General features: G+C 37.2%; 3 protein-coding genes across 4 annotated transcripts; 1 reads left to right on the top strand and 2 right to left on the bottom strand.

Annotated features, from left to right (window-relative positions):
* Positions 1–90,460: 90,460 nt before the first annotated feature.
* LOC150082875 (histone H2B-like) lies at positions 90,461–90,832 on the bottom strand. Its single transcript, XM_090376886.1, has one exon. It carries the CDS (start codon positions 90,830–90,832, stop codon positions 90,461–90,463), a length of 372 nt encoding a protein of 123 aa, XP_090233012.1.
* A 10,683-nt stretch (positions 90,833–101,515) lies between these two features.
* On the top strand, positions 101,516–140,060 carry LOC150082874 (acyl-coenzyme A diphosphatase NUDT19-like). 2 transcript variants are annotated; one of them, XM_090377642.1, is made up of 4 exons: positions 101,516–101,626; positions 125,182–125,942; positions 137,192–137,399; positions 138,354–140,060. In XM_090377642.1, exons 2-4 carry the CDS (start codon positions 125,187–125,189, stop codon positions 138,575–138,577), a joined length of 1,188 nt encoding a protein of 395 aa, XP_090233768.1. In that variant the 5' UTR covers positions 101,516–101,626; positions 125,182–125,186; the 3' UTR covers positions 138,578–140,060. The 2 variants fall into 2 exon arrangements, with proteins under 2 accessions (XP_090233768.1, XP_090233767.1); XM_090377641.1 differs by lacking the exon at positions 101,516–101,626 and adding an exon at positions 101,820–102,054.
* A 15,254-nt stretch (positions 140,061–155,314) lies between these two features.
* On the bottom strand, positions 155,315–213,521 carry LOC150082873 (N-terminal EF-hand calcium-binding protein 1-like). Its single transcript, XM_090376885.1, has 13 exons — positions 213,335–213,521; positions 213,194–213,218; positions 212,095–212,203; positions 211,094–211,217; positions 202,870–203,012; positions 201,634–201,746; positions 189,892–189,959; positions 183,444–183,497; positions 176,200–176,309; positions 165,656–165,733; positions 161,537–161,628; positions 161,379–161,451; positions 155,315–155,697 (listed from the first exon to the last, which is right to left on the bottom strand). The coding sequence occupies exons 1-12, from the start codon at positions 213,389–213,391 to the stop codon at positions 161,432–161,434; spliced, it is 993 nt and encodes a 330-aa protein (XP_090233011.1). The 5' UTR covers positions 213,392–213,521; the 3' UTR covers positions 155,315–155,697; positions 161,379–161,431.
* Positions 213,522–219,860: the final 6,339 nt, after the last annotated feature.

Raw genomic sequence — 219,860 nt, 5'->3', positions numbered from 1 at the left:
TTCAGTGATATAAAACACATAAATACATTTTCAGAATCTTCTCTTCATTCCTATCGTGTTGCGTTCAGTTGAGGTGATTCCGCGTTCGACTGCCATTTCTTGTAACACAAAGGCGAATCGTGCATAAGCGAATTCGATTCGTGTTATATAAGATATCGTTCCCCTATTTATAAATCGTGTATGATCGAATTCGTGTAGTGTAAACACGTGTTATACGAGGACTGACTGTATTAAGCTATTACATATCGCATTTGCAGCTGACCATGGCTTGCACAAATTTCCTCTATTAACATACGAGCAAGAGGGTAGGGGGGGCTACAAAAAATATTCATATTCACCCAGAAGTAGTTGTAGCAACCACACAAAGTTTTGTTTCAATCTGACAATTCTTTCTTTTTTTTTCTGTGCAGCGCTGAATGAAGTGAAGTATAACGATGGATAAATTGGAATGCATATCAGTGATTTGATTCCTCTTTCTTCATGAGAAATCACCCAAAAAAATCCACAAAGAAATTGTCACTGTTTATGGAGAAGACTGTCAACGTTAGTGTTGATGCAAATTGGTATAAACAATTCAAATGTGGAAGATCTCAGTGCATGATGAAGGAATCCCAGGACGCCCAGCAATTGCTGTAACAGAACATTAAGAGAGTGTTGCAAAAATTAACGCATTAATCCTGGAAGATCGCCGTATTAGCATCAAAGAACTAGCTGCAGAGCTCCAAATTAGTGTTGGGTCTGTAGAAAACATCATCTATCAACAGTTGCATACGAGTAAAGTGTCTGTTGGATGGGTTCCCAGACTTCAAACCAGAAGAAGGAAAGGGCACAACGTGGGCATGAAAGGAAAAGCAAGAAGTTTTTTTCACGGCTAGTCACCATGGATGAAACTTAAAGCCATCAACTATGATCCCGAAACAAATGCCAAAACAATGGAAGCTTGCAGATCACCACCCACCCAAAAAAGCAAAGATGCAACCAAGTGCTGAAAAGGTGATGCTGTCAGTTTTTTTTTTTTTTTTTTGGATCAGCAGAGTGTAATACTAACAGATAACTTTCAAAACGGATGTACTATGATGGCGAAGTATTATTGAAACCTCCTCATAAAGCTATGTGCTGCTATAAAAGAAAAAATATGGGGAAAACTATGCGTATGCTCCACGATAATGGCTCTGCACATTCCTCGAATGCTGCAATGAGGTGTGCCCATGAATGTAAGTTTGAAATATTGCCGCGTCTCGCTTATTCCCCCGACCTTGCACCCTCTGTTTTCTTCCTCTTTCCTCTCCCGGAGCCCTTTTTTCGTGGAAAACGTTTTGCTGCTGATGATGAAGTAATTTCTGCTGCCGAGTCGGGGTTTGAAGAACAGTCAGAGGACTTCTAAAAAAATGGCCTGCGGAAGTGTATTGAGAAGCGGAAAAAATGTGTCATTTTGTCTGGTAACTAGGTTGGAAAATTGTAATACATGGTGTTTGTTTCAACCTTCTATCACAACTATTTCTGGATGAATTCAAATCTTTTTGAACCCTCGTATATATCACGCTTTTACCACATTTGTGTTAACTCAAAGTGCTATTTTCGATTAACAAAGGAAAATTTTCTTTGGTATTTTCCTTTTGCGCTTGATTAATTTAAAAACTCCACTGACAATGGACTGCACAAATTTCCTCTATTTCGAAACAGAAAATTCTTTAGAACTACCCACCCTTCATCAGTGACGTAAAATTCTCGAGAACAATTCTCAATACAGAATTTTCAGGAATTATCCTTATAGCCATTTAATGTGATTGAAACAAGCTATGGTTAATGTTTCAAAGATTCCTTAATTTCTGTAAGTAACTGATGGAGGCTGTTTTGACTGCTTTATTTCACACTTAGAGATGTTTAGACTCATATTCAAAGATAAGTCTCGAACCTAAAGAGTGGAAGGATTGGGAGAAAAAACTTAACAAATACTCGTATATTTAAAAAAGAAAAAAAAAAATGACTGTTAAAAATAAGGAAATTTACTATAGAAAAATATTAAAAATAAAGAATAATATGACGAAATTAAGTATTTTGTATTTTAACATTCCCAATCTGAATCCGAATGTGTAAGAATTTCTAAGTAAAATTAAAGTAATAAACCGCAAAGGAGCATTTATGATTTTAGCCATAGATGACAAAAATCCATGTTGCATCACCAGGCATACACTGTTTTAATCTCTATATTCAGAAATTGATTTTTAGCAAGTACTTGTTTCAGAGCATGGGTATAATTTTAGAAACATTCCTTTAACTTGAAGATCAACTTCGAGATATAGGGGAGATTGTATCACTGGGAGCGCTTTAGCTGGAAGGATTCTGTCACCGATCTTTTGACGAATGCTTATAATTTGAAGTGATGTAGTTGGTCTAAGGGAGGAGGGGTGGGATGCGTCACGCATAGATTTCCCAAAAATTTGAAGATGAAATGGTTTCAGTCAATTCTTAAGTGATCAAATTCCAAAATTGTAATCCAGTTCAATGTGGGAATAATTAAACCAGACAAGTTCTGTATATGCACCCATCTAGAATCAACGCAGTACCGTTCTTGCTTAAGGAAACTTCTAAATCTTCTTACACAGAAAGATGTTAAAAACTTGATTCGAATCTAATAAGCACTTTAAGCAAATCAGAACTGAACCCCATCTGATATTTATTAGTAACTTAAGTACGCATACAGTGTTGCTTCTTTTTCATATGCATCGCGTTGATTGAAGCCCTTAGTACTCATGCGTTGATAATTTCCATAATAACTGATTCGGCCCTAAGTGTTAAGTCTTCTACAGTCTTTAGGCGCATGTCAAGAATTAATAAATTCAGAGTAAATTTCTTCGATTACTCCAACCATCACACTGCAATCCAAGACAAGGAGCTTCTAATTCTTTGGAAGAATGCCACCCAGTCACCGTTTTCAACGTACACAGAGGTGTTTTATAACGGGAAAAATAGCTGTGGCTAAAATTTTATCCTGACTCGTACTTTCAGATGTATTCACGAAATTTAAAAAAAAAAAAAAAAAAAAAACCGGTTACTTCTAATATTATACGTGTTTTTAGGTTTTTTTGTTTTATTTTGTTTTTTTGCGCAGGAAAGGTAACATCTGTTACCTTTCCTTCACAATTAGACCTCAAAACAACAAAAGAGTTATTTCTTAACAAAATTTATAACATTAAATTCTATAAAACAGTTACAGAAATAGCTTGGATAGAGAAAACGAACGTATTTTGAAGCACAATGAAAGCAAAATACTGTACTATAATCTTAACATCTAGTAAAACCTAATATTATATATACTAGATGGTGAATTTTTGGTTTTTTAATATATTTTTTTAATTTACTGAATTGCATTAGAGTTCGGGTGGATATCCACTATTTATATTATCTTTGAGGATCTACTTCCGCATGCTAACCTCAGGACTTTTATTGTACATATAAATGGCATACAATACATAAAGGGCTTCTAGGACATGCTTGATTTTATATCACTGAATCTCCCATTTCCTGATCGTTCTTTTTTCAGAAACAAAATGTACGACCTCCTTATGATTGACAGTTGCACATAAATCTGTATGAAGACCTCAAAACGACAAATGCGACCTTTCGAAAATGTCGAACTTCCGGTTATAAAGCCGCTGTGACTACTGTGAAAATATTTTATATGGAGACTGTCATTGAGGGTTATTGTTAGTTTACAAGAAATAACGTACCTATTTCTTCATACTTGGTGAGAAGGGTAAAATATATTGTACGATCACTATGAAGACCTTTAGCAAGGAAAAGAAATCATGCAATAAAATTCATGGATGTATCGGGAACCCGGATATACAGGATTGGAACTACTTTTCTCCAGTTAGCCGTTACCAATGTTTCATGGGAACGTTAGTTTTTTGCCTATCAGTTCGACTGTGATTACAAAGGCGTCTCCAAAGTCGTTCTGGGTTTAGGGATCAAGGAGATGATCAGGTCAGTTTTACGTTTAATTTTTACATACAAGTGAAAATTCTTCAAGAACATTTTAAAATTAATAATGAAACAAAAATTACTCACGTAGTTCGACATTAAATAAATGCGAAATTATTAATATTAATGGAATACTTCCATTAAAAAAATCTAGTAGATCAGTATATTAGTGCACAATGTATGAAATTTGAGTCAAGCAACTGCATTTTTTCTTTTCCCCCCGCCCCAATATCAAATATTGTAATCCACCAAAATGTAGTTATATTCACCCCAGAAAAGAACACTAAACGCTAAAAAACGTAATTAGATCGGTGTTGTTTTTATTTAGACGGATAGCAGAATTAATGTGACCTGTTAGTCGAGAAAGTTATTTCTTAATACAGTGCGCTAACTTCCAAAATTATTCCATAAATGAATTTCAATACGGATGTTTAGATATTAATTGCCACTGTGCACCATATTGCCAAGCTGAATAGTGAAATAGTGTCAGTGAAATACTATTTTTATATTTCACTGATACTGGTGAATTTTGTGATGTGATTTCTTGAGAAATGCCCGCCACAGAAGCCATGGTTTCACCTTTAAATTCTTCAAGGTATGTGGATTATTCCTTAGACATTATTTTTCAAGAATCTCCACAGGAAATAATCACAGGAATTCAAGATCCGGCAGGTATGGTGGGAAAGACCATCCAATCTCATATCATTCAGGATTTGAATTACGGATGACCTTATCATTAAAATTTTCGTTTCAGGAAATGAGGAACCGCATTCTCCCTATGCAGTCTTGACCCATCTTATTGAAAAAAATGTTTCTTCTATGTTCACTCTCATATCTTGAAGAATTAGAGCACAGTGGTCCTGGAGTTTCAGGTAGCATTCTACATTAGCTGTGTCGTCCAGGAAATTTGGTCTAATGGTCCGACTTTTCATCAGCTGGAACCCCAGCCGATGAAGTTGCACGCACCATACAATACGTATTTAAGGATGCAAAAATATCTCCACGATTGCATGGAGGTTCTCACTGTCCCGTGCACGAATATTCAGTTTATTGACATAGCCGCTAAAGTGAAAGTACTCTTTGTTGATGAACCACATGTGGCGAATAGCTGTTATGTTGGTTTCCAAATATTGACCAAATGAGTCACGAAAGGCCAATCACTTTTCTTTGTCAACGTTCCTGCACATGTGCAATATTTTCATGAGTCCCCACGGACTTCCTTCTGGCAACGCACGCCTATCTACCACAGAACCGGCCGACCGGGCTAGCCGGGTGGGTAAAGTGCCTGCCTAGCAACCCAAAGGTCGCGGGTTCGAATCCCACCTCGGGCTTGGATCAAAGTACTGCAAAAACCTTGGGTGGTGCATTATGGCCACAGAAGCCGATGCGCCAACAACTACCAAAAAAAAAAAAAAAAAAACAGAACCAGACTCTTTCAAACTTCTTTACTAACCTCACAGTTTTTGATCTTTCTGCGCCTTTTTTATAACCAGATCCAGTGCTAGGCTGTAAAAAAACCTTTTCACAATAAAAATACACTGCTCAATAATGTATTCCATCTGCTTACAAAATTTTACCCCTAGGGTACATCACTGCTACATGTTTTCTTGATGACACTATACAAACTGTAATGTGTTTAAAGTCTCCTAATCCATACAATTGCATATATCTCCAGTTTTACTTGAGGAAACAACATGAAATTTTGTTGACGTGTAGGTCGGAAGCTTATCGGCACATGGCAGCCCACATCTTGCACAGGCGAAGCCACTGGCCAGGTGACGCCATTCACTTATTGAGAAAGCCATGGTGTTAACCCTACAACAGAAAAGTGTCACTATGGGGAAACATTTCAAACTCAATTCTTTTGCAGAAGTTAGAAAGAGAAAATATGGAAAATATTTCAAGATACACGAATTACGAAGTAATTACTTCGTAATTCGTGTATCTTGAAATATCTAGTTTTGAAATTCGTATATCTTGAATTCCACTAAGAGTTGATTAAAATTTTTCGAGGCTATATAACTGAAAAACCGGTTACACAGCTGGTACAACCTGTTTTTCAGTTTGATATTTAACTGATTATTTTGTTTCCAATGGAGATATCTTCAAGAGCGAAAATCGCAGAAAAATCTACGTTCAACTGAAAAATTTCAGTGCATTGAACCACTAAGGCTATTTTTTTTTTTTTTTTTCTTTTAATATGTAAACCCCAAACACGAGAGGTATTGGAACCTATAGTACTTAGTACCGTGGTTGGGTTGGAGGTTGAGAAGACGAAAGAAGATATTTGTTGACATTAGACTTGAACTTCTGTAGACTGTAATTTTCAGGAAATACTTACGAAGGAAGGTTGTTCCAGAAAACGGCAGTTGAATGAATAAACGAGGAAGATGAAAAGTTGGTTCTGTGAGTTTGAAGTTGGACAGTAAATGGATGTTGGCGGCACGTGTTCGGACTGTTTTGAAAGAGAGAGCGGGAATTATAGAAGCCAATTCAGAAGAACAGTGCCCATGGAAGTATCTGTAGAAGAGGCATGCAGCAGAAACAGTACGTCTATGAGACAGCGAGTGGAGAGAGACTGTTAGAGATGAATCATTAATTAACCTAACTGCCCTCTTCTGAATGGAATCAAGAAGCTTGAGAGAGGTTTTGGGGGCACCACCCCAGATGTGGGAACAATATTCCATGGTAGGGCGGATTTGCGATTTGTACAGAGTGAACAGCTGTTTGGAAGAAAAGTAACGCTGAGAGCGAAAGAGAAAACCAAGTTTTTTAGATGCAGAGGAAGCAATATTTGTAATGTGCTTGTGCCAAGAGAGATTAGAAATCAGGGTAATCCCCAAAAGAGATATATCATTTTGCCTAGAAATCGGTGTGTCACCAAAGATAAGCATAGGAGCAGAAGAATCCTTTTTGCGAGATATAAGACAAGACTTAAATTTTAGAAGGACTGAAATCAACTATGAGAGGAGAGTATCACTGGACTCAGGGAAGATTCCGCTGGATTGGAAAAGTGCCAATGTATCTCCAATACATAAGGGCGGTTCTAAGAGTGCAGTGAGAAATTGCCGACCGGTCAGTCTAACTTCAATAGTAGGGAAAATCATGGAGGCAGTGATCAAGGGTAGAAATCAGCATCATTTGAATAGAAATGGAATTCTGAAGGATACGTACGCAGCACGGTTTTGTAAAGGAAAAATCATGTTTAACAAATCTGGTTAGCTATTTTGACAGGGTCACTCGTGAACTGGATTTAGGGAACAATTTCGACATTGTTTACTTGTATTTCAGCAAAGCATTTGACTCAGTCCCACATGAGCGGTTACTTTATAAGCTTCAACACGTTGGAATCACAGGGAAATTTTTTAGATGGATAGCAGGATGGCTTCAGGGCAGGAGGCAGAGGGGTGTGATAAACAGTTATGTCTCAGATTGGGTTAATGTAAGAAGTAGAGTTCCCCAAGGATCAGTATTGGGACCACTATTGTTTTCGATTTTCTTAAATGACATCGATGAAGGGATAAAGGGCGTGATGTTTAAGTTTGCAGATGATGTAAAGATTGGTAGAATAGTTAATGATCACCGCCAAGCAGAGCTTCTTCAGAGTGACCTAGATAGACTTCAGAGATGGCAGAAAAGTAGCAGCAATGCTTTAATCCAATAAAGTGAAAGGTCTTACACATAGGAAAACAATAATTCCAAATAATTTATACACTTGGTGGAGTTGAACTAAAGCCAGAAGTGGAAGAAAGGGACTTGGGAGTTACGATACGGTCAGACAAGAATGAAAATCTCAGAAAAATCCACGCTCAACGGAAAAATTTCAGTGCATCGAACCATTGAGACTAATTATGAAAGCATCACTGGACTCAAGAGAGATTCCGTTGGATTGGAAAAGTGACCAATATATCTCCGAGCATTGTAGACAGGTTGCAAGGAAGGCCCATGGTGTCCTATCGAACATTTGCTATAAGATATAATGACGTCATACCGGTAATCCCATTATATAAGGCTATTGTTAGATCACACTTGGAACACTGTGTTCAAGGGTGGAGACCACACCTAAAAAAAGAAATCGAGCTTCTTGAAAGGGTATAAAGACGGGTAACTCGCCTGGTGAGATCGGCAAGAGGATGTCCTTATGAAGAAAGACGTTGAATATGTTGGAATTGGAAACGATTGAAGTGTTTAAGGCTCTGAGAGGCAACAGTAAAATGAATGAGGATGAAATTTTCACGGTTATAAATGATTCTAGAACTAGAGGCCATAAATTCAAGTTACGGGGAGAGATGTTTAGACTGGATTGTAGGAAGTATTATTTTAGCCAACGAGTTATAAATTACTGGAATAAGTTACCTACATGGCTGATAGAGGCTGATAGTTTGGGAAAATTTCAAAGGTCAGCTGATAGTTGTAGGGAAATGCATAGGTTGTCTATTTCCTTTTCGCTTATTTACTATTTATTATTTAATTTTACTATTAATATCATTTTATTTTTTTATTTTTATTTATTATTATTTTTTTCTGGCTAGTGCAGCATAAGTCACAGACTTCCTTGCACCATATGGCCATTACTAATACTAAATTAAAGGTCATCATCACTGAGCTAAATATTCTATGAAGTCTCCAAAAACTTGTGTCGTAGAGTCCTGTGCGTCTAGCACAGAATGGCGAGCATGTTCATCTCTTGTACCGCAGTGTAACCTTATACAACAGGCCTACATATGTTGTTGGCCTGTTGTATAAGGTTGTTCCTGCAAAGTGTAACCAGAGATATGTGCAATTTTATGGGTTCGGCGACTTTAAGAACATCTTCATAAACGACAAAACATAGTTTCAAATGGAGTAAGTATTACATGGCCAGTATTGAACTTTCTCACATCCCCACATGAAAACCATACCATCCAACTCTCCACAGGAAATCAAACAAACTAGACAAATACAAGCAAGCGTCCTGTACGGTATTCTTTATACACCCATAATATAAATCAACTAATCCGCAAGAGAACAGATATGATGTCATGTTCTGATGACTTAAAGCTCTTGACAAAATAAATTCTACTGATGAAATAAAACATACTGTAGGAATAATCAACAAGACCTTATGAAAATTAAAGCAGTACTCCAGGGGGTTTGCCCTGCTAGTTAAACCTGGGAGTGGAGTCTTGGTCCCCCGTATCAAACTGCAGAAAGAGAGAGAGATGTGTGTGATCATCTAGAAGAAATTAAGATTCTATCGTCTATACAGGAGACTGTGCAAACTTCAACAGGAAACGCTGGATTACAAAGTGGCAGCTCTTACACATTCAAAACACGAACTCGATGAAAATGTATATCATAACGTTAATTTTCGGTGTGTTACTCGCATACGGTGTCGAGTGTGTGGGAATCAGCAACAATCAAAACAGTAAAACCATTATACGGCACGGAACAGTGGCTCTTGAAGTATGATACTTGGTAGGATCATCTCGAACCCCGGCAGCAACACAACAATGTCCAAAGCACTGAATTTAATTAGCCTTTCAACCGTAATGCAGGAAACAAGACTGATTTTCACCATCAAAATGATCTGTGTGTTGAAGGTTCCCCAATCAGCTCTCCGCTCTAATCTCAAGCTTGTTGCTCGTTCTGTAGGAGGAACTTATTGGATCCATTCCTCCCCTATCAAACACTCCTATTAGGTCAATCTTTGTTGACCTTTGTAATTCTTAAGATGACAAAAAAGTACAGACGTCAAATTCTGGATCTCCAAGTAACCCCCACAGTCATCACCTGATTTGGAATCGTAACGGTTCCGCAGATGGATTGCTAGTAACAGAAACTGTCACGTTCAATTTCGAATTGTTTGGAGTTGTGTCCCTTTTAATTTAATCTATTTTATTATTTTTTTGTTTGTATTTATATTATGATAGCTTTTTATATGCTACCCAGTATAATCCTTCTGGCGAGGTACCGCCTTTATCGCTTGTTTATCCCAAATCATACACGACCTTGGTGCCATTAGGTTGTGTATGAGGTGTGTATATTAAGCACCAAAGTAAATAAGGCTACGGCCCCGAGTGCCAAGCGAGTGACTAAAGCGATTCTATAGTGATTTGAAAGCGATTTTCTTAAAAGAGCGATTGATTGTAGTTGAACGTTAGTTTCTAATTTCCAAAGTTATATAATTTTGCTCTTCTAAAGTAAAGAAGTCAGCTTACTCAACAGAAAGGAAAGCCACCTTTCTTCTTGTATATAAAACTAATCTACTAACGCACTAACACTAACAACCTTATCGCTTGGTCACTGGTGGCACCGCTCCTGCCTCCACGTGGCGGGGCTGGAAGCCTGGGAGGAGAAATCCACTCTCCCGGGACTAAAAGGAGCAACTATGGACAACACAAAACAGTCCTACTATGGATCTCTTGATCCAGATTCAAGTAGACATGACGACCATGATAATTTGAATAAATCCCATGCTAAGAGACAAAAAAAAGAAGGGACAGATTTTTCTGCTCCTCTCTTCTTAATATTACATTCCTCCACAGACCAACCATTGAGTAAACTCTCCCCATTTTTGATTCAGAAATGTCTCGAAAATGTGGCTGGGCCTCCAAAAATGGTTCGGCGACTAAGATCTGGAGACCTATTAGTGGAGATCAGTGAACACAGACATGCTGAAAGACTCTTGAAAATATCTACCTTTGGTGGAATTCCCACAAAGGTTACCCCACATGCTACCTTGAACTCCTCTAAAGGGGTAATATCTGAATGGGATCTTCTAAATGTATCAGAGGATGAACTTGTCTCTGAATTAAGCAATCAAAATGTAGTCCAGGCAAAAAGAATTGTCATCAAAAAAGATGGAGAGCCTGTCCCTACACGAACAGTCATATTGACATTTAGGTCACCAAATCTCCCCACAACTATAAAAGCTGGATATCTCAGATGCCATGTTCGACCGTACATTCCCAACCCAGTCCGGTGCTTTAAGTGCCAAAAATTCGGTCATTCGCAAACTGTGTGCAGAGGTATAATCACTTGTGCTTCTTGTGGTTCAAAAGAACACACACATACGGACTGCAATAATGAAACCCAAAACTGTCCTAACTGCCATGGAAATCATTCTGCCTTCTCTAAGGAATGTATCCAATGGAAAAGAGAGAAGAACATTCAGAAGTATAAAATAGAGAACAAAGTGTCATATCAAGAGGCAAAGAAACACTTTGCAATCCCTACTAAATCATCTACATACGCCTCAGTTACTAAACAGCTATGCACAATATCAACTCAGACTGACTGCTCTGTCCCTCCAAATATCTCTATATCTGGTTGGGCAAAATCATTACTTACTTCATTAAAAGAACCATCTCCCTCAAAATATGCAACCCAAGAAGTAAATACGCCGGTAACAATACCTCCAGATAAGAATACCAATCAGCAACCAAAAGTACAAACTAAGAGCGCTGAAAGAACTGATACACACACATTCAGATCTGATACCATGGGCAGTGATGAAAAAGCAGATGAAGATGACACATTTCTTGAAATTCATCCAGAAGGTAACATTGACACAAGCAGATCAGTCTTCTCAAAGGATAAAGGAAAAACAGACAGGCGTAAGCAAACTACCTCACGCAAGTCAGCAGACACTAGCTAAAACCAAACAATGGATACAGTTATACAATGGAATTGTCGTGGGCTCCGTGCTAACCTTGACGACTTTTACGATCTCCTATCTGAATACAAGCCTGTTGCACTATGCATTCAAGAAACAAATCTCACAAATGCAATATCTATGAAAATTAAGCATTACAATATGTATAGAAAAGATAGAAACTCATCTATTTTAGCTCATGGAGGAGTAGCACTCATAGTGAATTCTTCGGTACCCTCTAGACCTATATCCCTGCAAACTTCTTTAGAGGCAATTGCTGTCCGTGTCACCTTCGGAATCACAATAACATTAGTTTCAATTTATCTATCACCAAATCATACATACACCTTTGCTGATTTAGATAATTTAGTAATGCAAATACCTGCTCCCTTTTGTATTATGGGTGACTGGAATGGCCATCACCCGCTATGGGGTTCTCAACATCTTGACTCCAGAGGACAGATAATTGAAAAAATTTTAGACAAACATAACCTGACAATTTTAAACACTGGTGCTCACACATATGTGCATTTACCATCTGGCTCAACCTCTGCTATTGATCTTTCTATATGCTCTCCAGTGATATTTCCTCTCATAGACTGGACCGTTACTAATAACCCTCGCGGTAGCGATCACTTTCCTATCATCTGTACTTTCTGTATAAGTTCTACTCCTCAGAGTAACATTAGGACAACCTGGAAATTTACTAAGGCGAACTGGATTAAATACCAAGAAATAGCTCACTTAGATGCTATCTTCATAGCAACCCACACAATTGACTCTGCAGTAAGCTACATTACAGATACAATAATGAAAGCATCCGAGACTGCTATACCAAAATCATCATCCAAAATCCGGCTTCATCCAAAAATGTGGTGGAACGAAGCATGCAACAGCGCTAAAAAAGAAAGGAACAAATATTGGAATATTTTTCGAAAACATCCAACCACAGCTAACCTCCTACAGTTTAAGAGAGTCAGAGCTAAAGCTCGTCATATAAGACGGGAGAGTAAAAAAGAAGCATGGGCGCATTATGCTTCCACCATAAACAGATCCACGGATACTTCCACAATATGGAAAAAAATCAAAAGAATTAATGGTAAATACTCGCAGACAACTTCTCCTATTCTACTTGCGAAAGGGAAAGAAATCTCTGAACCTACAGAAATTGCCAATGCCTTAGGTACTACGTTTGAAACGCTTTCAGCTGTTGCCACATATGAACCTGCATTTCAATCGCTAAAATCCCAGACAGAAAAATACAAACTAAATTTTAATACTGTCATCCTTCATTCTTATAATCTGCCTCTGACCATGAATGAATTGCGTAATGCACTTGCACGAGTGAAAAACAGTGCTCCAGGTCCCGACGGGATTTATTACACCATGATCTGTCATTTAAATGAGGAATCATTAACTGTACTCTTACAACTTTATAACAGAATTTACTTAGAAGAGTATTACCCCGCTAGCTGGTGCCACTCTTATGTGCTAGCCTTCCCGAAACCAGGGAAAGACCACACAGATCCCAAAAATTACCGTCCTATTTCTCTAACCAGTTGTCTGGGAAAAACATTGGAAAAAATAATTAACGCCAGACTGACATGGTTTTTAGAGACTCAAAACATTCTAAGCCCAAGTCAGTATGGTTTCCGGAGAAAAAGATGTACGCTTGATCTCATTATCAAGGCCGAAACAAATATCCGGAACGCGTTCCTGAGAAATGAACACCTAGTCATGATATGTGTTGACATTGAAAAAGCCTTTGATACAACTTGGCGATACGGAATTCTTCAGAACTTGCATAAATGTGGACTTCGGGGTCATCTCCCAAAATTTATTAAGAACTTTCTAGGCAATAGATCCTTTCAAGTCCGATTCCACTCTTCATTATCTCGAGCATATGTACAAGAAGAGGGAGTTCCCCAAGGATCAGTGTTGAGCGCCACACTCTTTGCCATTAGGATTGATTCTATTACCAAGTGCATACCTAACACAGTTGACGCATACTTGTACGCTGACGATCTTGCCATGTCATGTCATTCTAAAAATATGAGACTTATTGAAAGACAACTACAAGGCACCATTAACAAAATAGTCTCTTGGGCTAAGAACAACGGATATCGGTTTTCAAAACCAAAAACGACTGCTGTGCACTTCTGTCGCAAACGTTCTTTACATCCGGATCCAGACCTTCATTTGGATTCTCATTGTATTACTTTCCAACCTAGTATTAGATTTCTTGGTGTAATATTTGATAAAAAATTAAACTTCCTGGAACATATAAAACATATTCGTACAAGTTGTCTTAGAAAACTAAATATTCTCAGAGTAATTTCTTCTATGTCATGGGGTGCAAATCGTTACGTGTTGTTACATCTATATCGCTCACTGATCAGATCCCGGTTAGACTATGGGTCTCCTGCATATGATTCAGCCAGGCCAAGTGTATTGAAATGGCTCGATCCTGTACATCACAGTGCATTAAGAGTTGCACTGGGGGCTTTTCGCACATCACCAATCTTAAGCCTCTATACCGAAGCCTATGAACCACCGTTACACCTTAGGCGAGAAACTCTACTATTAAATTATGCAGCTAAAATCAGCAGTCTCCCACATCATCCCATGTGGCAATGCCTCTTCATGCCAAAATGGAGAGAAATCTATCAAACTAAATGGCGTTACAACAAACCATCTGGCATTAGGCTTCAAGCTTTGATCACAAGCTGGGGCCTGAAGTTCTCTAACACGCTCCAGGATACTAGCACTGAAACCCAGCCATGGTTTTCCATGGCTCCAGTACATATTGATAGACTTTTTCAGCAATGGGGAAAGAATAACATTCCCGATATCAACATTAGACAAATACATATGGCTCACTCCACCGAGTTTAGCAGCTTCATTCAGCTATACACAGATGGATCCAAAAACGGTAATAAAGTTGGTACAGCTGTAGTACTACCAAATTGCACCATCTCCAGACAGCTTCCACCAGAATGCAGTATTTATACCTCAGAGCTATATGGTATTGTAAGGACCCATCCTTAAAATAATTTAATAAAGTTTTGTTAAATATTGGGAGAATTATTTGTAGTGTAAATAGTTAGTTTTCAGCTCAAATATCTTGGGTTAGGAAACACTGGAATTCGAAGGTTATTCCAGACACTCCCAGTTAGTTATATCTCGGTTGTAAAGGATTCCTTAAGCGAGTAAGTAAAAGTATAATAGACCGAAACAAATCCCACTTAAGACAGGCGCTTATACTCTATAGAAAGGGCACTGAGTGCGGAAGTGGCCCTCTTAAAAATTTCACGGTATGACTACTAGCAGGTGTGGGCGACGTAGTAACTCTAGCAGGTGTGGACGACCTTTGTGAGGTCACAAAGAAGGCCTAAAACTTCCTTAGTTGACCGGAACTTACGTTTTACCATCTAGAATGATCTCGGACATAAAGGATGAAAAAAAAAACACGCCCACGAAAATGAAAGGAGACGAATAAGAATCACGAAGGAAAGGATGTGGAAGTCAACGATTGGCCAGGAAGAAAGCGGAGGGATTTTTGAGAGAACGGAGAGAAGGGTCTGAAAAATTTTGGGAAGAGCATTCGAGGAGTTTTTCTTAGGAAGGAAAGTCGTGGTCTAAGTCCTGGGGTAGATGGAAGTTGTGATAAGAACTCTGCGTACGACTACAATAGGAAGGAATATTCACCTGTAGACATTGAAGCAGTATGGAAGGAGAAAAGAGAAACACACTCTGAGAATTCTTTAGGCAAAGAATAATCAAATGAGCAGTCGAACGACTGGCCTACTAGGAAAGCACCTCAGTCCACGGAAGAAAAAAATGCCGACTAGAAAGGAATATAGGATCCAGATTTAAATCCAGCCGCGCAGTACCCTGTAGGAAAACATCAGAAAGGTTACCGTGATCCCGGATGGGCGCCTTCCGCATTCCAGTACACGAAGGGCAGATAGGAAAGGAATCCGAGCAGGGAGAAAAGTCCAGACAATCACGTAAGTGTTAGGAAGTTTACTGAGAATAAATGTACCTATATTAATAAGGGAAGGACTATAGGAGAATGCTATATAGTTAAGGAGGGATGTCTAAGTGATGAATATATGTATATAAATGTAATATAATTAAGGCGTAAGTAATCTGTAATTGGAAGGGAAGTCCTATATATTAAAGTTTGATAGAAAGAAAAGAGGTAATAATTGACTAAGAATTGTTAACGATTGAGTAAAGGTTTTCTAACTAGTGTGAAGTTAAAGGTTGAACTTTAATTTATTATGAAAGTTGAATTATTGTGAGTATATCTGATTGGAGTAGGAGTTGATTAACAGGTGAACTATTAAGGAGTTGTGGATTAATTGATCAGAAGGGTACTATTTAATTGAGTTGATTAATGTTTACTGTTAACCTGGCTACAAGAAAATGTTTGATTGAATAAATGTACTTTCCTTACAAGTTTGAGAAACGAACTCTTAAAGATTTTGTTAGCCAGTTCATTGACTGGTAGTTTGTCGTTCCAGTATACAGACTGTTTAGGAGTAGAGTGAGACGGATTGTGTGAGGTGAATACTACGCCCTATCGAAGCCCAGGTAAAAACATGAAGAGACACCATGATATAATGTATAAGAATATGTATTAGAATTGGATAATTGTTGGTGAAATAATTGGTTTGAGATCAAGATATATACACATTTAAAAGTCAGAAAGATAACAAGTTTCCAGCCAAATATTATAATCAGTTAGATATTATTGCAAGTTTTTATGTATGATATGTTAATAAACATTGTATTATTCTACATTCATGTGTGTGTGTCTGTCATTCCGAAACTCAGCCAGTCCAGTGGAAGAATACCTAATATATTTGGGGTCCCCTTGAGTCTGGGATTTTCTGTAATCAAAAAACAAGTCAGGTGTCAAAGTGGGAGGATTGTATAAGGGGATAAAATATATAAATGAAACCAATAATAAATAAAAATAAAATAAACAAAATTAAAAATATATACATAAATAAAGAAGATAAAAGCATTTTACAACCCCCACAGTATTATACTAGCCCTAGAGAATATAAAAGAAGCCTCATACGCTAAATCCATCATATATACAGACTCGTTGAGTGTTGTTAATGCTCTACAGGGTAAATCCTTCCCTAGTCATCCTCTGATACAGAAGATTTTAGCTCAGTTATCAGCACTTCATGGACGTGGACAACTCGTAATATTTTGCTGGATCCCTGGACACGTTGGAATCCAAGGAAACGAGCAGGCAGATTTAGCTGCTAAAATTGCTACAAATGTGATGCCATCTAATTTCAGGACTCCTTATAGTGATCATAAGTCCTTTATCAAACAGACATATAAAGAAGTATGGACACGCATGTGGAAAGATCAGAAAAATAATAAACTTTTTGAAATCAAGAGAGAACCTAAACAGTGGCAATCCAGCATGAGACGAAACAGAAAGGAAGAAACTATTCTAGCCAGATTACGCATTGGTCATACTTTCCTCACCCATAGCTATCTACTAACAAACAGTGACCCTCCACAATGCAGTAATTGTTTATGCCCACTAACAGTAAAGCATATCATCATAGAATGCCCGCAATATCAAAAAGAACGGAAAACAGCTTTTTCCTCTAATTTTCATAATTACAATAATTGAACACTACAGTGTGTCCTAGGAGATCGAGAGACCATGGATGACATTTTTCTTTTTCTAAAATTTATTAATAAATATCACCTTATCTGAACCACTATCTCCTGTAAGAAAAACGAAGGAAATATCAGACAGTAATTAGTGCATTATAGCCTAAGTTGCTGATGCACCAATAAATTTAACAAACAACAACAACAACAAATAAGGCTATGAGGAGTAGGTATATAATGTATGTAAATGCGTCTATTCTCCGGTCGGTTTGCTGTTTTCCGGACGAAAAACCATGCAACTTCCGCCTAAGACCGACTAACAAACTCAACCATGTTATGAATAATGTCCATAAAATTTCTCGCGTTTATTGAAGAGATTCGAACTCAGGCCTGTTCCACCCGATGTGGGAGAATAGTGATTATAAGTGCTGTGCTGCCCGTAACGGCCTTGGTCCCGTGTACCGTTCTGTCATGGTACATGAGTGTGCCTTTGTATGTTACAATAAAAATCATTATTATTACAAAATGATTACGGTAGGAATAAAGACAATAAAATTACGATCCACAAGGCTGAATAGTTTTATGCATGAGCAAGGAAGAACAGTGAGCAGCACAAAAGTTAAGAATTTCATTATAAACAGATTTTAGTGTTAGACGAGACCTAAAGTGTTAATTAAGTTGTCTCGCGTCTGCTTATACAAAAAAAAAATAAAATAAAATAAAAAAATAAGATATATTAATAAGGCAAAAAGAAATCCATTATTATACTCCACTCTGTCTTCGCTGCAACTGAATTGAGCAGCAACTGTCACTTTTTTTTTTTTTTTTCCCACTCAGGGACTCTGATACTCTATATTAATTCCAAAATGTTATAACTTGAGGACCACTGTTGTAAGTATAATTTTTACTACTATCATAAAAAATGGAGGGAGGGACTCTGGATTGATAACAGAAAAGCTAGACACACTGTGCTTACGTGTTCATATATACAGGGAGGTTTAAAATTGCATAGAACACACCGACACGCATATATACACTGGTGTTCAAAGACAGTGCATCACCCCTTAAATTGTAATTGTCGTCCGAATAACGTAAGTATATGGCAATATTCCTTACAGATTGCATCAGATAAGATTAACACACATAGGTGATGACGTAATATTGCATCAGCTGTTACTTTCAGCTATATAAGCATGCTCTGTAAGAGTTGCAATCATTCCTTGCTTGTGTCAGGATGGCGAGTTACGTGCAGTTGGCCCCACGAAGAAAGAGTTGCTTTACGTTAGGAAGGATGTTTCCCCGTCATATTGTTAATAGAGTGTCTTGTAATCAGGCGACCGTGAGTAGATTTCTTTCCACATTCAAGAATACTGGTTCTGTTGATGGGAAAAAAGGAACTGGACGCAAACGAGTCTCTACGCCAAAACAGGACAGCGTTTTGAAGCACTTATGCCTTAAAAAACCATAAAGCTTCTTCGTCTGAGCTGAAAATAGAATGGGAAGAACATACAAGAGGATAACAAGTGCAGTAACAGTCAGAAGACGCCTCTTCAAAAATGGACTTGTAGCCCGTCGTCCTAATAAGAAGCCTCTCCTCACACAAAAAATGAAAAAGGCTCGATTAATTTGGTGTAAGGAGCATGTCAAATGGACCTCCGAGCAGTGGAAGTCAGTTATTTTCTCGGATGAGAAGAAATTCAACCTGCATGGCTCTGATGGGAGACAAACGATTCGCCGTAGACGTGGTGAAGAATACCATCCAAACAGTACGGTGTCTACAGTGAAATTCCATACCAGCCAAATGATATGTGGGTGCATTTCGTGTCATCTGCAGTTTATAAAAGATTCCGTAAATGCCAATGGATATCTGGCTATATTGGAAGGCAAATTGCTGCCAACCATTAGAGACCATTTCAACCTGCTAAGGTTGAAATGGTCTCTAATGTAGTTAATTACTGCTAAGTAATTGCATCTTTCAGGACGACTCTGCTCCTTTTCATCGGGCGAAATGTGAAAGTAAGCACTTCTGTAGTTACTTTAGCTTCATTTCTGCATTAGAGGTTGGACAGTAATGTGTTTACATTTGTTACAGGTGAAAAAATGGTTGGAAAAACGGTCCATTACAACTCTTAGCTGGCCAGGAAACAGCCCGGCCCTGAATCCTATAGAGAACTGTTGGCATCGTGTGGAATCTGCAGTTGCCAGAAAGAAACCAAAGACCCTTCGTGAACTTCAGGAAGCCACAATTCGTGTTTGGACCATGAGCTATCAATTGATTATCTTCAGAAATTGAAGTTGTCAATGCCTCGACGGTGTGCTGCTGTCATCAGGGCCAGAGGTGGTTCAACTAAATATTAGTTTGCACCTGGTGAACCTTTCATTTTGTTTTCCATTTAAAACGATAAACTGAAGCAAACTGAGTGCTTCAGATAACATTTCAGCCATAACTGGCTGACCAGTTATGGGTCAGTATTGATTACCAAAACTGTTGTATAAAGGTTGCAAATGCTCATTTTGGAACATTTTGAGAGCACCTGTCAAACATTACTTAGCTTTGCCTTAACTATTAATAAATATCTTTTGTTTATGTTTCTATTTGTGACGCTAGTTATTAATGTAACATACCATCGCGAAACAGGGTTAGAAATGTGAAATTCCTAGGTGATGCACTTTCTCTGAACACCAGTATATATATTATTTTTTTTTTTACCATCGAGTTTAAATAACAAACAGTGCTTTCAGTTTTCTGATAAGTTTGAAGAATCAAACAATAATTCAGAAGCGAATGAGTGTCTCACGATATCTACGATATTGAATTCATGCTTTATGGAAATTGTTTTACTCTCAAGTAAACTTTGACACGAGTCATATGACCCCTGTCAGATACCATCTTATCTTATCAATACTCTCTTTAAGTGGCCTTTAGTCGTCCCGTGAAAAAAAAAGTCAACATTAGGCAAAAACCAACAATCATATTTTCAGTTAAAATGTCAGCCGTGGATTTTATTTTCCACACTCCATTTGGTAAATCAGAACACGCAAAGATTACTTAATGCTCAACAGAATATTTGAAAATTAAAATAAGTTTTTGTTTATCCTGAGCCCCAGCCATTCAGCAATGAAGTTACTTCGTTCCTTGGACAGTGTCCAGTTTAAAAAAAAAAAAAAAAAATCATTATTCTAAAAATGGAAAAATTGTCCCCAAAATGTGACGAGACTTAATTTATAAGATGTTTCACATCAATAATCTTTTCCATAGTAAGTTTATTTATATGTATGCATATATCTTCCAGGCTAAACAATGCCACGATCGCCTTCTCCCACACTGTGCGGAAAAGGTCTGGATTCGATTCCCGTCGAGTCGAAAGGAACTTTCATGGATTTTTTTTTTTTTAACATTGTGGCTGAATTAGTCGGTCTCAGAAGAAGATTGCAGAGATTTTGATTCCAACTCCACTTTTCATCCAGGAAGTTGCCGTATATATAGAATGAGTCATATGCCAGTTTACGAGGAAATGATTTGCACAGTTAAAATCTTAAATCCTAAATCTTAAATCACTGTTAGGCTCATTAACATATATGCATAATACGCGTATTGCCTTCACCATGTCCGTCCATCCGTCCGCAAATTTTATTAAAATCGGATCAATTGAAAATTGGTCCGATAATTATTATTTCTTTGTCCGTCCATCCGTCCGCATATAATAACCTGACTCATAGTGAATGGACTTTCATGAAATTTTATATATCGCTCTGTTAGTATGATGTGCCAAGCCTTCTTAAATTTAATTAAAATAAGACCAATAGAAATCCGGCAATTTCTTTTTCTTTTTTTCCATTGATATGACATAGGCTATTCATATACCGTATATTGTAGCTGAAGCATTATATATTATAGTTGTTCGATACTATGGATTAATTGTATATCAGTGGTGTCCAAAGTTGGGTGCGTGCACCCCTAGTGGTGCGCGAGATAATCTGCAATAAATCAACATTTATTAATTATGAAAACTTTTGTTTTTCGAAACGTAATTGAAAATAAAAATTATAAATAATTGTTTTTTTAATACTTCAATATGCGGCTTTGTTCAAAATCATGCACGTTCAAATACATGCATTTTATACTTAAACTTCAATTTAATTTTGTTTTGTATTTTTTTATTTTTTTTATTTGTGATCTTTTATAATTATATGTGAATTTAGATATAATGTCTTCCATTTAAATGATTTATAAATAAAAAAAATAAACTTATACATTTAATTTTTTATTTCGGGGTACGCGCTAGCCCTTTTAAGTAAAATAAGGGTGCACGACCAAATAAGTTTGGAGACCACTGATGTATGTTGCCATTCGTTGGAGGGAAGAATGAATGGCCAATATGGCGGATGAGCAGAAACGCTTTCTGATTCGAACATAAAATTCGTTGATTTTTGCTCTTTTTTAGGCACATTCACATATGTATATGTATAAGTGCTATTGTCTTCACCATGTTCGTTCTATATGTCTCTTGGTCTGTCCGTATGTAACGGAGGGACTCCCAGTGGACGGATTTTAATTAAATTTTATATTTGACGTTTTTAAAATATCTGTCAACCAATTCCAAGTTTCATTAAAAGCGAACAAATAGAAATCCGGCAATTATCGTTTCTTTTACCCATACAATTTGTAAGAAAAAAAAAATCATAGATTAAAACGTGGTTTCAATGCAGTATTGAGTATCGTTAGCTTCAGATACTCCGAAATAAGTCTACGACATTTGGGAATGGACAGAATTTCCTGGAAGTACAAAGAGCTATGACGGTACTAAAAGCGTACCGACAATGGCTAAACAATTTCATTGGCAGTCTCAGAAACTGGATAAGATTCGAAGTGATACGGACTTCTTCAAAACAACCAACAGTAAAAGTTTGGAAAAGCTGTGTGCACAGAAAAGACAGAGACAGATACACTGATAGTAATCGGATCTTTCGTTAGGAAGTGAGGTTATAACGCCCCGCAAGGCTTATTTTTTCCAGTTTCCATTTTTTTAGAATTGCAAAGAAAGGTTTTCTATTTGTTATAATTCTAAATTACTAAATAAAACTGTATTTCGGCGACCTATATACCAGATTAAAAGATATTTATTACTGATACCTTCCCAAGAATAAGCACAGGTGAGCTCCGAACAATTAAAAGCTTTCAAGAAATAAATCAAAATATTGTTGCACAAATATCTATTACCAAGAAGTGGAGAAAAAATTATATTCAAGCTGTAATAAATGTCAATAAAGTCACCAAGATGTCATCCCACACGGATCTTGGTCTCACCTGGGATGAAAACCTTACTTTCCAGGACCATTTCATATATACAAAGAAGGAAACATATGCAGTCTTTTGGCGATCCGCCAGGTGCTTGTTGGTTGTCAGAATACATCTCTCATTTCCAAATACATTGAAAGGTGCCTCACGCTCATCGCTTTATACGCATCTGAGCTATGGTCGTTAGTCTCATCAAATATTGCAAAGAAATTCCTGGTAATTGAATATTGGGGTCTGAGGTGGTTGAACAGGATCCATGGTAACCCATTCACCATCTCTAGATCTATACTACATTTAAACATGAATATGAAACCATGGAAAATCAAAATTATGTCAAAGAACTTCATCACTCTTGCCAAACTACTGACTAATAGGATAGATTCTCCCAACGTGCAAGAAATCATCTCAGTATCAAGTATCCATCCTAGAAAGCGACATAATCGACATTATAGGTCGACTCTTACCAACCTCGTCTGTCTTAGAGACATGTTCTCAGCAAATATCATTGAACATTACAACCAGCTGCAAATTGACCCCCAACAAACTATTAGATGACAAGAAATACAGGAAGAATATCCTGGAAGACTTGCATCGAAGCTTTTGCCTACAGTGAATCCTGACACGATGATGTCACTCCATCTACCAGTCCATCATATCATATGCCATCTATGGGCGCATACATTCAAGAACTTCTGTACGTGAAGAGTTTGGCTGTCTTTTTAATAGAGTGTAACTGAATTCATATTGCAAACTGAATTTTCCTGTGCATAAATGTTCAAACCTAAGTTATATTCCTCATGTTAATATACGCCGATGAGTTTGTTTGTTTGTTTGTTTGTTTGTTATTTGGTTTTTAGGAGCATTAGCAACTAAGGCCATATTGCTCCGGAATATGCGGTGGTCATTCCTTGACCTTTCCGCATTCTCCATATTTGGTGGTGACGGGCTCGAACCCCGGTCTAATCAAGAAGCGTGTGCTATGCACTGCTGCTTCTTCCCACCTGGCTACGGAGGCGCCACGCCGATGAGCCAAAACATTATGACCACATACGTAATATGATGTTGGTCCTCCACGAGAAGTCAAAACAGCTTGTACCCGGCGAGGCATGGACGTTACAAGATTTCTAAATGTGTCGTGTGGTATCTGGTACCAACACGTAACCAGCAGATCCTTTAACTCTTGTAAGGTCCGTGGTTGAGACGCCGCAGATCGGAGTTGCTGTTCCAACACAAACCACAGATAGCCGATGGGACTGATGTCTGGGGAATTTGGAGGCCAAGGGAATACCTAGAAGTCTTCCTCATGTTCCGCGAACCAGTCTCGAACAATCCGGGTGGTGTGGAATGGCGCATTATCCTGCTGAAAGACGGCACTGCCAGAGGGGAAGACCGTTACCATGAAAGGGTGTATCTGGTCAGGAACGATGTTTGGGTATTGGGTATGTTGAGGGTCTAACGGCTCCTGGGATTTCTCCCATCTTCGCGTATGTTCTCTGTGTCGAGTGACAGTGCCCTGTAAATGCCAGAGGTTTGACAGTGTGTGGGTCATATAGAATGTTGTGCCCATTGTTCATCCGGCCTGTCAGCCGCTAGGCCCCTAGTGAGGTCCGACGTTACAAGCGACTGGAACGCCAGCCGGGTGTACCAATAAGACTAACTGTACTCTGGCAGGTCCTACCACCTATTTTCCTGAGATTTCAGTGGGTAGGACCTAAAAGAAAAAAAAAAATTTATTCGTGGTTTGCTTAATAATACGGTTTGTTTAAACATTGAGTGGGGTTTTCGCTGAATGAGTTTCTCTAGAGGTCTCTAATAGTTCGGGCAGTAATTTTGGTGTATTATATTTGGACCTGTGGGGTAATACGCTGTGTAGGAAAAGTTTTGGGAGGGAAGGCAGAAGACTGAGAGGAAAGAAGTAGAAGAAAGGGACTGATAGGTAGTCCCTGGTTTTTCAGTGGGCATGCCCCTGCAGCTTACCAGAAGGATAAGTGGTGTGCGGGAGGGGGAGGAGACAGCGAAAGCGTTGCCCTCGTCTGAGAAAGGGGGAAAAAGCAGGCTGGAACAGATATCCAGCCCTGTTTGCCAGATGGCCTTCCTCAGCTTGCAAGGGAACCGTCCAAGGTTAAGAGGATGTCCGTTCCAGTTCTTGTATTTAGGTAGTACTTTCAGGAGTCACCACACCATGGAGCACTCAGTGGTGCACAGGGAAAGAGACAATTTGTCGTTTCCATTTAGTCATTGCGGTTTTCTCGTTTTGTCTAGTCCTGTTTTCTGGTTGTTGTCTTGTCTGGTTTCACCATGGGAGGGTTGGTGAGAACGTAGGCATTTTGTTACGTTGCGTGTTCTGTATCACCATTTTTACGTCATTTTGTGTAAGGCGATGAGTGTTCTTCGCCTGGTGAAGAGCTGCTGAGCAAAGTTTGTTAGTGCTCCATATTCTTCACTCGAGTCCAGCAAATGTGATTTCATATTTTTTGGGAAGTACTTTATTGTTGTTATTAACCTACGTCGCAGGTCCTCATATTTCGGGCAGTTATACATGACGTGTGTCCAACTCTCCGCTTCACCACACACTCATGTCTGGTCTTCTTCCAATTCCAGCTGGCTAGCTTTTCTTTGAAGGCGCAATGGCCTGTCAGTACATATGATGTGTGGAGTCCTGGTTTGAACCAAGTGGGCGTTTTCGGGAATATTTTCCCAAGGTCCGTGATGAATTTTTTGGTGATACAGCCTTTGGTGGTTTCAGTCCAACGACATTGCCAGATCAGGGTGAGGTGGTTCTGAAAATTATTCTTTTCCTCTTTGCATGGCGTGCTGTTGTTAATTGTGTAATCTAGGAAGATGCAGGGGATTCCCTTCGCTATATGGTATTTGATTCCACTGTTTCCAATTTCCAAGTCTAGGACCCCCGCCAGGACCTGCAGGGCGTTAGTGCTTGTGGTGCTACAGGCTCGCATGATAGTGAGCAACACAGTTCTTTGGATTGCGTCCAGGGTCCTGCGATTTACAATCATTGCTGTTATGGTGTACCAAGCTGGAGCTGCGTACAAGATGGCTGGGCGGAAGACTGTTTTTCAATACAGGTTGAGGGTATGTTATGATAACCCCCAGTCCCGTCGTGCGATTCTTGCTAGTAGGCCAGCGTATCTTTTTTATTTTTGTGCGAATGTAGGATAGGCGATGCTTGAAGGAAAGATTGTTATCAAGAACAACGCCAAGGTATTTAATTTTGTCGGTTAAGCCAATGGTCTTGGTGTCAATCTTAATTTGGGGCGGCCTGCGGATGTCAAGTCTGCCCTTGAGTAAAATGGATGTAGTTTTTTTCCGACGATACTTTTAAGTCCTGGATCCTAGCCCAGTTTTGGAGCTTAGTCATGGCCTGGTTTGCTTTTACCTTAAGCTGGGCCCTGTTATCGCAGCAACTACCAGGATCAAGTCATCCGCAAAGGCCTGGGAAAGCACGCTCTCCAAGTCAACAGTGAGAAACTCATCGAGGGTAATGTTCCACAGGAGAGGATCTAGACCAGAACCCTGGGGGCACACCCTGCGGACCGGTCGGTGAATTTTACTATATGGTGCAGTTACCTGGATTCTTCTGTTGTCAAGATATGATTTAATGGTACCAAAGAGGTTCCCAGGTAGCTGAGCCCCGCCAGGCTGCTCGGCCACCATATGGTGTCAAACGCCCCAGCAAAGTACACGGAGATCGCTAAGAAATATTTTTCTTGGCATGCAGTAGCAGAACTGATCAGGTGATGCAGGGCTTCAATAGTGGACGATCCTAGCTTAAATCCATATTGCATTTGGGCGGTCAAGTTTGCTGTTCGGTAATGGTGGCTTATTCTTGAGTGCAGCAACCTCTCGAAGAGTTTACTAGCAACTGGTAGGAGAGCGATGGTATGGGTCTGTAAGAACTTGGTAGTATAGGTGGCTTTGTGGGATTTTTCAATATTAGTTTAACTCCAGCAACCTTCCAAGAGGTGGGAAAGGTACTGGCATTCAGACTATGATTATTCAGATTATCTATTGCATAAGTGGAGTAGTAACTGCTGAGCGTATTCTACCACTTTTTCCAATTATTTCCGGTGCTTAAATCTGTGCCAGGCAGCTAGGGCCAATTGAATAATCCAGTTTCTGTTAGATCCCGTATTTGGGTTTGTGAAGTATCTGGACATGACCAGGTTTTGACCTTGTTCTTGCTGGTGTCACTCTCGTAAGTTCCTGGAGACATTTTCTGAGGCGATTTGACTGGGCGTCAGGTCTTTGTCCACTTCAAAGACGATGATGGTTGGACCTCTTTTCTTTGGCATCTCTGCTGTAAGCCCGAGGGTAGCAATTTTTGGGTTATCCACTATTGCTTGAATATCTTCCCTGGACTCCGTTTCAATAATACACTGGTGTGCAAAATTTAAGGACTAGTCAGGTTTTCACCTATAGCTTCTCATGGGAGTGGCCTGGATATGGGAAAAGCATACCAAAGGAACCTCGTGAGGTAAAGAAATAATGAAGGAAATAACACCGACACAACAACGGAAACAAAACGAGTCCACCTCTTCCGATCCAACGATCAGCAAACCTGTCATTTAGGGCATTCTACACATTACGGCTGAAATGAGGCGGTGTGCCATCTTGCTGAAAAATCGCAGAAACTCCTTTCTCTCTTTCTATGCCTTCAGCTTGAGGGGAAACATAAAGCTGAAGCATATCCAAATAAATGTTGCCAGTTATTGTCCTTTCAGCAAACATAAAATGGACCTAACAAGCGATCATGCATTAGTCCGCACCACATGTTTATTTTAGAAGTATCACGTACATACTGGTGAACTTCATTGGTTGCTGACCCCCAATTCTACAGTTGAGACGATTAACACACCCATTTATGTGGAAGTTTGCTTCGTCACTAAACAAAATGCGTTTTAAATAACTTTCATCATTGTCAATATCATTTAACATGGCACTAGTAAATTCGGTACGTCTGGGACGGTCTTCAGGTTTGATTTCGTATTTGAGTTGAATCTTGTATGCATGCGGTCTCAGTCGTTTAAGGAGCACATTCTGAATGGCGGTCTTTGGAATGCCAAGATCCAGGCTGCGACCAACGATGGATTTCTTCGGACTACGTAAGCAAGACTGTCTCAAGCGTGCCATTCTCTTCAGACGCGGCTTTCATCCCTGTGATCACCTACGGAGCACCCATCTGGTACAGAAAAGTGATCACCGTGGTTAATAGAAAACTTCTCGAGACTATACAGCGAACTATACTCCTTACCATAACAAGAGCCTGCAGGCCAGTGAGCACGCACGCCTTGCAGGTCCTGGCTGGGGCCTTGCCGATGGACCTGGAGGTCGTGCGCTGCGGTATGTTATACCACCTTTCCAAAGAGAAAACAACAAACCTGTTGGATATACTACAGACCTGGCAAATGCTTGCAATACAGAAAAGAAGCGACTGTTGATGCATTTAAAGAAAGTGTGGCAGAACCGTTGGTACACATCTACAAAGGGAGAAGTAACGAAAAAATTCATACTGCACGTATACAGAATGTATCCCAATTCCCTCCTCCCCCCGGTTTTCCCCAGCGCTAAATGCAACCTTCTTGTTGATGGGGCACGGATCGATAAAGGCCAAACTTACAGCGCTTAGGATTATTGAAGATCGGGCATGCACTAGCAGCGAAGAAGAATCATAGAAACATTTGATATACGAATGCACATTATACGAAGACCTAAGATGTATATTTATTACGCAAATCATGTACCTCTCCAAAAACCGGGAACAGCAACTCCTTGAATCCGAGGATGAATATAAATCCTTCAGCAAATATGCACAAAACTATTTGCAAGAAGAAGACAACGAGTGGTCCCATAAAACAACACGCAGAACGCGCTACCAGCTCACGGACGGACACAGTAAAAGTAAAGGAGATAGAATCATTGAGCTGACAGAAGCTGCTAACTGATGACGCAGGGAACCACAAAGCACAACTACAAACCCAAGGACTAAGGATTAAAGTGCACCCACCTATTTGACAAAACACCAATGAACTGAAAGGAAAAAGGTCCCATGAGCGACCATAAGACTGACCCTCACTGAACTTTGTCTTTCACTGAGGTATATCAGAGTTCTGACCTCCACCCACTCTCAAGTGACAACCAGATGGGGGGTGCACCAGCATGAGGACAAAGAACCTCCCAGGCCTCACCTACCACAATACGTCCACACAGATGAAGATGACTCCACCTACAAATGGAGGAGAGACCCCACCTCAAGTGCAACCAAAGCCTATACGGCCCTGACCACACTGGACAGGAATCTGGTCCCATGAGTGACTCCCAAATTCTGGTGACCCGGATAGGAATAACATGACGGCAAAGACAGAAGCAGAGTTGCAGTATGGCCAAATTGGCCTTCCTGACCGCACTCCCTTGTGTGGTCCTATCTTTCCCTTCCCCCTGGTGGAGGATGGGAGGAGACAGTTTCTGCAGTCTCTTTCCTCCCGGCAGCCTCCCCGTTCTTCGCCTGGTGAGGCATGGGCCTGCCTCACTGACAATCTGGGGACTGCTTCTCTATCGCCCCAATACTTCTGCCTTTCACCCCCAGCCTTCAGTTCTCCCCCCACTCTATCAATACGCCAGCACATGGAACGTGTGCTGGCATATAGATAGAGTGGGGGAAACATTGTAAATAAGTGACATTGTAAAACTCTAACAATGTCTAAATTAAGCTAACTGCACAAACCTTTAGGCTTTACAGAACCTAGTGTTTACCCTTAGATGCTTTTTTTTCTTTTTGCTTTGTTTTTTAAGGCCCAAGCCACTGAAATCCCAGGAATCTAAATGGCAGGACCTGCCAGAGTAAAAATTTCAAACTACTGTGTACCTGGTCTACCTCCACGAGGCCAAGTGTGGGCAATGTTGGGCCCTAGTAGGTGTCTAGCAGCTAAATGACCAAAAGAACAACGATACAAAACACTACACTTACAAAATCCATACACTTTTCGGCGCCTCCGTAGCCAGGTGCAGCAGTGAGTAGCACACACTTCTTGATTAGACCGGGGTTCGAGCCCGTGACCACCAAATACGGAGGATGCAGAAAGGTCAGGGAAGCACCACCACATATCTCCGGAGCAATATGGCCTTAGTTGCTAATGCTCCTAAAAACCAAATAACAAACAAACAAACACTTTTAAATCTCTGGCCTTTGCAATGAACTGTTACACCCACAATGAAAGTAACGCGGAGATGGAGGAAACCCCTGGTGCCGTCAGACACGAATACACTTTACACTTTCTCTTCAGACCATGGTGGTCGGCCTGAAGATTTCTTAATGTCTACACTGCCAGTTTCCTTAAACTGATTAAACCAACATATTATAGACTTGTCTGTTGGCGCATCTTGTCTGTAAGTACGTCGGAATTGACGTTGCACTATTATGACAGATTTAAATTCAGCGTACCACAACACACACTGCGCTTTCTGATGCACAGTTGCCATCTTACTGACACTGACTGAGGCGGTGCACGTAGAAGCATTCTGCGCGAACTCAGGCCTAGCCAAGGTCATTGTTGAGGTGTCAAATAAAACTTAGTGAGTTACCACACTCTTTGCTACTATGATCATAGCAATCGATCAAATATTTTCGAAGATAATTAAAAGGGAAATCACGGATACCTTTTTCGATGACCCCGAATTTAACTAAAATATTTAAAAACTATGCAAATATTTAAAATATTTACAAAATACTAAACTGTTTAGAAATATACAAACTATATCAGGTCCATTCATCATTGACATTACAATGGAACATCAAATTATTAGACAGTGAAGCACGTGCACGAGGTTAGTGAACATTATGGAGGCAGCTGTCTTTCAATGGAAGACAACAATGTAATTATTTATCTGTGCATCTGTACTGACGTAATTGCCCCGCCCTCTTCTCCCATTGGCTCGAATAAATATCACTAGGAGGAAAACTTTTTTAATGTATAGAGAGATAATTTACGGTGGAAATATTTACTAGGGAAAATTAAGCCCAGGGCCTGAACCTGAATCCCACTGAGCACTTTTGGGATGTTTTGGAACCATTGAAAGACAGAACAAGATGTCACAGCACAAGGAGGAAGCTAGAAGCAGCCAGTAGTAGTAGTAGTAGTAGCAAGATTTCAATCTCCACATATCAAAAACTCCTCCCAGTGGGTAACTGATTTCATTAAAGTCCACGACGGATCATACTTCAATATTAAAAAAAAAATTTCTGACAACAAATTTTCCGTTTAGTGTCCCAATCCATGTTGGAGGATAGCTGTTTGTTTGTTGTTTGGTTTTTAGGAGCATTAGCAACTAAGGCCATATTACTCCGGGAATATGCGGTGGTCATTCCCTGACATTTCCGCATCCTCCGTATTTGGTGGTGACGGGCTCGAACCCCGAGTCTAATCAGGAAGCGTGTGCTACGCACTGTCTTCCCACCTGGCTACGGAGGCGCCAAGGAGCATAGCGTATATTATAGCTGAAAATTCAAACTGCATACAAAAATAAAATACTGGAAATTTATGAGTCAATAGTTTCTTGAAGCTGAAGACATTTACGGAAAATGAATTGATTGATAGGTGCATCATTAAACTGAAACAGTGTCTATATTGCACCAGAACATTTTTAATTGTGGTAGTTGGTGATTTTTTTGTAACTATACCGATGTACGTCTCTCTCTCTCTCTCTCTCTCTCTTCTCTTCTCTCTCATCTCTTTCTCTGTGTGTGTGTGTGTGTGTGTGTGTGTGTGGTGATCCCCAAAATACAACGGTTATTGAAACTTAATAGGAGCTTGTACTATGAATGGGTTGAGTGTTGTGCAGTACAGCGTAATATTGTATTTAAAATAACAGACTGATTTTAAAACGATCAATATCATAAGAAAATTCCGATAATTTTTCAACTATACCAAATTCCTAATGCATAAAAGTTAAACTTTATTAACCCTTTTAATGATGAAAATCGAAGGTTTCGATACATAGGATGGAAATTTTCACAATGTTACATGTGCTGGCTAATATGATCCATATCTTGCATATCGGGAGAGTGAACTCTGCGTGGATATCTTCTCACATGCCTCTGATCGATATCTCTAGTCGATAACGGTACAGGCTCATATTCCCAGTCATTTGGTTCATTTCTCATATTAGCTAATTCTCGCCGGAACTGTTTCACATATTCTTGATTACTGTGAGATTGAGACACCGAATCTCGTTTCTTCATGGCGTTTGGAGAATGTTCCTTTGAGGTCATGTATACTTCAATGGAGTCAGACACATCCCTTTTTTCTGGCATGGCTCTAGTTTGTCGGACAGGAAGTATAGCTCCTTCAACCCCTGGTAGAACATATCTAATAACGGGCTGAACTCCAATTTGATTCGAAGCCTGAGCCTGCTGTTGGGGTAAAATCCCACTAGACTGACTATGGTATAAATCCTGCTGAGGAATCTGAGCAGGAACAAGTAAAATGCCTGGTTGGTAAGCACTCCTGGTTTGCTGATTACCCAAATCAAAAATGTGTACATCAGTTAAACCTAAACTTTTAGCTAACTGCCCTTCCATTTTCTTTTCCAGATCCTGTACTGACATTTGCTGGCTTAGAGGATCGCCAGTACTTCCACTATCTGGAAGCTGCCTTGTGTATGACTGATAAGGGTACGGATACGGATATGGTAAAAATATCGCTCTTTTATCCCGAAAGGATAACGGCAAGGACAATGAAGGATGCATAACCAACAAAAAAGTTATCCAGAAGCCCTAAAAAAGCAACAATGGAAGATTTAAATTTCATATAAATATGCACATCAAATTGCAGTTAACGAAATTTAAAGCGACAATAATATTTTTAAATATTACTTTTATTTAAAATTAATGACTACAGTTATACTACTACAGTAGTCAATGACCATTAACCAACGGTATAACTATGCCACTGGTTTTGTAACTATTTGAGTAATAGCCCTCTGTGTGAGATTTTAAAGACTCCAATTGTGGTTAACAAGGATATTTACCGCAAAATTAAGTGGGATTGGGACTGAGAGGTTCCACGAGTAGAAACAATCCAATTAACACAGTTCTGAACCATTGTAAAGATTAATAACGTCATCAAAAAGACAAGGACAAGTGAAATGAAAGTGGGCTAAATTACATAGTCGGAAAACTATAAGTTATATACTCTTCAAGATTTCAACAGTAATTTTTTACCAGTATCATTCAACTCAACGTTTAAGTTAGGTCTACAGTTTTTCAATGTTTGCTTTAAGTTTTTCAAACAATTGATAGTAGCAAGACGGTAGGTGTCGCGAAAATATACCCAAGGAAAATATCCCACAGGAAGACTATCTGAATAACATACACTATATTGCTAAAAGTAACCGGATAGCTGTGTGTTTTAACGAACCCTTTATTGATATAATATTTAATAAATGTGTTGGTCTAGTGTGGCCTTAATTACATACTTCATCCTCATCGACAGAATCCGAACCAAATTAATAAGAAAGGCGGTATTTTGGTCCATTCTTCTTTCAAACACAGAAACCAGTTCAGCTTCTGATTGTGGGCGTTGGCCTGGCCTGAAAAGGACATTCCGATTCATTCCAAATATGTTCAATGGAAATAAGTTTGGAACTCTGGGCATGCCAATGAAAATTTTGCACGCCCATATGAAACAAAGTCACTACAGGATGTGCAGTATGACATAGTGCATTGTCAAGTTTAAACAGAAAATGTACTCTCCATAAATGCTGCCACGGTGCAAGAAGAGCGGAACTATCCGGAATTTTCATGTATCGCACGCCATTCATTTGGAATCCACGCCAAAAACAAGAGAAACAACCCCCTTATGGTAAAAGCATCTTGGCCAAACTTCATTATTGGGAAGACAGCTCTGGAAAATAATGCATTCCAGGCAGAACAAAGCACAGCTATCACATCGGAAACAATGTACCGTTATTAGTCACTCCAAAACACACTTTCCAACGTTCCAGGGATCAGTTACGATAGGTTGTGCACCATGTCAGTCGAGGTTGTGCACTGTGGGTTGTGATGTTTCGTTTAAAAAAAAAATGTCACATTAGGGTTACCTGAGAATAACCTTATCAATGCATGTGTAGTATCCATAAATTGGGTGTATTCTCTGGTCGATTTGCCTATTTTGCTTAAGGAAAAGAAAGAAAGGATAGCAAGGTTTTATCTCCCGATTTTTCGGGAGATAAAACCTTGTTATCGTCGCCTGTGACCAACTAACTCAGCCACAGAGTGAAAAATTCCATAAAAGTATCTCACGTCCAGATGAGGAAGGCAGGGAAGGAATGAAGAGTTGGACACTCCTGGTCCAAGAAGTCTACCCGAGCCCAGGGGCAGTAAAAGTTTGCAAGGCCAGAGCAATTTCATAGGATGGAGTCAGCAAGTCGTGGCAGGTCATTGGAGGGATTAGTTGTCATGATTGTCATCTGTCTGCTATGGGGTTTGTTTACCGGTTGTTTCATCCGATGGCATACACAGCTCCCTCTGTATCCAGAGGATAAACTATAAATTCTGAGCACCCCCCCCCCCTTGGGCGCCTCCGTAGCCAGGTGGGAAGGAGCAGCAGTGCGTCGCACATGCTTCTTGATTAGACCGGGGTTCGAGCCCGTCACCACCAAATACGGAGTATGCGGAAAGGTCAAGGAATGACCACCGCATATCCCGGAGCAATATGGCCTTAGTTGCTAATGCTCCTAAAAACCAAATAACAAACAAACAAACAAACAAACTGAGCACCCCCCCCCGCAGAATGCCAAATGACTCCGCGTGATCGTGAACCATACCAAACAGCCATCAGGCTCATGTCTCTTCGGGCACTTTCGCGGCGGCGGATGAGGCGGTATACTAGTTTCACCACCGTCTGAATCATCCTTGTACTAATATCGGGGTCTGTGGCCTTTTATGACCTTCCTGAATTCCAAGTTAACGGTATACAATGAGGACTGTCGGAATCAATGTATCACTCTCCTGAACACTATACGGTCACTTTCCATCAATTTCTGTGGTGGACCGAAACTTTTTCCAGCTGTAGCAGGCACAATAACCTTTCCATTTGGGGATGACATAAGCTAAAGTGGTGTTGCAGTTTTGCTGAAATGCCACGAATAGAAGTGAGAGTGCGTGTGTGTGTGTGTGTGTGTGTGTGTGTGTTAAGCGACAAAGTATCTAAAGCTACGAGGCATCGGTATACAGTATTATGTTTGTAAAATGCGTGTATTCTGATCGGTTTACCTGTTTGCTGGACGAAAAACCCGAGCTTCCGGGGAAAAAACCATGCTACCCTCGCCCAGGACCGACTAAAATTTGTGAAAATTTTAGTCGGTCCTGGGCGAGAGAAAATTTTAGTCGGTCCTGGGAAAATTTGTGAAAATTTAAGTGACTGCACGTTCTGTGTATTGCAGACTATGTCTAACTGTTGCATTCCTCTTATTAGACTCTGCATTTGTTTCATGTTCGCAGTTTTCATTGGTATAGCTGTCATAGCCTCTCTGTACTCGGGTATTGACACGTTCCCTTTCACTTTCAATTCACGGAAATCCTTTCTGTAGTGGATCATCAATCCCTTACTAAAGGAGTTATATATCACACTGCTCTTGCTAGGATATTTAGTTGCTTATTGTTTTCCAACAATGTTTCCACTAAATAGATAAAATCAAAATCTGCATGAAACATTGGACTCTGCAATGTGTGAAGTTTATCAGTCAGACGTCTCATTTTTTTATAAAAAAAAAAAAATAGCTGAAGAGTCCGTTGTTTTCTTCAGCATCTAAGTATTTCTTGTTGTTATTATGCAGAGCTGATCGTTTCACTTTCTGGTCTCCCAGATCATTCTTAGTTTATTAGATTTTTATTTATTTATTAGTTTTCACTAAATAATTCCAGGAAAGAACCGCGCATGTTCAAATTCATTAAAGGACTGTGCCGGATATCATACACCCAGTCTCCCTCTCACGGGTGACTGTGCTCAGAAGCTTCAGTGCGGCCACAGTGAAAAACTAAAAAAGATCAACATGTCACTGATACAGTAGGGACACGGCACGAATGTATAATTGACTCTCATAAGAGCTGGAACATACGATAAGTTTTAACAGCTGAGTAACCAATGTTGTTACTAAATTCGCACATAGGACTGGCTCTAGAGTTCAGAGAGCCCGGATGCAAAAATTAATGTTGAGAAAAAAGAACAGAAAAGAAGAGTCCTCCTTACCTGAACTGAATGTTCTGGTGGAATTTGGGCTCAGAGTGGGTGGTCCCTCCCCTCACCAAACCTCAATAATCGGTCCTATGCGGAAAGATAGAACTCTGGACAAACTCGATTTACGAACGATAAGTATTGGCTCGCTTTTATTTGATTGGTTCTCAGATTATGAGCACCGTTTTTTTTTGAAGAACGGCTCTAAGGCTGTAAACCACAAGCCAGAAAATAAGATCAAAAAGCACATTTTGGTCGTTCTGGTGTATAAAATTACAAATATAATTTTCTGGAAAACACCAATACCGGAAATTTCCCTGATTAAATGTCTGATTTAGTTTCTAAGTTGATTTCAAATTTTAATGTACCTACCTAATGTGTTTTTTATAATAAAATCATCAATAATAACTCTAGACCTATTGTATTTTACTTAAAATAGAGAAACACTTGCAAAATACTGTGATAGACCAATCAAAATCCTGTTTACTTTTGAAATATATTTCATAGCGGGCGGACACGTTTCTCATTGCATCGATTAAAATAAATAAATAAATTTTCTGATTATTGTTTGGCGATTTCACTGTATACATGCAAATTAAATCTGGATTAAAATATGTTTACTGTGATTTAGCAAGGGCACATGATGCAGGACAGCAAGCTTATATAGCATCAGCCAAAACACACACACACACACCCCTTCTCATTTCACCCATCCACTCGCTCCATGTGCAACTAGTTCTGCCTTGAATCTGTTTAAGCTATCAACTTCTACAACGACAGATGGAAGTTTGTTCCAGCAATCAACCACCCGCTGGCTAAAGGCAAACTTCCGCACATCTATCCTACAACTGTCTTTCCTCAATTTGAATTTATGCCCTCTCAGGCGATTATTCGGAGAAAGAGGAAGAATCCCATCAGCACTGAGCATGCTCAAACCATTCAAGACTTTATACACCTCAATCAGATCACCTCGCGGGTGCCTAGTCTCCAGACACTGTAATTTGCAAAACTTAAGCCTTTCTTTGTAAGAGCAACCCTTTGTTCCATTCACTAATCTTGTTGCCCTTCTCTGTACTCGTTCCAACAGCTCCATATCCTTCTTAAAATGAGGCCTCCAGACCTGTATACAATATTCAAGGTGTGGCCTGACCATTGCCTTATACAAGGGGATAATCACCTCCTTATCCCTGCTAGAAAAAATCCTGTATATCATTGACAAGACACCATGAGCTACTCTTGCAGACTATCTGTACTGCTCAGAAAACTTCATATCTGCCTGCACAATTACTCCCAGGTCCTTTTCACTCTCTACTATTGCCAGTGTAGTACCACACAGTTGATACGTTACTCTGGGGTTACTGCTCCCATATGCAGTACTTTACATTTGTCAATGTTAAACTTCATTTGCCACCTCTCAGCCCATCTGCTCAACCTTTTCAGATCCTGTTGCAGCAGTGTAGTGTCACCAACAACCCTGCCGACCTTCGTATTGTCGGCAAACTTGGACATTATGCCTGATATACCATCATTAATAAATACAGAAAACAACAATGGACCCAACACTGAACCCTGGAGGCCTCCACTAATAACATTAATCCACGAAGAGCAATGTCCATTGATTACCACTCTCTCTGTCTTCTCCCTCTCAACCATCCCTTTATCCATAGCAGTAATTTGCCTCTAATGCCGCACTACTCTAATTTGTGCAGCAGTCTTCCATGTGCAACAGTATCAAAAGTCTTTCTAAGATCCAAATACATGATATCAAAATTATTCTTTGCATCCAGTTCCTTTGTGACTACATCATAGTATCGAATCAAATTGGTCAGACAACACTTCCCCTTAACAAACCCATACTGTGTCCGAGCCATAACTGAAGTCTTGTCTAGATGATCCTGCAATGCTTCTTTAACTATTACCTCCATTAATTTCCCTAGAACAGAAGTTAAACTAACAGGTCTGTAATTACATATGTCTCCCTTTGATCCTCCTTTGTGAATTGAGGTCACATTTGCACATTTCCAGTCCATGGGTACCTTCCCTGAGTCGAAGGAAGCTCTCATAATTATGGCTAAGCATTTGCTTACTTCCTCTGCTGCCTCCTTTAATATAACTGGATAGATTCCTTCCACCTCAGGTGCCTTTCTTATGTTTATATTCAACAATTTCTCCTCCACTTTACTCTGTTATTACAAGATTATCTAGCTTACTGTCAGCGTTTAATACACCTCTGGCATTCCCCTCCCTGAATAACTCCTCATGCGTAAATGTAGATGCAAAATATTCATTTAGTTTGTTAGCTACCTGAGTAGGATCATCAACAGTTGAACCATTGATATCAAGTGGACAAATCTGATTCATCCGCTTCCTTCTAGAATTTACATAAGTAAAGAACTCTTTGCTGTTTTTCTTTGCATCATTTGCCAAAGATTTCTCGTAATCTGCCTTTGCCTGCCTAACCTCCTTTGTGACTTGGTTGCAGACCAGCTTATATCTATCATAGGCTTCTGTGTAACCTGTTAATTTATATGTATTCCATGCATTTTTCTTCTCTGCCACATGTCCAATTAATTCATCTGACATCCATTTAGGCCTAAATCTTGAACAATATTTCTTAGTTGGTATGAAAAGCCTAGTAATAAGCTTACAAGATTATTTCTTTGAATGCTTCTCATTTTTGCCACATTCGTAGCCTTATTTTGCACAACTTAACCAAACTTATAAATTCATTCTTTGTACTGACAGGGTTAATTTTAGTTTTGAATAAAGTGACAAGTGATTTGCTATTCCGCTTGATATTAAATTAATAAAAAATGTTCAGTGGCAAAAGAGCAATTTACAAAATAACCAACATAGCAAAATTTTTTCCAATTGCTCTAAGGCTTTTTGTGGAAACTGTTTCTTCTTAATGTAAAATATTTGACAAATTTAAGTACACTCGACCATAAAATCAATTAACAAGATATAATTCAGCGTATGCGCATTTTTTAAAAAATATAGTTCTTAATTACACCCATTGCCGTTACAGCATTTTTCCTCGTCCCAGTCTTTTCCCACTGGCACTTACCCTATTCATGCTGCTGATGAACAGAAATGTACTCATGGAAAGATTTGAGTATTAAATATACATGACTACGATAGATTTCGGTATCCTGTTGCCAGCAAGCTACCGGGGTCTAGTGAACCTTAAAATTGTTCGCCAATATAGTTTAACAATAAAAAAGCATGCATTGTAAGCTGTATGCAAATATAAAACATTGTTTTCACCAATAATAGAAAGCTAGGTAAACCCATGATTTAAATTTGTAAATGAATCATCCTCTCTGCATTAGTAACGAAAGGATGAAGGAAGGAAGGAGCAAAATGTTATTTTTCAACAGTACAAGTGTTGTATTCAGGCCGACGCAACTGGCAGTAAAAACAGAATGAGTTGCATGATACGCCACTCTTCCGCAATCGAAAAGTGTATTATCTAACTATAAATAACTCTCTAATTAAACTTCGCGGTATAGTGTTTAAAGGGCATGACCACCTTTATGTTACTACAATATTGCTTAAATAGGAAAATCTACTTTGAACTGTGGCGTTACCGATGAAGCAACTCAGACTGAAGGCAAGTGAGAGTGCATTTTGTCCCCATTCGTCAGAGTATGAACGCATACAAACACGCCCTGTTTTCACAAGGTAACGAGTCGTTCATTGTTCATTCAGCTGAAAGAACTCTTTCAACATCCACTTTCTGTTATGTTTTCTCAATCTCAAACTTAAGTAACACATTCCTCCTCTGTTACGTGAAATAATGTTTCTTTTAAAAAAACTTGGTTGATCCCCAATCAGTGGCTACCCTGAACAGAAGAAAAACCCGACGCGATACTTTCCAAAGAGACCGGATGAATCTTTATGAACTTTTTTTATACATCCTTAAAAAAAAAAAAAAAAAAAACCTCTCAGGTTTTTCATTCGATAAAAATGTCTTTTTATGGGCATCAGCGACTTAGGCCATGTTGCTCCCTGTGTATTATGTCTGTACAAGTATGTATTCATGGGCAGATATGTATGGTGTGCAGGCTGAAAAATCCGGAATAACTCACAGGGGAAACCACCACTCCCTCTGCCTGAGATCGACTAATTACAGCTCTGATTGAAAATACCTTTAGAGATTTCTGCAGTCATCGATGGGATGACTGCAGAGCTCGCCAAAAGAGACAAGTAGTGAAACCACCATACGGTCACGGAGGACTACACACGAACCAAAAAGACCACAAAAATGTTCAGAGTAATAATAACTGTTATTTTGATTAGTAGCTAAATCATATTCTTCATCTTTACGAACGATTTTGATTACTTCTGGAATCTCGTAAAGTTTTCATCATCTTGAGAGAAATTAAATTCGGATGAACCCTATTAATGATGCCATTACTGATATTGGCACTACACACAGAGACACCCTCGATGAGTAACTGATTTTAGTAACTTTTTTTTAAAATTCACTTACATGTATATTTTATTTTTATGGAAGGAAATGAGAATTTTCGAACACCCTGCAGGGCACATTGAACGATCAAATATCATATTCTGTATTATAAATAAATAAATTTTCTGTTTATACTCCGGGACGATCAAACGGTCAGAGGAGTTCATAAGATAGACAGAATACAAAAAACAGCAACGTATCCAGTAGTCACGGGCTTGAACCCCGGTCACTCAAGGCACGTGTACTTATGCACCCAGCGCCTGACCACTAGGCTACGGCGGCCTTCTATTATCTTCTCCCTTTTCATGTAAAATAAATCTGTAATTATAAATATAAACGTTTTATTCATAATAATGAATAATTTTTAAAAGTCAACTAGAAAAATGTATACTGTTGAAGGTTTGTTTATGGCGCCTAATACCCTTCCACCGGCTTTGCGTTGATAAAAAGAATTTTTCTAGTTTTTTTCACATAAAATTTTAAGAGGAAATCGTATGTCTTTTATAACATGCAAAACGCATCACTCTGCTGTGCTTTGCGCTATCTAAAAACCAGACAGTCTTGTTTTCCCTTTGAACCTGATTATTTTCTGTTCTCCTTTTGTCATTTCTTATGCTTGTGCCATGCGGTCCATTCATTATGCACTTTAACAATAAATGGTGGCTAATTTATAGAAATCGAAGGGAAGCAACAATTTTTTTCCATAATTTCTGATAATCCCTCGACCTCAACTGAACGCTAGTTCTCTTTCAATGATAAAAACCAAAAAATAAACGAAAACTTGTGTATTTATCTATGAAATCATAAAAAAAATTATCTTTAAACTATGTTAACAATTATCAGATGACCTAGATAAAATTTGGCATTTGCATTATCAAATACTGTACTAAGCTTCCAATGTGATAATATTTGTGCGGAATAAAAAAACAAATATTAAAAATCAGAATCCTGCAGTTGAAAAAAAAAAAAAAAATACTACTTAAATTGCCCAAAGTTTTTGCAGATTCTCCCCCACCACCACCCTCACAACGGTAATTTTACAAAGTCAGATCGGCAACACTTCTAATTACAATTTACCAGTCATTGCCATATAATTGTCAAAAGTTAATGCTACTGGGGAATAGCATACTAAAAAATGTCTTCTGGAAAGGCATCATGTACCAAACTCAAGTCATGTAATGAGATGAAAATACTGGTGTATTAACCTTCAGTGGTCGTCAGCGTTGAATTCATATTAATTCCAACTTCCCAAAGCAGCCAACACAAATAAACCTCACGCTCTGATATTGGACAGTCCGTTTACAATTAAACTCTGTGAAAATTAAAAGCTTTAAAATATATCAGTAATAGGCCGAATGATGCAAAGAAGACTTATTATTTTAAATAATAAGAAGAAGAACTAAGCAGCAACAGATCTCCAAGAGAACACCTACAACGAACTCCAGAAAGTCGCAATTCTGAACACCTTGTAGGATAGTAAGACAGTTCCTCGACAAATACTAATAGTCAAAAATAACCACACACCATCCTATGCAACTGATACTAGTACCCGTCGCGGGATGGGAAAACCTATAAAATAATAATAAATTCCAAGAAAATAGTATATTGACTATTCCCATTCCCACAAGGTAAACATCTAATTTTGCTTTAAACTTAGTCGGACTGCCTCCACCATGCTGGAAGGCAATTTATTCCAATGTTCGAGAACCTGCTGATCAGACATGAACTTCATGTGATCCAATCTTCTGTTATCACCTTTCGCCTTTACCTTTGACTGCATAGGTTTCTTTAGATACACTGCCTGCTATTGGTTTCTCCAGTCAAGTTTTTGACACAATTAGGGCCCTAACTGTATCAAAAATATTATCGTGATTAACTTTTATCTATATGTTAAATTAATCGTAAATGATATGTTAACTATTGTCAGTTTAATGAAGCAACACAAATCGTAAAAAACAAGGGACCTTAAGAAAATTGCTGGCTCACTCTGCGCGTTACAAACACCTGACTTGCAATAATCCCGTATGGTGACAAAGCTCCATAAGATAAGCAGCATAATTTTTCCAAATGAAAAACTATCGAATATTTACTCATTTTTTGTCCTGATCAATTCAAAAAGGATAAAGTTTGCTATAGCGACGCTGAATTTTCAAGTTGGTCGTAATGAAAGCTAGATATAATTGATTGGGCTTTTATTCTTTATCATATTCGTTCAACCAATAAAACACGTTTCGTATAATAACGCTCTTGACAGTTTAGCGTCCGTACCAAGAGTCCATCGTACTATACCACTGTCGAAATGTCATGCTAATCCTGGCAAGATACGTACCACAGCAATCGTAAAACAAAGAACTAGCAATTTAACTTAACGATCGCTACACTGACCTGTAATATATTAGTCGTCAAGACGGATTTATTAGCCGCCATGGCAACCGTGTTTGTTGAGTTGTGACAATTAGCGGAAGGTTACCCGAAATGGACCACGCCTTGAATGACCCCTTAAAAAAACATTCATATTTGCTAAAATATAGGTAGCTAAAATATATGACCAAAGGTATTTGGACACACATACATACAGCTAACTGGGGGATGGGGGGAGAAGGGATTTTTAACTCCTAAAAACCAAATTCATGATAGGCTCGCCTTTGGTTTGTATAACAGCCTCAAACCTCCGGAACATAACTTCTACCAACTTTCAGTAAGTTTCGGCCAGATTTAGCTTCCATTCCTCCAGTAAAATAGCTGGCAGAGGCAATTTGAATGAAAGTCGCAGCCTGATCTGGCGCTCTAATTTGTCCGACGGGTGTTCGTTGGGATTGAAATCAGATCTCTCTTGTCCACAAACCACTCCTGTATTCAGTCAACTGGTGTTAAGAAAGGCGTTTTTTTTTTTTTTTCTTCTTCTTTTTCAATTAGACTAAGGACCTATCCAGTCCTATGTATGACGTTAACGAATCAGCTCAGAACAGTCCTCATAGTCTTAGCTGCCTTTGCACCAAATTCTGAATAATAGCAAGGCTGGCTAGATGTTCAAATTTTCTTAAAGTTTAAAAAAATACTGTTATTTCTGACAGTTTTCTCAGAGCAAAGCCAAAAACTATTTCATGTTGTGGTTCCCTTAGAAATTATTCAGTTTGGCTGAAATTTACTTTATGGTGCTTACTCATGGATCTTTGCGACAAGGAGTGAAGAGCTGGCCTAGCTCCGCCCACTGGTCGCAGTGATTAGGCGGTCTATTCCTGATTTAAAACCAACCGCAAAGGAGGGGGGTGATCTTTTCCCGATTTTAAACCAGCGGCAAAGGGAAGAAATGGTTTCGGGTTTCCCCTCCCCTTTAGCGCTGGTTTAAATCAGGAAATGAAGTTACTCACAGGAATTAACTTATTTGAAAAACTGAGAAAGAAGGAACAAAATTTGACATTGAAAATCTGCCTTCATTACCTTCACAGTCATAGCAAAGGTTACCTTTCGATGCCTTTCATACTAAAATCGATTTTTAAAAGCATCACTGATATTGTATTACAAATAAAATAAACTGTATTCAAACTTCGCTCTCTGTATTCGTACTGTTTACATCAGACGGACATATGGATCACAAAATCATGTACTAAAAAAAAAAAAAAAAAAACTGTATGCACGAGATCGTCCATTATTATTTCCAAAAACGCATCTGGGTGACCATTCATTAAATTTTCTCATAATCCAGCTTTCGAAAGCATTATTGCAACATTTAATGTTTTCCAATGGAACCCGTGGCAGTGGCCCCAAGCTCTCCCAGTTACTTGAAACTGCATATAAAAAACAAAGGTTTACTTCCGTAATTCTTATTGCAAAAAATGGAGTTCAGCCTACCTTTATAAATATTGTTCTATAAAATTATCTCTTTTCATTGTTTCTTTCCAAGAAGAACATAAACAGGTTTATTCGTTTTTTCCCAAAAAAAAAAAAAAAAACGTATTCAAATGATTATACATGCAATTAAAGATAAGTTATTAAAGTAAATCAAGTTTATTAATATTAACTAATTTAAGTTATTAAGAAGCTGTTCCATAAAATTAAATACTATGGTGAACAAAAATTAAGGTAATAATCATTAAAGGTCTGAACAACATTTTTATTCAGCTCAGTATGCAAAGGAAAATTTGTACATCTATATCAAAAAATTTAGCATTAAAATTTTTAAATTTTAAATATAAAAAATTAGCATTAAAATTTAAAATTTTAAATATTAAAAATTAGCATTACTGACAAACGAATAAAAATCAAAACTTTAGGGTAGTAAGCAAAGAAAAAAAAATGGAAGCAGAATATCTGCTTTCATTTTTTTTATTGCCTCTGGCAGCTATTCAAACCTTATATCGTCGTTCCATGCTGCCCATGAGACTACCCACCAAACAGTGAGGATAAAATTCCCATTCTCCATGAGCCCTAATTTCACCTCATGAAGACTCCTTAGATGAGCATTTCATATAGTTAAGATTTAGCTGTGGCGCCTTACTAACTCCTCATTCTTTGGATATCTTAGATTTCCAAGCATTTTTGCTGCAAATTAGCTCTATGAAACCAGGCACTGCCGTCCATTACAGAAAATTAGGGCTAAGGGCAAGTCTAAAAAGTCGTATACAGGTACTGTATATGGTTCAAGGTTGTTTGTACTTTCAGCCAGTCGGAACGTCGCCAACAAACGCGTGAAGCTGAGCGCGAATGTTCATATCGATGTCGCACCAGATCATCACACTACAAGCGTCTCTGATACCAGAGGGATGGTATCGGGTCCTGTAGCCATATTAAAAGATAGCATCTGAAATCTGACCGAACTGAGAATTATCAGAGAAGAGTATTCAGAGATCATCAATACCTTTAAGTGACACCAATTAAGACGGTTTCTCCAGTCTGAGTAGTCAGCAGGACGTATACCGCTGTCATTAAGCCTTTCGGCTCTGTTCTCTTTTAAATCATTCATCTCCAGATCGTAAACGGCTGAGGCGGTATCATCTCACTGTTTGGTTTGCGGAGCCATGTTAAGATGGAAGCTGAAGCGACCGCATGCAGGAGCTACCTATTAAAGGTGTCAAATGAATAATAACACTTTGCATGGTTTTCAATGTTTGCAAACTAATATCTGTTTTTAACTCAGTTTTTTCCACTAATTCCAGAAAAGTTATTCGTTTTTTTTTTTTTTTTTCTAAATGCTGGGAATTTCTAAACTAAAGCTTTACATGTTAGCAACACTGCCATTAGTCATTTGCTTCTTGATCTTGAGAATTACACGCAGCAGTCTTTATAAACGTGAGCCCACTTTATTTCTGAGGTAATCGTGTCAAACTTGTGCTGAAAACTGAGTAAAACGTCTTCAAGCAAGTGTTTGAACATTCCAAACTTATTTTGTTATATTTGCAGAGCTCATTGTTTATCTTGTGACCAAGATAAACGATGAGCTCCACAGAGGTTTGCCGAACCTATGTTGAAGAATTGAGACTGGAAAATTGATAACAAAGAAGGCTAACCATTTGCAGTATTTGCATAATTTGGGAGGATAAAAACCACTGTGATGACTATTACTTTTACTCAGTTAATGTAGATGGATAAGATGAATGCAAAGAATAAGAAGGCCATTGCGTGTCCTGATATTCCCTGTCATTATACCAGTTCCACATGGAGATAACCTGCCGATATCGTGCCTTCCACTTATATTGGAGAATGTAGCAACAAGGTGCTGAAAGTGAAGCTTCTGAAAATGAAACTGAAGTCTACACGCCCGGAGACATTGAATCCGGCTCTCAACTGTCTTCACAGCATGAACTCAATGATCTGGTAAGAGATTTAAATTTACCAAAGAAATCTGCAGAACTCCTTGGTTCTAGACTTAAGTCAAAAAAACTTTTTGCACATGGGATGTTTTTCCCATGGTACAGACACAGAACAAGAACTAGTCGCTTACTTTTCTGGGAACAATTCTATGGTTTTTGCCAGTAATATAAATGACTTAATGAACTATTTAGGAATCAGTTGCAATCCTACACAATGGAGTCTCAAAGGTATGTTGCTCAACGATGGAAATAAATGTGGGTCAATTTCAGTAGCTCACTCTGCCTTTGAAAGAAACATATGAGAACTTGAGGAAGTTGTTGACAAATCAAAATTTCCTTGCTTTTTGTGTGAGTGGGACAGCAGGGCAAGGAATATGCACTGGGATGTCGAGCTCTGGCCAAAGAGGGGCAGTTTGTTGTTTGGATCAAAGAACATAGTTCATAAACCATTGGTAAACCCCTAAACTGTCCTCCATCCACCCTTATACATGATGCAGATCGTCTTGGGCTGCTGAATTTCTTGGTTGCATTATTCTGATCTTTTAGAATTGGTTCCCGTCTATTGAAATTACGGCCAAAGTGTTGACGCCACTTTTCCAAACACAGTCTCGTCGCCTCGGCCCGTACTGTTCCACCTCAGGTTTCCACCATATGGAACAGTTTAAACGATGATGTTTTACTATTTTGAAGTAAAATGGTGTGATTCGTGTCCTAACGACCTTTGGGTGGGGATGAATTGTGCTGAGGTAACCAAGTCGTAGCCGAGTGATCGGCTGGAAATTAAATGATTATAAATTACAAGCATTTAAGATGGCCACGGTTCGAGACCACGTGACTTAATACAGTAACGTTCTTTAATTCTATATAATTATCTGACCATATGTGGCCGTACTGGACTAAAAACAGAAAATTTATTTATTTTTATATCTATTAGGCACCAGTGTATCGTGTCTGTAAATTGTGAGTATTATATGGTTGATTCATCTGTTTTGGGAACTAAAACAGACGAGTTTTCGTGCGAAAAAAAAAAAAAAATCACAATCCTCACAGATGTATTTCTCCTTTACGAAGAAGCTGCTTCTCTGGAGGGTTCAATCATCTTCATGGTGCAGGTTTACTATTATTTTCTTATCGTTTACTATTGTAAATAACTTACTGACAAAAAAAAAAAAAAAACCGGAATGTTACCTTAATTTTGTTCATCAGCATTGGTAGTTGTCACAAAATTCTTAATTACTGAACGGAACACGAAAGGTATAATTTAATTTTATTTTATTTTTCTATAAACAGATACACAACAGGCGGAGCCCATTTAATGTGTACTGCAAAGAGAAGAAGAATCGGATTAGAAAATATGAGCATAAGTAAGAATTTGACAACAATTACATTCATTTATTAATAATCACAAGTTTACAGTTATTAATGTTATTAAAAATTATTCTGTGAAAACTTCAAAAATTCATCAGAAAAAGTGTTTTAGGTGGTAGATTTTACTAGGAATATATTATGCTTACTGTTGCCAAGTGAAGAAATCATAGGTATAACATGGATTTATATTGCTCATCAAATTGCTTCTTTAAGAAGCATTCTACCCAGTTTGCTCTGAATGGTATGCATCCGTCCGACAAGAACCCTGTCGGGTCGATGTCACCTTTTAAATAAATAGCAAATGCTTTTTCTTCCAAGTTATAGTGTTTATTTGAAAATAGCGCAATACTAAGGCAACTCGTTATAAAGTATTGTAGTCTGATATGAGAAAACTAAGTTCATGTGAAATGTCTTTTCAATTCTTCATTTGGTAACAGGCTATGAATATTAAAAAAAGTAGAATAGTCCTAATATTCCTAGTTCAGAAATCTTGTTTTAAAATGTCAACTGAACGAATATATCAATAACCAGCAAAAAATAACACTCCAACAAGAAATCCAAAACAAGTAACGCTTTCGCGAACTTTCTAAGTTGCTTCAAGCAAAATAACTAAACTTTCCTCTTTACAATAACTGAATCAATCACGGTTAATAAAGTTTAAAAGATAGAAGGTGTGTCTGTCTGGGTATTTTCCACTGAAAGCGTGCTAACCAGTTTTTCGTTGCTTTTATTGACGTCAATCTGACGTCATTTGACGTAATTTCGGGTTGCTGCCCCATGTTTTGGAATGCATGTAGGCTTAAGTGGCATTCTTTCGCTAGAAGTCTCATCCTATTCGGGTGAGGGGTGATAAGCAATCCTACTAACCCTTAGCAACAAGGTCCTCTGCACACACACAAAAAAATAAAATAAAATAAAATAAATCGCTCCGTTCGGACATTATCTTTCCAGGCGACATGAATTTTTCACAGACAAAAAGACAAAGTTCAGTCACGGGTTCAGTCAACCTCGTGGAATTTGCCAATGTCATGAACTTTTCATTTTACACATATACCTTTCCCTTGACACTGGTTGTCGGCACTGCTGATAAATATCTATTTTGAATGAGAGTAGGATAACTTTTTTTTTTTAATTCGTCCGATTCAGTGGAAATGTAAGCGATACGCTTTATAATAAATCCATTAATTTTGATAATAAATATCACAGTCAATCAATTATCAGCAATATTAATCAGCAATCATCAAATTAAACAAGTAATTAAAATAATGTTGCATAAAATGTCCACGGATTCTATTCTATTTTACACGATTTCATTCCTATGTTAATTCAAAAATGAATCATCTTGCATTAAGATAACTTGAAAACATCTCACCAGTTTGGGTCTCCCGCCCCATTGAAACTGATACACAGTCCTGGTGTAGACAACGATTTCGCTGATTATTCCATCATCCTTAACGGCTCTGCCACTGCTTTGTACCAAAGTACTGCTGATGTCGTACTCGCAAAATAAATGGTGTTCCAGGAAGCCTGTGCTCTGTCCACAGATAATGATCTGTGCAGGCATCCTGGAACATGGAGATTCTATATAATTCCAATCTTGATGTGAATTCTTGTTAAACCAAAGCTGCGAACAACCTTTATAAATTGTATTTAAGATGTGCGAGCAATATAGAATTCTCTGTCCTGTCTGTTTGGTAAGTGTTATGAAATGAACTTTATCAGTTGAGTTCAAATAGAGAACAAAATGGAATTAGCTGGGAATGAATAGTTTTTGAAATTGTGCCGAGGCCAATATTGATAAAGATTAATTTTAGTTTAAATTAAATGCGCATTAAATTTTTAATATAAATTAAACTTATTTTAATGTGAATACCGATATAACATTATATATTACTAACAGTATTAGAATGTTTGTTATTTATATTATTAATATGCGTTATAATGATTACAATAATAATTGTAATGTACATAAGATTCAATATTAATATACATACACGGATCGCAGACTATTTGCAAATCTAATTTGTGTTATTTCGTTTTTGTTTAACATCCGTGGGCACTGAAGAAGGACAACTTTAGCCCGTCCGAAACGTCCGCACCTTCTGTACATTTTTTGTTTGGAAATAGTGTTTCTAGTTAATGTAGAATGTTTGATATTGCTTTTCTTTGTTTGTTATTATGTTGTTAACTTGGGTCCAGTTTTATTTACCAAGAACATGTTAAGTATTTAGAATGCAGTACTATTAAATTGCTATGAAATTTTGGTACGAAAATATCGACCCTTACATGATAAAATATTTTTAGAAATATTGACATATTCTAATAAAATTTCCTAGGAAATTGACGTCACTGAGGTACGCTGCGATGATGAATAAGTTTCAAACAAAGTATAAATCAAAGTTAGAATTTGTATTGCTTTTAATGGTTTGATTTCAGTGGTTGTAATGGTACTGGTAGAGTTATAAATGTCCCGTTTGATATTTTTGATTAAAAAATATTAACTAAATTTCACTTTTACCTGAACTATACTGCTAATTTGGGAAACTTTACGTAATTCTATTTCTCTTTTCTTTTAGTTTCTTATTCCTAAATTCATAAGTGAAATCAAATGATTTCCGTATATCACATCACCGCTTATTCACAGACACGATAATGAGGAAGTTAAGAATTACATATTTCGCTAAAATAGACGCCTGTATTTTCACTAATAACGAAAGAAACCCGAGTTTTTTAATGATCTAGTTAACACGTTCCTAAATGTCCTGGATACATTATTAAAATTTTATACCTTTAATAGTTATATCCGCATAATTAATTCCCAGATTTTATTCAAACACATAAATAACACTTGCTGTGTTCACTGATGTGTCCAATTTTCATAAGACTTTGCCTAAGTGGGGCATGCCTAATGAATATTTCACAGATGATATCACACCCAAGACAAATCTGCGAGAAACAAATGTCATAAGTTTTAATTCTCTATAACCGCTGAACTTTAAAGTACCAAGCTATAATAAGAGCGCTTAATTTACATATAATTTTTCTTAAGTAGTAACTCGGTCACATCTAAACTGAATCAGAATTTTATAAACTTTGCCCTACAGATTTTATATACGCTTTATCTCTCGCAAAGCTACTTCTTGGAATTTCTACTATTTTCAAAATAAGTTTATATAGCCCTATAACTAAAACTTTGTTTTTCCAAGATGTAAAGTATAATACAGAAATTTTGAAAAAAAAAAACATTTTATTTATTTATTTATTTTATTATTATTATTTTATTTATTTATTTTTTTTTTTTTTTGCTTCTGTTCCTGACCAGGCCGCGGCCCCAGACGAACCGCGCCCTGGGCAAACCATGGAATCGGCTGTCCCCCAAATCTTAAGGACAGATGTAGGTAGAGGGTTTTTTTTTTTTTTTTTTTTTTTTCAAACATTGGGAAACATTTTGCTGATTGGCTGAGTTCTTTCTGAGGAAATACACTATGTAGTTTGGCACAAGTTATGATGTATGCTAATCTTAGGATCACGTTCGGTCAAGATAATGAAGTTGAAAAGTCTACAGCGGTTCCTGGGAATGCTTACCGGACGTGAAGAGAGCATCAATTTATTGAAATACGTTTATTTGAGAATCTCGAAACAAATTACCAGATCTCTTTTTTGAAATCCAGATTGTGTAGACCGAGGAAAGCGGACAATTCGCCCATTAACTGTGCTGTTTCTACTTGTAACAGTAACAACACTGACAAGGACCTATGTTTATCAACCTGTGGTACTCGTAATTCATTAAAGTGGTCCGCGGGAACTTGACAATAAGACAGAGCTTTTTTTACGTTAAGTCAAAATCCCATTTAAAGTGATGGAAGACAGGAGTATGCCTATAACAACCTAACGTTTATTATTTATATAATGAGCTGTGTATGTCAATATATTAATGAGTATTTTTTTAAATACAGTGATATGTACTCATACTTAACATATAGTTAAGTATGAGTACATATCACTGTATTTAAAAAATAGCATTAATATATTGATATACACAATTTAATATTTCTTGTGGTCCGTAGCCTCTACCTCAAACATAAAAAGTGGTCTCAGTATCTGAAAAAAAATAGTTAGGAAACGCTGTTTTATAGGTCCATAGCAGTGAACTGATCAGGTGCATTAATTACTGAGAATTTTTAATTGAGATTCCGATGTACAATCTTCAGCTATTTTTTATTTATTTTATTTTATTTTTTGTAAATCCTTCTATCTTTGCTGTGTCTAAATATTACTGTGTCGGAAAATAATACTTTTTTTTACGTTAAGTTTAAATTAACGGTGCTTATGGTAACGATGTAGTACATTATTACATGATAACAAAAAAGTAAAAAAAAAAAAAAAAAAAAAAAGAGTTCCCCAGCTCTGTTGGCAAATTGCTTTTTCGCTGGTGGCTCCAGCCACTTAGACATAATTCAACAGACAATTAATCGCTTTTGTAGGCGATTTTATTCGTTGAAACTGCTCCCAGGACTGCTTGGGAATATCTTAGCATAACCTGATACTATGAAAAAGAATACCTGTTTAACCAACCCAATTTGAAAATTTTGAATGAATTCCGCTAACAAAGGGATGCTCTTACGAAGAAAGGCTTAAGTTTTGCAAATTACAGTGTCTGGAGACTAGGCACCAGCGAAGTGATCTGATAGAGGTGTATAAAGCCTTGAATGGTTTGAGCATAGCATGCTCAATGCTGATGGGATTCTTCCTCTTGCTCAGAATAATCACCTGAGAGGGCATAAATTCAAATTGAGGAAAGACAGATGTAGGATAGACGTGCGGAAATTTGCCTTTAGCCAGCGGATGGTTGGTTGGTGGAACAGACTTCCATCCCTTGTCGTGGAAGGTGATAGCCTAAATAAGTTTAAGGCTCAGCTGGACAGGTATTTCGAACGAACGGAGGGGTGAAGTGGTTTTTTTTTTTTTTCTTTTTGGCTGATGCTGCATAAGCTTGCTTTCTTGCATCAAATGCCTCTACTAACGCTAATTCCTTGTTTATACTTCGATACGAGAGTTTATAATTAATTGTTTTGCCATTGAATACAATCATCAACAATATCAACAGTCATGCGGACAAGAACCATAGTCTACTCATATGCGTGCGCATTATTGCACTCTCATTTCCACTCGTTTACGTCCTTACCCTTTGCCATAACTGACAAATACACATTTGGATTGATTCAGAAGATAAAGGGGGGGGGGGGGGAGTTGGATAGAAAAATTAGCTGTTTAACCAACAAATAAAATAAATTAAAACAATGAGCTGGTTCTGATTTAGACTATGCTCATGCTTAGCATAATCTAAATCAGAGGTTCCTAACCTTTTGTCACTCGAGTCACACCTAGAGTTAAAAAATGTTAGTCACACATACATTCGCGGCAACACCAGGAGCGATTGCCATTAAACTCAGTGGAGTTTTTTCTAATCTCCTGACATACTTGAAGAATGTCGCGGAGCACCATTATGTCGCGGTACAGCGGCTGGTAATGTGTGGTCTAAATAGCCACGCAAAAATTGCAAACGCTTACCTGTCCAAGCAAACCGTCAGTTCGATTTTATATACATAAAGACAAAATTTACATAAATAAAGACTAAATTTAAATCACCGAATAATACCTTTATATTATATTATATACAGTAAATTTCCGTTATAGCGCTTTGGAGGATACGGTCCCAAAAACAGTACTATAAACAAGAAAGCGTTGACCCTCCTTTTTGGGGAGTAATTTAATTTTCATCAACACTTTTATAGATAACACTAATTTTTTTCAGGATTTTTTTTTTTCTTTGACTATTTATGAAGCAATGGTTTAAATGTAAGCGGAAAACCAGCAAACCTAAGGGTGCTTACACGTAGAACGCAGGTAGCCGCTTACCAAAAACAAGAAACAACATAAAGCAGAACCTTCCCACTGGCTATAAACACGTAGAAAGCAGTTGACCAGTGCAACTTCTCGGTATGAACACTGGTAAAATATAGTTATCATTTTTGCCTTAAATGCCGCCTATGGAAAGGTGCACAATTTCTTGACAGGGAAATAGACCATATTACAAACACAGTAAAAGCGCCTCTTTTGTCCCCTTTGCTCCCCCCTCAAGGAAAAACCTGGGTACTACAACACATAGAAAGTAGTTGACTAGTGCAACTTCTATGTGCGCTATGCTATGAACACAATAGAAAGCAGTTGACCAGTGTAAAAACTTTACCCCATCGCATACTGAGAAGTTGCACTGGTCAACTGCTTGCTATGTGTTCATAGCCAGTGAAAAGCTTCGGCTTTAAGTCGCTGCTGGTTTCCGAAAAGCGAATAGCTGCGTTCTACGTGCAAGCACCCTAACGCACTACTCATGCTTTTATTAGCTGTTGTTGTTATTTGGTTTTTAGAAGTATTAGCAACTAAGGCCATATTGCTCCGAAGATATGCGGTGGTCATTCCCTGACCTTTCCGCATCCTCCGTATTTGGTGGTCACGGGCTCGAACCCCGGTCTGATCAAGAAGCGTGTGCTACGCACTGCTGCTCCTGCCCACCTGGCTACGGAGGCGCCGGCATTTATTAGCACCGTCAACTTTTTGCGCTATTAAAGAGAATGAAAATTCTCATTTTCATTCTCTTTAATAGCGCAAAAAGGTTGGCAGATCGACTGTATTTAGTAGTCACGGGCTTGAACACCGGTCTACTCAAAGCGCGTATACTACTGCACTCCTACTCCTGACCACTTGGCTACGAAGGCCAGGCCTTCGTAGCCAAGATAATGGCCTTGGTATTAAGGCCATTGCCATGATAAATGGCCTTCGTATTAACATAATAATAATAATGTTGCTATTTAATGGAATTCATTGATGCCATGATGAATACACGCGTACAAAAGAGATTAACTAAGCAACAAGGAAAGTGAGCGAATAACATTAAAAAATTAAAAAAAAAAAATGAGAGCGTGCGGACTTTAAATTGGAGCTCTATAGACGTTAAACAAGTCAGTTAATGTACGCACTGCATTACATTTAGGTGCGTTCGATTTTTTTTAATTAAATGAATTTTATTTATTTTTCTGAGATTAACAGATGTGAGAAGTAAATATAGTTATCAATAATTAAAACGCTTTAGTTTTACGTTCCCTGAACTTAGACATTAAATTTAATTACGACTGCATAATATTTATTACTCCCCTCCCCTCTTATTCTCTTTTTTAACTCTCTTTTTTTTCCTCTCTGTATATATGTATACAGGGTGTCTCAAAAATATTGGTACAAACGTTTAGGAGAGGTAGGTAACATCTAAAGGAATGTGAATCGCATAGGAACCCATAACCGGAAACGTCAGGGGAAAAGTAGTAGCAGAGGCACAAGAAGCAGAAATGACACAAGACAGTAATTAGTGTCAAACATTTATTTGACATAATATTAACAATGGAGTACGAGATGGATGCATTTCATGATGTTACAACAGGTGCTCGAAGGTTACATGAGACGCGATGCATGCGTGACACCGACGCAGCATGGATTGGTGGACACGGTCGAACACACCTGGAGTTTCTTTGACAGTAGCAGCAGCACAGACGAGTCTCGCCCCGAGATCCATTTCCGTCTCCACAGGCGATTCATACACGATAGATTTGAGGCCCCCCCCCCACAGAAAGAAATCAAGGCTCGATAAATCAGGTGAGCGTGGGGGCCAGCCAACGGGTCCACCACGGCCAATCCATCGAAACCCAAAACGCCTGTTCAAATGGTCACGAACACATCTTTCATAATGAGCAGGCGCCCAGTCATGTTGAAACCAAATGTTGCGTCTCACATTTGCTGGAACATCGTCAAGTAACCCTGGTAGAACTTGTTCAAGAAAGATCCAATATTTAGCGGAGTTCATGCAGGATGGTAACAGGTATGGGGCCAAATAAGCAGTCACCGACCATACCTGTCCACACATTTATTGGGAAGCGATGTTCTGCCGCATGGGGACGCACACCGTGTGGGTTGTCGTGAGCCCACACATGAGCATTGTGCTGTTTGAATAAGCCTTCCCGAGTGAAATAAGCCTAATCCGTGACCAAAACATAGGCTGGAAAATTCAAGTCCTGAACACTTTCTTGGAGAAACCACTGCGCAAAAGCCACACGTGCAGGATGATCTTGGGGAAGCAGTAACTGAACCCTTTGGAGATGAAAGGGGTGTAAGGAATCGTCGTGCCAGACACGCTGTACACTGGAACGAGACACTCCTAAGGCAGAGGCAACGGCACGTGTGCTGGTAGTAGGATTATTCTGGACGGCATTCAATACACTTTCTTCCATGGCGGGAGTTCGCGTCGAACGTGGTCTGCCCACCTTACTCCTGTTACCTCTAAATGACCAATAATCGCACAAATTTTGATGCACACGCGCAAACAAACGGTGGTCCGGTACATGTCTGTCTGGCAAGCGTTCTCCATAAATTCGTTGAGCGGCTCGTCCATTGCCCTCTGCTAATCCATACACTAGGTGCATGTCTGCCAGCTCACAGTTCGTATATAGGTGCATGCTCTCTCGTGCGGCGACTACTGCGTAAATGAGTAAACCAGAAATTTTACCTCTCGCGAACTGATGAACAGCGCCCTCTACCGACTTACGGTGACGTTTCCGGTTATGGGTTCCTACGCGATTCACATTCCTTTTAGATGTTACCTACTTCCCCTAAACTTTTGTACCAATATGTTTGAGACACCCTGCATATAACGGGAAACATCACCGTAAGTCGGTATACGGCGCTGTTCATCAGTTTGCGAGAGGGAAAATTTCTGGTTTACTCATTCAGGCAGTAGTCGCCGCACGAAGAGCATACATCGATATACGAACTGTGAGCTGGCAGACATGCACCTACTGTACGGATTAGCAGAGGACAATGGACGAGCCGCTCAACGAATTTATGGAGAACGCTTCCCAAACAGACATGTACCGGACCACCGTTTGTTTGCGCTGTACATAAAAATTTGTGCGATTATGGGTCATTTAGAGGTAACAGGAGTAGTGCGGGCAGACCACGTTCGACGCGAACTCCCGCCATGGAAGAAAGTGTGTTGAATGCCGTCCAGAATAATCCTACTACCAGCATATGTGCCGTTGCCTCTGCCTTAGGAGTGTCTCGTTGCAGTGTACAGCGTGTCTGGCACGACGATTCCTTACACCCCTTTCATCTCCAAAGGGTTCAGTTACTGCTCCCCCAAGATCATCCTGCACGTGTAGCTTTTGCGCAGTGGTTTCTCCAAGAAAGTGTTCAAGACTTGAATTTTCCAGCCTATGTTTTGGTCACGGATGAGGCTCATTTCACTCGGGAAGGCTTATTCAATCAGCACAATGATTGAATAAGCCCATGCGGCACAACATCGCTTTCCAATAAATGTTTGGGCAGGTATGGTCGGTGACTGCTTAGTCGGCCCATACCTGTTACCATCCTGCATGAACTCCGCTAAATATCGGATCTTTCTTAAACAAGTTCTACCAGGGTTACTTGACGATGTTCCAGCAAATGTGAGACGCAACATTTGGTTTCAACATGACGGGGCACCTGTCCATTATGGAAGGTGTGTTCGTGACCATTTGAACAGGCGTTTTGGGCGTCGATGGACCCGTTGCTCTCACCTGATTTATCGAGCCTTGATTTCTTTCTGTGGGGACCCTCAAATCTATCGTGTATGAATCGCCTGTGGAGACGGAAATGGATCTCGTTGCGAGACTCGTCTGCGCTGCTGCTACTGTCAAAGAAACTCCAGGTGTGTTCGACCGTGTCCGCCAATGCACGCTGCGTTGGTATCACGCATGCATCGCGTCTCATGGTGTAACCTTCGAGCATCTGTTGTAACGTCATGAAATGCATCCATCTCGTACTCCATTGTTAATATTATGTCAAATAAATGTTTGCCACTAATTACTGTCTTGTGTCATTTCTGCTTCTTGTACCTCTGCTACTACTTTCCCGTGACGTTTTCGGTTATGAATGTGAATCGTTTTCGATTCACATTCCTTTAGATGTTACCTACCTCCCCTAAAGTTTGTACCAATATTTTTGAGACACCCTGTATATGTTCACATATACATATATATATGATTTTTTTTTTTTTTTTTTTTTTTGTTAGTCGTTGGCGCATCGTCTTCTGTGGCCATAATGCACCTCCCAAAAATTTTTGCATTTTACTCTGATTCAAGCCCGAGGCGGAATTCGAACCCACGACCTTTGGGTTGCCAGGCAGGCACTTTATCCACCTGCCTAGCCCGCTCGGCATATATATGTGAACGCGCCTAAAAATGGATGGAACCAGAAGAAAGGAGAGTTATAAGTAGGAGAGCAATTAAAACAGGAACGTTATAATGGGGGATTTATTGTATGTACTTTTGTACATAAAAATACCGTAATATGAGAAGCGCCCTTAAGCGTTTGGAATCCAGCTCTCATCACATTGGCCGGAGGCTCGGGTCGATACATGTATTGTCAGTATATGCCATCCACCTTACTATGGATTTGAGAAACTTTTAAACAATGCTGTTAATATAAAAGATCGAAAGCTATTTCATAATTTCCTGGTTGATTAATTGATTCTTACGTTATTCATATTGCTCAACAGGGTAGTCCCCATTTCAACTACGCTTGGCCTGTATCTGAATATGAGGAAGCTCATTCCAAAATGTTTTTCCTCAAAGGATAAAAAGGGAGAAAGTAAATATCCAGTCGTGATAGTTTTAATGATAAGGGCAATTAGCATATGAAAACTGGAGTGTTGAAAAATCCATCTTTTTGGTGGCTAATCAATTGAGGAAACATGAATGAATGTTAATATAGTTCAGTGAGTGCATGCTTTGACTCTTGTAATATTTCCTTCAAGGAAATGAAGTCCCACGCCGTCCTTGACAGTAGGGGAGGTGAGAAGAAAGTAGGTCAAGTCGACTTTTTTTTTTTTTTTTTTATGAAAACCCCAAACACGAGAGGTATTAGAACCTATAGTATTTAGTACCGTGCTTGGGTTGGAGGTTGAGAAGACGAAAGAAGATATTTGTTGATATTGGACTTGAACTTCTGTAGACTGTAATTTTCAACAAATACGTATGAAGGAAGGTTGTTCCAGAAAACGGCAGTTGAATGAATAAACGAGGAAGATGAAAAGTTGGTTATGTGAATTTGAAGTTGGCCAGTAAATGGATGTTGGCTGGTGGCGGCACGTGTTCGGACTGTTTTGAAAGAGAAAGCGGGAATTATAGAAGCCAATTCAGAAGAACAGTGCCCATGGAAGTATCTGTAGGAAAGGCGTGCAGCAGAAATAGTAATAAAAACTTATTTCTCTATCAATAATAATGTTAAGGAACAACAAAGACACAGATAAAAGTTACAAAAGAATACTGTATTTTATTCTTAAAAAAACTAAAGATACATACAAAATACTTACAACTAAAGATTCACTAACTTAAATAAATTAAGCTACTGTAACCACCATCTGTTGTTAATGCATCGTCACTCCGATAGTGCCATATGATGGGCACTGTGGGAGCACCGGTCGTGGGAAAACCGCTCTCGTCAACGGCATAGGGATTCCAAGGACCACCAACATTTATATCGTCTTCTTCGTACTCCCTGACAATAATAATAAATTTTCTGTTTATACTCCGGCACGACAACCAAGTCAGTAGAGTTTACAATAAATCGTCAATACAAATATTTATCGTATTTAGTAGTCACGGGCTTGAACCCCCGGTCACTCAAGGAACGCGTGCTATGCACTCTCGCTCCTGACCACTCGGCTACGTCAGGCCTACTAATGATGTCCGGTGAATGAACCTCACGATCAACGTATACCGATCCTATTGACACTTCCGATGCCGATCGAGAGGAGGTGGATGTGGATATATCACCATCGTATGAAAGATGCAAACTTGCAGAGGTTGAAAATTTCATAGACACTTCCCATGAACAGCAGGCCTACTAATGATGTCCGGTGAATGAACCTCACGATCAACGTATACCGATCCTATTGACACTTCCGATGCCGATCGAGAGGAGGTGGATGTGGATATATCACCATCGTATGAAAGATGCAAACTTGCAGAGGTTGAAAATTTCATAGACACTTCCCATGAACAGCAGCTAACATCCAGCGATAGAGATGAATTGGTGGAATCGATACAGGACTGCCCCGTACTAATGGGAGTTGAGCTCCGTGTTTTTGGAAAATAAGTCGAGGCGTTCCAGTCGAAGACCTCATAAGGGCCAGCAACGTCCAAAAGGTCTATGTTGTCGCAGGAATCCACGGGTTACAACACTCTGAACTTTTATCATAACAGGAACCTAACCCTGAACGCATGCACAAACTGTAGCTACACAACTACACAAAAACGTGAGAACAGCATGAAGAAACCACCACAAAACTAGCTCTTTTAAACTCAAACAGATTCAAATGTTAAACCAATACAACCAATCAGACTGGTAGGGAAAGCTGAAAATTTAACCAATGAGATGCTGTTGTTGTTTGGTTTTTTTAGGAGCATTAGCAACTAAGGCCATATTGCTCCGGGGATATGCAGCTGTCGTTCCCTGACCTTTCCGCATCCTCTGTATTTGGTGGGCACGGGCTCGAACCCCGGTCTAATCAAGAAGCGTGTGCTACCCACTGCTGCTCCTGCCCACTTGGCTACGGAGGCGCCCTCCAATGAGATGCGTTCATGGACGTGTGTGCGCGGGAGCGCGTGTACGTACGTATCGGAATAATCGTATATAATACTATTGCTAAAAACAACTTATTAGTTAACGCGTTCCTTTTTAAATAATTTTGTTAATACACATTTTGTTGGACCTGTTAACTACATAGATTTAGAACCCATTTTTCTAATCTAATTTTAAAACATCATAAATGAAGGTTCTGTTAAGGTAAAAGAAATGAGAAAATACAGATATATATCCCTAAAAATTAACAGACTTTCTAATTTTCACAACCTATTTGTAGGTGTCAAATGTATATTTTAGCCGTTAGGGGATAACACAGCCTGGAACTTCACAAAGTTTACGAAAGATAGCCTTTGTTTGTCCACAAGATCTTCACTGAAAATGGGAAAGTTTGAGAAAACCACATCTCACGTTTAGATAATTTGCGTGTCCAACCGGAAAATTTGTCCCATTATATTCTTTTCAATTGCTAGAATTTGTACGAAATCGAACTTTTTGAGGCAGTTTCTCTTTCGAGATAGGCACACAGCTTGCCGTTGTCCCTAAACGATTTCGCCCACCTTTCAATCCAACCCTCAGGTTTTTTATGCATCCCAACTCAAAAATTACACAAAACGACTGTAAACCGGTTCGCAACCGACTCGTTAGCATTATTGAAACTATGAAAAATAAATATCATAAAGTTGACTGGTAGATTAAAATCAACACTTGTTGACTAGCTGATGGGGGTTAAAAATAACATTCAATCTCAGCAACTGCGAATGGATCCAAAACAGTAAAAAGCTGAGATTTTAAATAAATTTTCACTTATCCTTCAACACTTTGTAACCTCTTCACAACAAACGTGAAAAAATCAATTTAAAATTTTTAATTTTAAGCATTTTCCGTATACTATAAGATAAATTTGAACCTGAACAGCTCATTCAAATCATAAAAAATCAAACGAGTTTATTCGTTGACATGAAAAAAAAAAAAAAAAAAAAACTGTAAACTATGTACAAGGAATTAATGGACCCTTTAAAATTAGAGAAAATTGTCAGAAAGAGAGAAAATAATCGGCTTTTTCCCATGTACCCAAGGGATGTGTTTGCCAGATTTTTAATTAAATTTGCTTACACATCACAACATTTTTCTGTTGTCAGAACATGAAATTTATTCATCACAGTAAAAAGCTGGGTGGAAACACAAAATACTGTCAAGAGACTGAAATATAAGAAAATTAAGTAAAAATATCTTAAATAATACAGCTTCAACATTTATTCAACCTTGAGACCCCGCCACAACTTCGCAGGTTCTTAACCACCCCCTCAAAAGGGTTATGTTGTTAAGACACGCTAAGGTTAAAAATATATAAACCGTTATCATGACATGATTACCTTTTAGATCTTGTGTGTTTCCTGGAATTCAATTATCCCTGAAATTATCAGAAATTACACTTTGGGGATAAATGGAACGTAATTAGAATTAGTGAAAAATAATGAGGTTTTTTCAAATAAAAAAAGCGTTTTTTTCTTATTTACAATCAAAAGTTGAAAATTTGCATGTGTGAGACATACAAGCAAATAACTTTGTTGAATTTTACATAGCAAAACAGTAAAAAGATGATATTTTTAATAATAAAAAGCTTTTCAAACTACTCTGAACAGCTGAAATGTTAACAATTTTTGGATCTGTTATTGCAGCAGAAACATGAAAATACACACACATCCCACTCTGTACAATTAACAATGACAACAGAAGCTATACTTTTATGAATCTATCTGTATAACAACTGAAGAATTTTCATATACACACACTCACACAAAAGATGAGCAATACCAATTTGAGACAAAAACCTTGATTTAACAACAAGAGATAGACAAAAACAACATACTAGATGATGGTAAAACATCATACATGTGTTCAAACAATTCTAAACTACCCTATTTAAAGTGTGTGTTACAATAGGAAAATTCACCACATAATATTCCAGAAACACATGTAATTTTGAATTTCAGAGCAAAAAAGAGTTCTGAAACCGTGGTAGTGTACATCTGCAGTAATAATTATCGCTATTACAATCAATTCCTTATTGATGTACCAATAGATGCCGAATTTATTATATAATTCGTCATCTACCAATGTAACACCTTACCCTTATATATGAAAAAAGGAAAAATTCGAAGCAAACACATGAAAAATTTTAAGATAGTTTTTTAACTGGAAACGTGTACATTTGAAGCGTCACCACTGAAAAATAGCCGATGTCTGCAGAAATAGTACCCACCGAAGGCTGTTAGACCAACACACACACACACACACACACTGTGCATGCTGTTTTCACATTCACATTAAACAAAAATAAAATAACCGTTGCAAATCGCCGACGATAAGACCGAACAACACGATAGGATCACTGTGGGGCTAAAACAAACCTTAACCACAAAATAGCCGTCGAGCTATTTTATTTTATTTTAATAAAATAGCTCCTTTTCGACGAGCTATTTTGTGGTTAAGGTTTGTTTTAGCCCCACAGTGATCCTATCGTGTTGTTCGGTCTTATTGTCGGCTTAAAATCGGTTCAAAGTGTTTCGACGGCTGCGCCCCCTAGCGGCGGGGGTTACAGACCGCCCTCTGGTCAGTTTGGTTCAAAGTGTTTCGATTTCGTCACCCCTCCCTCTACCCGCTCCAACCGCCACCTGCGGTTGGAGCGGGTAGAGGGAGGGGTGACGACCGCCCCCCTGGTCAGTTTGGTTCAAAGTGCCATCTCTCCTTCTTCTGGAACATGTTACTTTTCCACATAGTCCTCTTTGGAGTCGTTACACTTTTGCCACCGATGGCGCAATGCAGTGATTCCAGATGCTAAGAAAGTTTTATCCAGGGCCTCCAGGAATGCATTCACTGCAGCGATGACCTCACTGTCGGAGAGAAAATGGATGACAGACAGGTATTTTTTCAAATTAAGAAATAGGTAAAAATCCAATGGTACTAGACCTCGGAATAGTCCAAGATTTCATTATAAGGCAGTATTTCTTCCTATAACTACATACGCTGCGGGAGCCTGGTTCCATAGAGTTAAAACAGCTGGGTTTCAAGCAAAACTGAATTCCATACAGAGCATCATGCTTCTTGGTATTCGAAGAGTGTGCAGAACGGTGTCCACTGCGGGGCTGCAGGTATTGGCCGGAGCGATACCCGTTGGATCTATATTTATTGTATCGTGGTCTTTGTTACCGTATTAAGAGGGAAATTCCTAGAGAAATGTTTGGTATAGAGAAAAATATTCGCTCCGAATGTAGAAGCGAAACGAAAAGATGTATGAATGAAGTAATCAATTTATGGCGAAAAGATGGGATACCGTACCTACAGAAAGAGTGCCAAATTTTTTATCCGGAACGTGACTTTCCTTAATGATAAAAAAGTTCGCAATTGGTTTACACCTAGTTTACAGTCGTCATTTTTGTTAACATGACAATAAATGAGAAAATATATACTGTATTAGGACTTAAGTAATACGGACCTTTGTTTTTGTGAGGCCAGGGAAGGCTGACAGCACATACTATATGATTATCGAATATATGATATTGCCAGGATAGCAATACATGAAATTGTTGACAGCTCCATGATAAGACAGTTGTTGATAGCTCCAGGACAATAAGCTATATTTTTAGCAGACCGTAGTAAGTTTCAAATGTTTCAGGTATTTGCTAAAGAAGTGTTTGAACTAAGGAAACGTATGATTCCGGTGATACGACGTTGATCAAATCCATCTGGCTGGAGGAATTGATGTGTTTTGTTGCTGCTGTTTTTAGTGGTAGCACAATTGGAAGATCTACTCTTCTGTTTTTTCCCTCAATCTCTCTTTTTTTCCCTTGTGGAGTGAGCCCCAGAGAGTTGTGTTTTTTTTTTTTTTTTTTTTTTTGTCTCATACTCTGAGATCATAGGTGTCCCATCTACTGGAATTGGCCCACCTTTATGTGGTGTGGACGAGTACCCAGAATCATCTTTCCAGATGACTGATGCTTCTGAGTAGCCAAGCGGCCAGAATATAACAACAGAACACCTACACTTCTCAGATATCTGGCTCTTTTAGTGGTACTGTTCTTCACAGAGATACGAGGCGGAGATGAACTGACGTTCTAGGAGACGCCCTTTACATAAACACATATACAGTCCAAGACTTCAAAGTTGAACTCATGCAATGCAACCACGGCAGTAACAGAATTGTAAAAAGGCGTATTATCCTGGTGGAACAAGACTACTTTGCTGAGTTTTCCTCGGCGTTTGTCTTCGATGTTTTCAAGCAAATGCCTCGCAAGGTCTGAATTAATATGCCTTCGTGACTGTGTGGCCTTTCCAAAAGTAATCCACAAGAAAACTCCATCAGCATCCCAGAAAAGCCGATGCCATCACCTTGCCAGCAGAAGAACTCGATTTAGCTTTCTTTGGAGGAAAGAAAAGTTGTTTCCAGTGTTTGGACTGTTCCTTTGTATCTGGAGGAAATGGATGGACCCACTTCTTATCAGGTTCAGGTCACAAATCTTGCAAGGAAATTTGTTGGATTTGCTTCAAAACGATGCAAATGTTGACTTGACTAACTCCTGCGCATTTTTGATCTGCTGTCCACAACTTTGGGACCATCGTACTAACCAGTGCCGGCCACAAGTATGTTCAACAGGTTCTATCGAACAGGGCCCTGCGCTCAAATGGTCAAAACAGTATTGTTTATTAATGTATTAAACATTATTCGTATTTAAAATTTTTTGTTCAGTATAATATAAAATTATTTGTCTTAGTTACTGTAAAATTTGAAAAATTAAAAAAAATCACTATTACAAAAACATCCAGCATAAGTTTTGCACAGGACCCTAGGGACTCGCAAGTAATTCTTGAATAGGGCCCTGCAAATTTTGTGTGTGTCTCTGGTGCTGACTCTGGGTCTGTCTCTGTTATTATGTGGTACGCATGTTCAGATGAGATGGCTATGACGCTGGGCAATGTATCAAACTATTACTCGTCAAACATTCATTATCACATCACGCATACTGTCAACAATTTCTGGCACGATGGACGTGCCAGACACACATGTATTAAGTTAATAAATTTACTTTTCAGACTATTGATGATAAGATATTTTAGATCAGTCGCCACTAATTTCAGAAATGAAATTTTAATTTTGGCCGATCTTTCTCCTTAAATCGTATTCGTTTATAAACATATTAGAAATTTATTTTGTTGCTGCCTTTCGAAAATCCTCCCAATCATAGCACTGAATTTGTACATGGTTTATTTATTTATTTAATTCAGTTATTTCTCCTTTTGCAATACTAATGATTACTTAACACCCTTATTAATCTTTTAACTGCTATAATCTTTATTTTTATTATAATGTGTTATGCTATTTGTTATTTTCCATTTTTATTATGATTTGTTACGTGATTCATAAGTTTGTTTATAACGAATATTGGAAGCCGTTTTAGTTAGCATTCCGCAGGATCCCTTCAGCAAGGAAATCATAAATAATATAAAAGATTAAGGCTAGACGCAAATTTAATGCGCGCAATTATAAATGAATGCTATCCCGGAAACATTTCTTTAATTTAATTACTCTTTATATATGTTTTAAAATTGTTTTTAAATGCTTCTTTGTCACCTGCACTATTAGGTCTTCGTCTAGTTACGTTACTTTTTGTTTTTAATAACTTTCATTTATATATTAGGCGTCAATTCATTTTGTATTTTTATTCAAATTTGAAGTAGATTCTTTCGTACTAGTGGTTGCGTCAAAAACAAAATTTGTAGGGATGTTCGTATTAGCAAGCTGACATTTTTAGCTTTTCTGTTATATTTTTTGCCGATAAACAATGTGTCTATTTTATTCTGATGTTCCTTAATATCAATTTTAAAAAAATCTTATTACTGGGTAAGAAAATTTCATTTACTAACTCTAATTTCAAAGAATTTCTTTTTTAGGCACTAAACTCACTTTGATTCTTCTATGAATAATTTCTTTCCTCTACTTTCTTCAATATTGTGTGATGACTGAGGTAACAGAGTTTCTTTGCGGTAAATACAGTGATCGTTCACAGAAGCCATTGAGTTTTAGGAAATAAACTAATACAATTAAATGGATAATAATAAACACAACGATCGATATGCTTAAAACACTGATATGAATAACTTGTCTTCTTCTTCTTCTGCTCGACACAGCGCCATCTCATTATATTAGATACATATTAAACTCCGATTTAATAATTTAGTAACCATTTATGTTAGGCATAAAATTATAAAAATATAAAACTATACATCATAGTGTAAGAAAAAATTACCCTTGACTCGTTTAACAAAAATTTAATAATTAATAAATAATTATTGATTACTTCAATAATTAATTATTAAATTAATAAATATTACGTGTGAAATGTTTAATATGAATGGATAAAGATTAGTATAGCATACGTCTTTACTAATTCTTTAAATACTATTTCTGCTTCAAAAAAAAAAAAAAAATGTATGCATGGACAATTTTTCTACGATTTACACTCTTTAAAAGTTGTATTCATCTCCCGCGACTACACTTACAAAATATTCAAAATGTGTTTAGAGGGAACGTCCTAAATGCGAGAAAATCCCAATGTTGATAGTTCAGGTCTGTTCACTACAACTTAGGAAAATAAAGGCTTTGAGCGTCAGAAATCATGTTCGTAAATATTCTTGCATTAACATAAATATAAAATATAATATAATTGCAAAATACATATAATAAACTATACAAAAACCAAGAACAGGAAAATACAATAAAAACAAAATAAAGGTTAGTTAATAACCGATAAAATATAATGGCTAAAAGCGATAAAATACACAAAGTGCATCTTTCTCAACTCTTATAAAACCTCAAAACAGAGTTGTTTAAAGTTAGTGAACCTGATTTTGTAGGCAATTTTGATGTCGTAAGGCAACATCAAATCCACAATATGCAAGCACTGGAAAATGTTCAGGGAGGCTGAGAATGTGAATGTTGTAGCAGTAATGGAAAATTATGCAAGAAAACAAGCTTATATAGCGTTAGCAAAAAAAAAAAAAAAAAAAAACAGTCCTGCTTGCATATAAACTGTTGTTGTAATTGAGGAACATTTAGCGCAGGGAACCTGAGAAATGTCAGTTACCCCATCTAAGACCAATACAATGTCTGAGAAGGCCGAACAGCAAATTCAGGGTCTCCCCTGAATTTGCATTACAATTGTGTAATAAGTCACTTATTACACAAACCTCCAGAGTGACTTATTACAATTGTGTAATAAGTCACTGTGGAGGTTTTACAACAAAAATGAATGCCATGTGACAGTTGTCATGGAGAAATTAAAACTGTTTCTGTACAAAGGGCATGTCATGCTGCAAATATTGTCACCACATCAGAAAATGAAGGCATTACTATGGATGGTTACTGGGGAAAGTGGATGACGAGCCTTGGATGTAAAACTGGACTTTCTTCGCTGATGAGACCTGATTTCATCTACGTATGTAGACTCTCGAAACACCAGCATATGCATGGAAATTCTCCATGCAGCACATGAAACTTCCCCTATCCTGTGAAGATTGGAATGTAGTGTGCAATGACCCGCTGCAGAACTGTTGGATCCATCTTTTTTCACAAAAACTATAACCTCTCAGCGATATTGGCGTAGTCCATGAATTCTGGGGACCTTACTGAAGAGGAGACTGTTAAAGAATGGTTTTAGCATTAAAAATGCAACAAGTCACACTTAAGTGCATCTATGGCCGAGTAAAATAAATGTGCTTGAAGTGTGTTCCTGTTATATTTCCATTACAATGGTGATAATTTTCAATATTTTTTGCGACAAATTAAAGTAAAGTCAGAAAATATTACTTGTAAAGAATGCAGCTTGTAAACATTCTTTACAAGTTCTATTCCCTATCTTTCACAAGTTCTATTCCCTTAAGTTCACAACGAGGTTATGAACATTAAAGGCATTAAATCAATCAGTAATATGTTGTGAAGATCAGCAATTTTTTTGCCATTAGCAACTGATTCCAATGTATATTAAGTAGGTTAGAATAAAAGAAATTGGATTGCGACATGATTAAGAGTATTTTGAATAACTTTTAATGTTGAGAATAATTATGAATAACTTTTAATGTTGAGAATAATTATGAATACTTTTAACTTTAAGACGAATTTCGAGATGGCTTAGGGTTCAACCGCTATAGCAACGAACACTCGATACTTAGGAATTTTTTGATCTAGAAGGTGAATCAGAGGACCAAACAATTGGTGTATACGTGTACACAGTAATTTTCTGAGCAGTGCAGAAAAGCTGCAAGAGTAGCTCATGGTGTCTTGCCAATGATATACAGGAATTTTGCCAGAAGGGATAAGGACGTGATTGGCCCCTTGTATAAGGCAATGGTCAGGCCACACCTTGAGTACTGCATACAGGTGTGGAGGCTCATTTTAGGAAGGATGTAGAACTGCTGGAACGAGTACAGAGAAGGGCAAAGAGATTGGTGAGTGGAACAAAGGGTTGCCGTTACCAAGAAAGGCTTAAGTACTGCAAATTGCAGTGTCTGGAGATTAGGCACTTGCGAGGTGATAAAATTGAAGTGAACAACGACATGAATGGTTTGAACAAGCTCAATGCTTATGGGATTCTTCCTCTTGCTCAGATTTCTCAACTGAGAGGACATAAATTCAAATTGAGGAAAGACAGTTGTAGAATAGATGTGCCGAAATTTGCCTTTAGCTAGCGGGTGGTTAATTGTTGAAACAAATTTCCATCTGTTGTAGTGGAGGTCAACAACTTAAATAAGGCCAAGGCAGAACTAGACAGACATTTTGAGTGAATGGATGGGTGAAATGGGAAAGGTTTTTTTTTTTCGTTGTTGCTATATAAGCTTGCTTTCTTGCATCATATGCCTCTACTAATGCTTAATTACCGTCCTCCCCCACATAGGACAAGATTCGAATTCCGTCAATGACACAAGGAACTTTTATAGGCCTTTTGTACTTTCTGGCTAACTTAGTCAATCTCAGGAGTGGACAGCAAGGTCCTCTCCTTCCCCACCCCCAGCGAAACTTCGATGTTTTGTCCAAAACAGGCAAATAGATCACAGAACACAATAAATTTATGGCCCTCGTGGGTAGCACAGTTGGTATAATCACAGTATACCCCACACTGGGTACAAAAGAACTGAGTTAAAATCCCGTCGATAACCCAAGGAATTTTTATGGATATTTTCACAAAGTGGCTCAGTTAGTCGATCTCAGGTGAGGGCAGCATGGTTTTCCTCCTGAAACTCTGGTTTTTCGTCCAGCAAACAGAAAGTCGACCACAGAACGAACGCAATTTACAGACATTATAAACAGAGCAATACGGCCTAAGTTGCTAATACGCTTGAAATTCTTTGTACTATAATGAGTACAACGAACAATTGCACGGAGATATCAAGTGGGGTAGTAAATCAGAATGTCTTATAGTGGAGGATTTTAACTTCCCAGATACTGACTGGAACTTGTGCATTGGTCACTCGCACACTAGCAAGACTTTTGTGGATTTATTGGATTATTGTTTTCTGCTCCAGCATGTTGGACAGGCAAGCAGATATTCTTGATCTGGTTATCAGCAGTGATTATTCGTGTATTAAGAATTTTCAGATAAAGGAACTACTACGTGGCAGTGATCACAGTGTACTGTGGGATTTATTATTATTATTATTATTATTAGCCATATGGTGCAAGGAAGCCCGAGGCTTATGCTGCACCCGCCAAAAAAAAAAAAATTCTGCATTACCCTGAGAGAGAGAAAAGTAGAAAGGAATCACCAAGAAAGCAAGAAAGAGAAGAATGATGATATCCAGCTCATTATTACTTAAAGATATAATTACCATCAGGAGTAATGGGAAAGTTTTTGCTTCCGTAAAGGTGACTACAGAGGTCTCAGACAGTGTTTGAATTCTGTACAGTGGGACCAGCTGATGATATTACCAACAGCAAATTCTAAGTGGGAAGCATTCAAGGAATCGTGGAATCTACTAGGCTCTTCATACCGATTAAGAAATATTGTTCAGGGTTTAGGCCTAAATAGTTGTCAAATGAACTAATGAGATTCGTGGCAGAGAACAAAAATGCATGGGATACATATAAATTATGAGGCGACACAGAAGCCTACCGCAGATATAAGCTAGTCTGTAACCAAGTCACAAAAGAGATTAGGCAAGCGAAGGCATATTACGAGAAATTTTTGGCAAAGGATGCTAAGAAAACCAGCAAGGACTTCTTTCCTTATATAAACACTTAAAAGGAAGGAGATGAATCAGATTGGTCCACTTGATATCGATGGTTCGACTGTTGATGATCCTGCTCAGATAGCTAACAAACGGAATGAGTATTTTGCATCTACATTTAAACATGAGGAGTTATTAAGGGAGGAAAATGCCAGACGTTTATCAAACTGTAAGAAGGTGCTTAATAATTTTGTAAAAACTAACAGCAAAGTGGAGGACAAATTGTTGAAGTTAAACATAAGAAAGGCACCTGGGGTGGATGGGTTCTATCCAGTTATATTAAAGGAGGCGGCAAAGGAACTAAGCAAACCCTAACCCATAATTATGAGCATCCTTAGACTCAGGGGAAGTCCCCACGCACTGCAGATGTGAAAATGCATCCCCAATTCGCAAAGGGGGATCGAATGTTGACACGAGTAATTACAGACCAGTTAGTTTAACTTCTGTTCCGGGTAAAATTGCAGCAATAATTCAGACACAGCATGGGTTTTTTAAGGGAAAGTCTTGTCTGACCAATTTGATTGGATACTATGATGTCGTCACAAAGGAACTGGATGCAAAAAATAATTTTGATATCATATACAGTACTTGGATTTCACGAAAGTCTTTGACACTGTTTCGTATGGAATACTACTGTAGAAATTGGAGCAGATTGGTATTTTTATTTATTTATTTTTTTTTTTTTTTTTGTAAACCCAAAACACGAGAGGTATTAGAACCTATAGTACTTAGTACCGTGCTTGGGTTGAAGGTTGAGAAGACGAAAGAAGATATTTGTTGACATAGACTTGAACTTCTATAGACTGTAATTTTCAGGAAATACGTATGAAGGAAGGTTGTTCCAGAAAATGGCAGTTGAATGAATAAACGAGGAAGATGAAAATTTGGTTCTGTAAGTTTCAAGTTGGACACTAAATGGATGTTGGCTGGTGGCTGCACATGTTCGGACGATTTTGAAAGAGAGAGCGGGAATTATAGAAGTCAATTCAGAAGGACAGTGCCCATGGAAGTATCTGTAGAAGAGGTATGCAGCAGAAACAGTACGTCTATGAGACAGCGAGTGGAGAGACTCTGTTAGAGATGAGTCATTAATTAACCTAACTGCCCTCTTCTGAATGGAATCAAGAAACCTGAGAGAGGTTTTGGGGGCACCACCCCAGATGTGGGAACAATATTCCATGGCACGGCGGATTTGCGATTTATACAGAGTGAGCAGCTGTTTGGAAGAAAAGTAACGCCAAGAGCGAAAGAGAAAACCAAGTTTTTTAGATGCAGAGGAAGCAATATTTGTAATGTGCTTGTGCCAAGAGAGATTAGAAGTCAGGGTAATCCCCAAAAGAGATATATCATTTTGCCTAGAAATCGGAGTGTCACCAAAGATAAGCATAGGAGCAAAAGAATCCTTTTTTGCGAGATATAAGACAAGACTGAGTTTTAGAAGGGTTGAAATCAATTAAGTTGTCTTTGCCCCACTGGAGAATTACCTGAAAATCGGCATTTAAGGAATTGGTAGCAGATTTTCGAGAAGTTGAAACTGATTGAACAGGGCAAGATTTCTCAAAATGGAAAGTGGAATGCAATGTGCTATCATCGGCAAAACTATGGATAGGATTTGCAGTCAATGGAAGAAGGTCATTGATATACAAAAGGAAAAGAGTGGGATAAAGAACTGAACCTTGGGAGACACCGGCATTAGTGGAGAAGTTAGAAGACAGAGAGCCATCTACTATCACCCTCAGTGAGCGATCAGAGAGTAAACTGGATAACCAATTACAAAAAAACAGTTGGCAAACCATAAGATGGATGCTTGTTTAGAAGACCTTTATGCCAAACACGATCGAAAGCCTTTGAGATGTCAAGAGCAACTACTCGTGTTTCACCGATCCTTTCCATTGAATTAGTCCATAAATGGTAACATACTGACGGAATCCATACTGGCGATCGTTGATTTCTCCTTTACTTTAGAAAGAATAGAAGTAATTGCAATGGGACGATAATTGGATGGGAGGGATTTGGCACCCTTTTTAGGAACTGGCTGGATATGAGCAATTTCAAAGCAGAAGTAAAAACAACTCTGAAATAACAAAGTGAAAAAAATGAGTCAAAAAACAGGAGTCAGTTCAGGAGTACAGGTTTTGAGAACAAGTGGAGAAATACCACGGGACATGGAGCTTTCTTAGCATCAAGATTCGTCAAAATCCTTCTGACATCCTTTTGACAAAGACCACAGGAGGCATTGAATGGAGCGTGTTGGGAATGGTGGGAGGTGTTTTAAGAAGATCATTAATACATGAAGTTGGAAGAAAAATGGGATGTTAGCAGGTCAGCTTTATCCTAGGCTGAAGTGACAACAGAACCATCTGGTTTGGACAGAGGTGGGAGCAGAGATGGGCAAAAGTTGCGGCCAATAGCTTTGGCAAGAGACCAGAATGCTCGGCTACCATTAGGGCAAGAAGCAAGTTTTCTACTCTTAGCCTGTTCGAACTGTAGTTTGGACTGATTAATAACTGCTTTACAATTGTTGCGAGCTTTGGTGTAGGCAGAAAATGAAACTGAAGAATTAGAAACAAGCCAATTACGATATGCAACATTCTTCACTTGAACAGCCGTAGCACATTTATTGGAAAACCAAGGTTTAGATAAAGGACGAGATTTTAAAGTGGAGTGTGGGTTAAAGGATTCCATTCCTGCAAGAATAATTTCACTGATACGATCTGAGCAAACGTTGGCATCATAAGTTTTGAAACAGTAATCCGACCAAGGAAAAGAAAAAAAATAAATCTCGCAGGTCATCCCATTTTACATTCTTGTAATTCCAAACAACACGAGGTTGGGAATAGCCATGAGATAAAGGCTCCCTTGGAGAACAGTTAATCACCAAGATGTGATCTGAAGTGCCTAAAGGACCAGTCACTTCAACAGTGTACTAGAAGGATTGTTTGTGAGAAAAAGATCAAGCGTGTTGGCTGTGTGATTAGGATTGTCCGGTATTCTTGTAGGTAAATGAACAATCTGTGCAAGGTCATTAGTGATTGCAAAAGTCTCAGCATCTCGACCAGCTGAGTCTGTGTGACTGGAGAAAGTCACACAGTTGCAAAGAGAGGAAGTCAAAGAGCTCCAAGTGATTAGTGGAGTTGGGAGAACGGTAGAGACAACAGATGAATTTGACACAATGAGGTAGAGAGATTTTAAGCCAGAGAAGATCGAAAAACGGAGATTCCAAATTGCCAAGTCTCTGACAGGGAATATCAGAACGGACATATGTACAAGTACCACCTTTGCGGCGAATGGAATCATACAGCGAATAAGTTGGGCATCTGAGATGAGCAGTAGTTGAATCAACCGATAACTGAGATTCTGTCAGAAAAAATACATGTGGTTTTTCAGAGTGCAAGTGGAAATGGACGTCGTTGAGATTAGAATTGAGACCACGTATATTTGTGAAATGAATTAGGAAGTGCTTGACAGGTTTAGATCTTTTCGCAGATAAGCTTGCTCTATAAGTTTGACAATTCATGGTGTATTCAATAGTAAGAAAAATTGGGTGGGACATGCTGTATGAAGTAATGAAATATTTGGATATGGCGTACACATGGTAAAAATATGCCCAGATCCTTGACATAACTCGGCCTCGACAATGCTCCCCGCATACACACTACTCGGACGACTCGCTCCAGTTACGATCTGGCAGAGTAGAGGTAGCAAGATTATACACTAGCTGATCCGGAAGCCTCCTAGAGAGTTACCAATAGGTTCGGTCCGGTGTACTAACTAGCGGCCGGCCTGCAAATACCGTTTTAGAGCTGTACCCTCGAAATGTAAGGAATATTGGATCTCGCCACGATGTTCATCATAACCTCAAAAGTCATCAATCATACTGCATGATGGAAGAGATGGGAAAGGTTGACCGGAACTTAGCTATAGACTAAACACGGGTTCCACCACTTCAAGCCTCCAATAAGCAAAGTGGTGGTATTGCACCGGTTGATGAGAGTCATGTACCACCTAGTACTGCCTGGTAACATAGAGGGGCGGCATTCTTTCATGTGGTGTGGGCGCCACACCTCGATCCCTGCTTACGTTGGTTCACACCTGGGCGGTCACCCACCATGTACTTGTGCATAGAGGTTATACCTAGGATTACTAACAGTCCCACCATCGTGAAGGTGCAAGCAGAGGATATGGCTGTCACAGACCGTCCGGACTTCGCCGAAATTGAGTCCACTTGACTTGATTGTCATCCAAATATCAGTTCCATCAGCGTTTGAGACTCCCAGGTAGCAAGTACAGGTTGTCTAGCATATCTGAGAGAAAATGTCTGTGACAATCTCAAGGACCATTAAGTGTAAGTTGCTACAATGGATAAAAGGGTGGTTGAATGGGAGAGGGCAGAGAGTGGTAACCAATGGACGCTGCTCTTCGTGGACTAATGTTATTGGTGGGGTTCCACAGGGTCGGTGTTGGGCCCACTGTTGTTTCGTATGTTTATCAATGATGAAGGTATATCAGGCTTACTGTCGAAGTTTGCAGATGATACAAAGGTTGGCTGGGTTGTTAATGAATGGCAATGTGCTACTGCAACAGGATCTAGAAAATTTGGGCAGCTGGGCTGAGAAGTGGCAACTGAAGTTTAACCTTGATAAATGCAAAGTACTGCATATGGGTAGAAGTAACCGCAGAGGAACGTACCAACTGTGTGGCACTACGGTGGTAGAAAATGAAGACCTGGGAGTAATTGTGCAGTCAGATATGAAGTTTTCTGAGCAATGCAAACAGGCTGCAAGGGCAGGTCACGGGGTTTTGTCAATGATATACAGGAAATTTCTAGCAGGGAAAAGGAGGTGATTATCCCTTTGTATAAGGCAATGGTCAGGCTACGCCTTGAGTACTGCATACAAGTTTGGAGGCCTCATTTTAGGAAGGATGTAGATTTACTTGAGCGTGTACAGAGAAGGGCAACAAGATTGGTGAGGGGAATGAAGGGATCCTCTTACCAAGAGAGGCTTAAGTTCTGCAAATTGCAGTGGCTGGAGACTAGGCACCTGCGCGGTGATCTGATTGAGGTGTATAAGGCCTTGAATGGGTTTAGCACGCTGAATTCTGATGGAATTCTTCTCCTTGCGCAGATTACGAACCTAAGGTGGCAAAAATTGAGGAAAGATAGCTGTGGAACAGATGTACGGAAATTTTCCTTTAGCCAGGGGGTGGTTAATTGCTGAAACAAACTTCCATCTGTCGTTGTGGACGTTGATAGCTTAAATAAATTCAAGGAGGAACTGGACAAACATTTAGAGGGAATAGTTATGTAGTAAATTTTTTTTTTTTTTTTTGGCTGATGCTACATAAGCTGATACGCTTGCTTTCTTGCATCACATGCCTCTATTACTATTACTATATTCCGGCACTCGTGTTAGGACACTGGCTTGAGCGTTGATGCTGTTAACTTGGTCAATGTGTTTGGACGAGATGAAAAGTTTGATGGAATTTGAATAAGTGCTGCAGTAGTAGTAGTAGCAGGAGGAGGAGGGTTTTATGAGCATTATCTACTAAAGCTATATTGCTCCGTTACCGTCTGTAAATTGAGTGTGTTCTTTGGTCGATTTTCTGTTTGCTGGACGAAAAACCAGAGTTTCCAGGAGGATAAAACCACGCCTGAGACCGACTAACTCAGCCAAGTTTGAGAAAAGGCCCATAAAAATTCCTTACATCGTCGACGGGATTCGAACTCAGGTCTTTTCCACCCGGTATGAGGAGGACGGCGATTCTATCAACTGTGCTACACTCGAGGGCTATAAATGATTGTCTTCTCTGACGAGAAGGCGGAAAGAATTCTAACACAGCAGTAGAAAACGGGAAAATAGGACACCACCTTGGAGAACTCCTCTATAAATAATGTGATTTAACTGGAGGTTCCTGTATTTTATCCTCAGATTCCTTTTTTTTTAAAAAAAAGTGAAATGTAGAATTTATAAGGTTGTTCCGTATTTTATTAAAATACGGAACAACCTTATATTGTATTGCCTCTGTATTGCTAAAAATTCTGGAGAAAGCATTGCTACCGTCTGTCACCCATCAAATTCTCCGTGACAGTCCTCAGCAAATACACTATGGGATATCAGGAAGGTCAACTATAACTAACCTTGTAACAACCACTCTGCACATCTTAGATGCCTTCGAACAAAGACAGGAATTGTCAGTTATATATCTTGACATCCATTTCGCTTTTGATGCCATCTATATACCTAATCTCCTACGTCTCTTAGAAAACTACTTCAATTTTCGCGGCGATGTTCTCTGGTTCCTAGAATCTCTCCTATCGAAGAGGACCCTTGTTCTAAAGATCGGAACAAAGACCTTCACGCGCCACATAACTGCCGGTGTACCTCAAGGGGGGGGTCCTGTCTGGCATTCTCTTCTCAGCAATCATGGTGCCATTTGTGACCAATAAGTGCAATTGGATCACATATGCTGACGATGTCAAGCTCCTTACTAAAATATCGCCATCCAACTCGGCAGCCGAAATCACTCAGCAAATCACGAGCAAACTGCAGGGCATGGCTGACTACCTCAATACCTTCAACCTCCAAATCAACACCCTAAAATCAGCACAAATAACTTACTCTCTAAAGGGCAGCCCAACAACGTTGGAGCCTGTGCTTAACGGCTCCTCAGTTCCAAGTGTTCAAACACACAAAGATCTGGGGGTCGTCTTCGACTCCAAACTATCTTTCAGCGATCACATAAACCTCATACAGTCGAGGCTGAACTCACTACGCTGGGTCGCCAAACAACAGCTGCTCCACACCACCGACCCACAACTGGTAAAAAGATACATCGTATCAATCCTTTACCCGACAATACTGTATGCTTCAGAGATATGGGCCTCGGCCGCCGAATCCAACATCAAAAGAATATTCTCTGCCGAATTCTGGCTTCTAAAATGGGCCAACAGCAAACTCCACCTTCCCCCAGCTCTCAGATCAACGCAGTTGGCAGAAGCTCTTCAACTACGCAGGCTCCGGTCCTACATCGCAGAAAGAAGGCTGCTGTTCACCATCAAGATGGCCACCGGTAAAATTACAGAGCCGAACTTCTGGGATCACTGCTCTTGGCGCATTCCTCCCCCTTATCTCCGGTCTCCAGCACAGCTGCTAGCAAACCGTAACCGGCTAGTACTAACCGACAGATTCCTGCCAAAGCAAATGCTGCCCTCACTGCAAGCCATCGACGGGGACCTCCAAGAAGTGGTCAATAATAAAAAATACAGGAAGGGTATCCTCGTCGGACTGAAAATGTAAAATTGTGCCTTGTTAATAATCTGATTTATCTTTTTTTCTCATGTGTATCTCTTTTGTAAATATGTTTTGTTAACCCCTGGCACCACCATGCCGTGACGGGACTAATTGTATGTCTATCATTGCTGCAATTAAAGATTCTATTCTATTCTATTCTATTTTTCAAGTATTGTCTTGGGGAATTATCGAAGACAGCTCTGATGGTCAAATGTTCAGGGACGTCTGAATCTGAAATAGAGTCGTTGCTGTTGTGGGTTTATTAGCGCATTGAAACTATGGCCATATTATGCCGTGAAACTAAGTACCCAACAAATTAGTGTCACAATCGATCTCTTTGAGATCGCTATGTATAGATATGGAGGTCTTTGTGCAAAACCAATGCAGAACTTTTGACAACAGCCTTCTCGAACAGTTTTAGTAAATTATAGTCGAACCACCTAAATCGAGCAACCTGGAGACCTGATTCTTACCATATTTTGGAATTTTCAGGATTTTGGGTGGTCGCATTGTAGTAATAAAAAAAGCCGCGAAAAATTTTTCATTTCTACACTGCAGCTTACTGCACATAGTAATGTGCCTTTTTTTTCTTTCGAAAGGAAGGTTTTGTACAGTTCGTAAAAAAACATACACTAAATATTGAACAGCACAGTACAAATAAACTTATTTCCCCTTAAAAATATGCCGAACTGTGTAGGTATATTTTGAGAGGGGCTTATGCAGTGGCGTTGCTACCATGTAGGTAGGCAAGGCAATTTCCTCTCTGACCGGGCCTTTTAGAGGCCCGGCGTTTTTGGCTGTCTCCTCTTTTTGCAATTTTCATTAATTAAGTAGGGGCCCGAACATGTTCGTTGCCTCCGGGTCCGAAAAAGGGTATCTACGCTACTGAGCTTATGTATGAGTGCGTGTGTATTAAGCATAATAATTTTGCCTATTAATATTTCACAATAAAATTAAGATTAAATTATATTTTTTGTTAAAACTTTATCCAACATATACCAAAGTTACATACGAGTTGTCAGTGGTTACACAGGCGGCACCAGATCAGCTGACATCAACTGGTGCCCTAGGCGAACCATGAAAGCAGCACCCTTAGCGATCAGCGCCTTCTTTTGCTGAGTCCCAGTAGTTCTAACATCCCGCCCCCCTCGGCGCTCTTGGGCGACTGCCTATGTGGACGAACCGCTTATGAGTGATTCTGACATTACGACACAATGGTCAATCGTGAATGTCAGATCCATTGAAAACTGGTCTATAATATTTATATGTGTTAGATAAATTTTTCGTGAATTTTTAATCAGCAATGATCCTATGAATAGTTTAGAAAACCAATTTAGAAAATCTAACAGGGTATCAAGCAGTTTTAGTTGAAAAGTAAACTTATCAACTGGAAATGGAGTTCCAGCTCAATTCGATGGCCGATCAAAGGGTAATTTTGATTTATTTCTGGTACTAAAATTAAAGAAAAAAATAATAATAAATAAATAATTATATGACCTTTTATATGATTAATTGATTTTAGGATGATGGAGGTTTAAATTCACAAAACTGTGCAATGTTGTCTATTTTAATAGACATTACTTGGTAGCAAGAGCAATTCAAAAGTAGCTTCAAAACTTTGTAAACATTTCGCCTTTAACACTTAAGCATTTTTAGAAAAATTCAATGTCCAGTGTCAGTCCCGGCTATAATGGATATCACATAATTAATCATGTATTATTTTATTTTATTTTTTGTCTTGAGTAAAGTCTGAAAAGAAATTATGGGTGGTAGAAGAAACCCTCGTTTGGTTTATCCCCTCCCCTTTTATTTTTCGTTAGGCTTTTGCATCTAAATGGACACTTCTCTGAAAATCGAAGCACACCTGACGACCAAGTCGGAAAAACTTTCTTTTTCTTTAGCCCGGGCCTGTTCCTAGATCTCTACACTGTTAAAGAAATATAGAGCAGTAGGGGTTGTACCTCCGAATGAAATCAGCACAGAGATTTGTAAGTTGCAATTGTGCTCGTTTTATAAGGTACGCCAAGTAAAAGTAGCCTGCTGGGATCCTTAACACTAGTGCATGGAGAATATGAAGTACACAAGAAATGAAAAGCAATGTATTTATAAACAACCATAACAGTTATACGCTGAAACTGTGCTTCATCGTCTAAGTACATCCGTGTTCTCTCTTTAGGGCATTCAATGCGACGAACTATAACTGTGCCAGAGTTGGGAGCATTTTCGTACACTTCCGTACACTTTCAAGTTTAGCAAAAACTTAAATCAATATGATACGATACATTCCAAGTTCGGTTATTTTTACCCACCCTGTATAATTTATATTCTTTTTCGGTCGATTTTTATTGTTTTAAAAGTAATCAGTGTCTTACTGATTTAACTTACTTCTTAATACACTAAATGACTAAAAAGATGTATACGATTACCCAATTAAAATGCAACCAAGTTTCCAATGAACGCGCCCGAGGCGTCCATCTTACTCGTAGACATGTAGTCTCTTTTTCTTATTTAATAGCGGTCTACGAAGTTCGTCAGGGCCCAACTACCATGAATAGTTGTCTTATTTGCTTCAGGCTTGTTTGGATATTACTGAACGTCTCTTGCTTTTGACAACCTCGATACACCACTTGCTTATAGTATGTTTCCATGTGGGCTTAGGGTGCTGATGGATTTTACTTATTACAGTTTCCTTTCAGAGTTAAGGTAATCAATGGTTACACACAAGCGCGCTTAGAGAGAGAGAGAGTGCAATTTTACATTTATGTTTTATAGTTCTTGTATGCCCGAAGCTTTTGATCTAAATTTATCTGATTTGAATTGCGAAGATTTAAAATATAAGAATGGAAGCATAATTGTGTACTGCAGTAATAACAATATTAGGATTAATATAATACTAATACTGTCAGTCAAACGTGCGGGTTTCTTGTTTTTAATGTCATGTAACAAATCAATTTTGAGTATTTATGTGTAATTTTGTGAGTTGACTGTTTCACTTGTACACATGAAATGGCATAGCAGCAATCCTTATGCTGAGTCGAAGAACAGCATAAGCATAAGAATTCCCAAGGCTTGCAAAAGTCTTGAAATTCTTTGGCCGCTATGATGAATGATATATGCTGCATGCAGCATCGCTTCCTCTCTACCTACAATCCTCTCTGGTTCAAAGTGTCTGAACTATGTCTCGTCCACACCCACTATGCGATCCAAAACCGAAATCTCTGTTCATCGTTAATTGACTTGGGAACCCATCTTCCTGCAGACCCTTCTGTAGTGCAGTCTGTCATGGGTGATAATGTGGGCGGACTTATAACTGTAATCCAACTTTCCGACCACATCGGCTGTCGTACACTGATCCGTCATGATGACGTCCGCCGCCACATTTTCTTCTGGTGACAACTGTGAACTTGTCCTGTGCGAGGGTCATCTCTAGTTTTGTTTCCTTCATGATAGCAATTTACCCATACTCGTGGGCATGGCATATAGCTGTTAACACCCCCTTTTCCAGATAGAGGTGAATTTATTCTGGAAACTTTCTCCGCTGTATCGTGAACGCCACATTTTCTCTGCTGCCTCTCATACATTACAGCTAATGGGTCTTATTGTTCAGTAAAAGTATTAGTACTAATCCATATATATATCCATGGCAGTGCATAATGTAAATTTTCGAAAATGTAAATCTTAGTTTTCATTTGACTCACTGTCGTAGTAATAAGATAAACTACTTCATTGATTCTATAGAGTGTATACGGTCCTCCAACATGAAAACATCTGGTCAGAAAAAATACATTTTTAATGACACCAGTAACCCCCTGAGAACACTGCCTATAAGTTTTGGTATGTGGAGTTTACGACCTTTCTTCACTCCTGTAAAGCCATAGCTAGTTCTCTGAGCAGGGAGTCTTGCTCTGGCTCCCGATCGTTCAATTGTTGAAATCTGAGCTCGAAATAGCAGGTCATTATTTTCCTTAATAAACTATTGTACTGACAGTACTTGATGACACAGAGGGCTGTCATGCTAAAACAAATAAGGTCCCTCTCCAAAGAATTCCCCCAATGCATGTAAGGTATAATTGTTCAGAATGTCACAAGAAACTGCTGTATTTATGGTTTCATCGATGGCAACCAGTGGACCAAATCCAAACCACATAAAACAGTCCCATGCCATCACACAATACAATCTGGGTGAAACAGTCCTTTGGGCATATCCCGCCATCTAATGCCTGGATAGTGTAGCATAATTCATCATTTCCACGTCATGTTCTGCCACCGCTGTGATTCCCAATGCTTCCGTTCTTTGAACGAGGATACGTGGTGAAGTATTGCTGGGAGGCATCTTCGGTTTAGGAGTAGAGGCGCGATCGTCGTAACATATTCTCTGAAACGTTTTTCTGATGGTTTGTGGCCATACATTTATTCCGGTTCTGCCCATTGTCTGTCGAGTCAGCTCGTTATCCGTATAGTTTTAACTGATAACATTCTCTGGAAATAATTACTGGCTTCAGATGAATGGTTGCATTACTTTCTATCTTCCACTGGAGTGGATTTTTTTTTCTTCCCCTACTCTTTCTTCTATTTGGCGAATGCACATGCTCGCTATGTAACAACTACTTCTGTGAATAAGTTTGTGTCCTTTTCTGTTCCATCTACTTCTCATTGAGTATGTATGCTTTTTTATATTACTTTTAATTGGTACTGCCATCTATTTTTCACGTGACCTCTGCAATTAACCATTACTTTCCAGGCGTAATGTGCCCCAGTACATGTTGAGTGACAGTAGTTTTAAAGCTCTTTCTGGTAAAATACTCTCTCTCTCGAAACAATACAGTCAGAATAAACCACTAACACACACACACACACTCGTCTCGAACCGATAAGTTGTTTAATACTTTTGTTACTTTACTGGGAAATGTGTTCGAATCTCCTCCTTTAATACTGTTTATTAAAGAATAAACGAAAGCTCGGAAGGCGAATTGTAAAACATTTATTTTCTGTTTAAACAGCTTCTGCTCCATAGAATAAAGTTCATTCACTCGAAAATATTGCACAGGTTTCTTCAAAAGTCTTTTCCCTTTTGTGTTACACTGCAGAATTTCATTGCTGTAAAATGTCAATAGTTTACAGTAGAATTTCTCTCTTTTTTGTTGATGATATACTGCTTTAAAATGTTTTTAACTTCGCAAAAACTATACACAATGGAATGCGGTTTCACTCGCCTTGACCAGTCAACCAGTGATTTACGATATCAAGGGTGACTTCTGTATGACATTTCACATTTTTATAAGATTTTACTTTAGTTTATTCGTTGAGTTGGCATTCTTCATAAATTCTCCGACCACATTAAGTTCACCGACAGTACACGTAATGTTAAGGCAGAGAGAGAGAGAGAGAATCGAAATTCAGGAAGATGGGGGTGTTGTCCCCATTTTCTTTTATTCATTTCTTTTAACTTATCGTTAAAATCCTGTAGTTAAAATAAACAAAATGTCTTCAAACTGACCATTCAACTGTCCTTTGAAGGCTCGTTTAGTTATTAAACATAACTTGGTCTCTATCAATGCAGAAACTTGTAGAGATGACTCCCTCCGTCAATCCCATATACCCAACCTAATCAGTAGTTTACATTGGCACCACCACCACTTAACCCCTCTCCCTCAAGGAAATCGATCGTCCTAGGTCCCAGTACAGGCTAACATTAGATGCCTCTGAAGCAGTTTGCGCAGCTATATTTACATAAATAAAATGAACAAAGACCCTGGCAGTTCTAAATGTCGAATGATAGTATGGACCTGTAAGGCAAACGCCGGAATAATAAAACTGGTATATTCACGCACAATACATTTATAAGTGCTTCGAAAATGGCACAGCCGATCAAATGATAAAATGTGTTGCTGAAAAATTGATCGAGACCGAGAAAGCACCAAAGATCAATCTGAATTTTACAGGCCGCGATGGTTCACCATATACAGTTAACCTTTCGATACAGTCGTGGACAACGACGATAACTATCCCAATGCATGACACGTTGGACACTGTCCAATCTAGCAGAACATCATACCGCACACCACAATTACGGTATCTGCCTATTACGGAGAGAGATAGATCGATGCTTGAAATGAGTTATGAATCACTTGAACTAACACCGCAGGACTGGAAAACTCACCTAGTAAACTATCCGGGTTTCAGTCGCATGGTAGCGATGGAAGGGCCCAAAGTAGCATGTTTCATTACCGTTGGAATTATTATGCGAATCTCTGCAAGCAATTTGATTATCTTCCATTGGAAGTACAAAAAAAAAAAAGTTTATTTACAAAACTATAAGAGCCTTTTTATTTTTATTTTAGAATTGTTATTATACGCTTTTCTCAGATTTACTGGAAAAGGAGAAATATGATCATTATATGAATAATATAATTATTATTCATAGTTATTCAGTTTTATAGTTATTTATTACATTTCACATGACATGAGTATGAATAAGTGTAAAGGCCACTTTTGCAGAAAACATGAAAATATTTTTTGGCTTTTATAAATTTCCTTCATCATTCCAATGTATTTTATTGTCCCGCTTATATTTTTGACGTTCCATTCATTAAGATATTTCAATTAATGTATTTTATAAACATAAATAAATAAATATAATTAATTAAACTGAAACGATTTACTACATCTCGGAAACTGGTTATAATCATAAAAAATGCAGTATTTCACATATATAATTTCAAAAATCTTCCAAAATTTGTTCTTTGTATCAAATGGTATAAGATCTATACCTCTTTTTTCCTTCAAAAATAAATAAATAAAAAAATCTGGTCACTCAAAAAAAAACACCGATTGCACACTCCCCTTATTTGCATTACAGTTTCTTATTGCTGTGCAGCCCTTATGGCACATTTCAGTAGTACGTTCCACAGTACATTTCAAACAGGCTATGATACAATCAACATTGCACTGACACGACCATAACCGAGTGTTCAATTTACAAGTACAGTACGTACTACAGGGGTTAAGTCGAGGGTTCGGATCCACGTGACACCACAAAGTAGAGTAGCATTATGCTTTCTATCTTGAGAAAAACCTTTCCTTATTCTGTGGCAGTTCCAGAGAATAAGCAGAAATTTTAATTACTTCGCATTGATGCATTCGCCATTTTCATCAAATCTAGAATTCTGATGCTCAAATTTATGCGATTGTGCAGTGACAATGCCAGGAATTTTCGCGAAGGGGCACCGTTGACAAAGTTAAAATAAGAAATTACTACAATCTAAATTTTCTAAACTTACATGAATGAAAACTTTTACGGGAAGTTATAAAAGATCAATTTACCCCTCCTTCCGGTAAATGTGCACAATCAAAGGTTTCTATTCAGGGTTTCATTCATTGGGTTAATTTAATTTTATTATTTTTTTTGCAGTAGCTAATTGTACGTTTTTTTATTAATTGTAATTCTTTCTAACACATGTTTGATGTAGCTTAGTAATAAACATTTTTTGCCTTACTATCTTAGGAGTGCCTAAGGGAAAAAAAATTTAAACCACCTAGTTGTCTATAGATGTCTGAAGCTCCAGATAGATTTGAACATAATAACTCTAGAGGTCGCCGTAGCCTAGTGGTCAGGCGCGCGGGTGCATAAGTACACGTGCCCTGAGTGACCGGGGTTCAAGCCCGTGACTACTGAATACGGTGTTGTTTCTTGTATTCTGTTTATCTCGTGAACTCCTCTGATCATTTGGTCGTCCCGGAGTATAAATAGAAAATTTATTTATTTATTACAACAGTGGTTCCCAAATTCAGGTAGTGATCCAAATGGTAGGAGGTCTTCAGTAGGGATACAAAAGATCATCTATAGGTTTTTTTTTGCAATACCGAAAAATGGCCGAAATATTAGTATTAGTGCTAATACTAATATAGTGGCAAAAGATGCAAGAAAGCAATATAAAGCATCAGCAAAAAAAATCCCACGCCATCTCTCCATCCCTCCAATAATTTGTTAGGTTCTTTGAATTTATTCAAACTAGACACTTCCACAAACAAAAGGAAGTTTGTTCTAAGAATCAACCACTCGCTGGCTTAAGGCAAACTTCCGTATATGCATCCGGCAATCATGTTTCCTCAATTTGAAATTATGCCCCTCACTTGTAATCTAAGAAAGGAAAAATGCCATAAGCATTGAGCTTAATCCATTCAAGGCCTTAAACACCTCAATCAGATCTCGCAAGTGCCTACTTTCCAGACGCTGAAATTTATAGAACTAAATCCGTTCTTGATAAGACCACCCCTCTTGTACACTTCACTAATCTCGTTGCCCTTCACTACACCCATTCCAACAGATTCACGGCCTTCCTCAAATGAGGCTTCTATATGCAGTACTCGAAGCGCGGCTACCCATTGCCTTATACAATGGGATTATCATCTCCTTATCCCTGCTAGTAGTTCTCGTGGGTAGCACAGTTGGCAGGATCGCCGTCCGCCTGTAAAAGACCTCAGTTCGAATCCAAAGACGGGAGGAATTTTCATGAGTCTTTTTCACAACGTGGCTGAGTTAGTCGGTCTCAGGCGAGGGTAGCATGGATTTTTCTCCCTGAAACTCGGATTTTTCGCCCAACAATCAGAAAATCGACCACAGAACACACGCAATTTACAGACAATATACACGGAGAAACATGGCCATAGTCACCGATGCTCCTACAAACCCAACAACCCTGATAGCAAAGTTCCTGTATATCATTGACAACACCCCATCAGCTGTCCTGACAGCCTGTCTACAATTCTCAGAGGACTTCATATCTGACTGCACAATCACCCCCAGGTTCTTTTCATTTTCCACTATGAGTAGTACTACACGTTACTCTGGAATTACTAACGTTCATACATTAGTCTGGGTTTACTGTAACCCATACGCAGTACCTTGCACTTGACAATGTTAAACTTCAGTTGCCATTTCTTAGCCCATCTGCCTAATTTTTGTAGACCTTGCTGCAGTAGCTTACCTTGTTTACTGACGTTAACCACCTACTGACCTTTGTATCATCTGAAAATTTAAACATTAAACCTTATACATCTTCATAAATATCATTAATAAACATAGACAACAATAATGAGTCCAGCACTGAACCCTGGGGGACTCCAATAATAACGTTAGTCCAAGAAGAGCAATGTCCATTAATGACCACTGTCTTCTCTTGCTCAACTTGTCCTTAATGCCACACTGCTCCAATTTGTATAGCAGTCTTTTATGTGAACAGTATGAAAAGATTTGCTGAAATCCAAGTATATGATATCAAAATTATTTTGCTATCCAGTTCCTTTTTTCTTGCATCATAGTATCCAGTCAGATTGTCAGACAATATCGCCCGTTAATAAATCGATGCTGACTGCAGTATTAACTGCATTCTGTCTAGATGTTCCTGCATTACTTTTTAACCGGTAATTCGATTATTTTTTCTGGAATAGAAGCTAGCAGGTCTGTAATTGCTAATGTCGCTTTTTGATCCCCATTTGTGAACTGGGGATATATGCACACATCTTTAGTCCATAGAGATCTCTACATTCAAAGATGCTCTCGTAATTCTGGCTAAGGGTTTGCTGCCTCCCTTAATATAAATGGATACGTCCCATTGCCTTGCTCTAAGTTATCATAAAGTCACAACAGTTTGGAAAATTGTTAGAATTTGTAAAACTCTGACATCCACTTCCCTAAAGAATTCCTAATGTGTAAACGTAGATGCAAAATACCTATTCAGTTTGTCAGCAAACAGAGCAGGATCATCATTGGTCCACTTGATCGACATCAAGCGGACCAACCCTTCACAAAGTAAGTAAATAAGTCTGCTGCTTTTCTTTTCATTCTTTGCCAGACTTCTCGTAATTTTCCTTAGCTTGTCTTTTTTGTGACTTGATTGGAGACTAATTTATATCTACCATAGGCTTCTTATCACCTGATACTTTATATGTATCCCATGCACTTTTCTTCTCTGTCACACGTCTCAATAGTTCATCTGACATCAATTTAAGCCTTGAACAGTATTTCTTAGTTGGTATGAAAAGCCTAGTAGCTTATATGATTACTTCCCTGATTCCACTTAGAATTTGCTGTTGGTAACAAATTTCAGTTGGTCCCACTACATAAAATTTAAAAACTGTCTGAGATCACTGTAATCACCCGTACAAAGGCAAAAGCCCTTGACAGTAGTTATGAATTTACGTAAATCCCAAAATCCTACTCTCATTTTCATTTTCCCAGTGCTTATATCACACCAAACTGACTCGACATCGCACTGGCCACCTATGTCGACTGGGTGCACGACCTTAGATTTAATAAGCTTTTTAACTAAGAGTATATCCCCTCCCGTCCATCCTGTACACATTGTACTGCTCAGTCTGCGCGAGTAGCACAGTGGTATCGTCACCGTCCTCCCCACACCGGGTGGAAAAGGCCCGGGTTCGAATCCCGTCGATGACGCGAGAAACTTTAATGGGCTTTTTTTTTCACTCCGTGGCTGAGTTAGTCGGTCTCAGGCATAGATAGCAAGGTTTTTTTTTTCCCCGGCAACTCGGGTTTTTCGTCTAGCAGAACAGGCAAATCGACCAGAGAACACACGCAATTTACAGACATAATACACAATGCACGGCAGATGAATTTAATTATTCGGGTGACCTTAAAAAAATATTGCATTCCTTGTATCTGACTGACACCATGTCTCCGATATCCCTTTAATGTCTGCATCTGATGCTTAATCAGAACTTCAAATTCATCAAATTTAATTACTATGCTCCTAACCTTAGTGTACATGCAAGTATACACGCATTTGTTCTTACCCTTAGTTACCCTTGAATGGGTTGAGCAAGCTGAATTCTGATGGGATCCTTCCACTGGTTCAGATTACAAACCTAAGGGGGCATAAATTCAAATTAAGAAAAGACAGATGTAGATTAGATGTGCGGAAATTTGCCTTTAGCCAGCGGGTGGTTAATTGCTGGAACAAACTTCCATCTGTCGTTGTGGAAGTTGATAGGTTGAATAAATTTAAGGAGGAACTGGACAGGCATTTGGAGGGAATGGTGTGATTTTTTTTTTTTTTTTTTTTCTTTGGCTGATGCTGCATAAGCTCATACACTTGCTTTCTTGCATCAAATGCCACTGCTACTACTACTACTTTTTCGTAAACCACAGGCTTATGATAACATCTTATGTTAAAGCCTGAGCTTTACCATAAAATGTAACACCTTCTATTGCAATGTAATTTAAAACTTACATTAAATTTATAATGTATATTAATACATTAAAATTCATTATATATATATATAAAAAACGATGAAACAAATTCTTTTATTTCGAAGGCATTTCCTTCCAGGTATAAATTGATATATACCTTTCTTTGTAGTGTTATTAGTATAAATGTTATACCACTCAATTGGGGGGGGGATCTCATGTTTATTATGTTGCACTGCGAATTTATATATATATATTCATCGCCATTATCACTGAATTTGCCTTTTTGTTATTACGTTATCTTGCAGAAATGATGTATTATGTAAATAAATATCTTCACAAAAGAGTATATCACAATCAGAATATCCAAATAAATAATCGCTGTGGAAACATATTCTTTGGTTTCAAGTTTTTATATGCAGGTAATCGCTTTAAGATGAACTTACTAAAAGAATATCTAATCTTCATATATATATCGGAAGTTCATAAGCATTTAGCTAATATTTCAATATCTCTCCCCAACGACAGGAAAACAAATATATAAAAAAAAAAAAAACATTAGATGTATATTGTGCAGAATTGCTACGACTAATAGGATTTTTCGTGCAGTTATGACAAAATAAGATTTAATTAAAAAAACATTTTAAAGATTTCAATATTGCTGAACACTTATCCATTTGTAACGTTTGATGCAGCCTTTCATCGTTACTCATATGAGGATGTTAGTCCTCAAAACATCCTTGGAAATGGAGCCATAAGTATATTTTTGGGTATTTTTTCCCAAAAATATTCAATCTTGTTTTTAAATTCCTCATCTAGTAATAAATATAATCAATAACTATATTGATCATATTTATTACAGTACTTTCTATTTGAAATGAGACGATGAAAATCTGAAAATATGTAATTATAATTGCCTAGAATCGTTTTTTTTTTTTTTTTTTTTTTTGTTAAACTTCGGTTTTGTAAGTAAAAGTCAGAAACTTTCTTATATTTGTTAAAAATATCGAAGAACCAGTGTAAAATGTTTTTATGAAGTAAATTATTGTAAAGTTAAGCATCAACAGTGATATAAAGCGAAATGACTAATATGTAACTTGATGCAGCATAATTTATTTTAAGAAAAACTACTATGTAATAAAAAAAAAAAAAAATTCCAAAAAAAAAATGTCATGAAGAGTGAATGCTTTCACTTTCATCTATCATATACTAAAATGAAGCTGATACCAGGAAACAGGAAATTTTCTCAAAATGCCATTCGAAAACAAAATGAAAAAATATCACTCCATAAAACGAATAAGCTCATTTAATAAACGAAATATTTTGGATTTACATCCAATGCAAATTTTGAATTTTGCACATATAAATCTGATTACTTTCAATTAAAAAAAAAAATTTCAAGCAAAATTATGAAGTAAAATATCATACATTGAATAATGCACCGAGAGTTCCTTCATGAATTACAAATGCATGTATTTTAACTTATTTTGAACTAGTGTACTTTGTAACTGCTTTAGTTCCTTCTGATACAGCGTGCTTGGCCAGCTCTCCAGGTAACAAAAGCCGGACCGCAGTTTGAACTTCGCGGCTAGTGATAGTGGAACGCTTATTGTACAAAGCAAGACGAGAAGCTTCGGCACAAACATGATCAAAAACATCGTTTACAAAACTGTTCATAATTGCCATGGCCTTACTGGAAATACCAGTATCAGGATGTACCTGTTTTAGAACCTTATATATATAAATACCGTAACTTTCCTTCCTTCTTTTCTTTCGTCTTTTATCACCACTGCGAAATGATTTGCGTGATTTACCAGACTTCTTCATAGCAACTCCAGATGGCTGTGGAGGCATTGTATAATACTCCTTATCACTAACACTAGAATGCGAATAGCAATTATTCCAAATATTCAAGCAAAAATATCTCGCTCCTATTTATATAGCGTTCAAGGATTGAAATAACACTAATGAGGACGTTTAAGAGAGCTTATTATAAACCAATCATAATCTGCATCGCAAATAAGAACAGCGTCAGTTTTTTTAGCAAACAAATATACAATATATATATTTTTGCTTTTTTTCAGTTATTATTTATTTAATTTATGAAACTGGGTCAGGCAATGCAAAAAATAAAATAAAAATTGAGAAACAGTTTACAAGTGACAAATTTTTCATTAAATCTTTTTTTTTTTTTAATTTACTCTCCATTCTTTTTTTTTTTTTTTTTAGGAAAACTTGCTCTCTTTTATAGGGAAGAAATAAAGTAAAATAAAATTGTCGAAACAATGTCGAAATAAATAAATAAGCTGTTGATAAGAAATCTGAAGTTTCTTGACAAGTTTTGGTGTACATATGCTTAAAGATTCGAAAAAAAAAAAAAAAAACTTGTATTGTAATTGTTATTTTTTTATCGATAAATATGTCATCAAATTTTAAGCAAAAACATGTTCTTATGTAGGATCGGAATAACCTGATATGAAATTTCTACATTACTGCACTCTCTCTCTCTCTCTCTTACGATTCAGCCAGCACAACAAGCAAATTGTTTGTTTTGCCCACTTATTGGGCACCTATTAGTCTGTGGGATGGGTGATTACCAATTTGAGGCAAGTTATGGCTATGCAGCTTCAAGAAGCTTTAAATCTGTTGCATAAATAGTCGAAAAAATTGCGACTAAGGACCTCTAAATGTAGGGTTATGCATTTGGGAAGCAAACATCCTGAAGTCTAAGCTAGCTAGGGGGAAGACCAGCTAAAAGTGATCCAAGACAAAAAAAAAAAAAAAAAAACCGGGTATTACGATCCAATTTGATAACAAATTTTCCATGCAGTGTAAACGAGAGTCTATGAATCATAGGACCTTTGCAAGTAGGTAGAAGAACATTATCCCTGTATACAAGAATTATTAGACTGTATTTGGAATACTGTATTGAAATCTGAAGACTGAACCTACAAAGACAACTTTTGAAGAGGGTTCTAAGCCATTCTTCATCGATATGCGCTCATATCGACGAAGAATGGCTTAGAAAGTGTGTAATGTAAAATTTGACAACTAGACATCTAAGGGGAAATCTTATTGAGGTGACTAAGGAGCTGAAGGTGTTGAATAAAATGAATGAGAACAGTCTGTTCTCGTTCGTAGGTGCAGGGCCGTGCAAATGGAGGAGCACTGGATGCGCCGCACAAGGGCCATCCGATCTAGGGGCACAATCGAGGGAGCCATCAAAATCTCAACATAAATAAACGAAGCCCCTTAATGCCTTTTGCATCCGGGCCCCCAAGTACCTTTGCATAGCCCTGAGTAGGTGAGACGAGAACCATGGATCCAAATATAAAATCGCAGGTAATAACGGAAGATTGGATCTCATGAAGTTCATCTATGATCAGCGGGTTGTCAAACATTGGAATAAATTGTTTCTCGGCGTGGTACTGGCAGTGCGTCAGGCTAAGTTCAAAGCGGAATTGGATGTGGGAATGGGAATAGCATAAATATTCTGTTTTATTATTATTATTTTGTTTTATTAATTTTGGCTGATGTAGAAAAAGGTATGCTCCACTGCATCATTTTGCCTTACTGATACTAAAACTGCTACCTATATAAATGCTAAAGACAATACTAACTCTACTGTGTCAAGCCGAAAGGATATGCGAACCGTGCGAGTACTCAGAGTGTGTCAAACTATCTGGTTATCATTTAGATGAGCTAGCTGTGCAGTTACATTGCCTTACTATTAATTCTTTAAAGTAAAAGACAAGTGTGTGTGTGTGTGTGTGTGTGTGTGTGCGTGCGAGCGAGCGAGCGAGCGTGCGTCGGCGCATAACAAGGGAAATACAGAGGTTTGCACCGTGGTGGGTTTTTTTTTTTTTTTGGAGCAATAAATTATGAGATTTAATTTTTAATCTCATAATTTAGCACTTATTATCGATTCTAATTAATTAATGTCACTATATTAAAAGAGGGCGCCATGAATTAAATCAATTTGCATGGAAATTTTGTAATGTTAATTAATCTTAACATTATAAATCAATCAACTGAAGTTAATGTTTTTCTCAATAAGTGAAACAAGTTATATCTTAAGAAATAAATTTATTATACATATTAATTAATGTCATTGTTATAAATGTAATAGGACGTTATAAATTAAATAAAAAAGATTAAATTCCATTGATTAAATCTAGCCTATGATTAATTATATTATAGATATTTTTGGTATATTGAATGAACATATATTTAACGATACGAAATAACCCCTTCCCACTCTCCGCCATTCCTTTTATTTAGGAACTCATGGGCACAATTCATCATTAAGTAAATTGTCATAATTTATAGTTTTTAACAAGCTTCTAAATTTAATACACAAAAGAATATAAAACTGAGGGAGCGAGCAAAGAAAATATGGAGGATTAAAAAAAATTGAGGATGAGCAAAGTGCGAAACGACCGATTTTCCTTATGTTCTATGAACTTCTAATAGCAGAAATGTAAAAAATTCGCCCACGCGAATACATGGTGTATATGGTGAAAGGTTTTCAAGATTTTAAAAAAGTGACTATTGCCATTGTGAATATGATATTTCATTTTTACAGTTGTTAAAGAAAATCATTCTAAAGTCTATACTGATAACAGAGTTAGGGGCGGTTCCAGGTAGGATATAAAGGGGGATAACTTCCTCTTATGATCAAAACAATGTAAATATTTTATTTTATTTATTTATTTTTACTGTTACACGATGTTTAAAGCCTAATAATTCCTCGGAACGTTGCTTCACTCCCCCCCCCCTCCCTTTAGAAAATACTGGGATCGCCCCTCATAGAGATCTAAGCTATGCAAAATGAACCTAGATACTGACATCAATATTAAATTTGCCTTAGTTGAGTGTTATATTATTAATGTTTTTAGAATTACATAAAAACCTAACGCTAAAAAGAAAGACGTACGTTTTATTCTATTATAATACAGGACCGGCTTGCTATTACATAACAGTTGTATTTCGAGGAAAGAAGCGACACGTTTAAGGAGAAGAATACAAAGGCGAATAAGAATCGGCCACATAGTGTACGAGTATTTATGATGGACATTTTGTCAAGGTTAATTATGACAGATTGGGTGCAGGAAATATAATAACTTTGTTTTTTGAGTTATGAAGCTTAACATTACGGGTGGTTGGTATTCAGTTTAGCACAATACCTCATCACTAGTTGATATTAAAGCAGTTTGAACGTGATAGCTACAAGTAAGTATTTTAAATAACATCATATCAAGGGTGAGGAAAACAAATTGCTAAATAGCTATAAGAATAATAAACAACTTACTCTTTCATCCAATCCCCTCGGATATTAATAAAAATAAATAAATAAACAAGGTTGCAGTGGAAGGGAAACAGATTGGCAAATAGCTATAATAATAAATAATTTACTCTTTCCTCTATTACTTCAGATATTATTTTAAAAAATATTGCAGGTGAGAGGAAAAATTCTAGTGGCGAAACTAACATGCCGCTAAGTCAATCTGCAAATAAAATTGCAAAAAAGAAGTGCAACTACAAGGGAATTTCTAATCACTTCTGGAAAAACTCTCATAAAAAAATAATAAAAATAAAACTAGCTTACAGTAATCCTGGTCAGAAAATTAGAAACCTTACCTGTAATATCATAGCACTACTGCGAGCGCCTCCAGAAAAGAGAAGGCTACATTTCTTTCTCCAAATTTTGGTACATTAACTTTTACATTACTTTGCATATCTTTTACTAGACAGACACTGACGTTCACAATACAGAACCCGATCATTCTATTCCTACCGTAGGCCTTCATGGGTAGTAGAGTTGCTATAATCACCGTCCTCCCCACACCGGGTGGAAAGGTCTTTCCACCCGGTGTGGGGAGATTTGAAATCCATCAATGACCTGAGGAATTTTTATGGGGCTGTTCACAAAGGCTAAATCATCCAGAATATTAGTGAAGAAAGGCACGATAAAATGACATATACTGGTCGTGTTATCATTATTATCATTAGCCATGTGGTGCAAGGAAGCCTGGGGCTTATGCTGCACCAGGCGAAAAAAAAAAAAAAAAAAAATTCCCGAGCTATCCTGAGAGAGAGAGAGAGAGAAGCAGAAAGGAATCACCAAGAAAGAGAAGAATGATGATATCCAGCTCAGGACCCTGGGTGTGCCAAGCCCATATTCACCAGATGTGAGCCCCTGGGGGTATTAGTCGGTCTCAGGCGATGGTAGCATGATTTTTTCTCCGGAAACTCCGGTTTTTTGTCAAAAAAAAACAAGAACACGCGCAATTTATCATATGGCGCAATGTGGTCTATGTAGCTGAGGCGTTTAAAATCCTACAACAACCAACCAGCCCTGCCCTATAAAAAATTTCTTAAAACGTTCATCATTGTCAGGTGTCTTAATGATAGCTAAAACGTGCATCATTATAGATTACAGTTCTAAAAGAGCAAATCTTATCGAAGATAATTCAAGAGGGCGGGAGTAGGGGAATAAGGAGGCTTGTTTCACAATCCCACCCACACTTCACCAAAACCTACTTGTTAATCAGCGGAGAATGCGGCCTGGCATCTTCGTGCAACAGGATCCAGCTCCTTTTTTTCTTGAAACAGACTCTACTCGGTAAATTAAAAAAAAAAAAAAAATGATCCATGAATTTTTTAACCAAACAGTTTTCAAAGGCTTTCCAAAACATTACAAAGACGTCCTATTGCATTTAGACTATGACGAAACTACAGATTCCCGTGCTCCTTAACAACCTTACAAAACCCCCTGTTGGGTCCTCTGATTCTTTCGGCGTTCCCGCTCTGGTGGTATGGTAATTTTGCCAGTGAATTCAGGTTTGGGCTCTGGGTGGAAAATGGCAAGTTTACCAAATTATTCTCCTCAAACCTTGTACCGATCGTGCCTTTAGATTGTACATTGCCATGCTAATACAAATTCGGTTATCCTCCAAATAATATATATGAGGTATATATTTATTCAGAATATCACAATAGACAGATGCATTCACGGTTTCATCGATGACAACCACTAACCTAATTCCGAACCACCTGAAACAAGGCTCATATAATCACACTTCTGTTACAGAACTGCACTGTTGGTGAAGTACAATACGAGTGAAACCGTTTTTTGATATAATATGTACCTAGAGGCATTCAATTGATGTCTGGAATGTACAGCACGATTCATCACTCCGCTTAGTGTTCTGCCACTGTTGTGATATACAACGCTTTCGTCCATTCTTTGCACCAAAACAACCAGTGACATGCATTGCTGGGAGATAAATTTGGCTTGCGAGCAGCTGCATAACTATGGCAACCCATTCTTTGAAGTGTTTTTCTTGTGGTTGTTGGTTCTACAACAACAACCACGAGAAAAAAGGCTTTCCTGCACCTCTCTCTCGTCAGCTCATCAAGGATACCTTTGCGATTTTATCTCGTTATGTGTTTCAAATGGCGATGGTTTGAGGATCTTTAATGGTGGACTATCTGGACTGGGATGAAAGGTGTACGATAACAGTGATTTTGGTTGCTCCACTCGTCTCATTCTTTTTCATTACCTATCACTGAGTGTGCACAGAAGCGTAGAGAGATCAATGGTACAGGTAGCTCAGCCGTCCTACCTCTGGATCTGGGAAACTTTTATTAGAGAGAATTGGAGGGAAAGGCAGACGCAGTAAAGCTGTTTTTCCGGAGGTCGTGCTGACTTTCGATGCCATTGTGGCATCGAAAGCCTTTTATATGCCTTTTATACGCCTTTTATACCCTACCTTTAATTGGTACTGCTTTTTGCCCTCGAGGGTAGCGTAGTAGTTATGATTATCATCCTCCCAAACAATTTAGAAATAACATGGATTCCAATCCTTTCAATGACACAAGGGATTACTGTAAACAAATTCTCTTGATAAAATTGTATTGTATTGTATTATTATTATTATTATTACTCAGTGTGAATCAGTTCGTCGATCTTGTTAGAGATTTTTTTCTTTTGTAAACTGGATTATTTTAATCCACTAATCAGTAAACCAACCAGAAAACATACTCAATTTACAGAAAAGACGCACTTGGCTGTATGAATTATCGCTTGGGTAGCCTGTAATTTGGAAAAGTGTTTTTAATATTGCTGTCTGTCTGTCATGTGACCTTTACAATCAGTGAAGAAATTGAGTGTTCCACCCCTTGACTCATCAGGTTCAGCTGTGACCTTATGATATGTTAGTTTTGTCTATGTTTTCAATTAATTATTGCTCTTCGGGGACTAGGCACCCAATTCATGCACGTTGGGAGACGGCTCATTACTTACCGTATTTAGCAATCACGAGATCTCGAATTACGGTCAATTCAAACCCGTGTGCTTGCTAACAGCCCATGCTGACCATTAGACTGTTCACTATATTGCAAAAATAATTTGGACATCCTTGGGATTTTGGATAAACGGACCGTACCTGCTATCCACGCGTCAGGGATACGATAAAATCAACTTCATTAGCGCTAAAAGCAAGCAGATCAATGTAATACAATAGGCAGATTGAGGTATTTCGTTTAGCGATTCTCAACAGAGGAGTCATTATAAAATGCCATGTTAGCAATAAATCTGTTTCATTGCAGCAAAACTTCAATGACTTAGATCAACATAATTACCAGGTGGAAGCGTTCGGAAGCATCACAGAGATGTCGAGAGCCAGCATTAGACCCTGGGGAAAACAGCCTCACTGGGCCATCCTACCTTCCTTCATATAGAATCCCCTCCTTAATGTCCTGGCTGGGAAATTATTATTATTATTATTATTATGATTAGCTATATTTTGCAAGGAAGCCTGAGGCTTATGGTGCACCAGCCAAAAAAAAATTCTGAATTACCCTGAGAGAGCGAGAGAGAGAGAGAGAGAGAGAGAGAGAGAGAGAGAGAGAGAGAGAGAGAGAAAACAAGAGCCAGAAGTAGAAGGGAATCACCAAGAAAGATAAGAATGATGATATCCAGCTCAGGATCCTGGGTGTGCCAAGCCCATACTCACCAGATGTGAGCCCCTGGCCCATCCATCCCATTCTCCACAGCGCTCTTGCTGTGGGGAATGGGATGGACATGTATTTCTTGGTCTTGCTGTTAGTCGTCATCGAGTACTGAACACTAGCTATGGATATAAACATGGGCGTCCACAGAATATTTTCCAGGGGGGGGGGGGGGGAGCAAAGCTTGGAGACAAATAATTACATCAATAAATTTTTATTTAATTTTTAAAATAATTATTTAATTAAACAAGTAGATTATAGAATACAGTATTGCATCAATACAAAAACACATACATAATGTATATAAATTTACAATATAAAGGAAACAAAAATTAATATATATATATATATATAGCAGTTTTTTTAGTTAATTATAATATCAACTAGATAAATTGGAGAATTTAGCATAAAAGTATTAGGGGTGCAAACAGAAACAGATAGCTTCAGCTAATTATTGATGGGATATATTGAGTGGGCTAGCCTGAACGTTCCATTCAATGTATCCATATATCTATAATTAGCTATATTATCATTTTAATTTTACTATTTTATATTATTTTATTTTATGTGTTTATTTATAGGGTACAACAAAGAAGTCCAACTTAGGTTACCTAAACTTGACCCTTTGAACCAATGAGTTACTTCGCACCCCTAATACTTTTATGCTAAATTCTCCAATTTATCTTGTTGGTATTACAATTAACTAAAAAATTGTTATATACAGACAGATGTACTGTAAAATCATAAATTTGATGGCATTAATCTGTTCTGTCACTCTTTCTCCTTTTCTATTTCTTATATTCTTTTACATAACTTCATATATATATAGATAATAATAATTTCAATAATCACATATCGTATTAGAATTGAATTCTCCGTCTATCGCTTGCAAACCTATTGATGACATTTTCAATAAATTTCTTCTTTACCGCTTCCAACTTCTTTCAATGGTACAGGTTGTAACAGGTAATGGCATACCAACAGTTATTGCCGAATTAATAGAAGGGAAATAGTCGCAATGTTCCAAAACTTCTGGTAAAGTTTGGGGAATATCAGTCGATGAACCAAAAACAGGAACTCTGTTTTATTGCTGCAATAGATGAAACACGTGTTCTATGGTTACCCCGCCGAGAGTCGAACCCGGCCAACCCGTAATAAAATTTTAAGGCAGACAAAGCGTCCCATGGTCGAGGGTGTAAGGTTACATATCTCAATCACTTTTACGATTATAATTTGTGGAATTTTTTACTCGATCCCAGGGAGGGGCAAGTGTCCCCTCTGTCCCCCTTTTTTTTTTTTTTTTTTTTTTGATTTGGTAGTTGTTGGCGCATCGGCTTCTGTGGCCATATTGCACCTCCCAAGGTTTTTGCAGTACTTTGATCCAAGCCCGAGGCGGGAATCGAACCTGCGACCTTTGGGTTGCCGGGCAGGTACTTTACCCACTCGGCTAGCCCGGTCGGCATGTCCCCCTCTGCAGACGCCCATGATGTATGCGTATTGGAACTGCATGGCATCGGATTTTATGAAGGGGCTAACGCACACAAACCAAACATCATATGAATTGCACCGTATCAACTTGGCTGGTGCACAACCGACTGTAATTGGTCCTGGATCGTTGTAAAGCTGCGTTATGGAGTGATGAATCACGGTGCGTAATTTCCTAATTTGGTGGCTGTATTGGTGTCTGGAGAATGCACAGAGAGCTTGTTGTCCCAACTGTGAAGTTTGGCAGGGGTGCTCCAAGCTCAGACTCCGAATGGGATTCCAGCTGGAAACATTGGTTCATTCCTGGAGCAATGAATACTATGCCGTTTGTTGACATCCTGGACAATGCCAGTCTTCTTACGCAGTGGAAAAAGAATGGTGAAGTCCTTTTTGTCTCAGTATGAAAATTCACTAATCACATTGCACAGCCTGTAGTGACTTGGCTTGATGACATGGGCCTGTATAAACTTCAATTCACTTGCTCAGAGACCGATGCTAACTCTACCGAAAGAATGGAGAAACGTCAGTTTCTGTACAGGCCACCGCATCTGCAGTCATTAGCTGAATTGACCGCTACCATTAGCTGAATTTAAGGATTAATTGGTCCAAAATACTGCCTTCTTGTTTTCAAAAATTGGTTCGGGCTTACCGACGAGAACAGTGTGTAATGAAAGTCAAAGGTGAGCGAATGCATTATTAGTATATTATATCAACAAAAGGCAAGAGATGGAAATGGACTGCAATGATTTGCCGGGACGCTGTTCTGGTTCGCCATATGCATTGGTGGTATTATGTATGTACAGAACATTGGTATCAAAAATGAGATATTTTAATAACGAGCGTCCAGTTTTGCAAAATTTTTCCACTTTGAACTCTGATACAAGGTTCTTAACTATTTGGTTACTTTTGGCAATATAGTGTATATAAGCTTATTTAAATGTGAAATGAACCCTCAAAATCTTATGGACGAAATTGTATAGCAAGTGTTGGCACAATAGTTTTCTTCGATACTGGTATATACTGGATAAAATATGAAATTTATGTCAACTCAGTTTACGATTTAGTTACCTAAGATAATTTACTATACTCTACAGCACATAAGTTAGTGCAAAGTTGTTGTATTAGGGTTTTAGGAGCATCAGCGACTAAGGCCATATTGCTCCGTATACACTGTCTGTAAATTGCGTGTGTTCTGTGGTCGATTTTCTTTTTGCTGAACAAAAAAAACGGAAGTTTCCGGGAGAAGAAACCACGCTACCCTCGCCCAGGGCCGTGCAAATGAAAGGGGGGGGGGGTGCATTAGATGCGCCGCACAAGGGTCCCCGACTAGGCTCCCCAACCGAGGGAGCTATCAAATTCTCAACATAAATAAATGAATCTCCCCTTAACCTTTATGCATCCGGGTCCCCAGAACCTTTGCACGACTCTGCCCTCGCCTGAGACCGACTAACTCTGACGTTGTGAAAAAAGCCTAAAAAAGCCCCGCTGTGAAAGAGTTCCATAAAAATTCCTCACGTCATCGACGGGACTGAAACTCTGGTCTTTTCCACCCAGCGTTGGGAGGACGGCGATGCTACCAACTGTGCTACCCACGATGGCAGTTAGTGCAAATGAGGCATGTTTATATGCAGTGAAATAACCGAAGTTATTATGATGGGATCGTTTCATTTTCCCGTAAAGTTTCTCGCAATCTGAGGCCTTTGCTCTGAATTTTTATTAAATACTATCTACTGTAGTATACAAAAATCAAAATGTTTTTTTTTTTTTTTTTTTCATAAATCACTTTATTTTGTTATCTGTTTACAATTGAGAAAGAGATAGGCACCATCATTTTAGGGAAATACCAAACTTTCTCTAATAAAACAGAGCAACCTACGCAAAAATCTTTTGCCAATATGCAGAGTATATAAACTTGGAAAACCGTCATTTGCCATTCAACGTAAACAGTACATCCAATAAAGCATCACTTTTAGCTCCAGAATATAGGCTAACAAAGCTTTCTCTTGAAACCTTGACCGTCCTTGTTTCTGATTGAACGGCTAGAAAGCGCGCGCTGCGGGAGAATCCTTTCTTGCATATAACTCCGGCAGGGAAAGTGTTCCTATTTCATTACGCTGCACGACCTACAAGAAGCTACATTTAAAATTGGTAAGTATTAATGACTTGTTATTTGGATTTTTAACTCGCGCCAAATATTTTAACTCAACATGATAAAGACAATTTTATTTTAAAAAAATTCGGTTTTTAATTATCTCTTCGTAAGGTGGCGTGTTAAGAATCCATGCGCAATGTTTTATCGTTTAGTCATGCGCGTGTTTTCGTCACTAGGTTATTATGTTTTCCTAACTTTAATCTTCGTGATATGGGCCACGGAAGCCTTTTGTATATGATAACCGGGGAGAAGCTTAGGCTGCGTTGGAATTCTGTTTTTAGTAGCTTTCCCGTTTTGTTGCTTGAGGCTGCGTTTGGAAAGTATTTCAAACGAAAGGAAAGCGCGATGCCACTCAATCCTTCAGATATACTGTGCTACTATAGTACTACAGCAAAAGCATCTACGGCTGATAAAACACAAAATGGTATGTAATTAATTAATAATTTCGTCTTCATGTAGAATGAAGAGAATCGTATTTTAAAATACGAGAATATGTATTGATATATATGATTTATTATATATATCAATACATATTTATATATATATATACAATACATATATATGTGATTTCCTTTTTTAATGTTAGGCTACTACACCCTTGCAGACGAATAAATATTTTCACTTGCATGTGTGTAATCTGTTGTATATGTAATACAGTATATACATAACTTGTGTATATATTACACTGAAGGGTGGTGTGGTAAGTCTTGTTATACGATAGTTATACAGTAGTCGAGGCTTGTCATTGAGTAGATTAGATTAACCGCTTCTTGACAGAAATTATCACAATCTAATCTACTTCAGTGTAATCTTCGAACTGCTTTCAGTGCCATTATCGTTCGCGTCATCTTTTTGCTTTCTCTTCTGTTTTATAATTAATTAATAATAAAATAAATAAATTTTCTGTTTATACTCCGGCAGGACAACCAAGTCAGTTGAGTTTACAATAAATCGTCAATACAAATATTTATCGTATTTAGTAGTCACGGGCTTGAACCCCAATCCACTCACGGAACGCGTGCTATGCACTCTGGCTCCTGACCACTGGGCTACGTCAAGCCTAAATGTTAATGTCATTGTCTGTCTCTTCAGCGTGCTTGTGTTTTTTGACAGCTGAGAAACAATTGGAGTTGGAAAGATAATATAATTGGAAAAGACAAAATGAAAATTGAAACGAGTTCGGTGATGAAATTGGCAATTGCATTCACAGAAGACAGAATGAATACCAGCATTTGGCCCCTCCCCCCCCCGACTGTTTCCGTCAACTTCTATGTTTTGCCTTTAAATTCGCATTCAGTCAATGTAATAAGTCGATTCCTGTTTATTTTGCAGTAGTTCTCGCTCCTCCCATAGTGGTGTATATTACAGTAAAATATGCATGAAGAACCAGCTTTAAATTCAATTATTTCTGCTATTTATTTTAAGTTTTCATTGTGATATTTTATTAACCCCAGGGGCTCACATCTGGTGAGTATGGGCTTGGCAAACCTAGGGTCCTGAGCTGGATATCATCATTCTTCTTTCTTGCTGATTCCCTTCTAATTCTGGCGCCTCCATAGCCAGGTAGGAAGGAGCAGCAGTGCGTAGCACAAGCTTCTTGTATTAGACTGGGGTTCCAGCCCGTCACCACCGGGATGCGGAAAGGTCTAGGAATGACCACCGCAAATTCACGGAGCAATATGGCCTTAGTCGCTAATGCTCCTAAAAACCAAATAACAAACAAACCTTCTACTTCCTTCTCTCTCAGGGTAACAGGATTTTTTTTTTTTTTGCACCTTATGGCTAATAATAATAATTATTAATAGCGTGAAGGCCGGAGGTGTATACAATATTCCGTTATATAGAAAGTCACGAAACCAAAACTACTGGCACAGGTGACGACGCGACTCGGCCATATTGATCCCTATGTGAACATGAAATATTTGATTATCTAACCCAGCCATTCTTTATTGGCTGTTTAGTACTGCACAGCGAATTGGTTTCCCTGTAGATAATTTTTTGACATGGGAGAGCAAAGTTATTGCTAAAAGAAATTGACAGTCCGAAAAGTTTACTGTTCGGGAACTCGAAAGGTTGGTTTGAGATTGTTAACCGCAAACTAATACCATGAACTGTTTTCGTTAGACGAAAAAAAAAAAAAAAAAAAATCTTTGCTATTAAAAAGTGAGAAACAATGTATATATTTTTAAAAATGTAAAATAAATAATTATAATAAATTGCAAATATATTGGTATTTGCAATTTATTATAATTTATTAGTTTTTTTTCCCCCGGCAAAAATTATGATAAACACCCACACACAGTGCATCTGAAAAATAATATACAAGATTTCTGAAAGAAAAAAAAAAAAAACCCCAAATATTCAAATACTTAATACTATGAAAATATTAAGAAAAATTATGAAAATAATTCAAAATAGTCCCCATAGGCCTCTATACTCTTGTTGAACTTCTTGTGAAATTGTTGAAATCATTTTTGATCTAATCCTTCCTTAAATTTAAGGAAACTACCTACTTTCACAACACCAGATGGAAGTTTGTTCTAACAGACCTCGAATGTGTATTGTCCAAAATAAAAAAAAATAAAAATAAAATAATAATAAGGATGCCATCAGTATCTAGCTCATTCAATCCATTTATGTAATAGCAAGGAACTTTCCTTTTTTTGGCATAAGGGCAAATTCAGGAGAGAAAAGTAAAAAAATGTTTGCTGTCTGCATTATTAGTGATATGATGATACCTACATATTTTTTACATAATAAAACACGCCTGCGTGCTCTGGATTCATAATTTATTTTTTATTTTATTTTGCTCTGTGTAACAAAATAAAATAAACTACATATTTTTTAATTTATTTATCATTGATGACATTACAAATTGACTGGTACTGTCAACCTAAGCAAGTCTGAACTATTGAGGTGACCACTATATTATATACAAAATAAAGTTAATGAAAATGATAACAGTATTTCCGTTTATGTCTCCATTTTGTTGTTATTCAGAACCTAACCCAAAGCAACAAAACCAAATACTGTAATAGATATTATTATGAGAGATGAAACTTTTGTATTATTTATAAATAATTTATATTTTCTTATTAAAAGTATTAGTTGTAATATCAGTAATACAACATAAAACTGTTTAACAATATTTTTACAGAAATATAATAATCACTTGTCAACTTTAATATTTATTGTTTCTGAAATTATATTACAGGTATTGTAAAGCTATGGGGGCTGCATTTTGCTTGTAACTGATTTAGAGCCTTAAACAATTCAGTGAAGTTTTCTTGCAGATACCTAGTTTCCAGGTACTGAAATTTACAGAACTGAGTTTTTTTATAAGGGTGCCCTTTAAGTCCCTAATTAATCTTGCTGCTTTTCTCTGCGCCTGTCCAAACAAATCTACAGGGAGCCCCTGGTATCCGAGTATTCATATCCCTGCAGTTACAAGGATTTGAAAATTAAAGAATTAAGGCTTTTTCCTTGAGAAATTGACCAAGCACTTTAATATTTTTTGTAAGAACCATCTTCTTCATGATCGTGCAACAAAAGTTAAGTGCAAAGTTAAAGACATAACTAAATGTCATGACACAATTTTATCTGAAAAAATACAGAAAAAAAAAAAAAAAAAGAACATGAACATCTCTGGATTTATTCTTTATTCATACAACTGAAAAAAAGTGTAACTTCAATAAACTTTACTTAACCTTCATTGTACAACATATTATAATAACAAATGTCTAATAAAATAATTTTCTCATTTTTCAGTTCCTTCATCCATTTTTTACTATGTACAAGTACATGATAAACAGTACTACTGTATGTGTGGGGCGCCTCCGTAGCCAGGTGGGAAGGAGCAGCGGTGCGTAGCACACGCTTCTTGATTAGACCGGGGTTCGAGCCCGTCACCACCAAATACGGAAGATGCGGAAAGGTCAGGAAATGACCACCGCATCTCCCGGAGCAATATGGCCTTAGTTGCTAATGCTCCTAAAAACCAAATAACAAACAACAAACTACTGTATGTAATATCAGTGTAGATACACCGTTAGACAACCCTTAAAGAAAAACTATGGTAGTAGTGTGAAAGGCATCATTTCATCTGTTATCTCATATTATGCTCATCCTTCACAACAAGTTGCCCATATATTGCACTACCTCGAATAAGTAACACTTCACTAATAGAGAAGACCATTGTTACTTATTCTCGGTGGGCACCACCACTCAGACAGCACCGTTTCAAAGCTAGTGTAAGAACCCAATTCTTACACTTATCCTAGGGAAATAAATATTATAACATAACAAGAATATATATATATATTAAATAATATTATTTACATAGGATGATTTTCAGCTTAGATTGCGATCTCTCTGTACCCTAGAGTTAAGTAGGGGAGGATTAGCGTAACAATGGGGGGGTAGCTGGACAGGGCACAAAAGTACAATGGGAGCACCGTAAGGCCAGTTCAAGTCGCTATAAACAGAAGTGGGCAGCTCTTTGGAAGAAAAGAACAAGGGAACTGACTCCCCCTTCTGGAGAGGAAGAATTTTAAAGACTAAGAGGGTGGAGGGAACCCTGGATGTGGCATACACTGTGTGGAAATGACTAGCCACAGGATAAAACAAACCGACTCCTTGAGCACTTACTAATTTCAAGGAGCGCTAGAGAAAAAACAGAGTGGACTAATAGGGGTAAGTGCATCGGAATGATCACAAGGAAATATCTAGAAATTTCTAGATGTCCAGAAGTTCATCAAAGCTTCTAGAAATTTCGAGAAGTCGGATGTTTTCCCCAGGAAAGGGAAGGACCAAGAAAACGACGGAAGTGGGAGAGAGCGAATGAAAATAAAGAGATAATGAAGAACGAACTACGATTGGATCAGTATAGAAGGGGTGGCTGAAACAAAAGGAGATGCAACAGGAGGAAAAGAAGAGACAGTTCCAGTTTTTTGACAGTTTGGGCAGTTTTTGGAAGTTTTGAGAGTTCCTGTGGGTGATGAGTGATGAGTGATGTGCAGCTGGAAAGAAATCCCGAGAAGTGCCGGGAGAATCGCTGGAGAGTAGCAGACAGAGAAATTAATTGAAGGGAGTTTTTGCAGTGAGAGAGTTTTAGAGTTTTCTGGAGTTGTAGGAAGTTTTGAAGAAGGTGGGAGTTCTTGTGAATCGCTGGAATGTGGTAGTGGGAATTGAAGCAGTTTGTCACAAAGACAGTTCGTTAGGCAAGTTCTGGGAGAGGTCAGCCGCAACGTAGAAATAGGAAGGAGATGTCCAATGAAAGATGGAAACACATATGCTGGAGCTGAGTGATAAGGATCGAAAAGTCTCGGTATAGAAAGATAAGGAAGAGTTATACAGTCTGGCTTCTCGATAGAGCAGTAAGGAGAGTCCTGATAATTTTATTATGCACCCCAGTATTGTCGAGCTGATCAGACGCCCAAAGCGGGCCAGAGCAACCCATTTATGGAGAAAATAGTGAGTTCCTGAACGAAGGAGAATTCCTGTAGATGAGCAGCAGTTCTTTAGCCGATGACTAATTCCAGTAGGAGTCTGATGATGCCCTATATTGATGATGATGGCCGCCCCTGAGCTGAGAAAAAGGTTATGTAAAGTGTGATCCCCTAAGCTGTTATGTAAGTACCAGATAATAGTTTTAAGCTTGAATTGAAGGAAAGGACTCTAAGGAATGTTTTAGATTAGTTGATTTGATATTGTTTAGCATAAAGGGAAGGAGAAAGTTTATAAGATATAGATATATGTACTTCATCACAAAGATAAGTTTATTAAGCAAGGAAGATTTAGATATATGTACTCGAGACTAGTATGTTTTAAGTTGAGATTATGTGCTATGCACATGTAATTATTTTGGAAGGGATAATTAAAGAAAGATTATAGCGGGGATTTATAAATCTAGGAAAATACACATATAGGTGTTATGTTCAGTGCTGTAATCCCAGTTGGGAAATTTTAATTGTTAGAAGACAAGAGAATATTATGAGATGTAACCTAAACCAGAAGGAGAAAAGGCAGAAAGACATGAAGAGACATGATATATGAGTTATGATTATCCTTACATCTTAGCACACATATAATGCTAGTGATTAACATAATCCCCAAATGTTGATGTATGATATATTCTTTTAATGTATATACTGTGAATAAACAATATTTTATATGTTTATCAAGTGTAGTATGAGTCATTCTGAATACTCAGCCAGTCCAGAGGAGACATACACGAACTTCTATTCCCCCAGAATCTGTGATCTTCTGTGCAGTATACAAGTCAGGTGTTAATGTGGAAGGGGGTAAATTAGGGGAAAAATAAACTGGGAAATGTAAAGACTAAGAGATGTGGGTCTGAAAGATTAAAGAGATTTATTAATTAAACTACTATTCCCCCAGAATAATAATAAAGAATTCTTCCCCACAAAATTGAATTCCCCATCCCCCACACTAGTTGGCTTTTCATCGGCTTTTCACCCAATGATGAAAAGCCAACTAGCTTTGAAACAGTTCCATCTGGGTAGTGGTGCCCACCAAGAATAAGTAACAATAGTCTTCTCCAGTGCTTTTTTTTTTTTTGGGACGGTACGCAACGGTACGGCATACCGGCACCTTTACTGATATGTGACATTTGGATGCAGTACACTTCGAAATATGTAATATTCTGTAAATTTTTTTAACATGTTTACCTGCTATTCGAATAACAAATAAGCTTAAAGTTATTTAACTAAATTTGCATTTTTCACTGTCTGTTGTTAAGATATTTTATAACCATTTTTAGAATTCTAGTTGTACATCTGTTTAACGAACTCCTTTTATAGCAAATTTTTTTGAATTTCCCCTCGGAAGTTACGTTTAAAATAGTGTCTGTTGAGTGAAGAAAATTTTCATATAATGAACAGATTAGGACAGACTTAACTCGGTATGCACTGTTTGCATTTCTGGCCTTCAGGCAATTAGTGCTGGTGCACGAATTAAGAGAGCCAACGGAATTATCATTCTACAACTTAGGGGTACCCATAACACTTATCCTACCACCTGTCCCACATACGGAGAAGTCGTGCTGGTCAACAGTGAGCAGTTCAAGGAGTATTCCCGATTCTGACAATGGGCTTTGGTCAACCTTCTGCTGCAGTGGTGTGCAATCTTTTCCCCTGGGTCAGGCTAGCAACCTCTCACCCACTCTCCTTTTTCTCTTTCCCCCAGCAATTTATCCTGGGCTGGGGGAGTCCCTCTCCTCTTTCGTCCTTCCCCTCTTCACCTGACTCTAGTTTTCTTTTCCTCCCTGGGAAGCTCGTTTTCCAGGGAGGAGGGCGAGCAGATAGTAGGGGGAAGCCTTGCCTTCCTGCAGCTAGGGATGAGTACGTGGAGGCAGAAGTCCAGGTGATCGCTGCTTCCAGGTAGCCAAAAGGCCAATACACAACACTACACTACAGAACACACACACAAACTCACAGACAAAATTTTTCTGTCCTATCACTTTCTCTCATGTGGGATGAAAATCTCCTGTCTGGGTTTAAAACTTTTTTTCTCTCTCTCTGCTTCCTTTTCCCCTATCCCAGTTCAACCGGTTGGATTTTTTTTTTCCCCTTACTTTGACAGAGTCTGTAAAAACTGAACAGAGCAATGAGGTGGAGATTAACTTCTGTTATAGGAGCCGCCCATACAAAAACACAAATACAAAATACAAATACAATTTTCCCATACAGGGACCATATTTGGCTGGTACAGCATAGGTCGCGGGCTTCCATGCACCATGTGGCTAATAATAATAACAATAATATTCATCAAAATTCAAAGTTCGATTTCTTTCGCGGGCTGCATGAAATGATTCGAGAAAAATTAGTGTTACATTTTCCATATCTTGTTATATGTAAATGAAAAATTGAAAATTTTTGGAAATTTTATTAAGTATATACACAATTACATTTACTAAACAAAAACATTTAATGAAAAAATTTTTTGATAATTAACAAAATTTAAAATTCTGTTTTAATTCACTTTCCATGTGGGCCGTAGGTTGGACACTACTGTGAATCAACTGTAAGCACTCTGTTTAAGAATTAGGAGAGAGTGATTTCTTTTACGCCAACAAATAATCATTTGTTGTTTCACAGAAGTGCGTTATCCACATTTTTCCGTAAATTTTCTCTATCTCTGTTTACATGATCACAGTACCCGAATATCCAAATGACACCAACATTTTGGACAGTTTCAAAAAAAAAAGGAAAAGAAATAATTCAAATTTAACAACTATTTCAAAGAACTAGTGACAATATCGATGACGGGAGAAGGAAAATGAGGACAATAAAGGTATGAAACCTTCTAAACATGAAATGTTGGTATTTGGTGAAAATGAAGTTAGAAAATTGTCAGTTAAGTGAAAGAGATGCAGTTCGTGGATTTCGGGGGTACCTAATTGATAAGACGGTTTTGGAAGAATTGAAGCATTTGATGAACACTCTGATTATGGTGCCAATTTCATCAATTGAATGTGAACAAAGATTTTCACAAATGAATCTGTCAGCCCAACCAGAGCTTTGTTGATGACAAAAACAATTTCCTCACTACTATTTCTTAAAATTGTGGACCCATCGCTGACACACTTCAATCCAGCAAATATGTCGATTTGTGGCTGCTTTGGAAACGTCATTCAGCAACCGACACAAACTGTAAGCAAAAAAAAAGTCAGCATAGTGTGTCGGATGAGAACTTAATAAAAATTTGAAATATTTTACAAAAACTTTATTATGAAATAATTTTAATTATTTACATTTTTACTTATTTTTTTACACATTTTAATTATTTTTTTATATACTTAAATAATAAATTTATGCTTAATAAACTGTGTTAATATACTTAATTTGTTGTTCTTATTCCAAAAACATTACTACTAAAGTAACAATATCAGGGAAAAAAATTTTAGAGTACTTTACATATCCTTTTAATTTTCAATTTTTCCTGATAGCAAAGAATGAGTACAGGCACCAATTTTTTTACAAAAAAAGCACTGGTCTTCTCTATTAGTGAAGCGTTACTTATTCGAAGTAGTGCAATATATGAGCAACTCGTGAAGGATGAGCACAATATGAGATGCAGATGAAATGATGCCTTTCACACTACTACCGTGGTTTTTCTTAGAGTTATCTATGGTATATCTACACTGATATTATATAGATATAGAATCTTAAAATATTATGCTTAGTTGCATTTAGTTTTATTTAAATAATAAACATTATGAAAATTTAGTCTCCGTTTTAAGTGGAATTTTCTGGAACCAATTATCCATGGATAACGAGGATCCCCTGTACCTCTTTCCTGAAACAAGACTTCCAGACCTGTATAAGTACTCAATATATGGCCTACCCATTGCCTTATACAATGAGATAATCACCTTCTAGTTCTTGTTAGCAAAATTTCTGTACGGTAGTGTCGATAATCCAAACTAATTGGGACCTGGGGTAGTTCAAACTTCCGATTTGTTTGGATTTTCGAACTTATCAAAAATACTGTTCTGGAGACTAAAAAAAAAAAAAAGGTTCAGTAAGTTTAGAAATAAAAACACTATGTTGTACTTACATAATTTTATTCATAGGTAACAAAACAACAATGGAACTTCCAGCCACAATAATATGTGTATAGGCCTCTAACAAAAATAATTACTTATTTTTTGCTGCACCTTTTTCGAACTTTGTTTCTTTGCTGCCAGATCTCTCACTCTTTTCAGCAAGAGTAGTTGAGTAAGATAGCATTCAGTTTGTCGATTCAAAATTCAGTCTGTTTGTCAATTTTTATGTATCATTTAATTTTTTAATTGGTAACCTAATAAAAGTGTAAATTTGTGCTTTATATTTTTATTTTTATAACCTGTGGATAATATTCATCCAATTTTCACTTATTAGAATTGCTGTTTAATAGAATCAAAATTCAGTTCGCAAACGTGAATTTCTTATGGCACTAGCATAAAAATTTTCTTATTGAATGTTTTATGGCACCAGTATAAAAAATAAATAAATTCTGGCTTGTTTGAATTATTGACGTACGGATTTTTGATGCTCTACTGTATATCACTGACAGAATCCCATGCCCTAACCACCCATCTGCTAATATGGAACCCGTAGCATCCTGTCTGCACTGCTCAAAGAACTTAATGCCAGACTGCCAGACAGAAATTACCCCTAGGACTTCCTTGACCACCTTGAGTGGAGTCCCATTCAATTGGTATGTTATTCTGGGATTACCACTGCCCTTGTATGTGCAGCACCTTGCATTTATTAGTGTTAAACCTTCATTGCCACTCATCTGCCTAATTTTTCTAGGTCTTTTTGCTGTAGTATGTGTTGATTTCTGTGATTAACCACCCTGTCAACTGTTGTATCATCTGTAAACTTAGACATTAAACTTGATATGCCTTCAATATCACAAATAAATATTGAAAACAGTAAGGTGCTCAGCACTGAACCCAGAGGGACTCCACTAATAACATTGCTTCAAGAAGAGCAGTGCCCATTAATAGCTGCCCTCTGTCTTCTGCTACTCCATTATCCTTTTATTAATAGCAATAACTTGCCTAATTCCAGACCTCATACAGCAGTCTTTCATGTAGAACAGTGTCAAAAACTTTATTAAAATTAGGTGTATGATATGAAAATTATTTTTTGCATATAGTTCCTTTATTATTGCTTCACAGCAGCTAATCAGATTGGTTAAACAAGATCTTCCCTTAAGAAATACATTCTACAATTGCTGTTTAACTTCATTCCTATCAAGGCAATCCTGCAATACTTCTTTAACCACTGACTTCCTTAGTTTCCTTGGAACAGAAGTCAATCATATATGTCTGTAATTACTCAGTTCATCCTTTGATCCACCTTTATGGATAGAGGAGGCATTTTCACATCTACAATCTGTAGTGACTTCCACTAAACCTAAGGATGCTTTAATAATTATGGCCAAAGGTTTGCTTACCTCTTTTGTTACTATCTTTTAATATGATTGGATAGATTCTCTCAGTCTCAGATGCTTTATTGACTTTTATCTTCAACAGTTTCCCTTCCACTCTCTTAGTATTGGTAGTGGCATATGATGCAAGAAAGCAGAACCTATAAAGAATCGACCAGCAAAAAAAAAAAAAAATAAATAAATAAATTTCCACATCAACTGTCCATCCCCTCCCATAATTTGTCAGTTATCAGCTCATCTGCCTGATTTTTCTAAGTCATCAGACACATATACTATACTATTAGCATTAGCAGAGGGATATGATGCAAGAAAGCAAGCTTATATAGCATCAGTCAGAAAAAAAAAAAAAAAAACCTGTTTCACCCATCCATTTACTGGGTGAAATTTATTACATTTATTTACTAAACTCCTAGCACCAGTGCTAGGAGTTTAGTAAATAAATTTGATGAATTTGAGGTATTGCTCAAAACATCAAAGGCAGATATTGTTGGGATATCAGAGACATGGTGTCACACAGATATAAGGAATGCAGAACTGGAATTTGGGGAGTACAACATCTACAGAAAGGATAGACTGGATAGGAAGGGAGGAGGGGTTATGCTATTAGTTAAGAAATACAAAAAATCCAAGGAAGTGAAGCCAGTGGACATCGCTGGACAGTGCAGTGTCGAGTCAGTTTGGTGTGACATAAGCATTGGGAAATCAAAATTGAGAGTAGGAGTGTGCTATAGGCCTAATGACTCTGATGAGTATAATAAGAAACTGTACAGGGAAATAGAGTGGGCCAGTAAATCAGAGAGTCTTATAATGGGAGATTTTAATTTCCCAGATATTGACTGGAATTTGGGGGCTGGTCACTCACATACTAGCAAGGCTTTTGTGGATTTATTGGATGATTGTTTTCTACATCAGCAGGTTCGGGAGGCAACTAGAGGGAGGAATACTCTTGATTTGATTATCAGCAGTGATTCTTCATGCATTAAGAATCTGCAGATAAATGAACCACTAGGTGGCAGTGATCACAGTGTGCTGAAGTGGGATGTACTCAAAGAGGTAACTACCATTAGGGGTAAAGGGAAGGGTTATTGCTTTCGTAAAGGCGACTACGATGGACGGAGACAGTATTTAAATTCTATACAGTGGGACCAACTGATGATGTTACCAACAGCAAATGCAAAATGGGAAACATTCAAAGAACTTATCTTGGAAGCTACTAGGCTTTACATACCAACTAAGAAATATTGTTCAAGGTTTAGGTCAGGGAATGACCACCGCATATCCCCGGAGCAATATGGCCTTGGTTGCTAATGCTCCTAAGAACCAAATAACAAACAAACAAACAAGGTTTAGGCCTAAATGGATGTCAGATGAACTGATGAGGCATATGGTAGAGAAGAAACATGCATGGGATACATACAAATTAACACATGACACAGAAGCCTATGATAGATACAAGTTGATCTGTAACCAAGTTACAAAAGAGGTTAGGCAGGCGAAGGCAGATTACGAGAAATCTTTGGCAAAGGATGCAAAGAAAAACAGCAAAGAGTTCTTTACTTATGTAAACTCTAGAAGGAAGGGGATGAATCAGATTGGTCCACTTGATATCACGGGTCAACTGTTGATGATCCTGCTCAGGTAGCTAACAAACTAAATGAATATTTTGCATCGACATTCACACATGAGGAGTTATTTAGCGAGGGGAAAGCCAGAGGTGTATTCAACTCTAGCAGTAAGCTAGAGAATCTTGTAATAACTGAGAGTAAAGTGGAGGAGAAATTGTTGAAGATAAACACAAGAAAGGCACCCGCCAGGGTGGATGGGATCTATCCAGTTATATTAAAGGAGGCAGCAGAGGAAGTAAGCAAACCCTTAGCCATAATTATGAGAGCTTCCTTGGACTCAGGGGAGGTACCCACAGACTGGAGATGTGCAAGTGTGACCCCAATTCACAAAGGAGGATCAAAGGCTGACACAAGTAATTATAGACCTCTGAGTTTAATTTCTGTTCCAGGAAAATTAATGGAGGCACTAGTTAAAGAAGCACTGCAGGATCATTTAGACAAGACTTCAGTTATAGCTCGGACACAGCATGGTTTTGTTAAGGGGAAGTCTTGCCTGACCAATTTGATTGGATACTATGATGCAGTCACAAAGGAACTGGATGCAGGGAATAACTTTGATATTATATACTTGGATCTTAGAAAGGCTTTTGATACTGTTGCACATGGAAGACTGCTGCACAGATTGGAGCAGTGTGACATTGGAGGCAAATTGCTGCTATGGATAAAGGGGTGGTTGAGGGGGAGAAGACAGAGAGTGGTAATCAATGGACACTGCTCATCGTGGACTAATGTTATTAGTGGAGTCCTTCAGGGCTCAGTGTTGGGTCCATTATTGTTTTCTGTATTCATAAATGATATTGATGATGGTATATCAAGCTTAATGTCGAAGTTTGTAGACGATACAAAGGTAGGCAGGGTTGTCAAGGACACTACTCACACTATGCTGCTGCAACAGGATCTGGAAAGGTTGAGCAGATGGGCTGAGAGGTGGCAAATGAAGTTTAACATTGACAAATGTAAAGTACTACACATGGGAAACAGCAACCCCAGAGCAACGTATCAACTCTGTGGTACTACACTGACAGAAGTAGAGAATGAAAGGGACCTGGGGGTGGTTGTGCAGGCAGATATGAAGTTCTCTGAGCAGTGCAGATGGGCTGCAAGAGTAGCTCATGGTGTATTGTCAATGATATATAGGAATTTTTCTAGCACAGATAAGGAGGTGATTATTCCCTTGTATAAGGCAATGGTCAGGCCACACCTAGAGTACTGTATACAGGTCTGGAGGCCTCATTTCAAGAAGGATTTTGAACTGCTGGAACGAGTACAGAGAAGGGCAACAAGATTAGTGAATGGAACAAAGGGGTGCTCTTATGAAGAAAGGCTTAAGTTTTGCAAATTACAGTGTCTGGAGACTAGGCACCAGCGAGGTGATCTGAAAGAGGTGTATAAAGCCTTGAATGGTTTGAGCATGCTCAATGCTGATGGGATTCTTCCTCTCGCTCAGAATAATCACCTGAGAGGGCATAAATTCAAATTGAGGAAAGACAGATGTAGGATAGACATGCGGAAATTTGCCTTTAGCCAGCGGGTGGTTGGTTGGTGGAACAGACTTCCATCCCTTGTCGTGGAAGTTGATAGCCTAAATAAGTTTAAGGCTCAGCTGGACAGGTATTTTGAACGAACAGAGGGGTGAAGTGGAAGTGAGTTTTTTTTTTTTTTTTTGGCTGATGCTGCATAAGCTTGCTTTCTTGCATCAAATGCCTCTACTAATGCTAATGCTAAATTATTGTGGCACAATAATTGATTAATTTTAATATGAATCCAGAGAAAAATATAGGAAATAAATCAGAAATAAATGGGAAAAAAAAAATTTTCTAACATTTAAAAACAATTAATTTAGGTGGTAGATGACTTTCATCAACCGGTGAAATACCACCACTTTGCTTATTGGAGGCTTGAAGTGGTGAAACCCATGTTTAGTCTCTAGAGCAAAGTTTCCGGCATCCCCTCCCCCCATACTTCTCCTTCTACCCATGCACGGTGCTAAGTACTATAGGTTTTGATACCTTTCGTGTTTGGGGTTTTCATACAAAAAAAAAAAAAAAAAAAAAAAATTATTAATACACACATATTAAGAAATAACTACTTTCATGATGCATACAATATATTGGTACACTTTTAAGAATTATGTTGTAAAATATTGAGTTATTTTTTGTTGTACATTGGATTTAACTGTACAGGAACTCCCGACTTACGTAAGGGTTGCATTCCACGGAATGCTACGTAAGTTGGAATTTTCCCCATGCTTGTTCAGCACTTGCAACTGTGCTCACTGAATAGATAGAATCAAAAAAGAAATGTTCGACAAACATGGAAAGGGAATTATTTATTGTATTCATTCAATATTTTATCTCATGCGCAACAAAAATTACAAAAGCATGCAATTTAAAAAAAAATTCAAAATTATAAAATTAAAAAAAGAGAGAGGAGACAGGCATAATGTCAGTAAGGTTTACCTCTTGAGCATCGTTGCCAGAATCAACGTCTTCAGCTGATAAGTAAGCCACGGCTATGGACATTTTGAGGGGGTCTGCCGCTCAACCTTACGAAAGAGTATATTAATTGATGACTGGATGGTGGTTTGTGTCTTTTCATCGTTAATTTCTTTATAGCAAGCAAGCATATCATTCATCCCTGTTAACTTTTAAGAATCGTTCTCTGTCAGGATCCATCTTCTCAAACTTGCCATCTCTGGTGATGAAGCTTCTCGGCTCCTCATATGGTTCATCTTGCGCTTCCTCAGCATTTTCTCCTTTCACTATCGCTGCCTGCAAGTCAATAAGTTCTTCGTTAGATAATTCCTTCTCTTCTTCCTCTATTAACTACTCCATAGGATTCTCACATCTTTGGCATCAACCTCCAAGTGAAGTAGCTCTGCAACCTTTACAACCTTATCTGTAACCCTTCATATTTTCTTCCATGCACCATTTAAACGACTTTTAGTAATTTCTGCCCAGGCCTTATTAATGTTTAAGATGGCGTGATATATATTGTAAGATTTCCAAAAGTCTCTTAACATAAAATTTTTCTCATCGTCTACTGCAGACAATGCCTGAGCAAATGTTGTGCGTAAATAGTATGCTTTTAAATTCGAAATAACACCCTGATCCATAGGTTGGATGAGTGAAGTCGTGTTTGGCAGTAGAAATATTACTCTCACATTCGAATTGACATCATCTAGGTGCTTTGGATGTCCAGGAACATTATCTGATAGAAGCAAATTCTTGAAAGGAATGTTGTTCTCTTTACAATATTTTTCAACCTCTGGAATGAAGCAGCATTTAAAAAAAAAAACCTCAAAGAGAGATATTGTTATCCATGCTCTCTGGTTCGATCAGAAATGCACAGGTAGGGTGGCTTTATTGATGCCCTTAAATGCATAAGGATTTCCAGAATGGTACATAAGCAGTGGTTTTAATCTGTAATCTCCAGCTGCATTAGCCTCCATCAAGAGCGTGGCCCTATCTTTTGATGTCTTGAAACCTGGCATTGTACTTTCTTCTTTGACAACGTACGTTCGATCTAGCATTTTTTTCCAATACAGAGCAGTCTCGTCAACATTAAAAATTTGCTGTGTTGAATAGCTGCCTTAATCAATAATTTTTTCCAACACATCACAAAATTTCTCTGCAGCTGCAGAATCGGCACTGGCAACTTGACCGCATACTTTAACGTTGTAGAAACCAGCGAGATGCTTGAACCTATTAAACCACCCCTTGCTTGCCATGCAGTTGGGTTGGGGTTTGATGTACTTATCCTTAATATCTTTATAAATACTTGTTGCTTTTGCTTGAATGGTCATTAGACTCAGGGGCACTCACTTCTGAATCTGATTTCCATTCATATTATTAACAGCTGTTCCATCTTTGATGTAGCACCTGAATGCTGTTTTGTGATCACTGTTGATCTTAAGTGCGTTGATCCTTTGACATGTTCTTTTATACGAGTCCTGTCCTTTAAAATAGTATTCACTGTTATCCCTTGCAGTAGATGACAAACTTTGTCCTGCATCATACTTCTTAATCATTTTCATCTTCATTTTGTTTTGTTTCCTGGCACTGCCAGCACTTGCACTTTCCATTGGTCCCTTCCCCTTCATCATTGTAATACGTAAATAGGAATGAATAGAAGTTTCTTATTTTGTTTTTTATATGAGTGAAGATTTCAGTGAAGGATGACACATTTCACCATAATACCGTAACATAAAAACCGACAGAGTTCCAGTTATCGGGATTATCGCAAATGCGATAAGATCGAGTTTACTACCATTTATAATAGATGGCGCTAACAGGAAAGCCCAATAAACCGGAAAGTGCAAATTGTTTTTGTTGTTTTTTGGTCGTGACCTCCAGAAATGTGCTTTAGAAAAATATCACAAAGGTGTTCAAAATTGATTCTTACAAGTAGGAACATATAATAACAATGAAAGGGTAGTGCAATTTCCATTATAAATATGACCTTTTAGAGAGATAAATAGCTTAGTAATATAGCAAAATTTTCAACTTCCAAGGACTTGGAATGAATTGCAAAAAAAATAATGTGTTATTGGGTTCGCATTACGATATTTTCACGATACCTCCATTTATTCCTATGGGATGCAAAATACATTTGCATCGGCCGGCAAAAAATTACGTAAATTTGAATTTCCGTAAGTCAGGAAGTTCCTGTACATTGCTCATAAAAATGTTCGCATTTGTTTCATCATCATCATCAAACTCTAAAGGCTTCGCCTTGTCACTGCAACCATACATCTGTCTACTGCTGAATGTTTTATTTCCTCATATCCCCTAAAGTTCATTTTCCTCATTAGGTTTTCCAAAATTTTCTTTCTTGGTCGTCCTTTTCCTTTCTTTCCCAATATTTTTCCTTCTGAGATATTCACTAAAAATTTGTTATGTCCTAAAAATGTAGATTGTCTTTTTGCCGCTGTCGTGAGTAGCTGCTGCTTTTCTTGCATCTTGTTCAAGACAGATTCATTGGATCGTCGCTCGGTCCAGCTAATCCTCAGCATCCTCCTCCAGACCCACATCTCCAGTGCCTCCAGTCTCTTGATATCTTGCTTGCATAATGTCCAGGTTTCACTTCCATACAGCAGCACACTCCAAACGAATGACTTAGCAAACTTTTTCCTGGTCTCCCTGTCAATGTATCTGCTGGTTAGAATATTTTGCTTGTTACTGAAAGCTTTCTTGGCAAGGGCGATTCTTCTTCTGATCTCTGTAGCGCACTGGTTTTCCTGGGTAATGAAATACCTCAAATAACAAAACTGTTTCACTTGTTCCACTTTGTTCCCCGTTTTGATGTTTGTTTGAGGTTGTTCATCATTCTTGGTGACGACAATTTTAGTCTTGTGTGCATTTATCTTTAGGTGTGAATCTTGTAGCCTTAATGATAGCCTTTCCAACATCTTACACAGCTCCTGCTCTGAGTCAGCTAATAATGCTATGTTGTCCACGAATCTGATGCAATGAATCTGTTGTCCATTAATCTTGATACTCTTTGCTTCTTGCTTCATTTTTGTTATGGATTCCTCGATCAACATGTTGAAAAGGTACGGGGATAAAGAGCAACCCTGCCTTACACCTCTCCTGATCCTTGCTTCCTTTATGGTACCATTAATATCTATTTTGGTACATTGTGTCTTGTACAGATGCAGGATAAGCCTTCTGTCTCTCCAGTCCAGGCCAAAGTTTTTCATGACTCTGAACAACTTCTAATTTACATTATCAAAGGCTTTTTGTATATCAGCAAAAGCAATGTATGTTCTATTCATTTCCATTCTTCTTTCAAGAATTGCTCTCATTGCTAGAAACGCCTCCCTTGTCCCACATCCAGTTCTGAAGCCAAACTGATCTTGATCGATGACCTTTTCTATTCTTTTCTTGATCCTGCTCTTCACTACATTGTCCGTTATAGTCCTGTAATTGGCACAGTTATTAGCATTTCCTTTCTTTGGAAGAGTGATTGTTCTGCTTTTATTAAAGTCATCTGAGATTTCACCACTTTCATAGAGTTTTTGTATCACTTGATAAAGCCTATCTTTCATGTCTCCTCCCATATTCTTGAGTTGCTCTGCCTGTACATTGTCTGGTCCTGCTGCTTTCTTGTTCCTTAATTGACTTAATGCTAATTCAAATTCACTCCTTGTAATTGTTAGGCCTGTAGCGTCCTCTTCCACCTTATCTTCTGTTTCAATATAGTCGTTCTCATCAATTGTTTCTTCTCCACAGTAGAGTTCTTCTAGATATTCCTTCCAACGCTCACCAATTTCCTCTGGGTCCATCAGTAGGTTCCCTTGTTTGTCTTTAATCATCGTGCTCCTCATTTTGGGATTATAGTGTAATGACTTAATCTTTCTATACACTTTGTCTATTCTTCCCTTTGTCACGTCCCCATCAATGTCTTCTGCTGTTTTATTTTGTTTTGTTTTTCTTCCCAACATTTGGTTGTAATTAGATTCTTTGTGTGTCTATAGTTCTCCTGACCTTCTTCTGTGGGTGTTTTCCTATATTTGTTACGTCTTTGTATGAGTCCTAGTATTTCTTCTGTGATCCATGGTTTCCTTGGACCAAAGCTCCTCCTTCCTAATGTCTCCTGCATTACTTTTAATATACCTTGCTTTATCAAATCCCAGTTGATTTCTCCTGTTAGCTATGATTTCATTCGTTTTCTCTTCATAATTCCTCTTAGCATGTTCGTATTGTAATTTATCCAAATCCCAGCTAGTCCTTCCAATTCGTTTGAACTTCTTAAATCTAAGATTGCACTATGCCATCATGAGACAGTGGTCACTGTCACCTTCTGCTCCAGGATAACTGTAGCTCGACTTAATTTGGTTGCGGAATCTTGTTTTGACTAGTATGTAATCAATTTGATAGCATTGTATATCACCTGGTGCTCTCCAGGTGTACCTTCTTCTCTGTAGTACTTCAAATAAGGTATTGGTTGTCACCATATCATACTGTTCACAGAAGTCGAGCAGCCTGTTGCCTCTGCTATTCCTGTTTCCCAGTCCAAACTTCCCACTCCTACTCTATCATATTGCTATCCAACCACGGCATTGAAGTCTCCCATGATTACAATGTTGTCACCATCCTTTATCAACTTTGAGAGATCTTCGATTTTCTCATACATCTCTTCTATTTCCTGGTCCTCACTGTTAGATGTCGGGAAGTAGGTTTCCCGTTGCCTTCTGCATACTGTTTATACCCAGCCAGGTATTTTAGTCAGCCGCTCTTAACATGGAGAAAAGAAGCTGTTTGTAGCCACTCCTGACATGGAGGCAGATGCTACTGTTACCGCCCTATACTCAGTTGCCATATCCCCATTTGTAAAATCAGGATGCACCACAAGAAGGTGGGGTTGGCATTTCAGTAGGAGAGGCTGTGTTTTGTGCGTCACTGCTGCTTGCATCACTCAAATATATTTTCTGGCACATTTTCTTCATACTGAAGGCCTCGATGCAAAGTTTCAAATGCTGCCAACATTTTATGTTTGGAAGGTTTAATATTGCCCTCAATTTCATACAACTCATCGTTGATATTCTCACCAGTTCTTTGAATACTCTCCAAAATGCTGGAGTCACTTGTATATTCAGCTACTATGAAATCGTTATCAACTCCTAAAAATTCTTCAAGAACAATTTTCCACTGATCAAGCCTCTCGCTTGGAGTTGTTCCCAAGGTTGCTCAATGTCTTGTAGCAGTTCATGCCTCTCATCGCTGTTAATTTCCATTTTAGCAAAACCTGCTTTTGTGAAATAATTCTTAATTGTTGTTTCTGTCACATCTTGACTCCACACTTTCACCAACTCTGATATGCACATCCGCAAATCTGTAACACTTGGATAAATCTATAGGTTGGTTAGTTTCTATTCTCAGTATAATTTTTTTTAGTATGCGCCTTCGGTAGTGCATTTTCAAATTCTTGATAATGCCTTGATCCATTGGCTGCAGTTTAGAGGAGGTATTTGGAGGGAAGAAAACAAGCTTCACACTTGTAAGTTTCGAAATTACCGAGTGAAGGTGGGCAGGGCAGTTGTTGACAATCAAAGCGATTTTTCTGTTTTCTTTCATCATCTTTCTATTGAATTTTAAAATCCACTGTTCAAAAATTTCACTTGTCATCCAAGCTTTTTTGTTGTAGTTGTAGTCCAACTCTAACAACTTTACTTCTTTCAAACATCGGGGTTGTTTACTTTTTCCTATTACCAAAAGCTTCAGTTTTTCATTACCAGCCATATTTGCATCAACCAAGACTGTAATTCTCTCCTTACTATTTTTACCACCTACACATTTATCACCTTTGAAAGTCAGCATCTTGTTCAGCAAACATTTAAAAAATAGACCTGTTTCATCAATGTTGAATGTCTTTGGGCTCATAGTCCTCCATAATTTTTTTTCAAAACTGTTTCTTTCCAATAGGTACAGTCTTCTTCAATTACAACCCCACTTTCACCAGAAATAACTTTTTCGAGTAAGCCATGGCACTTTTTAAATTTGTCCAACCAACCAGAACTGACTTGGAAAGTTTTATGCCTGAAAAAAGATGGGTACCCAGTAGCATTTTCTTTTATTAATTGCCCTGATATCAGCATGTTTTGGTCTCGTATCAACTTCACCCATTTGTTCATACATCTTCGTACAGGCATAATTTCGCACGCTTCTGTGCGAAATTTCTGGGTCCCGTTTCCTCAAACAGTTTGAGAATCGAAACACGGTTTTTTAGAATGGTTGAGACACTACTGGCAGTGATCTACACTATCAAGCACCTCCACTTTTCCACTACACTCAAGGATTTTCTCTTAGACATTGTAAGTTTACTTGCACAGCAGCTAAAACAAAACTGATTTAGACTGACTTGTACCCTACCATACAGAGACGGGTGGAATTTAGTGAAAGTGTGGATGACTCTTTTCTGCGAAACAACATGAATTTTCGGGATAAGGGAAAGTCACTCTTTCCTAATTCTCTAATAGGAGAGAGTGAATCGTAAACCATAGGTGCTTACAATAGAAAACAGGTTGATCATAGCCAGTGTCCGTGTCGGAAATATTCCTTAATCTTTGCCAATGACTGTGGACACAGCAGTTGACCAGCACGACTTCTCTGTACAGTAAATGCTTTATGGGCAACACTAAATTGTGGAATGCTCTTAAGAATTAAACCCTTTAGCTATTAAAAGCTAAAGTGATTAATTCTTAATCCTTTTAGCTCTTAATTTGTGCTTTCTACAGTGTCAGCTTTATTGCCTAAAGGCTAGAGGTGCGAACAATGCATACCAGGTCTCTCGAAATTAGTTCGTTATATGGAAATTTTCTTCATTATACGGAAACTATTTTCAATGTAATGACCAAGGGGAAATCAAAAAAGTTCTCTATATGGAAGTTTGTTAAAGAGAGGTCCGACTGTACTTATATAGTCTGCTATTTGTTGGGCTAGTTGTTATTCTGTCAGTAAGCTGCTAAATTGTTGCTAGTATCATGGTGTCACTTTGTTCAGTATTTAGTTGTCCTAGTTAGTAAAAATTTACTGAATTTTTACTAACTAGGACAACTAAAACAAATTAAAAAAAAAAGTATGGTGAATTTTTACTGAACTCCCCTTTTAACAAGTTACATATAAATTAAAGAATTATTAAAGAAGAAATTGATTTTTATAACATTTATTTTTTATATAATAAATAATCTGAACAGGCAAGATTCAGCCGACCAGGCAAAAGTGCCTATCTGGCAACCCAAAGGTCGTAGGTTCGAATCCTACCTCTGGCTTAGATCACAGTAGAAAATGCAAAAAACTTTGAGAGGTGCGTTATGGCCACAGAAGCCGATGCATCAACAACTAACAAAAAAAAAAAAAAAAAAAAAAAAGGCAAGATTCATTTGCCCGTTCAAATTATGTAATTGTCACATCTATTTTGTACGTTGTGTTGTGTATTATATTGTATTGATAGTATAGGACCTGATTATATAGATGATTTTGGAACCTCGAACCTTTTTTATAGCAGTTGAACAAACATTTAAAAGATCCTTTCCTTCTATGTTGAGGTACCCTGCTTTGCACCATGTACTGCAACCCATTTTTTTGCATGGTCTTGATCTCATTTTACTTCTGGAGTGTATGTTATATAAGATTGTTTTGTTGATTCAGAATATTTTATAATATACAAATTTTAATCTGTGCAGTTTAATACTAAATCAGCTGTGTGTGCTCAATTCAACCTGGACAGTATTTAAGCAGTTTGTGCTTTATTTACTCTGTTCACACACTGAAACACCCAATAGACATTTTTTAAAATGTTTTCTTTCATTTCTCTACAAAAAATTCCCAAAACGTCTGTTAATTATCGAACAATTAGGAAAAATTCATGATTAAGTTAAATCTAAATATGCAAGTGTTGATTGACACGTCATGCACAGTTATTGATAGAATGCTCTCTTTACTGCTGCACACTTTCTTCTGGTTGGTAATACTCTCTAGTTTTGTGAACATTGATGCATTATCTGTTGATGCACATGCTTCATGTTTCATGCAGCAAGCACTGCTGTTACTGACATGCTAGTGTCTAATTGAAGAATCTGTTGAAGCACAATGTTTTTAAATTTGCATTTTCTTGTCATCAGGTCTAAAGGGAGTTTTAATTTTCAAAAATTAATTAAAAATATATGTTTTTAATGTAGAACACAGATTTTTCACAGCTGTGTTCAGAAAAGATTGAAAATTTAGGTGGCATCAGAAAAATGAAGAATTTTGAATTATTTTTTGCTAATGTTTTAAATTTTTGCACACACCTGACAGGATTAAAGGATAGAAAACAGCTGCTTTTTCACTTCAGTGTTTTACAAATGGGCACAATCCCTGCAATTTAACTATCTGAAGCAAGTCATTGGTAATTTTATTTTAGAATGTTTTTCTTAGTATTTTACTTATTATTAACGATAATGTGCATTTTTATTTCTGTAGCTACAATGAGTTCACCACCACCATGGAGAGAGGCTGCTAGTTTAATAATTACGACAAAAGTTCCTCTTCATGAAGTAGTAGCACAGGGAAAGAATCTAGGAAATGTCATGAGTGCTACAAAATGGACATACAGTAAAGATTCACTTGCTCGTTCAGATTATAGATTGCTGATGGTGAAAAGAAGTGGATTGAGTTCATTTATGGCTAATGCTTTTGTTTTTCCTGGTGGATTGGTTGAGCTTGCAGATTTTTCTCCACGTTGGTGGTCAGCATTTGATAAAGTTGGTATTAAGAGAAAAGACATTACAGATTTTTGCAGCTGTTTTACAGGACCTCGTCCACCACTAGTAAAGGACCCAACAACTCTTTCAAATGCAAGCTATAGTTTGGGACAAGATCTCATACCGCCTGATGTTGGATTACGTATTACAGCAATTCGTGAGACTTTTGAGGAAACTGGAGTGCTTCTTTTAACACAGCCTTCTCTAGAAAATACTCGAGAAGCAGTTGCTTTTACGTTGAAAGAAAAAAACATTGATTTAACAGAGTGGAGAAACAAAATTCATAAGGATCCTCATACGTTTATTGATATGTGCCTTGAAGCTAACATGTGTCCTGATATCTGGTCATTATATGAATGGTCAGACTGGTTAACACCTACTTCAATCGGACATCGTCGTTATGATACCATATTTTATATATGTTGCCTACCAAAACAGCCAGAAGTTATGTTAGATCATACTGAAGTAACAACCCTGAAGGTGAGAATTAACCTAATTTTTAATTAAAGTGGATGTATCTTGTTATTAAATATTTCTTGATCTAGTTCATATTTAACATATCATTTGAGTAATTACAGTAAAGCCTTGATTTAAGACTATACAGGGCCTGTCTGCTAAATGCAATCATCAATTAAACTTGAACTCTCTATCAAGTCAGGATTTACCAGAGTACAGTGATACAGTTGTTCTAGGGTTCTAGGGCCCCAGAGATTACTGTAATTATTGGTCTTTTCATTTATTATATTTCAATCTATTTTGTAATAGTAGTAGTAGTGGCATATAATGCAAGGAAGGAAGGGAAATCCTCTACCCACCTCATCAGTCCTATCCCCTTTAAATAATATGTATAATTCTTCCTTAAATTTTTTATTTACTTATTTCTATCCCCAATTCAATAACCCATTTAAAATTCGATAATTGTAGATTTCTTAAAATACCATTTATAATTGACTCAATATGATAGCATAGCTTAATTTATTATAGTACGCACCTTTTTTTATAATCTGCAATTGATGTTTGAATAGGGTGGATGATAATTTTTAATTTAAATTGGGGGTAAGTAAGTTGGGGTTTTAAAAACAGAAGTTAAAATATGCGCAAGGAAGTAGAAGTGCACGTCTTCGTCCTTGGTTGTCAATATTAAAGTTGAAAATAAATAGTTAATACTGGAGGCCAATAGCCATAACAAGTGGCTTTCGTTATCCACGTCTTCAGTTGGCAATGATGGGTTGAGAGTAAACGCGTGTATTTAAGAAAGCTAAGTTCCTGTGATGCTCCTGGTTACATGTGGAAATCTCAGGTGCATGAGATTCCAAGTTCGGAATTTGACATGTTGAGGGGCATCATGGAACGTAGATTAAAAGGACAATGCAGAAAAAGGTGTGTAAATAATTAAAGTATTTTGTATTATGACAATTCGATAATTGTAGATTTCTTAAAATACCATTTATAATTGACTCAATGTGATAGCATAGCTTGGAATCTCATGCACCTGATATTTCCACATGTAACAGGAGCATCACGGGAACTTAGCTTTCTTAAATACATGCATTTTCTCTCAACCCATCATTGCCAACTGAAGACGTGGATAACAAAAGCCACTTGTTATGGCTATTGGCCTCCAGTATTAACCATTTATTTTCAACTTTAATATTGACAACCAAGGACGAAGACGTGCACTTCTACTTCCTTGCGCATATTTTAACTTCTGTTTTTAAAACCCCAACTTACTTACTCCCAATTTAAATTTTAAATTATCCACCCTATTCAAACATCAATTGCAGATTATAAAAAAAAGGTGAGTACCATAATAAATTAAGCTATGCTATCATATTGAGTCTATTAACCCATTTATATTAAAATACTCTGTAAGCTTGTGCATATGGCAAATGTTAAAAAAGGGGCCTTTAAAAATATGTGCCAGGGTCCCCAGGACTTCTAAAATTGATAGTCGAAAAGATCTCTTCAACTATGAAATCTTTTATTTTTAGTCTATGATACAAGACAGGCAAAGAAAATTTTCTGATCACTGCACGGTGGGATAACAAGGATTACCCTGTTTGCTCTAGTAGTCCTTAATTTACTTATTAAATTTTATTATAGAATAAAATTGCACATATTTTACAAGTTTTATGTTATGTTAATGTCACACATTAAATTAAGGGAACTTACAAAAATGTAAAACTGAATAATTACCTTACATACAAATTACTGACTTTGGTTCAGATCACTCAGTTTGTAAAAAATGCCAGTCACTGTGTCAGGTGTCCTGACCTCAGTGTTCGTGCAAGTCTGTTTTTTATGCAACTGTAAGCAAATTAGGTTTGTTATTAACACTTCAAATTAATATTGGAGGCACTTCATCACAGTTTGTATTTCACCGTACATTTTAAATAAAAGATGCCACTCCAAATGGAAAAGAATATTGCTCTTTCAATGTGAGCCATTCCTCTTAATGCCAGAATCTCATCGTGGTTGCACTTCACCATAAGTTGCCTTGGTATTGCACTACACACTTTAAATAGAAAGCAGTGTTCTAAATGGAGAAGTAATGTTATTTAAAATGGATGCCATTTCTCATCTTAAATAAATTATACACAATGTACAGTTATGTACTATAGCTCTTGGAGCATATGGTGTTTGTCCCATAATTTATTTTGGGTGGCGTTAGATTGGATTAAAAAACAATAAAAAGTTACATTTTGGGAAATAACATTTTACTTTTCTATGAGCATCTTTTAACTAAAATCAGTTGGCTCATTAAGTAATTAAGTTAACCTAGTTGGTAAAAGTAACTTGCTCTTATATATGAAAGTATTTAGTGCAGTACTGAGGCAGTTTGCGGAAGTTTGTTCTTCTATGAGCATTAAGGCCATTTAAGCTTTGCCAACTGAAAAAATGCAAGAGATCGCAACGAAAGTGCTCATACTTTTTATAATAGCGAGTTGAGTAGTATCCTGGAAAATATAACTTTCTGTCGAATTATGGAAAGGTTAAGTAGACAGACTTTGAAGTACAGGCAACCCCTGTATAACATGGTACGTCTACAACACGGCTTCATTCTAACATAATTGATAAATTGCAGCAATCCTCGCACAACACAGTACTTATATAACATGGTTAGAAAATTGCAACAAACCTCACATAACATGGTACTTTGTAACTTTTGTGCAGGAGAAACCTTGCTATTATGTTGGATGTAATTTTTAAACGTTTCTATTCATTTTTGTGAATCTCCCCCTGCCTTTGGCTCACTAGTCGTTATGCAAAAAAAAAATATATATATATATATACAAAGGGTACTAGGAAAGTTTTGCAATACAGCTTTGTTTATTTAATTTTTTCAAAGTAATTTCCTCTACATTCAATACACCTCTCCATCCTCCGAAACCAATCTTTAAACCAGTTCTGCCAAGTTTCACTAGGGAGTAAAGCACACTCGTTGTCCCAAGCCCGTAGAAGGTCCTCATCACTGGAAAACCGCCTCCCTTTTAGCTTCATTTTCACATGCTGGAACAGTGCAAAGTCGCAGGGAGCAAGGTCTGGACTGTAGGGAGGGTGCTCGAGAAGTTTCAGTCCTGTCGTGGTCAAATATTCGGTGCAGGCTTTGGCGCGGTGAGCTGGAGCATTATCGTGATGGAGGTACCAGGTGTCCATTCTTGACTTTGGCCGCAGGTTCTTCATAGATCCAATGACTTTAGGCAGGCATTGTTCAGTATACCACTTAGCTGTGACTGTCTTCTGCATGTCCAAAACGACACGTTCCACAATTCCACTCGATTTGAAAAATACAGCTATCATTTTCTTCTTTACAGATCGGGATTTTCTGACAATTACGGGTGTGTCGTCATCATCAAAGACCCAAACTTTGTTTTGAGCCTTGGTCGGCAGATCGTAATAGTACAGCCAAGTCTCGTCACCTGTCACGATGTTGTTCACATACCGAGATTGTCCCTTATCAAACTTTTTTAACATCTCCCGGCACCAAGTCACACGTCGTGTCATCTGCTCTTCAGTCAGTTGATGCGGCACCCAGAGAGAACAAAGTTTCTTCACGTGCAAATGATCTTGCAGAATCGAACGAATTGCTGGTGCATTTAGGCCCAAAGTATCCTCTATCTGTTGGTAGGTCACTCGCCTGTTTTCGTCAAGCATTTTCCTCACAGCAGTAACGTTTTCCTCCGTAACTGACGTTCGTGGCCTTCCCGGCCTCTCAGAATCCTCCAGAGTGAAATTTCCCCTTTGGAATTCTCTATACCACCTGAATATCGTTGTACGATGTGGACAATCATCATCTAGTGCAAGAGTCATTTCTTCTAAGCACTGGTCTATGGTTAAACCACGCACAAAATTATACCGCAAAACTGTCCTTATCTCATTTCGTGACCACGATGCCATCGCAAGCACTTTACACTCTCACTACTAATGAATAACTGAGCCCATCGACTTGGCGCGGCGGCTACTATGCACGTATGAACATGTCTCAACATGCAGCAACAAGCAGCTTCCTGTGATTCATTGTTGCAGCATATTGCAAAACTTTCCTAGTACCCTTTGTATATACCAGGTGGTTATAAAATAAGTCTCCCTATTCAGGAGACCCTAGTGTCAAAACAGTTGGTTAGCACTGTGAAAATCGGTGAACTGTGAACTAAAAGACATGCTATAATAGCATGTCTTTTAGTTCACATTTATGCCACCAGGGGGAAACGGCACAAGCAACTGGGGAATTAGGTGTAATTCCAGGCAGGGGTTGTTGTTATTTTGGTTTTTAGGAGCATTAGCAACTAAGGCTATATTGCTCTGGGGATATGCAGTGGTCATTCCCTGACCTTTCCGCATCCTCCGTATTTGGTGGTCACAGGCTTGAACCCCAGTCTAATCAAGAAGCGTTTTCTATGCACTGCTGCTCCTGCCCACCTGGCTACGGAGGTGCCTTCAGGCAGGGGACAACCACCTATTGGAACAAAGGTAGTGGATGAAGTGGCGGTTGCAATGGACTCCAGGTCAGAACGCAAAACACTACCAGTCAGTAGCACCAGAGGTGTGTCAAGAGACTTGAACCTTCCTTGGTCTAATGTACTTAAAGTGCTTCAAATAATTTTATGCTGGTTCCCGTACAAGATTCATGTAGTGCAAGCACTAAAATCTTGTGATCAGCAACAACAAATAGACTTTGCTCTACGATTTCTGACTCGTATGGAACTTGACAATACATGGGCTCGAATGATCTTGTGGCCTGATGAGGCACATTTCACTCTTCATGGGCTGTAAATGCACAAAACTGCTGAATATGGGGAACTTCTTGTTTATCTGCTGCTCATGAAAGACCACTATGAAGTCCATACGTTACAGTATGGTGTGGATTCACAGCAGAGTTTATAATCTGACCATTTTTCTTTGAAGAGTCTACACTTCATGGCCCCGTAAGGTGTACAGTAACTAGTGCATGGTACTGCGCTCTTCTAAGAGATCACATTATTCCCGCTCTGCAAGAAAGACAATGCTTGGAGATCATAGTGCTCATGCAAGATGGTGCCCGTCCCCACATGGTCGACAAGTGAAGGAACTGCTCCATTCAACGTTTGGAAATGATTGCATCATTTCTATAGACTTTCCACAGTTCTGGCCAGCCCGATCACTAGATCTCAATCCCTGTGATTTCTGGCTATGTGGATACCTGAAAGAAAAGAGTTTACTGTGACGACCTACAGATTCTTGTTGATTTGAAAGCAAGCATTAAACAGCATGTAGCCAATGTCCCCAATGAGATGCTATGCGAAACTGTGTTGCATGCAGTCCTCCGTTTTCAGAATGTCATCTCAAGTGAAGGAAAGCACATAGAACAATATCTGTAGATTTCTAAGTTCTAATATTAAAATCTAATCCTAAGATAAGTATTCCATCTCATGTTTACGTTGCCAATTTCTCCCCTGGTGGCAGAAATTTGAACTTTTTTTTTTTTTTTTTTTTTTTATTCTTCTACAAATTGCTTCCCCATACCCTAAATGACATGCCCACCGATTTTCATAGCACATCTCTAGCTGTTTTGACACTAGGATCTCCTGAATAGGGAAACTTATTTTATAATCACATAGTGTATATATATTGGGAAATCCCTGTATTTTATTTTGTTGGGAAATCCCTGTGTTAGGTTCTGTGCTGGTTGAACTTGCGGCAAAAATCTAGATTTCAAAGTTTTATTACTATAATAGGATAACACGTCAGGCCATCCAAAAGATTTAAGTCATCCAAACGTTGAGGTAATGTTCCTACCACCTAATACAACTTCTTTGATTTACCTTTAAAACTCATTACATCAGAAAATCGTTACAATGGGTTTTGGAAAAAATTGATTCCAAATCTATTGAAGTGATGGAGGCATGGAAGCATTTTTTAATTGTGGACTGTATCAGAATTATAGGTTTATTGCTCAAAGTAAAACCAACCCTCAACATTAAATTACAGTAACTAGTGCACATTCTTCTGCATGTTGGGAAAATGTATGGCCAGAGTCAGTTCATTTGGGAAATATGGTCAAACCGGCAGAAAATGGAATCAATGCAAAAGTACAACTTGCTAAGTTGGTAGAAGGGGAAGGTTTTGATGATATGACTAGTGCAGATGTTCAAGAATTACTGGTAGAAAACGTGGCTGGTGACGTGGAGTTGGCGGATATGGCATCGGAGGTAAACCAGATCAATTAAGAGGATGATAGCACAGATGAAAATACTGAGGTTCCAATTTTTACACTAAAATTCATACGGAAAGGCATAAACTTAGCTGAGCAATTATAACCTTATTTTTTGGATGCAGATCCTTCGACTGAAAGGAGCACAAAGTTCAAAAGGGAGCTTCAGAAATGCTTAGCTCCATACCATAAAATTTACAAAGATCTATCAAGCAAAAGCAAACAAAACCAGATTACTGATTTTTTAGAGAGAGCAGAAAATACACAGAAGGTTCAGAAGGTGAAGATATTCTGCAACAGAGAAAACGTTCTCATTTGATTGTTCTTACCAGTGATGAAGAGGAAGAAAATTAAATGAACGTACATTATCTGACATATACGTATCACAGTTTGTAAGGCGTTTGTTCAGTTATTATTATTTTTAATAAAAATTAAGTTTCCGATAGTTATAAAAAATTGTGTATTTTTTTTGTTAGCTTTTAGAACGTAATCACCTTTTTTTGTACTGGTTCTAAGTCCTGTATAACACAGTTTTGCACTACACAAGATTTTATAGGAACCTAATTACTGTGTTATACTAGGGTTACTTGTACCGGGGTTGAGAAACTGCCTGAAATGCAAGACTTATCACAAATCAAGAAAAATTATTGGTCCCATTGATGCAAAACAGTTGTCATGTTTAGCACAGTTATTTTCCATAATTATGTTTTCACAAAGTTTTATATTTTGCAGTCGGTTTGTTGGGCACAGTGTGTACAGTAAAAACAGCTACCGGGAAGGCCTACAGATTCAAGATGTGCAAATGTATTTCCTATTTAGAGAGGTGGTTAAAAGGATAAAACTAGTAATTACAGACCTGTGTTTGACCTTTGTGCCAGGGAAAATAATGGAGTTAGTAGTTATTATTATTATTATTAGCTATATGGTGCAAGGAAGTCTGAGGCTTATGCTGCACTAGCAAAAAAAAAAATTTCGAGAGAGAGAGAGAGAGAAAATAGAAGGGAATCACCAAGAAAGAGAAGAATGATGATATCCAGCTCAGGACCCTGGGTGTGCCAAGCCCATACTCACCAGATGTGAGTCCCTGGGGTTAAAGTAATGCAGAATCAGCTATAAGGCAGTCATGGCAGGGATTTGTTAAAAGGAGATCATGCATGACCATTCTGATTAGTTACTCTGAGGTCATCACAACAGAGATTTTAGTAAAGCCACTGATACTATACCACATACATAAGTATGTCATTAGGGGCAAGTTACTACTAGGATAAAGGGATAGTTAAATGTATGAGATGTTATGTTATGAGATTAATATTTAAGGATATTGATGTAGACATTCCAGGTTTGATGTCTTAAGTTTTCTGATATGCACAGTGGTTAATGATAGTAACTGGAATAAGCTGCTTCAAGATCGAAATGAGGCAGATGGGCTGAAAAATGACAATTGAGATTTAATTCTTCTGTAGTAGCACCCCTAGTTGTAACAAAAATAGTAGTGCACAATCTGGCAAGTTTTTTTTTTTATTTATTTTTTTTAATTTTGCTTGGAGTATACAAATATTTTATCCTTTTTTAATAGTTTGGATTACTTATTTTATGATTTTTTTAGTTTTTAATAGAAAATTAAATATTTAAAAAATAGTGTTTTTGCACTTTTATTTACAAAAAACAAAAAAATTAATTCTGCTTAAAATTAAAAATAATATTATAGACATAAAACAAAGATTTTACATTTTCCAGTTTGTTTAAAGATGCAAAAATTCAAATGTGCACTTGCACATAATTATTCTACTTATGTGCATAAATAGCTTTGAAAAATTAAAATATGTATATACAGTAAGTGCCGGTTATAGTGATCACGGGTTATTAGAATCAGCCGCTTTAGAAAATCAAATTTCAAAGAACCGATTCAAATCAATAAAATGTGCTACACTTTCATTGTTTATTAGAATCACATCTTTGGTTATAAGAACCAATTCTGAACACCTGTGTGATATTTTTCTAAAGCACATTTCTGGAGGTCACAACTATAAAAACAGTTTGCAGTTTTCTGTTTATTGGGGCTTTCTGTTTTTATAATCTGTTATAAACAGGCAGTTACTACAGCTTTAACAGAAGAAGAAATTGCCCAGTCTGATAATTTCGCCAAGGAGAAGGAGGAAAAATTAAGATGAACTCGAACAAATTCTAGTTATAAAATGCCATTGCCTAAAGCTAGATGAAGTTATAGCCTTCCTGAGGAGAGCGTTGGAAGAAATTGGTGCAAATGATCATGAATATAGACTGTTATACAATATTGAAAAATCTATAAATAGACTTTGTAGTGATAATTTAAAGCAATCTAAAACAAGTGACTATTTAAAATTATAATCATATTACAAAGTGCTATCTTTAATTAATATGTATATTAATTAAGCTATATGTAAGTATAAATTTATTTTTATTGCCTGTGAATAATATTCGTTGATTCTCTTATTAGAATTGCCGTTTTTAGAATCAAAATTCAATTTGCAAACATGATCACTATAACCGCCGCTTACTGTGTGTGTGTGTATATATATATATATATATATATATATTAAATAATATTAACTTCCATTTTCAAATTTTTTTAAAAAATTTAATTTTTAAAATTTATATCAAATTTTGTGTGCTTCACATCATACCAAGTTTAAGTATTGCTAATTCTCTATTCTGAGTGAATAAATATGTTGTGTTTTCATAATGTGCAAAAAACATTATTTCATGTATGCTCGGCATGAGTTCTATTTTTTGTTTTGTTACTCTTTATTTGAAACAATTATAGTAAACATCTAAAATTAATACATTAATCTTTTGTCAAATATATAAATTAAAAAAAAAAAAGAAAAAAAAAAAAGCAGTATCTTAGTGAAAGACATCAACCCATTTGGATAGAAATCACTGAAATGCAATGAAATGCATTTGGCACACTCTGAAACAAGGTTATAAAGAAACTTTTATACAGACAACAGCTTCGAGTAAATAGTGTGTTTTCATATTATTTTGCATAAAAAGTATTATATTACTTCAAGACTAAATATTTCTAAAGCTGGATGAAAAGTAAGAGGAAGCATCTAGCAAGAAACACGAGAAATATTTTGTAGTGAGCAAATGTGATTCCCATGCTATTACAAAATAACTCATAACAGATGTGGTAGTGCTAGACCTGACAGGTCTTTTCAAGCTGAACTCTGGGAAAATGATAATAATAATAATTTAAAAAAAAAGTAAAAATTTGCCTATATTTAGGAAGGTCACAGAACATCACAGATTTTATTTCCTTCACCCAATAATGTGGGCTTGTTATTTTTGAGTTAGACCTTGCAGGTCTTACAAGTCTAGTGCTATTGCTGCAGGGTACATTTGGATAGCAGTAATCTTGGAATAGCATTCCATTTGAGTAGCACCAATCTGAAGGTAGTTAAGGAAAAAGGTCCAGGGGATAATTGTACAGTCCAATATGAAGTTCTCTGAGCGATGCAAACAGGCTGCTAGAACCACTCATTGGATTCTATCAGTGGTATATCAGTGTCAATGGAACTTGTTCAACAGGGACAAAGAGGTGATTATCCCATTGTATAAATTAATGATTAGGCCAGATACAGGTTTGGACAGCTCATTTTAAGAGAGATATAGATCTGTTGAAAAGAGAGAAGAGAAGAGCAACAAAATTAGTTGGGAACACAAAAGGATATTCTTACCAAGAAAGACTGGAGTTCTGTAATAAATATCCTGAAGGCATTTTTGATAAGACAAAAATTTTAATTAAAAAAGGAGAGTAGCAGAACAGATGTTTGTAAATTTATATTTAGCAAAACAGTGATTTGTTTTCTTCAATAAATTTCCACCTGATGTTATAGGATGGGTAGTTTGAATAAGTTTAAAAATAGTTTGAACATTACAGGAATGTGCAGATAATTTTTCCCCCCCTTTTTAACTGATGCTTTAATACTGTTGGCTTCCTTACATCATGTTGCCAATTCTGTTAGTACTGCATTTTAAAGTTCATACTGAAAGTAAAATAAAACACAAATTACTACTTCTGTATATTAAGTGTAGAAGAACTTATTTGAAAAGTAGAGGTAATTACTGAAAATGATCTTTGAGATAATTTTCAGTAATATTTATAGGAACAAAATTTTTGGTATACTCTTATTTCTTTTTTTTTTTTTTTTTTTTCATCGATTCCATGGCAAAAACAGCACATCTAAATGAAAATTTAAGCTTTATAATAAATATCAGATTTAAATTATTAACTTGACATGGTTTGTTTGCCAATTCCTCTCTGCCTTCATTAGAAATCCCAAAGAGGTTGATCCCTTTGGGATTTCTGGAATTTTTTTTAGTGAATAAACTAATTTGGCCAGTAATGTACTGGTTTCTATAGCATGGTGTTTCATTTTGTCTATCATTTAATGTATATATTCATGGACTTTTGGTTTTGCACACTTTACAGGGTGAAAAACCAGAAAAACTTGTAATGTGGAATCCTATTCCCTCAAAACTGTGCTGGAGAGGAAAAAAAAAAATACAAAAAATATTATAGCAGAAAAATGTTGACTGACATAGCTTTGAGTTTGAATATCATAGAAAGTAATTAGAAATTTTAACAGCTGTTAATTTCAGAAAAACTGAGCACTTTTTTTAATGCACCTTATCTCTGCTGCTCTTATTAGTAGTATAATGTATATCATAGTTGTTTTCTGTTGTTGAGGAAATCTGTCATATTAGAGATTAAAATCATGTTATCTGTTTTGATGATACTTCTCCTCTGACTATAGCAGTATAAAAACAAAAGGCAGCTCAAATCACTCACTAGGCTTTTTCCCCATAACATTAGTATGGAACCAAAAGCCAAGTGAGTGAGCTTAAGCATCCTGCTTCCCCCTCCCCCAAATTTAATAGATGTATATCTGTTTTGTTTTTAATTCTTGCTAATGCATAGGTGAGAGAATGATGACCCAAATTATTAATTCCAATTTTACTTTTATCTTAAAAAACAGTTTAATTTATTTTGTAGTGGTGTACACCTCATTCCATGTTGGAAGATAATTCATCAGGTGAAGTTTTCCTGCCAGGTCCACAAGTTTATGAACTATCCCGCTTAATTCATCTGAATTCATTCCATCAGTTGAAAGAGTTTGCAAAAAAACGAAATACAAAAGGATGTGAACGATGGTTACCCATTATTGCCACTGCTAGTGATGGAGCCTTAGCTTTATTACCAGGTATTAATATAGTTGAATTTAAAAATATATATATATGCAATATATATTTTTTCGCTTTGCTATAATTTTCAAATTATGAACTACATTTCTGAATAAATTATACAATTAGTATTAATAGTGGCAAATGGTACAAGAAAGCAAGCTTATACAGCATCAGCCAAAACAGCACTTCCCAATATCACCTGTCCTTCCTCTCTAATGGTTTGTCCAATTCTTCCTTGAATTTATTAAGACTACTCAGCTGTACAACAACATCAAATGGAAGTTTGTTCCAGCAGGCAGAAGGCAAAATTTTCACCTCTATCCTGAAATCATCCATCCTCAATTTGATTTTATATCCACTCGTATGTAGTGTGAGAAAGTGTTGTGTTGTGTGTTGTTTTGGTTTTTAGGAGCATTAGCAGCTAAGGCCATATTGCTCCGGGATATGCGGTGGTCATTCCCTGACCTTTCCGCATCCTCCATATTTGGTGGTGAGGGGCTCGAACCCCGGTCTAATCAAGAAGCGTGTGCTATGCACTGCTGCTCCTTCCCACCTGGCTACGGAGTCGCCAGTGTGAGAAAGAGAAAAGGTACTATGAACATTGAGCTTACTCATTTCATTCAAAGCCTTAAACACTTTATTTTTTTTTCTTTTGGCTGATGATATGCTTTCTTTCGTTTGCCTTTACTACTACTACAAAGTTTTAACATTCAAAATTAACATAAATTGCTTGTGTTTTTTTTTTTTTTTTTCTCCCCCACACAGCAGTTTGAAAATTTATCATTTAAAAATTAATATATAATTTTTGGAAACCGCTAAAACTAAAACTTTTAAAAGTTCCCCCTCCTGTGATTAGTTTTGGATATTTTAAATTATATTGGAAATTTCCTAAAATTAAAACAGTAATCAAAATGAGGTTCAAATATTAATGCTACATAGGCAGTTTTGAAACTTTTTTTATTTTTTGACAGGAGATGAATTATATCCTGAAGATCCAGATTATATTGGAGTCATTAAGGGATTAGAATTCCCATATACTTTGGAAGAACTAAGGGGCAAGTGCCAAGACCTGCACAGAATAGAGATGCATGGTCCAGTTTGTATGGCTATTTGCAGCAACGTAACTATTTCCTTTGGCCACTTACAACCACTGCAGTTTCGTTCATCTCAACCTATATTGCAGTCTTTTCTATAGTGCCTAAACTGTCAGAATATTGTAGTTGTTCTGTTGATTTTTTTGAGTGATGAAGCTGCATCTTAAAATAATTTAAACCTTGTGGGCAGTTCTGTACTGAGCTGAAATTCCAGTATGTAAGTAAAATAAATATTTAGATTGCTCCAGCAAAAGCTGACATGTCTAAATAAATCCTTAAATATGAAATGTATCATAAAGTTATGTTGTCATTGTTGAAATTCTCAACTAACAAATTTATTTTTCAATCTGGTTACTTGCGGCAACTGTAGCTTGTTTTAATGTTCAAATATCAATATTTAAGGAATGAATGTTGATGCTTCAAATGTTGTATTTATTAAAAATAATTCCATGTTGCATTATTTCAAATGAATAAATCTAGTTTTAGATTATTGTACATTTAGATTGTTGTAAATTATTATTGAATAAATGGGAGGAGGGGGGTGAAATCATTTTCTTACATCTTGTGATTTGTGGATTATGCCTTTATAGTCAAAACTGCCATGCTTTCAGAACGGTTACTATGTATTATAATACTGCAGAAATCTGTGCCATTTTATTCTGTTTTTCAAAATCAATACATATAAAAGCAGACCTTTTGTCAGTTATACTATATATGACAAAAATTTCAAGTCGGTTGCTTCATAATTATAGTGTGGCAGTAGCAAAATGCTCCATATGCTAATTAAAGCACAGTTTTAACTGTGCAGAGCATTCGTTGCAATAATTTAAATGGATTATCAATAATATACTTATTATATTTAACCCAGAATATAGATTCTAATCAGTTATGCAGTTCTAAAGTTAATTTTAAAGTTATGCACTTATAAAAAAAAAAAAAAAAAATTGCTCTTTATCCAGCATACAACAGATACATAGCTGTTCCAACTGTTAGCCAGAGGTGAAGACCTTTGGATTTTGTCTAGTAACAGTGAAAGGTGCTAATTAATGTAGCTTTTATAAGAAATGTGGTTTTAAGGAAAGTAATATTGTAGAGAATTGATGAATTCTCTATATTATAAAGAATTCACCAATTCTCAACAATATTAGTTCTCTATAGTGGAAAGAACTCTAATAAACTGGATTCTATAAATTCAAACTGTTTCCTATAATTTTTGAGGCTTTTCAATGTAGTGTTTAAAACAGATTTGATTTAGAGAATAGAAAATAATGTTTTATATACTTTACCATTATCACAGGTTGTTTTCTCCCTCCCCCTTAACCTGAACACTGTTGGGGGGGGGGACTTCTTTCTCTTAAAATCAATTTTTAATAGGCTAAATGCCAGTTTTTTTTCCACATGTTGGGAACTGTTGCATTTAGAGAAAAGAGAAAATAAACTATTTGGGATTTATCAACATTTTTCATAATTATCTGATTCAAATGTTCAAGTTTATTCCTTGCTATAAAGGGTTGTAGCACAAAATATATAAATTGCATAGTAACTATATTATGTACCAAAAATTTTTGATTGTTTTGATCTTTATTAACCTGTCACATTTAAAAATGTATATTAAAAACTGTATTTAATAATATTTTCTAAAGGTAAAAAGTTAATTTGAATTTGTATTTAGATATATTTCTTTTGGGAAAATCTGTTTATATAAGTCACAAATATTTTTGATAATAGTAAGAGAATCAAATATAGCAGATATGTTATACATGTGATCACGTACCGTTTGATATAAGACAAATGAAATGTTAAAACTATTGCACATTTAACCTGGTAGTGTTGGTGGGGCACCTTACAGGTGCTCCTCAAATAACATTTCCTAATTAACTATTAATTAAAATTCTGAAATTTCTACCTTCCTAATTTTTTTTTTTTTTTTTTTTTTTTTTTTTGGTAGTTGTTGGCGCATCGGCTTCTGTGGCCATAATGCACCTCCCAAGGTTTATGCAGTACTTTGATCCAAGCCCGAGGCGGGATTCGAACCCGCGACCTTTGGGTTGCCAGGCAGGTGCTTTACCCACCTGGCTAGCCCGGTCGGCACCTTCCTAATTGTAGTCAAACGTTTACTGTAATAGTTTCTGAAGTGATTTTCTTAGAGTTTCATATAGAAATTGGTTGTGAGAACTTGCTGGGTGCCCACCACTGTTTTTGCAACTATTTGGATTTTGCATGAAGAATGGCATGGTACCGAACAAACACATATGCAGTGTTTATTTCATTTTTCTGATTACTTGTTTTTCCTCTCCTGCTGGGCCAATAAACTGTCCTACCCTAGTTGTTTTGAAAAAAATTTTTTTTTGCAGCATAAAGACAATTACACAAAATCTGGTATTCAATCAAAATGGTCGCTGGTCTGCAGGAAGCAGCATGTATAGTTTCAAATTTTGCCTGTTTTGAAAAGCACCAAATTAGTATTAGTAGTGGAAAATGGTGCAAGAAAGAAAGCTTAAAGCATGGGCCAAAAAAAAAAAAAAAAAACCATCCCACATCACCATCCTTCTCCCCCCCCCCTCAATAGTTTTTAGTTCTTCCTTGAATTTATTTAAACTAACCACTTTTATAACAAACAGCAGATGGAACTTTGTTCCAACAATCAACCTCCCACTCACTGAAGGCAAACTTTCAGACATCTGTCTTGCAACTATCCTTTTTTCAGTTTGGATTTATGCCCTCTCATGCATAGTCTGAGCAAGAGGAAGGAAGACCACTAGCATTGAGCTTTACTCAATCCATTCAAAGCCTTAAACACCTCAATCAGATCACCGTACAGGTGCCTAGTCTCCAAATGCTGCAATTTGCAGAACTGAAGCCTTCCTTGGTAAGACCATCCTTTTGTTCCCCTCACCAATCTCATTACCCTTCTCTGCACTTGTTCCAGCAGATCTATATCCTTCATAAAATTTGAAATAAGCCTGAAAATGGAAGTATTGAATATACATAATAAGAAATATATTCACATAGTTTGAAATTTCACGCACTTAATGGTCTTTTAAATTGCAAAATGGAAAAGACAGATTGATATTTTGTTTGTTTTTTTGCAGTTTTTAGCAAATTTTTTTAAATTTTAATGTTTTTAAAACAATTAGTATTGCAATCGACATACAATAAGTATTGTAATTGACTAAAAAAGGATGAAATATTGGCATTGTTTTAAGCGGAATTAAAAAAAAAAAAGTTTTACAATAAGTAAAGAAAATGGTTAACTTTCAGGTGCCCAGCCACACTGTCTTTACTACCTGGGGCACCACCACTACCAGGTTAAGAGTTAAGAATTTTGTGTGTGTGTCATTTAGTAGTATTAGTTCTTTAACTAATTGTTAATGATCTGAATCTGGCTTCACCCTATTGTTTTATCTCTTAAGCTTCTTACAGGCTTTTTTTTTTTTTTTTCCCAGCATTTACCATTTATAATACATTAAATCATATCAATGTTGAAACTGTAAGGAAAAATTCTTCATATAATGATCATAACTCTGGGCTTCTTTCCAGAAAATCTCTCTCTTTCAAAAGAAGTTCCCTGTTTTAAGCAGACATTCTATATATCAGAAATGTGTTAAATGGATGAAACATTGTAAATACTGCTTCTGGCATTGTATAAATGGTTAATTTTACTATTTTTACCAGTTATAAAACTAACTTCAGGAAAAGCCAAATAAAACTGTTTCAATTGTTAGCAGTTGAATGTTGAAGTTATAGATTTGTTATAAGGTGGTTTTATTTGAAAGTGGATTATTTCAGTTATAGCAGTTAAAATAGAAAAAAAAATATTATCATGAATCTAGCAGATATCAGAAGAATAATTTTTGTTGTACTTTTGTTGTAGTCTGAATTGGTCAACAAGAGCTATGAATGTAAAAGCAAAAGCTGTATGTCATTTAATTTTGCTCCTTAGAAACAGTTTTAAAAGTGTAGATTACAGTAAAACCTCGGCTCCACTCCATATAAAAAAAAAAAAAACAACACTATGGGGGATCAACACTTCAATTTTTTTTAAAATATATTGTTCTTGTTTATACTCTGGTACGACCACCAAATCAGTGAAGTTTACTATACAAATGTTAATCGTATTTAGCAGTCATGGGCTTGAACCCCAGTCCACTCAAAGAGCATGTGCTACTGCACTCGTTCTCATGACCACTTGGCTACATCAGGCCTAATGTTAAGGTACTTAAAAAAAGGTACTTAAAAAAAAAAAAAAAACCCTTAAGCAATGCAGTATTTTTAAAAATTTTTTTTTTTATTAAGTTAGATTGGAATAATAACCCCTCTCTCCAAAATTAATGTACAGGTAGTTCTCAACTTTACGAGTTAGTTCGTTCCTAGCGCACGCTCGTAAAGCGGGGAAACTCGTAAATTTCCCATAGCCATAATGTTAAAAATAGGGGTTACATTATCAACAGTGAAATTAGTTAGCTAATTAGTTTAATTTAAACAATGATTGATTTATCCAAAGAAATGAAAATGTAGCCTGTAAAATCAAGCAAATTATAATAATAGAGAAATTATTTATGATTTACAAATGTTAAAGAATGTTTATTCTTCATCATCATCGACTAAATGCACACTCGGTGATCATTGATTATTGGCTTGGCACTCTGTTTGTTGCATAAGGATTTGTGTTCTTCAGAAATGCTTCAAGGGGCATTTGTTTCCAAGATAATCTTCTCTTTTAATTATAAATTTCACAATTGCATATGCATTTTTTAACGGCACACATAAATTGAAACTAACACGATTTGCATGGAGTAAGAAGTCTACGAAGCTTTAAAAAAAAAAAAGGAATGAAGAGAAGATTTTGAAAATTTCTTCTTGAAAATTTGAAAACACATTTCACCATAACATAAAAACCCACAGTATTCCAGCTATCGGTATTATCGCAAATGCAATAAGATAGAGTTTACTACCGGTTTATAATCAGATGCATTAACAGAAAAACTCAATAAACTGGAAAGTGCAAATTGTTTTTGTTTTATGGTAGTGACCTCCAGAAACATGCTTTAGAAAAATATCACAAAAGCGTTCATAATTGATTCTTATAATGGAACATATGATAACGATGAAAGTGTAGTGCATTTTAATGATTTGAATTGGTAACTAATACAGTTTACAAACCACACTCACGACCTTTTATATGGTCTTAAGGCAGTGGTTTTCACCCTTTTTTTAGTAACAGCACCCCTAAAGTCATTTATTTTATTTTGCAGCACTCCTACTCAATTTTCTGCCTGTTAGATATTAAAAATATATGTTATATGATAGCTATTACAATAATATAATTATATCTCATAATACAAATTAAATATCCAGTATATAATAATTTTATTCTTTATATAGAGGTACTAAGTAAACATCAATTATTGATCACCACAAAATTAAAAAGATACTGTACACCTTTTTATAACGAAATAAACATATAAATTTAAAAAATAATAAGTTTAAGTAACTTAAACCCAAATTACATGGCACCCCTGGAATGTTGTTGCGGCACCACGGTTGAAACCACTGCCTTAAGGTCATATGATCTTAAAAATGAAATTTTAGAGAGATAAATAGCTTAGTTATACAGTGAAAATTTCAACTTCCGAGATGTTAAAACAAATTACCAAAAAACAATGTGTTAATGGGTTCACATTACGATATTTTCACGATACAATGGTGTCTTTGGAACTGATTAATATCGTAAAGTGGGGTATGTATTGTATAGCTACGCACGTGGTTTGGATGCGGTATTTATGAATGTTTAAACATTCACTTTTTGCAATTAATATTCATATTTTCAATTCTGTTGATACTTGGGGGGAAAAAAAACTCGTAAACCCGGGAACTCGTAAAGCAAGAACTGCCTGTACTTCATTTTATACTTTTAAATTTAATGCAGTACTTTTTTAGACTGAAACACTTTAAAGGCTTAATTTAGCCTCAGGCTGCGAGAGAATTAGACAACATACAAGTTAGTGCAAACACATCATATTAACACGGCTCTGAATTAGCAAAAATGGTATTATTTTAGTTAAATCTCATATTGTGAATACCTTCACAATGCGTTTCCATGATATTGTACTACTTCGAATAAGTAACGCTTTACCACAGGAGAAGACTATTGTTACTTATTCTCAGCGGATACCACCACCCAGAAGAAGGGCCAAATAGCCCTGAAACAGTGCCGTCTGGATGGTGGTATCCGCTGAGAATAAGTAACAATAGTCTTCTCCTGTGGTAAAGCGTTACTTATTCGAAGTAGTACAATATCATGGCAACTCATGAAGGTATTCACAATATGAGAAAAAAAAAAAATATATATATATATATATATATATATATATATGAAAACTTTAGTGATTTATATTAACTATGAGGGAAAAAATGGAAGCTATTCACGTGCAGCCACATAACCTCTATTGTACCAAGTTACGTGTGTATTTTCACAGGTACGTGATGGTCATTTCTGATCGTATTTGATAGATTTCTTGGCTAAGGTTTTTTTTTTTTTTTAGAAGCATTAGTAACAAAGGCCATAATTCTCAGGGGATATGCAGTGGTCATTCCCTGACCTTTCAGTATCCTTTGTATTTGGTGGTCATGGGCTCAAACCCCGGTCTAATCAAGAAGCGTGTGCTACGCACTGCTTCTCCTGCCCACCTGGCTACGGAGGCGCCTCGGCTAAGGTAAAGAAAGCAAACACAAGAACGACGAGAAACGTCAGATAACGTACGTGGAAAATTAGTTTCCCGACACCTGACTCGAGCACTGCTCGCTCAGTAAACAGACTGATATGTGTTATCGGTCTGGAACCATAATCGAGAAGGATATATTGATTGACAGGTAGGCATAACAGACAAGCTACTGTGTAGCTATTGGTTGGCATTATGTGTATTTATAAGTAGAGAACAGTGCATAATAGTTTTGTGATGAACGGTTAACAGGTAACAGCAGCAATGAATCTTTTAAAGATGGAAGAAAGTTGTAAGGAAAATAAAACATTGGTTGATTTTTTGATGAAAACTAAATTAATAGAAGTTTCGATCCGTTCATTTTTATGTTCTTCATTATGTTTTTTTCTCATTATTAAAAGCAGATTTTTGGAGTTCATTTTTACTATATTGTTGATTTAGGTTTGGTTACAAAAAAAAGGAAAAGGTTTCTTTATTTTTCGTAAAATTTTGTAACTTGACCTTAAATGGTAGGTTAGGAAATAATAGGAAAAGAAAGAAAGATTCTTTATATATATATATAAAGTGAATAGCTATTAAAGTGTTGATTGACGTTATGATAAACATAAAAAAGGCACCTGGGTGGGTGGGATCTATCCCGTTATATTAAAGGAGGCAGCAAAGGAAGTAAGCAAACCCTTAGCCATAATTATGAGAGCTTCTTTGGACTCAGGGGAGGTACCCATGGACTGGAGATGTGCAAATGTGACCCAAATTCACAAAGGAGGATCAAAGGCTGACACAAGTAAGTAACCTGTGAGTTTAACTTCTGTTCCAGGAAAATTAATGGAGGCACTGGTTAAAGAAGCACTGCAGGATCATCTAGACAAGACTTCAGTTATAGCTCGGACACAGCATGGTTTTGTTAAGGGAAAGCCTTGCCTGACCAATTTGATTGGATACTACGATGCAGTCACACAAGAACTGAATGCAGGAAATAACTTTGATATTATATATTTGGATCTTAGAAAGGCTTTTGATACTGTTGCACATGGAAGACTGCTGCACAAATTGGAACAGTGTGGCATTGGAGGCAAATTGCTGCTGTGGATAAAGGGGTGGCTGAGGGGGAGAAGACAGAGTGGTAATCAATGGACACTGCTCGTCGTGGACTAATGTTATTAGTGGAGTCCCTCGGGGTTCAGTGTTAGGTCCATTATTGTTTTCTGTATTTATTAATGATATTGATGATGGTATATCAAGCATACCAAGCTTAATGTCCAAGTTTGCAGATGATACAAAGGTTGGCAGGGTTGTTAAGGGGACACTACTGATGCTATGCTGCTGCAGCAGGATCTGGAAAGGTTGAGCAGATGAGCTGAGAGGTGGCAAATGAAGTTTAACATTGACAAATGTAAAGTACTACATATGGGAAACAGCAACCCCAGAGCAATGTATCAACTCTGTGGTACTACACTGACATTGGTAGAGAATGAAAAGGATCTGGGGATAATTGTGCAGGCAGATATGAAGTTCTCTGAGCAGTACAGACGGGCTGCAAGAGGTAGCTCACATGGTGTCTTGTCAATGATATACAGGAATTGTTTTAGCAGGGATAAGGAGGTGATTATTCCCTTGTATAAGGCAATGGTCAGGCCACACCTTGAGTGCTGTATACAGGTCTGGAGGCCTAATTTCAAGAAGGATGTAGAGCTGCTGGAACGAGTACAGAGAAGGGCAACAAGATTAGTGAATGAAACAACGGGTTGCTCTTAAGAAGAAAGGCTTAAGTTTTGAAAATTACAGTGTCTGGAGACTAGGCACCGGCAAGGTGATCTGATAGTATAAAACCTTAATGGTTCGAGCATGCTCAATGCCAATGGGATTCTTCCTCTTGCTCAGAATAATCACCTGAGAGGGCTCTTTTTTTTTTTTTTTTTTTGGTAGTTATTGGTGCATCGGCTTCTGTGGCCATAGTGCACCTCCCAAGGTTTTTTTGCAGTACTTTGATCCAAGCCCGAGGCGGGATTCGAACCCGCGACCTTTGGGTTGCCAGGCAGGTGCTTTACCCAGTCGGCCTGAGAGGGCATAAATTCAGATTGAGGAAAGACAGATGTAGGATCGATGTGCGGAAATTTGCCTTTAGCCAGCGGGTAGTTGGTTGGGGGATCAGACTTCCATCTTTTGTTGTGGAAGTTGATAGTCTAAATAAATTTAAGGCTCAGCTGGACAGGTATTTTGAATCAATGGAGGGGTGAAATGGGTGGGTTTTTTTTTTTTTGGCTGATGCTGCATAAGCTTGCTTTCTTGTATCATATGCCTCTATTAATGCTAACGTATCCGCATGAGTGTCTTTAAAAAAAGTACAATAATAAAAAATTAATATTTTGTTAATAAATAATTTATGCACTAAGCCACCCATGATTCTAAAGAAGAAAGGTTATGTTACCCCCTCCATTTTGGGAGGGGTTTAACCTCCATGGGATTCAAGTGGAGGTAACCTGACCTTTTTTCACCATTATGGAAAGCATTCATTGGGGCAAGTTACCAGTAGTACTACTAAAGTGATAGGAAACTGGTGTTATTGTGTGTTGTTTTCACGCACCAATCAGCACATTGTTTGCCACACCTACCTGTTCTCTACTTTGCTCCAGACCGATAACTCCTACTGTCTGTTTACTGAGTGAGCAGCACTAGGGTGCTGTATCGGGAAACTAATTTTTCCACGTGAGTTATCAGACATTTCTCGTGTTGGCTTTCTTTACCCTCACCAATTTCTCAAATTATTTTATAAAAATTAGAAAAAAATCCTTTGTTGAACAGAATGGTTTAGAATGCATTAGCATTAAAAAACGTGTGGAAGGACAACAGATTGAAATTATTATTTTAACTGTACTGGAACTTTTCACTCATATTGGTATGTGTGGATAGGTGAGTGTTTATGAAGTGATTAGCATTAATGCAAGCTGAAAAAAATAACCAGAACAGCTTGGTAGAAAAATCCCTACTCCCTTACCAGAGATTGGCTAACTACAGCCTTAAAATGAAGAGGACTAGAAATTCCTCCAGTTGTTGACAGAAATCAAACCCAGACCTCTCCAAAGGAATGGAAGATAACAATATATTGTGCTGACTAAGCTGTCACAGAGGACAGCTTAGTCAGCACAGTGAGCAAACAAGTTGAGTGGGATGGGTTTGGTTATATTAGTTATAAGCATTATAAATAATCGAAACTTAATTCATTAAATAAAAAAATGCTATTATTTCTATAAAATATCATATATCATTTTTGCAATGATATTTTTGACCAGAAGAACAAAATTTCAATAAGAACTCCATTCAGAACAGTCGTGTTTCAGGCTTTTAGGTGTGACTGACCTTTGAGATGCACGTGCTGTTTATTCATCTCAGCTCCATGAGCATTTTCTGCTGTGCACTGGTGTGTATTCTATGTTTTTAGTTCTGACCAAGTGATGTGTGTATTTTCACACTTATGTGATGGCTAATTCTGACCTTACTCAGTAATTTTTCAAATGCAAACTAGAGAAATGTTTCTTGAACAGAATGGTTTTATACTGTAAGAATAATTTTCTCCTGTGCTTAAGTGAAACAGTTCAATAGATAATTATGCTTTTTATTGAACACTCCTTTTTGTTCCTTTATTATATTCTAGGGTGGGGAGGGGGAACTGTATGACAGTAATGAAGTGAAACCAAAAATTTATAAAAATATTTATTCTCCCAACTAAATACTAAAATTATGAGATTGCTATCTAGTCAAAAGAGTCTTATTTTTCTTTTATTGTTATTTTTATACACAGCTCTATCAAAATATTAGAAAATTTAGAAAATGTACATAATAGTACATAGGTCTATTTTAAATAACATCAGCAGTCCTACGTGGCATCAATTTATTTTAGCATGCACAAGTATCCCATTGCTGTTCAAAAATGGCTTGGATATGCTATTACAGATGATCTTACATCTATTCTATGTAGGATTATCTGCATTCATGCTTGGTGAACATGACAGGTTTGGTGTCACTGGAATGCTCTGCATGCCATTTCTTTACAGTTTTCATCATTTAGGCCTGGGGCATTGTTTCCCACTAGTTACAGAGCATGCCTCCGTAGCCAGGAGCAGCAGTGGTAACACACACTTCTTGATTAGACCGGGGTTTGAGCCCGTGACCACCAAATACGGAGATTGCGGAAAGGTCAGGAAATTATCACCACATATCCCCGGAACAATATGGCCTTAGTTGCTAATGCTCCTAAAAACCAAATAACAACAACAGTTACAGAGCGACTGCTACATAACTGAATGTTCCATTGCCAACTGTCTGTAAAGTGGTGTCTGCACTCTGGCAGTTCCATGGAAATGCACTCTCCACGTTGCAGCATGCTAATGCTCCATCCCACGTAGTAAGCAGTGAACTCATAAAAGTTCAGTTTGAGGAAAATTAAGTCCAGCAATCTGCCTGGCCAATCCAGAGCCCAGACCCAAATTTTTGTGATGAAATGGAAAGCCAAATCAGGGTGCAGCCAACGTGCTCTTTTACAAGTGATTTAGTGACTGTACCAAAGGATGCAATCCTTGTTGCTACCAGGAACGGGCTTAAAATATACCATGACTGATAAGTGTGGTTACTTGGACCAAAGGTGTCGATGGTTTATTAATTTGTTTGTTTACCAGTGTTTTTCCAAACATGATATTCAAAGTTTTTTGGTAAGGTAGTGCATGCATGCACACTTTTTATTAGAGGTTTTTATTCTTATTTTATGTTTAAAATGTATGTAATCTTAAAATAGGTACTCAAAGAAATAGTATTTCACCACTCTGCATGGTTTTTTATGTTTGTAAACTAATAGCTGGTTTTAACTCAGTTTTTTATGCTATTTCAGAAATGGTATTTGTTTTTCTGTCATGTACCATTTTTTTACAAAATCACTTAAGTTGATGTCATGAGTTGTATAATTGAATGTATTAAGGTAGGAGTAAGTGCTGGAAATTTGTAAACTAAAGCTTCACCCGTTGGCAACAGTGCCTTCAGTCATTTTTTACTTGATCTTGAGAGCTCCATGCAGCAGTATTTATCAGTATGTGCTCAGTTTATTTTTGAGGTTATCATATCAAACTTGTGATGAAAAGTTGGTAAAATGCCTTCAATCAAGTGTTTGAGAAATCCAAACTTATTTTTTTATAGTTGTGGAAGTTATGTAGTCCTCAAACAAAGACAAGATATTACTGAATTTGTAAAAAATGTGAATTTTGGATATTTGGAGTAAAATTCAGTGACCAAGATAAACAATGGGCTCCACATAAAGTTTGCCAAACTTGTGTTGAAGCACTGAGGTTGTGGGGGGGGGAAGAAATGGTTAAAAAGAAGGCTATGCCATTTGCAATTCCCATGATTTGGCAGGGATACAAACCACTGTGATGATAAAGTAAAGTCCACTAACTTTACTTTTCCATTACTTTTCCTTAGTTAATGTAAAGGGATACAATACAAAGAGTAAGAAGGCCATTTGTATCCTATTATTCCACCTGTCCTATATGGAGATATCCTGTTGATCCCAGGCCCTCCACTTATATTGAAGAATGTAGCAACAGAGAGCAGTGAAAGTGAAGCTTCTGAAAATGAAACTGAAATCTACATGCCTGGAGACAAGCAAAATGCCCTGCTTTTTGTGTGAGTGAGACAAAGTGTGTTAGTTGTCTGACAGCACCAGGGGTTTCCCCCATCTCTGCTGTGTGAGTGGGATAGTTGAGCAAGGAGTAAATACTGGGATATCAAGGTCTGGCCAAAGAGGCAGTTTGCCTGGATCAAGGAACATAGTTCATAAACCATTGGCAGACCCTAAAGTGGTCCTCCTTCCACAACAGTTTGCGAAAGCTTTACCTCAGGACAGTCCCTGCTTCAACTAAATTTTGTACTAAATTCTCATCAATCACACAAGAGAAGCTAAAACAAGGTAAATTTTGTTGGACCTCAAATTTGCAAACTGATGAGGGACAAAGATTTTGAGGGAACTATGAATAAAAGAGAAAAACAGGCATGGATTAGCTTCAGGTCTGTTGTTGAGAACTTCTTGGGGAACAACAAGGGTCCAGGCTACAAGAATATAATTAAATAATATGCTGGCAAGCTTCAAGAAGCTGGGCTGCAACATGAGTGTCAAGGTACAATTTTTACACTCCCACATCTATTTCCAGAAAATCTAGGAAGTGTTAGTTGAAGAGCAGGTCAAGAGGTTTCACCAGAATGTTAGATGTGGAGATGAGATACCAGGGGAGGTGGAATGTCACAACATGATGGCTGACTGTTGCTGGATGCTGAAGAGGGACTAAAGTAGGAGGATCTACAAGAAAATCAAAGAAACAAAAATTTGACCTACTGTAGATAAGTTTTTAAAAATGAGAGGTGAGTATTTAGTGGACTTTACCACACTGCCCCTTTTAATGTTTTCAACTTGTATTTAAATGTCTGGTAAAAGTTGCATTTTATTATAATTTCAGTGCACAAGTTCTGTTGAAATTAATAAAAATTTGTGAAAAATTTTCTTTCATGATTTTTGAAGAAAATCGTGAAAGAAATGACATGATGGAAACAAGCAGAAGTCATTTTTGAAATCAGCATTAGAAAATGATTCAGAAGCACCCTTTTCCTGAGAAAACATCAGTGAATTATTTTCAAAATGCAGAGTACAGTTAGTCCTCGTATAACACGTTTTTACACTACACGAATTCAATCATACACAATTTATAAATAGGGGAAAGATGTCGCATATAACACGAACATAATTCACTTATGCACGATTCATCTTTGTGTTTACAAGAAATGGCTGTTTGTTTGTTTGTTTGTTATTTGGTTTTTAGGAGCATTAGCAACTAAGGCCATATTGCTCCGGGATATACGGTGGTCATTCCATGACCTTTCCGCATTCTCCATATTTGGTGGTGACGGGCTCGAACCCCGGTCTAATCAAGAAGCGTGTGCTACACACTGCTGCTCCTTCCCACCTGGCTACGGAGGCGCCTACAAGAAATGGCAGTCAAACACGGTGGAATCACCCCAACAGAACACAGCACAGTAGGAATGAAGAGAAGATTCTGAAAATTTATTTGTTTTTTTATGATTTCCTGGAAGGGGAAACATTTCACATAATAAAAACCCACAGAATTCCAGCTATCAGTATTATCGCAAATGTAATTAGATCAACTTTTACTACCCATTTATAACAGACTCCACTAGCAGGAACCCCCAATAAACAGGAAACTGCAAAATTTTTTTATTGTTTTATGGTAGTGACCTCCAGAAATGTGCTTTAGTAAAACGTAAGCATGTAAAATGTGAGCATAGTGTGTTTCTGCCTTTACTGCATTGTTCATTCAGTTGCTACTTGTTCACTTTGCATTTATGTATATCAAGCTTGCCTCCTCGTTTTTATTCTTTTTATACTTGTGCTCTATTCTCACAAATATGAGTAAAATACTTGAAAAAAGTGCGAAAAGGAAGTGTTTTGGTGAAAATACTTCAGAGAGAAATAAAAGCAATATCGATAGAAGAAAAATATGGAATTGTGAAACGCTGAGCGGAATGAAAGAACATGCGATATTGTGCATGCTTCAGTCCTAAATGAGGGAATGCCGAGAACAATTAGAAAGAACGCAGAAAAAATAAAAGCAACTTTCATAGGAACAACTCAAAGTGTAACAAAATCAATTAGATCAAGATAAAGAATTGGAAGAGATGAACGTCTTTTATCTGTTTGGATAGAAGATCAAACAAAGAAGAGATCAGGAACAAGTTTGCTTACGATAAAAGCAAAGGCATTGGCAATATTTGAAGACCTCAGAAATAATGAAAACCCTCAAGAAGTACCTCCCTTTACTGCCAGTAGTGGCTGGTTCAATAATTTCAGGAAATGTCACGCTTTCCACAATGTGGAATTATCAGGTGAAGCTGCAAGTGCATATGAAGTAGTAAAAGCATTTCCGCAGATACTGAAAAAAATTAGTTGAGGAAGAGGGCTATACACTTGACCAAATCTTCAACTTTGATGAAACTGGACTGTATTAGAAAAAAATGCCATCATGAACATATATCTCAAAGAGAGGAAGCACAAGCTCCAGGTTTCAAGGCTGCTAAGGATAGATTGACTGTTGTTAGGAGCAAATGCAAGTGGCAACTTGAAACTGAAGCCTGTTGTTTATCATGCAGCCAATCCACAAGCATTAAAAGGGATCATAAGGATTACCCTGAGTGTTTACTTTAGGAACAGCAGAAGAGGTTGGATGACAGGGCAGATCTTCACTGACCTACTAGATGCGTTTGAGGATGTTTCGAAGCTACTGCAAAAAGAAAAAAATTTGGGTTTTAAGATTTTAATTGTTTTGGACAATGCACCAAGTCACCCTCTAACCCTTGCTGAACTGTCACCAAACAGTAAAAATCTTGTTTTTATCCCCTAACACTAACATTTCTTATCCAGCCACTTGACCAAGGAGTAATTGCTGCTTTTAAGCACTATTACACAAGATGCACATTTAAGACATTGATAACAGAAACAGAGGGTGAAAATGCAACAGTTCTGGGTGAAAATGCAAGACTTCTGGAAGCAATTCAACATAAAGAATGCAATTTACATAATTGTGGACTCTTGGAACGAAGTGACAAAAGAAAGCTTACATGGTGTTTCACGGCCTCTTTTACCAGATATTATGAGCTTCCTAAATTAAGAGCACATTGTGTTGCCCTCACAAAGCAGGATGGCTTTGAGGAATTGGAGGAAGAAGATTTAGAAGAGTTGCTTCAGTCTCATGAAGCAGAACTTTCAACTGAAGAACTGCAACAACTTGTTGCTGGAGGGCAGGTGGAAGATGAGGAAGACAAAGTTGAATGCCTGAATGCCACCATAAAACAGCTTTCTACTTCAGAGTTATCTTCATTTGAGAAAAGTATGCAATGACTAGAAGATGACGATTATAATGCAGAAAGAAGCAGAAGAGCACTTCATACAATTTGATTTGCTTTGGAGCCATATAAGCAGCTGCTTTGTGAAAGAAGGAAGATTGCAAAACAACAGAAACTAAATGTCTTTTTTCTGAAAACACCCAAGAAAGAGAGAGAAAATTAGCCACAGCCCTGTAGTTCTGGCGTGGCCACATTTCATCCAAAGTCCTCATCTGCATCTCCTCCAACCTCCCAGTTCCAATAATGATGACAACCTGCCGCCACTTTCCCCATAATTCCACTGCTTCAACCCCTTCTCAAGCTGCCTTCATTTATTTTTAAGGTAAGAATCTAAATTTAAATGATTAAATTATTAATTTTACATTTTTCAACTGTGTAAGTGTTTTATTACGATTATTTATTGTGTTTGGTAATGTTTTGGTTACAAATGTGTGTCCAATCTTGGGTGGTCGGCACCTAACCCTATTTTTCCCATAGGGCCTGTTGTTCATATTGCATGAGGGTTTCTAGGAACACAACTATCGTGTTATACGAGGACTGACTGTACTGTTACTTGCCACATATAAGAGTATTTTAGGGGTCAAGCAAACATTCCAAATTAAAATATTTAATAAACATCCTTTTAACTTCATTAATGGTGACATTAACCAATAGACGGATAAAAAAAAAAAAAAAACAAACTCAGTCCTCTCCTAATACTTGCCATTGATCTTTTGAACACCAATTGGTCAGCAGACAACATGTATAATTCTACTTGAAGATGAAATGTACTGGTATTTATTGTATTAAGAATATTGTATTTATAACCTACTGGTGTCCTGCGACACCAGTAGGTTATAAATACAATATTCTTAATTAATCTCTGAATGAACTGAGGTGAAATCAGAAGAATGCAGCAGCCATGTGCACTTTCATTGATTATTTTTAAAAAGTCAATATACTTCATGTAACAATGTTGGAGTTTATTCAGTATGAACATTCTTGTGGCTCATTGACTTACCAAAGATAGGAATTATTTTGTTTGTAGCATTACTAATGAATTCTAAGAAGAGCTTCAAGGAAATTATAAAAGCAATCAGTTTTGAGTAATCTTAATTATGATTGTGCCCAGTTGTGGTGAATACATTACTTTGTTGAATGAAAGAGATCTCTTCACCTTGCCAAGACATGTTAAGAAATTTATTATAGTGATATAGGTTTTTTTCCCTCCCCATTTAGGGAATGTGGAATATAATACAATAAACTCTAAAACAGTTTATCATCCACTGCAGGACTAGATTTAATAGTTTTTTGTTGAGGACAGTGGTGAATGTATTGCCTATTACCATATTAGACAGGTTTTTAGCATTTCTGCTAAATCCAGAAGCATGATTATATTTAACTTCTTTATCAAGCATAAAAGTGTTTTGGTGGAGGGACATACCCATAATGACTGATATTTATAAGCTGCCTCAATGTTTATCTGGAATTTGAGATGCCACTTCATCTTGCAGTTCATTCTTCTGAATGACAAATTGGGACTAGTAACTAGAATTCAGAAATATCTGTAATGAAATAAGTGATATACATTAAAGGTCTAATAATAACATGCTTATTATAATCTTCATTATTCAATAGCATTCTTTACTTTGAATCCATATTATTGGGTTCTGTGCTAAAACGTTAGAAACCTTGCCTCTGGTGCAATTGGCCAGTTTTTCTGCTACTGCCAGTCATGCAGTAGATTTCACAAGAAAGGTATTATGCCAGTACAGCCACAAGTTCTGATGCTACTGAAGGTAGATATACACACCCTGTGGGGATTGAAATCTAGTATATGCAGAAGATGCTATATTATAGCGTTCTTCAATTTGTGAATATATATGCAACATGACGGACAGTAGCATTATTATCTCAAAATTGCCCAATTCTATCAGGATAGCATAGTGTCAGAGTACTTTATCTACCATATAAGAACAACAGATTCAACCCATACTAGGAGAACATCTCCCACACCATAATTTTATTTAAAAACTTTTCCACTAACACCACCACACCAAGGTGATCCAGCTCCATCATTTCACACTTAGTAACATGTATCACTCATCATTTGATACTGCTCAGTGGAAAATTGAGTCATTAGACTGCAGAATATTTTTTTAATCTAGCCATAGTTCACCAAGTTGTGATCTTAACACCAGTGCAGTAATTTTTCTTTTATTTATCACTGATGAATGAGACGGGTTTGATGATTGAGTATGAACTGACCAGCTTTTTTTTGCATACTTTTACAGGCTGTGGGAACGTCTCTACCAACCACAATTAGTGTTCTCCCTTTTAAGGACTCTAGGATAGTTATTAGACTGCAGAATTATTTTTTATTATTATTTTTTTTAAATCTATTCATAGTGCACCGAATTGTGATCTTCACACTAGTGGAGTCATTTTTCTTCTATCACTGATAAGATGTTTGATGAACATGTATGAACTGATTTTTTTTTTTTTTTTTTGCAAAGTTTTAAAGGATTTTGGAATGTCCCTACCATAGTTAGTGCCCCCCCCCCCTTTTAAGGACTGGACTCTGGAATAGTTATAAAAATTAAACTTAAATTTTTCTCTTATGTGTTAAAAATTCCTGCTATAAGCAGCTGCTTAATCTGCTTCAATACTAACATAGCCTTGGTTCTAGTTAATATCCTGTTGTCTCTTTAATGAAGGGGTAGTGTCTGCCAGTGCACATTGACAACTTTCCTGCTGAGATATACAAAGGTGGACAAAAGTAATACCTCTTATTGCATAACTTTAGACAAAAGAGATAAAGAAAAAAAAAAAAAAAGTTGTCTTTAAATTAATGTTCCATTTTTCTATATTATACACCTCAAAACTATATATTTTGTTACTAGCAACGATCTCATAGATGCCACCACATTTTAAAATATTTCTGCCTTTTTTTTTTTCTTTTAAATTTGGAAATAAAATAATATCCTTCCACTGTACTCTTCCCTACCAATATTCTGAAAATGATAACAATGTTTTTGTTTTGATGTACTATGAATTACAAGAACTCAGTTTTTCATTTGCCATTTAACAGTTGTCAGTGAGAGCTGTCTAATTTTGTTGTAGAACTCTGGTTTCACCAGCTTATTGGGTGGGGGGGATGCAAACAGCTGACAAAAATGTATTTTTCAGCCTCCACGTGAACATCAGTTTGAATTTGGCAGTTGAATGACCTTAAGTTTTAAGAAATACAATAATAGCAATACAATTTGTTTGATATTTTGTAACTGAATCATAATAGAACAATTTTCAATTCAATAAAAAGCTTAAAAAAAAAAAAAAAAAGTGTTTCACAGATGCCATACAAGCATATTTAGGGTACAAGTGATGGAGAATTAAAGTTTGAAGGGGGGAGTCATTTGGGGGGGGGGGTCAAATCCTGGAATTCTGGTTGCAAAACAATTTCAAATCCAAGTTATGAAATAACTTATTGCAATGTTGCACAGCTCCAGGAGGCTGCATGTCGTAGAGTTGAAGCAGCATTGTTGTATTAGATCTTACTCAATTGAGACACTGGATAAGCTAAAAATAAATATATATATATGTGGTATACTGAATTGATCATCATTCCTTTTACCAAAATTTCAGTCTGACATTTTCAGCAGTCGGAAATTTAGTAATTGCACATATTCAGAGATGCTTTAATTTAAAACTAATTTGCACACAAACATCCACAGAAATATTACTGTGCATGTACTAACCAGATACTAACTACAGGGATGACCTGGTTTACTGCATCACTTAGTGCAGTGGTGATAAACTAAGAAGCATTGCTTTTCAGCTCACCTAAGCAAATAAAGTGCGAAGTCAACTATATTCACTGGCTTTTCCATCAGTATATCTTTGAGGCGACAATTTTGGATACCTAGTAACTGCTCTGGTTTGAAAGCAGTTTACCAAATACAAGGTTGTACACCAACTGGGCACCTCCGTAGCCAGGTGGGTAGGAGCAGCAGTGCATAGCACATGCTTCTTGATTAAACCGAGGTTCGAGCCCGTGACCGCCAAATATGGAGGACGCAGAAAGGTCGGGGAATGACCACCGCATATCCCCGGGCAACATGGCCTTAGTTGCTAATGCTCCTGAAAACCAAATAACAACAATACACCAACTGGCTTTCCTACAATTTTACATCTTTCTTACTGCATAGCACCTGCAATCCATAGTTTGTTTCCCCCCCCCCAACCAGAGTGTGTTTAAAGTGTAAACTACGCTATATGATATATATCATTGCTCCTATTTTCCATTTGATACACTACACCGCACCATTATATTTGCATATGATAACAGAGGTTTCTACTGTTTTGGCTAGTATATGAGGTGTGGCAATAAAGTTCCCAGACTGGTTCAATAAAAAGAACTCATAAAGTCTTTGCAAGTAACGCTGTTGCTTCTGCTCATCCATCATGAGGGTGTGCATCACAAATTTTTCACAGACTTTACTTTTCCCTAAATCTTCATGCAGAATTTAGATGAATCATCGGCTTGGGTAAAGAAAGCCTGCACGAGAACGACGATAAACGTCGGATAACTTACGCGGTAAATTAGTTTGCCGATACGGCACTCTAGCGCTGCTCACTTGGTAAACAGACGGTAGGTGTTATCGGTCGTTCTCGACTTTGCTCCAGACCGTTAACACCTACCGTCTGTTTACCGAGTGAGCAGCGCTAGAGTGCCGTATCGGCAAACTAATTTTCCGCGTAAGTTATCCGACGTTTCTCGTCGTTCTCGTGCAGGCTTTCTTTACCTTTGCCGAAAAAAGGTTAGGTTACCCCCTCCACTTCGGGAGTGGTTCAAGCTCCCATGGGATTCAAGTCGAGGTAACCTGATCTTTTTTCACCGTTACAGTAAATGTTAGGGCATGTACGATTAGGACAAGTTACCATTAGTGCTGCTACAGTGATACTAAACCGATGTTATCGTGTGTTGTGTTCGCGCACCAATCAGCACGTCGTTTGCCACGCCTACCTGTCAATCAGTATATCGTTCTCGACTTTGCTCCAGACCGTTAGCACCTACCGTCTGTTTACCGAGTGAGCAGCGCTAGAGTGCCGTATCTGCAAACTAATTTTCCGCGTAAGTTATCCGACGTTTCTCATCGTTCTCGTGCAGGCTTTCTTTACCTTCGCCCAATTTCCCAAACTTTTGCAACTCTGTCCTAATTTCGAGAAGTTGACAGATGTCCACTTCTTGGATCATCATGAACATTCTCACATCAGTCTTTGAACTGCTTATACCATTCAAACACACTGGTACAACTTTACATTTCATCACCATAAACAGTTTTTAACATTTCGTACATTTGTGTTGCAGATTTTTCCAGTTTAAAGCAAAATTTGATATTGATTCATTGTAAAATCATGACATGGAACATTAACATTACTAATGAAACTGGTTCCTACCAGTAATCTGTCAGCCTACTGGACAATCTGTACCATCATCTGTTGGAAGAAGTTTGAATTACAACATACCAACTACTATTAGTAAGTAGTCCTGCTTAAAAATTAAATTTTAAGCAACTTGCTTAAAATGAGAGAACTAAAGCCATTTAAAAAGACATATTTTTCATTTATTACAGTAAAAAGGAAAGGAACAGTTTATAAATATATATCTATATAGTGACTATATAGATTACATGTTTATTTTCAAACTCAAACATGTCCACCAAAGCACCAGTCTAAGAACTTTATTGCCACACCTCATGTATATTTGTAGAATAGCAATAATATGAATTACTATTAGTAAGTAGTCCTGTAAAAATCTAAAATTGCTTTGCATATAGGACATTAGTAAAATTAATAAAATACATTTTAAAAAAATGTGAGAATTGGAAGCATGAAAGGGAGAGAAATGTGAAAAAGACATTTAACCTGGCAGCAGTGACACTAACAGTTGTAACAACTCTTATGCATCTATTCTGACTAACCCTAATTTTTTTTGTTTTTAAACACTAATCAGGTTAAAAAAAAAAAAAATTTTTTTTTCTTTCAAATTTTGCTTATGTTCTGATATATCTTGTATACAAAACAGACCTTTTACTGATGGATTTCAGTACTTATTAAATTTTCTTTTATGAAAAGTTAAAAATGGGTTGTTTTTTTTTATACCTCTTGTTTTTTAAAAGAAAATCTTACTACTTTTACTGAAAATAAAAAAAATAATAATAATTATCAGTCACTCCTACTTTCAAGTTTATAAAACTTGTTAAATATGGGAAAATTTAAACTTACAAGTATATACTTGTGTTTTGTCAAATATATAACAATTGAGACAAGAAGCCATTTGATATAATCAGTGTAAGCAAAGTGTAACTTCTGTAGCACTATCAGAAACCATCTGACAAGATATGTATTTGTTTACACTTTCCAAGTGAGACCAAAAGTAGTAAGCTAGAGTGGAAAGTAAAAACAGCAAAGTACAGGGAATTAAACTCGAACTGGCAATTAATGTGCAATAGATATTTTGTTATGGGGTTGGTCAGGCCATGATGCCACCACTGCAGTATTGAGAAATAATAGAAAGGATGACTGGGAGAATCATTTGAAGTCAGTAGCAATACAGGGCAGTCTATAATTAATGCAATCTAATCTGTTTTAGAATTAGAGTGATTAATTTAAAATAGCATTTACAAATTTATTTTGAATGTGCTATTGAGTTTTTATGCTTTTCCACTAAATGATAAGCCTATCATTAAAGTATTACTTCATTATAATCAGGGCCAGAGTGAAACATTTTTGGGAACCTTCATTACCGATTACATTTCCAAATTTTTTTTTCATATAGAGTCTGCCAAATGCCACCTAAAAAAAAATTTATAAAAAAAACTAAAAATAATTTTTTATAATTGAACAAAAGTGCCTCACAAATGTCATGTGAGCAGATTAGATCCATTTAGGGTATGAACAATAATAGAGCTTTTGTTTTTGGACAGATGTGGTACATCCAAAATTTTGACACTGGCAAAAATACAGAATAGCCTTTGTTTCCAGTCATTCTTCATACAGCACATAACCAAATCAAGAAACAGAGGCTTACAACTGTTTTTCTTTGAATTTAATTAAATATTTAAAAAATATATAAATACAACAAAAATATACTCTTCATACTGAAGAGTATATAAGAGTATGTCTGGTCCTGATTATAATTACCATCTGTTTCATTACTTAAATAATATTTGAGTAGCTTCACCTGATAATGGCCCACACATACAGCAACTACTGAATATGCAGTGACTATATAGATTACATATCCCACCAGGAACCTGAAAATAAACAAATACCATAAGTAGGTTGTCATTTTTAATATGCATGAGACATATGAAACATACTGAATCAGTCTCACCATACCTGGTATTTCCATCCTATTAAAAAATTCAGGCTTTTTAAGACAATCCACATTGTGATGTTGAAAAGCTTTATATGCTTCAGATCGAACTTGCCTGACAAGGAAAAAATTAAATTTAAGCAACTTGCTTAAAATGAGAGAACTAAAGCCATTTAAAAAGACTCATATTTTTCATTTATTACAGTAAAAAGAAAAGGAACAGTTTTCATAAATTTATTTATAACTAAGCTTACTTTTTTAAGTCTGTTTTAATTATACGTTGAAAATTGATGAAATCACTATTATTATTGCCTGTTAACACAAACAGTTTGTCCATGGCTGAATCTCAAAGATGTAACTAGGGTATGGCAAGTATGGCCTCTGCCACAGACACCAATTCATTATTGGTGCCAAATGCAGTTAGAGACTAGAACAACTTTATAATTTATTTTAAAAATATGACAATTGTAATTATCTAAATCAATTATAAAAGCCTCTCTTTTTTATATAAAAGTACAACCTCATGGATAATGATTTAATAATATTAATGTTTATAAGTTTAAATATATTATAATTAATAATCAGATAATTATAATTTAATTATTTTTATGAAATAAAGGAGCATTTCAGATATTTGGCCATAGTGTCAAAATTCCTGGCTACACTTCTGCCAAATCTGCACTGTATACAGCTAGCAATGACATATGCACCATTATATAGGCAGATACTATATTTGAAAATATAGTAAGTTGTATGAGGATAAGTGAAAGGTAAGTTTTTTTTATGGATGTAAGTTTAGGAATTGGTACCAATGCTTCTACTAAATATTAGTATGAGTTCCTAAATTTACATTTTGGAATTGGTACTAAAATTAAAAGGTCAAAAACATTCTAACATTTTGTTTGTTTGTTGTTTGGTTTTTAGGAGCATTAGCAAATAAGGCCATATTGCTCCAGGGATATGCGGTGGTCATTCCCTGACCTTTCTGCACCCTCCGTATTTGGTGGTCACAGGCTCGAACCCCGGTCAAATCAAGAAGCATGTGCTGCTCCTGCCCACCTGGCTACAGAGGTGCCCTAACATTTTGTCTGCACATACAGAACAGCCAATATCAAAATGGTTTTTGACAATGTGGCAGGTTGAAATGAGTGCAGTACAGTATTATTCAGTTTCTTACAATGGAAGTCATCTCTCCAGAAAATTCACTACTTCGTGTGGAAATATGTACATTAACAACTGTGTGTTGTCACCCTCCCCCTGAATCTACAAAAGAGAAAACTGTTACCACAAAGGAAGAATAACTGGAATATGATTAGATGAGCCTCCCCGAGGACAAGCTCAGAGTTTTTCCAAAAGAAAATGTCATATGGTGTGTGACAATTGATCATGTGGCCTGGGAGATAGTTATCACTCTGGGCAGTGCCAGATTTAGACATAAGCCATGGCTTGGGTCCTTGTTATATGATAAGCCTCTTAACATGTTTAACTTAGGTCTCATCAATTCTAAATCTGGGTCTGCTTGTACATTACCTATCACAGATTGCAGTCCAGGAAGCTGTGTGAGGTGGATTCCCAAGTATCTCAGTGAATTAAAATATTTACAAACAGGATTATGTCTGTGGCACCTAATGTGATATAAAGAAAGAGATGGCCTTGAATCGTATAGCGACTGGATGAAACAGGGTGCAGGTATATTAAGCCACAGAACAAGGGCTACAATTGAAGCATCAAATATCACCACAGATGAAGAAATTCAAGTTTTCTGAAACACAGAAAGGTTATGTTTCTGCTGTTCTTTAACTTGTAGATACTGCTATTGTGCCATGTCACAGGAGGCTAAATAGTCAGTCCAATACATCATGAACAAATCCACAAATTTTATCTGTGATATACCATCAAAAACAAGAGACACAGACAGGGCCGGATGAAGGTATTTAGCACCCAGGGCAGAAAGATTTTTTGGCACCCTTTACTAAGGATATAGATTTTTTGTCTTCGTTCTGTTTTTGGTGCCCCTTAAAGAATGGTGTCCGGGCCTTAATCCGGCACTGGACACAGATGTTTGGCTAATGCTGTCTTTTGTTACATGACAATGTGCATCCATACACAGTTCATGCTATGGCAACAATCCAGGAACTGCATTAAGAAGACTTGATCGTCTTCTGTATACAGCTGGACTTATCTTGTAAGTTTTGTTTTTAAGAGGACTGAAAAATGAACTGGCAAGAACTGGTTCCACACAGACGATGAAATAAACACTGACAAAGTAGATTTTTTTTTTTTTTTTTTTTATATTCATTTATGAAGTATTGTGTGTGTTTCTGCTTTTTTATTTCAGATAAAATAGTTTACCAGTAAAAACAAATAACATTAATTGTTTTCTTAAACAATTATGCATAAATAATGACTGGAATCAATTGTAGGGTCAAATCAACATGGATGATGAGTGAGGGAGATTAAAATAATGGTGACAGTTGCAATGGAGACTTATGGGCTGGGCAATGCTAACAAAAATACTTTATTAGTGTGAATTTATTTTGAAAGACAGCGTTAGTGCGTTAGTTATTGATAGAAAAAAAAAATTCATTTGATGCACTAATAAATCAACACAAATAAAGTACTTTAAGATTGTTTATTTATCAAATACTGTGGCATTTATGTGCTTTTATTTATTTATAATACATTTACTTCTTTCTGCATCTTTATTTCAGATAATATACAATGGGCATTTGAAAAGTTTTTGGCCTGAATATGATAGGGTAGTGGTACAGTGTTAAAAATTTCTGTACTTAATGAATAGCTTCAAATAGTAACCCACCAAGCTTCATGCAGTTTTAGAAATGTCTTTTTTAATTACAGGCCCTGAGGTCAACAAGGTTGTATTAATATGGAAGGATGGACAAAAATCAGTCATCCAATATTTGAGAAAATGGGCCTAATGTCAAAGGCAATTTATGAGGATATGGTTATAATAGTGGGGAGGATACCCCCATCCTATTCCATGGTTATGAAGTGGGCAATGGAATTTAAATTGGGGGGGGGGGCTACAAATACTGTCAGTATGCATGATTTGGTGATGATTGAGTGACAAGTGACAGTTCGGTACATTGCTAGCACCTGAGAATCTCACCTGAACGTATGTACCACATAACAGTAGAGGTTCTTGCTATTAGAAAAGTGTCAGCATGATGAATCCCAAAGTTGCTAACAGCAGATAAAAAATGCACAAAGAGTTGTCAAGTCAAGTGAACATTTGCATTGTTTTCAAGCCAATCCAACAAATTTCCTTGCAAGGTTTGTGACCATGGATAAGATGCAGATCCATCACTTTCAGCCATAGATGAAGGAGCAGTCCAAACAGTGGAAACATAGCCCTTCCCTCTCCAAAGAAAGAAAAGTTTTTATTCCTACTGTTGGCAGGGTGATGGCATCAGTTTTTTAGGATGCTAATGGGTTACCTTCAAAAATGCCGGACAGTTGTGGAGGCATATTATGCAGACCTTGTGAGTCATTGGCATGAAAACAGAAAAATGGCAAGGAAAACTCAGCAAAGGAGTCTTGTTCCACCAAGACAATGCAACTGCTCACAAATCTGTCGTTGTCATGGCTGCACTGCATCAGTATGGCTTTGAAATGTTGGACCATCCCCAATTCGCCAGATCTAGCAGCAGACTTTCACCTAATTCGAAAAAAAAAAAAAAATACCTGGCTGGCATCCATTTTCCCACTGGCAATATCATTGCTTGAATGGATGCATTCCTGGAGGCCCAAGAGAAATCTGTCTTTTCAGCTAAAATCAATGCATTGGATCATCAGTGGCAAAAGTGTATAAACTCCAGAGGGAAGTAATGCATTACCAGATTCTTCAAATAAATCATACTCAGGTCACACTTTTCAAATGCTGCTCATAGTTTGACACTAAAAGAAATAACATTTATTTTCTTTGTATGAATAATTATTTATAAACAATGATGGGAATCATCAATAAGTAACGTATCAAGAAGTATTTCGGTATACACAATTTCAATCTCTCTCTCTCTCTCTCTCTCTCTCTCTCTCTCTCTCTCTCTCTCTCTCTCTCTCATGAAATAAACTAGGACTTGTACAAAACCACTAAATTCCAATAAGCTATTTGTCCTTACTTGTGCCAACTGACTGGATTATCCCATAGCTCATAAACTGAATACATAGTTAATTCTTTAAACCACCGTACACCAACACTGAAAAAAAGTATACATATTAGAACATAATAAAAAAAAAATCCTTGAGGAGTTGCATCAAAAATCAAATGACTAATCTGACATGACAGTAATAAAAGGGCAAGGAACACAGATGTCTGACTTTAAAAGCCAAAACAAAATTTTATCAAAAAAAAACTTCATAAATTATAAATTTTACCCTATATGATAAAAACAATTTGAACACAGGTAGTTGCAAAAAGTGCTTTTAATTCAAAAACCTAATACTATAGTAAGACCACCTTTGGTTGAATGGGCCATTCAAATGAGTGGGGGTTGTGTGATCAACATTGCAGGTGACAAGCCTCAAGTGTAGCAAAATTTACTTTTGTAATAAACTTTCAGCAATAAAAAGGGTACATTTTTAAATTTACATGCAGGCATACATAACATTAGGGATAATCCTGTGACAGCCTAAACCCTCCTGGTTATATTTTCTACCAACTTTCAGTAGGTATCTGCTAGAATTCATTGCCATTCCTCCTGCAAAGGCAGTCAGAGCTGATTTTTTTAGAAGGCAGCTGCAAATCTGATGCTCTAGTTTGTACCACAGTGCTCAGTGGAATTCAGGTCTGAGCCAGAAAGTTCAGCTTTTGGACATCACTGTTCACAAACTAGTCCTGCATGGAGCATTGCCATGCTGTTACTGAAAGGACCCATTTCCACAGCACTGCCTAGTGTAAGTAGCACATAATTCCTTAAATGTCCACGTATGCCATGGACATTGTAGTCACTGACTCCATCACCAACAGACCACCTTCACCAAACTTCATAATCAAAACAATACACTCTAACAGGAAGTGTTATACAACAGGCAATCTCCATACTTAAACACATCCATTGGAATGAAGCATTGCATAGCAAGATTCCTCACTATACCAACTGCCACTGCACCAGGGTCCATGAATACCATGAACAACGTTACTCAAAATGGCACTGGAATGAAGTTTATAAAATATCAGTTCAGTATCTAGGTTGCTTGTAAAATATCAGTTCTGCAGGCCTTATTAGAGCAGAATTTGTCACAGTAAAAATATCTACTATATTTATGGAAACATCCTATTTAGGCTTTTCAAGGTGGTCAAGCTTGGAGCATAGTAATCCTATTTTCAGTCTGCTAGGATATCTCTGACTTTCAGTGACCTCATCCAGGTTTGATGCAACAAATGTTGCATCAAACCTAGATGAGGATTATTTAGCCAAGGTATATATATTTGTCTTGATGACTATATGTTTCCAGTGTCCACTCCATGTCTGCATACAGAATTCCTTTTAATACTATGAAAAGCACAGTATTAAAATATTCTAAGTTTAAGAAGGTTTACATGTGTTTCCACATGTAAACCTGCTGATGATCAAATCACTGGAGCATATAAGGCCAGCAGAACAATACATCTCATCATATGTTCCTTTACAAATTTAGCATCACAAATGCCAGTCAGTTCTTGTGGAATGCCAGAGAATTAAGTTTTCTTCCTTGTGGTGATGGAGTGTTCTGTGAAGAAAAGCTGATCATCCTAGGTTACTCCCAGGTTCTCACAATGTTTATTTTCTGCATGGGTCGACCACTGGAGAGTACAGTGATGTTATTTTTTGTGTTTTCTGAAAAAGGAGATATTGGCTGGGTTTTTTTCCCCCCATTGGATTTAATTCAAGAACCGTCAAGCATAGGAAGTTAGCAAGATAGTAGTTACATGCTATGTGGAAAACAAGGAAACTTCATATACACCAACACCATTATTTGATGGAAAGAATTTTTACATTATCTGTGTAGAAAAGAATTTTAATGTAGAACTGGAATACCCATGACAAATATTTTGCCAAAACTGTTTCAGAGCAGTAAAGATTAATATTGAAGTAATTACAAAAACTTTTCTCTTGGCTCCCTTTGCTGCTAAGCTAAGGTGTCATTAGGATGGATTGGTTAAAAATGCAATCTGATAATTTTTTACATGTATGACTATATCATCATTTAAAAAAAATTAAAATTATTTCACAAAATTATCTGGACCTGGAAACCATTACATAAAGTTGTCCATGAACAAAAATGGCAACTTTGTTGAAAGTCTGACCCTGAGATTCGTTGTTATGACAAAAGCTAAGAAACTGTCTTCTCTTTAAAGTAAATGGCAAGTTAGTTTCACTGGAAGCTAAATCAATTCTCAGGGTATGAAAATCAGTCAGAAAAATTTTTGCATTTTTTTTTCTCTCAATTTTACTGCTAAATAAAACCTATTTCAAAAGGAATCAGATCAAAATCTTGTTTAGTGTTTGAGTTATTCAAGTTCAAAGAGCATTCCAGACAGAGGAATGGAGACATGTAAGCAAATTATCATACAGATGTGAGGAAAGGATCAAGGGCTGCAGGAAAAAAAATGTAGCAAAGATTTCTCTGCTTTATGGGACCCCCAATTTAATATATAACTAATGTTGAAATATTCACATATTGTGATTATTTGCCTCTTTGTTAACAGTTTCAGTAGAAGTGTAAGTAGGTTTTTTGTTATGCTTGATTAATTGATTTTTCAAACGTTTTTAATAAGTTAGCGCCTATGGAAAATAAGGAAGAGTTTTTCAGGTTTTTAGTCAATTGGTTTTAGGTAGGATAAATGAATGCTGATGACCACAACCAGGACAAAATTTGTTTTAAAACCTAACATTTGGGGTGGGGGGATAATTAGAACTTCACTATGTTCGTATAATATGTAGTCTAAAAATTAGACAAATATTTAATAAATGTTTAATAATATAATAAAGTAATTAAGCACTACTAATAAAATAAATCAGAATCAATCATGTTTCACTGAACTTCTTTCTGCCCAATCACATTGATCAGTAGAAACTCTTTACACATTAAGCTTATGATAAATTTTTTTTTTTTTTTTTTATGAGAACCCCAAACACGAGAGGTATTATAACCTATAGTACTTAGTACCGTGCTTGGGTTGGAGGTTGAGAAGACGAAAGAAGATATTTGTTGATATTGGACTTGAACTTCTGTAGATTGTAATTTTCAGGAAATACGTATGAAGGAAGGTTGTTCCAGAAAACGGCAGTTGAATAAATAAATGAGGAGGATGAAAAGTTGGTTCTGTGGGTTTGAAGTTGGACAGTAAATGGATGTTGGCTGGTGGCGGCACGTGTTCGGACTGTTTTGAAAGAGAGAGCGGGAATTATAGAAGCCAATTCAGAAGAATAGTGCTCATGGAAGTATCTGTAGAAGAGGCATGCAGCAGAAACAGTGCGTCTATGAGAAAGCGAGTGGAGAGACTCTGTTAGAGATGAATCATTAATTAACCTAACTGCCCTCTTCTGAATGGAATCAAGAAGCCTGAGACAGGTTTTGGGGGCACCACCCCAGATGTGGGAACAATATTCCATGGCAGGGCGGATTTGCGATTTATACAGAGTGTGCAGCTGTTTGGGAGAAAAGTAACGCCGAGAGCGAAAGAGAAAACCAAGTTTTTTAGATGCAGAGGAAGCAATATTTGTAATGTGCTTGTGCCAAGAGAGATTAGAAGTCAGGGTAATCCCCAAAAGAGATATATCATTTTGCCTAGAAATCGGAGTGTTACTAAAGATAAGCATAGGAGCAGAAGAATCCTTTTTGCGAGATATAAGACAAGATTGAGTTTTAGAAGGGTTGAAATCAACTAAGTTGTCTTTGCCCCACTGGAGAAATACCTGAAGATCGGCATTTAAGGAATTGGCAGCAGATTTTCGAGAACTTGAAGCTGATTGAGCTGGACAAGGTTTCTCAAAATGGAAAGTTGAATGCAATGTGCTATCATCGGCAAAACTATGGATAGGATTTCCAGTCAATGGAAGAAGGTCATTGATATATAAGAGGAAAAGAGTGGGGGAAAGAACTGAACCTTGGGGGACACCGGCATTATTGGAGAAGTTAGAAGACAGAGAGCCATCTACCATCACCCTCAGTGAGCGATCAGAGAGAAAACTGGATAACCAATTACTAAAAACAGTTGGCAAACCATAAGATAAAAACTGGTTTAGAAGACTTTTATGCCAAACACGATCAAAAGCCTTTGAGATGTCAAGAGCAACTACTTGTGTTTCACCAAACCTTTCGATTGAATTAGTCCATAAATGGGTAACATAAGTCAGAATATCACCAGTGGATCGACACCGACGGAATCCATACTGGCGATCGTTGATCAGACGGAAGGTTTCTAGGTAGTTTAAGAGTTGGCGGTTAATTGATTTCTCCATTACTTTAGAAAGAGTAGAAGTAATTGCAATGGGACGATAATTGGATTGGAGGGATTTGTCACCCTTTTTAGGAACTGGCTGGATATGAGCAAATTTCCAAGCAGAAGGAAAAACACCTTTGGAATAAGAAAGTGAAAAAAGGTGGCAAAGAATAGGAGTAAGTTCAGGAGCACAGGTTTTGAGAACAAGTGGAGAAATACCATCAAGACCTGGAGCTTAGCATCAAGATTCATCAAAATCCTTCTGATATCCTTTTGACGGAAGACCAAAGGAGGCATTGAATGGAGCGTGTTAGGAATGGTGGGAGGTGTTTTACCAAGATCATTAATACATGAGCTCAAAGAAAAATGGGATGCTAGCAGGTCAGCTTTATCCTTGGCTGAAGTGACAACAGAACCATCTGGTTTGGACAGAGATGGGAGCAGAGATGGGCAAAAGTTGCGGCCAATAGCTTTGGCAAGATACCAGAATGCTCGGCTACCATTAGGGCAAGAAGCAAGTTTTCTACTCTTAGCCTGTTCAAACTCTAGTTTGGACTGATTAATAACTGCTTTACAATTGTTGCGAGCTTTGGTGTAGGCAGAAAATGAAACTGAAGAATTAGAAACAAGCCAATTACGATATGCAACGTTCTTCTCTTGGACAGCCTTAGCACATTTATGGGAAAACCAAGGTTTAGATAAAGGACGAGATTTTAAAGTGGAGTGTGGGATAAAGGATTCCATTCCTGCAAGAATAATTTCACTGAAACGATCTGAGCAAACGTTGACATCAGAAGTTTTGAAACAGTAATCAGACCAAGGAAAAGAAGAAAAGAAGTCTCACAGGTCATCCCATTTTGCATTCTTGTAATGCCAAACAATACGAGGTTGGGAATAGCCATGAGATAAAGGTTCCATTAGAGAAGAGGCAATCACCAAGTTGTGATCTGATGTGCCTAACGGACCTCTCACTTCAACCTTGTACTTAGAAGGGTTGTTTGTGAGAAAAAGATCAAGCGTATTGGCTGTATGATTAGGATTGTCCGGTATTCTTGTAGGTAAATGAACAATTGTGCTAGGTCATTAGTAATTGCAAAAGCCTCAGCATCTCGACCTGCTGGGTCGGTGCGACTAGAAAACGGAAGCCAGCTGGAGTTGTGAACGTTAAAATCACCAAGGAAAATTACCTCACTGTTAGGAAAGTTGGACTGGAGAAAGTCAAGTTGCAAAGAGAGGAAGTCAAAGAGCCCCAAGTGATTAGTGGAGTTGGGAGAACGGTAGAGACAACAGATGAATTTTACACAATGAGGTAGAGAGATTTTAAGCCAGAGAAGATCAAAGAGAGGAGATTCCAAATTGCCAAGTCTCTGACAGGGAATATCAGAACGGACATATGCACAAGTACCACCTTTGAGGCGAAAGGAATCATACAGCAAATAATTTGGACATCTGAGATGAGCAGTAGTTGAATCAACTGATAACTGAGATTCAGTCAGAAAAGGTACATGGGGTTTGGAAGACTGCAAGTGGAAATGGACATCGTTGAGATTAGAATTGAGACCACGTATATTTGTGAAATGAATTAGGAAGTCCTTGGGAGGTTTAGATCTTTTCGCAGATAAGCTTGCTCTATTATTTTGACAATTCATGGTGTATTCAATAGTAAGAAAAAGTGGGTGGGACATGCTGTATGAAGTAATGAAATTTTTGGATATGGCGTACATATGGTAAGAATATACCCAGATCCTTGACATAACGTGGCCTCGACAATGCTCCCCGCATACACACTACTCGGACTCCCAGTCACTATCTGGCAGAGTAGAGGTAGCAAGATTATACACTAGCTGATCCGGAAGCTTCCTAGAGAGTTACCAATAGGTTCAGTCCGGTGTACTAACTAGCGGCCGGCCTGCGAACACCGTTTTAGAGCTGTACCCTCGAAATGTAAGGAATATTGGATCTCGCCACGACATTCATCATAACCTCAAAAATCATCAATCATACTGCATGATGGAAGAGATAGATAAGGGTTGGCCGGAACTTAGCTCTAGAGACTAAACATGGGTTCCACCACTTCAAGCCTCCAATAAGCAAAGTGGTGGTATTTCACTGGTTGATGAGAGTCATCTACCACCTAGTACTGCCTGGTAACATAGAGGGGCGGCGTTCCTCCATGTGGTGTGGGCGCCACACCTCGACCCCTGCTTACGTTGGTTCACACCTGGGTGGTCACCCACCATGTACTTGTGCATGAAGGTTATACCCAGGATTACTAACAGTCCCACCATCGTGAAGGTGCAAGCAGAGGATTTGGCTGTCATAGACTGTCCGGACTTCGCCGAAATTGGGTCCACTTTGACTTGAGTGTCACCCGAATATCAGTTCCATCAGCATTTTAGACTCCCAGGTAGCAAGAACAGCTTGTCTGGCATATTTGAGAGAATGTCTGTGACAACCTCAAGGACAAATTTACATAATGTAATGGTATTAATAGTTTTTACATCAGGCCATTCTGTCCATCTGACCAATAAACATTTACAGGATGAGGTAGCATTCTAAACACACATTTTTAATGTGGACTTAAAAACTATTTCAGGAAAATAAATTTTCTGGAGAAAATTTAAATTTTTGTGCAACTTATAGTAGATTATAAAATCTACAAAATGAATTAGATTTTTCTCAAATTTAATTTTAGAGTTAGGTACTGGTGTGGCAGAGTTGTGTGGAAATTAAGTTCTTATTGCTATTTTCATTATTAAGTGGCAAATTATAATAATTTTAAATAATGATTCATCAATTTAAAAAATATTTTTTCAGCATTTCCATTATGTAACAAATGCAAACAAAAAGCCAGATAATTTTTCAATTTCTATGATCTGCTGTTAACAAACTTCATTAAAAAAAAAATGCCCACTGACAATAACAAGATGTTTTTAGCCATCATTCCTCTCTTTTAACTCTTCTAAAATTAATTTAAAGGGAAAAAAACTGAATAAATAATTAGCTTTTCCATCAATTTGAAATTCCATATTAACAATATTTTTACAAATATTTGGTACTTCCAAACAGGAATACTTTTTTAAAAACATCTCTTCCATAAATTTATTTAAGAGTGCAGCCTATTTTTCTAGATATTCAAAAGTTGTTTCCTATATATCAAATAACTTATCTTTGAATGATATATTATTCAAAGATGAATTATTTGATATATAGGGAAAATTCTTTAAAATTTTTCAAGCGCTTAAGGAAACAAATTTTTCTTAAATGTGTAATTTAACCTCTTATGCAATTTCAGATAATTAGTTTTTAATAATTGCTCATTGAATATGCTAAGCACACTAAGTTTAATATGGGAGTATGTTTCATGGTGATTCAAAAAAAATTTACAACAAATTTCAGTGTCTTTTCTTCTAATAGAAACAAATGCACTTAAAATTTTTAATACTTGATTGTTTGATATAAAACTTAAAACAGTGAATTTTTGAATGTGTCAATAATTTGTTATAATTTGCAACTTCTAAAGAAGAAAATTCTCAAAGCTACACACTTTAACCACACTGTAAACTAAAGTGTGGAATTCCACACTTTAGTTTACAGTGTGGTAAAGTGTGTAGGGGGGGGGGTTGTTATTGTTTTGTTATTTGGTTTTTAGGAGCATTAGCAACTAAGGCCATATTGCTCCGGTGCAGTGGTCATTCCCTGACCTTTCCGCATCCTCCGTATTTGGTGGTGACGGGCTCGAACCCCGGTCTAATCAAGAAGCATGTGCTATGCACTGCTGCTCTTTCCCACCTGGCTACAGAGGCGCCTCCAGTGGGGGGGGGGACTGTACATGATGGGACAGAAGATGAATTCAAAATCTATACCAATAATGTATCTAGTTAAGAGAGAAAGAAAGAAAGGAAATATATGCCAGCAGTAATTCTAAATTTCTTATAAACGGTTCTTTGTGAACTTACGCATGTAAGTGGATTTTCTAGCATTATAAATGCCTTTTAACATCATATTTGATAGATCTCATTTAAGAGTGAAAATATATATTCTCAAATGGAGATGATAAAAACTGCTGGTAAACCATTATATTTTTTAGAAAACTAGGCCATCCAATCACCCTAATTTTCAAAACTGGTTTACTGCAATACATTTTCTGGGCTTCTGGAATGGCTGCAGTCTCTGCAATTCTGGTAAATCTTATGTGATAAGATGTTCAACAGAGGACTACATATTTTAATAAAAAGAGAATCCAATGGTGCAGTTTTGTTTTTTTTTTTTTTTTTTTTTACCAGTATCATTGGTTGACCTTCAATGTTAAGGGACTGCCTAGAGATGCAAGATTCTGTCTTACTTTTATAAGAAACAGTATGAATAGCTGTAGCCTGTCTCCTTGTGGTACAAATGGGCTGAGAAGTTGCTTGCCTGGAGTTCACTGCCTCTTAGTAACAAAGTGGCCAGAAACAACACTTTCAACACACATACACACAGTAAGGGGAAAGGGGGAGCACTTGTCCCCCCTAGATTTTTCAATTTTAATATAATTCACATGTTTCTTTCTCACAAAAGGACTAGCAAATAAAGAAAAAAAGTTGTTAATTTCATTTCAGAATTGTAGCAAATTTTTTTATTTAAAATTTCACAAAACAGACTCAAAAATTTTGTACATAGAATGACAAAATCACTTTTATGGAAAAAGTCATAACCCAATTTGGAAATGATTGCAGACACCTTCAGTTTATTTTTAAATACTGTTATTTGTTTCTCTTATTATGTAATTAAACATTTTCAAAAATGGTGCATTTCTTTTACCTAACTAAACAAATTGTGGCCAGATGTGTTTTTGTTTCTTTGACATCTACATGACAATTTCCCTATAATTGTAGTCAGTTTTTTTTTTTGTTAAAAAAAACGATTCCAGAAAGAGGCAGTAGGGACAGGTGAATTTTTTTAATAATGATGCCAAATGCACAAAATTTAGGGCTATATTCATATTACCAAATTATGGATAGTATTAAGAATTGGATAAATTTATATATATATTTTTTGTTTTAAATATATAAATATTTTTACAAGTTTACAACTTGCATTCCAACTGAAAAAGAGCCATACTTTAGCCATTTCTTTACTTATTAGTTTGTTTTCCCCCCTTTTTAAAGTGTCAGTATATTCCCCCCCCCCATAAAAATTTCTGCAGGTGCCCACATGCGCGTGCGCGCACACACACACACACACACACACACACTACAATTTACACACTTCTGGTCCTTTTACAGAGCTTTATATTATCACAGTAAACTACAGCAGAGTTGAACTAGTGTTCAGAAGCCACCCTATAAAAGATATAATGGTCTGGTATGCTTCCATCATTTTCAAAAGTGTGATTTTCCAATTCTTTGAATGCAAGTTTCCCACTGATTACTCAGTTATGGGCTTGTCTTTTAATCCTGTTTAAAATTGCTCTTTTCTTTTTAAATAAAGTATAGGATTTTAGAGGTTTGTGTTCTTCTCCACTTCCTATAGGCTTTTTGCTTCCTGTCTGACATTATGCTTAATAATGTATAAAACTTATTAACCATAATGATTACTTCATAAGCATGCAGTATTTAAAATTGTTTGAACTTTTTTTTTTTAATATTTCCTTTATATGCAGTTAACCACATTACTGCATTGTTTGATTACAATATGTGAGCTGTATGTCTGTGGGTGTCTTTTCTACGTCTCAGATTCAAATTGTTTAATCAATGTCCGACGGCATCAACGTTAAGTATAATAGTTTTATTTTACAAATAAAACTTGTTTGTTTGTTATTTGGTTTTTTAGGAGCATTAGCAACTAAAGCCATATTGCTCCTGGGATATGCGGTTGTCATTCGCTGACCTTTCCACATCCTCTGTATTTGGTGGTCACAGGCTCGAGCTGGATATCATCATTCTCCTCTTTGTTGGTGATTCCTTTCTCTCTCTCTCTCTCTCTCTCTCTCTCTCTCTCTCTCTCTCTCTCTCTCTCAGGGGGTAACTTGGGATTTTTTTTTTTTTTTTTTTTCCCGCTGGTGCAGCATAAGCCTCAGGCTTCCTTGTACCATATGGCTAATAATAATAATAATAATAATAACTCCAGTCTAATCAAGAAGCGTGTGCTACGCACTGCTGCTGCTTCTGCCCACCTGGCTACAGAGGGGCCAAAAATAAAACTTGTGTATTCAATCTTTTTATATTACCATTAACTTATATATAAGAAACTTACTAAAGACAGTTTTCAGTCATCCTTGTTTCTTCTAAATAAGTCTGGAGAGACTTCTTAAATTCTTCTAACATGTCTTCTTCTGGAGACAGATTTTGTTGAACTAAATACAGCTATGAGTAAATCATATTATGCACTGTAAGCATAATTTAACAAAAGAGAAATATAATTTCATTAGCAATTTATTTCTTTAATTAAAAATAAGCAAATATTCATATGAAATTGTATGCAGCAATTTTTTTTTTTTTTTTTTAATGATAATGTTTGACAAAGTTAGGGTTGCCACCTCATGGACAGAGACAATCCAGATAGGAACTAAAGGGGACTACTGCCTCCTTGTGATCATTTTTTTTTTTTTTTTCACACGATGATTATGGCTTGATTCCCTGGAAAACTGCTTTACCCTTCCCCCTTTAGGAAACCTTGGTGCCTTTACTGTGTCCATGTGTACTTTCATCTCCATTGGGATCTACTTCACGTAACTATCAGCAATGAGATATCAAGCACATTTGTAAACAGTTAAATGGGAGCTAACTATGCTAACTCAGTTGGTGGATGTATACACACACACACACACACACACACACACACACACACACACACACACACACACACACACACACACACACACACACACACACACACACGCAGTTCTCGCTTTACAAGTTCCTGGGTTTACAAGTTTTTTTTCCCCAAGTATCAACAAAATCAAAAATATGAACATTGCAAAAAAATGAATGCTAAACATTCATAAATACCACATTCCAAACCACATGCCTAGCTATACAATACAGTGTACCCCACTTTACAATATTAATCATATCGTTAAAATATGTAATGTGAACCCAGTAACACAGTGTTTTTTGGTAATTCATTTTGAGATCTTGGAAGTTGAAATTTTCACTGTATAACTAAGCTATTTATCTCTCTAAAATGTCATTTTTAAGGACATGAGCATGACCTTAAAGCAATATAAAAGGTCGTGAGCGTGGTTTGTAAGTTGTATTAGTTAACAATTCAAATCATTAAAAGGCATTACACTTTCATCGTTATCATATTTTCTGTCATAAGAATCAATTTTAAACGTCTATTTTGTGATATTTTTCTAAAGTATATTTCTGGAGGTCATGACCATAAAACAGTTTGCACTTTCTGGTTTGTTGGGCTTTTCTGTTACTGCAAGCAGTTATAAATGGGTAGTAAACTCGATCTTAATGCATTTGCGAAAATACCGATAGCTGGAATTATGTAGTTTTCTACATTATTTTAGTGAAATGTGTTTTCTCTTTACTGAAATCTTCAATCGTATAAAAAAACAAATAAATTTTCAGAATCTTCTTTTCATTCCTTTTATTTAAAGCTTTGTAAACTTGTTACTCCGCACGAATCATGTTAGTTGCAATTTGTGTGTGCCTTTAAAAAATGCTTATGCATGCAACGTAATTAAAAGAAGATTTAACATTTGTAAGTCATAAATCTCTATTATAATTTGCTTGATTTTACAGGCTATGTTTTCATTTCTTTCGATAGATCAATCACTGTTTAAACAAACTAATACATAAACTAATTTCATTGCTGAAAACGTAACCCCTATTTTAGCCTTATGTATATGGGAAATAAATTCCCGCTTTGAGTTTGCTTTACAAGCACGCACTAGTAACGAATTAACTCGTAGTAAAGTCGAGAACTACCTGTGTGTGTATATATGTGTGTGTGTTTAAATGTTGTTATTTGGTTTTTAGGAGCATTAGCAACTAAGGTCATATTGCTCCGGGGATATGCGGTGGTCATTCCCTGACCTTTCCGCATCCTCCGTATTTGGTGGTCTCGGGCTCGAACCCCGGTCTAATCAAGAAGCGTGTGCTACACACTGCCGCTCCTGCCCACCTGGCTAGTGTGTTTAAATAAAAGGCAGAAAATGAGCAAAATAACATAAATAACAAAGACAGAAGGATACATGGCAGGAATAGGTGTCTAAAAAATTTGAGAAAAAAAAAAAAGAACATTAAGTATAGGGAAAATATAGTCAAAAAATAACAAATTTAGATTGGTGCCAACTTGAGATAATGTAAAGGCCAAAAAAGTTTGACTTTACACTACAATAAACCAACAGCAAAAGAAAATAGATATAAAGACAAACAAAACAAGGAACAAGAACAGAAAACCATTTCATCAAAAAAGGGATAAAATTTTATATATATATATATATATATATATATATATATATATATATATAAAAACACACACACAGTAGACTCTCGATTTTCTGGGATAGATGGTAAAAAACAAATCCCGGATAATCGATTTTCCGGTTAATCCAAAAATACAAAGTCCCCGACGTATATAAGAGATACATTCCAGGACTTCTTACTTCGTTGAGTTTTATGTAACTCGGGAATGACTAATAACATATTGCTACTATATTATTATTGACAAATCTGAATTCCGCGCAATACTTGTTAATATTTGGCCATTTTGATACATCCTTATTATAATGATTCCTTAGAGATTTAACAGATGCACAGTTTTCAAAACTTTTGAATAATTTCAAATTTTTGTTTAACCGTAACGCAACTCTTGTGTTTACCCATCATTTTTGCGATTTCTAAAAAAAAAAAAATTTTACTATAAAAAAAAATTCTGACACTATATGGCTAATAATAATCACATCTTTCCTCATATTTGATGAACATCCACTGTTCACTTGTGGCATAAGAATCTAGTAAATCTATGTTTAACTTGTTCAATCAACAATGTCTTATTTAGACTCCAAACTGGTTCACAGTGAAAAAAACAAAAAAAAAAAAAGGAATACTCTAACAGATCTAGGTCTGTAAAGTCTCTACCTATTCACTTTAAACCTAGCTGTTTTCTTGCCTGCTGACAGTTTATTTATATGAAGTTTGCTGTCTTTGGCATTTTAATGGCTTAATAATAATTGATCAGGGAAGCTGAGAGTCAGCACCGGCTGCAGCTCCATCCCTGAAGAAAGAACCTTGTTGAGGTCCCTTTTTTAAAAGGTTTTAAAAAACAACTCAGGCAAGTTTTGCCTACATGGAATCCAGGTAGATGCAAGCTATCCTTCCTTATTGATTCCATCTCAACACCACTGCATTGATAGAATTACTAATACCGTACAACTACCGACGGAATACAAAAATTTTAAAATACTGCATATGCAATTATTTCATTATAGTCATATCATGCTTCCACAGTATGACTGCGGCACCTCCATAGCCAGGTGGGCAGGAAGCAGCAGTGCGTAGCACACTTTCTTGATTGGACCGGGGTTCGAGCTAGTGACCACTAAATACGGAGGATGCGGAAAGGTCAGGGAATGACCACCGCATATCCCCGGAGCAATATGGCCTTAGTTGCTAATGCTCCTAAAAACCAAATAACAACAACAGTATGACTGCCTTATTATGAATTTTAGAGAGAAAAAGAAAAGAATATAAATAGTTAGTAGTTTCTTGCATCTATTTACATTTGGATTCAATAGAGATTTTAAAAATATTATACAGCATAATAAAATTTAATAAGACCCACTATTAACTATTGAAACCCAGTTCGATTTTGACCTACCTCTTATAATTTTATTACACTATGAATGGTGGGTGTTTTATCAACTAAACACCCAACATTTATCAATAAATTTTATAATATCAAATTGAGTTGAGTCTGTTTGGTGTGACATAAGCACAGGGAAAATGAGAGTAGGTGTGTGTTATAGGCTTAATGAATCTGATGAGTATAATGAGCAATTGTGCAGAGAAATAGAGTGGGCCAGTATATCATAATATCTTATAATGGGGGATTTTAACTTTCCAGATACCAACTGGTACTGGTGGGTTGGTCACTCACACACTAGCAAGGCTTTTTTGGATTTATTGGATGACTTTTCTACAGAAGCATGTTCGAGTGACAACTAGAGGGTGTAATACTCTTGATTTGATTATCAGCAGTAATTATTGCATTAAGAATTTGCAGATAAAGGAACCATTGGGTGATCACAATGATCACAGTGATCACAATGTACTGATATGGGAATTACTTAAAGATATAACTACCATCAAGGCTAAAGGAAAGAGCTTGTGCTTTTGTAAAGGTGACTACTACAGGGGTCTCAGACAGTTTTTAAATTCTGTACAGTGGGATCAACTGATGATGTTACCAATTTTGAATTCTAAATGGGAAGCCTTCAGGGACTTAATCTTGGAGGCTACTAACCTTTTCATTCCAACTAAGAAATACTGTTCAAGGTTCAGGCCTAAATGAATATCAGACGAATTAACAAGGCTCGTGGCATTGAAGAAAAATGAATGGGATGCATATAAATTATCGGTTGACAGAAGCCTATGGCAGATATAAGCTTGTCTGTAATCAAGTCACAAAGGAAGTTAGGCAGGTGAAGGCAGATTACGAGAAATCTTTGGCAAAGGATGCAAAGAAAAAGAGCAAAGAGTTCTTCACTTATGTAAAGTTTAGAAGGAAAGGGATGAATCAAATTGTACCACTTAACATAGATGGGTTGACTATTGATGATCATGCTCAGGTAGATGATAAACTGAATGAGTATTTTGCATCTACATTCACACATGAGGAGTTATTCAATGAGGAAAATGCCAGAAGTTTATCAAACTCTAACGATGAGCTAAGTGATTTTGTAATAACAGAGAGCAAAGTGGAGGAGAAATTGTTGAAGTTAAACATAAACAAGTAATATAAAAAAAAATTTTTTAAAGTCAATTCCTACTTAGGTCAACAAAGAAAAATTTTATTTTAGTTACTTTTTATTAAATAATTACAATTAATATAAATATGCATATATGACAGAATCACAATATTAAGTGGCAAAATAGAAAGCGAATTTCCTTGCAATTTTCCATTTTCCTTTCTGTATATGGTGTTGGACTATTATTTTTATTCACATGTTTCATTTTCCATTTTGTTCCCTCCTTGACTCAGACTAGAACCCAGAATGAAAAAAGAATCTGAAAAAGAAATTTTTTTTCCAGCGATCTACATGCTTCGCCACTGACGGTATTTATTCCTAAATTTATATCCTGCTAAATATCTTATATAAGAGAAATTTTTTTCTCCCATATAAAACTAAAATTAATTAATGAATTAATATTTGAAAAAACTGTATTAACATCAAGTGTCATCCACTACAAGTTTAAAAAAATTTATTTGAACTTGAGTGGATGAATAAAAAGTATTTTATTAACGATTGAAAATTTGAACAAGATATATAAATATATATAGGGAGAGTGTGAACTAATAGTAGGAATTGAAAAAAGCACCTGGGGTGGATGGGATCTATCCAGTTACATTAAAGGAGGCAGCAAAGGAAGTAAGCAAACCCCCTAGCCATAATTATGAGAGCTTTCTTGGACTAAGGGGAAGTCCCCATGGACTGGTGGTATGCAAATGTATCACCAATTCACAATGTGGGTTAAAAAGGTGACAAGTAACTATAGACCTGTAAGTTAACTTGTGTTCTGGGTAAAATAATGGAATCACTGGTTAAAAAAGCATTGCAGGATCATCTAGACAAGACTGAAGTAATAGTTATGACACAGCATGGGTTTGTTAAATCAAATCGGTCTTGTCTGACCAATTTGATTGGATACTATGATGGGGTCACAAAGGAACTGAATATCAAAAATAATTTTAATATCATACACTTGAATTTCTTGGAAAGCTTTTGATACTCTTGCACATTGAAGACTGCTGTACAAATTGGAGAGGTAGTAAGCTGCTACAATGGATAAAGGGATGGTTGAGTGGGAGACCACAGAGAGTGGTAATCAATGGACATTGCTCTTAGAGGACAAATGTTATTAGTGAAGTTCCCCAGGGTTGGGTATTGGGACCATTGTTGTTTTGTGTATTCATCAATGATACTGATGAAGGTATATCAGGATTAATATCCAAGTTTGCAGATGATACAAAGGTTGTCAGGGTTGTTAATGACAGTAAAGACAGTATGCTACTCCAACTGGATCTAGATAAGTTGGACAAATGGGCTGAGAAGTGGCAACTGAAGTTTAACATTGACAAATGCAAAGTATTGCATATGGGTAGCAATCACCCAAGAGAAACGTACCAACTGTGGTACTACACTCAGAGAAGTGGAAAGTGAAAAAGACCTGGGGATAACTTTACAGTCAAATATGAAATTCGCTGAGCAGTGCAGATGGGTTGCCAGGGCAGGTCATAGAGGATTGTCAATGATATATCGGAATTTTTCTAGCAGGGACAGGGAGATGATTATCGTGTTGTACAAGGCAATGGTCAGGCCACACCTAGAGTACTCTATACATGTCTGGAGGCTTCATTTTAGGAAGGATGTAGAGTTGCTAGAACGAGTACAAAAAAGGGCAACAAGGTAAGTGAGGAGAACAGAGGGTGCCTTTACCAAGAAAGGCTTAAGTTCTGCAAATTGCAGCACCTGGAGAGTAGGCCATTGTTTGTTATTTGGTTTTTTTTTTAGGAGCATTAGCAACTAAGGCCATATTGCTCCGGGGATATGCGGTGGTCATTCCCTGACCTTTCCGCATCCTCCGTATTTGGTGGGCATGGGCTCTTTTTTTTTTTTTTTTTTTTGGTAGTTGTTGGTGCATCGGCTTCTGTGGCCATAGTGCACCTCCCAAAGTTTTTGCAGTACTTTGATCCAAGCCCGAGGCGGGATTCGAACCCGCGACCTTTGGGTTGCCAGGCAGGCACTTTACCCACCTGGCTAGCCCAGTAGGCCGGAATGGGCTCGAACCCCAGTCAAATCAAGAAGCGTGTGCTACGACACTGCTGCTCCTGCCCACCTGGCTACAGAGGTGCCCAGCAGAGTAGGCACCTGCGAGGTGATCTGATTGAAGTATATAAGGCCTTTAATGGGTTGAGCAAGCTGAATGAATGCTGATGGGATTCTTTCCCTTGCTCAGATTGAGAACCTGAGGTGTCATAGATTCAAATTGAGGAGAGACAGTTGTAGAATAGATGTGCAGAAATTTGCCTTTAGCCAGCAGGTGGTTGATTGGTGGAACAGACTTCCATCTTTTGTTGTGGAAGTTGATAGCCTAAATAAATTTAATGCTGAGCTGGACAGGCATTTGGAACAAATGGAGGGGTGAAATGAGAGGGTTTTTTTTTTTTTTTTTGACTGATGCTGCATAAGCTTGCTTTCTTGCATCATATGCCTCTACTAATGCTAATGGTTCTTGCCGATTTATAAAACGCTAACTTACCATTTTAGTTTCAGCAATGTCAACGTCTGTTTCTGTTGAACGTTTGAAGCTTGGCTGAAACATTAGATGAAAATTACATTAGTACTTACATCTTAACAACCACAAAAACAAACTTCATACAACAGATGTGATAACCTTTGAAATAATACATTTAACTAGTTAAATTGTTTATTCTAGTAAATAAAACACAGACACTCATGAAGATGGATAAAGAAAAATGAGAAACAAAAATACAAGTAAATCGATCAAAAAACCTTTAAACTATTACTATTCGGAATTCAAATGTCTTTTTCCATTTTCAGCAATTTCCTCATAACTATCTGTGATATTACTACCCTACCAATCTATAATTATACTGTAGATGGATGGTCATTGTTATTACAACAGATTCATAAATTCACATTTAATATATTATCACACATTATCAGGAATAGTGAATAAGTTTTCCCTTTAGCTTCAAGATTGGCCTGGATTCCTTATGATGAATTTCAATTCAATGAGGATTATTCACAAATGCTCATTCTTTAAATCTCCACATTAAAAAAATAAAAGATAAGGTCCTTGATCTTGGCAACCAGAGATACTTAGAGATCATGTGATCTGAAAACAGATTTTACTGTTACAGTTTCACTGCAGATGTGTGTGCAGTTGGGCCATCTTGTTCAAAATAACCTAGATTTTTCCGCTTTTGCTCAGTTGGTCAACGAGCCTCTCGAACATAACCAGATCTCGCTGAGTATTGACTGTTTCTGTAAATAAAATAGAGCTGTTTTAGGCCTGCAGCTGCATAGTTTGTGGATTACGTAGCCAGTCTTCCAAAGTTTTTTTAATCAGCTTCCATATGGTTGACTTCATGTGTTTTGAAATATTGTCTATACAGCCAGGCCTCGTATAACGCGAGTTTGATTAACGTGTTTTTCAGTTACCGCTATTTGAAAAAAAATTATACCACTTTTCACTTTACATTATGCAAATTTCCAGTTAACGTGACCTTTTTTTTTTATAGCAGACTTTTTTTTTTTTTTTTTATAACAGACTAGCAGGGCCCTTGTCCGGAGCGCAAATCTTTAAGGGGAACCAAATTTTACAAATCATGAAAAATAAAAAAAATAAATATTTATATGTATATCCTTAGTAAAGGGGGCGCCAAAAAATCTTTCTGCCTGGGGCGCGAAAATACCGGCAGTGCGTGCATTGTAAAAAAACTGAACCACATGTATGTCTGAAACGTTTTATCATTGAGATGCTACGCACAACAGATAGAGCCATCAGCTCGTGGAGACTACGTAGACGGTTTATTATACAGGGTGTCTCAATAATGTTGGTACAAATGTTTAGGGGAGGTAGGTAACATCTAAAAGGAATGTGAATCGCATAGGAACCCATAACCAGAAACATCACCGTAGGTCGGTACACTGCGCTGTTCATCAGTTCGCGAGAGGGAAAATTTCTGGTTTACTCATTCAAGCAGTAGTCACCGCACAAAGAGCATGCATCGATATACGAACTGTGAGCTGGCAGACATGCATCTAGTGTATGGATTAGCAGAGGGCCCACACGGTGTTTGTTTGTTTGTTATTTGGTTTTTAGGAGCATTAGCAACTAAGGCCATATTACTCCGGGGATATGCGGTGGTCATTCCCTGACCTTTCTGCATCCTCCGTATTTGGTGGTGACGGGCTCGAACCCCGGTCTAATCAAGAAGCGTGTGCTACGCACTGCTGCTCCTTCCCACCTGGCTACGGAGGCGCCCCCACACGGTGTGCTTGTTGTTTGTTATTTTGGTTTTTAGGAGCATTAGCAACTAAGGCCATATTGCTCCGGGATATGTGGTAATCATTCCCTGACCTATCCGCATCTTCCGTATTTGTTGGTGATGGGCTTGAACCCCGGTTTTAATCAAGAAGCGTGTGCTACACACTGCTGCTCCTTCCCACTTGGCTATGGAGGTGCCACACAGTGTGCGTCCCCATGCGGCACAACATCGCTTCGCAATAAATGTGTGGGCAGGTATGGTCAGTGACTGCTTAGTCGGCCCATACCTGTTACCATCCCGCATCAACTCCACCAAATATCGGATCTTCCTAGAATAAGTTCTACTAGGGTTACTTGACGATATTCCAGCAAATGTGAGATGCAACATTTGGTTTCAACATGATGGGGCGCCTGCCCATTATGGAAGGTGTGTTCGTGACCATTTGAACAGGCGTTTTGGGCGTCGATGGATTGGCCGTGGTGGACCCGTTGCCTGGTCCCCACGCTCACCTGATTTATCGAGCTTTGATTTCTTTCTGTGGGGGCCCTCAAATCTATTGTGTATGAATCACTTGTGGAGACGGAAATGGATCTCGTGGCGAGACTCGTCTGCGTTGCTGCTACTGTCAAAGAAACTCCAGGTGTGTTCGACCGTGTCCACCAATCCATGCTGCGTCGGTGTCACGCATGCATCGCGTCTCATGGTGGAACCTTCCAGCATCTGTTGTAACATCATGAAATGCGTCCATCTCGTACTCCATTGTTAATATTATGTCAAATAAATGTTTCCCACTAATTACTGTCTTGTCATTTCTGCTACTACTTTCCCGTTATGGGTTCCTATGCGATTCACATTCCTTTAGATATTACCTACCTCCCCTAAACGTTTGTACCAATATTTTGGAGACACCCTGTATAGATCTTTCCAATATGCCTTCCACTATTGTGGCTCCCAAAGGTCGTCTGGCTGGCCACCTCTTGTATATACCGTATTTCTTGGAACCTTCAATTAACACACTCTCTCTCTCTCAATACTCCCAGGGGCCCACACATCTGGTGAGTATGGGCTTGGCACACCCAGGATCCTGAGCTAGATATCATCATTCTTCTCTTTCTTGGTAATTCCCGATTGAAGATACTTTTAAGTATCTTTCATCGAAAACAATTTTATTTTCTTAACGATAAACTTGTTTTAGTCCTCAGTCTATAAAACAGTACCAAACGGAAAAATAAGCAAAAAGACCCTTTGCCATCTTATCGATATACCCAGTATCATATCGCTAAAACGGTTAATTCTGTTTTAGTGATATGATATAAACAGTATTCCAGAATGCGTTAACTTAGAAACTCAGTGGAAAACATCTGACTGAACAGCATTATGCTCATCGGAATACAATGATGCTGCTTTATTTAAATACAGTGTTTATATAAATTAGTCAATTATAAATTCAAAATTTACTAAAATTTTAAATAACAGAAAGTCTAAATACTAAATACGAAATGAGAACAGAGTTGCAAAAATTCGGGAAATTGTGTTTGATCCTCAGAATGATGGCTAACAAGTTGGATATGAATAAGGAGATGATTCATCAAATTCTGCATGAAGATTTCAGTAAAACGACGGTCTGCGCAAAATTTTAAAGCACAGCCTCATGAATCATAATTGAAAAATAAGTGTCATCATACAAAGACTTGATTCAGACTTGTCAAGACAATCACCACCAAGGCCTAAAATGTTTGATTTACAGAAGTCCAGGATCAAAACAATGCTGATCATGTTTTCTGCCAAACAGGGTGTGACTCAAGGAAGTTGTACCTGAAGGGGGGGGAGAGAGAGAGAGAGAGAGAGAGAGAGAGAGAGAGAGAGAGAGTGTGTGTAAATGCTGCGTTCTGCTTATAGGTGCTTCAAAGACTATTGAAGCGCATTCCCGGGTGAGGCCGCAATTTTGAAAGGCAGCTGTTCTTGTTGCACAACAATACCTCCGCCTATTTCGCGCTGCTTGTGAAGATATTTCTGATAAAACATTACATACCGATCACCAACCACCCGATCTAGCACAGGCGGACTTCTTCCTCTTTTCTAAGGTGATAAATCTCTCTCCTTTGAGGGCAGTTTAAGGATGCTGAGGACAAAGAAAAACGCCGAATTGGACTTCTCTTTAGACGCCTTCGTTGAGTTTTTTCAGAAGTTTTGGAACTGTGTAATAAGCGCATTCAATCATGTGGTTATTTCTTTGAATAAAAGAAAGAAAATAAAATAAACCATTACTGAGCCCCATCTATATTTCTACCTTCACTTTGTGTTCCTTTTACTGCACCAGTCCGGGAATTTTATTGCCCCAACGTAATTTTAAATTAACCATTAGGCAAACATAATCTTGGAGGATAATTAAAATTTCGATAAAAATAGCAGTCCGTTTTGGTTATTTAAAACAAAGAACTTCTCAAAATTCTACGATGACAATTAGTTTTTTTGCGAACGGTTTTCGTTTTCAAGTAAAAATAAGATTAAAACTTTTAGAGATGTACATAAAAAGGATTAGCTTAAAAAAACTAGCATCAAATAATGTTAATTCTGATTGTATTGTCCAATTATTTCTGAAACAAACAAAAAAAATAAACTGATAAATCTATATATGTCTCAATCAGATTTATGAAATCCTTCGGAGAAGGATTCCAGATTTAAATATGGCATTTCAAAATCGGGATAAGTCATTTTAAACAACTGAGTCGTAAAGCTCAACTGGAAACTATTAATAACTGGTGGAATATATTGAAACTAAACAAGGGAATCTGGGACACAGTGGAATAGATAAGTGTGAGTTTTTGTTGGATTCATTTTTCCTGTGAAATGAAAACTAAAAAATGTTATACAGGGGTGTCAGGGTCTTTATGATAAAGGCCCTGACACCCTTATGTATAACATAAGTTCAGACCAGAAGCCTCAGTAAACAAATTAGAAAACTTTATCAGGTGTTAAATATTCTTTTAGCAGCATGGTGCGCAGGTATATCATGAAATGGAAATTGATGAAATAATGCACACTTCAACCTGCGTTGAGCGTAATATGCCTTTAATTTCTTAAAAAATTACAGAGTATTCTCCAACGTTTCTTCGGTCCTAACTGTGAGATAATAACACAACTCCAGCTGACTTCAGTTTTATGGTCATAGGACCCAACTGGTAGAGATGCTGTGACCTCACACAGATTGTTCATTTACATACCAGAATACCAAACAATCCTAACCACACAGCCAACACTCGATCTTTTTCTCATGAACAACCCTCCCAAGTTCAGATTAGAGATAAGTAGTCCTCTAGACACCTTAGATCACAATTTAGTGATGGTCTCTTCTTTAATGGAGCATTTTCTTCGTGGCCATCCTCATCCTCGTGTTGTTTGGCATTACAATGGAATGATCTGTGAGATTTCTATTCTTCTTTTCCTTGGTTGGATTACTGTTTTAAATTTTCTTATGTAAATGTTTACTCAGATCATGCCAGTGAAATTACTCTTATAGGACGAAATCCTTTATTTCACACTCTCTAAACATAGCTTTCACCTTATGGATTGCTGACTGTTTTTTTTTTTTTTTTTTTTTTCCAAGTTGGGTATCCAGTTTTCTCTCTGATCTTTCTCTCTGGCTCTGTCTTCTAACATTTACATTAATGCAGGCATTCAAGGCTCAGTTCTTTTTTCCACTCTTTTCCTCTTGTATATTAATGGCCTCTTACTGATTATAAATCCTATCTTGAGAAACCTTGTTCTGCACAAATAGCTTCATCTTTTTGATTATCCATTACCAATTCCTTAAATGCTATTCTCCAGGTAATTCTCCAATGGGGCAAAGATAAATCGATTAATTTCAATCCTTCTAAAACTCAGTCTTGTTTTATATCTTGCAATAAAAGTTCAATGCTCCAATGCTGATCTTCGATTACACATATCTGCATTACGGATCATCCTGACTTCTAATATCTCTTGGAATAAGCACATCACAAATATTGCTTCCTCTGCAAATAAACTGGGTTTTCTCTTTCGCCTTTACTTTTCTTCTAAACAGACTACTCACTCTGTACAAATCTGAAATCTGCCCTACCACATCTAAAGTGGTGCACTCAAACCTCTTCTGCATAGAGAGCAGTCAGGCTAATGGGCACTATTCCTCCGAAATGGCATTTGTAATTCCCTTTCTCTCTTCCAAACCAGTCTGAACAAGTACTTAACCTAGTCAGCATCCATTTACTGTCCAACTTCAAACTCACAGAACCATCTTTTCTTCTTCCTCATTTATCCCTTCAACTTCTGTTTTCTGGAACACCTTCATATGTATTTTCTGAAAATTACAATCTAAAGAAATTCAAGTCAAAAGAAGTATCTTCTTTCATCTTCTCAGCTTTCAACCCACGCACGCTACCAAGCATTGTAGATTCTAATAATATCTTTCGTGTTTGGTATTTAAAAAAAAATATATTAAACTAGACCTTTCTTTTGTCGGTTATTTCCACTAGCAGAAAACTTAAATAACAACATGAAACGCTATTTTGCTTTTATAGTGGAACATCTAGTGTTAGTAAATTATGTTAGCTCTTAATATCATTTTAAATCGGCAAAAACAGGACGACTAAGAAAAACAAAGTGATTATCAAAAAAAAAAAAAAAAAAAAAACAGGTCGGTATACAAGTCTATACCTGACATTCAAGCTGCTTCACCAATCGTTCCAATTTCTTTACCTGTGCACCAAGATCTTGGCTGGTCTCTGTAAAAAAAAAAAAAAAAATTGAAAAGAACTTCAGACTTTTGAGAAATGTTTGTTAATATTAAAGGAATTTCAAACTTTGCTTTTATACTCCTGTACAGCAACCTAGTCGCTGTATTGGTATATAAAAAGAAACTTATCTTTACTAGGAAAACAGAAATACTAATCTTATGAGACAATTTATAATTATTACAAGTAAACTCAAACTCGTAATATAATTACTTCACCGCTTAAAATAAAAAAAATAAAAAACTTTACATTGCAACTTAACATTTTTCTTGATATTTTCATTAATCTTGGCATACCTGACACAAAACGGTATAATTAACAAAATTACAAACCCCTCACCGCCTTAAAAAGGAAAGAGGTAAACTATTATTCACCCAAAACATGAGCGAAAACAAGAAAATCTGCCGCATGTTTTTAAAATCATTTAATTGGGATGCTAGTTTTCTTTTTATTTGTTGTAAAGAGGACCAAGGAGACAGGTGGAGCAGGTGGTGACCCCCTTAGGACACTATCAGGGGCAGACTGGCCATAAGACTTACCGGGGAAACCCTGGCGGGTCGAATCTAGCCACATAAATAATATACATAAGAGGGTAAACCATATTCATATGGTGCCCTCGTGCTAGCACAGTTGGTAGAACCGCTGTCCTCTCCACAACGGATTGGGAAACCTGCGTTCGAATCCCATCGATGTGAGGAATTTTAATGAGAAAATTATCAGAAGTACAAACTAGTCAACAATTAAGTAAGCTGAAGCAGATGATCAGAAGTCATTAGCTAAGAATGCAAAGAATTCTTTACCTATGTTAACACTAGAAGGGAATAAAACAACATTAGTTCAATAGATATTATGAATGGTATAATTATTGGTTACTTTGTTCATGTCGCTGACAGACAATAAATATTTTGCAACTACATTCACGCATGAAGAATGTATATCAACTGAGAACTAAATGATTTTGTGATAACTGAGAGGAAATTGAAAGAACTGTTGAAACTAAAATTAAATAAGGCACCTTGAGGCTGACTAATCTATCCAATTATATTAAAAGAAGCAAAAGAGGCAACCCCAGGAGCTCACATTTGGTGAGTATGGGACTTGGCACACCCTGGGTATCTCTCTCTCTCTCAGGGTAACTCAAACTTTTTTTTGGCTGGTGCAGAATAAGCCTCAGGCTTCCTTGCACCATATATGGCTAATAATAATAATAATAAATCCCTACAGGTTGGATATATGTAAATGTCTCCTCTCTTTACAAAAGGGAGGGGGATCAAAGTGCAGAGTGAATAATTACAGACCACTAAGCATGACCTACTCCAATGAAAATAATGGAATCAATGGTTAAATAAGTAATGCAGGATCATCTTGACAGGAATGCAGTAATATCACCATCACAGCACAGATATGCTAAGAGGAGATCTTGTTTGACAAATGTAATTAGCTACCAGTTTTTCAAGTATGCGAAGACAAAGAAAAGAACAAATCACTTCAGACACTCGTGTAATGGATGTGGGGTTACAGATAACCCTGCTGATGTTGCAGATAAATTGAACAGGTACTTTGCATTGATGCTTACAGAAGAAAGACCCTTCGTGGGAGGAGAAACTGTGCGAATGAAGCTGGAAAGCATAAAATTAGTGATTCTGAAGTTTCAGATGATTATTTATCAGAAAAACTTTTGGGCCTAAAGGGAGATGGCAAGAGAATGCATTGAACCAGTAAGTTTAATTATGAGGACATCACCGGAACTGAGAAGAGATACCCTTGGATTAGATACATGCCAGTGTAATGCCAATACATAAAGGCAAATGTAACAGTGAGGTGGGTAATTACTGACTAGTCAGTCTGACTCCAATGGTAGGAAAAAAACATGGAGGCAATGATCAAGAGTACAATATAGCATAATTTAGATAGAAATGGAATTCTGAAGGAAACACAGCATGATTCTATAAAGAGAAAATCATGTTTAACAAAACTGGTTAGCTATTAGGACAGATTCACTCATGGAGTGGATGTAGAAAACTTCAACATTGTTTACTTATATTTCAGCAAACCATTTGACTTAATATGAGAGGTTAATGTATAAGCCGAAAAATGAGTAGCAAGGAATGTTTAGATGAACTGTAGGATGGTTGCAGGGCAGAAGGCAGGGCATAGGGGTACCAACCTCTGGGGGAACCAAAATTCAAAAATTTTATTATAAATATTTAATAAAAGTATCTCAAGGTCGCCAAATACATTTCTGCCTAGGGACACCAAAAACCCTAGTGCCATGTCTGGGCAGAGAGTTGCGATTAATGGTTATTCTTTTGATTGGGCTAAGGTAAGAAGTGAACTTTCCCAGAACATGTACTGGGGCTATGCTATTGTTGTTTTCGATTTTCTTAAATGACATCAATGAAAGGATATATGGCGTGATATCAAAATTTGCCAATGATTTAAAAATCAGCGGAGTAGGTAAAGATCAGCGCCAAGCAGAGCTTCTTCAGGATGACCTATACAGACTTCAGGGATGATCAGAATAGTGGCAGCCATGTTTTAATGCAGCAAAAATCAGTCTTACACTTGGGAACAACAATCCCAAAATAACTTACACAATCGGTGGGGTTGAAATAAAAACAGTAGAGGAAGAAAAGTATTTGGGAGTTACGATACGGTCAAACTTGAGCAATGTAGACAGGCAGATAGTGTCCTACCAATCGAGTTTCCTTGCAGAGACAGGTAGGTCATAATATCACTGATTAATGTTGTTGTATAACACTACACTTGAAATACTGTGTCCAGGCACGAAAACATCACCTTAAAAAAAAAAAAAAAAAAAAAAATTATTGAAAGGATCCAAATATGGGCAAAAGTGTGTCCACATGAGGAAAGACCTCGAATATGTGGGCTCTAGAGTTCTTAAAGGAAACTCCTTAGAAGATATTTGATTGAGATAAGATTCTGCGATGTGAAGGTGAAATGAACGAGGATGAAATTTTCACTGTTAATAGGAATCATTAACTAAAATTACAGGGAGAGAAGTATATAATGGATTGCAGGAAGTTTTCTTTAAGCCAGTGAGTTGTTGATTACTGGAATAAGTTTCCTCTATGGGTCGTTGAAGCTGATCGGTTAGGAAAATTCAAATGTCAACTGCATAAATAACTACGTGACGAGAAAGTCAAAGCTCTAGGTGATTTTTCCTCGTTTTTCTTTTTTTAATTGATTAATTAATTATTCTTATTTTTTTTACTGGTGCAGCAAAAACCCAGGGCTTCCTTGCACCATATGACTAATACCATAACATAATCACAAAGGAACTGAATGCAAAAAAAGAATTAACATCATATATTTAGATTTCACAGTAAAGTTTAACACTGTTCCACATTAAAGACTACTGAACAAACTGGAGCAATGTAACATTAGAGAACAGCCAGTATCATCCAAGGTGTGGTTGAGTGGTAGAAGACAGTAGTTATTAATGGGCACTGCTGTTTATGGTCTAATGTTATTAGTAGACTCTCTCAGGATTTAGTGCTGGGCTCCAGTGGCGTAGCTACCATGTAGGCAGGCAAGTCAATTGACTCCGGGCACTTTAGGGGCCCAGCATCTTTGGCTGACTCCTGTTTTTGCAATTTTCATTACTTAAGTAGGGGCCAGAACATGTTCTTTTCCACCGGGCCCGAAAAAGGGTAGCTACGCTACTGCTGGGCTCCTTACTGTTTTCACTATTTATTGACGATACTAATGGATGCATGTCAAGTTTGATACCTAAATCTCCTGATGATACATAGGTTGACAGAATATACTACTGCAACAAGACCTAGAGAAACATGCAGATGGGATTAGAAGTGGCAGCTGAGATTTAACATTGATAAATGCAATTGGACGGCAGTAACCACAGAATAACATAGCAATTGGGATGGCAACACAAGATAATGGAGAACGAAAAAGACCTACGGAGTACAGTCCACTACAACGTTCTCTGAACAGTGCACAAAGACTGCTAATGCAGTAGATATAATCACCATTCTTGCCATACCAGGTGGAAAAAGGCCCGAGATTTAATCCCGTTAAGGACGCAAGGAATTTTTAAGGGACTCTTTTCACAACGTAGCCGAGTTGGTCGATGCCATCAGAGAGTTGCATGCTTTTCCTCCGGAAACTCGAGCTTTTTGTCCAACAAACTGGCAAATTGACCGCAGGATACATGCAATTGCAGACAACACACAAAGTTCGTCGGTTATGTCAATGATATATAAAAATTTTGCCAACAGGGACGAGGTGATTATCCTGTTTTATGAGGTAATGGTTAAGCAGCACCTTGTTACTTACTGCATCTGGAAGCCTTATTTTAGGAAGGTGGTTGATTTGTACCTGCGAGTTACAGATCAGCAGCCTAGGCACCTGAGAGACCTGTTTGAATATTTAAAAAGTTTTAATTAAGGATTTAATTGATTGGCTAAACTACATGCTGATATAAACCTTATTCTTTCTCGAAGACAAATTTAAATTGAAAACGAATGGTTGCAGATGTACAAAAATTTGCTTTCAGCCAGAGTTCTAATTGATTGTTAGAATTAACTTGCATTTGGTGTTATTAGCATTGGGCATATGATGCAAGAAAGCAAGCTTATGCAGCATCATAAAAAAAAAAAAAAAAAAAAGAAAAGAAAGAAAGAAAAAAACCCTCTCCTATTTCACCCCTCTGTTCGTTTGAAATACCTGTCCAGCTGAGCCTTAAATTTATTTAGGCTATCAACTTCCACAACAAGGGATGGAAATCCGTTCCACAAACCAACTACCCGCTGGCTAAAGGCAAATTTCCGCACATCTATCCTACATCTGTCTTTCCTCAATTTGAATTTATGTCCTCTCATTTGATTATTCTGAGCAAGAGGAAAAATCCCATCAGCATTGAGCATGCTCAAACCATTCAAGGCTTTATACACTTCTATCAGATCACCTCGCCGGTGCCTAGTCTCCAGACACTGTCATTTGCAAAACTTAAGCCTTTCTTCGTAAGAGCAACCCTTTGTTTCATTCACTAATCTTGTTGCCCTTTCCTGTACTCGTTCCAGCAGCTCTACATCCTTCTTGAAATGAGGCCTCCAGACCTGTATAGAGTACTCAAGGTGTGGCCTGACCATTGCCTTATATAAGGGAATAATCACCTCTTTATCCCTGCTAGAAAAATTCCTGTATATCATTGACAAGACACCATGAGCTGCTCTTGCAGCCCATCTGCACTGCTCAGAAAACTTCATATCTGTCTGCACAATTACCCTCCAGGTCCTTTTCATTCTCTACCACTGTCGGTGTAGTACCACAAGGTTGATACGTTGCTCTGAGGTTACTGTTTCCCCATATGTAGTACTTTACATTTGTCAATATTAAACTTCATTTGCCACCTCTCAGCCCATCTGCTCAACCTTTCCAGATCCTGTTGCAGCAGTATACTGTCAGTAGTGTCCTTAACAACTCTCCCAACCTTTGTATCGTCTGCAAACTTGGACATTAAGATTGATATACCATCATCAATATCATTTGGTTAATTTATTTGGAAGTGGTTAATTTATATATTAATTTATATTTATCTCTAGGAGGCTTTCGGATCAGCTAGTGTATAATCTTGCTACCTCTACTCTGCCAGACAGTGACTGGAGGGAGTCCGGATGATAGCACATTACATTCCACTTTCCATTTTGAGAAACCTTGTCCTGCTCAATCAGCTTCAACTTCTCGAAAATCTGCTACCAATTCCTTAAATGCCGATCTTCAGATAATTCTCCAGTGGGGCAAAGACAACTTAGTTGATTTCCACCCTTCTAAAACTCAGTCTTGTCTTATATCTTGCAAAAAGGATTCTTCTGCTCCTATGCTTACCTTTAGTGACACTCCGATTTCTAGGCAAAATGATATATCTCTTTTGGGGATTACCCTGACTTCTAATCTCTCATGGCAGAAGCACATTACAAATATTGCTTCTTCTGCATCTAAAAAACTTGGTTTTCTCTTTCGCTCTCGGCGTTACTTTTCTTCCAAACAACTGCTCACTCTGTATAAATCGCAAATTTGCCCTGCCATGGAATATTGTTCCCACATCTCGGGTGGTGCCCCCAAAACCTCTCTCAGGCTTCTTAATTCCATTCAGAAGAGGACAGTTAGGTTAATTAATGATTCATCTTTAACAAAGTCTCTCCACTCGCTGTCTCATAGACGTACTGTTTCTGCTGCATGCCTCTTCTACAGATACTTCCATGGGCACTGTTCTTCTGAATTGGCTTCTATAATTCCCGCTCTCTCTTTTAAAACAGTCCGAACACGTGCCGCCACCAGCCAACATCCATTTACTGTCCAACTTCAAACTCACAGAACCAACTTTTCATCTTCCTCGTTTATTCATTCAACTGCCGTTGTCTGGAACAACCTTCCTTCGTACATATTTCCTGAAAATTACAGTCTACAGATGTCCAATGTCAACTACTTTCGTCTTCTCAACCTCCAACCCAAGCACGGTACCAAGTACTATAGGTTCTCTAGTGTTTGGGGTTTACATAAAAAAAAAAAAAAAAAAAAAAATATATATATATATATATATATATATAAAAATTTAAAGATAAGTCAAATTATGAGAAGAGATGGAGAAATTATGTGAGTAGGTTTTGATTCCCCCCCCCTTTTTTTTTTTTTTTGCTGATGCAGTAAAGCTTGCATCATACGCTACTTGTTGCCGTTGGTAGTATCGTTCTTTCTACAGTCTTGAGCTCCGACATAGGGACGCAAATTTATTTTTATGTGTTACTAGGAGTTTCCCTCAAAACTGCCAAAGGTCACTGTAAAGAAGCATGAACACCGCTAAGCCAGTCTTGAGTGTTATGTACAGTTTATGTTGTATGGCTGGCCTCTTAGCAACCATCCAGCAGCAGTCACGTAATCAGCCGTCAGGTATTCACTAATGTGGATACCTGACGGCTGATCAAGTCCACATGACAGACAAGTCCATGAAGATTTAAAGAAAGAAGTGCAGGAGAGTGGGTAGAGGAAGACAGTTACCAGATACAGGTAACTGTGTCTTCCTCTACCCACTTTTCAGTACTTCCTGGAAGCACTGAAAAAGAGATGAAGTATAAAGCATAAAAAGTGCGTTCAGAGATTTGTCCTGTGACAAATCTCTGACCGCACAGGACAAATCTCTGACCGCACAGAGATTTGTCACAGGACAAATCTCTGACCGCACTATGACATTGGCAAAAATGACACTTGTCGTGGTCATCTGACATGCACGAGTGGAGTTAGTATAGTAGATCCACGGTGTCGAAGTGTTTAATGCCATCAGCAATAATAAGACCCCACACTAGCGAGTAGCTGCCAATGTCAGCAAGAAGGGCGACCCCATAGTGTAGAAGAGTTTTCCCTGCCATCAGCAGCAGTAAATCCCGCACTATCGACGAGAATAGCCGCCAGACTAAGCAGAAGTAATCCATGGTGTAGAAATTTCTAATCCATTAGCAGAATAGATCCTATAGTGCGGAAGAATTTTCCATTCTGTCAGCAGTGTAGATACCATAGTGTGAAAATGTTTCATGCCATCAGCAGTAGCTGAAACCCACACTTGCAACGAGAGCAGCTGCCAATGTTAGAGTGATCTCATGGTAGAGCAAAACAGGATGCCTCTTCTCATCAGAAGGGTGCAGTGGGTAGGCATGGTCCAGGGGCAACAAAACATCAAGTGGACAGAGAGGTGCTAGCGCAGAACTGGAAATTGGGGTTACAAGAGTAGGAACAGTTGACGTTCTAGTTTAGAGTGGAACGGTAGTATAATGAGTACTTATTCCAAGAGCAGGCTGTCTAGAGAAGGATAGCAGGGATTTACACTGGGCGAAAACTTTGTTAGTAAAATGCAGGAAGACAGTAAAATTGTTTTGTTCAAAGATCAGGCTGTGTTTCTGTTCATGGACAAGAGCAGAAGGAGGGAGGGCGAGAGAGAGACCCGTGAACCTGATAAGTGGAACAGTAATGGAGAGCTTGACCCGGTATCCTTCCACACCATAAGACAGTGAGGAGAATCAGAAGCGCCTAGTGCCATCAATTTCAGATTCAATTGAGCCATTTACAGTTAGGACATATGTGCCATATAATCCTGGAAAGAACCATTTCAACATTTTAATTTTTTTTTTTTTTTTTTATGAGAACCCCAAACACGAAAGGTATCAAAACCTATGGTACTTAGTACCGTGCATGGGTTGAAGGAGAAGTATGGGGAGAGGGGGATGCCGGAAACTTTGCTCTAGAGAATGCCGAAGCATACTTCTGGAAGGAAACATTTTGATGTTAACGTAATCATCGAGTTTGCCAAAACCTCGTTAGTTCTTTGTAGCCACTAGCCTTTTCTCGTTTGACATCAGTATTACAGTTTAGGCTAATTCCCAAAAATTCAGCAGGTATGTTTCTCCTGATGTGAAAGCATAGTCCACGACAAACAACCTCCGGATCTAGAGAAAGTTTTCCAGCAATAACTTCGAGTGCGGTAATTGAAACAGTTCTACATGCTCAAGTAATAGAAAGTAGGCCGCATCTTTGCATTGTATCAAGGTGTTTAATAATAGCCACTCTATCCCCCCCCTCTAAAACCAGATGCATGCCCCACAACGAGGATGAATATGAAATAATACGGGAGATTGACTGCCTTAAATGTAAGGCCCCAATTGGTCTGGTGATCCCTGAGAGCATAGCAAATTAGTTTAAAATTTTTTGCGTTATGCACTGTACATGCTTGTTAAATAGTTTTACTTCAAGTAAAATTCCTAGGTATTTGTGAATACGCAACAATCTAGCGTTCCCTTTCAGTGAATATACTATAAATGTCTTGTCCATATACGTTGATTTATATATATCAAAGTCAGTATCGTTGTTTCATGGAATATCATCCGGGATGGGATGTTGATTCCACCTTCGATTCTCGACTTGTATCACGATTCCTCTCTACAGACGCTGCAACTTGCATCGTGATGCAGACTCATATGGCATTTCATTGATAATCTTTTAATTTCATTGATATGCAACTTTTGAATCCGATCGTTTCATTGATTGGATACGTAATCGGCAACCGAAGTCACAATGCGCTCTTTATTTCAAATCACAAAACTGGCCGTATCTTTCTTTTAAGTAGTTAAAATAAGCCTTAATGTATTCGAGTGTTTCTCCTATCCACAAAATACTGTAAAAGGTTGGGTTTCCTTGCACCATATGGTTAATACTAATACGCCGCTTCGCATACAAATATTCTTTGAGTCTAGCCAACTTTTATTTACCGTATTTCCCCATGTACAAGACGCACCCTTTTTCGAAAAATTTGGGGTCTAAAAACTGGGTGCGTCTTATACAGTGGTTGTAGATTTTTTTCTTGCATTTCCCGCTTTTTCGGGCTTGTTGTCTTTGCGCTAATTGTTTCGCACTTGTTACCGATATATTAGGTTACGTTTTGCCACGTTCTGCCCAGAAATGGCTCAGAAAAGATTTTCGTACAGTGCTGAATTCAAGTTAAAAGTGATCTAGTTTGCAAAAGTGAATGGAAATCGTGCTGCTGAACGTAAGTTTGGTCCTCCTCCAACTGAGAAAACAATCCGAGACTGGCTACGGGAGGAAGAAACCCTATTGAAAACGCCACAGCAGAAGAAGGCCATGAGAGGCAAGTCAGCAAAATAGCCTGATTTAGAGAGGGAATTGAAGATATGGATTGAAAAGCAAAGGGCAATTGAAATTCCCGTGTCCACAAAGATGGTTCAGCATGAGGCCAGAAGAATTGCTGATGAAAAAGAAGTTACTGATTTCAAAGGAGGACACAACTTGTGCTTCAGGTTCATGAAACGGAATGGACTAAGCATGCGTACACGCACCAGACTTGCCCAAAAGATGCCTGAAAGCTATGAGCAGAAGGTCCTTGAATTTCATTGTTTTGTCATTTAATGTCGGAAGACGCATCAGTTTGAGTTGGGACAGATTGCAAATATGGACGAAGTCCCCCTTCAATTTGATGTCCCAAGTAACAGAACTGTTGATAAGAAGGGGGTGAAAACTGTAACTGTGAAGACAAGTGGACATCAAAAGAGCCATTATGCAGTTGTTCTAGCTTGTTGTGCCGACAGAACCATGCTGTCTCCTATGCTGATTTTCAAACGCAAAACAATGCCAAAAGAAGGCATTCCTCGAGGAGTGATTGTCCACTTTCATGACAAGGGTTGGATGGATCAGAATGGGATGAAGATCTGGTTTGAGAAAGTTTGGAGCAGGAGACCAGTGGGCTCTTACGCAAACCTGCTCTATTGGTGCTTGATCAGTTCAGGGCACACATAACAAAAAACACAAATAAGATTGCTGCAGAGCAAAAAACAAAACTTGCCGTCATACCTGGAGGCTTGACATCCCAGCTCCAACCACTTGATGTCAGCATTAACAAACCCTTCAAAGCTGCCATGAGAGACGAAATGACGTCTTCTGGGGCCAATTTGACACTAGCAGGAAGAGTGAAGAAACCAACTATAGAAGTTTGTACCTCGGTGAAAAGATCCTGGGATAATATCAAGTTTGAGATCGTTGTCAAGTCATTTAAGTGTGGCATTTCAAATGCCATAGATGGAACTAAGGACAAGGAAATATATGAAGACAGTGATTCGTCATCAGACACAGATGAAGACAAGCTAATGGATGGGAGTTTTGACAGTGATGAGGAGTTGTATGAATTTTATGATGAATAAAACTTGAGTTCAATAACTTTATGTAATACATTTTTTTTTTTTTTTTTTCAAATTTCGGGCCCCAAAATTAAGGTGCGTCTTATACATGGGGAAATACGGTATATTATTAATTTTATTATTTTTCTTTATTTTTTAACCTTTGTCGCTAAAGTCTAACGGCCGTGTCTTTTTTAAATAATCTCCTTTTAAGTACATACAAGTTTGTCATAGACGAATCCACTCGTAGAAGCACTCCTGGAAGCCATATCTTGATAAGTCTTTGAGAGTGGCTGTTGACTTTTTTGAGCTTTTATAATATGCTTGCGTCACTTAAATTGTAATTTTCTTCAGACACTTGTCTCCATAAATCTCAGACATTTCTTTCAAAGTCTCTGTAGTACTTGCACCACGTCGAATGTCGTAGCCTTGAACAACTGCGCCAGTGTATTCTTGGGCGTACATTCTCCTGCTATCTACCGGAAGCTCACAAAAACTTGAGTTGCTTTACGGTAGCGCTACCATTCCAGAAATTAAAATGATCAACCTGTATTATCGGAATAGCTTCCTCATTTATTATCATTTTGATTTTTTTTGTTACGTAATCGGTATAATAGAGATCGTGTTTATTTGTTTGTTGTAGGCGTAGGGTTAAAAAAAAAATGCTACCATCGCCAGAGACCGACTAACTCAGCCATATTGTGAAAAATACTCATAAAAATTACTCACGTCACTGACTGGATTCGAACTCAAGTTTTTGCCAGCCGGTGTTTGTCGAGGATGGTGATTCTACCCACTCTGCTAACCGCGAAGGCTGGGACCGAGTAAACAACAAGATAATTCAAGAAATAAAATTATCTTCTTTAAAGATAATATTTTTGGTATATCCAAGTTTATCTCATCATGCATTAGTATTATAAATTATTCCTAGTATATTCAAGTCGGCATACCATCCATGTGGAGGGAAGTCTGAGTAACCATTTGCCGTTTGATTCTTACTGGTGGTCGAACTGTGGGACAGGTTTGGATGGCTTTTCTGGCTCTAAACGGAGGAGGAGATTGTCTGGAAAAATTAATAAAAGGCGCAAATAATTTGTTTCAATTTTCTTCATAGAAATATTCTAATCACACAAGTCAAACTATATTTATTAAAATTCCAAAGATTGGAGCGAAAAAACAGAAAAAAAAAAATAAATAAATAAACACATGTATATAAAAACACAATACTTGATACCCCTTCGGAAAGTTTCGCGGATCCCAGTTTGGGAAACGCTGATTTAGGTGGTTATCTTGGGCGTCAAATTCGAGGAAAGAAACAAATTAAAATTAAAAATATGGGAAAAAAATACAAATAAATAAAGATGCCATTATTTCAGTTCTCGTAAGCGTATGGAGGGAACGTGAATAATAATAATTCATTTATCTATATTTCTATAAATATATCGAATGTTTCATTTAATATAGTTACTTATTTACTGCAAAGATTATTACTTGAGCGAAATTCTTTTTAAATTTGCAATGTAGCTAAGGCGCCTCGCTCTGCAATTTTGATAAGCAATAACTAGGTTACAATGAGTTAGGAAAAAAAAAAACACAACAACTTAACCTACATTTGTCCTCGGGTTGGGGTGGGATGAATTCATGGTTTGTTTAATGCACCAATTACTGGTATTTAATCTAGAATTTCTCCCCCCCCCCCCCCAGGAATAATAATAATTCTATAAATTGAGTTTTATTCCTAATCACCTAATAAATTTCGGCATTTAAAAAATATTAAAAATAAAAATTTAATACTTAAACAAATATCAATGTTTAATATAAAAATTATATTATTAATGATTTTCAAATTAAACACTATTACGCCACGTTGAGTGTTACAAACTGCACGAGGAATGCTGAAGAAGTGCCAACCACTTTCAAGTGAAAATTAAAACTATCAAATAAATTAATTAAAAATACAGAATAGATAAATTTAATATATTCGTTAATTTTACCCAATATCCTATTGAAGTTCTCGCTCAGTTTCTAAGGCAAAAGTCACCTTAATCACACGTTTGTCACTTTTTTTTTCTGTTAATGCTTTCTTTCTATATTTATTTTAATTACTTGTTAATTAGGTATTTTTGCTATACTGTTTCTCACTTATAACGGGAAGTTATTTTATGTACTGCACTGAAACATTTTACCTGTCAATTATCGGAATAGCTTCCTCGTCTAATTTGGCTGCAGCGCCATCTAGTAGTTGAGAGAGCCGGGAAAGTTGATACTGAGCTTCTCGAAACATAAATCGTGTTACAAATTGTTCGGGAATGAGGTAGCTAGCATATTTCTGAAATAAAGAAAAAAAATTGCAATATAGTAAAAAACTTGACACGTTGAAAGAAAACTTAATAGCCATTATAACAAGAGTTTTTGTAATAATTTTAAAAAAAATAAGTTTATCACTATCATACAAGTACATTGCGAATAACACCTAAAGTAAAATATTATTATTATTTTTTTTTAAGCGATAACTGAAATAAACTTCGTACAATCACCTTTTTTATTCTCATGCTTTTAGATTTAAATTTACTGATAAAAATCGACTTTAAATTTCCTCAAAGTGACCCCCCCCCCAAATACTTCGTTTAGTGTCCTTATACGAGATTAAAAACATGTTAAATACAGTAATTTTAAACAGCTCTGACAAGGCAAACATTGTCAGAGTCGATTTGATCGATGCCAGTGACAACGGTGCAATAGAATCGAGATTCGCGCTCTCAGTACTTTCAAGCTTTCCCAAAAGTTTAATTAATTTATTTATTTTAACTGTGACAAAATGTACTATTAAAATTCGGAATTATACGCGATCCTACACACATACATATATATGCACCGAGCCTTAAAATTTTTCAATCCATCTGAGTAATATACATGCCTTTTCTTTTCTTTAAGTTTAATTAGTACTTTTTAAACTATAAAGGGATATTTTGCAGATGAAAAAAAACTATAAATGGTACATTTTACAGCAATAGGAGAGCAGATTTAGAAAATCTGCATCTGCAAACAGTGGGCTGAGTTGCCATTTAGTCTTAACAGCAGATTAATTCCATTATGACAGAAAACGAGCATCGTAATTGCTTTGCACATTTTTTCCATGTACTGTATACATACAAAAGGACTGCAAGTACATTCCGCAAGAAAAAAAAAAAGGAAAGAAGGTCGTACAGTATTGTGATTTTTTGGCTACAAGACACTCTGGGACTCAATGAAGTAGTCGTAATTAATGTTTTTTTTTTTTTTGTCAATGATGCCATTCACAACTATTGCTGTGTTTGTAGTCCAGATCATGTTTAATTTTTATTTTACAAATATTGAAATTCTGATCGGGGCTCACATCTGGTGAGTATGGGCTTGACACACCCAGGGTTCTGAGCTGGATATCATCATTCTTCTTCTTCCTTGGTGATTCCCTTCTCTTTCAGGGTGACTCAATTTTTTTTTTGGCTGGTGCAGCATAAGCCTTAGGCTTCCTTGCACCATATGGCCATTACTAATACTAGCAATGCGTATATACAATAGACAACTGCCTAAAACAAATATCGAAAACTCCAAGTAGTTTTTCGAGTTTTCAATATTTGATTCCACCTCATTTTAGCTTATTAGCTAATGATAGATCACCATATAGGACTAGTATACGAATAAAAATACGTAATTCATTCATTATACAAATGTGGAGACTAAGTTACTGCTGACTATGCGACAGACTGCTTTAGTCTGCCGCACCAGAAATTGATACTCCAGATATTTGTATATCATTGAGAGCATTGCTAACTGTTCCAAGTTATACGGAATGGTCCCTATTTTGACAAACTTTACCTAACTGCCAAGAATAATATGAAATGAGCTGGCATTTCTCAGAATAGTTTAAAAAGGCAATTAGTGGTGTTTGTATTTTCAAACATGAAAATATCGAGTCACAAAAGAAAACAAAACACCTCAAAATAAAATGAACTGAATTCAAAATGGAATTAGCAAACGAATATGCAAGTAAATGCACTTAATGAAGGGAAAGTTGCCGCTTTGAGTTTAGTGATAAGCCTCCTCTCGTCTTTCTTCTTCCCTCCCCACTATGATGATACAGTACTGTACTTGTATATCGCTTTCTGCAGGAGAATAGAGATAGCAAGGAACCAAACAGTTAGGAAACGAAGAACAAAGGATGATTTTCGTGTATAACCAGTTATATGACAAGAAATATTTTTGTAGAATTCTGCCGTACGATGGACCTTTTCTTATTAGACTAAGTTTTTAGAAGGGGGTGGCTCAAATTACTTCATTATTTTTCATAGATTCTCCCTATTGATACATTTGTAATAATTGATATAGCACTATTGTGTCTTGTCTGAAATTTCGAAGTCCGATTATTATCTGTTGCTTGTCTTATTCGTTTTCGAACTTTGACACTATAATCAACGGTGTCCTCGTTACTTGGCTAATCGTTTTTCTTTCGTAGTTGGATTTTTCATTCCCTTCAATTTTAACTATTTTAAAATACCCAACATCCAACTGTATTTGTGACTTGCTATGAAAAACACTTATTTTGTTGCGTACTAAATCCCAACCCGTTCCAGTATATTCCGGAGAATACCTGAATATAAAACAGTCAAACATATATGTACAGTTTCCAATCCTTTTGAAGTAATTATAAAAGTGCTGGTCGCAATGTACTCGACAATAAAGACGCTTCAATCTATATTGGAATCATTATAATCAACTAGGGTGAATATGGCATGCAGCCCATACTCCGAGGCCTTCGCTGCAAATATCATGGGGCCACAGCGTGATCTCACATTTATATTGACAGGACAACGCCAGAGCGTTAGCCAAGTTGCTATTGTTGCAAAAAGATGGCACAGAGTACCAACTTCACAGCGTCATACTCAAAAACATTTGTAATATTTAATAATTCACTTTTTATATAGAAAATGTCTGTCCCGATATTTATCGTACTATTATAGTACATCATTACAACTGGGAAATTAAAAAAATCTAAATATTAATATAGTATAACTCTCAGTACATCTAACTCTTAAACGTATAAGAAACCGCTTCCTACTTACGAATTTGTGATGTAAGAACTACTTCTCGCGAAAACTTGGTGTTTGTAAATTGGGAGATTACTGTAATTCCTACAATGACTAGCACAATCAGCATTGGGCATAACGACGTTCGCTTGCACATACAGTAAAACCCCGATTTAAGGGACTATTACTGTATGGTGGTAAGACTTGTCTGCTAAATGTGACTGCCAGTTAAACTCGAAAGAAATGTATTTAGTTCTGGCTCTCTGGCACTTCACTGTCTAAGGATTTTAAACGGCTATCAAATACCATCAGAATGATGTTACGTCATCAAGTCCTGTGCAAACGAAAGGCTAGTTCAGTTCGCGATTTCCGAAGTCCGTTAAACAGAGTTTACTGTAACTGATGGAAATCTCGATGAAACGTTACAGTATTTGAAATGCTTACAGATATATGTGTAAAATTAGCTCGATCCAGGAGCGTATTCAGTGGTGGGCATATGCCTCCCTTAACCAAAAATTTTAAATTAAAAAAAAAAAAAAAAAATTGCAGGAGGCGTTCTAAAAAAAACTCAAAAGCCTGGTCACCATGCCTCCCCTCACGATGATACCTGGATATGCCACTGGCTCTACCCATCATATAATTTAAACAAAAATAAAAACTATCATGAGTAGGCACAGCTTGGCTCAGAATCTAGTGCAAAAACAAGCAGATTGACGTTACGCTCATTGACGTTAATATCAGACTTTTACAATATTTTTTTTCCTCTCTATTATGTATAGCTGGAGTTCCCAAACTTTGCAATACCGCGACCGCTCCATTAATTAAAAGTAATGATTTCATTTGAGTTGAGTGGGAAAGAAAACTGGGAAAATAAAACTGTTTCTCCAGAAATAAAGAAAACCGTGGAGTTGCGACACACAATTTGCAAATCCCAGACTTCAGTACCACGTCTTTTTATTGGGGGAAGGGGGAGAAGAGTAGAAGTTCTCTTGACTGAAATAGACAGCAGAGCAACACTACAGGGTTGCCAAGAAAGCGAGTCGTCTCCAAATGATATAATTTTTATCTATTAATTCTGGTTCCAACAGATGTGCTTGAAATGCATGTCTCAATTATCCTGTTTGCTGTGAACTATTAAGCATGGTGGTAGAGTCGATTCAGTGAGTTCCGAAAGTGTCCTAGGGCGATAATAAGCAGCAGACTGATATTTTTAATACTTAACAGGAGGCTAAAACTTTATCTCGCTGCTTGCCACTCGTTTGGAGAAATCTGGATTCGATGCCCATCGAAGACCGGAGTTAGCCGATCTCAAGCGGAAAGAACAAGTTTCCCCGTGAATTATTCTGGCGGAAATAACTGAAGCGTGTGGTCACCGATTTGCGCAGACAGTAGAACTTCATAAATCCGACACCCTCGGGTCCCAGCACATGCCAGTTTTCTGAAGATTTGCACACAGCATAAGTATTTTATGGTTATTTCGTTATTTTTAGTAGATAATACTAAATCAGCTCTAATTCCTATAATTTCCACAGAACGATAACTGCCATATTAGGGCGACCCGAGAAATGAGAAAGAACTCGTTTGCCAATGTGAAATATATCCACAAATTGCAGGTATTTCCTGGTCAATTTTCTTGACGAAAATCCCCAGTTTCGGGGGGAGGGAGGGAGGACCTTGCCATCCACGCATGAGAACGACTAACTCGGCCACAGAATGGGGAAAATGCCCATAAAATTTCCTCTAGTTATTGACGGAATTCGAACCCGGGGATCTTCCACCGGATCCGAAACCGCCAATGACACGAGAAATTACAGTGGTTATTCATCGTCGGAATTAGTGATTATAACCACTATGGCTGTTGCGACTGTCCATTTTTATTTTAATGAGGTGCAAATAGTACAATACGATCAAAGGCGGATTTAACAGCGGGCGCGCGCCCTGGGCCCCGACTTCTGAAGGGCCCACGCAAAACTCCAACGAATTAGTTGAACATATTAGTTCAACTATTAGTTAAAAACTTTGTGATTATTATTATGCTATTATTAATTATATTATACATATTATATTCAAATTTTATTGGAAATAAAACATTAATAGTACATAATATTTTTTACTTATTTAAAAAAATGGTTAACATGTATTTTTATTTTTCCTGTCTCTCGCTTTTTTTTTTTTTTTTAAAAAAGGGACCCAATATTTTCTTCGGCGCCCGGGTCCTCAACCGACCTTAATCCGCTCCTGAATACGATTACAACAATCGAATCGCTTTATAAACTAAATACGTTACATACTTCTGTACTATTCAATATTATACGTACTGTGAACTAGTAGAATCGCAAAAATGAATGCTTTATAAGCTGGAAATATATATTATCAATTGCAAAAATTCTAGGAAATATGTAAAACAGAAATAAATTGAAGTCTGTAAATTATTAACGAATATAACGCATAAATCCGATATCTGCGGTGCTTCTCACTATCTTTTTTAATAGATGCGAGCGACAAACTTGTCGTTAAATACAGTAGAACCCGGATAAGAAGTTTTCCAAGGGAGTGGAGGTTTAGAACTTCTTAGAAAGGAAAATGGCCTATTATTATTCAGTTTATTAAACTTGATTTCACCCCCTGTACAGCTGGTTGGCTAGAAGGGTGTACATAGAATTATAATTGAAAAATACATACATGAAAAGGACAATACATACATTTGACAATGCGCTTGCCTGGAGCTGGAACAGCATATGTATACATATTGACAAGAGAAAGAAAACTTACATTTGAATTTACATATACACGGAGAATTAAATTTACAATATAAATTCAATCTATTAAATGACAGCCAAAGTCTTGAACTTCAGAGAATTTATGCGTCTGTCGATGGCACGTGATGGAGTAACTTGATCGTGTTTGTCGAGATTCACTGGAGGTCGGTGCTGCGATGCAAATCTTCCAGGATATTCTTCCTGTATTTCTTGTCTCCAATAGTTTGTTGGGGTTAATTTGCAGATTGTTGAAATGTTCCATGTTTGCTGGAAACATATCTCTAAGGCAGACAGTTGGTAAGAGTCGACCTATACCGTTGTTTATGTTGCTCTCTTGGGTGGGTACTTGAGGCTAAGATGATTTCTTGCACGTTTGGAGAATCAATCCTATTAGTTAACAGTTTGACAATAGTGACGAGGTTCTTTTGCAGAATTTTGATCTTCCATTGTGGTCATGTAGAATAGATCTTGAGATGGTGAACGGGTTCCCATGGATCCTGTTCGATCAACTCAGAACCCAATATTCAATTGCCAGGATTTCTTTACAATAAGGGTATGAAATATTAACTACACAAATAATAATTAAAAGATACACATAAATAAGTTAAAAGGTAATTTTTAAGTACTATTTCAGAATAACCTATAAACATTTTTAAACTGAGCAGTTCAAACTGATTACCAAGTTACAGAATGAGCTCCTTTGGAGTTTCAACATACCTTGAACGGTCACGATTACGATAAGACACAGCAACAATCCACTAAGTAATTCAGAACTGTTCACAACCATCAGAACTTAATGCGGTCGACGTATTAATTATAGATATCGATTAAAACAATTGCAATGTCACTTCCATAATCAAAATGATTATACTAAAAAGGTTGTAGGGCTGAAAGCCTCAGACTACGGAAAATGCACTAATCGAACAAGTTAGTGCATAGTATCCGTAGCCGAGTGGTCAGGAGTAGGAGTGCAGTAGCACACGCACTTTGAGTAGACCAGGGTTCAAGCTGCTGAATACGGTCGATCTGCCAACCCGCACTGGACCAGCGTGGCAGATTACGGTCCATTTCCCTCAGCATGAATTGTTGAGGAGGCTTCCATCCTGCAGTGGGTTGATAATGGCTGCACTTTACCTTTTATCATTTTAGTTCGTAGTAAATCAACGAAGTACATGGATATGGGATTGTTTTTATTATATCTCATAATTGTGAATGCCTTCACGAGTTGCCCTGATACTGAACTACCTCCGACAGTAGATTCTCGAATAATCAACACTTCACCAGTGGATTCTTGGAGGATACTACCACCCGTGGGTAATGGTATCCGAAGAGAATAAGTAACATTAGTCTTCTCCAGTGCCGAAGCGTTGCTTATTAGATGTAGTGCAATATCAGGGCAACTCGTTGTGAAGGCATTCACAATAATAAGGTAAACTACAGCCATTATCAATCCACTGCAGGATGGAAGATTCCTCAACAATTCATGTTGAGGAAAGTGGACCATAATCTGCCTCGCTGGTCCAATGCGGGTTTGCAGATCGACTGTATTTGGCAGTCAGGGGCTTGAACTCCGGTTTATACTCAAAGAGCGTGTGCTACTGCACTCCCACTCATGACCACTGAACTACGGAGGCCCCTCGGTGGTTTACTACGAACTAAAATGATGCTATGCACTAACTTGTTCGATTACCAAAATGTTTTATAATTTTTTAATATAAAAATGGAGAATTTCTATATTTAAAAAACATTAAGTGGGAAAACGTCATTATAATAATACACCCACCGTGTATTTTTTTTTTTATCACGTAGTTTTTATGCGGGAAAACCTTTTACGCGTGAAAATAATACATTAGAATATATAGAGTTGAAATTGGGAATTAAGAACCAAACCTAGAACAAGAGAAAACTTATGCCGGTTTTACTGTATTTATATCAAAATGAAAAACTTCAAGCCAACACTGCATTGGTGGGATCAATACCATAGTGCAGCATGTAGCGTGTCGAGACACTATTCTCACTAAAAATAGGCTCTATGATACATTACTATTCGAAAGGCCACTGTCATTTCTTATCACTTTATTATGACGTTATTTCACAGTTGCAAATCCATATGTTACAGGAGGGTAGTGTCCTCTTGAAACATATGGGTTAGCAGCTGTACAATTCATTTGTCACACAATCAGAAGAACAGCATTAAAAGCAGGTCACGACATCCGATTGCAGCCACGGATTCCAAAATCATGACATGAAGCAATATTTGTATCATAAATTGGGCTTTTGTTGCAATATTTTTCTATACAGCTTTGAATTAAGATCACCTCACCGAGGAGGGAGGAACGAATGCAAACCACGGGTTGGAGAAAGAATAGCATTTTATATAATAATATGCATATTGCTTTACGTGAAGGATATATTCACGTAAAGTTAAAATACAGTACCTCCTCCCCTATTAGCCAGTTATGTTTCTTCAGGCGTCCGAACAACTTAATTATTGATTTTTTAGTTTTATTTTTGAATCACAATGTAAAGCGTACATTTATAAAATGTTGTAGCAAAATAAATATAATTAACTGAAAATAATCTACCTGTTCAGAACTGGATAAAACTAAACCGACTGCTGAATTTAAGTCTTCTAATGCTGCTAATACGGAAGCGAATGGTCCAATGTGTCTCCAGAGAAAAGCACACAGTTCTGCTGCATCAACCGACCTAATAATTAAACACGCTTATTAATAATTGAGTTCTTAATAAGTCTCAAGACGTTTTCAAAAGAATATCAAGTACCACAGCCGCAATTAAGCACGAGACAATGATTTCGAAGCATAAGGTAAACCTTAAATTTAGTAACCCCACCCATCCTCACCATTTTCTTGTAAAATATAGTTCCCTCACACATCCAATAAAAAGTCGTGCCTTAGGCATTGGCCATCATTACAAATCATCAGAAGTTTAGTATACAGTATCTGCATCCTAAATTCAGGTTTGCAGTTTTTACTCCAAAAATGCTCTGTTCATGGAGCAACTGCACCACATTTGGATTTCGAAGTAATACACAATTTTTAATATTTTCATTAAAACATTTAAACAATACAAATTTTCTTTTAAAATACAAGCACTTTCTCCCACCGATCACGAAACGTTGTCTCAGCTGTACACATAAACCAGCCAAACTTGACTTAATTAAAACATTGCCATCTATTCGAAAATTTGGTGAACAAAAAATGTATTCCCACCTGCACCACCTTGCAAAATATCCTGCCGGCGCTCATGGCTCTGTCTTTACATCGTTTTAGTTAACTATAGAAAGAGGAACCAGAAGTACTTTAAAAAAAATGTATTTCGAAATTGCATTTTACCTTTAGGTTATCAACCACTATTTTGGGTGACCAAATTAAACAAATAAATAAATTTTTACATATTGGGATTAGCGGAGCCATTTATTATTTATATTACTCTTACATTCAACAAATTAAAATAGACTTTTGATATTTCTTATAAGTTTTCTCATATGATTATTTTTTATTTTAACTTATTTCTTAAGCAACAATAGAATATCATAGTTAATAGAAATTAATATCGATCTTACCCAGTGTTATGGAGATCGAACTCATGAAAGAGCTGTTCAATTTCGCCCTCTGTCAAGATACCATCCCAGAAGAAATCAATAAATTCATCACGAGACAAAACACCATCACCTAAAGAATATTGGACGTTACAAATATGAACTTTTAAAAATACCTTATAACATGTGATATTATAGCATTATTTCTGATTTTTCTTTTTACTATCTTTAAGCGATGTATACGAGTAGTTCATGAGAGTTTCCTAGACAGTTAGTGGGTTGGTCTGAATGCAAGTCGCTATTTCAGACTACAAACAAATGATTTTTTTTTTCTTTTTTTGCTGCTAAACTTCGATGGTAAACAAGCGCATTGTTCTAAACTTATAACTTGCTGAAAGAAATAACATTTTTCTTTAACAGTGCTGAAGTTAACTGAAACTTTTTATATTCAAATATATAGATTAATTGTACTATAAATTTCGATCGAGCCGCTGTGATTACTTATCTAATTCATGTTATGCACATTTTGTGCATTTTCGTTTGTAAGGAAAAACGTGTTGGAAATTCGTTGTAATGGAATTTTAATGTATTCCATAATTCAATAATAAAGATAGATATTATTAATAATATTAAAATATAAGTTTACAACTGCAGAATTTAATGACTTGAAAAAAAATATACGCAGCGATCAGAAAATGCAGAATTAGTTAAAGATTTTCTGAATAAAAATTTTTTGGGAATTTGGTATTTAACTAAATAATTTTATTCAGAATATGCCAAACAGAAAAATATTTTAAATTAAAATATAGTAAACCAATAATGGAATTGTCTTAAAATAGAAAGCAGACTCATAAAAAATTTAATATTTCAAAGCAAGGAACGAAGCTAAATGTCTTTAAAGAGAATCTAAATGTTCGTTTGCATTTATTGTCGTCTGACAAAGTTAATAATAGACGCACTAGGTTCACAATTGTGATTTGACTAATGCGGATTTGCTTTTAAATGCAGTTTTAAATCTATTATATTCTAACTATGGATAATAAAATAAGTGGAATTATATTTTATATCTTAAAATGATTATATTTATGCACCTAACATTTAATAATTCTAGCGCTTGACTTACCGTTAGAATCTGCTCTGTGAAACACCTGCAAAATAAATAAATAAATATTGGCTCATTTCTCGACATTCTCGTAATGCAGTTATGAGCAGATAACAATAGCAAAATGATTTCACAAAGATATATTATTTAAATTAGCCTTACATTCAATAACACTGAAATTCCTTTCTGGAGTGAGAGAAAAGGGTTGTGTGGCTCCATGACAAGGCCTTGATGCTGCCCTCTACCGCCAGCAATAGTTCTTAAAATAAGTGTTGCTATTTTGGAGTTAAGTTTGGAACTTGGTTACGACTTTCAAGGTTTGTAATCGAGTAATACCTACAACGTAACACAAACCAGTGGCATCAGCAATGCGTCCTTTATAGTATGGTCCATTCTTTTTCTGGCTTCATTCTTCACCCCATTAAGTTTAGTCTCCTTCCCAGTTGGTTAAATTCAGTGTACACGGCGCGCGCGCCGGGTAATACACACTTATTTTTCTGGTAGTTGGGACCTCTCAGCAATTTGTAGCGGCAATTAAGATTATATCAGTAAAGCATTCTGCACTTTACAGTAGTTTGCCCAATGGAATTGTTTCTAAGTTAGGGTTATACAGAGAAGGCTTTTGGCGTGAGACATCATTTCAACTGTTCGTGACTAAATTTATTTGATTTTTTGCACTGGGGACACACACGCAAAACAGTGTCTCTCAGAACAAAACTGAAACTCAAAGTTAGGACATTTAAATTATCAACGAAACAAGTACAAACACCCAGATGTATAAAGAATGCGAAGAACGGTGGAGGGGAGTTAGTGATTATTAAATAATTAAAGTGAGCAACAAAAGATAAAACAATTAGGTTGTACGCTTTCCTACTGGAATAATTTTGCGTGCTATCTTTTCTATCATATAGTTAAGACCTAAATAGCTATGCGTGCTATAACCTCTGACCAGTGGCGGATTAACCGTATCCCTATAGTTGGGGCCTCTAGGCAAATTATATTTGCACCCCCCCCCCCAAATAATAATAAAAAAATAAAAGTTAGGTGGCAAATAAATGAAATTTTGGATTTTTCTGTCTGTTAAAGGATGATAAATAATAAAACTTTTTAGTTTAATGAATGATTTTTTATGTCGTTTTTACAAATTTACTTTGCGAATTTTAGAATTCGCGAATTTATTGATTATGTCTTCAAAGTTTATTTTTTCGGCAAGCTCATGTTCAATGGGAATTAGGGATAAGGCATTTAATCGCTCTTGGCTCGTTAGAGCCATTGGTATTGCGGCATTATTTAAAGCGTAGATAGTCCGCGGTATTCAAAATACGTATTAAAACGTAATAATTGTTTTGGAAAAAATTTCTCTTAAAATAATCAAGATGTTTATGATGTTTACTGAAAACATTAATCTATTTTAGAACACTATAGGAAAATGTCTTGGCTTGGGAGCCCTAGGCACGTGCCTCATTGCCTTAATGGGTAATCCTACCCTGCCTATGACTGGCTTACTCTTTAGTTTCAATACAATATAGTGTACAACAAACAGCTCTGATGAAACACCACAAACAGAAATCGTCGAAACGTTTGGTTTACAGAATTTTAACGAAACGCATACACGTAAATAATGAACGTCATAATGCACTATTTCCCCATAATCATGATTATTATACTGTATATAAAAAAAAAAAACTTTCATAAATTATTATAGGATCTTATTGCTAGAATAGATACATAAAACTATTATTACGGCTTTCACGATAATGATGGCAAGGGTTTCTTGTGAGATTTACAACGATATATATGGCTTTTGTTTTTATGCAAAAGGTATACACTAGCCTACCAAAAATCAGGGAATACTCCTCTGACTGGAGGAAATAGTGGCTTATGAAGGTGACCAATGCAGGGGGTGCACTGGATGTGCCACACCAGGGCTATGTTCACAATCAAAGTCTCAACATAAATAAACGAAGCCCCTTAACCCCTTTTGCATCTAGATCCCCCAAGTACCTTTGCGTGGCCCTGGACCAATAGTTGGCTTGGAATTCATTTTAAACATGTACACTGAATGATGAAAAGAGCTGACAGTCTTGGGGGGGGGATGACAATTGTCATGTGAGGGAAATGTCTGTTCGTGCTGTTGCTCGGGAACTGAACATTCCCAGATCAATCACAGGCAATGTTCTGAAGAAATGGGAGTCCCAAGCGATAGCAAAACTACCATACCATCAGGTTTGCCACTGCAAGGGCCTGAAAGGTTAGGTGGCCCATATGGTTGGTTTCGCATGCCTCTTAAAAAGCACAAGGGAAGCCCATTCGTGAATCTCCTAGGGGAAGCCTAGATTTGTAATTTTGCTACCGATCTGGATGCGACCAAGTAGATGTAAAATACTAACAAGAACCAACATCTAATCCCAGGGGCTCACATCTGATAAGTATGGGCTTGGCAAACCCAGGGTCCTGAGCTGGATATCATCATTCTTCTCTTTATTGCTTTCTTGATGATTCCTTACTTCTGATTCTCTCTCTCTCTCTCTCTCTCTCTCTCTCTCAGGGTAATGCGGCAATTTTTTTTGGCTGGTGAAGCATAAGCTTCAGGCTTCCTTGCACCATATGGCTAATAATAAATAATAACACATATTGAGATAATAAGGTACCTCATCGTATCATCAAATAGGGCTTAAACGATCAGATTTTGGCTTCGAAAAAATGTAAATAGTTGTATGCCATGAATTTTCATGGAAGAGCTGCAGCTACAAGCCAACTAGATAACAAATGCATATGTACACTCAGGGCTGTGTTAACCTATGGCCCTGGGTGTACATATCTGAGTGCTCAGATTACGAACCCAAGGGGGCATAAATCCAAATTGAGAAAAGACAGTTGTAGAATAGATGTGCAGAAATTTGCCTTTACCCAGCTGGTGAATTGCTGGAACAAACTTCGATCTGTGGTTGTGGAAGTTGATAGCTTAAATAAATTCAAGGAGGAACTGGACAAATGTTTAGTGGGAATGGATGTGTGAATTTTTTTTTTTTTTTTTTTGGCTGATGCTACATAAGCTTATACGCTTGCTTTCTTGCATCACATGCTCAAATTACTACTACTACTACTAAAACCAGCCATGGCTGGGGGCCTCACCTGAAGAGGGGCTTCATTTTCAGTGTAAATATTTTCTAAATTAGTGATAAAAATTTCTAATAATAATAATAAACCAAGAATAATAAACTTAACTTGTTAAGTGTTTAAATTTTATTCTTATATCTTTTTATTGTACAATAAATAAGTTAAAAGTTTCTATTGTTATTTTATTTTTCAATGGCAAAAACATAAAACATTTTTGACCTCTTATTTTGTATTTTTATCAAGGAATTATTAATCGCAATATAAATATGAAAACCAATATAGTATTTGTATTTATATGTATGTGCAATATATATATATATATACACACAGTATATATACACAAAAAAACCGCTTTGAGCCAAAATATTATGACCACCTACCTAATATGATGTTGGCCCTCCACATGCAGCCAAAACAGCTTGTACCTGGCAAGGCATGGATGCTACAAGATTTCTAAATGTGTCTTGTGGTATCTGGTACCAACATGTAACCAGCAGATCCTTTCTCCTGTAAGGTCCGTGGTTGAGACGCTGCAGATCGGAGTTGCTGTTCCAACACAAACCACAGATGCTCGATGGGATTGATTTCTGGAGAATTTGGAGGCCAGGGCAATACCTGGAAGTCTTCCTCGTGTTCCGCGAACAATCCAGGCGGTGTGGCATGGCGCATTATCCTGCTGAAAGATGGCACCGCCAGAGGGGAAGACCGTTGTCATGAAAGGGTGTACCTGGTCAGCAATGATTTTTAGGTAGGTGGTAGACGTCACATGGATGACTGGACCCAGGGTATCCCAGCAGAACATCGCCCAAAGCATGACACCACCACTGCCGGCTTGTTTTTGTCCCATGGTACATCCAGGCACCATCACTTCCCCAGGTAAACAATGCACGTGTACCTAGGCATCCACATGGTGCAACAGGAAATGTGATTCGTCGGACCCAGACGACCTACTTCCAATCACTCAAGGTCCAGTTTCAATGCCCACGTGCTCATTGTAGGCGCTGTTACCATTGAACCAGGGTTAGCATGGGCACTCGGAGCTGCCTGCAGCTATGCAGCCCCATTTTCAGCAGCGTTCGATGTACTGTGTGTGTTGTGACACATTACTCCTGTCACCAGCATTCCAATTACTGGCGAGCTGCACCACAGTCGCCCTTCTGTTGCCACGTACCATCCGGGAGAGCCTTTGCTCACCTCAAGCATCAATGAGCCGTGGTCGTCTAACACCTTGCCGGCGGTTCGTGGGTTCCCCTCCTCTGTTTCATATATGCTCTGACCCAGACGTCTGGCCATTACAATTTGGCCTTTGTCAAACTCGCTTAAGTCCACTGTCTTTCCCATCTGAAGAATAAGAGTAACACTGATCAATGGATCAGTATCAGGTGTTTTTTATACAGTGTCCCGACCTACGCATGCACCGTAGTTCACCTGCAGTTGCTTTGATTTGCATAACGACTTGCTGGTCATAATGTTTTGACTTATCAGTGTATATACCTTCTTCTTCAAGAGGAGTGTTTCCATTTACAATGGGTTTCCTCAGGCTACAAGTTATTTTTTGGTAGGAATTTTTTCCTGCCATAAAGTACGGTTCAAGATGTCTTGGTCAGTTAAACCTTGGGCTGTCATGCACTCTCGTACTCCATCCATCCATGTCTTCCTAGGTCTTCCTCTTCTCCTTCTTCCAGGAGGTATCCATTCCAGGATAGCCTTTGGATATTTGTTTTCTTGTATCTGTTTTACATGTCTATACAATGTTAAACACTTTTTTTTGATAGTGTCAATAATATTCTTTTTTTCACTGCCATTTTCTCTCTTATGCCTTCATTCCATTTTCTGTCTCTTCTAGAAGTCCTTGCTGAACATATATATATATATATATATATATTAAAGAGGCCTCATATTTAAATATGGCCGGGGAAGGGGGCCTCAAATTTAAATATAGCTGGGGGCCTCTTTCTTCTTTAATCCAGCTCTGTGTACACTATTCATTAGAATGGTACAAGGCACAACTTAACCTGTACTGTGGATCAATGGAAATCGGTCCTGTGGTGTGTTCTCTAGGTAACGAGTGTTCTCTAGGATGCCTAGAGAACACTCGTTACCTGATTGTGTTATACTAACTGTGAAGTTGGGAGGAGGAGAAATCATGGAGTGGAGATGTTTTTTGTGACCTCGTCATTGTATGAAACCCACAAATTCTATGTCCCAAATTAATATTCTGGATAATCCTGCATGCCTTACACTGTGATAGTTTTATAGACTGGTCCTAACACCTTTTAACACAATAATGCTCCATAGCACAAAATAGAGATTGTGACCTTGTGGTGTGAAGAGAATAAATTTGAAACATTACAGTGACCATCACATGACCTAGATCTCAACATCTTTGAGGTGAAGCGAAATGCAGAATTAGTTCAAAGTGAAGATGGCCCTTTCATTAGTTAAGCTCAAGTGTTTTAATGGATAAATGGAGCACAATACCACCAGCTTTCTACCCTAAATTAGTAGAGTCTTCTAGAACACACTGAAACAGTCATTATTGTCAAAGGTGAGCCAACATTTATCAAACCATGTTATACAGTATAGTATTAGTAATGGCCATATGATTCAAGAAAGCCTTAGGCTTATGCTGCACCAGTCAAAAGAAAGAATCAGCCCATGGAAATGTGGAAGCATCAGAAATGTGGTAGCACTAGTTCTCAGAGGCAGCAGAATGAACACAGAATGCTTCATGTTTTATGGAATACCGATGACAAAACGAACATTGAGACTGCTCATGTTTGGTGGGGGAAGGTAGTTTCTTATTTACATCCAGGTGATTAAAAGCCTTAATATGGTCCTAATACCAGTTCACATATCTGCAGCACTGAATGAATCTTAGCATTCATGGGCTGTAGAGATCACAATTAATTTGTCCCTGGATAATCCCAATTTTACTGTATGTACATTTATGAATCATGTTAACATGAGATAGAAATTTTCAAGTTAGGTAATATGCAAATTAGGTTAAGTTTCAAATGCTTTAAATTTTTAATTGATTTTTTTAATTAGCATATCAATTTTGTTTTTATTTAAATATTTTACGGTGAATTTCAAATAGCTAAATCATGAAATTTAAGTAGTGGTAGCGTAGTGAATTATGAGGTCTGGGTTTTTCTCTGTGAAATGTCTTTCTTTTTTTTTTTTTTGGAACTGAATTCAATGTAGATTGTTTCATAGTTTGAGCCTTGTTGTTGCCATTAGCATGTGCAGGTATGGTCTTGATATTTAGAAATACATATCACTGTACGTTTTTGGCATAGCCTCTTTCTGTACAAAGCTTTGAGCAATTGAGTTTGCTACTTAGCACACTGATCTCATATTGTGGATGCACATTGCCATGAGTTGCCTTGGTGTATTGTACTACTTTAAATAAAATGCACTGCTCCAATGAATAAGTGCACTGCTTCTTTAAAGTGTATGCCCAGGGCCACCTTTTATTCATTCCAAAGTCTCACTGCATTATATCAAACATATTAAAATGCCTCTGCATTAAACTTAATTTTTTTAAAAGAAATTTGTATGCCTT

Source organism: Mastigoproctus giganteus, chromosome 7 (assembly GCF_048544385.1).
Source record: "Mastigoproctus giganteus isolate SK-2022 chromosome 7, ASM4854438v1, whole genome shotgun sequence".
Taxonomy (NCBI): domain Eukaryota; kingdom Metazoa; phylum Arthropoda; class Arachnida; order Uropygi; family Thelyphonidae; genus Mastigoproctus; species Mastigoproctus giganteus.
This window is presented reverse-complemented; position numbering and strand designations above follow the sequence as displayed.

Coding starts and splice junctions, on each gene's coding strand:
- LOC150082874 (XM_090377641.1), top strand. CDS start 101,841: ATGGGCCACGGAAGCCTTTTGTATATGATAACCGGGGAGAAGCTTAGG. Junction 102,055..125,181: donor GGCTGATAAAACACAAAATG/GTATGTAATTAA, acceptor TTATTTCTGTAG/CTACAATGAGTTCACCACCA. Junction 137,400..138,353: donor AGCCTTAGCTTTATTACCAG/GTATTAATATAG, acceptor ATTTTTTGACAG/GAGATGAATTATATCCTGAA.
- LOC150082873 (XM_090376885.1), bottom strand. CDS start 213,391: ATGGAGCCACACAACCCTTTTCTCTCACTCCAGAAAGGAATTTCAGTG. Junction 201,747..202,869: donor GCTATTCCGATAATTGACAG/GTAAAATGTTTC, acceptor TAATTTTTCCAG/ACAATCTCCTCCTCCGTTTA. Junction 183,498..189,891: donor TGAAGCAGCTTGAATGTCAG/GTATAGACTTGT, acceptor CTAATGTTTCAG/CCAAGCTTCAAACGTTCAAC.
- LOC150082875 (XM_090376886.1), bottom strand. CDS start 90,832: ATGCCTCCACAGCCATCTGGAGTTGCTATGAAGAAGTCTGGTAAATCA.